General features: G+C 36.9%; 7 protein-coding genes across 8 annotated transcripts in view; 4 read left to right on the top strand and 3 right to left on the bottom strand.

The window, feature by feature from the left end:
* Nucleotides 1-98,791: 98,791 nt before the first annotated feature.
* LOC754546 (muscarinic acetylcholine receptor M1-like) lies at nt 98,792-107,384 on the top strand. The gene has a single exon (XM_030999508.1). The coding sequence runs from the start codon at nt 98,854-98,856 to the stop codon at nt 100,579-100,581; it is 1,728 nt and encodes a 575-aa protein (XP_030855368.1). The 5' UTR covers nt 98,792-98,853; the 3' UTR covers nt 100,582-107,384.
* A 9,977-nt stretch (nt 107,385-117,361) lies between these two features.
* On the top strand, nt 117,362-149,188 carry LOC585176 (centrosomal protein of 128 kDa). Of its 2 annotated transcripts, none has more exons than XM_030999090.1 (24): nt 117,362-117,491; nt 119,985-120,146; nt 121,197-121,283; nt 121,585-121,728; nt 122,586-122,633; nt 123,503-123,670; nt 124,458-124,583; nt 125,497-125,649; nt 126,384-126,525; nt 128,361-128,518; nt 129,538-129,803; nt 132,528-132,702; nt 133,178-133,297; nt 133,954-134,085; nt 134,778-134,939; nt 137,161-137,220; nt 138,193-138,279; nt 139,411-139,604; nt 140,196-140,400; nt 140,903-141,095; nt 141,926-142,011; nt 142,606-142,719; nt 143,708-143,751; nt 145,158-149,188. In XM_030999090.1, exons 2-24 carry the CDS (start codon nt 119,997-119,999, stop codon nt 145,270-145,272), a joined length of 3,129 nt encoding a protein of 1,042 aa, XP_030854950.1. In that variant the 5' UTR covers nt 117,362-117,491; nt 119,985-119,996; the 3' UTR covers nt 145,273-149,188. The 2 variants fall into 2 exon arrangements, with proteins under 2 accessions (XP_030854950.1, XP_030854949.1); XM_030999089.1 differs by having other exon boundaries at nt 119,982-120,146.
* Nucleotides 149,189-151,410: 2,222 nt separating this feature from the next.
* Nucleotides 151,411-155,453, bottom strand: LOC105437834 (golgin subfamily A member 6-like protein 1). Its single transcript, XM_030998489.1, is given in 5 exon segments — nt 151,411-152,520; nt 152,782-152,972; nt 153,979-153,986; nt 154,936-155,072; nt 155,379-155,453. Coding segments are annotated over 5 exon segments (1,521 nt in total).
* A 1,248-nt stretch (nt 155,454-156,701) lies between these two features.
* On the top strand, nt 156,702-172,114 carry LOC581962 (GTP-binding protein 2). The gene is made up of 12 exons (XM_030998701.1): nt 156,702-156,924; nt 159,216-159,242; nt 161,340-161,524; nt 163,054-163,165; nt 163,699-163,896; nt 165,969-166,155; nt 166,884-167,100; nt 167,898-168,033; nt 168,455-168,513; nt 169,014-169,182; nt 170,237-170,398; nt 171,185-172,114. The coding sequence occupies exons 1-12, from the start codon at nt 156,835-156,837 to the stop codon at nt 171,341-171,343; spliced, it is 1,701 nt and encodes a 566-aa protein (XP_030854561.1). The 5' UTR covers nt 156,702-156,834; the 3' UTR covers nt 171,344-172,114.
* A 6,164-nt stretch (nt 172,115-178,278) lies between these two features.
* On the top strand, nt 178,279-264,264 carry LOC585618 (ubiquitin carboxyl-terminal hydrolase 34). The gene is made up of 78 exons (XM_030998700.1): nt 178,279-178,365; nt 184,325-184,400; nt 186,708-187,317; nt 187,944-187,994; nt 188,574-188,723; nt 190,930-190,997; nt 192,580-192,772; nt 193,280-193,338; nt 193,554-193,632; nt 194,093-194,311; nt 195,302-195,470; nt 195,984-196,105; nt 196,442-196,973; nt 197,872-198,124; nt 199,302-199,660; nt 200,159-200,289; nt 200,940-201,067; nt 201,889-201,978; nt 202,458-202,556; nt 203,065-203,147; nt 204,186-204,340; nt 206,890-207,003; nt 207,659-207,758; nt 209,072-209,234; nt 209,820-209,946; nt 210,742-211,050; nt 212,303-212,491; nt 213,172-213,300; nt 214,676-214,885; nt 215,324-215,389; nt 216,526-216,600; nt 217,736-217,822; nt 219,417-219,638; nt 220,429-220,537; nt 221,008-221,132; nt 222,109-222,249; nt 222,554-222,756; nt 223,755-223,875; nt 224,383-224,566; nt 225,315-225,478; nt 226,055-226,267; nt 227,460-227,516; nt 228,691-228,768; nt 229,215-229,309; nt 230,090-230,259; nt 231,250-231,476; nt 232,163-232,216; nt 232,845-232,958; nt 234,498-234,638; nt 235,630-235,743; nt 236,408-236,488; nt 237,394-237,476; nt 238,258-238,342; nt 239,119-239,205; nt 239,863-239,937; nt 240,221-240,415; nt 241,008-241,112; nt 241,903-241,947; nt 242,245-242,343; nt 243,079-243,223; nt 243,893-243,990; nt 245,019-245,100; nt 245,600-245,685; nt 246,118-246,201; nt 246,872-246,978; nt 247,544-247,721; nt 248,213-248,367; nt 249,056-249,134; nt 250,306-250,432; nt 251,123-251,230; nt 251,894-252,001; nt 252,499-252,623; nt 253,266-253,389; nt 254,260-254,339; nt 255,671-255,808; nt 256,748-256,882; nt 257,802-258,198; nt 258,984-264,264. The coding sequence occupies exons 1-78, from the start codon at nt 178,305-178,307 to the stop codon at nt 259,493-259,495; spliced, it is 11,511 nt and encodes a 3,836-aa protein (XP_030854560.1). The 5' UTR covers nt 178,279-178,304; the 3' UTR covers nt 259,496-264,264.
* A 1,655-nt stretch (nt 264,265-265,919) lies between these two features.
* On the bottom strand, nt 265,920-270,672 carry LOC583623 (cation channel sperm-associated protein subunit gamma 1-like). Its single transcript, XM_030999322.1, has 6 exons — nt 270,526-270,672; nt 270,029-270,188; nt 268,681-268,969; nt 267,540-267,738; nt 267,049-267,123; nt 265,920-266,449 (listed from the first exon to the last, which is right to left on the bottom strand). The coding sequence occupies exons 1-6, from the start codon at nt 270,662-270,664 to the stop codon at nt 266,340-266,342; spliced, it is 972 nt and encodes a 323-aa protein (XP_030855182.1). The 5' UTR covers nt 270,665-270,672; the 3' UTR covers nt 265,920-266,339.
* A 1,795-nt stretch (nt 270,673-272,467) lies between these two features.
* LOC105445327 overlaps nt 272,468-288,358 on the bottom strand; it is a 22,981-nt gene continuing 7,090 nt past the window's right edge. The window contains exons 4-17 of the mRNA XM_030998488.1: nt 284,331-284,613; nt 283,852-283,914; nt 283,081-283,203; nt 282,161-282,217; nt 281,178-281,343; nt 279,864-279,978; nt 278,516-278,677; nt 277,196-277,340; nt 276,730-276,742; nt 276,238-276,454; nt 275,320-275,460; nt 274,045-274,266; nt 273,046-273,183; nt 272,468-272,560 (exon numbers count right to left, since the gene is read on the bottom strand). Coding sequence (XP_030854348.1) covers nt 272,468-272,560; nt 273,046-273,183; nt 274,045-274,266; nt 275,320-275,460; nt 276,238-276,454; nt 276,730-276,742; nt 277,196-277,340; nt 278,516-278,677; nt 279,864-279,978; nt 281,178-281,343; nt 282,161-282,217; nt 283,081-283,203; nt 283,852-283,914; nt 284,331-284,613 — 1,938 coding nt within the window. The remainder of the gene's footprint in view (nt 272,561-273,045; nt 273,184-274,044; nt 274,267-275,319; nt 275,461-276,237; nt 276,455-276,729; nt 276,743-277,195; nt 277,341-278,515; nt 278,678-279,863; nt 279,979-281,177; nt 281,344-282,160; nt 282,218-283,080; nt 283,204-283,851; nt 283,915-284,330; nt 284,614-288,358) is intronic.

Here is a 288,358-nt window from a genome sequence, read left to right as displayed (position 1 = left end):
AGCTTAATAGCTGTTTGACTAGGATATGGTTTCAATTATTTTTCAGTGCCTCGAAATCATTTTGGATAAATTCAACATTCTTGATTTGTTTCTTTTATGGTAATCTTCACAGTCAGGTCATAGGTTTTAAAAGGTAACGGATTTTCATTATTAAATTGCTTCAAAGAAAGTATGGAAATCCATCCTTGTCATGCTTGTAGTTCGAATAAACATTGTAATAGAACAATTTTTTCGTCAGATACAACGAAGAAAGTGAATTGGATCATTTTTATGTTTCTATCGCTTTAATACAAAGTAACTTCACCTCGAGATCTGCAGTGATTATCAGTGAGCAGCTTATTTTGGAAAGTCGACGAAAGAAGAATCTCCGCAAAAGATACAATGTCAAAGAAAGAGAGAGGGAGAGAGAGAGGGGGAATGAAAGAGAGAAAGAGAGAGAAGCCTTAGTTCTGATAGGAGGCGCCGGTAAAATCGACCGGTGTGCGGAGTAAACCAGTTGTATTCAGTTGTTGGTGATAAAAAAAACGCCGGAAGAATTTGGTCTAGCGCAGACGACATGTCGGTTCCAGAGCATCTATGAATTCACACGTCATGCATGCAAATTAGTCATACACTTCCATTGATAGAAAATGATGATGGAAAATCTGAATACGTGAATTTGTTTTATTTGGAATAATACACATTGCGTGGCTCACATAAATTGACAACGTTATTTACATAGCAATATAGTTGGATAGTTCTGTAATTGGTAATGTTACTTCCTACCAATTTAAAGGTTTGCAGATATAGCTGAAATTGGTATAATTGTTATTATTGAATTAATAACAAATCCATTAAGAACCCTTGGTTGTTTATCGAATTAGAACAACAACAAAAAATGTTTCTCCGTACAGTATTTGCCCATAGGAGGACTTTGGTACAAAGCGCCGCGTCAAGAAAACCGGTAAGTACCATGACAATTCCCTTTTCTATGTGATGGCACCATGCAGGCCACTTTATTTACTCTTTTGGGATATTTAAAAGAAGGTCGCATGGTTAATCTCTTTTTCTACGATAAAAGCTGGCAAAGTAAACATCCATTTAGAATCCGAGTCGAACTGCTCTCGGGAGAGACCTTTCCCGACGAACTCTATACATTCATCCGCCTCCGAAATGTTTAAAATGCAGGGCTACAAAATGTACAGGAAGTGCCTGAAGGCGAGTTGGGGCACCCCCTACCGTTGTCTGAAGATTAAATGAATCCAACTCAGTTTCTCGAAAAGAGATTGAAAAACGGATGCGTGTTGAGAGGATATATATACGAAAGGGAATAGACAGGAAGAAGATGGAGAAGATGGAGTCCGGTTTTAATGCAAGGCGTGGGTTTTCTGAGAGTGATTGGACGTGATATTTGAGCACAACCTGAATATCGAACGAGATCACTTTTCTTAAATATCTTTTCGAGATCATCATCATTTTTCATTGATAATAATGGAGAAACTAGAAAAAAAAACATTTATACCACATTATAAATGACTGTTGATTCGTGAGAAATGATATCTATTTCCAATTTTAGATAAGACGATATTTTCAAATATTTACTTACGACCAAACGACGCTGAACATTTATGTCAAGTTATGCTGTGTATGTCATGCTAAAGAATTGTGTTATGAACGTACTATTACTGCAAACATATTTACTTCTCTGAACAAAATACAACAGGTACAAAAGAAAATTTAGAAAGGAAAGACAAAAAGGAAATTAAAAGGAAATTTCTAATTTTTAGTTACGACTATATTTTCAAATATTTACTTACGACCTATCGACTCTGAACATTTATGTTAAGTTATACTGTGTATGTCATGCTATAGAACTGTGTTATGAACGTACTATTACTGCAAACATATTTACTTCTCTGAACAAAATACAACAGGCACGAAAGAAAACTAAGAAAGGAAAGACGAATGGTTCATTTAGTTGAGTTAAAATTAGGAATTGAAGAATGAACTGGGAAAGAAGTGGGCATAGAAGTGGGGGAAAGAAGGAAAAAGATTGAGACATATTCCATGTATTAAACCGGGGCAAAGTTTTTAACGATGGTCGATATAAGGAAACATACCTTCCAGTCAAATAGAACATTATAACAAAGATACTGAACAACAACAACGACAAAGGAATCAAAGACTGAAAGAAAAGTCATGAAATCGTGAATGGAGGCAAAACCTTGAGGTGAAATGTTTTCGAGAGAAACCGCACGCCTCGCTGTCTGCGCTCAGAGATATCCTCTGGTGTTTATACGCCGAATTCAGGACCTCTAGAATCAAAATTCCTCGGCATGGACAAGATTGCAAGAAATATGTCAGCTGGAAGAAAGACAAGAGCCAAGGGCTAGATTGGCCCAGTTTTCATTAATACCCTCTATACGCCATGTGTCTTCATTTTACATAACACCCTGTTTAAATGTTTTAGCCTTTCCCCCTCATACTGCAATATTTGTCATACGGTTGACCTACTTAAGATTAAAACGCCATCCGGGCGTTTTGATGTTATCCTTTAACGACGAGCAAATTTAGATCTCTGTTTATTGGTCATCTATTTTAAAATTGAAGCCAGGTTATAATATCTTTCCATCAGGTATCCTTATTTGTTAACTTTCACTGCGTTATAAGTTCTTGCTATTGTGTTGCGGCTATAAATCTGTATCGTGAGTTGGGGGCGTGCAAGTATTATGCAGTTAAAGATATTTCGTATATTCGCTAGAATTCACTTAAATTAATATTCAGAATTGGACATTTTGTACGGGACCGCCGCAGGTTGATTTATTGCTCCTACCAAACGAAACTTTACTCTTTTTTTCTCGAAAAGAAGATGCCTCCAGCGAATTATAATGAAACAGCAAAATCACTGCCCCTTGTTTTGCATGGGAATCACGTGATATGAATATTTTGTCAATATTATGTCATTTTCAAAATTCTTATAGCCTTCATGTAGTTGATTATTTGTCGATCTCATTCCCAATCGCCTCATCACGACATGTCGTATATACGTCAGAAATCATAATAGCCATAATTATGTGGTGCAGCTAATCGGTTCATTAGAATAACGACCGTACCCAAAGGTAATAGGGACTTTTAGATTTGCACGCCGACAACGTGAACTGCTACGTGTGACATCCTTTTAAGGCAATGTGACGTCCTTTCAGGCACTGACAGTGCCCGACAGTGCCTTTAAAGGATGTCACACGTAGCAGTCAACGTTGTCGGCGTGCTATTCCTAAAAGTCCCTAAACCCAAACGATTATATCCCATGTCCATTATTTGTCAGGATAGCAATGATAACAAGATTTATTGAGTACCATTTTGGGGAAAAAACGAGGATCCCCTTCCCTATTTTTTATCAAAATGGCGCTCAAAACAAACTTCACATCTTCCGTAGACAGCAAAGTAGCGGACTTGTGAGGTGACGTTGTGTTGTTAATCGGCCATTAAACCCACATTGGACAATCACGATTTGTATGATACATTCTTTTTGTCGGTTCATATCATTTTTTCAAAAACAAATCAATAAATAACTTTTGGACCGGCGAATACCTCTTGGCTTCACCTTGCTTTTTGAAACGCCGCTTTACCATTATGACCATGTTCAACCGCGGTAATGATCTTCTCTTTTTGAAAACCTAGATAACAACGGGACATGTAGAGAGAGAAAATTAGCAGAGGTTATGTACGCCATTGAGTTGAGAAAGAGAGAGAGAAGGGGTAGAGGGAAAGAGAAAGGAGAGAGAGAGAGAGAGAGAGAGAGAGAGAGAGATAGAGAGATAAGGAGAGGGAAAATTGTAGAGGGAAAGACAGAGAGATAAAGAAAGAGAAGGATGTAGAGAGAAAATTAATGTGGTGGTAGTACATGTAATTTTCTTAAAAACAAGAAAGTAATACATGATGGAAATAGAAAGAGCAATACATAGGGAGAGGGGCACTAATTTAGATCTAGAAAAAGTCATGGGCATAAAAAGCGAGATAGAAAGAGAAACGGAGAGAGAGATAGAGAGAGAGAGAGAGAGAGAGAGAGAGAGAAGGAGAAAGGTAGAAGAGAGAAAAAATGTGGAAATAAGGTCAATTATCTTTAAGAACAAAAAAGTAACACATGATGAGAAAAGGAGAGAGCGAGAGAGGGAGAGAGAGAGGGGGGAGAAGGCTGGGTACATCACTTTATTCTGTACCCCCTTAACGTGAGAAGAGTTGCAAGTAAAGGAGGTGAATGCCCTCTGTATTAACCGCCACCATGCATCTTGACCTACTCTCCTTGTCCTCGTCAATGATGACATAGATTATGGTAGCCATAGTAACCACGTATGTTGATCAATCTTAGTTAGGGCAAGGGGCGGAACCGGGATCTTGTAAAAGGGGGGAAGGGAGAGGGGATATTAAGAAACCATATCCTGACATTCAAAATAGAAAAAGAAGAAATTCGAATTTGTTTAGAAGCCTTTTGGTCGAAAATTTGAAAAGGGATATACTTGTCGGGGTTGTGTAAATTTAGGTATATAGTACGGTTTCAAAGGGAGAGTGTGAGGAGGGAGGCACATGCAGATTTTCCCCTTCAATTCACCAGTAGATAAACTATAACCAGACTTCTTTCATGAGGGATGGGGTAGGAGAAGACCGAGAGGGGGTAAGTTGAAAACCCTTCCACTTTTCAAGTTTGACGTCATTCATCAGACTAGATATTTTCCTTTGCTCTAATTATTTAACTCTTTAATTTATTAAACAGACTCAAAGTCGAACATCTTTCTTCTCAAATACTCTTGGATTAATGTTACTGGAATGCAAACGTGAAAGTATTCGACAAATTGCTTTTAATCAAATAAACTCATTAAGTTCAATTACATACATCTGATGGGGTGCTATTTTGGTAGACCTTCTTTATGACGTGTCATTCCTAATGTGTCAAAATTAAGGGTACGTGTCATACCACGTATATATCTGACCTGCAGTGTACATTGGTTGGAATTGTGTTATGGCGGGAATCTTCTGAGGTAAACACCGTCTGGCGTAGGCGAACATTGCTTGCAAACTATGTCAGCTATGAAGTTTGTCACGCAAATATGATTGGACCTTGGTTCTGGAAAAGTGATGATAATTTGTATATGTCAAGTATATGGTCTATGACATGGGTAATTTTAAAAATCATATAAAGATAGTTATATCTCACACTCGAGATAAGAATAAACAAAATTAGACTGTTTATGCATTATACATTTTGTTTTGATAATTGTAATCATATTTCATTAATTCATTGTATTTAATTGTTACACGGCCTGTTTGTAAACCAGCCATATAGCTCTAGTGGGCGTCTGCTGTGCTCAAAATAGATTTTACGCATTGCACCATAATGATGTATAAGGGGTTTTCCCTTAAAATGTGATTTGAATTCCCTATGGAAAATTTGACATTATAACAAAAGACACTGAGGCCTCTCTAAACATACTAAAGACATATAGAATATTAAAATGCTGACAGCAATGTCAGCCTCTGAAGAGCATCTTCAAAATATCTTTTCTTCGTCGTCTTTCATCCGAGTCAATTGCTGCTAGGGGGTTTCCTGTGAAATCTGCATACTGTTTACACTCGAAAGCTTTTGATGAAGTATTCCATTAATGGACGCTCATGGTTGTCGTATTAAGCGAGGCAATACAGTATATGAATGAGGTAAGATTCTATCAAGCTCATAGAAAAGACTCCTCTAACGCAAGTTTTAAGATTGACAAGTTGGTCTTATATTTCTTTTGATTTGTGTATTAAGGGGGAAATGTTTATAGGTGAAATCTAATGATGTTATCTTATGACTTTCTTAAATGTTTTATTTCTCAGTTTGTTCTCTTTAAAATGCTAACCGGATGGAGTGATAGTGGACTTATAATACACTATAACTCTCTATTAGGATAATAATGCATCTTTTGACGGTGGGAGCGTGGTCTACAGGTCAATAAACCCACATAAAAGAAAACTCACTGGAAACAATCCTAAACGTAAATTGATATAGACACTGCCCTTAAGTGCATGAGCGATGAGATCTTTCCCGTCGTTCTGTGAGCATGGGTATATAGGACGAGCAATAGTCGCAGGTGCGTCGGTGTGTAGACACGCCTTCATTATTCACGGGATACTCGGGCAAAGATTAGGTGTGTCCATCCAAAGTTATATTATTTTCTCATTCGAAAAAGATACACGACTATACTAATCAAAACAGAAATAAAGTTGCCACATGGATAGCGAAAATCCCAAAACTTGATTTTGCATGGGAAAGGTTTTATCTCGTTGAGCATCACGCCTTTTCAAAATGACAGATTTTCTGAAGCGTACATTCTTGCATTTGAAGAAAAATGATTCGCAAAACACTATATATATTTTGGTAAATCGGAATTCTCTTCATGTTCCCGAATAGGAGTATCCCAATCAGAACGATGACATATTACATAATCTGAACATGATTTATTATACAGCTAATAGAAGGTTATTTAATTAACCCTTGTATTTATTGCTGTTATAGGTAATACAAAGTTTTGGTATGGGGTCATGAATTTGGTTCAAATAAACAAATGGGAAGCATAATGATCCTACAATATTCAGTCATCGTTGTCGCGGTTGAAATCGAGTCTAAAGTTATGAAATTATAAATAATTGACTCTTTATGCTGTATAGCTCCCTCTCATGGTGAAGATATTAATTAAGCTATAAAACAATGTTTCTTGACTAAAATCGACCGATTGGCTATTCCCCTTTGGAATACATATTCAGAGATTTTCATGGTCACAGCTACTATTGTACGGCCGTAGGCGCTATTTGAAATTTATCAAAATTTACCGGGAGCACCGGTAAATTTTTATATTCCATTTTTCTCGAAAGCAGAAGTGTTTTAGGGGCTAAATTTTCTAGTGCTTATAATACATCCACAGGTGCATCCAAATGTATCAAAATTGTAAAGAATCACTATCCACCCAATTTTCAAAATTCCCCTAAACTTTGTATTACCTTTAAGTCTTTGCGATCGTGTTAAAGTCTGTCAATATATTTGACTGTGTTTGCCTTATTATTTTAAAAAAGCATTCACTAATGACTGTCTGAGATCTATTTCCTTTTTTACACAGACATTTATTACAATTATGTTTAAGTGTATTTTTATTAGTGATATGAAACGGGCCTTAGTGCCAGTCGATGGGTAAAGAAAACTGTATAGACCCCCTCTTGAACGCTTTCGTCTCTCATTAAGAAAGTCAAATACGTTCTAATCAGCTGGCACCCCAGTTACACAGCATCCCGACTCAAACAAACTCCATACCGCCCCGCCTACCGATCAATTCTTGGCCATTCGAGGTAATGTATTTATTGATCGGTGTGTCGTCTGTCTGGTATCGGTCTTGTCGGTGTACCAGGGGTATAAGTGAACGTTGCGCTCATCCCATTCACACACAAGCGTGACGAGGGGAGTGAGAAATTTCCTGTTCACAAAATTTGCCATTTGCCATTTACATATTTCATGAAGATTTTGGCATTGAAGCCTAGGAGAAAGAGCTTCGTGGAATGTAAGAAGATGGAATATTTCTTACAAAAAATGAAATGAAATAGGCTATGATACTTTTAAAACTATTCTGGTCTAGGGGTATACGTGTATGCTGCATAATGTTATACCAATGTTGTGGTCTTGTGGATCATATAGTGCATGGTTCAAGCGAGGGCAATTACACCCTTTTGCACGACAGTATCTTCATTTTGCCGCTCTCCATCCAGGTGTAGTAAATGGGTACCTGGTAGGATTTGTTTTTCTTCATAAATGCTTACAGCGCCTTCAGGCAGTTGGACTAAAGCCAGAGTATAGTTCTTTGTGGAAGCATTGAACACCCTTGGAGTGGATATAATATGTGCGCAAAAGGACTGTAGGTATTATGGTTATTATTATTTCATTTTGAATAATGAACAAATTATATAAATTAGTTTTCTACTAGCTTTAGGTTTAATTTGACATAGAGATTACTAAATTGTAAAAAGATAATACTGAATAAAAATGTTATTCGCTCTATTTAAATATGGTGTTATTCATCTTTTACAGCATCATAATCTCCAGCAGAATAGCAGAACTTAAATTTTAAAAACAACTCCAAATTGCACATAGAGACCACGTGTTATATACATGTGTCGGGACTACTACTGTATTTATTTTTCTTATTTTTATATACACATTTCTTCGCATCTTTACAACTAAAGTCGTTTTGGAATTTATAATTTATTGATTAGTTTTTAACATTCACTGTAATTTCATTTGCTGTCAGGCGAATTCACATGTGTTATTACCTGAACTCAATTGAAATAGCTTACACACAGTTCGATCACCCTAATTGTTGAATGAAAATTATAGAAAATTGCATTTTAAATGGGGAGATATTAAAGGAGACGCCTCAATGCTCAGACAATGAGAATGATATATTGCTACTTTTTATTATCGAATTAGTACAGTCGCGTCATTATATCTCAAGTCGTTTATCATGAATGAGATGTAATATTCTTACTTCCTAGAATTTCAGTTGCATTTTAATTGAAATGACAAGATGTGACAAGCTCTGACGGATATTCTTGTATGTCCATTTATTCAGAAAAAACTCGACCACGAACCCTTTTATTATGCTTGTATTAAATTGTAGGACTCACAAGGTGTCGGGCTTTTGCTTATATACCCTGCAGCCCCAGTCCTGTTTAAAATAAGTTTCTGGTTTTTATATACTTCTATTTGAAATGAATAAATAAAAGTATGAAACGGAGTGTTTAGAATATAAGTTGCCATCAACATGATAGAACTTTGATAATGACCTGGTTTGAAATCTAGTGATTTTTTTTCTTCTGAAATTGGTAGTCCAAGTTCTGTGGTGATGACGGTAATGAAAATCGTATGCGTCTAACTCAACAAATTCAAAATGAATTATGATTTACCGAAGGTGTGCGTGTGTGTGGTGTGTGTATGGGTGTGATGTTTGTTTTTTAACGTAAGATAATTCATTTGTTAGATAGTTCGGTTATGAAGATAGCGAAAGAGCTCATTTCAGTAGAGATCTTAGATATCTTAAGTGAAACATGATCGTGGTAGAAAAGAACATACGATATGCCATTATCTCAAAACGAGATTTCCTCCAGACAATATTTTTCCCACGCACCTGTCAGAACAGTAATATGGTTTATCCTCCTCTACATTGCCTGATAAGATTCTTTTAAAGGAATTTTGCTGGTACCACGACCATACAATATCAGAGGATGTGATTAACTGACTTTTTTCGTTCATACCTTTCGATATAATGAAAGATGGTACTCACTTTAAATAGACTGACTGATAGAGATATGAGCTGCCAGCAAAATTGTCAAATTGGATTTTGTCTCAATTAAACTGGGATTTTAAGTAACTAAAGAATCGTTGAATCGTAGTATAATAGATGAAGGATACGTTACACTTCGCGGTTGAGAATCAAATTGAAATTTTAATTGTAGCTGAGATTGTTTGATGTTTAAACTAAAGGAAATTGGTAATTTGATTGTAACCGTTCAACCGCGCATTACAGATTATGGGTGCAAATTATCAAGCTCGATTTCATTGGATTGCTATTGGTTAGCTTTGTGAACGTTTGACGCTTGTAAAGCTGAATGTTACTAAAGGACCTTCTTGGTAGGAAAGTGTTAGTTTGATATACAAACTGGTACATATTCCCCCAAATTCTTTAAGTTCTATTACTATGGTATTCGTAATGTGAAACAGTATTTTTATCTGAGCTTTGGATTTTCGGCTGCTGCACCTCAGGTTTATTACGTTTATAGACCTTTTCTTATTCTTAATCTATCATTTAAAGAAGGTTTAACCTAACCTAAAGTAGAACAAAATACAATACTCTGAAGAGGAAAATTGAAGGTAGAGCATTATACGTATAACGGTTTTTAACTTCTATTTAACATTTGAAATAATGAGGTATCTTCTCATCTTCAAATAGATACAATTCATGAATAGAGTGAGCACCATTTTAACATGAAAATGCCCGTAAAATATTATCGATGGTTGATATTAACTCAGTTAATTAAGAGTGATTAATTGTGGATACGAACATCATCAGAGGGCTAGCTGCCGGTTAGTCTCAAGGCTATCCAAGTCCCAGGGTTCATCGATCCCAAAGTTCGATATTCTAAATACATCAATTGTCTCTCCCAAGATCATGATTGCACTACACGCAAAAGAAGGCACACAGTTACCATGTACGGTTATAACCCATGTATTCTAGGAGGTTTTGATTCAAGCAACCGTGATACTGATAGTGATGCCACATTGTCTGACAATAATTGGACCAAGGTGTGATATTTCGCGCCATTTCTTAGAAACCTCGCGATTCATCGCTGGGTGTACAATGGATCTAAAAATCATATATTTGTGGTTGGTTTGTAGGTCCGCAGTCGTTTTATAAGCTCGAATATTGATTTCCCTTGATTGCAATCCATTGGATCTATACATTTCGTTTGATCCTTTCATATCCCTTTAAAATACAATTAATAAACTAAAAAGTAATACACAACGGGGAAATGTTAAATCACAAAATTCAGAGATAATAACCAAGTTGTGTTTAACTTTCTGATGCAATAACAACCCACCCCTCCAAAATACGAGTCTCTCATTCATTTTCCCCCTATTTTAACTGTCGGCGGTACACATTCGCCTGCGTATTCAATGGACTGCACCCGGTAGTACTTTGAACTAATGAATTGAAGTTCAGTTATCACCATCACAAGAAAAAAATCAGGCTAGAAAGGTTACTGAACATGAAAACCATTGCTGCTTGTAAGTGTCGGCTTGCATGGTGATGTAGATATACAGTCGGCTTGCGGGTGCACCATGTGTGAGAGAGAGAAAGAGAGAGGGGGTTGAGGAGTCCTGAAAAGGAATCTGACTCAGTAATCTTTCTTGGGGATGAGTAGTCCTGAAAAGGACTGTTTGTTATCTTTCTTAGCTTATAGTTCTAAGGAGAACTATAGCGCTTGGAGAGGATGAGTGGCTCGACGTTTCGAACAGGTTGACTATCCGTCGTCAGGAGTGGAGAATAGCTCAACCCTCTCTCTCTCTCTCTCTCTCACACACACATGGTGCACCTGCAAGCCTACTGTATATGAAAACCATTGTTGACGTAGTTTTTGGGACAATCCAAAACGTTATCTACATGTACATATTACTTGGAGATCTTCATTTGTAGATCTCCACCCCCCTTCTTTCTCTCTCTCTCTTCCTGTTTATTCTTTGTTTCGCTTTGTGTTACCTTCTTTATGCATATCTCTGCCATCTCTGCTTCTGTATGAGTCCCCTCCCTCACTCTCCATAGTTTATTCTTATTCACTCTCTCCCCTTTTCTTCAGTCTCTGTCTGTCGGTCTCTCTCTCTCTCTCTCTCTCTCTCTTTCTTTGGTCCCTATTTTATGTATCCTGTTCCTTCACCCCTCCCCTCTCTCTCTCTCTCTCTCTCTCTCCCACTCTCAATCTCTTCTGTCCCCATTAATCCCTACTCTCCGCCCTTTTCTTTTTCTTGCCCTTAATTTTCCCTCTCCTTGTGTTTCATAATTATGTACCTGAATACCGCCTTTGGAGTCCGAAATTCAGACTTTAAAAGATCAGATGGCACGTGCTCGTAATAAAAAAGACGTTTAAGTGTAACTTGATGCCATTCCCATACATCTATCTGCTCCATTTTCCAGGAACATGAATGACAAAGAGGGGCATGGACTTACTTCTTTTTGTTTCATACTTGAGCTACAGACCTTGGAGAAAAGAAATCCATTAATATAATTGTCTTATAGAATGCGATGAAATAGGAGCCTTGGAGCGAGAGGTATGAAATCATATATTCTGTTGAGCCTCGTTCATTCAACTCTTCAAAATGAAGTTGCCAAATGCTAGCTGGTAAACATATTACCGGCCTTCATTATGCAGAAAACTGGAGTTTTATATATTATTTTGAAATTTCATAGTTCATATTAAAAGCTCCCATTTGAAAATGGCTTTCAAATGACTGAAATATTAGTTGACGTTGCGTCTGTGAATATTGGAATATATTTTTGAATTCAAGCCTGAGGACAAAAAATTCTACCTTCTATACATAAAACGTGTTATTTAAGTTGACTATTTTCTGTGTTACTTCGTTGTAAATATTCGAAAAATTCAAACTCATAACTTGATTTTTTTTTGTTCTGAAATTAAATTCTACACCATAAACAACTTATTTGATTATAAACATAATGATAACATTAAGTAGGAATTGTCTTCACTGAGTAGTAATTTATCACTTTTGTTTTTGTCTTTGTTTTGTCTCATGAAGGAAATGATTGTTACTATTCGTGAAAAACATTTTCTTAAAGACTCCGTCTTTTCGGCATGATTTCTGCCCATAGCAAGGAAGGGGTTAAGATTCAGGGGGTGTTTAAAAGAGAGTCAGGGAAAAGGTAAGTGTCTGCACTTCATGAAATTTATATATAGCTCATGCAGGAAATTTCTCTTAAACGATGTTGAAGAGGTGCGAAAAAGCAATATAAATTGTAGCGTAATGACTTCATTACTTTCAGAAATATACGCTTCGGTTGAAGATATTGGAGGAATCGCATTCGGTTCTGATGAGTTCTACCAGTCGGTGAGTTATTAAATCAAGCACCATTTTATGGGTTTCACTCTGTCTCCTTTACATTTGAAATTAAGAGGGACTCAACTGTGAATGGTGCGAAATGCGTTTCTAAAAAGTTGATCACCTTCTTGAAAGACTGCGACAAAAGTGAACGAATCAAACCTTCTTAAAGACGTAACGGAACAATCACACCATTGTAAATTAATTTCTCCAGTACCGAAGGCGTCATTTTTTTGAAAATAAATGGGCCATGACGAATGATCTCTGAAAAATTATTACAGAGTGATTTTGCTGCATTTTAAAAGCATTTATATTCATATTTTGTCTAATACAATGTATCTGTCTCATTGACCTACATTAAAGTATAAAAAAAATGTTCAAACCTCAGTCCTAAAAGTGAACTCTGTTTAGTCATTTAGTATACTTCTACCAATTGTGCACCCTTAAAAGTGTTTACCAGTCACGTTAACTAGTGCAACTTTAAACCAGAGTACGAATTTACAAATACATTTTTCTTTTATAAGAAAATAAAAGGCGTAAATATTATTTTAAAAATGAAAAGCCGATAATGCCAAACAACAACAACAACATCTATAAGGACAAATTATTTCGTTGTATGTCAGGCCAATTACTGCTCTCTTTGATTGTAAGCATAGTACATTATGTGCAAAAAGCGCCAATGACACAGTAAGGGTTGGCAAATAACATTTCTGTGCAGTATGATTTTGTTGTATATTTATTGAACTCTTTTTCTTTTTTGAGTTAAAATGGTACGTTACACACCGCATTACAACATCCGTCTTTTCAGGAGCTAAACTGTCACCAAAGATCATTTATGGTTCGTAACCGAGCGCGACAAGGTCACAATCAAAATCAAATGAAACGGCTTTCTATTTCCAATTTACAAAAGAATCATCACTCTGCACATTCATTTCTCATTTCATTCAAGAAATAGACAGACTGGAAAGTGGAGGCCTTACAATAATGTTGAGAGTTAGAAAATTATAAGATAACTTCACATCTTACCCTGATCGTGTATAATATCGGTAAAGTATTGTTTTACCTCTCTCTCTCTCTCTCTCTTTCTTTATGTCTGTCTCGCCTCTCTCTCTCTCTCTCTCTCTCTCTTTCTCCCTCCTTCTGTTTTCCTTTTTCCCCTATTGTCTCTTTTTGTGCCCCGAGTCTTGCAATGAGTCTAACTTTTAAACTCTCGATTCAAAGTCCAGATAATGGACCATTTTACTACGCTCTTCTCGGTTGGCAGTCTAGTCAACACTTTAAATTTGTATCTTAGATAAATCAATCTTTTGCATACTTGGCTGAACACTTTTGAAACGACCATCGGGTTAATAGGACGTTATTTATATATATATATATATATATATATATATATATATATATATATATATATATATATATCTTTGCCTGGTTTATTACGAGTACTACCGTGGCCACCAAAGGCGATAGACAGCACTCAAATGCAAGGGTATCTAAGGTATGTCCAGAATGTCCTCCTTTTATTGTCTCTTGAAGTTGTACGAGAAAACCCTGCAGTGATGTCGTCTGCATGAAGGAAACTATTCCACATGAAAAGAAGGAGTCGATTTCCTTCTTATAATAGGATAAGCAATGATGAGGGTTTGATAGTCGACTGTCGGCGTGAACAATGTATCAGGAAAGCTGTAAAGCGTGGCACAAACTTGTTATGAAGTTTCAGGCGATGGTTACACCGGCTTACTTAAACCTGGTTTTAAATAAGTTTATTCTTATCATTGATCGCTCACTTTCGAAGTCACTGTATTCATTATCATACAACTGGGGGAGAAACATGTCATCGTTTAAAAGAAACTGTGGGTAAAACCTTATGCAATCAGATTGTATAGATGATTTAGAATACGGGAATTTATTTCCAATTTCTGTCAAAGTCTGTGAGCGTTCGTGCTTTACAACCGCTACAAACTTTACTTTGTTCTTTATTGTAAAATGCTCGTTGCCAAACATACATTTGCAGCGGAACCGAGCTAGTTATAAGTATAACTTGTAAACAGTATTTTAAAAAAGAATAAGGAACATTCACTACTATCAACCAATTCAGACAAACGAATAACATACTATTAGTTAAGTTACTTAACTTTATCATCTGTTAGTTTCAATTTCGCACGCGTTTACTGGAGAAAAAAGCAATATGTTAACTGCGCCAAACCATATCAAACTCAAGTATGCAGTGATGGGCATTGAAGCGATGAGATCATGTTCGATTTAATGCCAAGATAGAATAGATTAAGACTCGTTGAAGCGCTAGGATTTATGAGACGATGAAATCCTGCAATATCACTGAATTATCTGTGAACCGTATTATCATTTGTCTCAATTCTGAATTGCAATATCAGTCAAGAGTCGGATTCCTTTACTAATGAAACTGTAATAGTGAAACTTTCACCATTATATCATGACATAATTTGTTAGATTGGTGAAATGGGAGATGCCCCGCTTCAGTTCCTAGATTTTCTAATAAAGTAGTCACAATGGAGACATTTTCTTCATTTTGGAATCATTCTGAGATTGATTGTAGCTGTCTTCAGGAAACTCATCCGAGAAGATCCCAAAAAAAAGACGCGGAAAAGACGCTGTAAATGGGGTAATAAAACCGTTCCGAAACTATGTCACAGTCAAGCCGAGAGATGTGGTCACATGACTTAGATATCTTTTGTTGAGATGTAGAAGGGCTCTAATTCTGTGTTAAATTAAATCATGAATGAATTACTGCCTCTCAGAGGACGATAGGAACAAGATAGATCGCACTGCCAGGAGTTGTAATTTATCTTTCACATGTTACTGTTCTATTTCTTCTTTCTCTCTCTCTCTCTCTCTTTCTCTCAGTCTCTCATTCAGCTCACTTTGAGTGTTGCATAATCGCGTTCCCGAATGTGTCGTACGTTTGTGTTTTCCAGCACAGTTTGTGTTCAACAACTTCTCCAACGCATTCACCCTCTCCAAGAATCTGGCACAATGCCTCAGGGAACAAAATGTAAATGTTTTGTTTGACTTGAAATTGTTTTCCTCGGCTTGCACTCTAACAAATATCGTCTAGTAACCCGATTCGTCTGCTCCTTCGATGCTCAACAACTGTCATTTTAAAGTCAAGAGTACTCCTTTTCTCTTTTCTCTCACCTTAGGATCCAGAACAAGGAGATATGTTTATGTTTTTGTTCGGACATCTGATCCCTGTTTCTCCCTAGAGCTTTCTTGAATGCCTGCCCTAGGTAAAGTCTGTTTGGTCGAGATTCTTACTAGTAGTTCAGGTTGCCTGTGTGCCGGGAGAATGTCAAGCCGTGCATAGCTTTCTGTTTAACTTAGGTACACTGAATGTCCCCAATTGAATGTCCCCAAGTCAAGACAACGTGCACCAATTGATTCGAATGACAACAGATTATTCTTACATCGTGCGCCCCGTCACAAATGGCATTTGTGGTTGTTGAACAATTATATCTATTGTGAGCGAAGAAGAACCTCATGGAAGTATGTTAATTAGAGAATAATCAATATATAAACTAAACCTAAAAAATTAGATTTAATTACAAAATTGTAGTTTCCAATTGATTTCAAAATTATTCTTTTTAAATAGAAAATATCATCAATTTTCTTTGAAAATTGTACACAAATATAGAAAATAAGTGCACAGTATTGACTCGAACACAGTTATGTTTATTTTTAAATAATCCGACAACCCGCACTGTTAATATTTCAACCAATAGTTTAAAAGCATAAAATTTAAAAAACAGAGAGAACAAAAATTCTTCTCTTCAAGCTTATCTTCATAACACGATTGTTTGCACTGCACTATAAGTGACATAATTATGTAGTCAGCTTAATAAAATGAACTTATAATGGTATCAGATGATTTTTTTTTTTACTGCAAAAAAAGGTCTTCGCGCTGAAAACAAAGATATCTAGAGTAGATGTAAAACTAGTTTCTCTCCCTTGTCTGCAGTTCATACAAAGTGTTATGGCTTCAGGTTTCTTCTTTCTCTTCTGCTGGTAGCCATAAAGGAAGGGCATATTAGGTGTCATTTGTCTGTAACAGAAGTTGTCGGGTAAACAGAATGGGAATAGAGGAATAATTAGGAGTGATTGCCATCATAAAACTCATGATTTCGAGTTCTCTGTCAGGCACGGAACTGCAATTGCCCCATAACCAACGTGCTTACAGTATAGGAATATGAAATGTATGGTACATGAAAAGCTCGTATTTTTATAGTATTTCGGAGGTTATTAACTTATGAACGTCGGAAGGTTGTACCACATTGTGATTTCTAATGCATTGCTTTTGTTACAATGTATGAATATTGTAAAGTGATTCTCGTTTAAGCAAAGCCCGTTGCATCTGTTGCGTCATCTGTCTGGCGTAGAACTGCATCAGTGACTGGTGTGTTCTTAGACGCACAATGTGAGAAAGATAAATTAAATGTACGACGAGCAATGCGCATACTGATTTTTTTTAAAATTACCGGCGTATGGGTTAATGCATTCACAAGCTTTATTAGTGCAGGCAATGGCGCAATCTTAAGTGACACCTTCTGTGCAGTGGGCTTTACCTCATAAGGATTCGCCTTGCAGAAGAGTCGAAACTTGGAGAAGATCTTAATCAGCCTGCAGCTGGGGTCCAGGTTTAGCACTGAGGAACTCCATTCACTTGTTCACATGGGCAATGAGATGCGTGAATTTTCTATTTGTCTTCACTTAATTCGATCATGAAGGGACGAAAGACGGTTTATGCGCCACGCCAGCCCTAAGAATTCCAACACACCTGCATCGTTCGGTGTTGACCGTGATATGTGTTCACACTGTCGGATCCTTATTTCAATGGTGCGTTACTTCCCACAGAAGGTGTTAAAGGGCTGCTTGCATTTAAAAACTACCCATTGCACCTTGACCCGTCTAATTTAAAGCAGCCTTCTTAAGACTGGCGTTACTTTAAAAGTCCGCTCATCTATGGCAGGCCAAGTATTAACCCCTAAGTAGCGTATAAATTACTAAATTCATGTAACACAATCTAAATATTTTGTTTGATAAAAAGAAATGACAAGTTAATTTCATAAACACGAAATTTATATTTAAATTCAGTTGCAGAATTATTATGATTTGTGCATAATGAAGAGTTTTGGCACTTAGATTTAACCACATCAGGGTACCAGCATTAAACTTCATCTAAACCAGGTCAATGGATACAGCCTGTTTTTTTTCTCGAGAATATGGGAGCTGATTTTGTTTTAGATCAACATTTCGAAATCTTCGGATTAAATAAAAAAAAATCATTTTATTTAGGTTAGGAAGCCACGTGTATTTAAAAAAAAAAAAATTGCCATGACAAATAGAGGAAACTTTGACTAACTTAAACACTTTTCAAATGTGTTTGCGATGATTGCTCCAAATTTTGGGGGACATTTAAAAATGGTCATATTACGATATCGCAAGTATTCATATTCCTATTCCCACGATTATAGTTGTTTTCATGAAAAACATTATTTGTTGTGGTTATTGTGGTAACTAACACGCCTAAAGTGAACTGAAATAAACCGGATTCATCGGCTCGTCCAAGTTTCAAAAGTGATCCAACAACCGGATATCGTTCTGTACAGGGTGAGCGAATGTGAGATACTTTCCTTGTTTTTACCTGGAGTTGGTATACATTTCAAAGACATTTTTCTTTCTTCATTTGCTTCCCTGTCGGAAAATCTGTCGGAAAATTATGTTCTAAAACTCCGTTCCTTATCATTAATGATACTTAATTATTGTATTTACATTTTCATTATCATGGTATTGTTATACATTGTTAGTTAAGTAATTCGTCCAAAATAAGCACATTGATCATTTCACGTTTCTTGTTAATCCTTATTACATATTTAGTTTAACCGTACTTTTCATTTCACTTGTTTTGTAAAGCGCTTAGAAACTGTACTTGTATACCAGCGCTATATAAATCTTAAATATTATTATTATTATTATTATTATACGAAATACTTGTGGATGCTGACAGTGGGAATGACACTAGGGCATCCCTTAAAAGAGTCTAATGCATAGGGGTAGCTATCAAAATGCAAGACTTTCTCAACGGGATTATTGAGCTGGAGCGGGAAACGCTGGTAATGAAAGCTCTACACCGGAATGGTTTTATCGACGAAGTTATCCCCAGAGGTGTATTTAGGCACCGCCGGTTGAGAAACCTTAATGTTCGGGACGGAGGGAACATTTTAAATCTGTCTCTTGGAGAGCAGATGTAATTGCGCAATGACCTACAATCGCCGGGGTGCGTTTGGATACCCTGGGCCTAATTTGTAGATCAACCATGAGAGCCAAGACTGAGAGAAAGGTCAGTTGCACTTTATTTTTTGATATCGTCGTAAATCAGAATACTTAACCACTTCCATTTTTTTTTAAATGGGCCAATGGTTAAGTGTGAGTGACGTTTACGACGCGATGTAGGGCAAGGTGACTATGAAATTTTCATAAAGACTTTTAGAGAGTGTGAACTCAAATTTCATTACGAAGGAAGAAAGGAGACGACCGCGGATGAATCTGAATATGGATGGAGGGGAAAGGAGAGAGCAAGAATTAACGAAGAGTACGCACACGAAGCTAAAGAATTGGGTTACTGGATAGGTTTTTAACAAAATCATTTTATTCAAAAGGTTCATTCAATGGCGTATATTAAAAATCACGAAGTATTCAATCCCCTGTTTTGTCTCCTATTGGTAAATGCATCCAGGACCTTTCTCATTAAAGATGGACTTTTGTTGGAAAAAATCCATTGGTTGCATTTTTTCTTAAAGCCATCTTGCTCCCCATATATTCGACTCATTTTTGAAATCATGTTATGCTATATAATAACAATTTTACAGACGTGGTATTTGGACAAAAATTGGAACCAAAATAAATAAGCCTACTGATTTTTGTTCAATAGTAGGTGTTACTTTGGTACCGAGTCTTAAATTTTCTTTCTTGTAATTTCAACATGATTAGCCTTTTGAATAATCATGAGAACGAGAAGGGCGTTAAATCATATTATTTTACACAGAGTTAATGGCCTTTTGGCTCTAAACGGTTATCTTCTGGAGTAAGAAGAAGCCTTCGCATTCTGGAAATCGAAAATCCAGCGACCATATTACAGGCATATCCTGATTGATTTGTTTACATTCATACCGTTGTCTGTTTCACTGCTGCTATACCCTGAGGGGAATCATATTTATAAATAGAAGGCAACGACGACCAAAATAGGTGGATAATGATAGCTACCATGTTAAGGCGGGCCTAATAAGGGAGGCCCCCGCGGCGTCCCGTTCCATCTCCTAATAACCGTGCTCCTCCCGATCAACATTCCACTTTAAAAATACACGACATTATACGCTAGAGCTATTAGTGACTTTTAGATTTGAATAACGACAACGTGGATTGCTAAGATCGACGTCCTTTTAATGCACTGCCTTGAATGGACGTCACTCGTATCAGTTCACGCAAATCTAAAAGTCTCTATTGGCAAGATATACACGTGATTACTCGCATCCGTCTGCTAGATGAAATAAAGCAAATGTCCTCCAACAATGGTGTATTTAGCATTTAAGGATGGCGTAGCTACAGGCTAAATGGGTTGGGGAAACAATCTAGTGAATATTGAGAAGAAAAGCGTGCCGATGACATTTGAAACATATAAAGGTATATGGCCCAAATATCATGCTTCTGAAAGCGTAAATATAGTGGTAAAGTGATGACGTAAACAGTCAGTCACTTTGGATCATTATTGCTATGGTAAACTTTGGAGACACCATTAGGTATTTTAAGTGGGCCATCAAGCAGTGCCTATTAGTGCTATTACACTTAATGCTCTGCCGCGTTAATTCGGCCGTCATAGTTTGGAAAAGAGAGGCTTATTTTGCATATATATTAGAATCTGTACTTAATATATCCCTGTTTAAAGATCAAACATATATATTTTCTCGGTCAAAGTGATTTCGACATAAATTTATGATTTTTATCTAAATATTTTGTAATTTGGGTCAAAAGCATAAACCTCTTTGGGTCAAATAAATATCCTTTAAAGCAATCCCCGTCATGCCCATGGTTTGGTCAAACTCTAAAAAAGTATGCAAGTAAATAAATTATCGAAACATTTTAATTTGTGTTATGTAATCTATTTTTTTTTAATCAAATGTAAAATGTGAGCACAGCAACTTTCGAATGGACGATAACAAATTTGATTTCAAATTTATTGTTAGGACTATATTGCGAATCATCAAAACTTATTAGTAATCACATGTGCGCATCACTGCGCTCTAAGGTGTTGCCGTTATAGTTTGACATACCCATCCTAGAGAATACTCAAGGCGTCTACAATGTATTATTATTAGCCTGGCAGCTACCCTAAAAGCACTCGCGTAATTTCTACCAGGTACCCAATTACTACACCTGGGTGAAGATGGTAAATGAAGACTAATGTCTTACCAAAGAACATAGTGCCGCGGCGGGACTCGAACCGCGAATCATGCGATCCCCAGTCTGGTGACATATCCACTTAGATACTTACAATGTGAAGCAAATAATATTGGAGATGTAAAACGAATATTTATACCGTACAGAGATTAGAGCTTCGTACTTATTTAATTAAAATCATTCAGTAGATGATATTGATCGTTGACTTTATAAAATCATCGCATTTTGTCTAAGAGCCATTACTTTTAGAATAAATCTGATGTTTTTGCAAAAGTCAAATAAATTGCAATATTCTAGGATCACCGGTCGTGTGCTTCAACTTGATGTAAGTTACCCCGTGAACAATATATTACATTGTATCTTTCTATTGAGTATTATCCTTGATGTTCGCTCCTCCTTTTAAAAAAGAGTGCCCCTAATTCCACCAGACAGGGCATGATATTGGCGGGAGGGCCGGCATATCATGAATACTTCCTTAAGAAGTCGAGATTACCAGCGCTGTGTACAGCTTAACTTGCATGGGGGAGGTGCTGTTTAAAATGATTGGAATCCCTTAGGCTGTCCTCAATTTTCTTTACCCGTCAAAATGTTAGTTTTTCATCATCCATGATCGCTTTGAATTACACTGTCTAATTCCATCTCATCTTAGCACCGTGGTCTTCATCTTCTACAGGTTAATGTATCGGGATCTTAATACCTTTGTTACAGTTCCCAAGACAAAGTTTATGATTGATTTACGGAGAAAGAATTCATGTTACTTTATCGTGATAATTGCAACCTCCTTATCATCTTATCAAAACAGATTGATTATGAATCAGGGTCTATATAATAATTGGTGTATACTGTGAGGTTTTGAAACGATCAAAATAAAAAAAGAGATTTGCTCAGTCTTGTCGAAGAGACACATGCAGTTCACAAAGAAATTGGACTACACAAGTTCAAAATGTGTCACCTTTATCTCGTCAAACTTCCAATATATGGAAATTTGTAGAGCAATCGTTTAGGTGGACGTTAAACTATGATAATCTTCCAAGCCGACTCAAAAGGAATGAGAACACTCACATATTCCTTTTTACCTTTACCAGAACGTAGCCATCTCTAAAGTGACTCGGTAACATTGTTGAAGGTTGATGAAAAAACTGCGTAATTTTTGTATTAGATATAACTTATTATATTCCTTTTTACTGTACTTACACTCTAACATGCCAAAAATCCTGACACATTATCTTCTATTTATGGTTTTCTTTCAAGGCGCCACTGTGCAACACCCTATAACTGTAAATTTTCCTAACCATTTTCCCATGAAAATAAGACATAAAACAGGCTTCTAAAAATCTTTCAACACTTGATTGTCTGGAAAGGTATACAGAGACAATTCATTGCTTCGTGACGATTTGCATTCACCTAAAATGAAATTAATCAGATCAGTTTTTCCCAATTGTTATCATGAATAATAATCTGTGTTCACTTAAAGGCCCACTGCACTACTTGTAGCTACTTGCGCCCTCTATATAACAAACAATTACTAATCGGTGACAATTAGTCCCCATGATCCTCTTTTTCTTATGTTAACTGAGAGCTGAGTTGATGAGATAACCACCTGTCCAGTGACCTTGCAGGGCAGTCTAATCCCTCATATAAACTACGGCAGATAAGCTTTAAACATTATCTATCATTATAAATCTAACATTGAAGTCTCTACCTTAGCACCATTTTCTCTCATCTGAACAATGTTGCCTAGTCCCTTTAAGATGGTGAGCTGAATACAAAACGCAACGATGAATGGAGCGGTTAAGCTTGCAAGATTTGTACATCTTGACAGCTGTTGAGGTACTCGAAATATCAGCTTACGGAAATAAAACTCCTAAAGCTAACTAAATTTGCCACTCCGTTCGATAGAATCTTCCTTTTTGAAATCGTATTTGGGTCAGAGAGATTTAAAAAAAACAGTAAATTTATGTCACAGTAAATCTATAATGTCTTTGACGATATCAGTGACATCTCTCCCTCAATTGTAAATTTAATTAAAGCAAGATTTATACTATCTTTATTGAATAAAAAGTTAAAATATTACGCATCGATTTAGGAATAGTAATTACTTTTTTTAACATAAAGATAAGTAGTCATACTGATAAGGGAACCATGGATAAATTACAATTTACTTGTCAGATCTATAAGACGCAATACTAGTAAATATCTCTACACGTGAGACACAAACGTTTGTGAAATATCGAGAAGGACGGAGAATAATTACACCACTGCACAGTTTATTTGATTGAATGATGATAACTTCTGACAATTTTTTAAACATTGAATGAATTAAGAATGTTCGTATACCTAGAGGCAGAGAAAACAAAGTTTTCAGTCAAGTGGGAAAGAGGATGATATATATTCTCCTTTACATTCTCATTATACGACAGGCATCATGTCATCCTGAACAAGTCGACTAAAAAACATGCATGTCAAAATTTCACGCCTGTCAGTTATTATGCTTCAATAGGCGCCCTGAGGGGAAAATCGCTACAAAAGTTAAAAAGCTTCAACCATTGAATTAATATTACTTCCATCTCCATGCCGAGTCACGACTTATTCAAGAGCATCTCGCCATACGTGTGAGAGAATTGGAACGGAGAACAAGATGGCTGCCATGCCGCAGGCGTTGAGTTCCGATCTAGTTATGTCATACTTATCGCCTCATAGCATGAAAAATAAAGCCAGTTTGAGGCTTATAGATATATTTCATGTCGTTTTAAGTCCACCTGAATAGTACTTTTGACATTGTAGTGATGTGAATAGAGTAACAAGTTTCTTTCTCCGTTTATAGAGAAAAGTACGCAGGTATTAAATATCATGTCTTGCACAGATGTTCTTTCGGAAGTTCGTTTGTATGATGACGACTTCAGAACAGTCGTTTTATCTTTGGAGGCTGAATTCGTCATTTTCAGATCGCCGATTTTATCACTAATAAATCTCTATTCCACCATTTATGATCTTGAATTCTAACACTTAAGCAGCGATTGCACGTCTACATAGATGTTTGTCCATATATCTATGAGTCTAAATAAATTTTCCTTCAAGTTTCATTGATAGAGAACCTTTGGAGATGGGTGATAGATATATCTCTTAAGTTTTTTCCCCTCTTATTTTTGGATCTCATTAGGTTGTGTATTAAACAATCATAAGGATATAACATTATGATATTAAAAACAAGTACATGTAAAATGTATTGCAACTGAAACACATTGAATGGTAATGCAAAATATAATCACTAGAAAGAATCACTATGATTTTGTGGTAAGCTTTTTTTAAACATTCATCATCATGACGTCATCATGGTCATTAAAATACGAATCAGTGAAAAATGTGTATGTGTATAATAGTATAATTATGATAACTTTTATCTTGCTTGTAAAAGGTGTTCGATATCTGTGCCCCTTCCTTGTACAGAGACGAGCTCCGCCTTTAATTAAATTGTGTGTTATCTGTTTAAATTCTTGGATGGGTGAACTTATGATGTGCAAAATAAATTACTAGACGTTAATAAACAAATGTTCAAGTTTGATCGTTTGCAACGAGGTCTCTTTAAGGAATTCATGCACATTAATCGCTTTCAGATTATGCCTAACTTAAAGATATTACAAAGTTTGGTATGGTGTCATCAATTTGGTTCAAAAGAACAAATTGGAAGCAAACGCGATCCTACAATATTCAATGATTGTTGTCGCGGTTGAAATCGAGTCTAAAGTGATGAAATTGTGAATAATAAACTCTTTATGTTTCATAGCTTCCTCTTAATATAAATATTACTTTGGCTTCAAAACAATGTTTCTTGACTAAAATCGACCGATATTCTATTCCCATTTGGAAATTATATATCAGAACTGCATATACAAAGATTTTCATGGTCGCAGATACCATTGTATGGCCGTAGGCGCTATTTGAAATTTATGGGAGCACCGATAAATTTGATATTTTAATTTTTCGGAATCCTTAGCGTTTGAGAACCCAATTTGTTCAAAGTTGCTTATTCTCACACTGGGTTTCACACTGGTAATACAAATTTTAAATTTAATAATCCAATCCTGTTGAAATATTACCAAAACTTTGTTTGACCTGAAAGGGATTGGGTAACTTTACCTCAGATTCTTTTAAAAAAATTGGTGGATTTAGCTCATTCTGCAATCATAATTATAAACCTTTAGGTCATACATGAATCCCATGACCTGTACACGCCTATCGCCTGTTTGATTATCAAGATATCTATGATTGGAATTAGAAATTTCAAAATTCGTTTTCCTAACGGTTTGATTTCACTACAGTCTATTGAGAAAAATGAGTGTGGTAAAACCGGTCACTCAAACATTTTTTTACTTTTTTGAGGCATTTCATGATCATTTTGAAGCGCAATTTTTGTAGGGCTTCAATATTACACCATATCACAGACACTGATAACACGTAGGGCCATGCATCTCAGTTTCAACATGGTTAATCAATGCCTTTAAAGGATGAAATGAACACTGTTTTGGGGAAAATGTCGCTTTTGCTTGTGTCTTCTTACCTGAGTTTTCTTTTCATCAGTTCGCTGTGTGTCGATCTGTTCAAGTCCGTCCACGCATGGCCAGGTATCGGTTGCGCTTGATCGCCTGACATTAGAGAGATAACCTTGATCGGCCGCTCATGATCTCGTTTTCTTACATGTACGCGAGAAGGGGTGGGGGGTGGGGTGGGAGGAGGCAGTAGCGCACAACGTCGCTCTTAATTGCAACATAACATCAATTGTCATTATGAACGATATCAATCGATAATACTCGTCACGCTTTAAATATGGACTCATTTCTCCTCCCTCTACATGATCATTATCTCTCTCTCTCCATATCTCTGTTACAAACATAAATTGTGATAAACACTCTGTTACACATATAAAAACAATCATCTCTCTTGCATCAAATTTTTCTCAACTATTCTCTTCCTACATGACTGTTTGTCTTTAACTGCATACCTATACCCGTCTACAGCTCTCGCTGTCACATGCATACTAACCGAACAAAAACAGAAATCATGGAAAGGGCTGTGTTGCTATCTAGTTATAAGTAAATGTAAATGATTGAGTGTAAAGATTCGAATCCTTTATTTTGATCAATCATCTCGAAGATGTCAATATCAACATCTGATACATAATTCATTTGTGCTTCATGCATGTCCCTTCTTGCACATGCACCCCCACATCATGACTTGGATTCGTCTTAGTCGATCTCTCCTACTCTTGATGTTTTGATGAATGCAACGACTTGACGTTGTTATGCTGTGAGCAGACGACAGAGCCCTCTCTGCGCATGCGTAGTGGTTGATTGAGTACGCTCCATCGCAAACTGCACCCGCGCCGCGGCGGGATTGGTTGCCGAACTTGTTCGACTCGATGTTTCTCTTCACTCGCGGGGAGCTACCGACCATGCTCGCTTACCATTCGCACGCTTTCTGGCTCAGCTTGTTTTCACAGCCCTCTCAGAGAAATACAAGGAAAATATCAGACATAAAATAGCAGCACAGCGAAAATCACAGTTGCGAAGGTAAACCTATCGATTTGTTGACATTGGAGCCGTGGAATCACGCTAAATGCGTGCACATTTGCTGTAGCACTGATTTGTTTTTGCTCAATTGCAAACATTTATTTTTGCATCTGTGATTATTTTGAAAATGTATGAAGTGGTCGGTTGGCAGGGGATCCATAACTTATTGATTACTATGAATATAGCTGTTGGATTATTATGATGTGAGTAACTCAACATTTTCATCTGGTCTCTCTGTGTAGCAGTTACTGTTAACTTTAGCCTTAATGGGAATGGAGTGAAGGACGCTTTCTTTTCTGGATATCCAAAGTGACGACGATCTGAATAACTTTCAACTATTTCCATCGTGAAGGTACGTGTTGTATAGCTTCTTTTAGTTCCTTCTTTAAGAAAAAAAACACGGTAGTTTCATCTTGACGAACGTCTTTTACATTTATAGAGAATTTCGCATCGGTGTTTATTTGACCAATATTGTATATCAGTTTGATATTTTTTAACTCATGGTATACTGAATTGTATTGTGTGAAAAGATATGTATTTCCTTTTCACATTAATCATTTCCTAAGAGCAAAGCCATCGACATATTAAGAAAAACCCTCCAAATTAGAAGTAAGACCTTCAGGCATATCCTACTTACATAAAAAAAAGGGTACTACTTTTGTATTCTTTTAATTGCTATTCCTTTTCCATACGATGTAATTGTTAATCTATGAACTTATGATAATGAACTCTACTGTATGCGTAAAATCATACGTGAGTACTATATTCTATTGCTGTTGCAAATTCCTTTTTATTTTAACGTGATTATTATCAAAACTCTTCGCAGAACTACCATCCCTATCCTACATTATTTACATTAATCTACAAGCCGGATTTTTCGCGATTCCAATGCAATTAAAAATCAAGTTCAAGTTCAAACATTGTATCGAACGATTAAAACTCTGCTATTCTCTACTAATCATGCTCGACGTAAACAATGACATTGATTTTTCTTGCTCAATTTTCCATGCATTTGAATAATTTCCCCACGCATTTAAATTGTGAAATGAATGGTTCCAAGGCAAAGGTGGTACTGAACGATCATGGTTGCGAAGATACCAGATAACAATATTTGTGCAGAAATCGTTAGAATGGAAAGCGCAAAATAGAAATGAAAATTCGCTTGATCAATCATTCATTGCGAAGACAACAGAATCGTTCTGAGCTTTGTGTGTATATGTTTGTTATGCTAGACTTTACAGTGCGTATAACAAAAAGAATACCCAACTTTGGTAGCTGGTAATCAACAATTTATAACCTGTGTGAGCTTTAATCATATATCTCGGTCAAGGGTAACTTATACTTTGTCTATTAACACCATATTCATAGTATAGTGCTGCTACGTAATATGACTGAGCAGCAGGCTTTTCAAAGCAGTATTGTCACAATCATCTTTTACCAAGTTTGGGCTAAAGCAGTGAATGTGGGTCAAAAGCCATTATTATTATTATTATTATTATTTATTCGACCATAAAAACACATTCAGCATGTACAGTGTATATAGGTGTATACAGAGTGAAATAGGAAAAATACAAAGTAAGATAAAGAAGGAATAGCATGTGGGTCAGGGTGCACAAAAGCGAAATTCTTCCCTGTTGCCCGGGGGCATGTGCACCCTCAATGTTTGTATTATCACATTCCAAAAACAATTGTTCACTTATTTACATTGACTATTAGGCAGTTGAAAAGAAACGTGTTCGTATCAACTCAAGGAATTCCATATTGCAAGCAAACGTTACGATATTCTCTTCGTTATGATGATTACAATCTTGACTGTTTTCGCATCCCTTTTTTGAGGTTTCCTTTCTTGTTGAATGATCCATAATGGATAACGTTTATCTGGGATTTTACCTTTTTTTAAATGAAAGTCTGCTATCAATTTATTTAATACTTATCATTATAGTACTCTTCCTTGCATGTTTGAGGTTCGTTACCTTTGAGTTTTCATTCGCTATTCGAGTTAAACACCGTATGCTCCTTACGCCTGTGAAATGGCGCAACGGTCAAGTGAGCAGAGAGATCTTAGATATTATGATACAAGAAGTTAGTAGAGTGTTCCAATTAATTACAGGTTATCCCATGGATTGCAACAAGGTTCTATTACAGCCTATAGATATCTTGCATCATTTTAAACAACTAAGCACTGAATCACGAGGCAAAATTTAACCGACCAATTTAAACTCAAAGCAAGATCAAGAAGGCTCTACTAAGAAAAGACGATGAAACAGGCGAACACGGATAAAGAAATCCGTCTCTCATCAAAAAGTAATGAAGTCTCCTTCCAACGCGCCTTGTGACTGCTGTTGATGCATCTATTTAATAACACAGGAGAACTCTTCTAATGCATGGTGATGTAATACATTAGTTTGTGATAATTGGTTACATAGCCATGGGGGCTTTCCCATTCGTACATCACAATGCCGTCGAGATTTAATTGTAAAAGTGTTTTTTAAAAGCAGTGTCAAAGGGATTCAAGTGACTGCATCATATTCATCGCAAGATTGTCTTCAAATTGATATTTCGTTCAGGGAATAATGCCATTTATTTCTTGATATTTTCTTGTGTGTCACTTTTACATTACGACCTGGTCATCACTGTTGTAGCAATTAACGTCTACATAGGAAATTACCTCTCCTTTCATCACATAACTAATTGCCAATGATTTGTAAGTTCTGGCGTAAAATATCAACCAAATAACAAATATAATTTAAATTCACACTTATGTAATTTAGTTCGAAGTTTTGTTACAATTGTATGGGCTATATTTATTTTCTAACTCTACATGCATCGTTCTTACATCTCTTCTAAACATTTCTTTGTTGCAATTTCGTACGGTCATGGTTATCACCGATTCATGTCTCCAGCAACAACGGCTTGATAAGACTCGAAAAAAAGCAATCGAAATATATGATATATTTCCCTCTGCGTGGTCTAAGCCAACATGATACATTATATTGGGTTTAGTGACGCATTCCTTGTCAAAATTATTATGCCCCTCTTTTCTTACCCCCCTCTCTTCTTATCCCCCTCTTTTCTTATCCCCTCTTTTCTTATCCCTCTTCTTTTCTATCTCATACTCCTCTCTCTCTTTCTCTCTTTCTCTCTCTTTTACCGGAAAGAGAGATTGATAGACTCAGAGAAGAGAGTAAATCGTTCTCGGTCACTGCTAGACGTGCATTAAAGAGTGAATGAGTAAACAGTAGGTCCATGGAGGCAAGATGCAGAGTGCGGTGCCCTTTTTTCTTCTCGTGTCACCCTGACTGTTCAGGTTTCTCAGAGAGAGAGAAAGAGAGAGAGAGATGCAGTGATAACACTACTTCATCAACATTAATCTTGATTGTGAACGAACCCCTCGTCGTTCTCCTCCACCCCCATCCTCTTCTGTTTTATTGATCAGATTGTTTGTCTTATTTTCAATGAGCCCAGTGATTCACAGTATACTCACTATAGATGTTAGATGTTGATACTATGTTGGAAACAGAATTGTAACTTCCTTTTCATAACCAACAATAGAGGGTGAAGATGCAGAAAAGAGTAAATTACAAACTGCAGTACGTTGAATTGCTGGAAAAACACAGCATTAAAGGACTTTGCTATTCTAGACTTTGCAGTGATAACACTACGTCATCAACATTAATCTTGATTGTGAACGAACTCCTTGTCGTCCTCCTCCGCCCCCACCCTCTCCTGCTTTATTGATCAGATTGTTTGTCTTGTTTCCAATATGCCCCAGTGATTCACAGTATACTCACTATAGATGTTGATACCATGTTGGAAACAGAATTGTAACTTCCTTTTCATAATCAACAATAGAGGATGAAGAAGCAGAACAGGGTTAAGTACAAACTGCAGTACGTCGAACTGTTGGGAAAACACAACATTAAGGGACTTTGCTATTATAATGTCACGAAATATCATAATTCTTTGACATAAATTGTACGGCCTTACCAAAAACAAACGTCTTCATTTTACAAAGACGATTAAGATGTTGATTCAGGTAAAGTTGTCATTAACCTCAGCCCTTTTCTAGACATTGAAAAGGCTATGCCTGTATAAATCCATTTTTTAAAATCTGAGATTTACATCATATTCAACGATTGGTTTATCCCGAAAAGGAAACCGATATTTTCTTTTGCCTAACTTTACGCTGTCTTATTGTATACAGTTTCTTTGAATGAATGCATTGGGTGTATTTTCCCACTCTATCCAGGGAGATGTCAGTTACATCTCCCTGCTCTATCACTTGCGATGACTTATAAACTATTTGCAGGTAATACATTATCGGTCCATTTAGGTTTTAAAAAAGAGATTCACGTGTAAAACCTCTATCAGTGTACCCACCAGAAACTAACGAAAGATAAAACATTAAACAGATTGAGATAGATGCACAAAGTCATTAACATTGGACCGAAATAGAAGTTCTGCTGGCGTAAAGCCATGCATGCTGTGAACTACTATGCTGCGGTTTGGCGCCAGTGGCGATACCGGTACAGTTGCCACCGGGGTGTAGAAAGTAAGAAACCCAGGCTGGCCCCCGTCAATAATCCATCAGTTATTGTAGCCTCGAATGGCTGATATTCGAGTATCAATCAGACCTGTAGGCTTGTATCTTCAAGATCAGTTCTCCCGCTCATCGGATAGCCATCAATATACCTGTGTCTCATCTTCATCTACCGGCCTCTCGCTTCATCCCATACCCCTCTCGTCTCACTTTTCAAAATCTACCTCCTCCATCCTTCGGGCTGGTTTCTCCATCCCTCTTTGCAGTATTCTGGTCGAATCGTCATCATATCCTGTCCGTAAATTGATCAGCGTTGACCATGAGGCAGTCATTAGTCATTAACCACCCATCTCCATTTCCCTTTGGTATACCGGGGAATATTTTTAGCAATCACTTTCCGAACTCTTTCCTTTTCGCTGTATGCGCATTTTAACAGCTGAATTCTAAATCAAGGAGCTAAGGCGCAATATCATATAATTAAAATAGTAACAAAGAACGTTGCTACAGCTTCGCTTTTCTTTCTCAGATATTTTAATTCTTATTGTTTGAAGAAGAAAAAAAAAAAAGCAAAATATCTATACGATCTGTCTTGTAAGAATATCGAACGTTATATAAGTGCACTACCTTTGGAAAGTGCACCTTCCAAATTTCTATTCTTTGAAAACAGTGTACAAACAATACAGAGTCCTAGAAACCATTTCCATATACACTAGTCCAAGAACTTTATTGTTTCGTCTGCAGTTACCTTTCTTGACTCTTTTTAAGTCTTCCTTGTTTTTTTTGGTTAATGTGAACAATGATGGATGTATGTAGCCGCTATGTTTCAATGGTTCTATCTATTTCGTTTCCTTTCTGCCTTCCACGTCTTCTCCTTCTTTTCTCTGTACCTTCCTTGTGTGTCGATCTTGTCTTACAGTTCCACCTCCTTTCCAGCATCTCTCTTATTTTGATTGTATGTTGTTCCATTTGCCATTGGACTCTCTGACGGTATATTATTATCATTATTATTATTATAATTATCATAATCATAATTTATGCGTTCCTTCGTTCCATAATTTATTCATCACGTCCGGCCAAACCCGAGCCCTCCCCCCTCTTTCTCTCTCTTTCTCTCACATTATTTCTTTTTGTCTCCTTCATACCCCCTCTTTTTCCCTTTATATCGGACATAAATTATTTCTTATCTTTCCCTCCTTGTGCGTGTGCGTGTGCGTGTGCGTGTGTGTGTGTGTGTGTGTGTGTGTGTGTGCAAGTCTCTCCCCATCTCACAATCTTTCTCGGCCTTTCCCTGTCTTTCTCTGTCTTTCTCTGTCTTTCTCGGCCTTTCTCTGTCTTTCTTTCTCACCCTGCATCAGTATTCTCCTGATAATTTTATCACTTACCCACCTGAGGTTGTCTGGATGGAGGCGTGTGTTTGACAGGCTATCGATGATACCACGACCCAGGGAATTCCATCTCCCTTTTCATTAGCAAAGTGATTTCACTTATTGGTCAAACTCCCCTCTTTTGCGTAAAAGGTCCCGTTAGAATACGTAATAAGACTCTACATGGCTTGCAGAATGGATACATAACCCCCGCCCCTCTTTATCTCCCTCTCTCTCTCTCTCTCTCTCTCTCTCTTTCTCTCTCTCTCTCTATCTATCTCACTCTTTCAACGTTAGCGTATGTGTATTTATAATAATTTTGTTTTTATTCTCTCATTTTTGGATGTTACAACTTACTCCTGCCACTCCTGTGCGCACAATGCATACGTTTTTAATTTGATTTCATCTCATGCACCACTGCGCAATGAGCATTTTAAGTGGATTTGGTACCTTATACATTTATAAATCAATTTATTATTAGAATCACTAGCTTACTTATTATTTCTAACTTACATATTTAGATTAAATATAAACCTAATATACTAGATAGTTAGTATTCGTTAAATAGTATCTATGGTTTCCAAAATATTTTCTGAAACCCTTAGAATTGATTTGTTTTTGTTATCATTCTGTTTTGATATGAACATCGTTTCGTCCTTACAAAACTTCTCGTTTTTTATTTTTCCCTTTACGAAGAAGCATACATACAGAATGGTAGTCATCACCAGGGTGAGTTGAGTGAGTTTATTTTATTTATAGACGGTAAAAGCCCGAAACAGTTCGCAGACTGGTTTCAATCAAGGCCGTGTTGATAAAAAGCAACATAATCATGACATATAAACAAAAGTAATATAACACTAACAACTTTACAACCATAACACAACAATATATAGAAAATAAGCTAAAAAACACTTAATTAAAACTATATTTATAGGTCTATAAACAGTGTCTTTCCCTATACATTTTTATATGTATGCTTTCATTTTAACAAATGATGCAAAAGCAAGATGAAATGTCAACGACACTTTATGCATGCTCTATTATATCCTCCCATTCACTTTTCACTTTCCCACTTGACATGGATTGAACGTTACCCAGAAAAAGTCACGTCCAATTCCATCTCGATTTCAATTCTCAAAATAATCACAGCAACCTCGCTTTAAATGAGAGTTCCCGTGAGGGGAATGCTGCCATTATTTCACCATTGGTTTCCTAATATGATCGGAAATGATATTGTCTCTTCATATTGTGCCAAGGGAGTCCCTGTTCCTCCATATGGGCTGCGCTCCTTGAATACTAAACATTCACCTGGTTTCCGCCTATGTCGTTGAAAAAGACGGCTTTCAGACGTACCTTGTTCGTGATTCTAATCACGAAATTGTTGTGGTTCAAATCACGCGTGATTAGAATCATTGCATTTCTTGATTCAAATCGAGCGTGATTTTAATCAAGAAATGTATCTGTTTAATTCACTCATGAATAAGATCTCGAAGTTTCTTGATAAAAGGTTGTGTATGAATCTAATCGCGAAAATTTCATGTGTCGTGCCATACCTGAAAAGAGTCATGAAATTCGTCGATTAGAATCGTGCGAAGTCTGAAAGGTTATTTTCTGTGACTAATTAAGGGGGCTGTTATATGAATAGCATAAAACAGCTTATTATTTTTAATTACAATAACTCCCTCAAGAGAGCTTTTACTTATTTCCATGTGGGGATGCAATGAATACACAGCGCTTCCGTTAAGTTTTCGAATGGCTCGCTGAGTTGCCAGAAGCAGTTGCTCACTTTTAGATGAGCAGCTGTACATTTTGTCAAACGGTGAGCAAAATGGCCTCTTCAGCACTGGTGGTATGTAATTGGTAAAAATCATATCCCTATCGCTGTATCATCGTGTTGTACATCTGTTTAACTGCTATGCTGATTAAATCGACGCTTATCGTTTATTGCTATATAAAGCCAAGAGAGATGATTTTATTTGCGCAAACTTTATTTTGCCCTAACTACCGTGGGGAATCTTGACTGGGGTGAATCTATATTGCCATAGTTTTAAGCTTCCATTACATACGTCAAACCTGAACCTAAAAAAATGCATGAGCGAGGTATTTTAAACAGGCTCATAGTATAGACAGCTGGCGATTGGATGCAAACAAATATCAATTTTGCCAGAAAATCTCTGATTGGGAAGAGCGCTCGCGACCGGTCATAAAATCCCGTCTGCTATTTCCCGCTCATTAAGTCTTTAATTGATGGGGAGCAACTACCTGTATGGCTTTTATGGACGCTCCCTTGTAGACTAATAAGTGATGGGGTAAGTAAACTCATCTGCTCGCGTCCGGTAAACAGGCTTCTATTTTGATGAATGTGAGCTTTGGCTAAATGTAATTAAGTTTGATTTCGTTTTAAGGGCGTTATCTACCATTAGACGAGTTTAGGCAAATATATGACGAGTAATAAACGTTTCGTTAACATACTTTAGGTTGTAAATGAGTTTAGGAACATACGAGATGAGTCGGATGGTGCTTAAAAACGTTAACATGACTTTGCAGATGCATGATGATAATAACATTCCGTTCTTATATAGGGCATTATAATGACGTAACGTCTCTGCGCTTCAAAAGGTCTGTACCGATTTCCCCGGCTTTAACACCGGCAACCTTGGATTTAAGGAATAAATCCTACCAGATACCCATTTTGCTTCACCCGGGTCGAGGGTAGCAAATTTATATGAATGTCTTTCCAAAGGACGTTAGTGCTGCGGCATGGATTCGAACCCACGACGAAACCCATAATGACGCAGGTTGAAAACGACCAATCATGTAAGGTGAGGCGAATTAAGTTTACAAGGCTTGAGTCGTCGTGCCAATGAGGCAGTAGTTCCTAGCTGGGCCAACATTTGCCAGTATCTGTAGAGTCGAGGCACCATGTCAGTGACACTGTATGTAGGGGTGAATTCAGCATTTTAGTAGTCCAACAAACATGACAAACGCAAAATCAAGAGTGATGCGCGTAGTTTAAAGTCGGCAGAGACTCAATGAAGTGACGTAGCTCTAGGCCGAATAATTCATTGAAGTGATTGTAACCCCGTATCTAAACGTACATTCGAGTCACTCTTCCCAACTCCGGTGATGCCTTTTGTCGTTTGATGATTCTGTTGCACCCTCCATCCTGATGATCATCAAACGAACGACGGGAGGAGGAAGGCAGCACCGCTCGCAAGGTATATTTTGTCGAAATTCTTAATTTCCTGCCGTGTCATCTTGATTTATGTCGTTCCGGTAATTGTCGCCAGGGGTAGACTTTTCTCGCTCATGTTCATGCTCACAGACACAATTGTTTGTAGTTGTAATGTTAGCATCGATTGGCGCTAGAAGGGGTTCAAACAGTTGTTCCGATGGAGATAAATGAATATAAACAATTGGCGAGATGCCTAATTAGTTCTCAGTGTTCAATCAATCTTTTTACTGGAGGCACTAAATGACAAAACATTTGTGTTATGTCCTTTTAAAATCAAAGAGAATGAAAGAAGATGACAAATTTCTACTTTAAGAGCATATGAAGGCTTTTGTTCATCCATTCCGACGCTTGAAACAGGTGATAGTAAAATTGAGTTCTATTCCTACCAATACAATCTGCAAAATGATAGCAAGTGATTGTGTTTGTATTTAAGATTTGAAAAATGAAAATCTTGATTTATGTATTCTTATGACCGATTGTAGAGTTCACATAACGGAGAATTATCATATTGTGTAACTTGTTAAAATTAGAATACTTTGAAATAAAAAGGGAAAACCGAAGATCTGCCTCAGCTCAAACTTGTAAAAATGATACATACATACACACACACACACACATGTATTATATACATGTATATCTAATATCTTGTGAAAGAACCAGATCCTAAATTTGTTATTGTAAATGGCTAAATGCAGCTACGAATACCTTTTCTCAAAATATTATACATTTGAGCTAAGTAGATATTGTGCCCGAAAAATCTCAGGAATTCTTTATCAGTGCACATTGTTTATGCAACATCAAATAAATACAACGACTTTGTATGGTTCAAACTAAGTTACGAGCTTAATGGCACTTGTATTTCGAGATTAATAAGTCCAAACTATGGATTTTCTTTCTTCTATGAAATCTTGAGTCATAATAGATTTAATTTGGATGAGTTGACATTTGCATTTTGATTTGATTTAAAATAGATAAGACATCAGTAAATAGTAGTTGTTAAAGTAATGATATATGTAGAAAACATGTTGCTGGGGTTGGGGCTCGTGCAATTTCCGATCAGGACCCAAAATATATAAAGGACACACACTTTAATATTTAATAACAAAATGAATCATGTAATTACTATTATAATTTTAACTGATATCTTCCCGTGCCAAATTATAACCCGAACGCTTGGTAAAGTCCTTTAAATAATTTTAAAGTTAACTCACATTTATTTGTAGTCACAAAATATAATTAACCCGCATTTTTTCAAAGCTGATTTTTTACATATAGATTGAAGACAGAGAACGAATATACATGTAGGTGTACTGATATAATGTGAACCGTGTTGCAGTTAAACATATTTTGTTCTATTCTTTTAATACTAACGAGGTATTCAATGCTCCTTCTCCATATGAATGGTTATTATGATACCACAAAAATATGTTGCACAGACGACCTCGGATGTCTAAAGATGCGAATGGCAATCATTATCTCTCCAATCGTGTGTATAATGCTACACTAATCGGATATCGACCCGTCTTTCCACCGATTGTCTGGATTAACACCTCACGTGCAGAAAGAATGAACACCCAAGTTCCGAACCCGTTCTCATGCGCACGAAGATTATGTGCGCGAGGAGTGTGCGTGGATGTGTGTGTGCGTGCCTTCGCACGGTACTCGCGTTATCAACACGTTATCAATGCATTGTCCCGCGCGTTCGTCTACTGGTTTGTGCTTATGTACATGGGGGAAGACATTTACCTGAAAGTGTGGACAATCCGGCCCTAGAGACCATTCGTCAGGAGATACATGTATATTGTACAGGATTTTCTCTCGACGTGTTAAATATTCGGGAGTAAAGCGTTGAACCGATGCTTCACAGGCGCCTAATTCAGGGCTTTAAAGTTTGATATTTCTGAAATTTGATTACCTTTTGCTTAATATTGCTATTAGGGCCGAGTAAGGACTCCAGTGTGCTAATGTTGACGATCAAGACGCTTGTTTGACGAAGTGTTCATTCGATGTTTGGTGAGAAATACCCTCCCTCTTTTATCATGTTTTTTTACCTCATTATTGGTAGGTTTTACTGTGGTCACGTTCATTAATGAGGCATCGTGAATGACAAGCGTTAAATTGGAGGAAGACAATTTCTGCAATTACATTTTGAATTAAATTCGTGTGATGTATTTTTTTTTACAAACCACGGTTATGTTGTAAAATGAGCTGTTCGAAGTTTTAATGATAACATCTCACATTATTTTGTAATGACTTTTCTTTGCATACATCAATCTTTCATTGACATTAACGTTCTTTAGATTTCGTGGTTCGTTTTTACCGCACAAAATATTGCGCAGTGAAGGGCGAAATAGAATGAATATATTCGACGAAGCTTTTGTTGCTCGTGGAAAAGAATTCTTCTTTCCATCTCAGTAGATTTTCCGATGCACAATCTGAGCTTGTACTCTTCGGCGTCAGCATGAATGACGTTCATCGATTGAGTTTTTTTCCCAAACGTGGTACCAGTGCGTAAAAAATGAAAGGCTAGATTGCAATATTTGTCAACATTGCATGAAACTTCATTTTCCATGGCTGCCCGCTTCTATTTTAGAACGGTTTGTCATTTCATGAAGGAGGCTTCATCGAATTACTCAAATCAGAGAAAGGAGGCTCCGTTTTCCCGCTACATGGAGCGTGTTTAAGCCGAAGTGCACTGGTTTTAAAAGAAAATTCATTAAGCTCAGCGAAAACTTTGCCTAGGGATTGAGCTGAGAGCGCTGTGCCGTGCATGTTATTGGCTGTGTAGACGTGTAACAAGACCGCGTAGCAGCCCGAAGCAGCGAAGTTGAGTAAACAAAATGAGACGGCGGGGTTGTGAGAATATAATAACTGATTAAATACTGCCTGAGTAAATACAGGACGCAAATTTGGGGACTCGAAAGTTTGCCGATCCGCTTAAGTATTTTCTGTATAATTACGGAGACAAGAGTTTGCTTGGTGTCACATATCAACCTTTGATTCTTTCTTTAAGAATGACGAACTGTCAAATTTTATTTGTTTTGACACGGCGGTCACTCTCATTGTATTCATTGAGGGCGGAAAGGGTGTGACTCCTCCGCGCGGAATCAAAGAAAGTTGTATTTTATTTGTTCAATCAAGTACAGTATTAGCTTTATGTCAATATGCTAGTGATCATAACAAGCTGGAATTTGTTGATTTTATGTAAGGTGCGCATCTCCATATAGCGCTGACCTTGATTTGTATTAAGACTAGGTAAAATGTATGGGCTTATTATGTCCTCGGACTCCATATGATCTTTAAAGCTATAATAAATTAATCTAAACTTCTTCTCCCGAATGAACAGTACCAACTTAGAAGAATATTCGTTCATATCATTGTTGGTCAAACAGTTTTTGAGCGTCAAGTAACGCCTGGCTGGAATGCTCCCCAGGGAGTAGAGATTGTGCACACAGTGTGTGCGGGCAAACACTTAATCCAATGACCGGGGTAATAATATATTTGTAAAGCGCTTAGAGAACTTTGTGATAAGCGCTATATAAAAGCTAAATATTATTATTATTATATCATTATTCACCCTTTTGATTTTTGCCCTTGAGTATGCACTACTAGAAAGAACTTATTTTTCCAGAGTGTGTTCACTGTGTGGAGACAGTGTGGATACAGTGTGCTTACATTGTCAATACGATAGAATTGTACCAACTCTTTAATAATCATGATATTTTTTTTAATTGCCCTTGGAAGCCTCATCACCTTCATTGCTGTTCTTTCTGGGGCCCTGTAATTATTATTACCGCAGTCAGTTCCTCATACCCATTTACAACTGGGTGCCGGTGGGCGGTGGCAAATGTACATAACTTTTTACCAAAATGAACGACTATACCACGACTTCTCCAAAATCGACGATTTCACTGCAATGCTTGTATATCGTACACACAGTTGTTCTCTTTTGTGGTCACGATCTGTCGCGGTGTGTCACACTTCGTCACATAATGTGACCCCCGTGTGATTCAACATTGTCACGAGAAGTAATCTCTTTCATAATTATTAAACAGTGTTTATTCATAGATTTTTCATAGCTTTTTATCTTTATTTCCCCATCTGTTTCAGTTGTCTTGAACAATTCATTTCTTTTCGAATTACAACACATTTTCTAATAAGTTTTCTAACAGTTTCAATTGTTCACAAGCTAATCACTCAATGAAAGGGTCTGATCTGTCCATATTTGCAGGTGGTAAATATCGTGATTTCCTTTATGAGAAATTGTGACGTTACTTCTCCCTCTCTTTCTTTTCTGTCGCTATTAATATTTCTGTCTCGCGGGAATACCGTTATTTATGCAAACTGTGGTTTCTTATGTTTCTTTCTCCGTGGATTATATATTTAAATATTATTGGTTGCCGTACTGATGATTCAAACAAATCTCAATGAAGAAGAAATTTACATCATCGCTGTTTAGACTCAAACACGCGGCAAGCTAACTAGAAAAATAACACAAGTTGTATCTAAATCATCCACATCACAAACTTTATAGAAATGTTTTATTTCTATTTACAAAGTCTCCCATTTTATGCCAACAAGACATTGTGTGTTAACATGAAAACACAACATGCATGGATGTAATGTTCCATTTTTTTTATAATCATTGTATGACAACATAATGGATCTTGATCACTCAATAGTGAGATAGATAATAATCGTTGGATAGGCTATTAGAGGAACTCGGTAAATAGTATGTTGCCACTCCTTTTCTATCTAACTTAGATCTGGTATTTTCCTTGTTCTCACAGTCACTTAAAAGTTCCGATGCAACCATCTTTTACACAATTTGATATTATCTGATCCTTAAAAATGGGAGTCATAAGCAACCAAACTATGGCTCAAGCTGATCAGGCAGGAAGTTTTGGAAGGATGCAAAATAAGAAAAGATGATGATGTCGTTACATATTTTATGTATACAATTAACCCCCCCCCCCCTCTAATCGTAGCTATCATGGTGGAAAATACTATTTTAATCATTTACGAGCTTCGAAAATATGCGCACATCTTACATATTCTATTAAAGATGTACAATAAGTTCTGCCACAATTTGATTTAATCTGTCAGTTATATTATTCATACAATGAAAAGTACAATGTACACTTAATTTGTATATTGCTACAGCAATGCCATTTCAACCAAGCAAAGCTATGCAAACAAAACTAAATGTATAACCTAAAAAGAGCTTTATTCTTATTGATGATAGTCATTATATATCTTTCACCTCTGCTTGCAAAAGGAAAATGAACATCGGCCATAATAAAAAAATCTCCAGCGGAATTTCGATACGTTCTTGTCTCTTACTCCCGTCCTAATTTTTGACCTATTTTCTCTATCTTTTCATCATATTTTCTCAGTAGTCAAATGTCCATCTCTTCTTTCCTCAGTCCCCTCCATCCATGCTTTAATGAACGATCATTCATCAGTTTATCTAGGCCAGTGTGTTTCGTTTCACCTCTTAAATGCGACGTATGTTGGAGGCTCCCATTTGCGCTGTATGCTATCCCTGACATTTGGTATGACTTACACTAAGGCGAAGCAAAAGAGCTAGTCCAGGATCTATACTCCTCCCTTTTTAAATCAAAAATAGTAAAGAAGAAAAAATTACAATAATTATGCTTTATAATGAATATAAAGAGACCTTTTATACCCGTTTATCATTTGCCGTTCAGACATCCTCCTAATCCACAGAAACAGGATGAAAAAGAAAAACGGAATCTGGGCTGGGCTATAGGAGTGAAAAGAGAAAACACAGTAAATTCCATGTTGTAATACGGGAATATATATCATGATTATTCGTGTTTCTTTACTTGGTATCTATCCATATATCGATTAAGCAGCATTGCGCATTGTTAATTCTTCTTTCAAAATATATACTTCCTTCTTTATTACACACAAAAATATTTGTTTGTCAATGCATGGACCTACCATGTCGACATATTCTCAATTTTGACAACATTGCAGAAAGTTCCATTTGTTTTTAGACTTTTTGAAGAAACAGGCCAATGTTTTTAGGATAAGACCCTACGCAAACGGAACACATTAAATTACATCACTTGCCCAGCCCCTTCCGATTTCTGCTAATGTAGCTACACCCCTGAAAGGTTAGACTTTCCCGGTCCAGCTGAATAGCTACGTCACATCATTCCAACACATGAGCTTATCTAAACCAGCGTGTCGACCATGGGCCAAATATTAATGATCACAATTCAAACAGCTTAAGACTCACGGCAGGAGTGTAAACGTTCGATCTGGGTCATACGCCCCACGTCTAACATTCCCATATAGATGGTGGAAAGGGCAAATTCGATTGCCGGAAAAGTCAGCACACATCTCGCTTAGATATGAATTCCCTTGAGAAACATTGCCACATGCGAATCAGGCAGATTATCTTAGAAATTACAGTCTGTGTTGCAAATAGTGATGTAGAACGCGTCTTGGGCCCGATCGAATAAAATTATACCATTGGCCTATTTCGGCAGAGATTTATTGTTTTATGAGGATGATGTTGCGGGGTTATACTAGATTTAACGAGATCGGCATTCACTATTATTTAAAATTATGATTGTAAGTGATTTGAGAAAATTCTTGCGTGGATGGGGAAGAAAGCAGGGCTGTAAGGTTTGGTTATGAATCTTTGCACTTACTCAAAACCTATCATCATTGTACCCGAATATTCCGCATCTTTATGACCAAGTTAAGCAATTTGGCTATAGTGAAATGGGCTATTTACATATTTTGGATGTATAAAGTGTCTTAAGGCCATGGCTCGAAATCTTCAACATGTTTTATTACAAATTTACCCGCTTGATATTGTCAAAGATAGGCTGTACTTGCCTTCATTTTTCTCATGGCCATAAGCTATGTTCTGTTTGAGCAGCACGCACCTTTTACACAATCATTTGCAGGTATGTTAACACTGCTATAGTTTTACCTTGCTTGACACACAGGCGGCACCGTTTGGCGGAATAAGAACAGCAATATGGTCGTTTACATAATCCACCATTGGATAAGCATTATATGAAAGATTGCTGTGTATACTTGCAAACACGAAAGCAATTCAGACAGTGTGAACACCTATCTTTCATATTCATAATTGCTACTGGGTAAGGTATGCTAACAACATCAATCACTTTATCAAAGACATTACTGACGTTGCTGAATAGGTACCGGTTTGTTTGCTGTATTTCAGTGCGGCATCATCCTCACTCCCAACTTCACAAATAATACCTTCTAATGGTGCAGGTAAATTGTTCTTTTCTGTCGTTTCCTCGGAGGCATTTTACAAGAAGAAAGACCAAGCAGAGCGTGGTGTAAATATCCTTCACAATTAAAAAATGGGCCAGTTTACAATATCATTCCGCGCTCCATCTCCTTGTGGGTATCGTGTTCAGTTGGCATGGCAACCATATTTGAACAAAGTGATGCCCGTTCGGATTCTCATCCGATATTGGCACGTACGCCTGCTTGCTCTTTTCTTTTCCGTCTTCACTCGTAAATTTGAGTCGCCATCCAAAAGCTTCATGGCGCACAGGTTGCATCGGTATACGCCCCTTCGCATATAAAACGCATTTAATATATCTTTACCACTTTTGCGAGGGGTAGGGTTGCAATGGCGCGAGAATCTAGGTTAAAAGGCTGCGAGAAGAAGAATTGTATACGATTGTCTGCAAGGAAGATGAAACATCTGCAGATGAAATGAAATTCTCATAGATGCGATGTGGATCGGATCTCTACTTATGGGTGCTTTAGTTGCGAGACTGTGTCGAAGAGACATGACAGATGCGATGTTAAAACCAGGAATGTAGAAGTGTTTCAAGAATAAGTAGGAAGAATATTGGAGGAAGGAAATGGGGAGCGAACACAGTTGAGAACCCGCAGAGAGATCGAGAGAAAAGGGAGAAAGGAGATATAGATTGAGAAAGAAAGAAGACGTAAAGAGACATCTTTGATATATCTAGCCCTACGATTAAATAAACGATTATGTTTAATTATATTTCGACCTTGGAAGCTAGATGTACTCGCATGAGAACATAAATGAGGTAAAACGGTGTATTACTCAGAATAATGTCATAAGCAGCATGACATTTTTTAACAGAATAGCGTAATTAATGCTCAGTTTACATCAACCTCATAACATAAAATCATAAAAATCATAAAATGTAAAGCGCCTTGAGCATGTTCATGTAAAGGCGCTAAATAAATACCAATATGTATGTATGTATGTATTCTCGTTTTGACCGTATCATAGAGTATCCGTATTCCTTACCGCTTTTAACACTATACTCTCATGATGAATTGGCAGATAAGTGTGAAAGGTTTGAGTCAGAGAGAGAACGCGTTGCCATGAAACATTGAGACAGCCCCAACTTAATTTCAAGATTGTCTCTGATATCTGTACATCAACAGCATGGTGCTAGTGGCCTAGTGGGTACCCTGGTAGGATAGTGCAACGGTCTTATATTACCCACCAGTCAAGAAAAGCAAAACACCCAGATTATTTACAATCTGGAGCCAAAACAATCAGCAAGAAGATTGTCTGAATCATTTCTTCAGTAGCCCCACTGAAAACAATATTCGATTTTTGTATGCCTTTAACCGGCAGCCATAAATTGAAACCCTTCCATGATGTTGAGCGATACCCTTCCACCAAGTTGCTATCCAATATTAATGCACTTAATTATGCGAAGCACGAAATGAATCGGAAATATGAAACATAATGTTTGACGTATGGATTACAAAAACGGGGGACGAATCTGATCTCTTCATGTCGAGAGACTCATAAAAATGTCAGTTCAGCAGCAAAATATAGATTGCCGAATCACCCATCGGGTTGATAACGTTGACGAAATGTACGTGTTTTCAAAGCAAATGCGGTATTTAGCCTGGTTATGAGGAGCGCATATGGGGGCAACACTCTCTTCAATATTCGCCTTACCTTGTTTACTACATGATCACGTAAGCTTGCAATTATGAAACAATAAAAATGAAATATCGAAATCTGACTGTGAGAGAGTAGTCAATTTAGGAAAGATATCATTTGCTTTTTAATCATGCGAGACTCTTTAAAGCCCCCCTAAAGCCCCTCCAAAAATTTGATGGCAAAATTTCACACAAATAATATTGTATCATAACGTGAAAGAGGGTGTCATGTATTAAAGACACTTTTCCGCAAAGATTTTGACCAGAAAAATATATTGATAAAGAATCCATAATTTGTTTTTTCGACTTCAAACACATTTGTTTTGAAAATCCTTGCAGCAATGTGTCATAAATGACATCCTCTTTCAGATTATGATACAATTCAATTGAAATTTTGCCATCAAATTTGTGGGGCTCCCAATGCTAGTACTCTCCATACTGGACACAATATGCATGCGGAAGATGTATTTTCTTTGTGTATAAAGCTTCGCTGAGAGAGCTGACTTGTTTATTATCTTTAGAAAATATTTAAGGGAAATATTATTCCTCATAATAGCAAAAGACTAATTGAATAAATTACACGTGTAAGGTTTCCTTCAAATCTAAATTTTAACCAGATATTTTGAGGTATATGTCGTCGTCTCTTATGAATATTGCCTAGATGAAAGTGTTCGTTCGTGTGTTCGTAACGCGACGGAAGTTCATATGAATATTATAACCCGCATATTTTTTACCAAAATGTAAATATTAGCAGAAACGGGTGGGATAACCCCTTTTTATCGTTTAAACTTGACAAGACAATGATTACCTATGCTAACCCACTAAGCACCTGTGCTAGATAGATCGATAGAGCCATATTGCTTCAACAAAGAAACATCACCGTTTAACAACAGAGACACTGCCCCGCCTTTTTTTTATGTGTAACAAAGTACTTGATGAAAGAAAAATATTGGCCCAACTTGCCAATAGTCTGAGGCACTCCATCATAAAAGCCCGTTCATGTGTATAGAACATGTGCCAGCATAGGTGATCATGTCTAGTGCCTCACGAAGCCCCGTGCTAGGACGTCCTCTAGGAACTCCAGAGTTTGGCCTCTCTGACTGTGGTTGTAGATCAATTTAAAAAAAAAAATCGATTGTAACTTCAGAATGGAACAGAAGAATCAAAGAAATGTAATTGCCATAGGGGTACGTACTGCATGTCAACATAGAGTGGTAATTTTTTTTTCAATCTTTTAAAATACATAGAGTGGTATTTGTGCAGCACCATATTTGTTATTGATTTGTTATTGATTTATCAAATATATCTAGTGGCCTAACTTGGTATGAAGGAGGATCTACTTAGATTATTTCTAAAACCCAAGTGACACGAACTTCCTATACATGATCACGGCAGTCTCTGTATAACATGTTTTGATAACAGGCATGAAACTACGAAGTCTCCAAGCTTTACCAAAAATACTCTCTTATCCTAAAGGTTAGAACCAGAGTGATACTTTGTAAACAACTCAACATTAGTCGGTATTACCTCTTGCTATATTATATGGCAGTCCTTGCAGCTAAGGTTAGACGTTCGAGTCGTGAGATCAAAGAAGTGATAACATTGGCGGAAGGATATTCTTTCTCCTCTACAGGTTACACTATCTCCTATAATTGAACTAGAAGCCAATCTTTTATCAAGAAACTGTCCCTGGACAACCCCATAATGCCACTAGTGGCATTCCCGCTTCATAACCTAATTGTACAGAACGTGAGACGACTTCTTCAAACTGTAACTTCAACCCACATCAGCCAGATTTCCGCCACGAGTTCTAGGAAAAATCCAGTAACATTCACCCATTTTGTTTTTTATTTCTCCTTCTTCTTTTTCTTCTAGTTCTACTTCTATTTCTTTGTGTTCTCCTCCTTTTCCTTCTCTCTTCTTTTTCGACTCAAGGTTGGTAACGACATGGTATATTGGGGAAATTCAAGCGATTCTTGCTTAATGTGCACCTGGACTGATCGGCAGATCATGAGACGCATTTGCATGGGAACGTTCGATTTTCAGGGGAGACTAATTATCAATGACCATTACTTGATATGGTGCCACCCCTATCATTTGGGCAGGTTCGATACCGTGCGTACGGTTGGATATTGATCCGCTAGCGCAGCTGAATGAGCAGTGGGAAATGATAGAAGCAAAATTGAGGACCTAAAACAATCCGGTGAATTTATCTTTAAGTGCGTTAGCTCTATATTAGTATTATTATCGTTCAAAGAGTACGTTGAGGAAAGAAAAGGTGATGGTTTAAATATAATCACAATCTTCCATACAACCCTCATTTTGTCGCTCGCTGTAGATATGTATAGATAACACAATCAAGGCTTGAATACATCTCTACGAACCTTTGTCTTCAAGATTATTGCTGCAAACTATTCCATATCTTTTAATGATGTATAAATTGAACCTTGTGCAACGGGGGATACTGCGCATACTAAATGAGATGAGGGAAATTCATCATTGTCTCTTTATCGACGGGATAATATCATTGATTTAAATTCCCTTTGAAACTATTTGTGAATAGAGGTTATTCCGTCGTTATTCATAATTAAAGAATATCTTGATAAATTTAAAACAAAGGTAAAATCGAATTTTACTTCGCTCCAATGGACATAATTTTGTATGCGGCTCAAAGTAGTGTGCAATAGCTCTGCCTTCCAGAGATCTGTGTTCATCACTTAAAGCGGGACTTCAAAAAACAAGCACTTCACTCGAGCACGCGACCCGAAGATAATATTAAGGTCATGTGAAAGAAAAATCATGATACATTTGGGGCAAACATCTTAATGTTTAATGTATATATGTGTTTCTTCTTGATCTGTTTGCTGATCCATCTCCCGACCTTTGCCTTCATATAACACACTTTTTTTCCTCCCACGAAACATAGGCTCTCAAGTGTGTAAGCTTTAGCTATGCATTCCACCAGTCGAGGCATGAGAGACGGGATAAGGAATATATCATGCAGATTTATTAGATTAAGATTGATTTCGTTTGAAATTAATTGATATATCTGCTTGCCGTTTCTCTCGTTGTTCGAGAGCTCTCATCCCGGTGCATGGCGGAGTCTTAAAGAGCAAAGCGCTATGTTCCCATTGCTCCTACTTTTTCTTCCTCGTATCATATTTGATTGGATTTAAAATTTGATTCCGCTCGTTTCTAAGACATTTTGGACATACGTTTTCATAAAAATTGATAGTTTTCTTATTTATGGTTGCGCTCACGTATTTTTGTTCGGGTATATATAGAAACTGTAACTTCTGATCTGGTGAATGCATAGTCAACTTAAAATATAAACAGGTAGAGCTACATTTTACAGCGTAATGTAATTACTTTAAATATATCAAACGATAGGGGAAAGTCGACTCGCAAAGAAAAAGAGGAAAGAAAAGGAAAAAAAATCACACTTACTGACAAGATGCGCGTTCGATGCTAATGTATTAGTAATGTTTAGAGTACCTCTCTACAGTATAGGCAGACACATCGCTCGTCATGTTTGCTGTAGTAATAAAATCAGCTTGCTCTAGTCTGGTAATCAGAAGATTGGGGTTCTGAACTCTAGCCTGATTATTATATTCAAAATTCAATCCCTATTCATATTTTTCTCCATAAAAAAATATATCAAACAATGCAATACGTAATAGATAATGCAGAATATATAGTACATAATGCATGATAAATAACAAACGATGTGATCGAAGTTGCCATCATGCATTGGGTAAGCTTTGCAGACAGAAAACATAGGAAAGAAAGGGGTCCGTGAACGAGGAAGGAATAGAATGAAACATCTAACCCATGCGTCTACGAGGAACTCAAGTCAGTATTTTCACTGTTTTTAACGGAGCTTGCGGTCTTTGCACCTTCACTACATCACACTAGTCCGCAGAGACTGCTCCCCCTCCCCCTTTCCCCTTTTTTGCGTCTTGCGTCTGACAAATGACGCCTCATGTCCGACTAGTTGTAGATTATCCCTCATAATTATAAACCTCCCTCGAGACGACGAGGTGAACATGCAGTGGATGGTGTAAATCAAGCGATATGTGGTGTACGTGAATTTGCCACGGATATGTCATGTTTTCTTAAGACATTTTAATTGTGTGACGTCACTCAAATGATACGAGTATTCCACTTTTTCTCTGTTGCATTTAGTCAACAGACGCTACTTCTGGTTAAGGGGACCGACGGAAGGGTTATCGCAATCTTTCATTGCACCTTAAGTAAGTTCCTGGTGATCTAGAGTGTCAATCTATTATCCATTCCATCTCACAGTCTGCTGTTATTGTTGTTGTTCTTGTTGCTGTTGTTGTTTTGATGATAATTTCTGACCAAAGTCACCAGGGTGACCAATGTTCTGAGATGTGCAATCTACCTTGTAGCTCCTATAAAACATGGCCCTTGTTCTCCAAAATAAACTAGACTTTATCATGTCATCTTGGTTTTTGTAAATGTCCGTACATTGCTGAAACTTATAGTTTAAGACCCATCTGATTCTCATTAGATCCCTACTTTTTTTAGCGCATATCTGTAAAACATCAATAATATTTATGTGGTGTCTAGATATAAAGTTTTAATCAAGGATGTTGCTATGCATCGTAGCAGTGTGAACGCGATGTGATCAATCATACTCCCACTGGACCGTACGACATAAACACCACCCCTGGAGGAAAAATAAATGGTCGTTTGTGGAAGGAACAACGTCCATATTTAATGCCACTCAAAGGGCCTTTCTTCAGATTTCGATTATGCATGGCTCTTTCCCGGATGTGCGTACAAATTTTATTGCTCATTTGAAACGTGCAAGAAAAAATATATTCGCGATGTGATTGCCAATCTTGTTCCGCTAAAATTATACACCATCCAATATAGATTGTTATGATAATTATGGCATTTTAAGCCGATTCTTGTGTTGGGCGAGCTGCCCGTGTCCCCCTTCCTATAACAGACTATAGAATGTAATTATTGATTTGCCGGGGATACAGTCCACGAGAACATCGGCCAACAAGACCGACTTGCCATGAGGATGTCGGTCTCTCTGCCCTTCTAAAATGTTGTCAGAGAGTTCATGAGATGGACGTATCGGTCTCACAAACCTTCTCAAAAGTTTTCACTGGGTTGGGCCGATATTTTTGGTCTCGTGAGCTTTCAGTCTTATGGGATTTCCAAGATTTTGTAATTTTACTCACCATAAAATGCTCATTTATTCATCAAAGCGTATATACAAATTTAGATGCCATCCGTATATATCGTTGATGTCTTTTAGAGAAGTAATAGCAGTTGAATGTGAAAATGTAACGTCATTCGGCTCAGTTTCAATTACGCCGTATAGGAAGCCGCTTGAAAACAAGTCGAATTCTATTTTACAACACTACCTATCTTCAGCTGATGAGGTATTATGATGCAAGTAAAAACATTTTTTACCAACGAAATTTCCCTCTAGCCAGCGAGCGTGTCATCTTGCAAACCCGAGATCGTCCTCGGTCTGTTATTCCAAACCCCTTCTTGCGTGGGCCTTGGCAGGCGGGACATCTACCCGTCCATTTCCCGCGCTTCCGCGTGGCCCGATTTTTGGCGGGAAACCGACTCCCTTTTAATTCAGAGTACATGGTGACCTTTATTGGATGCATGAAATCTGATCAACTGATTACCAGTGATAGAGAGATACATCAGGAATGGAGAGATTCAGATCGAGGGTAAACGATTTTGTACAGTATCGACTTATCCCAGGATAAACACAGTCGACCTGATTATGTTACCAGAGAGAACATGAATTGCTAGACGAAAATGGGTTTGTCTACTGATATTTGACCGATTGAAGTCTGTCGACTATGTCTCCAGAATGAAATCAAGACTTTAAAAGATGACAATTCATGCTGCGTATTGATTACTCTTTGATCAGACGATTTCGTTATAACATTTCGAAATTAAGAAGAGATTAGCTTTCTTGATGTTTGGATGGAGTAATGCACCCGATATTTTCCGATTGATTTTGATACGAGAATCGTCTCGTTTTGTGGTATAAGTACAAGTTACTTTATAACTCTTTGTTTTTGTAAGCCGTAGTTCTAACGTTAATATTGAAGAAAAAAATCACGAATGTGTATAAAAGGTGAACGACAAAATTGAGAAGTGGTTTTAGTTGAAGTTTCACAATTATGCAGATGAGCCCTAGGCTACCTTGACATGTTATATTCGAATTGATGAGCACCGGAGCGCATCATCTTGGTATCGTGGATGACGTGAGGAAAGGTTATGAGATGCTTGTATAGGACAAAGGAAGCTCTAGAGACTGTGTAAATACCCTCTCCCTTTGGAATTGTTTTGAGAAGGCCTGCAAACGAGTTCACCGGAGCAATATCCATCAAAAGGGGCGAGTGGATCGAGGAGAGTGAAGAGGGAGTTTGGTGGGGTTGGGAGAAAAGGGGGTTAGAGAATGGCAAGTCCATTTTCCTGACCTTCCTCATCCTAGATGCGATTCTTTTGCTACAACTTTCGTTGTAATACAGGTATTATTTATGCAGACGGATTTTCCTCCTCTGGGTCGCTCTTAGATCGCCCCCCCCCACCTTACGCACAAACACAAACACACACACACACACACACACACACACGTACACTCAGATTCTTACGGTGATAATTATGCACCAGGCAGTGTGTGCTCCCATCAAAAGCATTTCCATTTCCCCGTTTTGGAAAAATCAATCAACGACCCTCATAAAGCTGGAAATTCTATTTTATAGTTAATCGTTTATGCCTGTACTTAATTGTTTATTTATAATCAAACCTTGGTATCTCCTAAAAGGGGTGCTATAAGTGCTCCCTTTCTCCATGCTTGTCAGGTTTCATTTACTAGCATGCAGATGCTAGAAGAGTCTTATCCTTCCTGACGTGACAGATGCCTTCCAAACTAGAGGGACCACTGAGGATGACTTTATTCACCCTCATCCATCATTCAACAACCAAGAATTAAGACAGAATAAAGACAGACCTTTACCTCCGTTCTATGTCAGTTTCTCTTATGTCTTGTTCATTTCCCGTGCTACCCACCCTTTTTACCTGTCTAGTCACTTCTTCCCCCCCCCCCCTCACTACACACTACACACTACACACTCTCGTCTCTTCTTTTGAAACGTACTATTTGCTTGAATTTTGCGTGAAGTTTACCCAGATAAATGTAGGAATAAGCTTTATTCTCGCCGGTAAAAATATTTAAAGAAAAAAACAAAAATTACCCACAGTATTATTTTTTCTTTTCTTTCTGGCAACCTACCCAGCCTACCTTTTGTCAATTTTTGTAAGAGGAGTCCCAAACAAGGCCAGCTTTTAGTTTATTGTGATATTCTTTTTGAGTTTTTGGCAATGAGCTAGGCCCGAAAGGGTTTATTCTTCAAATCACATTGCTGAGGTTGACAATCAAGAAAGCAAGTGAAAAGATTAAAATTAAAGGTAAAACAATAGTATTTGTATCGATAAAATTATCTTCGGCAATACATGTAGAAACATTTCTTAGTATCGTTCTAGACCATAATAGACTATTAATTTTAATGATCTGCTCCTCCGCCAATTCAGACTCAAAATACCAGATTGCCGGTTCAATGAGGCGTTACCAAGACTGACGCGGATACAATTGTGAGCCATACTCTCCATCCAAAGTGCACTGCTGATATCTACATTATGTTCACATCTTTGGTAGATCTTCCCGAGGTTTATAGAATCGAAAAGAAGAACTATGTTCATGATCAGAAGACGAGATCTGTTTTATATTTGATCAAATACCATTTAGATTTCCTCGCTCGTTCACATGAAATTAATCAAGTTAGGTTCAAATCTAAATGTATGTTATAGCTCGACCGCTGATACTGCAAACTCATCTACCTGTACGGCGCTTTTAATCATTGGTTGTAGGTAGAGTGCCACAGGGCGGTATTTGGTCTCACAGCTTTGTATATAAGCGGTAAATGTTGCAACTTCACTTTGGTAAATTTTAGGTCTCGAGTGAGTGCTGTATACTTGTTAGAAGTAAAATATTTCTTGAGCTATATAATATTTGGTTATTCCCATGTTTAATGTAACAACACGCATGATTGTTCAGGTTCTCATATTTCAAATAATAACTTTATAAATACTCTTTTGATTGGAATGAATAATTTTGTTGGTAATTTTGTTGTGAATGAGGCATTTAAAACAACAACATATTCAATTTAATTCATATTTATTTCATTTCCAACAAAAAGATAAACAAAAGTGATTACATTTTTTTCATACATAATTCATTTTATCTGGTAACTATACAAATACACTTTGCACATAATAAAATCATTACAAGAAATTCTTAACTTCTAAGGAAATGGGGGATCCACTAAAAAGCAGTGCTTGTAGTTTGTGGATCCCCCATTATAATTAAGTTGATTTAAGAATAAAATACACCAGACTATATTTAGCCTATTAAACAAATTATATATATATATATATATAATATATATCTTGACAGTTTCTGCCAAAATGCCATTAAATATATGACTTCTTTACTATGTACAAAAATTCAACTTTCCACAATTTTATAATGACCATTCTGCTCTCCCGAAACTAAACAGAATCAAGACCACCGTGATAGAAAGTCGTCGCCTAAACCTTACCACTATAATTATTCAGTTTTCGTGTTCCCATCAATTACATCGGGACATCCATGACTTAAAGCTAAATGGATTGATTGCGTAGAATATCGAACATGGGGTTAACCAAGGGCCTTGAACGGAGAATTTTGTTACGTTGTGAAAACGTGCTTCGAGCGGCATGTTCTAGAAGATGCGAAAGAGGTCGACGGTTAGCGAATTTTTAACCTACATGTGGGACTAACGCTTCTATTCGGCGCCATCAAAGTGTAAAAGCGAGCAGTTTGAACAAAACGAGTTATTACATTGTAAATTAATGGTATACTTTTATTTTTGCAAATTGATATGATCTTTAAAGAGACATGAACTAAGAAAAATGATGATGATATTAAATTTATGAAGCTCAAATGGACGAGTCCCCTAAAATTATAATTTCATTTCAGAAATATGAAAAATTATAATTTGTAAGCCAGAGCAGCTTTAAACCCTAATCATCGAGAGAGAAATAACCTTGGATTTCCTAAATAGGCCGTAATCATTAACAGCCACGGAAGTATTCCTCCACCCGTTCATTAATGCCATTGGCTGTTAAAAATGCCATTCAAGATGTTATCATGATGGCAATTTCATATCCAAGTCTGCACCTCCGGTTTTATGCTCTATATTTGGAATCGCTTTCGTGGGTAAATAGGTATAGGCGGGGAAAAGGGGAAAGAATCATAACAAAAATGAGAACAGACGACCCACATTTTTCTCGAACCAGATCAAAGCGGTGACGTACGGTTTCATTGATTGATGTTGCGTGTTCTTTCTATAAAAGCAAAGCGTTGCCGCCATTACCGAGGTTGCATGCCTCCAGTTCGGGTGTTCCATATACAATGACGGGAATCGAATGTCTCGTTCCAATATGTATACACAGGAATGTATATCTTCCTGATACCGGTCGGGATAATATTATGATAAAATTTGATAGCATATTGGTAATCGATAAAATACCGAAATTGCAGTAGTTTAATATAATATGGATTGTTCCTGCTGGTATGTCCGGTACAAGGGATATAATTGTATTAAAATAAACATTGTTACAGGTACCTTGATGAGATGTTTAACGATTCAATCCAATGATGAACAGTTTTTACACAGGGAAGAACATTATTATGTAAGGCAAAGTTCAGAGAAGAGAATGTGCCAAAAATGGAGGTAACTCGGATCACTGTGCTGTGTTTGAAGCATCATAGCGGCCTCTGTTATCTACGTAAGATGGGAACTTACTACAACGTTCTTATTCGCTACAGGAAACCTGTTCGAAAATGCGATACTCAGATTTAGTGAATATTATATTCATTGAGCATTATAGTATGCTATAATTCTTTTTTCCATTTAGTGTTCTGTTATTCTACCTGCTTACAAAATTATCGACTATACTTTTTTAATTACTTAATATATTAATTAACTTTTAATTAGTTTTAATTAATTAATTGATTTGTCATTTTACGTATTCATTTATTAATGTCTTTCATTCATTTAAACTTTATGTATTATATATATATATATATATATAAATATATATAAAGATACTGACGAGCAGGACAGGTTGAAAAGGCTAGTTTTCCAAGCAGTAACATACTATTTTTTTACAAAGGCAATTCGACATTACCATTACAAATTCAAAATGATACATGTAGACAAATAAGAAGAAAAACATAACAGTTTTAATAGACCTGGGGAGTGTCTAACAAAGACTAAGATAGACTTAAGTTCGACTTGAACTAGGGCAGGCCATTCATGCTACCAGTTGATCTCACCATTATGATATTTAGATAATATTGTTTTCCTTCCATAATGAATTATCGAAAAATATATATTCTGTACATTCATGACCACGATTTGAAAGTCCCTTGAGCGACCGATGCCAGTAAATGTTGAAAGCAAACAGTGTCATGAACGGCCTGCCATAGTTTAAATCCAACTTAATCCAATCTTAGTCTTTGTGAAACAATCCCCTGGTTACCATTGGTCTCTATCTATACGTTTCACTCGGATACAAAGCGTAACATTCGCAAACAAATACCAGATGGAAATTTGTGTAAAAAATAAATACAGATGGAAAGCACGTCAACGAATGAATCGTAATTAAGTTGATACGGTCACATGAAGGTTCAAACACGAGTACCAACGAGTGGGAAACATGATATATCAACAGTGTCCATGATGCTCTGAAGCATATAGTTAACTGTCTAATGAAGTCATATAGGCAGTAGTGCATGTCAATTAGATGTTCATTCGAGGACTGCATTTTTGACAACATGGTACGTTTGGACGTTCTTCGTATTCTATTGTCGTCATCAAATTGAGAGAAATGAAAATCATGTTTGCGTGGGTCTGATATCGTCTGTCGTTTGTTACAATAACTATATCAATAAATTGTCTGTCTATAGGGTTGTAGGCACTATCTTAGGTAAAGCAACGGAATATTAAGACAGGAACGAGAGAGAGGGGGATGAGGGAGGGGAGGCGGACGGATGAATGGTTGGACGTGTCCATTCTAACGTATGGAGGTATGGAGTCTCGAATATCAGACGGGCTCAACAACCAGAACAACATCTGTAAATTGCGTACAAAATGTCCATTTTACGCACCAAAGACAGAAATGCTTCGGGGAGAAAAGGGGAGAAAAAAGTGGGGAAATAGCGGGATTGAGAGCAAATAAAAGGGGAAGAAAAAGAAGGAGAGAGGAGGGGTTTTGGCCTTGAAACTTCTGAAAGTTCGTATACGATTCGATTGAAATTGGATAAGGAAGCGTGTATCGGAATGCCACAACATCTCGCTCCAATGCGTCTTCCAATTCCACTCCCCTTCAAGATAGTCCACTGCCAAAGCGGGAAAGAGACGCCACATACAAATTGTGTAAGGCCCAACGGTGATGCTAATTGTTGCGGACATCGTATATTAAAGCCCTCATGCCGTCCCCCTTTCTTCACACATCACCGGCGTTGACTGATTGTGTATAGCATGCAGTGGGGGACAGCAACTAGCTTCCTTGATAGCTTTTTGATATGCATCTTTACCTATACACGACATTTAAAATGATTGAGAGCCCAGGGGAAGGAAATTACACCCACAAGGCAAAAGAATTCAGTCATGGAAAAAGTATCAGAATACGAATAAGAATGCTGTCGAGGGCTTTTGCATATATTCCATTAGGTGTGGGGGCAGTGTACCTATCAAATCTCATAGGGGTCAAAATGCTAGCGAATGAGGAACAACCTTCAAGCTCCCTGCTTCGAAGTAAGGACCATTTCGTTTTACAACAACGGCCCCTTTTTCACTTCTATTGCCGCTCTGTAATGGGTGCTTGGGTTTAGCACGGTATGATTGTTATCTCTATTATTGCTTCCAATTTCCCCGCCATCTTCACCGATGTATGTCGTTATTGCTTTGATCCGTTCTGACGCGCCAATAAAGTTACTTGCCATCACTTTGGCGGGAACGAGAAGTGAAAGGGCGCGAGTGAAACCTCCATCCGCCTCGGAATGCGATCGTCTGACATTTTCATTCCTCGTCGGTCAATGTTGTTACCGTGCTTGTTTTCACAAGTAACATTATGTTGAGGGAATATCTCCACACTGTCGTTTTCATAAATCACCCAATCTGTTCAAGGATAGAGCATAATTTATCTATCGTTACGGGATAAAATGGGTGATGAAGCGGTCGTTATTGCTAAGAATAGTTCCTCTGGAATAAACACAAAGCGAAAGGTGTGGCTATGGCCCTGCAGGAGATGAACCGTCGTAAATACCTTTGAAATAACAAAATGTTTCTATTGCAAAAATGTTTCATTACAACCCCCTCGAAATAAAACATCTCTAGACATTGGTGGCATCCCAACTGATGAAGAAAAGACCTGATTGGCTGCGATTCGTAGTGACGTCAGTTTGGTCGCTTGGCTATCCCCGATTTCATGCAATTTTGTCACTTTCTCCGTCAGGAAGAACTGCCTTAGCTCACAATTTCATTTGTACTATACAGATGACATTGAGTAACCTCATTCGTGAATGTTTTACCTTTATAACTCTTCACGTCTAAGATTTCGGTTAATTCGGAAATCCTATCAAAGTGGATTGTATTGTGTTTGACTGGCTTTAATCCCAACGCACTCTTTACGATCCGACTACGATCTCAAAACTTTGCGAAGGTGTGTCCGGTCGGATCGTAGTCAGATCGTATGGTTTGCGATAGGGTTAAAACTTTCGCCTTCCTTCTTTAAAATGAATAAGAGCTAACAATCCCAATTTCATACTGATTTCAACCATTTTTGCATTGTTAAGTCATACTTGAGTCTCCCTCCGTCCCTGAATCACTTCTTTCCTGAACAATCTATCCCCTACCTTCAAAAACTTTATTCAGAGATGAAGAGAATTCCATCCGCCCCTGGTAATAAAATGATGGTAAAAAGCTCCTGCGCATGTGACATGCCATCACTCAAAATTGATGTTAATCTTCCACGCATGGCTGATAGTCCGTAAAACATCTCAGCGGCCGACCGTTCATTATACTGCCATGATTTAAAAAGACAGCCTTCTGTAAAGGGCTTATGGCTATATCATTCTCAATCACAAACGATGAAGTAGGTGGAACAGAGAGTGATTTGGGATAGTTTTCGAAATCGATGATCTGTCATTTTAATACTTTTAGCAGTCGGGAAGTGGGTGTGGAAGTTCATGTCGAATCGGATTTTATTTAGATCACTTTCAAAATGTGTCACGTTATGTGTCTCCATATAAATTCAGTGGTTTACAACAAATATTATAACTCATACTTTGGTTATATACCTCTTATTTACTGTGGAGGTTTTTGGTTTTGGTTTTGTCGTTGTTGATGCTACTTTCTTAGTTTTTTTGCCGTTGAATACAATGTTATATCTTCATTAGTTCGGCATGTATTCATGGACTGTCTGTCAGAATTGTAAAAATCGACGAGTTTGGTATTTGTTTCGACTTTTTTTGCATCATTCTGAACTCCATTACTATTAATACCGGCCATATTCCGTGACCTTATATACTGTCCAACAAAATACCGCTACATGAAATCCAATTTCCGTTATCAAGTGAGTTTTGAATTATGCATGAAAAATGGCCATATACCAGCATAACCTATTAATGGAAACCACTAAAAATAACTGAATAATTCACCTTTACTCAACGCAATACCGTTAGATTTTTGTAGATTATTTCAACGACACCATACATCGTGTGCAGAGCAACGACCTTCTCTACTAATTTCATTAATAAACTAATCTATATTTTAGAAATATTAATAACCTACTAATACATTATGGATTTCCCCCACATGCCAATTAATTCTAGGGACATTGAAAACGAATCTGCCATTATCTCCTGCTATGTGGGACTTGACGTTGTTATTCGTTATTGTATTGTTTTAATTGGATTGGCCCGTATCCTCTCTGAACTTTGTGGAACAGGAGATGGCATTAGGATGAATTCAATTCAGTTTTTGATTAGTTTGTGACGTGAACTTCGCGGCCGCAGAGATGAAAATGGTATAAATCTCCGCTCCACTCTCGTAATCCATTTCCTGCAAGGTTCCTTGCATAAAACATGTTGCTATCAATGTTCATATACAGTTCGAAGGTCACTTGATTGCAGAAATTGCGTTTCATATCTCGGTATTCGGTTTATCAGGAATAAAGAAAAACTATATATATACCAAGAAGAAAGCCACTACTTGTCCGTGTTGTACGATCATGCAAACTTAATTAAGAATAAAAATGGTTGACCCACTTAAATTCAGACTATCCATTCACTGTTCAAATTGTCTCTCGGGTCCCCCTCGCCTGCAATATTGACGAGGAATGAAGCAAATCAGTTATACTGATTGCAAATGCAGCTGTATCAATGCCGAGTTAATGTAATGAACGCCAAACGAAAAAACTTTGGAGGTACCGATACCGGTGTAATCATAGCGGATGTTGGGTGGAAGGGCGGATAAAAAGCGATAAAGAAAGAGAGAGAAAGAGATAGATGGAGAGGGGGATATGGAAAGAGAAGGGAGGGGGAGAAGATATCGGGAGTAATTTTGTACATGAGGCAACACCACGCACGTCACGTGGTGTCAGCATCACTCTTCTCAAATTCCATACCCTGGGGATCGCGCAAAAATGCAATGTTGAAGATTTCCTTTTGGTCTTCTGCACCTATCCCCTCCGAAACTCATTCTCTCTCTCTCTACCCCTCTCTCTCTTTCTCTTTCTCTTTCTCTCTCTCTCTCTCTCTCTATCCCTCTCTCTCTCTATCTCTCTCTCTATCTCTCTCTCTCTATAATCACTATTTCTAGTCTCTCTATCTCAACTTCCCCTCTCTCCCCCTCTCTGTCTCTCATCTCTCACCACTCTCTCACTCTCTCTCTCTCTTTCCTCCTTCTTTATAGAGAAGAGTTCAGCATAGGCCTAACAGCGGCGGAAACCCATCACGAGCGCAATCCAATCTAGATATTAGAAATTACGCATAGAGTTACATTTGGGGGTAACACATGAGGAGCAGTACAAACAAATTATTTTTCAAGAGCTTCACGCCATACACACTCAACTCGGTGCCCCCTTTCGTCTACCGGAGATGAAAAACGAGATGGGGAAAAAGGTTCCTCGGCATCTTATCTCTTGGAAGTGGTGAAGGAGCGTAGACTGGGGCTATAATCAAGTTGTTTTCTCCAGAAGACAGGGGTATGCAAATTGTAGCCCGAGTCAAGCGGAGTTGAAACAGCCGGGCTTAGAACACGGGTCGTCTGCCGACGGTAGGAGCTATATATTGTCAAAGAAAGTATCGAATGTTCTTTTGGCACGCCGTCTGTTGGGAGGGATTCATGTTACATTGTATTGAATAGGAGACACGAGATGTTCTGAAGTAATTTCAAGACTTACAATGTTTAACAAGGGCCTTGGGAAGACCATGCCCTGGTCTAAGCATCCTTGCACGAATATACCTAAGGACACATTGCAACAATAATTGTCACAGATTATGATCGGTTGGGCGGTTAGATTCATGATTAAATGGCGGTATCAAAATCCCTTCATGGTGTCTTGTATTAAAGGTATTTACCCTGAAAAAATGTATGGTTGGACTTCTAAAATTGCTGTAGATGTAACATTTTTGGGGGGATAATGATGATGATGAATCAAAATATCAAATAGGTGGATACTGGAGAAAATTAATCTTTACGTATAGAATGAAGAGCAAGATATATGTTAGTTATTCACTGTGAGATAATTTTACATAAATAATTACCATTTTTATTATATCATAATTTGCCTTTGCTTTGTTCTATCCAATTCGCAGTATCAATTCCTTTACAGCTTTCTCTCTTCGTTATTATTTTTTTCTCTGCAAAATAAAAATCCCGTGAAATTGAAAAGAAGAAGTAATTCATTCAATCCAGCCTTTTGCCTTCCGGTTCCCCTCAATTCTGTGTTAGAGTGAACTCGGTGATCTGTGTATATCCAAAATGTCAGTACTTCCTCTTTCCAATGGCATGAAATGTTCCATTACCCAAAATGTCAGGGATCATAAAATCAATACCAAATAAATAAAAGTTCGAATTACTTGGCAACCTCCGATGCCCAAGTGATCGGTGCGATTAATAATTGGGAGTGAAATATCTCTCGGGAAAAAAAAATCTTATTCTTCGCCCGCTTTTCCTGACTGTCGATGAGGCGCTCTGATATACATGATTTCCAAGATTTCGAATCGAAGAAGAATCCAAATCTATATTTTCAAAATAAGCATTTTCTCATTTATTCTCTTGTAGCCTAGGAATGTGAAAAAGTAGCTTTATTGTTACTTTGAGAGCCTTGAGCGAGACTTGGAAGTTTCCTGAATATATTATTTTCGTATTTTAATCAAATTTAATGCACAAATCCTTGTTAAGTACCTAGAAACAAATCATTCAATTCACCTGTTATCAATAATTGTATTTCAATAGTCTGAATGCGAATTGCTTTACATTAGTTGTTGCTAGGTAGAACAAAAATAATTGCTAGTCTGTAACAATACGACCTGTATGCCATTCGCACTCTGACTTTTGGAATACAAGTATTCGTAACATGTTAATTAAATAATTGTAACAAGGCACTTAAAAGAGATTTGCACTTTCAAATTGATTACATTACGAAAAAAGGCCTATCCGAGGCTGCTGTCGGTACTGTGCACTTCTTTCAATACTGTGCGCTCATCAAACATTTAGTCTAGAAACCATTGTTCATTCAATGAATTGTGATAGAAAAGTCTATAAAATAACTTATCTTCAATTACTTCCGATGAATACTTCCTTTTTGTATTTGTATGTTATTTCGTTTTGCCAAATATTGATTAAATCGATTGATTATATCTCGGGTTATCTTCGTCAAAACGCGCAGATTAAATTTCCTATATTTTATGGTTCTAAAAAAAGAGAACAAATGATAGTACATGATACTTGTAAAAGCATTTGTTTATCATCTTGATTTATTTTGAAAAATTATTTGTAATATGTTTTATTTGTATCATAATACTCATTCAAATGGATGTAAAAAGTATTTCACATGTATCAAAGTTTCGATTCAAAATGTAGACATTGTCGTTACTGCTTCTGAACAATTTGGCTCGATTGCGAATGAAAAGATTTCTATTACCGGTATGCTACTTCCTTTATTGATGAAAACCTGTTTAAAAGTAATTCCACATCTAGCGAGGATGTGCTTCGAAATGTCACCACCGCTAATTAACATTTTGTCCTGAAAAAAAGGATTCTCATTTTGGCGGGTTTAGATTTCCAATTGCGACACCCCTGGGATACTTTCCCTCCCCGCTCGTTCATCGCGCCACAGGCTGTATTACCTGACGATAGAAAGGAGTCTTGAGGTTTCTCGAAGGCCAACCAAGCAGGTAGCATCGGTGAGATGCCTCCAGGGCATCGCCATCCTGCCTAGCTATGGTCCATGTGAAAGAGACGGGAAACCCTTGGCGCTGCTGATTTATAGCGGCAGCCAATCCAAAGTGTCGGCCTCTCCGAAATGAATTAGCACCGGAGTGTGAAAAGCTTCATACCCCATTGCCGCACACGATCTGATAATAATTCATTATTAACATCCGCTGGGTGTCGTCTGCCCTGATTTAAGCTTGTCAAATCACTTCTGGTGTCGTCCCAAGCGAGGATAAACTCCTCTAATACCCCATTCACAGTGGTTTTGAAATTTGTAGCGGCGTTGTAGCGGAGCGGCGACACCGCCATAACACCGCTACAAATGCATTCACAGTAGAAAAGTTATCCCGCTGCAGCAGCGGGATAAATATCATGTACCCATTCACGCTGCAGCGGGTGATTTTTATTACCTCCGTAACAAACACGTGTATGCATGGCTCATGACCCGCGAGGACCCCGATATGACCGGAAATACTTCAGCGCGGGGTTTTCGATTGCTTGAAATTGCGCGCGCTAGCTGTACTTTACACACTCTTTTTAAAAAACTAGCATTTTTATTGCTTCCAGTCAGAATATTTTAATTTTTTGAAGTGTGAAATATTTTTATTTGGATAATTATAATATCTACATAATAATAAAATCAATTTGAATCCACTGGTTACTTTATTTCTATTTCACTTTATGTTCCCCATTGCTGGAGAAAAGAGGTCAGTGATAGGTAAGTAAACAAATCACACGTGTTTGTCACGGTGTTATAGCGGAGAGCCTTCACACTGAGTAAACACCGCGACAGCAGCGGGACTGTCCCGCTGCTGTAGCTAGGCGAACCTAGCGATAGTTTGTCGCGGCGTTATCGCGAGGCGGTGTTATCCCGCGATAGTTCATAACGGGTCCGAGCCTTCACACTGAAGACAACACCGCGACAGCAGCGGGACAGTCCCGCTGCTGTCGCGGTGTTTGAGGCCACTGTGAATGGGGTATAATTTAAAGGTTTTGCTTGGAGTTCTTGTTCCTGTCTTATAGATAGGAATCGTTGATACACTTTCAACAATCATGCACGTCTGAAGTCATCTGATATGACATTTGAAACCTCATTTCTTAAATTCAGCCGAAGGTCAAAGTCCATGACTCGATTGTACTTAATATAGAAATGCGTTTTTCATTCATACTTGCAATTATTGGCAGCGAAAAAAAGTTGATATCTTAAATGATTAACTACAAAGTATATTATTTAGGAAAGTCCTTCATTAAAATGAAAGTCATTTTTGTTTTTAAGAATCTCTTTCATATAATAATTACTGGCAGCTTTTGTTGCTGGTGTTTTTGTTGTTATTTCTACATCCCTTTTATGATTATATCTGCATGATTACATCAATTATTGTTGATAGATTTAGGCAACCATACTCTGACTAACACCTTATGCAGCTAACACAAATGATTGAGACCGACTAACATTAGATTGTTCTCCGCTCTGATGGTAGCATTTGTGCCGTTTCTGACAACAGAAATGAAATGACATCGTTACTTGACGTTGATATACGAACATGGTAAAGCTGCTTGTAAATCACTTCTCCTAAATACACAAGACTGTCGACATTTTGGAATGCTCTATGACGTAATGTATCTTGAGAGAATGAAGTGTATGATTGATAGCGTGTTAGAGATTGGGGCAGTAAACACTCAGGTTTAAAACGTGATTCGTTAACACCAAACCTGCAAAAAGCTTTTGAAGATGCTGCTGCTGACGATGATGGTAATGGTGACGGTGATGGTGATGGTGATGGTGATGGCGATAGCGATGATGATGATGACGATGATGATAGCGTTGTTGTTGATGATGATACTAATAGCTTCTTGTTTAGCGTCGGTATCCGCATTCTGTTGGTTCGTCAAAGCTCTATCTTTAACGATTTGTCTAACATGATTTAATTAATATTAACCTGAAACCAATGCAGGAAACCAACAATCCCCTAAAATTGGGCAAACAATACGAAAAGAGAGTAATCGCTATATGTGATCAACATAATCATACAATAAAGTGATAGCAGTAGGAATATACTGGTGCAATAAACAAAAATATAGTATTTAGTGACAATGCAGCGATAAATATTTTAGTTGAGGGCAATGAAAACCAATGATTTCTCCACAGACCAATTATATACAATATTCAATTCAGATAAATGGTTTAGTGAACACTTTGCTTGGACAACTCCGCTGCAGCAAAATACAAGTATTACTCAGAGAAAATATCCTTGAAGGAAAATTGAAGTTGTTTCTTAGTTTCAAGATATCAGATTCCTTTATTCTCACATCTTTAACAAGAACGCAGGAAAGACATGTGATTTTTTTTAAATAATTTTCTGATAACTTTATGGTGTAGTTTTCTAAATCAACTTCTCTAACATTTTCACATTTTGCAATAAGCTTTTTGTTTTTCTTCAGGCGACGTTAAGCATTTATTCATTTATTCTCAATATTTTACAGGAATACCGCCAAGAGAGGTCCCTTTTAATGACAATATCAGAACTTGCATGGTAAGTGCTCACATTTAATTTCTCTTCAATATTTGTCACATCGTCAGTACGATGAAGTTTCATTAATTAAAATATCCATGAATGGTCTTGATAATGCAGAATATGCGGAAACCCTGGCATGTAGCTGAGATTAATGCTCTTTTCCCGAATTGATTTTGCTTTCTAATTGGGAAGGACCTTCATTTGATCTAATTTGAACATTTTGATGTTTAAAATATTTGTATGAGTCGACAATTTCTATAATTAAATTATAATTGAAACAAGAAGTAGGAAACGAGAAAGTAGCTGTCGTGTGCATGGACTCAAACCTCAGTTACACCCCCAAACCAATTCCAAACCGGACCGATTCTCGGACATTTCTGTGTACTAAAAGGTTATGTTCGGTCTGTTACCGGTCTCGTGTCGGTCTTGCCGGTGTAATTGGGATATCAGTCATACCAATCTAAAATCCAGTGAGTTGTATAGTCTCAAATATCTTTGTCACATTGCTTATCCGATTTCAAACCCAAATCCAATCCGAGCGATTTTCGGCAATTGAGATACTAGTTTAATAATATGTTCGGTCTGTTGCCGGTCCTATCAATGTGACAGGGTATGACCGGTTATAAAATCTGAAAACAAGTATCTGTATAGTCCCGTTCATGGCTTCATGTCCCCAGATACCTTAATCACACCGCCAAACTGATTCAAAACCGACCGATCATTGGCCCATCGGGATAATATGATATAATATTCCCTTTCTTCTCATATTTTTCTTTTTATATTAACAATAATTGGTTAAATAATCATGTTCGGGTTTTTGTTATCGGTTCGGTGTCGGACTGTCGATTTTGTCAGTGTGACCGGGGATGATTTGTCATACCAATCTAAAAACTAGGGATCTGTATAGTCTGGTTTAACGTTACATTCTTTTCAATCGGAATTCATACCGGCTAAGCTGCCGTTCCATGATTAGAAGTGGAGTTAGGTTTTCAGGGTCTCGGGTAATGTATCCGGCTAAACATGGCCGCTGTATTGTTGGGTGTATTGAACTCACGGTTCAAGGCTGGTATTATGTATTTACGTTTGTCCATCGATATGCATGCACATTAAGAATAACTTTCATACGTTATTATGGCGGCGTATCCGGTAATTGATGAGCGATTGGAGGCGGTCTATCAGAATAGATTCACAGTATTATTTGTTTACTCAGGAGGAGGGAGGGGGCGTCAGACTGGGGGGGGGGGGGCTTCGTTTGGTTCACGTCATACGCTGGATATACCGCAGTATCATGGTGTAGTTTATCATTGAGATATTATCTTCATCTAATAGTATATCTGTAAAGCGCTTATAGACATCGTAGATGTATTAAGCGCTTTATAAAAGCGTAATATTATTATTATCTATTTAACAGACATACGTACTAGAGTTTTTCTAAAATAACTTTTGTCGATTTGGCGTATTCTTTGTTGTTGATGTTGTATTTATTGTAATTTGTTTAATTTAAAAACGAAGTGTCAAATCACCATTTAAAGGGCCGAGGATTGACAACTTTTTACAAATATCAGGTTTATCAACGTGCGAGATTTAACCTTTTAAGTGATGTATCCAGCATGTTCAAGTGTTAATCTATACCTCTGTGAAAAGGTGCATGGTCATTCCTATGCCTTTTTAAATGGTGATGCAACACTTCAGTTTTTAGATTATTGTTGTCATTGCTGTTGTTCCTATAATTACTTTAAGATATAAAGCATTTCCTTCTTTCATTTCAAGTCATGCATTGAGTACATCAGCGTCGAAAAGTGGGTGGCCATATCTTATCGATCATTAGCCGTTCTTTTACATGACATTTCCACGCAGCTCCGGCCTCGTTAAGTTCAATATGTATGTAGGAGTGCAGACCTTTTATTCGTAGTTGAATAGAGGTCCGCCTATTAATGGTATTACGTTAGTGGGGCACTAAATGGACGACGGAGAAGGCGCCAAACGAGCAAGGCGACATCCGATGAGGTTAACAGATCCGAGTGGAAGAGGGGCGAAAGAGGGATATGCCGAGAGAGAGAGAGAGAGAGAGAGAGAGAGAGAGAGAGAGAGTGAGAGAGACAGAGAGACAGAGAGAGAAAGAGAGACAGAGAGGGAGAGATAGAGAGAGAGGGGGGTAAGGAGAAGGGGTGAGGTTAGTAAGATGGCAAGATAACCGGAGATAAAATGACGAAAAAGAAGGGACGGAGCCTAAGAGACAGGTGGTAAACAAGAGTTAGTAAGAAACAGAAGATAAAATAGAGATGAAGATGTTGATAATTCATAAGTACTAAGAGAGGGTGAGAGAGAGAGAGAAGAAGAAGAAGAAGAAGAAGAAGAAGAAGAAGAAGAAGAAGAGGAGAGAAATTGAATCATACAGAAATACTGAGAGACAAGCAGACAAAAAAGAAAAAGAGAGAGAGAGAGAGAGAAAGAGAGATGAAACAGAAAGACAGCAAGACAAACAGGCAGACAACATAGACGGCTCACATGATTATGTAATGTGATACAAAATCGGGAGCATTACCAAATTCGCCAGCTGCTATGTCCAAACGTGACCATCATGTTTCAAAGAGTGATATGATACTCACTGCAAATACCAAGGAGTCTGAAAGTCCAGACTATAGGACTATTTCATCGATTTCATTGAAATATTTTGTTGCCATGGTTTTTTCTCTTATCCAACAAAGTGATCCGCCTTCACGTTCAAATAGTATAGGCATTCTTCCCTTTCTTAGCTGCGTATTGACCTCGGCCTTCTTGTGGTGTCCTATAGAAGTTCCGCCTTTTCTTCTTCCGTTTTAACCTTGGCATTTTCCAGCGTTAAATAATATTTCTTTGTTTCCACATTTTCGTTACAACATGTGCATGTTGCATCTTGTAAGTTTTACGCAGTGATGCCGTATAATTTTTGAAATCCTCATTTTAGAATACCTCATTTGTGGTTGAGATTAATTGATTGGTTGATTGATTTATTGATTTATTGAAAAATATATCAAGAATGACTGGCAGCCCGCATGATCAATGACGTACAGCTTACAATTTTGATTCATCAATGACAGTTCATTTCTCTTAAATTTTATTTTGGGCGGATGTTCAGGCATAAGATTTTTCATCAATCTAAACAAACACACATTTCACCTGTTATTAAAAGAAGATTAATGGGACGTTAATATGAGCGTTACACTCAGAGCTTTAATGCCTTTCATCGGTATTCTGATATTTTATATGAAAAACATTTTTTTAAATATCATGTTGTTGGATGTATTCTCGTAATATAGTTGTTTTAGATAATCATACTCATTTCCGATACACGTCAATCAAACAGTGACTTTGAGGTTTGGATTGAATTTTTTTTAATCGGAGATGAAATAAAAAAAAATCTCGCGCGAGGTAATAACGACAAAGGTACATTTGTCGTCATACCTTGAAATGTTTTATGATAGGCATCACCAGTAAAATATTACTATCAAAATGGGAGACGTTTGTAAATTGTAAGAATAGCCAAGAACTGTTTATTGACTTTCAACATTATGTGGTCTCTGCAACAGCATGTGGAAAAAAGACTGCGACGCATGTTTTACGTTATTCAAATGTCATTCTCCAGGGCATATTTTTCTGTGAGTAGTGATTGTTTATTTCATCAATACTAGATTGATGTTGTATTTGGTTGGAATTGAGACTAATGTATTGGCTTTTTAGAGTGGTCTGGACCTAAATCAATTTTCCTGCACTCGACAGCAAAACGCATTCTGGTCCAGTTCGTACGAATTGACACAAATAGAAACATCACCGAGCTGAAATGTGTGCGTTATGTAGTCGGAAGAGGGAATATAATCGAATCATGCTGCGACTTTTTCGATACATTCTTTTCGATACATTGCATTAATCACGACACAGTTATATTAGAGTGGGACTGTAGAAGAAAAAACGGGCGTTAGTTCAGCCGACTGGAGGCATAACTGATATTAAGATGTCATAATAGTAATCACACAAGAAGACGTTTCCCAACGAACCATTATTTTGATGAATATGTTTATGTCGTCAGATATTGGGTTCTTAGAAAAACAGTTGCGATTTCATCAGTGCACGATGATTAGATTCCAAAATAAAGATGTTTTTGTTTTAATCTTAGTTTGAATCTGACCTATTAACGTAATACAAGATACGGATCATAATGAATGTAAGCTTTACACACCGTACCAAATTACGATAATGATATAAATATCATTCAGTAACGGGGAAAAAATGATGGTTAACTTGAATGTGTAATTCATTACTTTCTCTTGAGGCAGACTGTATCATAGCTTCAAGAGAAGAGGTAATAAGATAGATCGATAAGGTCTATACCCGTGAGTGGGGCTTGAAATCATCGGGGCAAAGGCCATCGATAGAAAGGCAGACTATGGCACCGTTAAAGGCAACTCACGGCTCTATCGGATAACCACTTAGCCTCATTCAGGTGTCTGCATGCATTAACCCTATCCCCCTATCCCGCTAAAACACTCCAAATTCACTGGCATGCATGAGGTAAGAAGACGGAGAGTTTTGTACGTGCTGGAGATTATATTTCTAGAGACAGGTACAGGCATATGAGTACCACCCCCCCCCCCTTTAACCCCCACCACCTTTTTTGTTTTACTTTAAAAGATGTACATTCGTGAAATCTTAAGAAAATCTTTGGCGAATCAGAAATAAAAACCTTTTTATAACTGATAGCACTCAGTCGATTAGCTGTATGACATTTTACATTTCTGGCAATAATGTAAAAAAAAAAATGTTAATTTGATCTTAACTGAAGGGAACTGAAGGAATCAGCAAAATAGTAAAAACCAATGACAATAAGGTTTAGAGAGCATGCTTTGATGTGTTAGTTTCGAGTTTGCTGTCCATGCAGACCATTATCATAGGCATAGTTTTTTTGGAACGGGCTAAAACATCTCAACGCGTTGGAAGCAAAATAAAAGAAAATGCTGAAGAAGAAAAAAAATCACATGTCTTGTAACGCAGTGCGGACACCAACAATTCCGACGTTGAAACGCAGCGGTAGACGCCGGTGTGGTCTCTTCACTGACCGCTTCCAGTGCCGGTTGTTTTACTTCCAAAATAACCCCACCACACCATACCACAAGCATCTCTGACACACGCCGCACTCGACAGTAAGCTGCCCTCTGTTTCGTTCTGAGGGGTTTCCTGTTATAGGTTCTAGAAGCGAACACAATACATGGTGACGCGATCTCCCTGCATATCCATGACTGACAAAATACACTGCCCTACGTGGGGTCTCCTCAGGTTTCTCTTCCTCCAGGGATGGGGATCTTTTTTCTTCTCACCCCCCCCCCCCCCCCCCTTATTGTTTTCGGTCAGAAGACGAAATTTTCTTGTTGGCGTTTAGTTACTTTTGTATATTTCAAGGGAATTGATGAGAAACACACTTTCCAAATTTTGCGATTTTTACACATGGAAATTCCAAATATTATGTGACCTTTAAACTGTTGAACCTACCCACTTGTTATAGATTTGTTGCAGTGTTAAGTCGCATGACCCGGTTTTGCATATCGAATGGCGTGAGTTATATACTTTTACCAGAGTATTAACACCCTTCTGGCTTTCAGCAAACGACATACACGTTCAGGATAGATTATATCAATCGCATTTCATTTTTTTACGAATAGTTTTAGAAAGAAGTTTGGGTTCTGGTAAAGGAAAACAAAATATTGAGTGAGCTTTCTAAAAAAAAAATCCAAAATAGAAGAATACCATTCTTGCAACCATCACATAAACAAGATTCAAGACAATATGCATTGGTTGACATTCATAATTTAACAAGAAAAAGTTAAAAACTTTAGACCAAATCTCGATTCCACATATTTAGTGTAGTTCCGTATACTCATTTTTGTGTTCAGAGCTTTTATCTGTATACAATTTTCACCCAGAAACATGATGATTCCAAAACCTAAGAAATGCGTAATCATTTTTAAGAAGGCCTATATTTCAATCTACCTTCTCAAATATTTTCTCCAATCGCAAAAACAGAACTTAACTTTATCTTTAAGATAGGGGTGAGGGAGTTAATATCCTTAGTTCGCGCTAGCATGATAAGCTTGGGCTCGAGATCTTACCGAGCCCGTGAACAACCACCTAATCGATAGCAAGCGGATCTCCATCAAACCACGGCTGTTTACGGAAGTTCAGCTCAGTTCGGTTGCATATAAGAGAACAAAAGACAGCAACACCCAATGTTTCGATATTGTATCAGTTGATACTTTTCTCGACCGCGCACGCTTGTAAGGTGCTATCTCCCTGCGACAACACGCAATCACAGCCCACTTGCTATGCTCCCAATACTATAGAAAAAGAGAGCAAAAAACACTTAGTAACACGATTGTTGAAAGCTTTCTGACACGATGGAACGCGAGATATAGCAGATAATTGAGAGAGATAAAGAAAGAGAGTTCAGACAAAGGTTCGAAAGCTTCGAAGTTTAGATCGCAAGAGGTGATTACAAAAGTCTGGTTTAATCTACTTTAGGTAAGCACCCTTAAACAAAGAAGTTTTAAGTCAACCTCTTTAGTTATTTCGAACAATTTCCCATATGCTGCCATTAGCGGAATCTTCGAATGAACATTTTTTTCTTCTTCATATTACATAATTCTGGCAAATAATATTTCGTACTCGAGTCAGATATTGATGCATTCACTCGCAAGTGCCTTATTTATTAAACTTGCTTAAACAATCGGTAAATCAATTACTTCCTTTTGAAAAATTGATTTCACGTAAAAATCTGTCGTCCGTGGAACCTGCTTTTGAAATTTGAATGGTGGCGTGTAGTTTTGGACCATATTCATAAACATCTGCTATTAATAACTGATATTGGGTAATTGGTTAATTCTGACGGGACTGCAAATAAACAAAAACATGGCATTAGCCGTTTCCTGCAGAACATGAGTTGAGTTACAGATGGAGATCGTTGTATAATATATGTTTATGCAAGGGCACAACGAGGGAGAGCTTTTATTAAAATACACATACTTTTTGTCTTCCTCTCTTTCCATTTATTCCCATGATACTTGCCAAAATTGTTCGGCATAACTTCATCTTCTTTAAGTCTCAAAATAAGAGATTTATCACCATGAATGCATCTGCACCAAACAGCTTGATCTAAAACCATACAATATAAGCCTGATAAAATCGTCGCCATACGTAAACTGCTGTACATGTTTACCAATTTTGCCAGGCTTTTTCCCTTTGCATCTATATTTAGAGTCTACTGGGAAAGGATAATTGAGAAACCTGACATCCAAAACAAACGAAAACAATTCATTTCATCCAATTCGCTCTCATTATATTAGTTCTGCATTTCTGCAGTTCGTTTTTATTTGCTTACGTGTATTCCACCATGTACATGGGAACATGCACTTTATGGTCCTAGTGACCTTTTGTTCTTTAAGTTCATGGACAATTGGATATTAAAGGTATAATGAAATGAAACTGTACTTCACCAAGTCACGGTTGTTATTGCTTGCGATCGCATCTGCACTGTCCTTATACGACGAAGAAAGCTTTCTCAGACCAGACAGCACGAGGCTTTTAACATGCAATTGTTGATGTGGTCGTTTTTTATTGCCTTTATACTTATTTTTTGTAACCCGAGAATGTCGAACGAAATTATATTCTGCACATTACTTCATTGGGTTCAGAGTGAGACGTTCGCACAAAAGACATACAAATAAATTGTCACAAACAAACCAATGAAACGCACCAAAACGCAGAAGAAAGATCAAAGAAGCTGAAAATAGTCTCTTCAGTAATTTTTCTCGGTAAATGTATAGTTTAAAGTAATTTATTTTTATTACATAAAAAAATGAGAATCTGCCTAAAATCCTATTATAGAGTGTCACATCTTCGATCCAGATAAGTAAGTTGCATTTTTGTTCTTGGGGAGGGGGGGGGGAGGTAATAAAGTAGAAGTAACAAAAAAGGGCAGCTGGTGGAACTTTTAACCACACATATCGTATTGAATGATAAATCATTTTACATTATACTGTGCCTGCTCTTCTATTTATACTTTTGTAATGTTTTCATATCATTTCTCAAGATTACACTTTAATTGTTAAGTATTACCACAAAATAAAAACCTAATATTTATTGTTTATTCATAGAATTGTAAATATTCAGGATCGTATCAAGCCCTCTACTCAAACAAGGTGAATGATAAATCATTTTACATTATACTGTGCCTGCTCTTCTATTTATACTTTTGTAATGTTTTCATATCATTTCTCAAGATTACACTTTAATTGTTAAGTATTACCACAAAATAAAAACCTAATATTTATTGTTTATTCATAGAATTGTAAATATTCAGGATCGTATCAAGCCCTCTACTCAAACAAGGTGATGAATTCCATCTGAAAGGGGGGAGGCGTAGATTATATTTTACAAATGTATATTCACGACATTAGTACATCGGAAATATATTTGACCCTCTTATCAATAAAATGGGACACCCATAACCTTGCTTGGAGCAACGTGTTTTACAAGTGTAATGTATTCCGTTGGAAGTGTATAAGAAGGTCATGATATGCATTTTTGCTTAAATGATGCGTCGCCTCACTTCGTTGAAGGTTGGTCATACGTTAAATGATGAAGTGATGAGTTAATTATCCTTTCCGCGCTATTACTTCAACGGCTATCCACTTTATTAAACTGTGCTATGTCCTTTAAAAGGCATCGTTTAACAATGTTAAATCTGAGATGCATGGCCCTATGTGTTATCAGTGTTTGCGATATGTAGTAATATTGAAGCCCTACAAAATTGCGCTTCAAACTTACGAAGTGCCTCAAATAAAGTAAAAATCTTTGAGTGGCCGGTTTTACCATACTCATTTTCCCCAATAGACCGTAGTGTTGTAAAAACCGTTAAGAAAACGGAAAATTTGATTTCGATTTCCAATCATAAATATCTTGATAATCAGACAGGCGATCGGCTTGTAAAAGCCATGGGATCTGTGACTGACCTAAAGGTTTATAGTTGTCATTGCAGCATGAGTTAAATCCCGGATTTTGTTTCAGAATCTGAGACAATGTTACCGGGTGACTTTAAACCTCATAGTGTCCGCTTTTGCTTTGACATGCGAGCTTCTCAAGGTGCTTCAATTCCAGAATTTGCCTACCCTTTGCCCATACTGTACATTATACAGGATCACTGAAAACATTGCTTTCCTATTCATTATTCTACATGTCTTAGCTCTTCCGTTTTCTAAAGGAATGTTATTTTTTATTTCAGGAAAACTGGAAGAGAGAGGTGGGATTACTGCTTGATTAATGTAAACCATCAATGCAGTATAGTGTGGCAAATTAATGAGATTGTAGAAACTTAAAGGAGTTGTAGCATGGCAAATAATTTTTCGACGCCATCTACGATTTCTGTTGGACAACTGCACGTAAATGAATGGACTTGATTATCAGTCAGCGCGCTATCGTTCGCGAAACGGACCGAAGTTCTCCTCACGCTTCGGTTTTGCGTATGTTGCACGCACGTGTATACTGCGGTCGCGTCGTCCGTGGTCATGCTACACCCCCTTTGACCAGTGCTACACTGTAAAAAAGAATTTGTTCATCGGTAATTTTTACGTATTTTTTCCATGTAGAATTTACTTGAAAACATTAGTTTTACCACTTACGCACTAAATTTAAGTCTTGCTAACTCAAACTTTCAATTTAGTAGAACATACGTGGAATATTTAAGTAAAATCAAATACATAAGAACTTTAAGTAATTTCAGCTTGTATTAATTTAGTAATTTTAACTCAAAATCAGAAATTATACGTATTACTCAAACAATTTATGTTGATTATTCTTATCTTTTTAAAGTAAGGACCGATGCAGTGCGTAATAGAAATATTTACATAATTTATGAATATTCATTAAGACCAAATTAAACTCTTTTTTAAATAAAACAATTCTTTTTTGTGGTGAACGAAAATTTAAGGACTTTAAAACATTTACTAATTCATTTAACATGGCTAAGCAAAGACAAGACAATTTTTAATTGTTACCCAGTTCAAAACAAATCAAAACTTGATATTTCAGGAAATTGTCAACCAATTTTCCTTTTAAGATTCTACGATCAAGTATATATAAAATTGGAGCCTTTCAATAATATGTGTCGAATTGAAGCGTATGTAATAGTTTGTGATGGTGGTAGATATATATATACGGTTAAATCTTAAATAGAAGTAGTGTTAGTGATTATTGATTAATCTTAAATAGAAGTAGTGAGTGATTAGTGGATGTTACTTGTTAGATTAGATGGGTACCAAATCGTGCAATATGTAATCCTATCATAGCTTTTTTTTAATTATCTAAAATGATTACAATACTTAAATTATTTACGTTAATGTAACTCGATTTAACTGAGTAAAAATTTATTCAGCAAAATAAGTAAATTCTACTTAAGGTGCCGTAGGTAATATTTACTTAATAAAAATAAGGCAATTCTTTTCCTCAATTTTATTGAGTTATTTCGACTATTATTTTTTACAGTGTATTCATACCAATATTTATATTTTGCCATTTAACAACATAAAAGACAAGCCAAGAACTGCATTTGCACTTTATAGGGTGCAGTGTGTGTGCGCTCTACTAAGCATAGAGACAAGATAGAGACATTCGATATACGTGGAAATCATTTATGAATTACTTCATGTTTTATGTTACTGCAATACAGAAACAAAGAAGAGGTCGTGACTGATATCAAGATGAATCTACTTTAGCTTCACACGTATTTAGATTTCTTCTTCTTCACCACTACGCTGATTATGTAGATATTGTCATCTGGTCCCATGTACACTGATGTGAATTGATACGATGTTTTAAAGCCCCACTGTCCTACTAGCTACTTGCTCCCTCTAAATAGAAAACTTCCCCAATCGGTGTCTGTTGGTCCCCCATGATCCCCCTTTTCTTATGCAAATTGAGAGCTGATTTGACGAGATGACCACCTGTCCGTGACCATGCAGGGAGGTCTAATCCCTCCTGGCCAAACTAGTGCAGAGAGGCTTTAAATAAGTTGAACACTAAATGTCAGTCAGTGCTCAGTAATATATATATTTTTTTAATTTTTGTCTTTTTTCACTTGATTACGTACGTAATATCATAATTTACCATCTACTTTTACTAGCTAATTTGCCAGTCTTACCATAAACGTATGGTCTTACCAACATCATCGGCATATCACTTCGTAACGTTAAAGGAAAATGTATCGATTATTATGCTGTTGGTTACAAACAAATTTGTTATCTTTCGTATTCTGGTTTGAACTTTTCACTCCTGGAGAAACCACTCTCCTCGGAATATAGGTCATGTAAATTATTAAAGTATGGTGCGTGGACGAGCAGTGGTCAGTGGGTCAGTGAGAGACACACATATCACTGAAAAGGATCGATTTCTTTCATCATAAAGTGACGTTTCTTGAGGGTGTATTCGTGACCCATATGCACTCTCGACTCTCGAATGTAATATATACAGGTCAGTCTTACGACCCACAGATGTGGTTGAAAAGGTTTTGTCCACTCGCGGTCCATTTCGTTTTAGTTGGTGTCCAAAAATCTAGGTTATTGCTGTTTTAGGTTTGTTTCCCGTTCTCTGATTGTTTCTCAAAAGTAATATATTCATGCGGTGAAAAGAAATATCGTTATCTAAAAAAATTGAAAAATAATAATAACCCACAGATGTGGTTGAAAGTTTTTCGTCCACTGACGGTCCATTTCGATGTAATCGGAAATCTAGGTTTTTACCGTTTTCTATTAATTTCCCGTTTTCTGATTGTTTCTAAGACAAAGTATATTCATGCGGTGAAAAGTTTACTGTTTTCTCAGTTTATTTAAAGATACATCATAGAGTACACTCACACATTCGCATCATATCACTTGCGAGAATTCGTTCTGCTATACAGGAGTCATATATAGATTATCAATATCATGGCATGGACAAAATCGTTCGAGCCGTCTTCCCCATTATATTCCTTAAAACAGACTAGCCATGATGGGTTGAAGCTTGGTCTAATGCCCCTTGTGCACGATGTGTCATTTTATTGACGTAAGGCTACGTCAGCGACTGCCACGCCCTTGGACGACATGTAAGAGTGAGATCGCATAAAGATTTAAAAACAAAACGAACAGTGCAAACATTGCCTGGCGTTATTAACAAATGAGCTTATTGCCTCCATAGGCTTGATTGGCGCAGATGATATCGCAACGAATTGACGCACCGTGTGTAACGTGAATTACAAAGCGCCACAGGTAATCTCGTTTAGATCGCTACGTTAAACTTGAGATTTAAAAAAAGAGCTCCCGGCGTCAGGTGAATCTCTGTCGGAGAACGCGGGCCTTGGTTTTAAAAACAGATTTTCTACTGTGTTCACGAAGAATCAATTTTTTCGTGATGCAACTGACAGAGATCGCGGAAGCAGACAAACTGGACCTGTCTTGTGCTATTTACCATGTCACTTAGCGCAGTGTTTGAACAAGATATCGATATGATTCAAATGAAAAGGTTCGTTCAAACAACAAGTGGAAAGCGATCGCGTCAAGAAAGGGTGTGTCCATACCACATTTAATCTCCCCGACGCGATTCAGGACTTTTGAGAATTTATATAATTTCGAATTCCAGAGTCAGCCCTGCGCCAGGCATTTACGTTTTTTTTTGTTCGTGTGTTTCGACAATCAGTAGATAATCGATTTGGAGTCAGGAACTCCAAAAAAGGAGTGCAATATGGACAATAATGTCTACATGATTGAATCAAATTTGGAGATTTTCGCTGCGCATTCCGCCATAATGTCTATCATCTAAATAATCAGAAAGGTCAATCCGTATGGACACACCCAAAATTATACCTGCTCCTGGGTCCCTCTTGCAATCCATACGTTTTAGCCAGACTAAAGTAAACAGTCTACAGAGTCATCATGTTCCACCTACATTAGATATGACACTCTGCTCAAATGTGTTAATTAAGAAGAACCTTGTATAAACAGACGTGCAAACACTAACACTAAAAGTGATTACAGTTTGTCATTCGTTCAAGCAGTTCACAACATAGTGTATTAAAATCGATTGGGTAGAGAAGGTTTTCATTTACTTCCATAGGTTTAGATAATACAATATAGATTTTAAGTTTTTTTTTATAAAGATAACAACAAAATAGAAGCGAGTGTTGACGCTGATGTTTTGCTCAAAAGTAATGAGATGTTTTTCCTTAGCCATGCCATTGGCATTTTATACGAGTTTTTGATTGCAGGTCAGAATAAATAAGTGAGTTTTGATTTCACAAATGACGTTGTTGTGAAACACCTGCTTAATTGAAAACAAAGAGAGACAATCCATCATCTTACGTCACGCGTTTTTAAATTTTAATGCAAACAAATTATTTGCCAACTTAGGTTATGAAAGATTCTCTTTCGTTATTTATTTCTCCCTTCACCATTTTTTGCCCTTTCTGTCTTTCATACTCTGTCTTTCCCTCGCCCCCTCCCTGGTGCTCGCTCTCTCTCTCTCTCTCTCTCTCTCTCCATTCTCTCAATATCTCCTTAATACAGGGGCGGCGGAGCATCTTTCAAAGTGGGGGAGGGGGTATCAACAAAAAGGGCACTTTCTGGGGGAAAGGGGGCACCTAAAAAGGGTAACCTCAAAGCGACAATTTACTATTTTTAGACATTGGTATATACTCCTACATTGTGATTACATCATCAGGGATGATTTCAATTTTTTTTTTCTTCCTTTACATGGTCTAAGATACTGCTTAAAAGCATTTTACTCTGCATTATCAGAAGAAAAATGGCACAAATAAGAAAGGATAAAGGGCACGTGTCAAATTGAAATGTGCACTTATCGGAGGTGAAAGGGTCTCTTATAAGAAGAAAAGAGAGCATACAAAGGAAAAAAGGCACTTGTCAAAATAAGTATAAGTATAAGTATAATAATTTATTGTCCTTTTAAGGAAATTTGCTTTCCACTGGTTACAGAATATTGCGATACAGATATATAAATGAAATATTACATGACAGTGATAAACATACAAATCATGATAAACATACAATAGATGAGGTAATAAGCCACGGTATATATGGTGGTTAAAGAGGTAATATCAGATTCCATTTTACAAAATATGAAGCTAAATTATTTAATATCAATGATTATTCCATAGTAAATCTTAAAATGATAATAAATACATAAATCATTATTATTGTCATTTGTATCATTATTATTATTATTATTATTATTATTATTATCGATTACCATTTTGAGTAGTATAATTATTACCGGCACCTCTTAGATTTTATTTTATTATCATATGTGACGGGGGCACTTGTCAGAGGTGGTAGGAGGCATTTCTAGGAATGTGGAACGGGCACCTATTAGAAATCTGAAGAAAAGGGCCACGCACTCTTCCTACGTAAAAATGGGCACTTTAGGGGGACCTCAAATAATGGGGGAGGGGCACTGTACCCCCTGCCCCCGACTGTTCCGCCTCTGCTTTCATATTAAACATCTCGCTCACAGATGCACATGCAAACACCACATCTCAAATCCACCCGCACTCACACTCGTTTTGTATTCTCCATGCAGTTTGCCTCTTCCTCTTTCCACAGTTCCTGAGCCTCCATCTCTCTGTCTCTGTCTTTCTCTCTCTCTCTCTCTCTCTCTCTCTCTCTCTCTCTCCAGTTCATTTCAGTCTACATGATTATGAGGGAACTGCACTCTGTGACTTGCTTGCCGTTACCATCGTCCCTGTTAATGAATCATTCTAAAAATATGAGTGTTCTCGAACCGTATATAATTTGCAAGTTTTCTAACGTACTTTGAAATTTTAATACAGACATTCTAGGCAATACCTGAGTCAATGTTCGATACGACGTGTATGGGTTTCCTTCACCGTGAATAATTGTTGTGCTTTCTTACTGTGGAGCATTTCATTCCGGCGTACGAGAAATGGTGAACTTATCAGAACTCATAGCGAAAAATAATCCATGGTATTAATCATTTTCCGCTACAAAAGTAACGAATGCATAGAATTAGCGATTGTGTTTCTCGGCTTTGCTTGTGATTTGGGGGTGCAAGGAAAAGCCCGGAGAAGGTAATTTATATAGGATTATAGGGTTTACAGTACGTGGAAATTTTTACGAGTAACCTGGACTTAGATATGTTAAAGAGCGAAAGTGGTCACCATATGTCCATCTTTGCTTTACCCGCCAATACCTTACGCACTTCCTGTTCTGATCGCTTCAATGCATTGTCCTCTGGAAACGAGAGAAAGTGTTTATATTTTTCATTTATACTTCCATAAGCGTACAAGGCTGATAGGGAGATACAGGCCCATGGAAATTAGGAAGGCTACCACATATTCGAGCAGCGATGTTCATACAATAATTGTATATTTCAATTGTCTTTGAAAATATCGTGAGCCTGAGGTGAGAAATATTACTGACCTCAGTCTTTGTAATACGTGTTGAATAGCCTCTCGAAATTCAGGTGTGTAGTTACATTGAAATAGCTTTCCTGTTATGGAGTCGATGTAAGTCACAAAACTAAAACATCTGCGTCTAATTTCCTTGATCATAGAAGGTGTTACAAAAGGATTTTCCAGTTGTATTATACCCCCATATACACGAACAAACCTCCGCTGATGAATAGGCCTTGGACAACGCTTCCCAACCACCATCAACGCCTAATCGTAGGAAATCAAAGCTTTTGACACGTTCGTGAGAGAATTTCGAACCCCTATCATGAAAGGTCGTAAAAATTGAAAAGGAGTTTGTCCACCTTGTACCCTGAGTAAAAATAGCAAGGAATAATGCTCTAGAAAAAGCATGTTATATAAGATATATGTTTTGTTCAATACGCAAGGGCGTTTGGATGTCTGCAGAGTCTTGATATTACGTAATGGGAGTCAAACTTAATAATCAGTATTCAGCGCTTTGTGTCGGAATAGGCACCTTTTTAAATACAACAGTTATGATATAACCGTAGAGGGCGGAGTGGGTTAAGTGGGTGAGGGGTCGAATATGTTATATAAATAATGTTTTTAGAAGAATCAAGTGACCTTAAAGTGAACGGACAATTGAGTGAGGATAAAACGTATCCTGTGTTTCCTGTTGCGATTCGGTAAGAAAGTGAATTACTAACAAGGCATATTCATTCATTGCATATATAAGCTTGTTATATATCTATCATGCACTACAGTAAAGGGCAAGGTTTCCGCCATTAGATATACTTTCTTCATTAAGATAACAAAAGGAGAGTGAGTTTGAAATTTTGCGTGTCAAATTCAGGAAATTGTTTCCGCATTTGGTATTCGATGCGGTTATGAACGTGATGATTTGGCATTATGTCCGCACTCAAGCAGCGTCTTAAGAACACTTCTCAACCGCACACTCACAGTTATCCATGCAGAAGGCATCTGTCTTTCTCTCTCTCTCTCTTTCTCTCTCTCTCTCTCTCTCTCCATTTCTCTCTCTCTCTATCTTTCTCTCTCCATTTCTCTCTCTCTCTTTCTCTCTCCGTAATATTAAATTTTAAACTTTGCCATTCATGGTATCGTGAGTAACCAGCATAAAAACATGTTCATGGTTGTTTCTCGCTGTGAACGCTCAAGGAATCTCTTCATACTGCTCTACAGCGTTGAAATCGGGTTTCACGCTAAACAGCTTCTAATATCGTGATGCAGCAACGCTAGAAATCGTAGGTGATGTTTACAGTTTCCTTCTCTTTTTATTTCTCTTTCACCATCAAAATCAAGAACTTCGATCTGATTGACGCGCGCACTTGAAAAATCGAGACCTGTGAAGGTATAGAACAAGTGACATAACACAGGCGAAACAAAATACCTTCTTTATTTATTGATATATTCATCAAATCGAATTTCATGGTCCATCCTCAGACCGACATTTTTCTTTTGAAAGTGCTGTCGTCAATTTATCGTTTGGCCCACCGAACACGTTTGAACGGATGCGTTCAGGTCAATATAATTGCGTACCATGATTGAGTGGGCATTTATAGAATTATACAAGCTTTTTTTTCGGTAGTGTTTGTAACCTGATTAGAACCTTTGTTGCTTTTTCTTGTAACACACTGCAATTTCCAGGGCCATCCTAATATTTGTTTACGAATGCTCTGTCTGTAGCCGTTTTTTGTTTTTTCTTCTGCACTTTGTATTAATATTTTAAAAATGGGCAAGAAATAAAGTTATATAGAGTCTCCACTTTAATCCTATAGCAAAACAAATAAATGAATAAACTCTGGTATTCTAAATCGGGTTATGAAAATGAAATTTATTCACGTCCGAAACAATTAAATGAAGTCAAGGAAAGAGATTTAACGTTCCTTTGTGATATACTAATTATTAAACTGTTTGATAAATTAATCACATGTCATTACAGTTTCCAGCGGTTAATCGTCTATTTTACTTCTTTACAAGTGAAGGAAATAAAAACCTTAAAAATAAAACAGAAGAGCAGATATACGCTCTCCTATAAGATGCTTAAATTAACTTAGATAAGATTAGAATGTGCTCTCTATTTCTTGCACGTTCTACAACATACTGTTCCCATAATGCAACGGCACTAATAGTGTCATATCCTGGTTATTTCTCTCCATTTCTATTGATAGTTAGAGTGACATGAAAAGCCAAACACTATTGCCTGCTAAACATGAAGCGTCATTGTGTTTTCATTGCGCCAATAAAACATGTGGAGGAAATTGACCTATCCGTCAATTATGCATGGCAATATTTGCACTGTGGACTTAATAGCACAATTCATTTTTTAGAGATTTAACAGTCACATGGTGCGTCAGTCCCGTGTAGGCGGAATTCTACGTCAGCAAACTGACTCTTCCTGTGCAACGAGCATAACTAGAGAGCTTGTTTATTATTCAGTACAGGTACAATTTCCCTTTAATATGCATTAGTGTTGCATGATTTAACGAGACACATTTTAGATATATTACCATTGACAATAGGGTGATCTACAGTACATTGCGATTCTTGCTTTAAACCAATCGCTCGGTAGTTTCACTTGTATAAATATCAGTAACTGCATGCCAATACGTTTGGTCGAATTTTAATGGAAATACGAAGAAAATGCCTCTTTTTGCGCCGGGAGGGAGATGGATTACATGATTATTGTCATGCAGATATGCTCTCAGCATTCTCCAGCATCGTATTTTGAAGGAGACCTTGGAATATAAAAGCCCTTTCATTTGACATTTTATCGCGATTGCCTCAGCGCCCGTCGACCCATCAAAGCAATCGAACAGAAATGAACACGAACAAAAAAGGGATCGGTGAATATGGAATTTATGATTTAAAAGGATGGCTTATTCCGTACAAGTCACAAAATGATGGAAATTAAACCGAAAGGGAACTTCTTTATGTCAAAATGAAAAAATGAACACATAACTGTTCGTTAATGATGGGTATAGTGTATCCAAACGTTTATGAGTTATATTTTACGTACGTTTCTTGAAACATCAAAACGGTCTCTTTCGCTTGAGGAAACTGATGAACGAAAGTAGTTGGATCATTTAATGTTTAATCCTTTTGCATTTTTTTTAAAAATCAATTTCAGGGATTCCCTGACCACTTTTAAAAACACATCTATATGTTACATGCTAGCTCAATAAAATAGATAAATAATACACATAACTGACCGTGTCAAAATGATTTTCTTGTCATATTAGTCTGTTGTTACACAATCAGAGAGTGTTCAAGCTTTGTTACGTTAAATGTTTACCTTTACTTCATCTCGATCTTTTAACCCTTTTCCTACTGGAACCGGGAGCCCCTGTAATAAGGCTATGTGAGTAAGAGAATTCGGTAGTCAAGAGGTTAAAGGTAAAGACCAGTATTGGAAACGCCCCAATTTCAAAAAATGAAATGGAAGCTCTCATTACCAATCATGTGAAAGAATATGTTTTGACTAATACATGATGATAAAAAATTTGCTGGGAAACCGCCTACTAATTCATATATTTGGTAAATTTGTTTCTCTCATGGTCTGTGAGAGATATAGGGTAGCCCATATACATCTTTCTGTGTATAGTGCTTGTAACTTTACAAAGAATGGGCCAAATTTCTTATCATTTTGATGATTCCAGAACCTTGCAGATGCTAGATGCTAGATTATCAACCTTTTCTGATCGATTCCACAACGTTTCTTTCACAATGCAATCGCATGACCATAACTGGTCTTTACCTTTAAGACTTGTATTTGTTGTTCTTCTTGTATTTAAAAGTTAACCGTGGCGGCTATTCCTAATTTGGAAGAAATTCATTTATTTCCCTAAGCCGTTAGCGATTTACCCATCACCGTTTATAAATATAGTGTAGTCAAGGAAAAACAGACAGAAAGATCAAGCAATTATCCTGGGATGAATGTAACGAGAGGAGAATTGTCCTCGTAATACAATACGACCTCTACCACGAATTAACGTCGCCATTAGATAAACGTTTTAAATATTGCCCTAAACCCCAAACAGGAAGGAAGGTGATAGTATGTTAGATCTATGCAATCTTTCAAATACCAAAGCCCTATCTACCTGTTTTAAGTAAAATGTTTCACCTACGTTTCAGGATAATGAGATTCTCCTTTCTGTAACGAACGAAAATGTATATAGCTTGAGAAAAAATGAGAGAATTCAAGGGGAGGTCTATGGGCAATTATGTTGCTATTAGGGTAACAATAGTTCCTGCGATCGTAAACAGACTATCAGTTTCTTGGATGAGAAAAGATTCGAATTCCTCAGCTGATCTAAGCTTAAAATTAGTAAATGATCAAAATAAAATGTTTGATAGTTTGTTTTTCTCTAAGACAAATTCATTGAGGTCTTCTGATCCATATTTGTCTCTTACTGAAAAAAGAACATCCCCAAATTAGTAATAATTAAATGATCATTACCAACGCATTTTTCTGATATCAGGGTACTTAATTATTGTGTACACTCCTTACGTTGAGGGCATAATGATATTCAGATAACATCAATATATATATATTTTTTGTAGCCAATGTGCGGATCGTCAAAAAACCCAGTTTATTTCCTAAATTGCTTTTGAAATCTAAGGCATTAAATATTTGAGAGAGAAGATGGGAGAGGGGTGGGGGCGGGAGAGAGAGAGAGAGGTGGAGATGGAGAGAGAGAGAGAGGTGGAGATGGAGAGAGAGAGAGAGAGAGAGAGAGAGAGGTGGAGATGGAGAGAGAGAGAGAGAGAGAGAGAGAGAGAGAGAGGTGGAGATGGAGAGAGAGAGAGGTGGAGATGTAGAGAGAGAGAGAGAGAGAGAGAGTGGAGATGGAGAGAGAGAGAGAGAGAGAGAGAGAGAGAGAGAGAGGTGGAGATGGAGATAGAGGAAGAGATCTTTCAGGGCAAGATAAGATTTATTTACCACACTGCTTCTCACGTGGAACGTCGAGGCTGTTCGCCTCTGCCATAGGACTAATGCATCTATCTCGTTTCACGAGCCATTTACACCTCACGAAGTAAAACGTAACAAATATTATTAATATTATATTAATAATTATTATAAGTCCTAAATGCTTGTTGATATACTCTCCTGCTTCCTACAAAATCATAATGACTGAAGAGATTTGTCTGGCTGTCGAAAATATCTTTGTTTCATTACTGTCCTCCGGCATTCATTTGCTAGTTTACACCCTTTTCAACCTCGATCGTTCCACTTATAAGTTCATTCGATCAGGAGATCAACGCGACGGCCGAAGAGACCGAAAATCACCGGTCTCGTGAGCTGTCGGTCTCTGAGGATGTTCCCGTTCGGTTACACGGTATTACTCATTAAATAACATTTAGTGATGCATGAAATGACCATATATTTAGGCATGAATACTTTAGACTGTTTAATCAATATAGATAGTTTACCGTCTTTATGATATACAGCATTTAATATCTGTTACCCAAAATCATTTTATATAACAGAAACGTCAGATCATACTGGAGTCAAAATCTGTCATATCATTTTGCGTGGTTCCTTATGCATCGAATTCCCTTTTCATAAAATGCCTGTATAATTTATATAAGTTTCATTATTTATGTTTTTAGATGAGCTTCTACCGAGCATTTTAAAGTAAGCAGACGTTCCATGCCTAAAAATAATTTATGCATGTGATTCTATAACTTGCGGAGGGTTATGCAAAGGCACATGAATGATGTACGAAGCGGGCACGATTTCACTTGACTAGTATCTAATCAAATTATTTGATTGTGGTTGAGCTGGAAGGCTGGACCTCTGATGATTACGGGAACCCAACCGGATTTAAACCACTGAAATTATACAGCATACCACATAATCAGCTAGCCCAGATCGCCAACAAGTGGCGTAGAAGCGCTGAAAGCGCAGAACACCGAGAGGGTCGACCTTTATTCCATATTTTCCCCTAGTTTTCAGGCACAAACCCTTGTTAGTTGTCGTGCCTAACAGTGTCGTGACAGTGTTCAGTAATCGTAAAGTGGTGCTAATCTAGCTCTTAATTGTTAACGCTTTACCAGGGAGTATAATTACAACACCCTATATCGACGAGGGGTCCCTTTTAACTCATTTATTTGGTTTATTGTACGATAACTGTTCATGCATATATTATATTCTCCCCTCTTCACTGAGGCAAAAACCCATTATCGATGAATTGATTTCTATTTTAAACAAGTTCTCTTATATCAATCAAATAATTGATGGTGAAGTAAGCCGCCTGGAAATATACACGATGCATCCACATCACTCAAAACGGGGGATTATACCCAAAAGGGATCTTTGAAAGATATCTGTCATTTTGACAGTCGCTGAACGAGGGAGGATTGCCTAGATTAAATTCCTTGAAGCCATGTTTAATGCTGACCAATACCCCCATTGTGGCTTTTATGTAGGGTGAAATGTGGTTTGATTCTAACTTAATTCCACCTCTCCGTCACTCACTTGTCAAGCTAATCTACCGTTACATGAACCAACACCAAGGTGACATATTGCTTAGAGATAAGGGATGGGGGTGCATCCATATTTATGAAGGTTTTGTTATCCGAAGTTTCATGATTCCGCGCATTAAGATTCCTTTACCGGGCGTTTATTACAAATAATACGATAACGAAATACGAAATATTTCATTTTTGTAATTACGCAACATAAGAAGAAGAAAAAAACACGGTTATATTCTACCTGCGGAAATATAAACATTTCGAAAAAACTGTAAAAAGGGATTTGCTTGGCACTTACGAGCAAATTAGTCTGTAACTTATTATGAAACATGCTAAATATGACTTTACATTGTACTGGTGTACCTTTCGCTTTCAAAATATAAACACAAAAGCAAAGGTCCAAAAAAGTTCGGCTAGCAAATATATTAGATTATACTCTCACAATTAACTGTATAAACATGTAAATAGGCACATAGAGATACACACACACATATATATATATATATATATATATATATATATATATATATATATATATATATATATAAAGATATATAATTAATATACAAGTACATTTATAACATGAATATTTGTCTTCACAGCGTCTGAAAATAGGTGACTTGAAGGACTAGAGTCTAACACTATATGGTATTCATATGATTAGTGATTCTCTCAGGAAAGTCGATTTTAAGTCAATTTGTTGTACCTCATTGCATCTGTTATATTATGCCTATATACTATTGCTTCATTCGCGTGTGAAGTAATGTCTTTTTTCTCCATCTATGGCGCAGAGTGAAGGCTGTAATACAACCTTAAAATTATGTACCAACCTGCGTCTAACATCAGAGAACATGAAAAAATGAAACAAATAAAATCATCCAAAGAGCGTTCCTTCTTTTTCTCCGCCACTCGACAATTTCGTTTCATGTTTTCTTAGTAACCACTCCATACGCTCTCCCTGACATTTCTCAAAAGCCATTTAATACTCCTCCCTGCCCCGTATATTATTGTTGGGAATGAAAAGGTTAGCTATTCAATAGCAAGATGTGGGTAAAAGTCCGCCTTATGCCACGGCATCCAAGGTACTAATGGTAATTGGAAGAATGTCATGGAGGTATTATTGCACGAGTCGTGTCGGAGAGGGAAGGGGAGTAGGGTTCTCATCTCACAAATGAGTGGTCTTCCGGTATCTCAAAGATTGAACTCTGGGATACATGGTAACCGATCCCGCCGTGTTTGTATTACGTTAACATGAATCACCAAATTTAAATGGAAGGGATTATAGTTGGCTTGTATCCTTCAATCATCGTGTTGACTTCTCCTTTTTTGTTAAACGTTTTGCAATTGAAACCAAAGATTCATAGTTCATGGAAAGTCATGTGCGCCGAAAAGTTTGATATTGTGATTCGACTTTTTGTTAGTTTTTTCGTTTATTTTGTTCGTTTATTATTTATAACATTTTATAGTTATCTAGCACGGACAACTCAATTGATTGATATTCGCACTTCAGATTTTTCTTAACGTTGTAGGCCTTTACTTAGATTTGGGCGTATTTGTCCAGACAGAGAAAATGTGGTCATTAATGAAATATGAAATTTTCTCATGGAGATTTACAAATTGATTTACTACTTCCGTGGATATAGGGTGATAAGATTGACTACCAAATTCACTTGAACATGTTTAAAGACGTAGTTCGATTTGTATTTGTTGTTATAGGTTAGTTCACTTGTAGCTTGGTTTTTCCATTCAGGCCCGAGCATGTTAAAAGGTATGATCTTGAGCATGTGGAAGTAATGCAATAATCTTTGAAAAAGAAGATAATCAAGACTTTATGACGATAATTGTAATTTTCAAAGCGAAATTGAACGAAAAAATATGAACATTATTCTTAATTTCCCAGGAGCAAAGTGAAATGTGAAATAAGAACATTCTTTGTCATGTAAGACCTTTCAGTATCCATCCGACGATGGCAATTTTATTTCCAATGAGCAAGCAAGAAAGCAATCACAATCATTTTTTTTTTTTTTTTTTTGTATTTGTTTGTCTGGTATTACTGCTGTTTCTGCACACATAAAAGGGCACATAACTTCTACCGTGGTATCAAATATTTAATTTCTATTTGATTTCAAGTCATTTTTTCAGTATGAACAAGACAATCCAATGTTATATATTATTTAGTCATACTTGCAAAACATTTGAAAATTCAGTTAAGTGTTACACCTTGTAGGACAATGTAATGATTAAGCGATGTTATTCTTTCCATGAGAGCATCGCACATTTTTGTGGGTAGATAACAATTACATTCCATGCGAACCTCGTACAACTTCAATCCTCTCAAATTATTTTTGTTTGTTACAAGAGAAACATCGTTGAAGTTGTTAATACATCAGCAATAGAAAACACACTTGCCCATACTTAAAAAAAGAAAGAAAATAATTGGAAACGAAAGTCGAGGTTGGTGTAGATGATTCTTTACAAATGATTTGAATGTCTCATTGTACCTATTTGAAATATTCGTGACTTAGTGTCTAGCTGCTGATGATTTTTCACAAAAATCATCAATTTAATGGACTGGGCTCTTTAACATTTTGCAATGAAACGTAGAAGGAATCACGTTTGTGTCATCCCCCTATCTCACGTTCTAAAGATTCCCGAGGGGATTCATTCGTACGCGATGTTGTTTCAGGAGATGTAAATAGAAAGCCCTGTATTCTCTGTCCCACTCGTCTTTCGATTGATCCACATCGATTCTCATAGACGATGTGACTGACATGTGGTCAGCAACTCATCCATAATCCTTTCTCGGCCACCATCATCTTAGATGCTTTCTTTTCATGTGCTGTCCGTCTAAGGAACGTTTTGGATAATGGACTTGAAGTCTTTAGTATACCCAGTCCTACAATACAGACAAGTCTGACAACTGAGACCAAAGAAATATTACATTACCCAGAATACCCAAGAATCGGTCGGCTTAGAGTCTGTTTGGCGTCGTGACTTGGTGTGTATGTGTAGAATACACGGATGTGACATAACTTTTCTTAAGCTTCATTTATTTGCTGATGGTAATAGTTTGTTCATTTTGAGAGCCAGTGCGCCGTTTGCTTGCCAGCTCAGCACTCAGTGAGAGTCTTAAAGGGAGTGTAGCTTGGCAAATACCGGTTAACGCCATCTACGTATTCTTTTGGACAACTGCACGTAAACAAATGGACTTGATTAACGGTAGTCAGCGAGTTATTCTCTACATGTCAGCGTTCGCGAAACAGACCGAAGATCTCCTCACGCTTCGGTTTCGCGTATGTTGGACGCACGTGATTACTGCGGTCGCGTCGTCCGTACTCGTAACATACCCGATTGGCCCCCAGTCAGGCCACGGGAAAGACACGTAGTCTCGTCAGTCATGCTACACCCCCTTTGAAAAGTGCAAGCATTTTCAACGAATTCTTAAATGCTTGGAGAGACTGATGTTCACAGCTTTCAATAAGTATACCCAAAACAATTGTTTAGTAAACAAAATAAAGAACCTTGTCAATACGTTTGTCGTTGTACAGACCTCGATTAACTGTATTCTGAAATGTTCGTTTTCGAGCTCATCATTACGATGCAAACATTTTAGATGTTGCAAAACAAAGCAGGAAGGAAAAAACGATTCCTGTCGTAAAATATATATTTCGATATCGTATAATAGAAGCTTGATCCGTTGTAGCAATGAAATCCGATCTCTTTTCTTAAGACAAAATACTGGAAATGAAGTAGTTATTGAGACAATTTGCCGGAAGATATAATAGTGAAACCGTATCATGTTCAAATCATCTTCAACTCACAATGATGAAATAAACGCTCTAGCAATTTGATATCTGCTTGTGTTATGTGAGAATAACGAAACGGAAGAAAATATGTGTTTGCGTAATGAAATTGGAAATTGCAGTCACCGTCTCGAGTTTCTTGCTTGTAGTTGTTAGATGCAAAGTGTGTTGCAGGCTTGCAGTTTGATTCGGTGGGCAAATATCACGGGTCACGTGAGGAGAGTCGGTAAACAGCTAGGTGGGAAGGCAAGGCTGGCGGGATGGCGTCCGTCCTTGAAGCAAAAGACTTGACAGCCAACGCCGTAATGGATGCACCTGAACAATATGAAGTTACTCGAAGATTCCTTCTCAAAAAGTTAGCTAAGCTGTATGCGAGTCACTCTTATCATGTCTTAAGTGTTTTCTTCTCAGAACAAATGTCATAATAATTCACTTCAGGGATGATGGTTTGTATGAGACACGAAAGGGGAAGACATTGTGGATGATAACAGCGGCTTATCCATCAGGGACGCAGGAAATGCACACCTCCTCCTTTCTTTCTTGGCAAATTTAAAGGGAGTGTAGACTGACGAGACTACGTGTCTTTCCCCATGCCTGACTCGGGGCCAATCGGGACGACGCGACCGCAACGTACGCGAAACCGAAGCGTTAGGAGAACTTCGGTCAGTTTCGCGAACGCTGACCATGTAGAGATTAAGTCGCTGTGAACCGTTAATAAAGTCCATTCGTTTACGTGCACTTGTCCAAAAGAAGACGTAGATGGCGTTAACCAGTATTTGCCAAGCTACACGCATGTGTAAAGTTGGTTTGATGGGCGAAAACCTTTTTAAACATTTACACAGTCAAATTCAAGTGATAAGCTTTTTAAAATTATTAATATACTTGCACACACCTTTTACCCGGCAGCTTGCGACCTTTCGGAAGAGAGAGTGTTTGGGTCGGTAACCCTTATATATGGATTGTTAGTCACGATTGTTTGTACTCATAAAGTACATCAATCTTTCTAGGTGTATAAGATAGCTTGATAAGTGCAGACGACGCGTGTCGCTAATGTGTAAAGCGGGCTTTCTAACACCTGTTCATCAAGTCTAGACCGTATTTGCGCCAGAATAGGTATCGTTTTTGCTTTCATCTGTGCGATGCGTTAGGGGCATATTTCACGTCTGTTATAGCAGTGCGATCAATACATATCGACCTATTGGTAATCCTTTTGAATCACGAACAGCTGTAGAGCAGTCTCTTCCATTATTAGATTTGAATGTCAGAGTCAAAAGTATTGGAAGCGGAAGGAAGAGAAATGTAGAGGGCTTGAGACCCTACAGGTACACGGATTGGGTGTCTCCGCCATGTTTGTTTAGCTGTAGGATCATCCACGATTTCCGTTCTACGGTATCCTGTAATCAGTAATCATGAGTGTGTTGGAAAATCAAATGGGATTCAGTCCAATTCACATCATTTTATGTCAATTGCGTACCATTTCTTTCCAATGCTTCAGTTTTGTTTAAAGGTCAAGCCAGTGGAGCATTAAAAGAAGGATATAATAGATATTATACACGGCTCAGAATTGTTTAGGGAGAATAGCTTCACCGCAAAGTGTACATAAATCTCAACAGGTTTCACAAACGAGTCCTAACGAAGAACGTATGGTAATCTAACTGCAATATTATCAGTGAAGGCATCTTGAGTACTGATGGGGCTGCCCTGAGTAATTGTTTCAGTAGTGATATTGGAAGTAGTAGTAGAAGTAGTAGTAGTAGAAGTAGTAGTAGTAGAAGTAGTAGTAGAAGTAGCAGTAGAAGTAGTAGTAGTAGTAGTAGTAGTAGTAGAAGTAGTAGTAGTAGTAGAAGTAGTAGTAGTAGAAGTAGTATCAGTAGAAGTAGTAGTAGTAGTAGTAGTAGTAGAAGAAGTAGTATTAGGAGTAGTAGTAGTAGTAGTAGTAGTATTAGTAGTAGTAGAAGTAGTAGTAGTATCAGTAGTAGTAGTAGTAGTAGTAGTAGTAGTAGTAGTAGTAGTAGTAGTAGTAGTAGTAGTAGTAGTAATGGTGGTAGTAGTTGTAGTAGTAGTAGTAGTAGTAGTAGTAGTAGTAGTAGTAGTAGTAGAAGGAGTAGTAGTCGTAGAAGGAGTAGTAGAAGGAGTAGTAGTAGGAGAAGGAGGAGGATCCGTTGTAGTAAGAGTAGTAGTAGAAGTAGCAGCAGTAGTAGTAGGAGGAGGAGGAGGAGGAGGATAAGTTTTAGTAAGAGAAGTAGTAGTAGTAGTAGTAGTAGTAGTAGTAGTAGTGATAAGGGGTATTTGCCCGGATTAGCTGCAACATGTCCACATCTACCCCAGATAATTCATTCAATCCTATGACTAAAGTTGTGAAACAAGGATTTGAATCAACAAACGTTTGGGTTGTGCTATGATACCAAATCAAAGGTTTAATCATAAAAGGAATGATAGAAAGAGAGAGAGAGAGAGGGAGAGAAGAAAATAAAGAGAGAGAGAGAGAGAGAGAGAGAGAGAGGAAGAGAGAAGTAGAAATAAGAAAGGGAGATTAGAAAGATACAGCAATAATTTTTTTTAAAGTGACACTAAGACAGAAAATGGGGACAGAGATATTTGGAAGGAGATAGAAAGACGTGGTGAATGAAATAAAGAGACAGAGACTGACAAGGAGAGACACAGAGAGGGGAAAGGGGGATCGGGAAGAAGAAAAGAGACTGAACAAAGGCCGCCAATTGTTCTGATGTAAATGTCGTGTGATGAAAGGCAGGGAGGAAGTCATTAGATGGTTGGGAAAGGTTAGGGATTTAACTCGTGATATCAAAGTAAGCCTTTCAGTCATCGGTCATGTCAACGAGGATAAAGATGATCTTACATCTCTCTCTCTCTCTCTCTCTCTCTCTCTCTCTCTCTCTCTCTCTCTTTCTCCTCCCCCTCTCTCTCTCTCTCTCTCTCTCTCTCATTCTGTCTTTATGTCTCTTTCTTCCTTTCTCTCTCTCTCTCTCTCTCAATCATAATTATTCAGGAATCAGGAGATTGCTCTCATATCTCAGTCACACAGACATATCCACATGAACCTCATCTCCCTGTATTATTCGTTCGATTGTCGTGAATGAGATCTACATCTACACCCAATCGTTCATAGTTTTCCCCATCGCTAGAAACTTCACTAATATTCTCCTTTGTTCCTCTTTGTTGTCGTCGTTGTTTCTTATATTGGGTTATATTATATTGGAGTATATAAATAATTCTTCTTTGTTTCGACACAAACCTTTTTTTAACCAATCACCAAACGTCCAAACCCCAATTATTTTTGACCAAAAACCTTACCCTGGCTCTCTGTCTCTGTCTCTGTCTCTCTTTCTTTCGCTCTCTCACTCGCTCATCCTCTCTTTCCATATATCTCTCCCTTTACTTCGAATCTCTCACCATATCTCTTAATATATACATTTATGTTATTAAACATGTCCTAACTCTCTCCCTCTCTCTCTCTCTCCCTCTCTTTGTCATCTCTTTTTATCTCTCCCTTTGCCTCGAATCTCTCATCATATCTCTCAATATATACATTTATGTTATTATGCATGCCCTAACTCTCTCTCTCTGTTTCTCCGTCTGATACTTTCTCTCTTCTATCTTTCCGTCTTTCCTCCCATATCTCTCTTCCTATGTTCTAGTTTAATCCTAATGAGTGGATTGGTATTTCCGGTGTTGGAGTGTTTGACATACGGTGCATTACAAGCCTGGCGGGTGCAGAGTGGTAGGGGATTAAATACAATTACGATTGTAATTTGGCAGGGTTTAGCTTGCAGCTTCGAAGGGGTGCAGCGAAACCGAAGCCAGGCGTCGAAGAAAAACTCGATTTCATTTATTGTGTTCGGCCCGGCCTGGCCCTCTCGTTTGGGAGGCGGCCATTACGAAAATGTGGACGCCATGTTGGTTTTAATCAGCCAAGTGTATTAAGGAAAATTGAACAGTCAGCATGGCATCTATTAGAAACACGCAAGGCAAACCAACGATGAAGAGAAATATCCATAGATAGATTAAACATTGGTTCCATGATGAGAGTTTCATTGAGTTGAATGTTAAAGTTATCAAGTTTTCATATTCCTTATATAGGCGCACTGCTGAAATTGCAACTGTAACTCTTTGAGGTATGATCTATCCCTGGCTGCAGACTACATATACTGAGTGGAGAGTAACAAATGTGGATAATGTCTTGCCAAATGATGTTAGTGTCGGGCTTGGATTCGAACCCTCAACGTTACGATTGAGAGTCAAGTGAAGAAACCACTAAACCACGACACCTCGTCATTATAGGGTACAGGCAGTGACTACATACTTCTGAATGTATAACAATCCAAAAAGAGAACAATTATAAACTTATTCTTCTCATTCGCTTATCCCATTTAAACCCTTTTATAGATAGATAGATAGTTTATTGGTTTCCACAATATCTCATTTTACAAAGAGTGTAACAACATCTTGAAAATGATTATAATATACAAATACATACAACACGGGTACACACTATTAAGAATATTGTCCATTAAGTTGAACTTAAGAGATATAGTGGCGGAGCCTATGGAAAAGCAGAGCTTGTTGTGGATTGGCCCCTTAAACTACAAATGACATAATTAACTAAAGTAAAGTTTATAAAATACAAATACACGCTAAAAACAGGGAAAGGGAGATTACAGGGATACATGAACCGATACTCACAATTAACTACAAAAGACAAGGAAAAAGGAAGGGAATATATCTGCAGCTTATTGAAACAATATTACAATATAGTTTGTTCTCGATATGAGTATATTATAAGCATAGTTGGTATGGTCATACCGTTATTTACTCATTGTAATGAACAAAAGTATACAGCTTGGAGACAAGAATAGTCAGGAATCAGGAATGACAATATGTATTCATATAATAACTTTTCAATTTTCTTCTGTATACATGTACACTAACAGACCTTTTAATCATAGAATCGAGATAATTCCAGAACTTTCACTATATGCTCTCACTATTTTCCATCCGTCTATATTTCTCTTTTTACATCGTTACACATGTCATCTCCTTTTCTCCTCAAGAACCTAATAAAAAATGCTTCATCATCTTTCTGAACTCACTTGAACAATATCAATAACTCAAGCATTCATGTTAGCAATTTTTAACGTCGCCAACACAAAAGCAATGCTTCAATAATCTACGTCATGGAGCTCCGTTGAATGGACATCTAGGGAAAGCCAAATCAGATCTATGCCCTTGGTTCTAATTTCAAATGCCAACGGTGGGTGGACTTGATAGCCTCGACTTATAAAATATCCACAGTGTGTTGTTGCTTTGATTTGTTTATTGTCGGTCAGGTGATACCGATCAGGTGTATTCATATCCATGTTTCTTCCAAAAATCAACCCTTACTGTGATCCTCACTCCCAAAATATAGAAATATGAATATATTAATGAATATTATAAGATTGTCAATCTTTGTTTGCGCATCTCATAATGTTCTCAATGTATTATAACACTGATTTCATCTATGTAGATAAGGGTCAGTAATACTTTATTTTCTATAATCATGTTCCAGCCATAGTTTTAGAAGCAATGAAACGAAAACCTAATATTTTAATAATCTTTAGGTGCTTTATTCGATTTCTACTTTTTATTGACTGCAGTTTATCACGTCATATTGAATGTGTTATTTGTTCATGATACGGGTAAATCTTTACATTCAAGAGTGGAAAACATTCGACTGTTCCACTCCAATGTTGTTTAAAAATAGCTGAAAGAGAAACAAGCTTCTCCAGAAGACAGAGTTTAAGCGGATAGGACTCTCTTTATTCCTGTCTTCTCAATAGAAGGCTACATCCGATGTTCTCCATCAAAATGAGCACCAGTCTGCCGTGCTGACGTCACAGATTTATGATACTTTCTTTGCTTTGCACGCGCTCGCACGTCACAGTAGTCATAGAATCTCCTATTCCTCAATGCACAATCAAGCTGTAGCGACAGATATAATGAAAATAGAAATCAGGCAGGGTAGATTATGGGGGTGCGTGGTGGAGTAAAACGCCCCATCCTCGTTTATCAAATAAGCATGACATGGCTTCACAAATCCTTTCCATCGCTTAAGAATCTTGCAAACATTCTGTTCATCAGCCATCATCAACTATCGATAAATCTCCATATGCCCTTGCCATCGTTGTTCTATCTTCAGATGTTCGTTGTATTGCTTCGTAATCTTTCTCTTTACACTTAGCCTGTTACTACATGTATGTACTTTTCCATTAGCTGATTTACAAACTGAACTTTTCAAAATGGCGTCGATAATGGCGACGATCTTAACTCACCATGCATATTCAAACATGTGGTAGCATAATCAATACCCTGTGTATATGGGTCTGAATGTTTCTTCAAATGTTTACAAAAAGGGATGATATTCTTTCTGGATAGAATATCTTTAGCTAGCTAGTCGTTAAATTTAATCCGACAACCCCCCCCCCCCCCCCCCCCCCCAGTCTAGTGAAGCCCCCCCCCCCCCTTTTTTTTTCTTCCTCACGCTTTCCCCTCCATCACCCGCAAAACTCTACCCGAGCCGAGTACACTATCCTCCGAACCTCTCTCAAATCCTCTGCGTCTGACTCTTTCCCCCAAGGTGGGACTGAGACTGCAAAGAAGGATTTCACCTGGTGTTTTTATCTGCCAGCGGCACCTCATCCCAGCTCCATTGGTTTTTATTGAATTGTTGTCATTTCCCAATGTCAATAATCACGCCGAACAAAACGAAACCATCTCACGTGCAGAGAGGATAGCGTTAGGATACAACATAGAAAACATCACTGCCATTTTGGAACAGTTTAGAACAGTGATAGTAACGCGATTCATGTTAAATTTCATATTTGTTTTCACTATTAATAGTTTTAAGATCCCTTTTCAATCAAACTTTTTAAAATCTGTTGATCATTCAACCCATTGGCTCCATCAAGTTCCCGTAGCCGATTAGTAATGATCAAAATATATCTTATGAAACTTATATATTGGAATTAAATACTTTTAGGTAGAAGAGATGTGATATCCTTGCTGCTTTGTCAACAGGGAAGGGTGGAGTAGACTCATTTATACGGGTATATTAATAGAAACAAGTTAGTATAGGAGCATTTTTCACGCCATGAACATGACTCAAACTGCAACTGTCAGACAAATCAAACGAAAGTTTTTTCTTTACACTCCTTCAAATGCTTGGAGGTATTAATTTCCCAAGCTTGTCGTCTATCAATATCCCACTGGGCTTGTTTGTCCCGCTTTCATAAAACCTCTTCGTTTAGTCAGCTTGGCTCGTGGTAGAGCGATCATACATTGTCGCCGAGTTTTCATCCCTCTTTTCTTTCTGTCTTGCTACCATTTTATTACTCAAATTTCATTACTTCTCGTGTTATCGACGAGTTTAAAAGTACTTTCTATTTATCAATTGTAATTACCTTCCTTTTGTACCCATTTAAATTGTCATCAATAGGTGTCGTGCAACTTCATTCCACTTTGACGTATTTCCACAATTCTCAAGTAGAATTAACCTCACCCTCTCATTCTTTTCATTCCTCTATATCTCTTCGAATAATTCTCCTTTATACTCCCACTCTCCGTTCGTAATTTCCCCCTATATTTTCTTCCCCAAAGATATAGTAAGGTAAACAAGCCGAAGGCAGGCCATACCCGCAATGTTGACGGACAATTTGAATAATATTTATCCTACAAATGAGACAATTGCTTGGAGGAGGGCAGAGACATTTTAAATAGGACTTAGGGACAACACTAGCACGTGACTAGCGTACCGATCAAAACTTGCTCCCCCACTTTCACAATATTTTTGTTCATCAATAGATTCGAAGAATTTCTCCAAAAAAATATGATTTCTTTACAAGGGTAGAACAGAATTGACTGATATGAAACGATGTTATTTAAATGTTTAAGAAGCCCCTAGCTGATGCAACTTGAAATGCCTCATCATTCACTCTTGTTTGGTATTTGTATTCCAGTCCGCTAATTGATTATTTCCTTGATTTTTTTTTATTCCTTTCCTTTCCCTCTGCAGTGAGTAGCTGACTGGTTGGCTTGGCTTGCCTCACGAGTGGCTATGCCGCAAACCCTGAGCCCTATATCAGCCATATCCACGGCTGTTGTCGATGGATCCTACAACGACTACTACAACAACTCACTCTTCAACGACACAGAGACGGTTCTGCAGCCGTTCGGCGATCATGAGTTATGGGAAGCCATCCTCATCATCATCACCAGTGCCACTATTGCCATCTTTACAGTCAGCGCCAACGTCATGGTGTGGCTGTCCTTCTATATGGACAAGCAACTTCAGGTCGTCAACAACTACTTCATCCTCAGTCTGGCGACAGCCGATATCATCATCGGCGCCCTGTCTATCCCCATTTACACCTTGTACTTACTGCAGGGCGGTTGGAGACTAGGAAACATCTTCTGCGACATCTGGCTGTCAATTGATTATGTTGCATCTAACGCGTCCGTCATGAACTTGTGCATTATCTGTTTCGATCGATTCTTGTCAGTGACTCGGCCACTTACTTACAGAGCCAATCGAACTCCAAAGAAAGCTAAAGTTATGATCGCGTTGGCCTGGTTAGTATCCGTTGTAGTTTGGATACCACTTATAATTGGTTGGCAATTCTTTTTTAAAGCAGGAAGAAACGTACCCCCAGACGACTGCTATATCCAGTTCCTTTATGACGAGATTGCTCTCAATGTTGTTACTATAGTTATTGCATTTTATTTGCCGGTCGCACTCATGGGAACGCTGTACTACAAAATCTGGCGCGAAACAGAAAAGAGATCGTTGGAGCTGGAGAGACTACAGGAAGGTGGTCATTCCAGTGCCCCTGCCCGTCGGCTTCTTTCCAGTGAAGATACCGATGAAGAAGTTGGAGTTCGAGTCAGAAACACATCAAAGTGTCTCCGTTGTCCCTGCTGTCTGATAGCTGATCTAGGAGATGAAGAAGACGATAGCAGTGATCTAACAATCCACCATAACTCACCGTCCACTATGTCTTACTCTGCCAGCCTCAAGTCACGGCGGGGATCAAGGGCACAAGCGATCTTACCTTCGGACTCTCCAAGACACCACACTATCCGAGAACCTCCGAGAAGTGCCCATCAGTTGAACGGTAATCTAGCTGCCGCGGAAAACAACTCGAGTGATAATAATAAGAGTTTCGCTGCCTCTCTTTATACTATACTCATAAAGCTACCAGATGAAAGTCCCAACGCGAGCGAGGAGGACAAACTTCCCAAAATTACCATGGTGGAGGAATCGCCTCAAAGGGAACAGTCTTTGATTCAAGATCAAGAAGGAACTCGCCTCATGCCACCGGAAACAAACGGAAATGAAAAATCAAGATCGAATTCTGTAGCTAGTAACAACAAAGCACCTGCAAACAGTCAGTCCAATCTTAGCATCAGCACCATCTCAATGGTGAACAAAATGGCGGTTCGCGCCAAAACCAACGTAAATCGCAAACGCAAGTCACAATTGATACGAGAAAAGAAGGCTGCGAGAACACTATGTGCTATTCTACTAGCCTTCATTATCACATGGACTCCGTATAGCGTATTGGTGCTCATTTCTTTTAGTGGAATCAACAACGCGGCCGTCACCAGAAGTTTTGAAGTCGCATACTGGCTGTGTTACTTAAACAGCACGGTGAATCCTATTTGTTACGCATTATGTAATGCAACTTTTCGCAGAGCCTTTAAAAGAATTCTAACATGCCAGTGGACACCTCGCCACAGGAGACAACACAAGCAACGTCAGCAAGCGAAAAGGCGGGAGAGATGAAACGAGGCCTGCCTCTGAATTCAGAGTCATTTAACCTGTCAGAGTTTGATCGCTTATCTTCCCGTACATCGTCATTATATAGATTGTAGCTGATTTTATTTATATGATTAAACAATGTAGATGTACGATTCCAAGTAAACAGTACTTATATCTCATTTGTAACGTATGACGAAACTGGTTCAAACGTTTAGGAAGTGTCGCGCCGGAAGACATTTTCTTAAAATCATTCATTGATATCCACTTGATTGAAAGCACAACCCTCTCGCTACCTTCACCTCCCCCCCCCCCCTGATACGGCAAGACAACTGGACTATCGACTCCCTCCTGAAACCCTCTTTGTCTAACTATAATTTAGTCAGGGTGAACGAAACTCTGGCAGCCAAAATGACTCTGAGACAGAGTGCACAAATCTTGACGTCACTATCGTTGATCGGCCAAATGGAGATCGATCGACAAGAACATTAATGTCATTCTTGAGGCCTGTTCCGACTGGAGCGTACGTTCTATATCGTGTGGCCGTTTGGACCCGGTCAAAGTCCTTCTTGTGCTGCATCTGTGTGTTTCAGAAGCAGTCTGAATCAATCTGCACGTACAAAGAAGGGTTGGGAACCACACGGCAATCCCCTCGTGTTTGTTGGTCGAATCAGAAGCAATAGACCACAATATAAAAGGCTGGCGCAGTCTTCCTTCATTTTTTGTGCACTTTTATTAATAAATCACTCAATATTGTATTTTGATCACTTTGTAACAAGACTGTACTTGGCTTTCGATGAGTAATATTTTACTTTCAGAGTACACAATATTATTTGCTAAAAGATTTTTTTAATTCAGTAGATATTCATGTTAAATAGTGATAAAATGTATCCTGATAGTTTAATATACACGGGGTAAACTAATTTAGTTGTTAACTATATACATGTAGTCAAATCCGTTAGTATTTATCAAACAGGTGACTGATTCTCAAAATATACATTTTTTATATATTTATTTTTTCAGAACCAGTACGTTTCGGAATGTCAATATAGTACATACACCTATGCCCATAAAATAGGAAGACATTTTTTCCCTCTTTCCGTGAAATGATTGTGACAATATGTTTTAGTCTTGATAAAGTATATATCTTATCAGATTATTATTGATTACTCTCCATGACTCTCTAGATTTATTAATATATTCTGAGAAGGCATTAACTCTATCTGTCAAGAATAAATCCTATTGTCACAATGATTTCATGAAAAGAGGTAAGAAAATATATTCCAACTTTCTGGGCAACACTCTAATTATACTCAGGAAGTTGATTTCTAATAACCTAAATAGACACAAGGAAAACACCTCATCAAATAATATTTGAACATCGATAGTCCTCAAAATTTCCCAGAATGATACTTTTTAAGAAGACATTGCGGACTTCATCGCAAGTAAGAAACACAGCACCACCATTTAGTCGACAGAGCGCCAACGTTCTTAAAGGCCTACATTGATCTGTTAAACCTCGTTCACGTTTAAGGTCCTCTGTTTGAATAGATGTTAATGGCACGAGATATTGTGATGAATTTTATCCCTTGGCCTTATAAAATAATAACATTGTAATGCAAATTTTATGACAGCTTCACAGAAATCACGAAAAAGGTCAAGTTTAAGTACCATCCATTTCATAACAGTTGATGGCTTTAAGAAGTAATACTTATCCTTATGCTAAACAGTCCCTGTTTGTTCCTTTATTTAATTGTCATCATTAAGATCGGGCTCGATAGATTTTGCGATTCAAAATGTTCTTGCCTAATTCAAATATTCATGCGTCAAAGACTATAAAATATATATTTCGCGATATTCAATCTCGTCGTTATTTTATTCTTAGACATAGAGATGTGCATGACCAAAAAAGTAATTTATCTTGCCAGTATTATCTTTACTATGTCGCGCAAAAAAGTAGTTTCCTTGTTTGCGAAATAAGGTTAAGGATAGAATGCACATGAATGATAGTATCATCCCCAATATGTAAATGTAGTCATATCGCTTTCACCCACATTTTATTATGCTTTTGCGTTCATCTTTCATTCTACATCACGCTGAATGCAGTTTCCTCCGAATTACATATACCTCATTAATATCACTATAAGATACGTTAAAGCAGAGACATGTTAGAAGAAGTAACTCAAAAAAGGAAGGGCTTTCATGCCTTAATCATGATATATATTCAAAAAGCCTTGATACTTAACAAATTATTTAAAGTATGTGTCATATCTTCATGTCATATAGTAGGCCTATTTCTTGATCTATGTAGGGAATCGTTACTGTTCCGTTTACTCTCTGACCAACTGACCAAGCTATCCCCAGTCGTTGATTCGATAACAGAAAATATGCAGTTTATTTGGGCGCGTCCGATTGAGAAGTGTTTCACTTTTCTCTCTCGCGGCTAGCCGAGCTGCATTCCTACCCGATGGACGTCGGCGGCTCACCGCAAATTGGACATGACACAGCGGGGCAGCTGCGGGTAGGTAGACTTGAGAGATGAGCCGATACTCTGCAATGCTTTCCTGAAGTGTCAACTACCAATTGTATCACTCCAAGCAAAGCGTTGGCATTCAATTAACATTCTGTCACGACAACGTGGGAAGTGTTCTGGTCACCTTTCCTTTCTTTTTTTATTTGGAGTCAAATCATTGCCTTGTTTACAAATGCCGTTTCAAATATACAAGAGGCAGAGAACATGCAGTCCTTTTGTGTTTACTATGTGATGCAAAAGAACCCTTTGGAGCGTCAACCAACCCACTATCATTTCAATTTTCCCCTACAATTTCAAAATGACAACTCTCATTGACTCTGACTAGGCCTTTGGTATGACCTCTTTTCCCTACTTTCCTCCACGAAAGCTGAAAAGGTCAAATCATAAATTTGATATAAGGTTAATCTTTCATTCCTTCTTTACCTCATTTTCAATTACTAAGCCGTATATCGAAATTATGAGATATTGGTTTTCTTCCAAAAGGCAGTCTTATTCCAATTGATAACGTACATTATCCTGTTCAAAAGAAAGATACAATGAGCCGACTCCAACCTTCGGCAAGACAAGAGACATCGCCATGACAAGATATTGAACTTATATGTATGGACTTCAACTACTCTGACCTTTTGCCGAAGAAATCTAGACACATGTAAATTTACATTTCACTTTAATGACGAATCAGCACCATAAGACTGTACATGACGACTATCACTGACTTTGTTTTAGACTACAATTTTGTCCCCGGCAGACATGAGAGGTAGGTCGTTGATTCGAGGTAAGTTTCAAATTGAAGTACTATTGCACGAGGACAGAGCATGAATGAAATATACCTTTCGTCAGAAGACAACACCCCCTTAATATGTGATAGTAATGGAGAAGGAGATAGAAGTCGAATAAAATTTCAAAATTGCCTGAAAACTAGTGATAAAACACTTGACAATAATTTTTTAAAAAAAGGAAGTTTAACGTTTTTATCAAAGCAAAAATGTAACCACCATATTTCGACATGGTGTATGAGAGGACTATTCCTTTCTATATTTCGACATCGGATTTTGACACTGACCTTGCTAAAAGTGACACACATCTACAGAACAGTGCAACAAGCATTAAATTCTAATACACTACACTGGCTTGGGACGAAATACTCGACTAAGCATGACAGTGATTCGCAATACAGACAGCACTACGAACTCACATTGTGACGACTACAATCAACCGAAGAAGTGACCGGAAATGAAACTCGAAATTTATACACTAGAATATTTAAGGATTTCTATATGTTACCGGGTGTACAGATACTTTAGAATAATTTTCCCCATAACTTCATCTTGAATTCTAACTCGTCATCATTAAGAAGGAGGTATACAACTCGACATGGATAAAGCACACACCCACTTGAAGATGTCTTAGTGACTGCATGACAGGTTTTCGACTGTATGTGTGACGTATTTCCGATAATAAGTCGAAGATTTGGATGACCGACCATTGACAATATCATGCTATAACCAGGAAGCGACCAAACGTATTTATGACTAGAACAGGTAGGAGAAAACAAAACTAGGCCAACTACCTGAAACGCTGAATGCAAATTTTGTACGGATTCTTCGTAAGAACTCATAGACGAAATAATTACAACAAAATTACGAACTGCACATGTTAACTTAAAAATACAAGGGGCACACTAAAGAAAAACTGCCGGAATTGATTCTTAATTTTAAAAACAACCATGCTGACGAAGACTTGACGAACTTGACTTAACTATCATGACTTACAGACTATCGCAACGATGAAAACATGACCATGTTGGCGGAACCTGTCTCATTTCTTATACGCATTGCACATCAGGCACCATGTAATATAGGCCAACGTACGGCAGGGACTAGTTCGGTCTTTGACTGCATTGAATTATGAAGAACGACAAAACGCCTAGAATAACTTGGGAACTGACGAGTTTAATGACGAATATTCAGCGAAAATACAGACGAATATTGACGAAATTTTAACGCAACACTCATTAGAATTAGATGACCTCAATGTAACATCTTGACCGCAAAGTGTTTAAATCAGAAAGTTTTGACGAACGTTGTGAGGAGAACTGGAAGAACATGCATCAGAATTGACGGACGTACAGAGTGACGATAACTTGACCGAAAACTTATCGGACCGTCTAGACGAGCATTAAGACAAATATTTTAGGAAACTTTCATCAGAACCTACAGACGAACATGATAAAAACTTGACGAAGCACTTCACAGAACTTCTTGACGAGCATTCTGACAAAGGTTTGACAAAACACTCGACATAACCGGCAGACGAACATGGTGACGAAGACTTGACAAAACCTACGTCAGAACTTAAGAACACCATACTGCAAAATAGTCCTACAGATAACCATCGTGCCCGTTGGACACAAGACGTCATTCAAATGAAGACTCAAAAACGAATACTTGGCGTAACATTGATGAGAACTTACAGACGAGCAAATGAGAACCTGTATGAGAACTTACAGACCAGTATACAGTAGTGATTAACCCTGACAGAACCGTCATCAAGACTTACAGAAGACTGTAACGACGAAAAACTGACGAAAACTGTTTAAGAAATCTGGAGCGAGTATAGAAGTGACGAAAACTGGACGGAATCTGTAGGAAAAACTTACAGACAAGGATACTGACATTGACAAAAACTAACGCCACACTTACCACAGTCTTGACGTCTGGATAGTGACAATCGGTTTAATAAAAGGGTTATGATTGAAAAGAAATGTCCATGTTTGGTCAGAGTCGTTGGGCTTAAAGACTTTAATTTACCCGGCAGAACTCAATCAAACGGGACGTTTTCGAACGACCGTTTGACACAACTGTAGGATCATCATTTGACTTTTATTAAAGGCTTAAACTAGATGATGTTCAGACCGACTTGAAGAATGCATTTTCCTACGCATTCAGAATGACTTATTGACCATTTCCTTCGGACAGAGAAGGTATAGACAAACCAACTCATACCATACGTAAATCACTTTAATTACGGATGGACAGAACCAGAAGGCAGTGTTTTGGGGTTTTTCGGGGACTTTTCGGTTAGAACTCTGGTCACCCGGTTCAAAGTTTAAAAAACTATGACACAGGTTCAAATCAGCAAGAGAGTTACTCGGACACAGAACTGAGAACTTAAAAACGACTAGGATACTTATACCAGGACTATAGAGTCTGACCGATCGGACTAGACAGTGGTCGTCTATCTTCCGTGTGGTTACCAGCTATAATGACCATTTATGCTCATTCAATAGGCAAGTAACCCATCAACCCAAGAACCTGGGCCCCGTTGCACAAAACTTACTATTGATGGTAACTTTTCCATCAATGGCAATTACCATGATAACAGGGCTCAACAGCCAATCATAATCAAGGTTTCCATGGTAGCTACCATTGATGGCAAAGTTATCATCAATGGTAAGTTCTGTGCAACGGGCCCCTGGTGTGTTGTGGCTGCTGAGGAAGCTGCTGATCTTCAACATCAATGGAGTAAGACAAAGAAGACATACAAAGTACTACAGACAAAGACATGACTTAATTTGAAAGATAGAAGTCTGACATGTACATATTTAACATAGGATTTAAACTTGCAGTATCAAACGATCAAGGGAAATAGTTAACATACTTAACTAAATTCACATCAGTGATACTCTTGACGGTTGAGTTGACCCATAAACTGACGTTGACTATCCAAGATGCTCGGGAGACGTGTGCATATGTCAAACACCTCTTCCGAGTTTACCTATATTGAGTGTACTGTTATCAACGTGAAATTAAATCATATATCATTGGAATGCTCTTAACACTTCAAAATAATCACATATATTCAAAGATATTTTGGCTTTGACTTGTGATATCTAGACTTGGGCAATCGTCGGACTCTGGATGACTTAGGTATTTCCTGAACCTTGACTGGGAACTTGTCACCTCGTCCCAATATGATTAAAATAAATGTAGACTTTTCAATAATAAGAATAGAGTGCTTCATAACACAGACGTTAACGATGACCTTCGGACTCTGACTTTAATATAGACAAAATATATCTTAATAGTTTTAAATGTAACCTTCATTGTCTTAACGTCAACTCAAAACGAACTACGACTCACCCGTTGAAAAACACAATGACACGACTTAACTCCTTCAACCTCTGAAAACCACTTTGAAACGATGACTTTATACTCACGAACTGAAGAACAATGAATTCACCAACAGCTCGTGCAGAAGATACCTCAACAATAGCTGCCATTCAGTTTGGTCAGGAAGGATGAGTACAAAATTGTGATGAAGATCATAGATTTTCACTTTCACCATGTTTACTTGAGCTAAATATTCATGCTTTGTTAGCAATTGTATAGAGAATTTATTCTGCGGCATCGTTTCCTAATCTAAAATATGGACATTTGAAGAAAAAAATATTAATATACAAGAACTTGCGTTTTACCTATTATCGGTAGGCATTTTGAATAACATGAACTTTCGACAGTATTTAACATAGGATTTTAAAATGCAGTATTTAACGATCTAGGGACATATTTGACGTACACATATTCAAATCAGTGGTACTCTTGACGGTTGACTTGACCACAATCTGACACTGACAACCTAAGATGCTTGGGAGACTTGTGCATGTGTCAAACGCCTCTTCTGAGTTCACGTGTATCGAGTGTAATACTATGACTAGCCAGGTTCGGTGGCTTCGACATCATTGCGCAACGAAATGGTAGATCGACTGACTTTCAAAATGGCGTCTTACCTCACCAACTGACCTTAACCGAAGTTTTCTACAAACGAAATCTTATAAACATATTACACTTTTCTCTCTCTCTCTCTCTCTCCGCCATTCGGAATTATCTCTTCCTCATACTAGGAATTAGACTCGCAAACGGGTGCATTGTGAAGTGCGTCTGTTTACGAATGACCGATACTGCAGTACAGGATAAAATTAGAGATCCTTATTCGACGAAATCTCAACGTTTTGACAATAACTACGAAATCGACTACCAGTAGACCCGGAAAAACTGGAACACGAGACAATGTTTTGCAAACTGACAAAGGACAACTTAAATAAATTTTCATCTGAAGAATTAGACAAGAAGTTGTACATCAAACGGGAAGTAAACTACTTGATACCTGACCAATATCGGTTTTCTTCTGATTAGACTGCAGATTTCTACTGCATAGTTCAGTTAAGTGATAATAGGCAACATGACGATCGCATATATACGAATAATCACGCCGTTCCGTGCACACAATTATTAACTATATATACTGAGACTTACGACTCGCGAATTACCGTTAAACCATACCAGTACTTCATGAACTTTCCAATAACTTCGACTTCAGGTACTTGTTAATGTAGGACGTACGACAAAAAGGCTTAAGACAAAAAGGAACACCTACAAAACAATAAATGGATACGATTTTCGCAATGGTAAACTCAGACGCTATGTCTGGTACCATATCCATTCCAACTAACTGGACCTTTTCAATGCTGACTTGCCAACAGGAAACTGACCAAGAGCACAATAATTTCCTTCGACTGTACTCTGACCATGGACCTATAAAGTGGGTCCATATACTCTCACCCGAACTTGAAAGCGGACAAAAGGGCGATTTGACTATGCGGTAGAGGACGATGGTTCGGAATCAGCGAAACCCGGACTCATATCAGAGCGCGTATGCATAGGGCACCCATCTCCAGTGACATGGACCTAGCAACTTGGACATGACTTAAATCCAAGCATTATATAAGACATATTCCTATATACTTTCTGTAATATGTCTCGTGTAGAACACACTATCAAACAATGAACGCATTATAGCAATCTTAAAGATATTTCTTTCATGACTTGTCTCTCTCTCAAAAAAATCCGAAAACAATAATCAATTTTCATGAAGGACATAATAAACTAAATTACACAAGGCACATTAATTCATATCAATTTTGTTAAGAAAATAATAAAATCAAGGACCATATCTACCGCTTACAACAAAATTTGGTTGTTAATGACTTATTTCTTTGAACATGGACTTTGCACATGCTTTAAGAATCGACTGTTTATCGTTTTTTTTTTCTAAAGGTTATTTTGGTTCATCTACACTAGGAATAGAACGATGCTATTCATTAACAAAGCTTTCCCTGTAATTTTTCATGTGGCGGATAGTTTAATATGTGGCAATGATCCGACACAGCGTTCGGTCTAACGTTATTTATGGCGCAGATGTAGACAAATTAGAGAAACCTAATGATTCCCACAGTAAGTGACACTGTTTATGCCGCTTAACAGAGCAATCCATCCCTCTGTTATGATCTGCGTTCATTTGTTATTCCTTTTAATGAAAATGCCACTTTGATGATGAAAAGGGAGAAATGAAGAGCAAGAACTCATCCCCAGATATACAATTTCTCTGAGAGCTGTCGGGCGCACATTTGATATATATTTTCTGAAAATGAAGTACGGTCAGTGACGTCATAAACTGGCATGGAAACCAAATAATACAATCGTACATTAGAGCGCTGGAAAGACTTCAGCTAGATCGATGAAAATAAGAATGCCTTGGTATTCAGAACAATATCACAATAGAAAATATTTCTCAATCCTGCTTCTGATCTCATTTATTTGTTGGATTCAATCTGAATTTTGAAGGAGAGAGATGAAAAAATGAGAGTCATCCGATGGAACCAAAGAGAAACAAACAATACGATTTGACTCTGAGGATTCAATCATCGATGTTTGTGGTTAACAGGAGTTATATCCACGTTCATCATTGCTCTAACTTATCTTTGTAGGCCGAGCAAAATAAAAAGTATGATTTATACACAGATCAACAAAGATTGCCAAAAATAGGGACGACTTTCATTCGGCCTAAAAATAGTATCGTCATATGCAATCAATCCATTCATTTCCTCGAGGTTGAATTTTTTTTTTTAAAGTGAGGTTCTTATCCATATAAATTATCCTATTTAAATATTACCGGTTGTTTACATCGAAGATCGTGAAGGAAATAACAAACCATTTCGATGATAATGTTGGACAATTATATATAGATCATCCATCAAAACATTGATAAACGATGAACGCCCCCTTTACATTAAAATATTGCGATTAGTACTGTGTCATTGAAACCTTACTTACATGACATTGATTGAATTTGATGTGCTAGAAAGCAAGCAATCATGTTATTTTTAATGATTTATTTTTAATGATATTCCCAACGTTTTGATAAGAAATGCACATACAAGGTATAATTCTACAGACAACCTGTTGGACCAGTATGTGACTTTATGAGATCTATATCGTTCTTTATCTGTATCAGATTCTTTCCTTTTTTTTTTCTTTTTTGCATTTTGCAACTTTGCATTTCATTAATGTTGGGCAAAATATGACGGGTAAGAATGATTGGAATTTATCTATGTATGAACCATGAATGTAGCAGTATGGACTTCAGAAACCGTAATTCCTGTCCATACAATGTCAGTTGTAAGTCACGCTTCTAACCACGCAGAGTATGTAGGTCTACCCCGTATGGACAGCGACATCCGTAATTCACAATGCACTCACAGGCCAAAGCACACCTTGCAATCCGACTGCGACTAGACTTTAAAATAATAAAAAAATTGAGTATGGACGGTAGAGTAAGACAAAATGTACCATGTATTCTTAATAATATAGGTGAATTGTGCGACAAACAAAATAGAAATTTATCATTAATCGCCATTTGTATTTATTTATTTATTCATTCATTTTACTTATGTACTTTATGCACCATGTCATAAGTGCCAGAACATTATGTTAAAGCAGGAATGCAAAACTGTCCTGTTTTCTGTTTTCTTTGTTAACGTTTTACGTTTGTCATAATATGGAGTAGTTGCGATCGTGTTTTGTATAAAAAAGCACAAGTCTTGAAATATTCAACGAGTACATCTTAATTCTACCGCTTTTATGCTATTGATGTTCATACAGAATACTAATTTAAATGATTCATCAAACGTTGTAACATGTAAAGTTATTGTTGTTTCTTTTTTAATAACAATGAATCACTTAATTTTGTTATGACAAACCAATAAAACTTTAAAAGTTTTAAATATGAGAAGAAAAACACATATTGACTTTGAATGAGTCTTGTTTTCGCTGGTGTGTCCTTAAAACTGGGGATTTGAAAGTGTGTAATGGATGATGGTAGATTATTAAAAAACAGAAGAAAAGAGGTGAAATTCAGAGAGATGATGATACTTTTGTCAAGACTGACCTCCTCGAGAGGCGGATCCAGGAGAGCAGGGGGGTCACGGGGGTTGGAAACCCTTTTTTGTTCTCCATAACTTCTTTTTGCTTGTGACTTCAGGGACTTGGACCCCTATCCCCTGTAAAGAGTCATGGAATCGCCCCCTACTCTCTTTATAGATCATGTGAAGAGCCTGCTTGGTTGATAGTGAGATGTTGGGATTTTATTTTATCATGGTTTACTTCTTTTCACGTAAAGTGAGTGAGAAAAGTTATATTTGAGTGCATTATCTTTGAGAATATGTTTCAAAATCAGTCAAAAGTGCTAAGGAAAAAATAATGAATAAATTAAAATCGCAACTAAAAGTTTACAAAAGTTCTCCCCCAGAACAAGGTTTTTCTCACAAAATATTTTTATTCCTTCTTGCATTGCTGATTATCAATCTCGTATAGTGCCTTCTAGCGAACATTGATCTTTGATATCTCGATACAAAAGGTGTTATTTCTAATCATCCATGTGCTGCTGACTGATTGATTTGTAGAATAACAGGTGATGTGATTGTTTGCTGAATTAAGAGAGAGTGAATGCCATAGGCGTATATACGAGACCGGTTGCACCCCGATGATTCTGGCGAAATAACAATATTCGGGCAAGCACCATTTCATATTCTATCAGCGATTCAGAGCTCGAAAATGTCATTTAATGTTTTTATAGTGCATCAGGACAAAAGACGAAAGTACACCTTTTCCATTACAAAGTATCACTTTTTTTCCTCGCTCGCTTCCCTCGGTCGCTAAATGTTAGAAAATGGAAAGTTGACCTTCGGAAAATGTCAGGCCCCCTGGTGAAAAATGTGCCCTCCCCCCCCCCCCCCCTGTCGCTAAGCCACTGTTCTTGAAGATTTTTCAAGAAAATATTGCACTATCCATGAGGTTACCACTCATTTTTCTGAAACTCTGTCAAATCATGAAGATGTGTATGAATAGCAAGAACGAGTTCTTACCTCACTGCTGCAGTATTCAGATCGCTCTCCGAGGCTAAAATGATTTTGAATACCAAAGCCTGAGCTGTCGCAAAAAGGGTTTGTGATTCTTTCAGAAATGCTAACGAAATTTTTTTCTTCTTTTGTAATGATAAGTCCTTCTATCTCATTCCCCCATTGAACCACTATTTCGATAACCTTTATTTGATTGCTACTTTTCTAGCTCTTCTGTTCACCTCTTCTTTCTCTTATGTTAAAAAGATTTCCTTGGAACTCCTTGATCAATGGCATCATGCACCATATCCGTATCCATGCAAAAACAAAACAAAACAAAACAAAACAAAGGGGGTACATTTCCTATTAAAAGAGCATGTCTAGATATTCTAATGACACATGTTGTAAAATACAGAACTTTTAAAATTAATTCCAGAAAGATGTTTTAGTTTTCAATAACATAGAGAAGCTACTGCAACCAAAAATATTTTCTCTTAAATTGATAAACTCGGGTGCAACTTAATGAGAAAAATATAGCTTTGGCATTATACAACCGTCTTGGGGGGTTGACAAATCCTTGTAGCGTTTCGCTATTTCTCCTTTCATTTCCGTCATCCTCTCTCTCTCTCTCTCTTGGTTATTTTAGTCTTACAACTATAGTCTCTATCTTGCTCTCTTTCTTTCTCTTGTTCCACCCCACCCCACCCCTCTCTCTCTCTTTTTCTCTTTCTCTTTCTCTTTCTCTTTCTCTTTCTCTTTCAAATTAAAGTTATATTTCTGTTCAATCTTAAATCGCCCACACACATTTTATACGTTCTCCTGCTTCTTTGTTGTTGTTTTTATTTTTAAAAAATTTACTCAATATATTTTTTACAGTTTCTTTAAAATTGGCAAGTAGAAATCCGGCAAGCATCACCCTTCCTGTGCCTGAATAAATCATCCATCCAGACAAATTACACCTGAAATTTATTTCCCGCCATCAATCAGAGCAGATGGTTCTAGCAAAGCAGACATTATTCTCAGCACCTCCGATAAATCAGAATGTGCTGAAGAATAATCATGTACAGGTAACTATACATTAATCATTCTCATCCCCTTCCGTTATACCTGAGTTTGTTGTTATTTTAATTTTACATTCGCATCCTGTTCTCGGCAGGGAATAAGAGTGAGAGAGAGAGACAGAGAGAGAGAGAGAGAGAGGGGGGCAGAGAGGGGCAGAGAGACAGAGAGTGAGAGAGACAAAGAGAGACAGAGACAGAGAGACGTAGGCAGATAGACGTAGGCAGAGAGACGTAGGCAGAGAGACAGACAGACACACACAGACACACCCAGAGAAACAGACACAGAGAGAGAGAGAAAGACAGAGAGACAGGGAGAGAGAGAGAGAGAGTAGCTGGTGAATGTTGAATGTTGAATGTTGAATGTTGAATGTTGAATGTTGAGTAGCTGGTGAATGTTTCATGTTTCCATCATGATTTCCTCGTCTCAACATCCGTATGCTTTCGTGATTAAAGATAGCATTTACAAATCTTTTTGCTTGATCGTGAAAATATGCTCCTGTTGTTATTCAATAAATTTATTAGGAATTAAAGAAAAGGGGGAAAGAACTGTAATCTATTTATCACAAAAATGATCGACGTTTAGTACAGGAAAAATTTAATATTCTTGTTTTCTTGTTCAAATTGTTATGATTATAATTCAACTGCGGTATGAATCATAACCAGGAGATGAAATTTTTAATGAATTCTGTAATATTATCGCCGTCCTATCCTTTTGTATGTTCTAAGTGACACACTGAACGAATTGAAATATAAAGGGAAAAAAAGTTGGCCAACAAGAGTTTAATTACATCCACCAAATTTTGGACAGTGTCAAAATAAAAGTGGCACTTATCAGAGGTGAAAAGTGGAAGAGGCACTATTGCAAAGTAATAGGGGCACTTTGCCTATGTAAAAAGGGGCACTTCTTACAAAGTTAGAGGGGCACTTTTGGTGTGCTTGAAAAAATTGATCAAGCACGTTTGGTCTGTAATTGCACAAAAGTTGTTCTAACACAAATTATTACTCTATACATTGGGCACATTAATTGTTACCCAGCATATATTGTTTTAACAGTGCATAAAGCCCTTTTTACCAGCAAGGCTTTAGTTTTATTTAAGCTCGGTCTATTTCGTATTTTACCGTTCATGTTACACGTCGTCGAATTTGTTTACAAGAAATTTAACCGAAGACTGAAAAGACCTTTGATAAATAACATAATTATATCATCTATAAATGTGACCGAGCGTAGCAAGCGAGCTTTGGGGGAATTGCTCTTATTATAGGTCGCTTTAAATTAGGGGCACGTTTAATGAAGAGAGGAAAAGGGGACACTTATCGAAAAGGATATTAGAAAAGAAAAGGAGCACTATCAAATTACAAAGGGTAATTATTAGAAGTGAAAATGGGCACTTCTTACACCTGAAAAGAGGCACTCATCAGGGATGAAAAGGGGCACTTAGGAAAATGGGAAATGGGCACTTCTGAACGAAAAAGGGGCACCCATCAGATTTTGATAGTGGCATTTATAAGAGGGGAAATGGGGTATTTATGAAAAGGGGATAGGTCCCTTATTGGAAAAGAAAAGGGACACGTATCATTGTTAAAAGGGAAATTATCAGAGGTGAAAAGGGGCACTGACCAGATATTAAAAGGGGCACTTATGAGAATGAAAAAGGGGCGCTCATAATAAATGAAAATCTGCATTTGTTCAAAGAAAAGGGGTACCGATCTGATTGTCATAGGGGCACTTATCGAAGGTAAAAGCTTATGGCAAAGGAAAAGGGGCACGAGTCAAAATAAGAGTGGCACCTATCAGAGGTGAAAAGTGGAACGGGCACTATTACAAAGTAATAGGGGCACATTTCTTATGTACAAAGGGGTATTTTGGGGGTACTTGATCAAGTGGGGCACTGCAGTATGCCCAGGACTGAGTATGCCCCCACCAGGCGCGGATCCAGGATTTCTTAGGGGAGGGGGCCCAATTATTTATTTTTTGCTCCCTCAAATTTGAAAATCGCGCCGGCCAAAAAGTCGCTCAGTGGGGGGGGGGGGGGGGGGGGGGGGGGAAGGGGGGTAGTGAGCACATTTTTTTTTAGGGGGGCCCTCGAAAATTTGAAAATTTGCACCCCCCCCCCCCCTCCATCACTTGAGCGCCAGGGGGGGGGCCATCTCCAAAAAAAAGGTAAAATTAACTTTAAAAAATGTAAAAATGCACTTCTTTTTTTTCCTGGATCCGCCACTGCCCCCACCCGGGAGTGCCGCCTCAGCATGGAGCTAATCGAGACCGTAAACGGGTATACTTTTAAAGGCAATTGTGTTACACAAAGCAATCCCTTTGTAAAACTGGTGCTTTAGTGGTTTGTGAAAAAGTGCACGTGTGGAAAATGAGCAACCATCTAGAAATACAAAGAGAGTAACCCAAGTGTTAATCTTTTTGTTAACATGCTAACCCTCAAATTCAATGGACTTATCTACATAGGATATCTGCTTTAGAGTAATATTTAGTTCACAACACTGTAATATGCGAGGAACACAATTTCGATGGTCCTGGTTTGAATAATTAGGGTGCCCCGGAAAACCTTTGCTGAGCTGAGCAACATTTTTGTGAAAGAGCACTAGAGGGCAGAAAGAGGAACTTGGAAAACGTGATGATAAGAGATATGAATACATTGTGGTATTATCGTAGTGAGAGCTTGTCCCCCTTCAAACCATTCTAACCAGGGGGTGTTTCATCAACTAAAATCGAAATCCATTTTAGGCCCTTAAAATCGATCCGATCGATTTTAGGGTTTAGTGAAACACCCCCCAGGTTTACCGTGCTTTGACAATGCTTTTGTTTCTAACACTCTTCGTGATTTTTGCTGTAAGGGGGGGGGGGGGGGGGGGTTATATAAAGTTAACCTCAATTCCAGAGTCTGCTTTGCATTTTGAAACAATGAATGAACTTTAACACGAACAAAGTAGGAAAACAATAATAATCGTCAGGGTCCGGATTGTTATTTCTATGTGTTTAATTTTTTTTTAGTTTTAAACAAATCTCAAATCGCGTATTCAACATTATTTTGTTCAGACTTCCTGAATGAAAAAAACATACATTTAGCTTATCGAAATGAAGCATGCAAACATCTTCCCCCACTTGTAATGGTTATAAAGATTTACAGTAATTTATCTTTTTGATGACCACCTATTGATCTCCATGCATATATATTTCATCCAGACGATGACAATAATCAAAATCATTCGAGATTGATTTATGTAGGACAGCCAGACGAGACCAGCTTATTGTTATTAGTAATCAAAACACGCGCAATGTATATTCAGCGGAGAAAATTCATAGAGGCGCATTTTATGATTGTGAGTGTATAATCTGAATCTATCAATTTCGCATTCCTGAGCAATGCATATTTATCATATTGGAGGGGCACAGCAAACGAACGTGCTGATCAATGTATTACTGATATAATTATGAAGTCTGTCGAAAGATGTTTAAATGAATTGATATGCTAAATATTGTAGGAAGGTCTAACACCTCTCGTAAACATGTTGTATGATTGCCTTTCCCTCTTCCTTTCTATTTTTCTCTCACCTCCACCCCCTTTCTGTCTGTCTGTCTATCGTCTCTCTCTCTCTCTCTCTCTCTCTCTCTCTCTCTCTCTCTCTCTCTCTCTCTCTCTCTCTCCATCTCCATCTCTCTATCCTTTTTGTCTGATTTCTCTTTTTTTTCTTTCAGCCATTCCATCTGGAGGCGACGTACCCCTGTAGCTAGCCCGCTGATTGCAAGCTTGATATGAATGACGGGACAATTGAATACGAAAAATGAGGCTTCAAATATCAAAGACATCGAGAAAGCAATAAAGTTAAATCCGAATCAGCATCCGTTATTTTTTTCGGTCGAGTAGTCTTGCTCATCGTCAAAGAAAAGCCGCGGCGAGCTTAGTCAAAGACTATAGCCGGGCTAGGCCATGTGCACGAACCAATCACAGGCGAGCTTTCAGAATTAATCTGCCAAGGAAGTGAAAGCGGCCAATTTAACGTAAATTTTGTACGTCCTGATAATCATGAAGAGTATTCCTTTCCAGGCTGTTAATGGTCTGTAGTCTACAGGTAATCATAGATATCTCCGAGAAAGGTAAGAAAAATCAGTTATTGAGAGATAGTAAAATGATATCAGTGTTAAAATGAGGTACAAAGGAGCAGCTGGTAGCTCGTCGACGAAGCAGAAATAACAACACTGCCCCATCTATTCATTATTTTGCGTGTAATTTAGAAGTGGAGCGTATGCCCAGACGTCTTTGTCACGGTTGTTGTGTGTCTGAACAGGCCAGGTACAGGTTGTGTGTCCGGATAGTTGATTTAAAACAGCATTTAGAAGCAGTTTATGAGCGATAGTTCATAAATTTTATAAGAATTGCATTGGACAATATAATAAAGCCTTAACTGAAGGGACAAATAGATTTTTAGACTAGGGTAGAGTGCCCAGTATTCGGTCACTTAAGGGGAAATCACTCAAAATATTTTGAATTTTTACCTCTTTTGTTTGGCAATCTATCCATCAAAAGAAAAGAAATTTATTCCTCTAACAGGATTTTATAGTCACTTAAAATATAAAATAATGATAAGCAAAATACTTCCGAAAGAAGACGGAGCATTTTTCTGCCCAGAATTCGGTCGCGCCGATTAGAATTCGGTCACGCAATTTGTGCGTGGTATCTCCGTTGCAAAGGAGCGTAGCGTATTTGCGCACTATTTTCACACAATTGCGCGATAAAGCACTGAATGTCAATGCGTTGACCGAATACTGGCCGAGCGATACCGCATGGCAAGGGTATCGTATAAATACCTCTTGCACATCGGCAAGTGCATCATTTGCAAATTCGCTGCGATGGAGCGAACACGGAAGTGATTCTCTTCACACACATACTAAATTCATTGTGACAGCACACGTAGTTGTTTCGCAATAGACTTCTACATATGGCTATGCATGTTAGCGCATGTGCTAAGAGAACGCGGAAGTGCGGAAAGTTGTGCGACACTGACCAATTTCGAGCTAAGTTGGAGATCTTTCCAGGGCCCTGAATCTGATTTAATTTTGAGAGTTAAGAAAAATTGTTCAGCTGCCTGATTTGTGCAAGTTTCGTGGTTCATAAATTATTTTTTTAATTGTTACAGCTGTTGAAACGGCTGTCTGACCGAATACTGGGAATTGACCGAATACTGGGCGCGCTACCCTAGTGCAATTTGATGAATATTTGTCATTATCTGTTGAGAATTAGACAGGTCCGAGGGAATGGGCATGTCAGTGCCGGGACAAAGTCCAAAATGACATTTAAATTCCATCCAAAATATGAACAAAGTACAGTCGCTCATCAGCGGCTAGTCTTGAATCGGTCGCACACTCTTACATGTACACGGTATTTTTAATTCGTTATTGTGAGACAGTTTATACCAACCATAACAATTTTTTTCTCAGACTTCAACCTCTATTTCTTGTCAGGAAATTCATCTCCATTGACTGCAAAATCATGTTGAATAAATTCACTGAAATTAAGCCCCAACCTGCTCCGCGGCCCAGTGAGACATAATACTACACAATACAACACTAACATGTTCAACTTAAAATAATCAAACAGAATCAGGAATAACGAAAAATTAACTGGTATATCTTTGACAAAACGATGATTAATTTAAAGGCACACTGCCATACTTGTAGCTACTTGCTCCCTCTATATAGAAAACTTCCCTAATCGGTGCCTGTTGGTCCCCCATGATCCTCTTTTTCTTATGTTAAATGAGAGCTGAGTTAATGAGATAGCCACCTGTCACAGTGACCTCGATGGCTCTCTGTGTGGTCTAATCCCTTCTGGCCCAGTAGTGGTCACGATCTTTAAAGTCTGCACGCAGCAGTTGTACATGTAAACAAGTAACAGCAGTGTATATAAATTGTCTAGCTAACAGCTGATCGCACATGAAACATTCATGCATGAAAAAACCAGCACCAGAAACCGGAAACAGTAGGATATTGTCATGCATGCCAGGATCGAGAAATCTTCCATAATCTTCGGGCTAGTGAACCACAATTAGGGGGCTATTTTGCAAACTAGCCCAAGATATATCTGGAAGATTTCCTGAGCAAATAGCCCGCTATTTCTCAATCCACCTAATTTCCCGGATCAGAAATAGCAGGCTATTTTGGACAACTCGAGCTGATGAAGACAGGCCTATCCAGAAATCTTCCAGAGCTTTTGGGCTAGTGACAGACCGCAAATAGCAGGCTATTTTCCAAACTAGCCCAAGATATCTTGGGAAGATTCCCCGAGCAAATAGCAGGCTATTTTGTGATCAGGAATTCCCCGGATCAGAAATAGCAGGCTATTTGGCCGACTCAAGCTGATGGAGACAGGCCTACAGTGACAATTATATTTTGTTGCATTTCAAAAATGCTATGTAGACTCTGTAATGTATTGTACTGAATAATAATATTCTATGGTAGTTCAAACGTAGCACAACAAGGCTTGTACTCTTTTTTGTAAATTATATTTACTAGGAAAATAAGATTATGATAGTAACTTGTACTTGTTTCCTTGCTTACTAAGTGCTTTGTTGTGCTTTACTATTAAAGCAGAGAATATCAAGAATGTCGACAGAAAGTGATGGCTATGGCGCTTCAGATACAGGCAGTGCAATCAGTGCAAGGCGCTATCCACTGCCCAGAAGAGGACGCTCTAGACCTTCATCTAATTCTGATGTTGCCGGGAGAGTGGATACTTTGGCCTCCTCTCTAAGGGTAAGCTAGGCCTTCTTCTTTTTTTTGCCGAAAATCTTGTCATGATTTCCACCAAGACCTTGCATATAATATGCTTTATTATGAAGCAATAGTAAGATAAAGGACTTTTAGTATACTTCACAACGTGTTCACTTTTATGATATTAAATAAATTTACCCTGTGAAGAGGTCACTATGAATCATCTTTAAAAATGTTGTCTTGATAATCATACAGATGGACTCATTTGTTATTTTCTTATTTTAAAGTACATGTATATGTAGATTTGCAATGTTAGATAAAGATTTTGTTAATGTATTTAGAATGATCATATATCAAGTAAAATTTGTGTTGACGATTTAAGTAGGATTTTGTCAACTTCCTGGATAAATATAATTCAAATGGCTTTCTGTTATTGTATTGATTAAAAACAGCAACAGCAATGTGACTCCACCTACCCCAAACCAAAACTTAACTGATGGGATGTTCTTGAATCTTGATCATTTTTTGTTTTTGGGTGTTGATAGATTGAGGTTTGATTTTACTTGACTCCTAAGAAAGCAAGTATACTTGTGGATCTATGCAACCACAGGGACCTTATCCAAGGGACTTGGTAATAGATGATTAATCGATCGATTTGAATTTATTCCATTTCATATCAAATGTTTGTACAATAAAGAACATAGTTGACAAAGTACTGGTAAGTTTAAAATTATGAAATGAAACAGGAACCTTCTGGAAAGCATACTATACTAGCTTGTTTTATTGTAGGTTCCCCAATTAATGCCTTTCCAACTGGTACTTGTGCATCAACTTAGTTTCAAAACCAGGTCCTCCCAGTTGAGAAACCACTGCTCTACCACTGAGCCATCATGCTTATGTTTGTTTCTTTCAAATTCTTTTTTCTTTCCATTTATTTTAACACCATACTTTTTTTTCTGTAACCCCGTCTTGATAACTTATACTTGACAATGCAGAGAGAAAGTTTACTAATTATTGCAGAAACATGTTTACAATACCCAATGAAATGTTATAATTATTCAATTTCATTTTCTGTGATTCATCCTTTTACAGGACACCAACAGAAACTTACAAGAAGTTGGTGAGCTGTTAGGAACATACAGAAGTGCCAGCACCAAACAGACTAATGCAATTGACAGGGTATGTACACCCTTTATTTGATCCTGCCATATGCAATTATTAAAGTTAATTAACAGTCTGACTATGATTGGACTATGAAAGAAATTGCAATAGGACTTGATATGATGATGAGAAATGTGTGTATATTTTTTTTTATTGAGGTTCAGAGTGATTGTATGAGTAATAAAACTACAATTAAAAAGTATCAAAGTGTTCCTTTTAAAGAAAAGTCCTAATCTGACCTATCTCTAAAGATACTACCATTATATGTTTTTACTTGTTTTGATTTGTCAATTCTTTCTTTTTCTTGTTAAATATCTAGTTGCGGTCCAACCTAAATCAACAAGATTCTCAACTGAGTAGGGATCGCTCTGACAGATTCTCAAGACATGAGTCTGACACAATGTCAGCGAGTGAATTAAGATCGGACTCAAGGCATAGAAGATCAGCTTCAGCATCGCATGCGGTAAGTAGGATATAGAGAGAGAAAGAGAGTGAACTAATTAGAGCAATAGACAGAATGAGATACAGTGATTGAATGTGAGAGAGAGAGATAGATACGGAAAACAAGAGTGAGAGAGGGGGTATGATAGAGAATAAAAAAGTTAGAGATAGAGGAAATGAAGTAGAAAAATTGAGATGGAGAGAGAGAGAATTGGACAAAAATTAATAATCCTAATATATACAATTATAAAGCACAGCTACTATACATATATACTCTATTGTGCTCCGTACAAGGTATCATATCATTACCACGGTTATACAGTTGCAACTGAGCTATTATGTTAGGAATGATAAAGAAATAGAGAGGGAGAGAGAGAGGGAAAGGGAAAGGGATGAAGAAGGTACAAGTCACATTTTGCAGAGTGAAATTTAGGTACTGCATAACTATGGTAACTTTGATATTTGAATACATATTATAGCTGTTTTGTTCAGATTTGTTTATTGATGTCTGGGTATTGCACAACATCTTTTGGTGACAAATATCATGAATTTCTTCAATAATGTGCCAAGCACTCTACCTATCCATGTATTTTACCTATAACCAGATCGCAACCAAACCCTATTACACCCTAACCCTTTTTTGCTGCCATGACAGCAAATGTCAGAATACCTAGCTTGAATATTTAAGAATAAATCTGTACTGCACTTTAGGATTACTTTATGTAAATTAATCTCTAATATTGGTACACTCATTATAACTTCTTATTTTATTTTATCAAATGCCTTTTTTTTTTTAATTCTCATATTATGTGTGATATCCAGCTTCTTAACATTTGTAGCATTATTGATTGATGATTACGGTATACTATTTTGTCACAGAGGAGGACAACAAGGCCTTCTGTAAGATTCAGTCAAAATGCTGATGAGGTAAGACACTTGATTATTAAAATTTAATTGACTAATTATAAGTTAGCATCATACATAGTTCAAATATTTGTGTTTTTGAAAGTGCATTAAAAGTGTTGTGTTCAATAAAATAAACAGAGCTTGATAAAGACATTCTTTTTTTGTTCATTCCCCATATCCAAAGGTCATTGAATTTAGTACATGTATTTGGTATGAATGTGAAAATATTAATTTGATGTTTCGAACGACTTGAGTACTGCAAATGATTTGAAATGACTGCCATAAGATTCACTCTACCCTTCATTGAAGTGAGTCACCAAAAAGAAAATTGGAAAAAAAACTTGGTATAAAGTCATTATATAAACTAGTTACTATACTAAACATCACTTTATGAAAAACAAAACATGGGTAGAAATTTTTATAATGATAGCTGCATAGCTTTAGCTGTTCTGCCATGAGTAGGTGCGACAGCATTTAAGGAAGTTCTTCCTAATTAATACCTATTTACCTCTCCTGGGTGGAGAATGGTAAATGTAGATTAATGTCTTGACAAAGGATATAAGTGATATAACAAGGACCTTGTACCTTGTGATCCACAGTCCAATGGCTTATCTAAGAGACCACAAAGCCTGAGCACTAATGTCCTTTGGCAAGACATTTATCTACATTTGCCACACTCAACCCTGGTGATGTAAATGGATACCTGGCAGGAATTAATTCCTTGAAATGCTAGAGCGCCGTAATTGCAGCCGTGCTAAAGCCAGGGTATTAATCTCCCTCTGCACCTCAGAATAGTTTACTACATCGATGGTGCATAATAAATGCTGTAGTATTATTGTTATTCAATATAACAAGTTGTATTGAACGAACTTTAACCCTTACGCTCTCAGGTTCATGTGATCCATCAGGATGTTCGTGATTTGGGCCGGGATCAGGCCAGACTAGCAGAAGAGCTCAGTCAAGAAAGGAATCGTCGTAGCCAGGTCGAGTCTGAAAATAAGAAGATTCTTCTAGACCTTTCAGACTCTGTGAAGCGGTCACAGTGGCAAGAAAGCAAGGTATAATAATAATAATAATATTCAGCTTTTATATAGCGCTTAATACATCTCGGGCATCTCTAAGCTCTTTACAGATATACCCGGTCACACTGTGTGCACAATCTCCACTTCCTGGGGAGCATTTCAGCCAAGCGTTACTTGATGCTCAAAAACTGTTTGACCGGGTACCCATTTTAACACCTGGGTGGAGAGTAGCAGGTGTAGGTTAATATCTTGCCAAAAGATATTAGGGCTGTGTCAGGATTCAAACCCTTGACCTTTGCATCTCCAGTCAAGCGTATATTCTTTAATTTTATTTATTGTTTACACTGCTAGATTTAAAGATTGCTTATGATGTGATATTAAAAAAAATATTTATCTAATAAGTTTGGGGTTAGCTTAACCCTCATGATAGGATTAGGGTTAGGGGTACGTGTGTGGTGTAAGATACTCTACAGTTTCATATTTTAGCTCACCCGAGCCAAGAGTTCTGCTGACCTCTCGTTAATGAGATGTTTTTTTTAATGTATGCACATGAAGACAAAATTGCACATGTTGTTATGATTCAGACATTTTTGTAGATTGGTATGGCCTGGAAATAATATATACAGTAGTCTTTGGTTAGAGTATAGTACTGGGTGTTTAGAAAATTGTAAACGTTTTGATTATGATGGCATGAAAATGAAGATGATGGTGAGTTTTTGAAGCAATGTGAAAATTTGTTACCGAAAAAAAATAACGGATGATGTGAAAGTTGTAAATGTTGATTTAGTAGAGATTTTTTTCTTCTCTCTTTTATCTTTTGCAGCCATCAGAGAGGGTTGAGAAACGTCTGAAAGATTTACAGGAAGAGCTGCGGTTGCAACGAGAGTCAGTTTCTAGGAAATTCAAAGGCACTGATGACAGGGATTCCATCAAAACAGAGATAAGAGAGGTATAGCAATCAACCCTGGGCCCATCTTACAAAGAGTTATGATTGATCCAAATCATTCGTAAGTCTTTCAATTAATCGCAAGTTTGCAATCTCCTATCTCTTATGTACATAGTTGCGATTGATACTCTTTGTACGACAGGGCCCAGGATTTGACTTGAGAGAACAGAGGCATCTTGCCCAAGAAAGTCTGATTAAATCAGCTGAGAATTAAGAGTAATGAAGCAATGAAATGCTGTTAAAAAATCAAATGTAACCAAATAACATTTTTAAAACACTTGAGTGACAGGGAGGAGAGAAAGAGAGAGAGAAAGTGTTCAAAGTGCAGTTGTCCTGATTTTGTTGGACTGTTGAATGAAAACCACAAGGGGACTGTTGGCTGAGATCAAGACAGATCAGATGAGTGAGAGAGAGACAGAGAAGATGGAGTAACAGGTAATGGGAGAAAGGGGAAAGAGAAATAAGGGTGAGAGATGTAAAGCAAGGGAAAGTGGGGGGGGGGCACTATGTTGCATTTTGGAGGTGGTCAACTGATATATATGGAACATGCTCTGGTGAGTGAAGGAGAAGGGAGTAAGATGTACTAAAAGAGGAGAAAGAGTAAGGAATAAGAAAGTTGTCAAGAGTGACAAGAGTAACAAGAGAACAAGAAGGGGAGAGTATGCTGGAAGGGGGGGGGGGGATGGGCTATTTTTTGCTTGGCTCCCTTTTTTCTCCCCCTTCCCTATATGCCATTGAGGGTTTGGAATTTGCATATTGTTTGTAATTGACGGCTGAGAGGTGAGAGGGATATAGGAGAGAGAGAGAGTGAGAGAGAGAGGGGAGAGGAGATGACAGGGAGAGAGAGGTGAGAGGGATATTAACCTTTACAGATGGTCAATGTCTCCATGTCCTATTCTTTCTATAACCATCGTAGACTCTGCTGAACGTTAGCCGGGAGGAAGATCGCGAGTTGAGATCAAGGCTGATCCAGATGGAAGCTGAGAAGCAGAAGATGGCTTCGGAGCTGGAGAGTACCAGGAGAAAACTGGACCAATCTCACGGAAGTTCATCCGTTCTCCAGCAACATGTGAGTTCTTTTAAAAGGCTTGTTCAGATATGATGTTGTAAACCGCCACTTTTTCTATGTGTAAATAAATGACAACTGTGCCCAGCAAAGTCATGAGTGTATCTCCTGACTCTGTGTTATATACAATGCGTCCCAGAAAAAACGTAACCGAGAATTATCAATGTTTTATCATAACTTAATCAGGATTACAATCGATAAATGATACATATTTGTAAAGATTCCTCTTTCATTTGATGCAACTCATGTGATGCATATTTCACGCGTGAGTGATTAAAACGAAATGGAAGAAAGGGTACCAAAAAGTCATTTGGCAAATGGTATCTGAATTTCAAAGAGAAATTCACATTTTCAGAAAGTTAGTTTTCTGCCCTTTCATAGGACACCTCAATCAGGAAAAATGAGCCACGAATAATAAAGTTCTGTTTGTTTAAAGTAATGCTTCCATTTCCATAATTTGATTAAACAAATCCTTTCCACTGGCTGTCTGCCCTAACAACAAAGAAGACAAAAAACTTCATGCATGGCTGATCGTCAACGAAACAGAGTTTGTTGTTTGTTGCTACGGCAGGCAGCCAGGGAAAACAAATTTGTTTCATAAAATTATGAAAATGTAAGCATGCAACTCCCATTGCAAATAAGATGCGATTAATGGCAAGTTTTTATCAGACGGGGCCCAGGTATAACCAAGTCCACCTGTGATTGAATGCAAGCCCATCTTTTTTACTCTCCCATAGATGGAATCGCTTAGGAAGGACCTTGCTCGCTCAGATGAAGATAGACACAATCTCAAGAGCCAGATGACGCAGATGAAGGACTCTTTCCATGAAGATGACTTTCCTGTCTTGAGGAGAGAGAGGCAACATAGGAATCGTGAAGGTAACGAGAGGGTTTAGTGGTTGTAGCATTGTTTTGAAATAAAGTAAAATAAAATGAAAATATAATGAAATGTACAGGAAAGTTTGGAGAACCCTCAAACACAACAAATGTAGAAAACAGGGCCTCGTGGAAGACCACCGAATAGGTGATATTTGCCACCCTGTTGAATTTTTATGCCTCCGTTACGAAGTAGCCGGAGGCATTATGTTTTCGGGTTGTCCGTCCGTACGTACGTACGTCCCGTTCTCGTGATCGCGTTATCTGAAGAACCGATTAATGGATTCCTGCCAAACTTTGGTCATGTATGTATCTTGCAGAGCTGATGAACTGATTAGATTTTGGTGTCACAAGGTCAAAGGTCACAGGGCTCATTATGTATGCAAAAACAGCTTGTGATCGCGTTATCTGAAGAACCGATTGATGGATTCCTGCCAAACTTTGGTCATGTATGTATCTTGCAGAGCCAATGAACTGATTAGATTTTGGGGTTACGAGGTCAAAGGTCACAGGTCACAGGGCTCATAATGTATGCAAAAACAGTTTGTGATCGCGTTATCTCAAGAACCGATTGATGGATTCCTGCCAAACTTAGGTCATGTATGTTACTTGCAGAGCCGATGCACTGATAAGATTTTGGGGTCACGAGGTCAAAGGTCACAGCGCACATTATGTATGCAAAAATAGCTTGTGATCGTATTATCATTAGAACAGATTGATGGATTCCTGCCAAACTTACATGTAGGTCATGTATGTTACTTGCAGAGCCAATGAACTGAGTAGATTCTTGGTTCATAAGATCAAAGGTCATGGGCTCATTATTTATGCAAAAATAGCTTGTGAATGCATTCTCATTAGAACTGACAGATGGATTACTATTTAACTCAGGACATCTTGCAGAACCAATGAACTGAGTAGATTTTAGGGTCATGAGGTCAAAGATGAGGTCAAAGGGTCTTATATGTATATGAGAAATTGCTTGTAATCCCGATATTCTGAGAACCTGTTAATGGATTACAATTGAACTTGAATTTGAAAAATTTCTTCCGTTTCAGTTTGTAAAATTGCTCTATGACGGAGGCATCATTTTCGACTGCGCGCAGTCAAATTCCATCTAGTTTTTTTTTAAATAAATAAATGAATAAAATGAGAGAGAGAAATATTTTTCCTGTTGCTGGCCATATCTCATCAGAGGATTCACCTTTAGAATATTTAGTTCTGAAAAAGTATTTTATATTTGTTTGTCTTCTAAGTACTCCCTTGTATTAACACAAAGTACAAACATTCTTCTCTTCTTATAAAATTTAGGTTAATAGGAGGAGAGAGAGAGAGAAAGTGTCCTTTATTATCACCTTTATTTTTGTCTAGTCTTTGCAGTCTTCTAAAACTGGCCGAGATAGAAAGTTGCAGAGATACAAATTAATTTGTTTATTCGTAGCAACCAAAGGGATGGATTGATATAATACATACATTTTCAACATTATTATTAATATTATTCAATTGAGTATAATAAAAATTGGTAAAATTATGAATATAGATACATGTAGATCATTAATACAAGGAACATTACAAATCATTTGGGTATATCATACACCCAAAATGGAGACTGAAAGAGGAAGAAAAAGAGGAAGGTAAACATGCACACAGACTGCAAGAGAAAGAGAGGGAGAGAGAGAGAAACACACAGACTGAAAGAGGGAGAGAGAGAAACACACAGACTGAAAGAGGGAGAGAGAGAAACACACAGACTGAAAGAGGGAGGCAGGCACGCACAGACTGAACGAGAGAGAGTAAGCCATATTTATCTTTTTCTCTCCCTTCATTGTACAAATCTACAGATGCAGATGGTGCGAGAGAAAACGTTGGGTTGGAGAGGGAGATTCACAGCTTGAGAGCCCAGCTGAGCCAGGCCAGTAGTCTCAGGGAGTATGATGAACAGAGGAAAGAACTGGAGAGAAGCAGAAGACAAAAGGAGCAGCTGTCTGAACATATCGATGTAAGTACCCATCCCAAATCACATGCTTTCTTGACTTGAATTGAATTGAATTGGTTTGGTTTATTGCAAAAACACATCAAACAAGCACCTCGCAGGCTGAAAATGCTCAATTTACAAACAAATCTAAAATATAGAGAGATATAAACATATACAAAATTAAATACATTTTGTACAGTAAGTCAACTTTTGCAGAAATGATTTAGCATTGGTAAAATGAAATCGACATTGCAAAACAAAGTTATGAGTTTAATGTAGTAATACACTTGTATGTTGAAAGACCAAGACAGTGAAAAGGAGAGAATGGAGAAGAAAAAAATAGAAGTTGTTTGAGCGAAAGAGTTCAGACAGTACTTACCTTACTTACTACAAAAACATATGAAAATAGCTATGCTATATTAAACTATGCTATCTTGAAATTTATATAAATCATCATAAGAAATTAAAGTTGCATGGAATAGGCGCTTTCTATTGGTGCTAAAGTAGATGTCTCTCTTAATGTATGCCCACACAATGAGATCTGTGTAGAAGTAAATTCCCACCTTATCATGGTAGATGAACTGTAAGTAGTTCATGGCATGATTGCAGGCCCCTCAAGGAGAGCAGTTATGGTGAGGCTATCGTGGGTAAATCAGATCATAGCAATTAGTTTTATTTCATAATAATAATAGCTCACATTAATAATGCGCCTAAACCTTTGTTTCTAGGTGCAGTCCATATTATTACCCTGGTTATCGGATTCAGGCTAACCCGCACACAATGTAAACACATTCTCCACTCCCTGGGGAGCATTCCGGCCAGTCGCCATTTTACAAGCGACACTTGCTCATCCAACCACATTAACTTTCGTATCCTACCAGGTACCCATTTAATACCTGGGTGGAGAGTGGCAAATGTAGATTGACGTCTTACCAAAGGACTTTAGTGCCGCGGCGGGACTCGAACACCGTACCTTGCGATCTGCAGTCTGGTGACTTATCCAGTAGACCACAACACCTCTCTATTTATTTTGATGCTTTCAGACTCTCAACAAAGAACTTGACGGTAAGGACAGGAGCCAGGGCAAGCTGCTAGCCCAGCTGAAGGATGCTACAGACAGTCTAGCGGAGAGTGAGCACCAACGTCAGCAAGCCCTGGACCAGCTCCAGGACCTAGAAGAGAGGCATGGACGGAAGACTAATGAGAGCGAGGCTAGCATCAGGAGGGCCAGGGAGAGTGAGAGACTACTCGCAGAGAACCAAGGGAAGACGGAAGAGAGGCAGAGAAAACTACTTGACATGGTGAAACAGTAAGTCAGGGTTGAGTGTTAGGATGAAGGAAGAGAGAAAGGAAGAAGTCTGGAAGGAGGGGAAAAGAAGAAGGAAGAGAATAGGAGTAGAAGATAGATTGAGGGACTTTTTCCCAGAGCACCAAAGAAAGACTGAAGAGAGATTGATAAAAACAGCTTAATATGGTGATACCATGAGTAAAATTTTAGAGTAAGGTTGACGGAAGAGAGAATGAAAGAAAGAGACAAAATGAGGGATAGGAAGAGTGAAGGGGAGGAGAGAAAGAGAGAGAGTAGATAATGAGAGGCAACTCAGAGAACCAAGGAAAGACTAAAGAGAGAGAGAGTAGTCTAGAGTAGACTAGTTGACATAGTGATACAATAAGTAAAAGTTTAGAGTAAGGATGAAAAAAGAGAGAAAGAAAGAAAGAGACAGAATGAGGGAGAGGAAAAGCGGAGGGGAGGAGAGAAAGAGAGAGAGAGAGAGAGAGAGAGAATGAGAGGCAGCTCAAAGAACCAAGGAAAGACTAAAGAGAGAGAGAGTAGTCTAGAGTAGACTAGTTGACATAGTGATACAATAAGTAAAAGTTTAGAGTAAGGATGAAAAAAGAGAGAAAGAAAGAAAGAGACAGAATGAGGGAGAGGAAAAGCGGAGGGGAGGAGAGAAAGAGAGAGAGAGAGAGAATGAGAGGCAGCTCAGAGAACAAGAAAGTCTAAAGAGAGACAGAGAGAACTACGGTAGTTGACATTGTGATACAGTATGTAAATGTTTAATGTAAGAGTGAACGAAGAGAGAAAGGAGAAAGAGAGTAGGAGTAGAAGATAGATTGAGGGACTTTTTCTCAGAGCACCAAAGAAAGACTGAAGAGAGATAGAGAAAACAGCTTGACATGGTGATGCAATGAGTCAAAGTTTAAAGTAAGGTTGAAGGAAGAGAGAAAGAAAGAGACAGAGTTAGGGAGAGGGAAAGTGAAGGGGAGGAGAGAAAGAGAGAATGAGAGGCAACTCAGAGAACCAAGGAAAGACAGAAGAGAGGCAGAAAAAACTATTTGACATGGTGAAACAGTAAGTCATGGTTTAGTGTTAGGATGAAGGAAGAAGTCCGGAAGCAGGGAAAAAAGAAGGAGGAAGAGAATAAGAGAAGAAGATAAATTTGTCCAGAGCACCAAAGAAAGACTGAAGAGAGATGGAAAATTACTTGATATGGTGATACAATAAGTAAAAGTATAGAGTAAGGTTGAAGGAAGAGAGAAAGAAATAAAGAGGCAGAATGAGGGAGAGGAAAAGCAAAGGGGAGGAGAGAAAGAGAGGCAACTTAGAGAACCAAGGAAAGCCTAAAGAGAGAGAGAGAGAGAGAGAGAAAACTAGTTGACATGGTGATACAGTATGTAAATGTTTAATGTAAGGATGAAAGAAGAGAGAAAGAAGAAAAAATGGGAGAATAAAAGAGAGGGGAGGAGAGAAATAACAGAGTGATAGACTTTTCACAGAAGAACCAAAGAAAGACTAAAGAAAGGCAGAGAAAACTTCTCAACATACTGAAACAGTAAGTAAATGTACAGAGAAACTTAGACAAGGGAGTATAGGGAAAAGAATTAGGATGAAAGAAGAGAGCATTAAAGGAAGAAAGAATGAGAACAAAAATTGTTTTTAAATAGAATGAATATGAAAGATAGAAATAATGAAGAACAAATGTGAAAAGGAGGGAGGTAGATGGGGAACGGAAAGAAAGAGAGGGCAAGAGGCTGCTTACTGAGAATCAGGAAAAAATTAAAATGTTATCATTTTGGACTATGCATTACCGGTACTGAATTACATTATCAAATTTAAAGGTGAAAATTTGATCGAATTCTGACAAAAAATGATTAAGTTTAATATGAATATATATGTAAAAGTTGTAATGTATAGGAACTTCAAATTGGCTGAATCGGTTATGTCACTGTGATGCAATGCTGGACAATTCTCCCATTTGTTCCAACACAATAAAAAAATAAAAAAATTCTCGAAATGTATGTCTTGGGAGGGTCTTTTCTCTTTAGAGAATCTATAATAATATACTATCTATGGCATATTTTGATTAGTGTCCCAAGAGAGAAGGCACTTGGGAGAAAAACTGAAATTTATTATATTTTTGTACACAACAAACAGGAATGTAGTCCGTAAAGTACGTCACAAATTGCCAATTTGAGATTCACAAAGCTATGGTGATGTCATATTTCAAACTTTCATAACTCTCTTATTATTGGTCCTATTTATTTCAAACTTTCGCCACTCTGTTTCTCTTATTTTCCTTCTTTCAAGTTCAATTTCAAGTTTTCAAGTTCAAGTTTTATTTCAATTCAAGTCCATAAAAAACATATAAGATACAGATTATATACAATATAGAAAACACAAAATACACACAAAATGGAAACATGTCTACAAATATATCGGAATTATAAAAAGTTAAACAGCAATAGAAATGAATTGGGGAAACTGCAAATAAAACCATAAGGTTCTGTCGAGGCAGCTCCGTGTTATTAAAAGATACATATACAAGTTCCAACAATTGGCTATAAAAAGTATAACAATAACAAAACAGTGTACAAAACATAGGAGACGTATTAACATGCAAATATTATTATAGATTTAAAAACAGATGAAGTATTTTTTTAGTTTAGATTTAAAAGAGTTTAAGATTTCATACAAATGAAGTTATTACAAGGGTTGGATTGCACCCTTTAATTATTATTTCTATTTGAATAGCTTGAAATCCAAATGCAGGAAGCTGGAGAGGGAACATGAATCCAGCAGTCACAGCTCATCTCAACACCAAGATAGGTCTGAGGAACTACTGAAGGAAAACGAGGCATTAAAGATGCACAAAGCAAACATGAGCCACAGGATGGAGAACCTGCAACGGGAAATCGCCGATATCCTGGTAAGCTTTATGTCTTTATTTCTTTCTGACATAATTTGTAACATGGTCATATTTTGCAAATTGTTTATTTTCCTCTCCTTTTGATTTAAGATTCAATGTTTTCAATCTATACAATCTTTCCTTATTTTCGACAGGATATAGGAAGCACTTATAACATTCAAATGCCATATATCTTATCTTCATATTTCTCCTTTTTGTCCATAACGGAAGTCATAACAGAAAAAAGATTATTATCATAATTATTATAAAATTGTTATTATTAATATTGTTATTATTATTATTATTGTAATTATTATTGTTGCTGTTATTATTATGACCATTATTATTATTGTTATTATTATTATTATTGTAATTATTATTGTTGCTGCTATTATTATAACCATTATTATTATTGTTATTATTGTGATTAATATTTTTTTCACAGTTCTTTATTGAATGAAATAGATGATAAATTTTTTTTCTTTTTCTTCTTTAGGAAAAGCTAGCAAGACAAGATGAACAGCTTAGATTAAAGGACATCGAGGTCAATGAAATGAAGTCTTCCTGTCTGAAACTAGACCAAGAACTCCGGGAGAACAGGAATCTAACAGACAAGGTCAGTACACCACAGTAAAGGTTCATCCGTTCATTCAACTGCTGGGGCAAAATCTTAACAACTTTACGTGTGAATAAATAGCAAGTTGGTGATGACAGCTAGGGGCTCACTTTGATTTGATTTTTTTCAATTTGTTGTTTTCATGATAATAACATCGTTATAACAGCCTATTTGCAGTAAATGCATTGCCAGCTTATCTCCTGTGTTGTTGAAAATATGATCCTACAACAATTTGCAAATTTGTGAAATATCAAACCCTAGTTAAAATAACAGCTGATACGGTAGTATTCATTTAATTGTGATAATTTGTCTTCATCAGAGGACGTCAGTCAAACTTTCCGAAGCTGTCGCTTAGGACAGTCCTTTTTCTGCTTAAGAGTTCATTGTTGACATATATCTCACGTAAATCTATATGGATTCATCTTCCTTTTCTTCTTCCTCTTCTTCTTCCTCTTCTTCTTCCTCTTCTACTTCTACTTCTTCTTCTTTTTCTTCTTCTTCTTCTTCTTCTTCTTCTTCTTCTTCTTCTTCTTCTTCTTCTTCTTCTCTTCTTCATCTTCTTCATTTTTTCTTCTTCTTCTTTTTCTTCTACTTCATAATCATCATTATTGTCACTGTCATCATCGCCATTTTTATTATTGTTGTTTCCATTCTAGTTGGAGGGAGAGTTACGGGGAGAGCAATCGAGGTTCATGATACTCAGCAATGAAAAGCTCAAAGTAGAGCAGCAGCTAGATTCAACTAAAGCTACATTACATGATGCTCAAGGGCAGAACCAGAGAACACAGGTATGGTGTGAGAATGCTTGTTCATTCGTTTGTTCGTTTGGCTGGTGTTTTTTTAATCTGATTACTGATAAATATAAGTGTCTTTATGAACTCTTTCTGTTAGCATGGAATAGGGTCAGTGAGCTCAATGCATGCAGCGATTAGCCTGCGTTTATGTGTGAAGTTTCTCACTCAGCTAGGAACTGTTAGCCATAGGCAACATATTATCATTATTATTTTGTTATTATTATTTTTATTATTAATTTATGTTTATTTTTTTCTTGATACAGCATTAATAGATTATTCTCATAACTTTGAATACAATAATTACTACATGTATATGGATCCAGGCTAACTCGGACCAAAGACAACTCAGCCCAGCTTCCAAAACTGTCATTTTTTGTCATTTTACCCTATCCCTTACCCTAAACCTAACCCTAAGCCTAACCCTAACCCTAATTGTCTAAACCTTGCAGCTGGGCCGAGTTGTCTTTGTTCCGAGTTAGCCCGACTCCATGTATATGTATATAAATGATAATTCAAACAATTGAAAAAATATGTTTGTATACACATCTTATAAATATATAAACGGATTGCCTAAATACACAGTACCGAACAAATACTTGTTATAGCAATGTGTATCTCCATCTAGCATACAAAACATGTAAATGCTCAGAATGAAATCTAGTATCTACCCGTCTTGTCATTTACAGAGAGAGCTGCGCGACATCACCAGGCAAAAGGCTGAACTGACCACTCAGTTTTCTGAGCTGACCGCTCAGAAGAAGGTGGTAGACAGACAGCTGGACATTGCTGAGGAGGAGAAGCAAAACATCAAGCAAGATCTTAAGAAGCTGGATAAAAAGTTCCAAGAGGTATGGATTTGATGAGATTCAGATTTCAAGACTACTAAAATGATGTTGTGGTTTAGTGGTTCATTCAATTGGTTTTCAATCAAGGAGTCAAGGGTTCAAATCCCAGACCGACATTAGTTTCCTTTGGCTAAACTAAGATGGCCACTTTCCATCCAGGTGTCAATGGGTACCCAGTATTCTATAGTACATAAAGTATATTTGGACGTTTAGCTAAAACTGGAGTAGTAACATTGGAATGCCAAGAGTGTCAAGGCATGATGAAACATGATCATGGTACCCCAAAAAAGTCACTATTATTTATATTGAATGATATGAAGCGCGTTTATCCTGCTGTCTCATTTTCATTTTTGTAATATTGATGTTTCCAAATGGAAAATATATACTTTCTTCATTTTTAATTTAGTTTTGATACACCTCTTAGTTATCTGAGGTCTTTTGATATGTATTTAGTAGAGGTGTCGTGGTCGAGTGGTTACGTCACCAGACTGTGGATCACAAGGTCCGTGGTTCGAGTCCCGCCGCAGCGCTAATGTCCTTTGGCAAGACATTGATCTACGTTTGCCACACTCAACCCAGGTGATGTAAATGGGTACCTGGCTGGAATTAATTCCTTGAAATGCTAGAGCGCCGTAATGCAGCCATGCTAAAGCCAGGGTAATAATCAGGAATGTCTGACAGATATGAACACTATACAAGAACCCAATATCATTATCATTATCATTATGAATAGCTTGAGCTAAAATCTGAATATGAAATCCTCCAGAATAAAATAATTTTCTTCCAATTTACAGATAAGGATCTCTTTACCCTTATAAATCTTTGAATTTAAGAATAAGAAACAAATTGCTAGAGGTGAAAAATCCAAAATGGTAAACAGATATGTCTTGCCATACAGGGAACCCTGACTTTTTTAGTCCATTTATTATTTTAATGCATTATCATTGAAGAAAACTCATAGTTTATTTGATCTCTACGATCATCACTGCCTAATAACAGGAACATGTTCAAACTGATTCTATTCATAGTTGATACACATCAGTCAAGTACCATTTACTAGTTTCTAAAACACTTGACAAATTTTCATTAATTTCCTTGAAACTTCTTCTACTTGTTTTAGTCCAGCATCACAAGGTCATTAGATTTTAATTCTATTTTGGTAATTATTTCCCCAATTAGCAACGTCAGATTCACACCGGCTTTGGATTCATGGTGGCATTATTTATCATGTGTAGAATACATTTAAGTCATGATTGCAGAATTTTAGTACAACAAGTAAGTTTTTTTACGGTTGAAGAATTTTTGATGCACCACGGTCGGTCGCTGTGTGCGGAGTTTGTTGTTTTATCCGTGAAATGCATTGAAATGCTTCCACTTTTGAGGTTCTGAACAGTGACAGGAAAAGAAGAACTGTTTAAAAAGTTTGGCATGGTTGCTTTTGATGTGGAGTGTGTACCTCGAAAATGAACTGCAAGCATTCCCTTGCCTGATGGCTCAAAAGACAAAACCCTTGATCTGCGGTTGTTTTGAGAGGATGTGTAAACGTTTCTCATGCAGTGCGTTCCAGTCTTAATCGAGAAAAGCCTCTAGAGTGTACAATATTGAAAATTATGAGTGAGGCTTTACTGCCTTTGTAGTGGGTTGCATTTTCAGTATTCCTTTCATGTTGGTGTTGTGTTCATTGTGATTGTTGAATCTTCCTTGTCACTTTTAAATTTATGGATTGATAGAACCCTCATCAGTCTTAGGAGCTTGCCCTTGTTAGACCCTGTTTCATGAAACTTGCTATCAGTAACCAGCTACAGTACCCATTATAAGCTACTGAAATCCTTGCATGTGATTGGCTGAGAGCAAATTTGCCATGAAATTTTAGAATGTTTTAATCGATAACAAGTTTTAATGAAGCAGGGCCCTGATGTTGATTTTAGGCAGCTCAGCTGTGTTGAGAATCCCCTTTGTAAAGTCAAATTTGGAATCGAAGAGGTGATTGTTCCTTTAAAGACCGTCAATACTACTGGGCCAGAAGGCATTAGACCACACAGCGAGGTCACTGACAGGTGGCTATCTCATTAACTCAGCTCTCAACTAACATAAGAAAAAGAGGATCATGGGGGACCAACAGTGAGTGCAAGACGAAAAGCTTTAGTATGTCTATTCGTTGATATTAGAATTTGAAATTGTTCTTTTTCAAACTAATGATCTACCATTTTTCTTGCTTATTCAGGTTCAGGACTACAATGTAGCTCTCACTGAGAAATTACATCGCGAAATGGAAACAGCCAAGGTAATAAAATACTTTCATTTATTTCTTGAGGCACATTTTTTTATGATACAAGATAAATAACCATCCTGTAAAACTACATTTCTGCCATTATCAATTTTTAAGAGTAAATGACAGAGTAGAGTTGATTATTAGAAACTTGTATTTCTTAATAAATATGTTTGTGTGTCGTATCATATACCTTTATATTTAAGAAAACATTAAAGTCTGTGTCATTCTTGGAGTTAACATTGTTAGGAAAAGGTACAGATATATAATATTTGTAGATGTTTCTGACCAGGCCATGTACATTCTTGAACTGCCATCAGAAGCAAGGAAATAAAAGAGAGGCTCATGTTTCTGGTATAACACAAAACAATAATCTTAAAGCAGTTTTAGATAACTGTATATTATAAGCTTATTACCTTTAAAGGGACTTGGTAACATTCTTCAGATGAGAGAAAATGGTGCTAAGGTAGTGACTTCAATGCTAGATGTACGATTAAAGATAATCTGAAAGTTTGAGTGAAAACGAACCATTATTAACGATTAAAATTGGAAAAGACTGATCTAATCAATTTCTTAATTCTCTCAACAGCTCAACTATATTACTACAATTTAATTACATTTTGAGTTGAATTTAAATCGTCACAAAGCAATAAATTTGCTCTGTAGACCATTCCAGACACTTAAGTTTTGAAACAGTTTTAAAAGCCTGTCTTATGTCTTATTTTCAAGGAAAACGGTTGGGGAAAATTCAAAAATTGTTGGGAGAATTTACTGTTAATCTCTGTTAGAGGGTGTTGCACAGTGACGCCTTCAAAGAAAACCATAAATATCTTTGTGGTTTGAGAATTTTCTCAGGATTTTTTGCCTGTTAGAGGGTAAGTAAATTAGAAGGAATATAGCAAGTAACATTTCATCCAAAAATTACAGTTTTTTCTTCAACAATGTTAGGGAGTCAATTTAATATATTATTGATATACATTATTGCAGGGCAATGAAGGGAAAATTGTTCAAGATCTGATGCGGAGAATGAAATGTGAGAAAGCCGAGTCAGAAGCAGAGATCCAAGCTCTCAAAGTAAGTGCAATGCATTTATTTTTTTTTGAAATTCATGTTACAAACAATTTCATAAATCATTTTGAAAATAAGGTTTACTTTACCCCCCCCCCCCCTCCCACACACACACACACACACATACTGCCATTCACAGAATGAGTGATCTATACATGGCAAACACTTTAAATTAAAACAAGATAAAACAGCCAAGTGTGTACAAAATTTGGGCTCTTGTGAAGGGAAAATATTATGAGGGCTTTCCAATTCAATTTATTCCCAGGTGGAAGAATAGTAAATAGTAGCAGTGTCACTGGAAATTGATAGCTCTTGAGATACATTCATATTCTAAATTTTTACTGAAAATAGTTTTAAAATATAGACCAATTTTGTTATGCCACATGTGTGTTGTGTGTAATCCCCTTAAGCTCTTATCTGTATGGAGTGTGTACATGTTAACAGATTATGGCAAAATGTTTGGTTGGATGGGGTTATTTGTTTTATGTTACAACTGATTTCATTTTTGTTTCCATCATTGTACAATTTATGTAATGAAAATGTTTTGAATTCATGTCAAGGAAAAACAACTGTATTTTATTTCTAAAATTAATTTGTATTGTTTGGAATCAATAAAAAAAAAATTATTGAAGAAAAAAAAAGTGCTTTTACACTGTATATGAATTTCAGCAAGACTGAATGAATTTGTATATAATTTTGATGTTCATTCTTATGTACTTCATAATCAACATCCTAATAAATTCATCTTAGTTCTTTCACAATGTTTTACTTGATCAGGGGAGGTGTTTCACAAAGATCCTAAGTCGAACTCAACTCTAAGTTGGACTTAAACATTATGGAGAGCCATTTGTAGCCTTAAAATATAATATATTTAAAAGTGAAATTCAAGTATTTCAGACTTTTTATAAATTCCAAATCAAGAACATGGAATTTCCATGATAATAGAAAATATGAATGATTTGAATCAACATTTTATGCCTTTTGAAATAACTTGTACAAATTATTTTCATGGATGCTAACAGCTTTCCATAATTGTTAAGTCCAACTTAAAGATAAGTTCAACTAAGGATCTTTGTGAAACACCCCCCAGTACTCAACTTTGTCTTTAACTTCCACTTATGATTATTTTTCCTATAGATTGAATCAGCAGAGGCGAGATCATCCACAAAGTCCCTTCGTCGCCAAGTAGAGAGAGGAAACGGCGAGATGGAGAAGATGCGGGGAGAGATCCGTCACCTTGACGATGAGAACCTCAAACTAAGGAGAAACTTTGACCGGATCAGAGCTGGGTTTGAGGAGCAGGCACAGCTGGTGGAAGTAGGGGATAACAGGTTTGTGGAAACTCCAGGGGGGTGTTTCACAAAGATTAAGATCTACTTTAAGTTGGACTTAACCATGGCAGGCCGTTCATGCCACTGTTTGCTTTCACTATTTACTGGCATTGCTCTCTCAAGGGACGAACAAATCATGGTCACAAATCTACAGAATTTACATTTTTGATAATTCATTATTGAAGGAAAAAAATTATCTAAAGATCATAATGGTTCAGAGCAAAGAGTGGCATGAACAGCCTACCATAGTTAAGTCCAACTTAAAGTCAATCTTAGTCTTTGCAAAACACTCCCCATGGACAATATTTAGTTCAGTATTTAAAGTGAATGTACCCTGTAGGATTTCCATGCTGCTTACACACCTCGGTCCATTGCAAAATACCCATTTGTTCCATCGTTGTGACACGAACAAGGCTGATAACGAATACACAAATAGTGACCATAGTTTTAGACATGATCCGTCTTTAAAGGGAAACAAGAGATGTGGCCATTTAAGGCAGGTGCTCTTTCTGCACAATCCGTCTCTACAGACGGTTTGACTGTATTTCATTCCTTCTTGACTTACTCTCACTTCCATTCACTTTTATTTAGATCGTCTGTACTGGAGAAGCATTTGCAGAGAGCAGAACTAGCCATTCAGAGCCTCCGAACTGACCATGACAATGATGTCCGTGGTGTGGTCCGAGAGGTAGACGTCCTTGTTGGACTGGTCACTGAGAATGGCGATGATGACCACGCACCCCAACCCTTCTCCAGATCACATGGCTCTCCCGATGCCATGCTTGCTAATCTAAAGGTGAGAGGGGGTCTCACTGAAAGCTGAAAAGAACAGAGAAGCAGGGAAAGAAGCTGGAAGAAGACTGTAATCAATCTGCAAGAAATTAGAAAATGGACAACCTGTTATCTGTTTCTGTTTTTATGACAGTCTCCAAATTGTTTATTACCTTTTGGTTGACTTTCATTGTCATGAGCAACTTCCATGATAAGTTGATTCTTGTCACTATTTTGGCAATTCAAAATCAGTATTTGATAGCTGTTCAGTGCAACAACAAAATATCTGGGGTTAACCTTAAAGGTACTATGACCCATTTGCAGGAAAACAAATTAAAAGGTTAAATTCCAATGGCATTTGAAAGATAAAACTAATTTAGAACTTCCCTAAAAAAAATGGGGGCTTGAAAATTTCTTGAAGTAGGAAAATAACAACTATTAGTTGTTGAATCGACTGCAAAAGGGACATAGTACCTCACAATATCATGGTACATTTAAAGATGATGTTTTTGTATCTTATTTAATAGAACAAACTCTACTGGCTTCAAAAGGAAGTTCGTAAGCAGAGTGACGGGCGTAGCAGGCTTCGAGAGAACCTCAATCGTAGCAGATCAGAGCTGACCGAGCTGAGGCAAGATTACCGGGCCGATAAGTACACCTACGAGACTCAGTTGGATAGAACTGAGGAAATGTTACGAGATCTACAGTATGAGAAACAAGGTTAGGAGAAAGATATATTCATCGGCAGTAAAAGCATGCTTTTGTACAGTGAACATTTCAACAATTTGGCATCCACTCTTGTTGTAGCTTGTGCATCCGATTTGGATTTCTCAAGCCATTAACAATATCAATGATATTGGTAATTCGTCTTACAGTTTATTATTACCCAGGTCACTAGATTTGATTAAGGATTTGCACTAACAGTGCTCTCTCTATCTCTCTCTCTCTCTCTCTCTCTCTCTCTCTTTGCTCCATTAGAGAGCATCCCAGTCAGTCGCCATTTTTACAGCCATGCATATAATGATCCAGTCTCATGGTCATTTGCATCCTACATGGTACCCATTTAACACCTGGGTGGAGAGAAACAACATAGATAAAATGCCTTTCTCAAGGACGCATGTGCTTTGCCGTGGCTCAAACTTATAACATACCCTTTGCGCATTCCGAGTCGAGTGATTAAACTGCTCAACTACGACGGGAAATTCTATCTACCAGGCATCCACTTTCTTTGCCTTCGTCAAGAGACATAAGAATGAACATCAAGATCTATATTCATAGCCTTCATTTGAAAGTCACAGTTTCAGTCTCTCTTTGTCAGGGACATAACATACATTTGCTTTTATGAGTTCTTCTTTTTGCTGAAAGTGGAAGAGTCTTCAAATGTTATGATCCTGATCCTAAGATGTTGGGCAATTCAGAAAAAAAATGATAATCAACTTTGAAAATTCATATCGTAATTGTTATGTATATGTACGTGTATTATACATTCACGTAGTTACGGTAGTCAGCGAATCTGTTTACGAACTATAAATACGCATTTCTCTTTCCAGATTTGCATCTACAGAACCTTGAAAGAGTCCACACGGTCAAATCGTTGGAGAAGCAAGTAGATAACATGGAAGAACATATCAGAGAGGTGAGATGGAAATCACTTCTGAAAATCACCTTTTCCTTCATCTGTTACACTTCTTTACCAGTCAAGTTTTCTTGTTTTTACTGGTATAAGATTGTTAACAAGTTGTCTCTTTGAGCCAAAAGGGCATTAGCTCATATAATTTTTCTCAGAGTTAACGTCCTCCATATTCATATTTTACACATACCTTGTCACTGTCAGTAATGTAATATGATACAAATTCCTAGTCTTGTGGAAACAAGTACAGATTTTGAACAATGTATAGTCAAAACTGTCTATAGCGACAGCCCGAGGGAAACACAAAAAGTGGTCTTTGTAGACAGGTTCCTTTTGCACATGTTTCAATGAGAAACCATTTTCAAGGGAAGCACAAAATGTGGTCCTTGTAGACAGGTGGTCTTTGTAGACAGGTGGTCACTAAACCAGGTTTGACTCACTTTCCCAAGAGTTTATTTTCTTGATTGTATTTTTCTCCACAAGATGGAAACATTATGGTTACTATATGCTGAGTGCATAGTGAATTGTTGATTGATTATTATGAGCTATGTAAATGGAACATTTAAAGATATAATATTGTTATCCTTCCTTTTATTTCAGGGGACTAAGATTCTGGATAGGTCAATTGAACGGCTCTCAGAGCCAGATCATTTACCTCCTCCGCCTCACCCCTCCTCCTCCTCCTCCTCTCACTCAGAGTTTGATAGACTGAGGGTAAGTAGTAACTACTTTCACACTTCTTCTGTTACCTCATCAAAAGCAAAAATTACTTAATGGCTAAATTGATCACTTTTTCTTCCTTAAATCATTATTATAAAATTGTTTCGTTGTTCAAATAAAAAGGCCTGTATCTGATAACATTATAAATGGACAAAAAATTTATTAAGAAGTTTATTGATGACACTCTGTTTTTAACTACAATGATTTTTGTTTAACCTCTGAACATTTCGCCAATTTATGAATCAAAAGATGTGGTATTGGCAACAGATCTGCAATGGTATATGGGCAACTGTTTCTTTCATTCTTTCTTTCTTTCTTTTATTTTTGTACATGATACTTTATCACCCAATGCTGGAATTTTTTATTTTTTTGTCCATGCAACTAACTTTGGAAGAGAATGTGACTTTCAGAAATGTTCATTTTGATATCTACTATAAATAAACTTCTTGTAGCTGTCATTCCTCCTCTGAAATATCTGATTGAAATTCACAATATGAATGATGGGCCAGATGTGCCAGTGTAATGAACAATGTTGTTGATTTCAATTTGGTATGTAGGATTGAGTACGCTGTTCATTACAGGAAGGTTTTCTGAAATGTACATTCCTTTGATTTCCTGTCATTGCCTCACCACATATGTGGGTTACATATTGAAAGGTCATACTTACAAGTTATGTTTCATACAGTTGAGTCTGTAAAGATATACAAATGTACATTGAACATGCATGCAAATTAAAATGTTTTAGTGAAAGTGATGTATCTGTGTCCATGAAAGCATTCAAGATTGGTAACAATCAGACAATTCAGCACCGTCTTTAAATAGTTGTTGAGTAAACTTTTCATTTACTATTAATTTTATAACTTTGTTACATTTTGATCACATGCTGGGCAGCACTATTTCAACCAATGTCATTATAATTATACCCATGACATGTTTCAAATGATCCTTTCATATTTTGTATTATTTTTTTTTTGACATGTAGGACCTTGATAAAGAAAGGCAGCGCATTGAGGAGAAATACAACAGGTACTTGTGAATAATACTCCTCCCTTATTTTTTTGTTTTTTTAATTTAAATCTTATCTAAATTGTGTCAGAATGAAGACAAATTAAGTGAAGTAATTAACTTCTTTGTTCATGAAATGTTGGGATCATATGTAGGAACATTGTAATTCAAAACATGAATGTAATTTTCGTAGAAACAGATGATTTATATCAACAAGTAATCAACTCATTTTGAAGAGTGGAACCAACATAATGTTGGTGGTGATCTCTCTCTCTCTTTCTCTCTCTCTCTCTCTCTCTCTCTCTCTCTATGATTACTTTTTTCTCTCTCTCTCTTCTCTCCTCTCACACTTTTTGTGTTTGATCTGACAGAAACAGATTTAACAAAACACACTTGACTATTCTTTTTAAATTGATTTTTGTCCAGACCTCAGAGCTCACTAACCTGACTCAATAAGCAGTTATTAGATCCTAATGTAGATACAGTGCAATCTGTATACATACGAAGACACTCTCCAAGATGAAATGAAACATGGGGGGGGGTGTTTCACAAAGATCCTAAGTTGATCTTATCTCTAAGTTGGACATAACAATTATGGAAAGCTGTTAGCATCAATGAAAATATTTTGTAGAAGTTATTTTAAAAGGAGTTAAATGTTGATTCAAATCATTCATATTTTCTATTATCATGGAGATTTCATGTTCTTGATGTGGAATTCATAAAACATCTAAAATACTTGAATTTTCGCTTTTGAGTATATCTTATTTTAAGGCTATAAATGGCTTTCCATAATTTTTAAGTCCAACTTAGAGTTAAGTTCGACTTGGGATCTTTGTGAAACACCCCCATGGTCTTTATAAGCAGGTGGTCTTTACTTCTGTACAGGTTTGAAGAGAAATAAACACATGCACTCCCTATAGAAGGTGGTCTTTCTATAAAGGTGGCTGTTAAAGCAGGTTTTCCTTTATATTACACTATGAACATGACTGACATAGAAAGCGGACAAAATATACAGTTCCTCAGGTAGACAAAGGAACATCCCTTCACTGCTATTATGTAAACATATGTAGAACAGGTGTCACATGCATATTCACCTTTTTACATAATAGCAGTGAAGGGATGTTCCTTTGTCTACCTGAGGAACTGTATATTTTGTCCGCTTTCTTTGTCTGTCATATTCATAATGTCATATGCTCAATCAGAAAACAAGAGAAAACAAACTATCATGACCTTTCATTTATATAGTTATTTTATCCACATTTATAATGCTAGTAATATTTTATTTTCTTGGTAATTTAAGTCATGTTGATTCCATTAGTAATATTGATTTTTCTTGAAATAATCTTGATTTGTGTACACCGCTTTGAAACTTTTATTTCACAAGCGCTATATAAATTTTTTGTATTATTATTATTATTTAATTTCAGATACCAGAGCACAGTAGCCCAGCTCCACCAGCAACTAGATGAATCCAAGGATTTGATAAGTAGCCCACCATTGCGGAGAGAGCGTAGTAGGTCGGCCAGAGGGCTTGACCATTGACACTTGTGAAGAAAATGCCCCAGACCAGAGATAAGTAGTCCACCATCGCGGAGAGAGCGTAGTAGATCAGCCAGAGGGCTTGACCATTGACACTTGTGAAGAGAGTGCCACAGATCAGAGATAAGTAGTCCACCATCGCGGAAAGAGCGTAGTAGATCGGCCAGAGGGCTTGACCATTGACACTTGTGAAGAGAGTGACTCACATCAGAGGTACATGTAGTAGAAGTAGTAAGGATTTGGAATATAAGATATAACAAAATTCACAATGTAAAGAATGATAGGCATATGATAAAAGTAACTGCCATTCCGATAAACTTCACATGCATATCTACAAATTTTGTATGTACGTAAATACAAATGTTTAAGATAAAGTCTGAAATATTCTCTCATGAATTTTTAAACACTATGCAATTTCAATTTAAATGTAAATAAGTAATTTTCATTACCATCTTAAATACGTCATCACTGCAGGCAGGGATACAACATATCAAGTCAGGATTTTGGTAAATTCTTATGGCGGTATATGCAGTAGTAAAACTTCTCCAAATAATACTGTAGAAGTAAAAAATTAGTTTTGAAAATGAAAACATGTACAAATAGTTGAATATTTAAATTTGAATTTAATTTTGTATGCAAATTCAGAATAGATTGTGTGGATGAGTAAGCCTTTTGAAGCAAATACTCATTCATAATGAATTCATAGAACCTTGCAAATATTTCCCCTTCCAGCTTTTTTGCAAGGAGAGGGAGTATGTCTACGTTCACAGAAACAATATTTCAAGCAAAATAACGATATCTTCATAATGATGCTCCTCATGCTGTAAGATAATAGTTATTCTCTATATTGAATTCTTTTACATTCCCCGGGTATATACTTCTTCCCCCATCGAACACTGCGTAATCACTTTCCTGATTCAATATGGTATTGTAGAAAGTGTAGACTTTATGTAAATTTGTGTGATTATCAGCACAGTTGTATATTTTAGATATTTGAATGTTAACCTGTCAGGTCAGTTTGAACTTGAATGCATCTCAAATTGTACCCAACTTAAGGTCATACAAATAACAGCCTGTCCTACAGTGTATATTCTTTTTGCAATCATATTTTTCTTTGTATTTTAGAGGTTTTTCTATCTTTTTATGGTCTTGTAATGATACTTTAAATCTGTTCTTCTTTTAAATGCAGTATTTTAATACAATAAGGATGCACAAACAACTAAGAAAATGATGAAATATGCTAAAGATATATATATTTAGAAATATTTTTAAAATATAATAATCACACCTACTCATACAACAGTAATTTTCAGTAATATTTGTGTATGTTCATATCTACGCATGGCATATAAACATAGCTAAGTTTTCTCCAAACGAGTCACTGTCTTCCATGGGTAAAAACCTACTGCCAACAGAGAGACTAGGCTCTTAATTTGTGACATAATGTGGCTTCGTTGAATCCTAATGTAGCACAAGTGGCATCCATTTTTTATGTTAGCAATACTTTTTGAGGAGAAGAAAAAATATGATAAAATACAGTCATCATACAGTGGTCACCTCACTTAAGTCTTCCAGCTGTGCAGATTTCAGAATATTTTTGTTTGTTTTAATAATTGAAATATACTTGCCAATTTTAACACTGCACCAGAAACACTTGTTATTAAAATACAGTGCTTTGCTTTTTATATGAACCCTTTCTTTTAAAAATTAGCTGCCTTATTCTTTCATTTGTCAAATGCCATCGCAAGGAAGTGATATTTGTACAAAAAATGGTATGCATTAGTAATATTGATGTATATTTGTCCCTTATTTGTTAGTTTAACAATGAGTAAATAAAACGTCCAAGTTGTTGCTTGTCAAAATATTATCATAGCATTGCCGATAAGAAAACTATTTAATGCAAAAATATTTGCAAATGAAATAACATTCATATTTCAGGACAAAGTAACAGTATTTCTGTCATGGATTACAAATTAGGAATTCATGGCAGTGTAGTAATGAAAAAAGTCAGCCAGTAAATTTTTCACTTTTATATGTTGTATTACATCTGAGCTTCCAGGGTATTGTAATTATTGTCATTATTCAGTATTCACACATTATTCTATATCATACTGTTACCACCGATCTATGCAGATGCAATACGTATGACGGACAGTAAAAGTCAAGTTATCTAATCTATTGCTTCCCTGTGTAATTAAACATGTTACTATACCATTGTATTTAAAAAAGAAAGGGCAGTTTATCTTCATAACTGTAAGCATGTGTATGATATACATGTACAGTTCAGTAAATTGTAAATTGTGATTTTGAAACGGTGAACTTTAAACAAAATCTATCCTAGTATAGTGATGTTAAATAGTTTCTGCAATGTCTGTTGTTACTTTATGTGTATACATGTGTGTTTAATGCAATATTCAATTCAATCTTTTATAATATAGATGGCAATCAACTGTTCTTATTTATTTTCTGATATTGCATACCAAGTTACCTGTATTTTCTCTGGTACGTTGGTGTTTTAAATCTGTTGATATTTGTGAACTATAGTATTGGAAGCTGTTTATGAAGAGTATTTATATTGATTCTTCTCCTACTTCCATGCCCAGATTTTGACTGCTTTTGGCAATCTTGAGTGTGCTATTCCTGTAGTTAATGACATAACCTTCATTTTCACAGTATTCTATTTGTATATGAATCTGGAATCTAGTAAGATTGGGTAGTTATGTGGTAAAGGTATTTTTCCAGTATTGACTGTAACAGTATTGAATTAATTATATCATTTTTCTGTACCATTTTCTTTCTTTCTCTCTCTCTCTCTCTGACTATATATATATTTATGTACACCCCCAAAAAATACAACAAATGATGATGCTCCGTACACAGAAAAATTGTTTTACAAATTTTTCGCCCTTAGAGCTTTGTCAAGTAATGACTTTGCTTGACTTTGAAAATATTATTGTTATGTGTCAAAATAAAATGCGCCAAGGCACAACGAGAGGGAACACAAATAATTATGTCACAAAGAAATAGGAAGGCAAGCAAGTAAGAAAAAAATGAAGGGAAGTGTTATGACGTAATAATACGTCATACAAAAACTAAAGAAAGAAAAAGAGGGAAAGCAAAGGATATATATATATATATATATATATCTTTCTCTCTCTCTCTCTCTCTCCTTCTCCCCTATCTCTTCCACTTTCTGTAAAATAAATGGTTGAAGGCAATTCAGTTTGCTGTGTCTTGGGTGTCGGTTTATTAATATTTGTTCTGGTTAATCTCTAATAGAATTTTTTGAAGTATCGGTACTTAGAGGGGATATATTCAAGAAACTCAATATTTTTCTTAATAATGAACATCTCAATTCTGTGTTGCAGAATTAAGCAGCTTACAACTTTGGATGATTTTTTTTTCACCTGTATTTAATCAAAACATTTAACAAAATTATTGTTGGTCTTTAAGAGGTTGTTAGAATGGATTTAGAATATTAAACATGGAAATCAATTTAACTATAACTAAATTGTTAAAAATGAATGTGATTCTTTGGAGGGCTGAATTTAAATGAACTGTTAACCCTGCATAACTCAAAGTCGCCTAAGTCAAATTAACCCTAAAGCAAATCAATTTTTTGACCAAACAACGCAAAACACATTATTTACACTTCCAAAGTTTTGCAGAGACAACTGTATATCATTTTTAGCTCTTTTAAAGCTAGGTAAGATATTTTCAGATGTATTAACCTGCCATATGTGGTCCTTATCACCTTCATGTACATACCTATCAATATGTTTTTAAAATGTGAAATATGTGTAAATGAAGAGATGCTTAGAATTGTACATTTTTATGCCTTTGTAACATATTTCTGAGACTGTAAATAATCTTTGAGAGACGAGTTTTGACTTATAAATACTTGAATTTTGTAAAAATATTTCTATTTATTTTTTATATTTCTAACTGAATTGTACATATTTGTGTAATTTATTTCATGCAACATTGCAGAACTTCATCCTATGTGTTATGGGCCTATCAAGGTTATTTTTTTGTTGTTGTTATTTTTGTGTGTTTTTTGTTAATCCTTCACTCTTAAAGTTATCCATCCCTGCCCTGTGAATTAATTTGATAATAGATATCTTATTTTCCAATGTAATTCAATAAAAACATCTTTTGTATTTAAAGGATGACTTTTCTTTTAAAAAATTAATTCTATTTGAATATACATGTAAGAAATTATACTAGTCAAATGCAAAGTTCATCGAATTGGAATTGGAATGTATGTGATATTGATGTTGTAATGTTATCACACAGGTGCATATAACCATGAAGATTTTACTACATTTGTACCGTAGACACATTCCTGCATTTTCAAAAGTAAAGGCTTAGATAGTGAAACCTGTATATAAAGACAACACAAGGAAAACAAGAAAATTAGTCTTTATATGCAGGTGGTCTTTATGTACAGGTTCCTTTAGTATACGTTTCAGTGCGAACTGATTTTCAAGGGGAAATGAAAAATGTGGTCCCTTTAATACATGTTTCGATGAGAAAGCATTTTCAAGAGAAACACAAAATGTGGTCTTTCTATACAGGTGGTCACTAAAGCAGGTTTGACTGTACCAGAAAGCACCATTATACAATGGTCTTCTCGAGAGATTCATCTTTAAATGAAATATGTGGACAAGGGACACATTCCACAGTTTTGCCCTAAACTATTAACTCAATGATGTGTTTATTAAACACTTTCTTTTATTATACAGTACTAAACTGAGATGGAAAAAAAAGGAAGTAAAATTATAGATTTAGGTCTGTTTGATTATAATTGCCCAGGAAATTAAGGAGAACATTCTTTAATTTTGTTTATGGGAAACATTCAAAACAATATTTTCAATAAGGCCTATGTTAACTTAATTGCCCTGTAATTAATGTGTTAAAGGTAAAGACCAGTTATGGTCATGCGATTGCATTGTGAAAGAAACGTTGTGGAATCGATCAGAAAAGGTTGATCATCTAGCATCTAGCATCTGCAAGGTTCTGGAATCATCAAAATGATAAGAAATTTGGCCCATTCTTCGTAAAGTTACAAGCACTATACACAGAAAGATGTATATGGGACTACCCTATATCTCTCACAGACCATGAGAGAAACAAATTTACCAAATATATGAATTAGTAGGCGGTTTCCCCGGCAAATTTTTTATCATCATGTATTAGTCAAAACATATTCTTTCACATGATTGGTAATGAGAGCTTCCATTTCATTTTTTGAAATTGGGGCGTTTCCAATACTGATCTTTACCTTTAATGTAAGTAATATCTGTAACTTTATGACCAAATGTAATTATGAAATCACATGGATATGTTCATTCCGATAATAACTGAAATTCCCTTGTCTAACCTGTAAGTATTCAAATCATTGTGTGAAAATAAAAATTTACATTAAAGCCTACACATAAATCTCATTTGTATTTGCATTGCCTTTATATCAATATTTCCATTTCATAGTTTTCATTTCACAATTAGGTTCCAGATTTTTTCAGATACTTGCATATCATTGATACTAGTCATTCAACTCGACTTAGGGAAGGACTGGAATACATTTAGAGAATAATGAGAGATAATATGGAGTTTATTTAACCCAACTGCTAAAAAGTAAATAATGTGTCATTTTGAAAATGCATGGAAATTCGTCCTTTTTTCTGTTTGTCACTCAGTATGCCTGTTTACTAATTCTACGCCTATGTCTTTAACAAACGTTTCTTTTTGACGACCCAAGTGCTTGCATTAGGCTTGTGAGACATAGTAGCAACCAATGTGTGCAAAGTGGATCCCCTCCATAGAGGTGCCAGTTTGCATAGCATATCAATTGGGTAGTTGATAGCAAGAGTTTCTAGAGAAACCCGATAAATTGATCAGTAAACGGGTCTGTTCTTTTTTTTAATTTATAGATATCTCTTCACCCCCCCCCCCCCCATCCTTTTTTTTCTCTCTCTCTCTCTCTTTCTCTCTCTGTATTTGCTGGATTATACCACTCCCCGTCTTCCAATAGTGAATCAAAATATGTCAAACAGTCCTCAGAAGTCAATTTAAATTTACAATTTATTTACAATTTTATTCACAATGTCAATGATCATAACATAAGTCTTCATTCAAGTCTTAAGAACGCCTGCTGCGCCTCCTCCAACCAAAACAGCATAAAAGTTGCCACCATTTCTGTCTTCTTCCAGTTACAACAGCCTGATCTTTGTTATCTTGATCACTCTCCTTCTTCCTATCTTCATTCTTTATATTGATCTTCCTCTCCTCTTTGAAGTCTTTGGCCTCTCGTATTCCCTCCAATACCTCTTTCATTTCGTTAATGATCTTTTCATCCTTCTGTATGTGCCCCTTCTTCATCTTCTCCATCGGCGTTTCGTTCCACAAGGTTTCAGCAAACTCTCTTAACTCCTCCGTTATTTCTGACAGCTTCACTACCTTCTCGCCCTCTAGCTCTCTGTCTTCCTCTGTAACCTTAGCCTCCGCAACCAAAGTGATTGCCTGCTCCTCCACCGCCTTCGTCTCCTCCTCTTCTGCCTTTATCTTCTCCTCCTCAGCCTTTATCATCTCCGCCTCCTCTGCCTTCATCTTCTCCTCTGCCTTCAAATCCTCCTCTGATTTCATCTCCTCCTGCTCTGCCGCCATCTCCTCCTCCTCCTCTGCCTTCATTTCCTCCTCCTCTGATTTCATCTCCTCCTGCTCTGCCGCCATCTCCTCCTCCTCTACTTTCACCTCCTTCTCCTCCTCGACCTTTAGCCCCTCTTCCTTTACCTTCAATTCCTCCTCCCATTCTACCGCTTCCTTTGCTTCCTTCTTCTGTATGATTTCCTCCTCATCAGTCGTCAGCTCTGCAACTTTCTCTTCGAGATACAGGACAAACGCGTTAATCTGGTTGGGCTGGATGTCATTCTTCACCTCCTCCTCTGCCTTCAACTCATCATCATCCTCCTCCTCCTCCTCCTCCTCTGCCTTCAACTCCTCCTCCTTTGCTTTCAGCTCCTCCTCCCGTTCTACCGCTTTATTTGCTTCCTTCTCCAGTATGATTTCCTCCTCATCAGTCGTCAGCTCTGCAACTTTCTCTTGGAGATACAGGACAAACGCGTTAATCTGGTTTGTGTGAATGTCATTCATCTCCTCCTCCTCCTCCTCCTCTACCTTTATCCCCTCCTCGTCTAACATCAGCCCCTTCTCCTCTGTCTTTAGCTCCTCCTCTGCCGTTATCTCATCCTCCTCCTCAGCCGTCATCTCCTCCTCCTCCTCAGTCGTCATCTCCTCCTCCTCCTCCTCTGCCGTCATCTCCTCCTCCTCCTCCTCAATCTTTATCTCCTCCTCCTTAGCCGTCATCTCCTCCTCCTCTGTCGTTATCTCCTTCTCAGGCTCCTCAGCCATTATCTCCTTCACCTCCCCCTCCTCTGCATTCAACTCCTCCTCCTCCTCTACATCCAGCTCCTCCTCCTCCTCCTCTGCCTTCAACTCCTCCTCCCATTCTACCGCTTCATTAAATTTTGCTTCCTTCTCCTGTATGATTTCCTCCTCATCAGTCGTCAGCTCTGCGCCTTTCTTTTGGAGATATTGGACAAACTCGTTAATCTGGTTTGTCTGAATGTCATTCAGATAGACATACTCACTGAAGGCAAGAGTCTCTGCCAACTCGTGTTGAAATCTAGGAACTACTCGATTTGCTGAATAATAAAAACAAATTGGAGAAGACCAATATAATGACACTGTATGATACATCATATATTTTGTATCCAAAATTAAAAGCGACTATCGACTGTTTTAGTTTCAAGGATTTCAATACGACTTTAATAATTATGCAAACGATTTTCCACATCCGCTTTAATTTGAGGAGGCGAGTTGGCTCAGTCGGTAAAGCGTCTGCCTGTCGAACCAAAGATCCCGGGTTCGACTCCCACCCAGGCGGATGACTGAAGCCTGCGTTGTGTGTTAACGTGCCCCTTCCCTTGTTCATAGATGCAGGTTATGTCAAGTGGAAAACACTCCGTCCCTCGGATAGGACGTTAAATGGAGGCCCCGTGTACAGGAGAGTCATAACCCTTGCACGTTAAGAACCCATTGCACTATTCGTGTAAGAGTAGGGGGAAACCCCGGTGTAATGGTCCACCTGCATACCCCAACCAGGCCGAGTATACGGCATCTGCAAGAATCTTCAGTATTGAAGGAGGCAGATTATCTTGAAGAAGAAGAAGAAGAAGAATTGGAAATTTGAACATTTTCAAATTTGAACATGAATGAAAAATTGATTACTTCATCAGTCTTTGTATTCCAAGTTGCAAAGCTTATTGAATTCCCACATAATATGTTTTTGTATTTTTCTAAATACATGACAACATCATTAATGAGAATGTAACAATAATTTATACATAAAAATTAATATGAGAAGTGATACCCCAAAATTTACTTGTATACACTTTACAATCATGGTGTTATACAATATCGAAGCAATTTAAATGATTTAGACTTATAGTATAGGAAACGTACAGAAGGAGGAGTCTATTAAAAACTAACGCTTGTCTTATTAAGACCCCTATCTTTATTTTTTTTTAAACGCAAGATTATTTTGACGTTGCATATGATATTGATTTTTAACCTAAATCATGAAGAAAACATATCGCAATAAATTATTCTAGTTGTATGATATCGACGTGTTTTCTAGATAGGACTTACGTTCGTCACTCATGATGAAAGATTCAAATCAAAGACAATTAGACAAATATTCTGATATATTCAGAAGAGATGCTACTAAATCGATGTTATAGCTAAAAGCGCTTACATCAATAATGATGAAAAGATAACTTTGTAACTATGCAGATCATGACGCATGCGCATCACCGCATCCATTACGTCACAGTTGAGCGCAGTAACTGTTGTCCTCAAAGGACAACATTGTGCGCTTTTATTCAAGAAAGTTGAAAGGGGTTCACAATTAAATGTGTTGATTTCAAAGTTGAAGTCACATTTTACATATAAAACTCATACTACATGTCAGGATGATACCGACCGGAAATTCTTACGTTCATTTCCTCCTATCAATTTCTCTCTCTCTCTCTCTCTCTCTCTCCCTCTCTCTCTCTATCTCTCTCTCTCTCTCTCTCTCTCTCTTACTCTCTCTCTCTCTCTCTTTCTTTCTATTATCTACCTCCCCCTCCCCCTCTGTCTCTAAATGTCTCTTACTCTCTATGTCTCTTTCTTACTCTTTTGTTGTCTTCTTTGTTTCCTTCCTTTCGCCGTTTGATGAAAGGGGCACGTCTTCATCCATTTACAACAACCTGATTTGTGTTATCTCGAACACTTTTGTTCTTCCCATCTTCTTCCTTTCCGCTTATCTTCCCCTCCTTTTCGAAGTCATGGGCCACCTGTATCTCCACCAACATCTCTTTCATTTCATTTGTGCTCAATTCCTCCTCCAACTGATTTTGCCTTTTCTCCTTCATCTTCTTCTTCCACATCTCATTCCAGAAGGTTTCAGCAAACTCTATTAACTCCTTCATTAATTTTATGAATCCTTCTCCATCTTCAACTTGATCTTCACCTTGCCTTGCAGTTTATCATCTTCCTCTGTAATTTTAGCCTCTTCCACCAAAAACAAATGACAGCTCCTCCTCTTGCTTTGACTCATCCTACCCATCCGCCTTCATCTCCTCCTCCTCTTCATTCTTCTCTGCCCTCACCTCCTCCCTAGCTGCCTTCATCTCCTCCTCCTAGACGGTCTCTGCCTTCTCATCTTCCACCTCCTTCTCTGCCTTCTGATTCCCCCTCCTCTGCCTTCATCTCCTCCTTCTCTGTCTTCATCTCATTCTCCTCTCCGTATCCTCTGCCTTCATAATAATATATCCTCCTCTGCCTTCATTATATAATAATGATAATAATAATAATGGTGGCTTTTTATAAAGCGGACGTGTCCGTCACTTTGTGACGCTCTTGTCACTGCCCCGATTATTACCCCGCGGCGCTTTTTCATTTCAAGGAATCAATTCCTGCCAGGTACCCATTTACATCACCTGGGTTGAGTGTGGCAAAATGTAGATCAATGTCTTGCCAAAAGACATTCGTGCCGCGGACCTTACGATCAACAGTCCGTCGACGGATCCACTCGACCACGACACCTCCACCTTTAACCGCTCTTCCTCCTCTGCCTTCATTTCATAAATCCTATCCCTCTTCTTCCTTCTCCTCCTCCTCTTCCTCCTCCTCCTCTGCTTTCATCTCAAGATCCTCTGCTTTCGTTCCAGGCTCCTCTACCTTCAACTCATTCTTCCTCCTCCTCCTCCTCCTCTGCCTTCGTCCCCTCCCCTACCTTCAACTCCTTTTCTGCCTTCAACTTATCCTCCTCCTCTGCATGCCTTCATCTCATATATCCTCTCATTCTTCCTCCTCGATCATCTGCCTTCATATCCTCCTCCTTGTTCCATTCTCCCTTTCATTTTCTCGCTTTCCTCTATTGTCTCTCTTTCTATATAAAAAAAAAAAAATCTACACTCGATTGGTGGGCCGTGCCCCAATGTCCCTCTGTAAATACATGCTTGCCACTGAACCCAGTTGTTCCTGCATTAAATTGTGAGCAAACGCGCCGTCTACGGCGAGTACCTGTACCTGAGTGATATGCAGGGATAGTAACTCCTTGGTTCAATACAGTATTATTGACAGAATTATTTCATTACTTCTTTATTTCCATTTCCAGGAGCACGAAATAGTGTAACAATTAAGAACAAAGAATACAAGAAAACTAACATATACAATATGAAACATCAGCTTATACCTGGGGATCACCAAGCTTCTGAATCAAGGCTCCCCTCACGACTTAAACATGTTGAATATGAAATTCAATGATTAAGTAGCCAGAAATGACATAGATATTATAAAAAATGATTAAGTACTATAATTACCACTTGTTATAAAGTACATATCCTAGTTTCAAAATAAGCAAAGAATGAACGGAAAATCATGCGAACAAAACGGGAGGGGGGAAGCGGGAATCGAATGGTGAGTCGGAAGAAACAAAAGAAAGATTGGGCTGGTCGAGGAGGAGGCAAACTCTGAGGGAAAAGAGGAAGAGGAGGAGGCAAAGTCGGAGGAAATGACGCTGACAGATTAGGGGGAAATGGGGAGGGGTAAAAAGAGGAGATCGAGCTAGGCTAGGTAGAACAGGAGGGGTGCATGCATGAGGAAGAGCTAGAGACAACAAAATCCTATAAAGACACGAAGAGGGGGGTTTCAGCAGAATAATAGATGTATCATTATTGTGTAAATGGTCTTAACTTTACTAGGACATGTAATGATGTTGCAATTCTTTCGACATATGTTGCAAAGTCAGTTGTGTTATTGTTGTCTTATCAATTTCCTGTCAGTTGCATCAGATAATAATAATAATAATGTTATGGTGATTTATCTGCGCATGCGCAGTGCGTGAGGTGGCATATACAGAGGATTGACTGGTTGTATCAAGAGCGGAGAAATCCGACTTTGAACAGCATTTTAGCAGCAATTTCTGACCTGAAATGTGCACTCGTGTTTGATTTCAACATGGATATTAGCTGGAATTTGTCGGGTTTCATGAGCAGCCAGGAGAAAGTAGAGGTATCTTCCTGCTCCCTGAACAACCTTCCGCCAGAGGTAAGTCAAAACAAACAGCGGTTGACAGTGAAGGCGGGTGGGCTAGGCGCGGGCTAGTCAGCTTCAAGCGTCGGTGGACCCTAGGCTATATGAAAAGAGCGGATACACGGGTTGGGCCAAAACAAAACAAAAGATTTCTAAGTTCTTGCACTTGCATTTGAAGAAGGTTTGCCCTGTAGATCTATGAAACTTTTACTGCCATTATTTAAGGTATTGTCGGTAGGCCTAGTAGAAGTAAAAAAAAAAGATTAATTTTTTACTTTTGCTTGTTTACATTTCCTTTTCAGCATTCAGTGTCTAGACTTTTGATTGACCTGTCCTATAAACATTAACACTCAGTATACAAATAATACACAGCAGTGAGGGCATTAGTAAGAATTACCCACACAAGCTAAAGGTACCTTTGGAACAGTCTAACATGCCCGAGGCGGTGGCCGAGGGTGTTTAGACTGGTACCGAGTGTGGGTAATTTTACTAATGCCCGAACAAAATGATGTGTATTAGTTCTATTACTACTTGTTTTATAAGATTTTGTTTTATTTGTTTTATAACATGGTTTTACTAAATGACCGGTCATTATCGAAATTACGCATTAGGCAAAATAAATGCCTGGTCACGTGTACGCTTTCAACCAATCATTTATTTTTGATAAGGATCCACGTCATCATCTTATGATAATGACTAATGCCTGGGCCTGGGATTAGTTAGAGTTAAACAAAAACAAAAAAATTGATTTGAAAATTGACTATATTTTCTTCACATTTGGTCTAATCATCAATTACCATTATCATATCCTGTTAAATGTTATAGTTCATCATCATATCATCTTCATCGATCATCATGTGAAATTATGAAAATATTGACAAAACCTCAGCAAATTTTGCAGTCTTTTGCGTTAGTTACTTGCCAACAAGAGTCTGGAAATCTTCATTTTTAGAAAAAATATGTTATCAAAATTAAAAATTAAGAGTGATACCAACTGATTGTATGATATTAGCCTTTGCAAATTATGCAATTATTTTACATCTGATTGATTGGTTTTTTTGACAATTCTGCTGTAAACTCCTGTGTGTGAATTAACGTCTTTTTGTTTTTATTATTTTTTCGTCAGTTGCAGAGTATTCTTATCCGACATTGAATTTTGAGATTGCGATATCTCCAGAATTCTTTGATGATTAATTTTCTATTTGCACCAAATTGTATTCTAAAATATTGCTGTTTATTTTGTAATATTGAACTAAAATAGATTTGTGTAGAATATGAGAAATCATGGATCGGAGTCACATTCCTAATATTTTTTCAAATCTCTGCGAGCTTTGGGCACCCTATCATTTTTCTTAAGAATAAATTTATTAAATGTGGCCTACTGTACATTATGGTTGCAAATATTATTTTATATCACCATAACATATATAATCTATTACTTCTACCAGAACCAAGATAATTGTACACAAAAAGGTGCATGGTGGTCTGGTGGAGTTGCCAATTTGCTTGTGATAGATATCAACTTTAAAAAACCTTAACATTGATACATGACTATATTTTAAATCGTTCAACTAACTTATTATCAGGGTGGTCTTCCTCTTTAAAGATCTCTGTGAGATCTTGAATGTTCAACTCCCATTATTGTCACAAAAGGGTTGCATTGGTATTTATTGCATACGTCACAAAACTCACAATAGAATGGAAGAGGTCCTTGGTTGCGGCGAAAGTGATTATGATGAAGGGAGTAGAAGGAAAGATAATGAAGGATGAAACTGTTGTGCTGAAGTAACTTTCATTGTCATGCCATTGGATGCTAGCAAAACTTATCAATTTGAATTCTGTGAAAGTTTGTGTCAGAGATCATGGTTATCTCAGATATACATGTATGTAGAACCACTAATAAGATATGCCTTGGAATTTGAGGCATCAGTATTTCTTTGGTAAATCATGAAACATCCTGGAGTACATGTATATATTGTGTGTTTGAAAGTAACGCGCCATTGATTCTTCATATTATAAGTCAACACATAGAGCTACATGTACATGTACACGTACAAGAAGTGTTCAGATTATCGTCTAGTTATTAGGTTTTTGTTAGATACAACAAATATACATGTACCCTAAGCCTTAACCCATACTGTACCTGAAACAGTGCAGAAATAATTTGATGTTTGGGGTGAAATCTGTGAAAGAGCATTGTGGCCAGCCTATATCAATCATCAATGATAAATTTCTTAATTACCTTTAAGATATTTTCAAACATTTTGAAATCACTCAAAATTATCTTTTTTTTGGTTTAATTTCAGGCTGCAGAAGGCAATATTGAGTATAAGGTAAGCAATTATTTCTCTCTCCTAAACTTTGTTTTTATATGACATTCCAGAATGTATTTTTTAAAGTCACTTATTCAATGCTATTTTGTATCACTGCATACTTTTAGTAAGAATTGTACTGTTTTGTAATGTCAAAATTGTTGAATAACCCCTTCAGATATTAGCTTTCATGCAATTATTATCCTGGTATGTTTTGATATCAGTAAGAATAGAAATGTTGTATATTTTGATGTATGTACATGTATAAAGTACATATATAATGTGTATGTACCGGTAGATTTCAGCTACGGTTGTAGGCAATAGGTACTGTAGTAACATTTGATTTCTAGTACATGTACATATGTATTATGTCACATACATGTAGCTAAGATATGGGCTTAGTAGGCTTACAACTTTTCTGTGTTGTTGTTATTGGCCTACTATATCCAGGGTCTTGTTTATATTATTATTGTTCACAAAGATCAGAACAGAGATGCCTGACTGACAAGACTTCTGTTGGCATTCAGGTCACATGACATTGGCATTATATAACGGAAGAGTCCGCGATGTTATCATGCCAAGGTTTTAAATAGTCTGCAGACACAGACTCTGATTTGACACTTGACCACAATTTTCCAAAGGTCTTGAGAAGATCCTTGCTTAATCAGTCGTTGGCTGTGTCAAATCAGACCGCAGGAGCTACATTGTGTAAATTACAGAGCCTATGCAGTGTGCTGTCAGCCTAGTCTCACTGTGCAGACTCTGTTTTTACACACAGCGAGTGACAAGGGTCTGCGCCTGCAAACTACAAATAGATGTCAAACGTGCCTGATGAAAGGTCATCAACTGGCTGTTTGTCTATTTGATAACCTGTTCATACTAGAGGAAATTTATGAAACATGTCGAAAGAAACGTGTAATGAATCATTGTAAAGTGAAAGAAGTCCCACTCAGTTACGGTACAAACAATTTTCATATACATGTGATGTAATACCATGTTCAAACTAGAACAAGACCCTGTAGTCCCTGATTCTTTTTGTGAAATATTCAATCAAACGATGCGCAACATACATGGTATATGGCGTTTCTTTTTAAATATGATATTCAGAACTTCAGACTGGGAACATGAACTACTAATCAGAGAGATATGTACATGTAGCTATACAATGAATTCTGGTTGTCTGAATTCTGGTTGTCTGAATTTGGATTAGTTTGTACAGCTACAAAATGAGTACCCCTGGGCCTGGAGATACATGATCCCTTGATAGTTGATAAGGCCATACTTTAAATTAATGTATAGTTGTAAGTACGGTAGGCCTATAGATGTTGACAAGTATTAAAGGCCTAGTTACTGTAGTATACCCAATAAACAGGTTTTTTAATATAATATATTCAAATTCTATGCATAGTTTTGTATGTAAACTGGATTCTAAGTACTAATAGTGTAATTCATTTATTAATAAGAGGTAAATGGATAATATGCATAGCTCATTACTAGGTCCCCATGAAAGAAACATCCATAAATTTAAATTAGTAAACTGTCTATTAGGGTAGTTGGATCACTGGGATGAATGCAAAATGATCCCGTTTGAAATATTGTGCACAATCATTTGAATTTCTGTGAAAGATATGACTAGTCAGACTAGATTATAAATGAGGATGCTTTGCCAGAACATCAGACTTCCTTTTCCATACTTTTATAGAGTTCCAAATCCTGACTTGCCAAGATTATTCTGTTGAAAACTTGATACCGGTAGTTCTTATAAATTTTCATGAATTTGTTAAGCCTCAAAAAGGTTAAAGTTTGTTTTTTCTTCCCTATGCCTATGGAAATTTAGAAGTACATTTACTTTCATCTTGTACTTCTGTTGGCCTCCGGACATTTTCTTACAGGAAAACTGTCATGGAATAACGATCGACAGCCTATTTCACACCAGGCAGCTTTTGAGAACTGCAAAAACTAAGGTCATGCTGTTTATTCATGGCATGGAAACTTCTGTGAACCTCCTATGCAACTTATGAAAGTCTTGTGCGTACAGATGTTTGTGGTTTTACAATATTAGTTTTATAGTTCACTGTTAGAAGCCATAATTGTTTATTTATTTTGTTCCATATTTAGTTGAAGCTAGTGAATCCATCCAGTAGTCGCTTCGAGCACCTAGTGAGCCAGATGAAATGGAGGTTGAGGGAGGGCCAAGGAGAAGCTATCTACGAGATTGGGGTAGAAGACAATGGCATGCTAGCCGGTCTCTCCCAAGAGGAATTGGAAGCATCGTTGGATACTCTCAACAGAATGGCATCCAGGTAAGTTTGTGGAGGTCAAGGGTGAGCTAGGGTGTGGCCAGTGGGTGTGGCAGTATGTGAGATTGGTGTTGATGACGATGAGATGCTAGCTGGTCTCTTCCAAGTGGAGTTGGAAGCATCATTGGATACTCTCAACAGGATGGCATCCAGGTAAGTTTGTGGAGGTCAAGGGAGAGCTAGGGTGTGGCAGTATGTGAGATTCGTGTTGATGATGATGGGATGCTAGCCGGTCTCTCCCAAAAGGAGTTGGAAGCATCATTGGATACTCTCAACAGAATGGCATCCAGGTAAGTTTGTGGAGGTCAAGGGAGAGCTAGGGTGTGGCAGTATGTGAGATTGGTGTTGACGATGATGGGATGCTAGCTGGTCTCTCCCAAGAGGAGTTGGAAGCATCATTGGATACTCTCAACAGAATGGCTTCCAGGTAAGTTTGTGGAGGTCAAGGGTGAGCTAGGGTGTGGCCAGTGGGTGTGGCAGTATGTGAGATTTGTGTTGATGATGATGGGATGCTAGCCGGTCTCTCCCAAAAGGAGTTGGAAGCATCATTGGATACTCTCAACAGAATGGCATCCAGGTAAGTTTGTGGAGGTCAAGGGAGAGCTAGGGTGTGGCAGTATGTGAGATTCGTGTTGATGATGATGGGATGCTAGCCGGTCTCTCCCAAAAGGAGTTGGAAGCATCATTGGATACTCTCAACAGAATGGCATCCAGGTAAGTTTGTGGAGGTCCAGGGAGAGCTAGGGTGTGGCAGTATGTGAGGTTGGTGTTGATGACGATGGGATGCTAGCCGCTCTCTCCCAAGAAGAGTTGGAAGCATCATTGGATACTCTCAACAGAATGGCAGCCAGTTATGAAGTTGGTATTCCTGTGGGGTGTTTCTCAAAGATTCTAAGTCGAACTTAACTCTCAGTTGGACTAAACATTATGGAGAGCCATTTGTAGCCTTAAAATAAAATATATTAAAAGCAAAAATTCATTTATTTTAGACTTTTTATAGATTCCACATCATGAACATGAAATCTCCTGGATAATAAAATACAAATGATTTGAATCAATAGTTAATGCCTTTTAAAATAACTTTTAAAAAATATTTTCAAAGATGCTAATGGCTTTCCATATTTGTTAAGTCAAACTTAGGACCTTTGTAAAACACCTCCCCTGGTTTGCAGATGCAACAAATATCTCTCTCTCCCACCTCAGTTGAAATGAGCATGTGACACTATCACTCTTCTCTACCTCATGATGTGTACCGGTACATGTGCATGTACATTTGTATGTTAACAATGCTGTTTGAAAGGGGATACCGGTATTTCAGAGTGTACCGTATGTACATTATATTCAATTACAATTTGCAAAGTGTGTACAAATGCCTGAAGGATATTTGACACTCACTGTAATGCTAAACACTCAACAAAACAGATGTACTTCACTACGTATAATAATGATTGTTGTAATTTCATATTTTGACATTTACTTCACTTTTCCATGAAACTAAAATTCAAAATATCATTTGATTACCCTTACTTTAGACTTGGAGCTACAACGACCATCCTGAGGGAGCGGTGTGTAGATTGTGAAGGAGAGAATACTGACAGGAAAGCTTGTGAAGTACTTGTGAGGAGGGTTCCTGATGACCAGCAGGTAAATTAGATTTATTTAATATATACATCTCACAAGTATTTATATACTGTTCATTAAAAACGTTCAAACACAATGTATAATAGGAATAAAACAAGTGTAACGTTTTTGCTGAAATGTATTACTATTATGTAGGGCCATTATTGACAGTCTGGTTGATAAAACACCATTTTAGCTGGAATATTACATGTCGACCAAAACTCTGATATTGACAACATAATTACAACAATATTCAATTGTACCGGTAATTCCACATTAATTTATCCAGTGGATTAAAGTTAAAATTTGAATTTAAGATGTTTGTTACATTTGTAATACTTCTTTTTAGACGTTTCAGTGTTTCTATATTATTTTTATGCTTCACATTACATAATTATCTTATACAAATACATTGTGTGATAGTATTTTGTGTTTTTGCTTTTACTTTATACGTTCCTTAAAATTCAGCCCTCATTCTTCCCAGTGGATCATGTATAAAAATACTATTTCAATTCAATCTAATCTAATATCATTTCCCTTTATTCACCACCATTCAGTTCATAGATCTTCGGATAGCAGTACTAGGCAATGTAGAAGCGGGAAAGAGCACTCTACTAGGGGTCTTGACACAGGGTGAACTGGACAATGGCAGGGGGAGGGCACGACTGAATCTCTTCCGCCATCTACATGAGATCCAGTCAGGCAGGACGTCCAGTATCAGCCATGAGATACTTGGTTTTAATAGCAGAGGAAAGGTAAGAAAAAGTGGCCCAAACATTGTGGAGCGGTGTGTGCAGCGCTTTGTAACTGTAAAAAGGCGCTATATCAAACACCTTTTGGATGGATGGAAACTGGGCTACATAACACAAAGCTTAACAATCGATCGTCCAATTGATTGCAAATTAATAGTGATTTTAAAATGAAGTCAATAGCAAAAATCAATGTTAGGATCAAATGTTAAGCTTTGTTTTCCTAGGCCCTGGTGACCAGACATTTGCTCTCAGCCGTTGCATCAAACTTACCATTGATGGTAACTTTGCCATCAATGGCAACTACCAAGGTAACAGGGCTCAACAGCCAATAAAAATCAAGGTTTCCATAGTAGTTACGATTGATGGCAAAGTTACCATCAATGGTAAGTTTTGTGCAACGGGGCTCAGTTGGTGAGGATATTCCAGGGTTTATTTTGTCAAAGATATAGGGGTTAGAGTTCAGGTTGGAAGTAGGTTTTTAGGCTAGGTTTAGGGTTAGGGTCGAGGCTAGGTAACGTGTTTGTCCTGGGTTGGAAGTCTGGAATTTAATTTTTGTAGGAAATTGACCACAGAGCAAATGTTGCCTAAGTACGAAAAACAATATTTAAACCCAATGTAGTGACAGTATGAAGGCTTACTTTCCAAAACCTTTTGTCAGCCTTTTGGAGGTACAGTATATGTTTGAAAGAACCTGTCTAGAAAGACTACCTGCCCATAGTGGCCTTTTGCAGAGTCCATTGAAGTTTCCTTTATAGACTGTTTGGACCATCTATAGATTTAAAGGCATAAGCTCTTCATATGGCGAAAATCATCCAACAAGGATGGAAAACGCCATTAAAACCAACAACAACAACATTCAAACTACAGTTTCTAAACTGTAATAGCATATATGGCAACGCCACACACTAGCCAATGCGGAAACAACAATGTTTACAAACACAGCTTTTACACACATCGTACCCGCACATGAAGATAATAGGCGGTTATGTAACAATGGCCGTGATTACAAGGCCAGAGCTGTTTTGGCTTCTTAAAGCTGCAGTCAGCTGATAAGACTAATCAATAGAAACTTCTGATCCAAGGACCATTAACTGTTAAATGACCCTCTTCTGTATTGATTGAATACATGAGTGGTTTTAAGCTTGGGATTGAAATGTTAAGCCCCCAGGGTTAATCCCTTTGCCCTGGAAACTTCTGTGTTTATAACCTGTTTCCATTCAGTTTATTCTGTATTCACTGATACCTGTATGATTCACAGTGCATAGAAATAGAAAGTAGATCACATATTATTATAATATGTGATCTACTTTCAATTTCTATGCAGACCTCCATCTCAAAAACATCACATATTTATCAATTCTTTGAAATAAAAGAGCTACCCGGTACTTTTGATTTGATCAGATGAATGAGTGGTTTAAAGTTTTTATTAAATGTTGAATTCCTCTTCATTAGCTATACTTCTGTGCTTATATATACCCGGTAACCCATTTATACATTTGATTCTGCCACTGTAGGGTTGTTGGACTATTAATTTATCCTCTTTAATATACAGGGATACCTGTATGATTCTCAGCACATAGAAATTGAAAGTAGATCACATATTATAGACCTCCATCATGAAAACATCTAATAAAAGTCCTTTGTAATGAAAACAGGCCCTATAATTACATGTACATCATAGTATTGCAAAATGGAAATGTAGAATAGGGGAACTAATAGGCCAAAAGGCCTGGTAAAATAAGTTCCCTAAAAGTATAGTAGATATCATTTTTTTTTTTTTTTTACTTATTCTGTTACTGAAAGACATGTAAACAAATTAAAAACAAACAGTGATAAAGAAATAAGCCAGAGGAACAGCATAGTGCAAAATATGATTAGGTTTTATGTCAGTATTTGGACAAATAATACATTTTCAGACATTTTTTTAATAATCTTTGTTTATTGCAAATGTAGGGTTCAGTCATCTGTATGGGCTGGATTTGAATATGCGACCTTTGGTTCAGCGCTTTACTGGCCTATCCAGCTTGCCCACTCAAAATTATTCATGTTTCCTACATTTTTTAAATACGTTTTAGGTGATCAACTACTGTGATTCTCAGCAAGGTTGTTTAACAGCAGAAGAGATCTGTGAGAATGCTTCCAAGCTCATCACCCTGCTAGACCTGGCTGGGCATCAGAAGTACATCAAGACGACCATCTTTGGGCTGATGGGATACGCACCAGACTTTGCCATGCTCGTCATCAGTGCAAGCACAGGCATCGGTAAGATCAGGGTTCTAAGCTGGCCAGTGTGTTACACTCTTGGTGCTGATACTAAGTGTTAGGGACTAAGCAATACAGTGAAACCTGTCTATAAAGAACACCCAAGAGAGACAAGAAAAGTGGTCTTTATAGACAGGTGGTCTTTCTATACAGGTGGTCTTTCTATACAGGTGGTCGTTAAAGCAGGTTTGAATGTACCATGAACACTTTCCCCCTGAGAAGGGTAATGAATATGCTGATGACAAATTTAATATCTTGCAATATTCATTTATTTTTATTGGCGATGCAGCCTTGTACAGGTTTTATTAAACCTTTTGCTGCATCCCCGGACATGTTTATTTTTTACTGAATATCTGAATAAATACAAATTAATATCTACAAAATTACTTCTGTCCTCCCAAATCACCAAACCACCCCTGGTATGCTGCGAGGCCATATTCACTAAATTTAGAACAAGAGTAAACTAGTTCCAACTGAGAAGCCTGCAAATGATTGGATTTCTTTAATTTAATCATTAAACAAAATAAGTCATCTTCAATAGCGTTTTGTATTTTATTTTCGTCAAATACTTCCATGGTAAGTCAATCAATGCCATGCCAAAAGATGTTAGTGCCAGGCTGGCATTCAATTCAATTTAATTCATTTTGAACTGTCAAATTCTGAAAGCAAGTGAATATTCCACAACACCTCCTCATGAATAATCAGTGATTCTCTCTTTTGCTACCTAGCTGGTACCACCAGGGAACATCTAGGACTGGCCATGGCTCTCCAGGTGCCCATCTTCATTGTGGTCAGCAAGATGGACATCTGTTGTTCAGCGGTCAGGCAGCGTACCATCTCTCAGCTGACCAGGCTCTTGACCGGTCCAGGCTGCAAGAAGGTTCCCTATCAAGTCAACAATGAAGATGATGCCGTCACAGCCGCAATCAACTTCAACAACTCAAAGTAGGTGTAGAATGCAGTGTAATAAGCCAGTTTGTAGATAAGAACCTATCATTTATCATTTATTATATACAAAAGTTGTAAAACCCATCAAGGCAAATACTGAATTAGGGCTCATGAAAGTTATGCAGTCATTCAGTTCTTCCCCAATGGCTCAGTGTCAGTCTGTAAATTTTAAGTCACCAACAACTAGACAGCTTATATTTGTATATGTATGGCTGTCATGTATGGCTGTTGAAAATTTGCAGATGAATAAAATCTGCACAACAGGGCCCCGTCACACAAACATAAGTCAGGTTGCTTGCTAATTTGCTATTGACTGTTATGTACAATCAATCAATCGTACAATCAATTCTTGCGTTCCACAATTCTTGCGCCGTCATTCGGTTCAGTTGCGACAGTCACTCTAGCATGATAATTTTGGGAGTTTGGTCGACAACTTTCTCAACAAATTAGGGGGCCGTTTCTCAACACCAACGACAAGACAGTCATAACTGTACCAGCCAACTGCGGAGATATCTCTGATCTTCCTAAACCATTTCACAAAGAGCTTACTAGATAGATATCTCGTGAAATTGATATTATCGGCGAGATGAGGAGCCAAGACATAGCCTTAATCGCAATTCCACCTGGATTTTAAAAAATGCTTCCGACCCGCGTTTGCCTCTCATGGTACGAACGTTGGTGGCGCATGTATTGTGAAATGCGAGAATTGCTAAGCTTTGTGTTACAGCGCCCTGTACTTCTGTAATTCTGTTTTTAGACTAGACTAGACAAAACACTCTTTCTGTCCTTTGCAGCATATGTCCAATCTTCTGCGTGTCCAGCGTCACAGGAGCTAACATGGAGATGCTCAAGAAATTCCTCTATGTTTTGTCTCCTGCCAACACTTCTATGGAACAAGAAAAGCTGACGCAGGAATTGACGGAATACCAGGTAGGTCCACAACAGTAAGGTGATAACAAATGTTCTGAATGAATTGTCAAAGTAACTTAATGGTTACTAATTATTATAATGGGGAACCCCATGTCTAGGTACCTACAATTCAACTTGAAATCAAATTAGAATTTGCTTTCTATTCCTCTTATGTTTACTTTGGATTATTCCTGTATTCTAAGGAGTAAGTGTGCCAAAAATCTCTTCAAAATAAGTATATGGAGGGTTCATTGACACAAAGACGTAACTCCATATTTTGCCAAAATGAGTTTTTGATATCAAATTTTTTTATCTGTTGTTCTTCCATACTTGCATAATAACAATGATAATGCTCATAGATTATTTTTCACCTCTTCCCAGAACTCAACCTTCTCTTTAACTTTAACTCTAACATGTACTGTTTGCAATCTTACTCTTGCAGGTTGATGAGGTGTACAGTGTTCCGAATGTTGGGCGAGTAGTAGGAGGTACACTATACAGGTAAATCATTGGAATAGTTGATGAATGGTATCATGTCTCCCTGCATGTAATGTCTACATATTTCTATGCATGTATTGTAAAGATCACTTGTAAATATGGAAACGAAAATTCATGTTTTTTTTTAAAGATTTTAATGTCATGTGAGGTGTGCTATCTTTCAAGGACAGAAATATTTAAGATATAAACCCAGGGACTTATTTTAAGATTTTAATGTAATAATAATAATGATAACAATGATATTTATAATAATGTCATGTATATTAGAACAATTATGGCACTCCATGTCAAAGCAGTAGTTACATTGTATATTATTAGTAACACTGGAGTCAAAATCTTGTTGAATAATTATCCGTTCTACCCATTAGATTAGATTTGGAGTGAACACTTGCAATACTTAAAGTTGGAGGTGAGACCCAGGGTTGCAGCGATTCAGTTCGCTTTTTGCCTCCCAGTTCATAAGCATATATTTTTCTAACGTTTAGAGTTATGTTTTTTGACAGGGGGGTCATCAAAGAGGACGACACTCTACTACTAGGACCTAGTGAGGAAGGGACCTTCAGCAAAGTGAACATCCAGAGTATACACAGGAACCGGTCAGCAAGCAGGGTGGTCAGGGCAGGTCAAGCGGCCACTCTGGCCCTAGGGGAGATGGAAAAGCCCATTAGAAAGGTAGTAACCGTTCCAGTGTTCTAATTTATCATATGCAGAAAGCAATAGACCTGGGGAGTGTTTCACAAAGAATAAGATCGACTTTAAAGTTGGACTTAACTATGGCAGGCCTTACATGCCACTGGTTGTCCTCACGTTTATGATCTTTAGATAATATTTTTTCCTTCAATGATGAACTATCAGAAAATATAAATTCTGTAGATTTGTGACAAGGATTTTACGTCCCTTGAGAGACCAATGCCAGTACCGGTAAATGGTGAGATAAAACAATGGCATGAATAGCCTGCCATAGTTAAGACCAACTGAAAGTCGATCTTAGTCTTTGTGAAACACCCCCCAGTTCCTAGTTAACTTAGGGACAAATGAACCTCAAATATCCACAGATCTTTAGCACATGCACAAGGAGACCCCCCCAATGTTTGGCGTGTTAGAATAATTAATGCCAAGGTGATGGAGGTGCTTCATGAAGACCTTTTGTTTGCCCTCTTGAGTAGAATGATTCCACCTGTGCCCCATAGAATGTGCTGCTGGAGAATAAGTGAATATTGATTACATAACTTTCATGAGCATGAATGCATTCAACTTTAGATGCAAAAAAAATAAAAAACCTGGGGCTTGGGGAAATTTGCTCTCCTAAGCTACAAGTTTTTTTAAAAAGCTGAAACAAGAACCACTTGGAGTAAAAAAAAATAAAAAAAATGACCATTCTGGTTGTAATGTATGCAATGTATCATGATATTGTTACTCAAATTTGCCATCTCAGATAAAGTTTTTCAGGTTTGACATGTCTTGTTGTATTCAAAGATTTACTTTTATTAAAGCCTGTCTGCACTAGTTTGGCCAGGAGGGATTAGACCTCCTTGCAAGGTCACTGATAGGTGGTTATCTCATCAAATCAGCTGGCAATTAACATAAGAAAAGGGGGATCATGGGAAACCAACGGGCACTGCTTAGGCATTGTTTGCTATATATAGGACCCAAGTAGTGCAGTCCGGCTTTAAAGAGATTTCTGTACATTTTATTCATGAATTAATTTTCTTCTTCTTCTTCCTAGGGAATGGTTTTAGTAAGTGAGAAACTAAAGCCAACACCTTGCTACGAGTTTGAAGCTGATATATGTATCCTGTACCATACTACCTCCGTCAGTCGTGGATACCAAGCAACCGTGCATATAGGCAACGTCTGCCAGAATGCTATTATATGTGACATGGACAAGGCAAGGGATTCCCCTCTTTTATCTTCTGAACAAGTAGACCTGGGCCCCGTTTCACAAAGCCTTTTTTCAATGACAAATGACAAAAATCAGTGACAAATCTGCTACTAACCAATCAGAAGCAAGGATTTCACTAGCTTATAACAACAACTGTCATTTGTCACTGATGTCAAGTTTTGTGAAACACCCCCTTGGGCCCCATCTTATAAAGAGTTGCGATTGATTTGGAAGTCTTCTAATCAATCGCAAGTTTGCAGTCTCCTATCTCTTATGTACATACAGTAGCTGCGATTGATATCAACTCTGTATAGGCCAGGGTCCTGAAGCTGAGTTCAAGCTCATTTTAAAGTCCAGTTTAATGAAAGAAAAAATATAGATTAGGGTGTAGTTGTAGTTCATGTAGTTCTTGCGCTGGGTGTAGTGAATTAGTAGAATACAGTCATTTTCATAGTTCTCTTTGTTAATTCCTTTATTCATTGCTGGTTTGAAAATTTGTGGACAAGAGTCCTTTCTCAATAATTATATTTCGCATGTTTGCTTTAACAAAAAATCTGTTCACCTATCATACTCAATACAGCTGATGTTATTCAAATACAAAGGAATAATGTCTTATAAATCACATAAAATTGAAATATTAACAAATTACCTCAAATCCTAACTTTCAATTTATTATTCAAATCCCAAAGTGAACCTTAGAAAAAATTCTCTATTTCTCTAAAGTTTGATTGCTTGTGTTTTATTCAATCTCAGTCTCAATCTCAATCTCAATTTCAATTTATTCTTGAACAGGATTCTGTGAAAATCAACGAGCAGGCTTTGGTGAAGTTCCGGTTTGTACGGCAGCCTGAGTACATCCGGGAGGGCGCCAGAATCCTCTTCCGAGAAGGCTCTGCTAAAGGTCTTGGACAAGTCACCAAGGTCTTTGCATTATCAGCAGTGGAAAGATAAGGAGGTGTACATTGATATATTGATAGCATTATTAAGATTGGGAAATATCATATTAAACTTGAGCATAATTAGAAATTATTAATATGTCATCATTAATCAAGGATAACTAGATATAACAATATCTCAAACAGCATAAATGGTTTTGAAAGCAGGGCCATTTCCATTTTGAATGCTAGGAGGGTGTTCATGTTTAAAATAATCGAAATTAACCACTTTCTGGCTCGTAATAGACAAAATCATCTCTGTATTAAAATATAACAGTTAATGCCCTTCTGGCTCTCAGCACATGATGTATTCTTCATCCAAAGAGGTTGTATCTTGCCTATTGCAATTATATTTATGTAGAAGTCTGCTTGTTCCTTCATCATCGTAGTTTTAGCACTGTACATAGTTTTCTTCACACATCATGTTTTACAAGTTATTTAGCTACCAATTGCTGTTGCTGAATTTTGAACAACGGCAGAATACCCCACCACACAAGTAACCCTAACCCTGACCCAAACTTTAACCCTAGACTTGACCCGAACCCTCATTTATTGTGGTGGGGTCTTATGTAGATATGCCTAGAATTTGTTGATACCAAAGAAGCCTAAAATGTAGTTATATTTAACAAATTTGTCGGAGGTGCTATGGATTGCTTTTAGTCAAATATGATGTGCATCTGAATTAGGAAATATTAAATCGATAGCTGTATTTCACTTAAAATTAGCTGTCAGCTTGAATGCAGAAACTAAATTGAAATAATTTAAAACATTGTATTCTATTCTATCATAAAGGAAAAGTGTCTATTTAAACATATTACAGTGATTTGTAGGAAACTTTACAGTGTATAATCCATTTTAATTGCTTTTACTTGAGCTAAACTGAAAAGAAACATAATGTACAGTATTTTTAGCTTTTTATCATTGGGTAGTGGAGGAGATTACTGAGGAAAAAAACCTCTTATTCTGGAGTATTTGGTTTTAAAGTTTCCAACCAATATTGATCAGATCGAATTGAATTGGAACAGTAACTTTTGAAGTAAAACGCTCAACATAAAAAATTCCCTGTAATATTTCATGGTGTTTTAAATATTTGGTGCAGATTCAAGTTATCATCCTATCTGGTAGATTTTTAGCTGTATTTTCTGTGTGTTTGTATTATAGATTATCTTATAGCTGTGTGCATATTCTTCCTTGATAGTCTTGTAAATAGTGTACAAAAATAGAGTTCATTTTATACCTCTATGTAAATATTGGAAGCTCTCTACATATCTGTGTGTGGTGTGTGCCTGCAGTTACAAGGCCATCGTATTTTATTGGCTGCCAATATTCTATTTTCGTAATGCAACCAAATTTAATGCGTACGTCTTTGTGAAGAGCCTTGGTACAAATGATTTCATTCACATGTTACAAATAATTTTATCTCAATAGTCTGAATTGCATACAATATTTGGGCAAACATTATGGCCTGCCCTACCTAACAACACTATAACAATATATGCAATTTGCATTCTGACTATTGAAATACAATTATTCTTAATAAGTGAATGAAATAACTTGCATTGAGGCACTTCACAAAGATGTATGCATTAAATTTGGTTGCATTACGAAATGTGATATTTCCATATGGAAGTAAAAACGGCACAAAAATGTGTTTCACTGTTGATCAGTCATGCAATAGCTATCCTCCTCATTGAGGAGTTATATTTATGGTGATTGTGTAATTGCAGTATTTTCGTCCCACATTAATCTGTAAAATGTTGGGTAATGTACTTGAGAGTTTCATCTTGTAAACTGCCAAAAAGCTGTTTTGAACTTGGAAAACATCTGTATTTAACAACCCTATCGAGGGCAGTTTATGACCTTCCTTTTTCTTATTTTCTATTGAAATAGTATGTTGTATTTGTTTTTTGCCTAATGCTAGAGAATAAGTCCATGAATAAGTCTTTAGGTGGTATGACCTAAAACCATTAACACACACAATGTATGTGTTTTACATTGAGGAACCATTCCTAGCTCACTTTTGTATTTAAATGGAGAAAAAAGTTCTTGACTTTGAAACGTTAGATTTTTGTTTTTAAGTTTGAGACCTGATTGGGATATTAATAGAGTATTTATTTTATTACATCCTTGTGTTCTTCGATACTTTAACATTTTATTGAAAATAGTGAGTTTAAAATGATGTTGCTTTTCTTTTTAATTATGAATTTATGAATTCTGTACTTAACTTTTTTGTTGTATTTTATCTTTGACTTTAAGATATCAGTTCATTTTCACAATTGATTTTTATCTCTCTCTATCTCTCTTCTTCTCATTCTTCTTTTAAATTAAGACTTTTGCCCAAGCGTCCCGGGCTATGTTATCAGATAGTTTAGTGTCAAAGCTTTTAAATCTGCAATTTATTTTGAATGACAAATAATTATGCACAGCCTGATTTGGTATATCGTGAGAATTTTCTTCTAGTATGAAGACCTTTTTACATTCAGAATAAGAAGAAATTAGCTTGGGTTCGATTAACAGTATTGAATTGTTTTAGTAATGTAAATACAGATATTGGAAAAGAAAATTATAATGAGGAAAAGCTTTACATCACAATACATTTTTAATCAGCTGTCTATGAATGTCAATAGGCCTTCCTGTGTTATTTATGACCTATAATTGATATTTTAAGCAATATTCATAATCTTTTAAATCATATATGAAAATGGTATGCAAGTGTTCCAACATATATCTGCAGGAACGTTTCAATGGATCGTCAATTAGTATCACTATTTATGAAACTGTTTGTTGATCAAACCTACAGTCAGTTCTTGTGAAAAATTTAGAACTATACCATCTGTTTAATATTACTTCTGATGACTGGAGTGAATATGGTGAAATGGAAATAATGATACAAAAACATTAAAAAAAACAATAACATACAACTGATTTTTGTAGCAGAATCATATTTGAATCTTTGAGTGTTTTGTTTTAATTTCTTATTTTTATATATTTGTTCATCCCTTTACTCTGTCTTTGTTCTAGCTTCCTTCTATTACCCCTGTCCCTCCCCCTCCCATCTTCTCTCTCTCTCTCTCTCTCTCTCTTTCTCTTCCTCTCTCTCCCTTACTCTCAGGTCTCTTTCTTGTTAGTATCTGTCTTTGTATTCCATTACTATGTTCTGAATCAAGTGCATAATTTATGATGTATGCTCAAGTGATGCTTTGATAAAGTAATTTGTTACCTAAACTACCAAAACAAGAACATAAAATGAGAGTGAGATGGAAATACAGGGAGAGTGGGCGAGAGAGAAAGATCGTGAAGAGGGAAGCGAGGGAGGGTGAAGTGAGTTGGAAAGAGAGATTAACTTTCGACAAGGAGAAAGAGTGAGAGAAAGCGGGAAATGATGGAAGAGAGGAGGAGGGAGAGACGAGTTGTCTGGAGATGCAAGTGATTTGTAAAGAAAGGGAAAATATATAGGGACGGACTGTAAGGAGGTGTTGTGGACTACAGTACAAACACGGGAGGGGACAAAGATAATTCCTTCCTTAAAGTTTATGAAACTAAAATGTTCCGTCCAAACAGATGTTCACATGATATAGTACGGGAAATAAAAGTAAGTTTTTGAAGAACTATTGATGTCATTTTAAGTTTTATTTTGAAGTAAGTAAAATTGGCGCTTGAATTTTTACCTTACTCGTGCGAAAGCGTATACCATAATCTTAGCTTGTGGAAAGTTGTCCACCACCTCATTTAATACTCGCGGGGAATGTCTAGTTTTGAAAGGCCCTCTCTAAAAAAAAAAATCTAGTGATCACGGACGTCACTCCTCTGGAGAGTGAAAATGTAGTGAAAATAGAGTGAACATTCACTCTTTTCTTCTTAGAGAGCACTCTAAAATCAATCGATTTTCACTCCTAAACAAGTGATCACGGACGTCACTCCCAAGAAAGTGAAAATAGAGTGAAAATTCACTCTTTTTTTGACATTTTTAACGTTTTCACGTTAAAAGGAGCTTGAACTGCATAATTTATGCAGACGATCTCGCAATTATTTCTAAATCCCCTCAAGGAATGCAATACTGTTTAAATCACTCAACTTAACTCCTGGATGTTGAATATTAATGTCTCCAAAACTAAAAGAATGATATACATAATAAGTCAGGCAGGTTAAATGATAAGAGTGAATTTGAAATAAACGGGGAAAAACTTTGCTCGGTAAAGGAAATTAAATATTTAGGCATTGTTTTTAGTAATAATGGATCGTTTAAAACGGCGACAAGGGGTTTAGCGGGTAAGGCCAGGAGAAACTTACGGCAATAACTACGCCCTGTATCAGGCACAGGGGGAGGGTTTTGGGGGTTAACCCCCCCCCCCCCCTTTGGTATTTTTTTTTGTGTAAACCTCCTCTAAATTTCCCTAAACCCACCCCCCCCCCCCCTTTTGGATTTTTTTTTTTTTTTTTTTTTTTTTTTTAATTAAAAAAAACAAAAACTAAATTCCCATGGCTGACCTAAAAAAGCTGACCTTACCCCCCACCCCCAACGGAGCAAAATGTCAAATTTTCAAATTTCGATACCAAAAAAAAAAAGAAAGTGTCCTCTTACCCCCCGCTTATTCAGCGGCTGGCTGAGTCGTTGCGAAATTTTCGGCCCGATTTATAAATGTTAAAACCCCCCCTTGAAAAAATCCTGCGTACGCGCCTGCCCTGTATCAACCTTATTAAACCTTTATCTTTAACTTACTGTACAACCTATTTTTGCTTTATGGATCAGAAATTTAGGGTGCTAGTACAATGAAGAACATGAAGAAAATTCTTTAAATAGAAACAGGGAAAACACCACTTTATTATAAGAAATAATATTGAGAAAATACACATCTTAAGGGTAAACAGCAAATGCACTAATTTAGCAGTTTCAGCCGGAATTGGAAGGCATCCTCAACTTATTCAAATTGCAATACACATGCTCAAATATTGGATACGAATACGAAGTTTGGATGAATTACGTAGAGCGACGAGGCTCTTCCCAGGTTTCAGCGTCCTTATACAGTGAAAGCAAGAAAAGTATTTATCTCATACTGACCAAAATACATTTTAAGAACAATATCATGACCAAACTACGAGCGCACAAAAAAGACAACAACAAAAAACGCCCCCATATCTACGATTCTGTGAAGACTGCAATATGAATGTATAAGAGATGAATTCCATATAATTATGAAATGTGATAAATATAAAGATTTACGAGTATATTTTCTTTAAAAAAATTAGCAATTTGGAAGAAAAGGAAACTTGGAATGTCAAGAAAGAAAAAAAAATCATATTTATAATGAGATTGGTCGACAATAAAGATAATAAACATATAATTGCAGTGAGGGTAACTTTAAGATACTATGTAACATCAAAGTAAGATTTTTTTTTAAATACAATTTGATGAAAGATAAGTATTCGACCCTATTATTTTCTCTATATTTCTTTTATGTATTCGACCTAATGTATTAAACGACAATGGCCCCATTTATATACTACAAGGCAACAAATTTACGTTTTTGGTTTACTTTTTACAGTATGTCGCATAATTACTCATTTATTTTAGGCGAAACGATTATCTATTGCATTCCATGTACCTCATTTGCCTATTTTGTATAGCATGAGTAATAATTTATTTTAAAAATTGCTATATTAGGTAATTATATTCACAATTTTAGCGCCATTCATTCCACACAATACCAGAAAAAATATTATATAAACTATTGTTCCCATATTTAACCGTTAACCAAGTTAATAAAACTTTCAGAATTCTTTTTCACGAATCATAAAAATGTTTTAAAAATGATACTTTTTTCAAGTGCAGGGAATCTTAAATTCTTTGAATAGAACATTTCAAATAAGTGAAATCTTAGATTACAAAGTGGAAAATAAAAAAAATTAATGATGGATAAAGGAAGTTAGTTGGCAAGTACAGATAGCAAGTATTTACAGAGGCCGCATGTGATTTTTGTAATGTTTTGTATAATAAATTATGCCCCTTCCCAGTGTTGTAAGTGTTTAATAGTGAGGTGTAAATAATCTTAGAGTATTGTTCATCCTCGGTCTCGGTCCTATTTTATCATGGACAAATGTTTCAACTTATTAAAAATGTGTGACAATTCTCATTCCCAAGTTCCGAGTTGTAACAGCGCCATCTGATATTTTTTTAACTCTTGTACATGCATGTCCATGTATGAATCACCCCATGTATACAATGTATGTGTGACTATTTGGTGACAGGCTGTTTTCTGGCCTACTAGTATACGAATGTCCATCACATGTAAAAAGTTGAATAGTCTATCTAAGACTATAATTATAAGTCGTTTAAAAAAATACATGTAGAAAGAATTAAAGAAATTAACTAAGGAAAAAGAAGAAGAAGATCGAAGAAGAAGAAGAATATAGAATTAAGAAGAAGAAGGAGAAAATTTGTGACATAAAAACAAGAAACAACGAAACACAACACAAAAATAAAATAAAACAAAACAAAACAATTAACAAATCAACAAAACAAAACAGAATAAATCCAAACAAAACAAAACAAAACGAAAATAATTGATTTTAAGGCCTTATTGAGCGAGGGAATATTCATTCCTAGATTATTGCTCGATCGTTGAGCTAGGGAGCTGAACCCGCCAAATAGCCAGAGCGTTCATAAATGTAATTTTTCTTTGATGTGAATATGTGAACAAAAGGAGTTTTCAGAGCTTGCATGCTATGCTCGTAATATTGCAAGATAATAATACAAGTGCACAAAAAAGACCAACCAGCATGTGCTAGATTGGTGCCAATTTGAAAGAAATATTCAATTAAGTTTGGTAACGAATATAAAGTAGAATTTGAGATTACTGTTATAAAATAAACATATATTATTTTTTAAATATCGATAGATACTCATCATGAATCAAAAATCAAATTTCACATCAAATTATTTCAACAAAAAAGTAGCAACAAAGTACAAATATTGCAAAATGGCGGGGGATAACTCTGCGGATTGTTATTGTGGAGATATTCTCAAGCTACTTGATTTGAGTAAGTGGTTTAACTTTCTCCTTCGAGTTAACATTTTTGTGTAGAAAAAAATGAATGCTTTGTTTTTATTGAGGAAAAATGTTAAAAAGTTGTAAGATGTTTGTAAACGAGGTCCGTAAGTGCATTACGTTTAACGTTATAATGCATGTGTGAGAGGAAAATTGTAGTCCCAGATATTAAAATCCACGTAAGTTCTGAATGGTGTTTGCAGACTCTGGTCGACTTGCAGACTCTCATCTCAAGCTAAGTCTCAGCTCCGTATGCCACAGTCATCATTCATCGATCAGTCATACTCGTAGGAGCATTAGTATGCCTTTTTGTAAAGGCAAAAATGTTTAGACATCCTCAATTGATTCTCAAATTTTGTAAACATCACTGTACAAACTCATCAAAATGCTCTAAAAATCGGCACTTTTGTGACAATTGCCATTGATGACCACCACCTAAAATAAATTATAAATTAGGACTGCAGAGACCGAGTGCAGTCAACTTAGACTGTCTCTTTTGTTTGTTACTGTTAGCCTCTTATTTGTATACTATAGGATCCACTCCTCTCTTTATTAGAGACGTGAGCCGACCATACATGTACTGTAGGGTCTGCTCTGCAAACTTTGCCACAATACTCAATTTTATAGTCGATTCTTAATCTGATGCATTTATTCTTGAAAATTTGGCCTACGCTAATAATACATTGGTTCCATTTACCAGATTGACTGTATGAACTATGATGCATTTGCATTTTAAGGAAGGGTCTTTTTTCCGGATTTTCTTTGTCGAAATTGAACTCTGTAGCCATATTTTAAACTGTTACTGCGCATGGAAATTGACTAAGGAAATTGACTAAACACTTGACTTTGAAGTCGTTCAAGAAGTTAACAAAAATGTGAAATTTTGATACCCAGGCAATAGCGATTTGCTTATACCTTCTATGTGTTCCTGATGATGATGATGAGCTAACTATGTGCGATTTACATTGCACAGCGCTGGCCTCTTACAAGAGTTTGCGATGTTCGTTATGCCTGAAATGCAAATACATTTGCATGGTGCAATGAAAGAAAATAAATATTTTCGCATTGCCAATTTGATACTTACATTACAATTATAGCGATTTGTGTAAAAAGGCGCCCGTGCAGGGAGTTAGCTAAATTCAGCAGCTAAATTTAGCAAACTCTGTGTGAGTGCCTTGGTGTACTAAACTGATTGCTCCTATTGCTGTTTTGGGAGATGGGTTGGTCGAATTGTACAACAGAGGTGCAAGGATACTCTTTTTATGGAAGCCAGGGGCCCGTTCCTAGAAACCGTCATGAGTCTAACTTTTTGACTAAATCAGCTTTAGTGAGCAACTTGTCCGCTACGTGTTTCACGAAGCCCTCTTTGCCAAGATCAACGCAACATCCTGACTAAGTAGTTATGACGCCTCTGACACCGTCATATCTCTGTCGTAACTTTTTAGTCAATGGGCAGCACCATCACATGTCATTTATTGGGTAGACTATGGCTGGCAAAAAAGGACAAGAAATCCTCCGGCTATGATCTTACTACACATTCACTTAAACAGGGAGTTATTTTTTTTTATATTTAAAAATCTTTTTAAAATATGCCATGGTTATATCTAAGGCTTTTCCTATTTAACTAAACTGATTACCTGTATATGTGTTTATTTCCACATTGTAAAATCCTCGATAAGATGGGTAATCTGCCACAACAGGCAACCCATAGTTAGAAGTGTATTCTCTAGTTTTCAGACCCATATTGCTTTCGAGATATATTCTATCTTCAAATGTGTAAAATAAATACTTTAAAACATGAGTTTTAACGTTTGGACTTTGGAATGTCAAAGTTTTGTCATTTGAATATTGTACTGACGCCTAAAACAATGGACAAAGCTTTCAAAACATTGTATTTTTATTAAGAAGAATATAAGGGTGTATTTTTTTTTTATAAACTATCAAATGAAAATATCCAGGGGGTACCCATCTCAAGACAGAAACTGATTCACCTGTCATGTAATGAAATACTCACACTTATATTTTACAAGTACTTCTGTTGTATAATCTACACAAATTTGGAAGTATATTGTATAATCTCTTATTTCTTGGTATCATTTTCAATCTTTTTTATTACTAATTCATTTAACTACCGGTAATTGCATTTTCCCTAATATTACTTTTGTAATAATCCGGAGGTACAGTATTGCGACTAAGGCTAAATCGTGGCTCCTCTTCTCGCCGATAGTATCGATCTCACGAGATATCTATCTAGTAAGCTCTTTGTGAAACGGTTTAGGAAGATTAGAGACATCTCCGTAGTTGGCGGATAAAGTTATGACTGTCTTGTCGTTGGTTTCTAGGAACGAGCCCCAGTTCTTCTGTGTCCGCCATCAACTCTGTCTGCCACATGGTTCATGAAGAATCTGCGAATTGACAACATGTTGCAAATCAACTCGGTCAGCTCAGTCTGACATCTGAGATCATCTCATGCATTTTCTGGGTGAGGATTTGGTGGTTGATTGTGATATGCTGCAGAAAGGTCAACAAATGCAGCACCTGTGATTTTTCCACTCTAGAAACGATCTTCAATGAAGTGTGTGAGGCTCAGGCATTGACCAGTGCATGATTTTGCAGGTCTGAAGCCTTGCAAAGGTAGCTGATGCAAAGTTTAGGTCTGGGTCGTATCCTCGTCTCAAACTTGAGCTATTGAAAGAAGGGGGGAGCTTAGCATCATGGATGAGAGGCGCATGTTCAAGTCTGCCCTCTTAACTTGCTCACCATCTTTGTTAGTTTCAGCATTGCCCCAGTTGACACTATTGCTGTTGAAGTCACCCTATGGTCACATTGATATGGCTACTGCTGAGGTCAGGGGGAATGTCAAAAGTGACAGAAGGAGGTTTATACATGTATGTACTGAGTTAAAAGAAATTCTCTCGGGGTGTTGGTGGAGATGACTTCAATGTCATCCTTGTCAGGAACTGATGTCTTGTCAACATATAGCCTGTTGCGAATAAAGACTGCACTTCTATACTGGTCGTGTGGCTTCTCAGCAATTAGGGTCATGCCAGAGATGTGGGGACGTAATCGGGAAGGTCCATGGTGCATCTCTTGGAGACAGAGAATGTTTTTCATTCAAAGCACAAATTCGCCAATAGATCTTGATTGGCACCAGTAAGACCTTTGACATTCGTTGATATTGCACACTAGGCTAATCCTGACAAGGACCCATGCATGCAATCTTTGGAATCATCAACAGTTCTAAGAACTTGTTGAGTCTTAATAACGCTGTAGGTTTAAAGCGTTGATTTGATAGCTTAGTGTAGTTAATGGATTCGCACGTGAGGATGGGTACCGTGACATGAATGCTCCTTTATTGGCCCCCAGATTGTGACAAGGGTGCATTTACACTCAAAGTGTATTCAAAATTGGGCAGGGAATTTTTACTGAGATACTGTCTGATACCCCTTTCATAGTGCTTCTATCGTAGTCATACCGATGAAAATACTGACTGAATTTTCCTTATGTAAACAAAGATGAAACCGCCGTCTTCCCTGCTGTCCCTTTCATTGTGCCGGTGAAATTCACTCGCTGTGGCAAGCCCTGGCCGGAAGAGAAGAATGAAACGAACGTACGGTAGCGAAAGTTTCTATGTGCAAATTCAGTGAAAACGATACAACATGTGCGATAAACAAAAATCCATCGTGCTTTCATTACATAATATGGTAGTAACAGTTTTAAATATTGTTTTGTTCACCATTTGGTCTAATGAATATATAATTTTCAATAAATATATTATCATAACGATAATTTGGATTTTCTTTTACAAAGCTTATCATTAATGTAAAATACAAATAAAATGTATCAATTTAAGCCCTCGCCCCATCTACAGTGTAGCTAGCATGCAGCATGTTCTACAAAATGTCAACAGACACAGCTGGTTCCAAAATAACAAAGTTCTGTTTGTTTAAAGTAATGCTTGCATTTCCATAATTTTATTATGGCTGTCTGCCTTAACAACAAAGAAGACAATAAACTTCATGTACGGCTGATCGTAAACGAAACAGAGTTTGTTGTTTGTTGCTACGACAGGCAGCTTGTGAAAATGAATTCGTTTGATAAAATTATGGAAATGCAAGCATTACTTTTAACAAACAGAACTTTGTTATTCCTGGCTAATTTTTCCTGATTGAGGTGTCGTATGAAAGGGCAGAGAATAAACTTTCTGGAAATTTGATTTTCTCTTTGAAATTCAGATACCGATCGCCAAATGGCTTTTTGGTACCCTTTCTTCAAATTGTTTTAATCCCTCATGCATGAAATATGCATCATATGAGTTGCATAAATGAAAGAGGAGGATGTAAGCTTGACAAATATGTGTCATTTATTAATTTTTTTATTGTGATTAAGTTATGATAAAACATTGATAATTTTCGAATTCGTTTTTTCTGGAACGCACTGTATATAATAAATCCAATGTCCCAGAGGCTTGCAGGCACAATGGCACATGTTTTTGATATGTTCTCCACTCCCTGGGGAGCATTCCAGCCAGTCAGCATTCACATATATGTATGCTAATCCAACCACAATCCTACCAGTACCCACTTAAAACATGAACAGAGAGAAACAATTAATCTACAATGTATGTTTTCTGGTATCAAGCTAGTGAACCTTAGCATAGATCCAGTAAAGTGTTTGAACCATGTGACTAACATCTTTACATGTAACACTTGTACTGTCATGAGTATGTAAATAAAGTGCACTTATTGCACTGGAGAATACTTTTCAATCAATGTATACATTGTTTACAATTCATACATGGTTTACATGGTCTATTTACATTTGTCTGGTTTACATGTAGGTCTACAGTATTGATCAAAAGTGTGGATATACATGTACAGTATTCTCACCTGGAATTCCCATAAAAATACACAAATGTTTCTTGATAAGTTATATTTATGAATACTTCCCATGGGATTTAATGTTCGAGCGTAAACATAGCCTTTGTGAGTATATCCATCTACAAATGCAGTTCATTTAACACCTAACTAGACATGACCATTTGATTAAATGTGTGAGAACTGGCAGTCTGGATGTCTGCTAGATGTGGATGCTTTCACCTTGTACACAAGTTTGTAATATATTACACTACACCTTCAAGGCTATCAGACATAATACTCAATTGGAAAGCCCAGGTGTGGGGCAATTTCTTCCCCGACATACACAGCTCTAGCTAGACTAGCATCCAGCTTGCTTAATATCTCATCATCCCTTGTGTGTATTAATAGCAAGCCAAGTCAGCAATAGAAAGCCATTTATTCACGCACACACACACAACCTTTTGTCACCTTAGAAAGCACAGGGGTACACAATTCCATTCATAAAATTTTGTATTGAGCAAGTATGTGCTTTATAATGTATTATGAAGTGTGTACCGTACATGTATGCTTGACTACACAGAACAGTGCTGGGGAACATTTCTTCAGCATCATAGATAGAGAAATTTTATAATACCTCTGTATGAGATTGTACATTTGTTAAATACCTTGTCGCCTCGCAGGCTTGCAAGTCCCAAATTCATTGATGCATTCCTATACCATTTCTTTCTGATTTTGATTCAACCATATGAAATTGATTGCTGAAGTGAATATTTTCTTTTAAATTGACACATAATAGTTTTAAATGCTTCAGCATGAGTGTGCGGTAGTGTTTATAGACTTTTTTCTATTTTGCAAAGTGATTTATGAAATTAATTAATAATTAATTTTTATAGACCAGGATGAATGCAGTATGTTGAATCAATTTATGTACTTAAAGTTTCAAGTGTAGCAGGGCAAGTAGGCCTATACCTGTGCTTTATTATGATAATCATCATCATTGTTATTATTATTGTGATTATTCATATTATTTACTACTTCTACTATTATCATTATTAGTAATATTATTATTATTATCTTGTTTTTTATTTGCAGGTAGCCATGAAAAGATTGAATTGCAAAAAGAGCATGTATGGATTGTCTACAACTATACACAAGCATTTCTTCAGAGGTAACTATCTAATTATTTCCTTAAATTCATTAATCCATGTGGTCAAATCTGAAATGACATTTGTGTGTCATGGTTGTTTATCGTAAATTGAAGATTTATCATACTGTTCAAGTAGTTCAGAATCACTTATACTGTTTTAAGAAAATTGTTAGAGATCTGCCCATGTGATGTACACGCACATAATCTGATAAGGTTGATATATTTTTTTTTTAAATACTTTTATTTTTTTTTAAATGAGGGGTGGGTGAAAGGGGTAGAGAAGGGTTGCAAAGGGTTACCGTATAGGATTGATCATTATACCACTAAAGCTAGATTTGAATTATCCTAAGGGAAAGAGTTCTGCAATATTGATATATTTTGCTACAAAGTATTGTTAATAATGTGGACTTTGCACAGTGCATGTTCAAAAGGAATTCCTAACTTCAGACACAAGACCGTCATAGCATTACTGAAATATCGTCATGCCTCTTATAGTCAAAATTCATGGAAAGCTATATAAAGCCTTATAAACAAGAAGAAGATGCTTATAATACAGGATTAGTAAAGAGTGTCAGGGGCTTAATAGCTTGCATCATCATTAGCACAGTGCAGACATGATGTATTAGAGGGGGCTTTCCTGCAAAACAACATATCCGTCGATGCCTGGAAGGGCATTTATTTCGTTAGAGAATTGACTTCCTGCCAGTAACTTTGATTTCCTGTCTGGTCGGTTGGTAGTGCAATGTTTAACTTTCTTCCATAAATTTGAACAATTTTTTACCTGCAGCATGATATGTTAAAAAAATATGAAAAATACATAGCAATTAGCATTGGTCAATGAATTAATAGTTTTAGAAACCTCAAAAATAGCTTAGAAACCTTCAAAAGAGCTCAGGTGGAAATAGACAACCAAATACATAAAAATAACAGTGGTTAAATATTGACCATGAACAAACAAGTATGTTTTCACTGATTTGAAGGCAGAGTGGGAAGAAAAAAGAGAAAATGCAAGGCAGTGTTGAGCAATTCAGCTCTGGAAAACACAAAAATAGTCAGGAAAATTGAAAAAGAGCTCTGGTACATAAAATATCAATAAAATATTATAGACTGAAGAAATCACTTAAAGAAATCTTGTCCATTATCAAATCAATTCCTATTTTTCTTAAACATCCTTTGTTAACAAGGCACAAAGGGTTTGGTGTTGCAAAAGTATACAGTGTGGTTTTATAGAAACTCTATACATGTACATGTAGGTTGAAGGTTCTGTAGTGGTTTAGTGGAATATTTGTGGATACATATTGTAAACAATACAGTATTATTTTGAGTCGGCAACTCAAATGGATGGTGAAAATGAATACATCCTATTGGCCTTGAACTTGCTGTCTTTTTGGGGTCTCGAGGCCTGGGATTGTTCCGACGGGGTGCTAATTGTGTTAGCCAAATATGATCAAAAGATCGGGGAAGAGACTGTGAGGAAGTGTGTAATTGTGTCACCTACTGCTAAACTGTTTGATTCCATTACATGTGTGTGCATCATGATGATGAATAATCCAAAACATCCAGCCGCTCACTGTGCTACAAGTTTGACTGGGATAATATGTGTATGTGCATGTATATGAAGCAAAGAAGGAGAGAGAGAGAGAGATAGAGAGAGACAGATGGACAGAGAGAGAGAGAGAGAGAGAGAGAGAGAAGACAGACAGTGAGACAGAGAGAGAAAAATAGAGAGAAGGGGGAGGGGAGACAGATTCAGACAGACAGACATACTGACTGAAAGAGCAGGTCTTGATAAGTTGATAAGATATTTGCCATCATCCAGTTAAACACTGACCACTTTACATGTGAAATCCTTTTGGACAACCGAAAAATTTCCCTGAACGTAACAAAAAGCTTATGTGAAATTTGTGTAATTCACTGTAAATGAGCACTAGATGCCATTGAATTGTCTATTTAGCCCTGCTGGCAACCCCCCCCCCCCCCCCCCAAAAAAAAAAAAAAGTAACAAAAGCCACAATTAGAGGAAAAGGGGTATCATGAGAAGTCTGACAAAACAAGAAATCAGGGATCTTGTTTTTCTGTCCTGTACATTTTTACATTGTCATGTCAAAACGGTGTTATCCATTCAGGATTTCAGGTTTTGGCCTTTGTTGGACATGGTCTTTATAAGTCTTGCGTACAGGTTAAGATTTGTATTTGCAAAAATTTAAAAATCTAAGTTCTAATAAATTAAAGAAAACTTTTTTTGTGTGTAAAGTGGTACAAAATTATTTAATTGAAGGTAATTTGTTGTTCTCTATCAATTAACCAATCCCTTATTTCTGTTCCCAGACAATGCAATTGTGTATTCAAGGAATACAAGAACTTTGAGCAGCTGAACAGTTTGGTTCAGCTTGTCCTCCGACTTGCAATTAATATCATCTCCTCGTGGCACCAATCACGAGAGAACGATGAAGAAGAAGAGCGGAAGAAAGAAAGAGAGGTCAAATCGAAGGACGCAGAAAAGAAAGCCAGCGAGTCTGGCCAAGGAACCTCAGACCGTAAAGAGGATGATGTTGAACTGCCCAAAGCAGAGGACACAAGACAAGAAAAGTGTGATGAAACTGAGAAAGACAAAGAGAAGAGTAATGATGGAGGAATGACTGAAGAAGGAAGAACTGAGAGTGAAAAGCGGGAGGAGGAGGAGGAAACGAAAGATGGAAAGGGAGATGGAATGGAGGAGGGTATGACTACCACCGAGGATGGAGAGGATGTTGCTAAGGAGGATGCTAGGAAGATGAAGAGGTGTAGAACACCACCGGAGGATAGTAGTCGTCGGGCGGAGGATGAGGATTGGACACTGGAGGAGAAACAGAGGTTGTTGCATCTCGTTGCCAAAGTTTTTCACATGACCTTCCCATTGTATTCAGCACATAAACAGTACTACCATGGTGTCACGGACGTGAGTAGAGTATTTGCTACAATGCTTTTACATATTTAGGAAAACACCTACCATAGACTTGCAAGTACCCAACTAACCAATTAGATGTGTGCAAGTTTAACATTCAAAACACACTACATGTAATGGGGCGTTGCAAGAAAGTTGCGATTTTGCAAATTTGCAATTAATCGCAAAACTTACGCTTGATTCTGGGGATTTGCAATTGATTGCAACTTTCTTACAACGCCCCATAAGACAATGTATGAATTCCTTTTTAAATGCAGTACAGTACATTGGATAGAAATATGTTTTTTCCTTCGTTTTCAAAGTAATTAAAATGTAGTTTAATCTTTAACAAATGTGGCCTGAAACATGATTGCCGTGGCTGCCAGGAACATAATGTAAACCTACCATTAGGATGGACTATGTTTGCAGCATCTGAGGCAAACTTGCCAGAACCTCACTACTTACGCTACTTGTTCATGTATAAATTAAATATACATGAATCGTAATGAGTTTCCGGTACTTACCGGTACATGTACATATATTCATATGTTTTGGGTGTGTGCCAGAAGATGATGGCTGAATTACATATTTTTCAAACAAAACATGTGTACAAAACGTTTTCTTCTCTTTCCACGTAACAGGAACTGTCACCACAAGAATCAGAAGCACTAGGAAACTACTGTGACACAAATGTATGTAACATGATAATTATATCAGTTATTTTTGTTTACATTCCTAAAACTGAACCATTGTAGACATGAAAAATCAGGGAGAATGTTGTAGATGGATAATTAAACCCAAACTATGGTTGTATATAAATGAATGAACGAATGAGTACATATATTAAAGATCTCTGTTATAATAGTACTCTTCATATCCAGGAACATTATTGCATAGGAATGATATGTAGATTACAAGTATTCAATTTTATATGAATCATAAAATTTAATCCGATATATGAAGCAAAGAAATGTTGTAGAAAGAAAAAAAAATCACAATTCTGTAAATAATATCCTGCTTGAGTCTAGCACCATTGATGGATTTATTTAATTGTTTTTCAACTATTGCTATTATTGCTATTTTTAAATTCTGATTTGAAACGTAAATCAGAAGGGAACTTCATTATAAAGAGTACCAATAATATGAAGACCACCAACAACTGCTTTTATTTTTACCCTTGATTGGACTTTTTATTTTTCAAGATTTGAATGTTTATGTTTCTCAGATTTATTAACACAAACCATATCATTTTGGGTTCTTTGCCTTCTCAGGATTTAGATGTTAGTCTTCACCTGCTACGGAATGTATGTTTCTTCTGTGATAGCAATGGATTGGTTGTGATGAGGCAATGCTTCCAGCAGTCTACTCCTGAGACATTGCCCTTCTCTTCTGCTATTTCAATGTTCACCGTCGTCACAAACGTAAGATATTCTGCTATTTTTCCACTTTCAACTTAGCACTTACAGTCAACCTCGCACAAGTTGTTATTGCATGTGTCGAGTAACCTCTTACGTCAATAAAAATAAAAAGGCCCAATTTTTTTCTTTATAGACTTATGAGTATTATTTCTCTGTATTTGTTGATTTTTGTCTCGCCTGCATAGCAAAGGCGAGACATAGGTGCCGCTTTTTCGGTGGCGACGGCAGTAAGGCGTCAACATCAAGGTTTAACCCAAGGTTAATTTTTTTAATTTTTAATATATTATTTTGAAAGTATAGGTTCTTAGTCAATGAAACTTTGACTCAAGGGTTATCAAGTATCCCCAATCATGTGAGTAGAATTTTAGATCACAAAGTCAAGGTCAAAGGTCATTTGAGGTCAACAGACTTAGACTATTTTGTGGCATCATCATCAAAATCTTAACCTGAGGTTAAGTTTTTGAATTTTTAATATAGTTTTGAAAGTGTAAGTTCTTACTTATTCAATGAAACTTAGACTAACGAATTATCAAGTATCCCCAATCATGTGAGTAGAATTTCAAGTCTTTTAGTCTTTATTTTCTGTTCTAATTTAAGAACGATGGGTTTAGGGTAGGATATTTTGGTTGTGCATTCGGTAATAGCAGATCTTTTATTTTCATTTCGGTTTCATTCCTTGCACTACTACATAGACCTGTACAGCTACACTATAGACTTTCAACCAGCTATTTGTTGATCATAAATAAGATGTTATACTGTAGGTCTCTCTCATTCTCTCTCTCTCTCTCTCTGTCTTACTTTCAATTCTCAAAATATAACGAAGATATGATGGGTAGGATTGTCTAAGTGTTGTGAAAGCTGCTGCACATTGGTCATTATTCTATTTTAGGAATTGGTTTTCATTTCATATGAGGCACTTTTACATCTAGACAAGTTACAAAAAGAATTTGGGAATACATGTGTAATATAAATTTAATAGTGTTCTAATCTTTGATACTTTTACATTGTGTTAATACCTAAATATAGGTCCTCCACATTTTTTTAACTCCAGTATGTTCACATTATAATTAAGTATGTCTTTCCTGTGAGTATTCGATGAGGCTTCGTTCGATACGAACTTGCAACAATGTGCTGTTGAACCTAATGTTTAGAAATGTTTACATACATGTAGCATGTTTGTATATTTTTGTCGGTCACTTGTAGTATGTATTAGGAAGATTTCCAGGTAAGAAAGTGCTTCTATCCAAAAACAATGCTGAACTGGAAATGCTTTTCTTGAAACAGGATATTCATGAGCACTCCTTGATTGCACTTGAAATGAAACAATGAACAACTATTTTGTTAGCCCTTTTCTGGTTGATTATTTTAAATGCACTTCAACATTTTTTGCCTCACATGTTCATTTGCAAAACATGTGAATTATTGAACAACAAAAGAGCATATTCTAATTCTTTAGTGGCGATGTTACAATGATTTAGGCTCAGATAATTTCATCAATTTTTTGATAGATTATTATGCATGCTGTTTTAGTCGTTTCAATGTTCTTTAGATTTTGGAACAGCATATTCATATTTTTTTCAAATCAGATTAGCATAAAGCTATGCATTGTATGAAAATATTAAATCTGAGAAGTGAAAACTTCATCCCTGCTATCACAGCATACATGTATGATGCAACATTTTCAAGTGCCTTTTTCAGTAGATTGAAAAAGATAAGTAATATCCTGTTGTCAGTTATTCATGTTCAATCATGTAGCCAATTCTTAAACATAAACAGGAATTCATTCTTTGGTTCGACTGCTAAACTTCCTGTTCAAACATTATTTCCTTTGTTAGAAAAGAATATTAGATCACATGACTTTCCTCTTTCATTCCTCCGAATATAAGCTAGTCATCTCTCATAATATATATTTACATTTTCTATTGAGTTTGATACATCTCATGAAGATGATATTCATATGGTTCTTATTAAAGATTCATCTTTATTTTCCCATGCTGAGCAATTTAAATTTATTCAAGTTACATAGTGTAGTTCCACGTATGTAAGTATTACCGGCATTCATACAAAAGAAACAAATCCAGATCGCACATTTCATTTATATGAAAACAACAAAACATGTCATGTATCTCTGATAAGTATACAATTATTGATGTTTTCAATGAGTATTCTAAAGTGTATCTTTTTCATGTTTTTGTCATTTTATAAACAGCTGAGGATGTGGCTTCATTTACATGCCGTCATGCAGTTTGTGGTTCCCCTAAGGACGCATATAATAAGGTAAGTCAAAGGTGAAACTTATTTGACCTCCAAGCAAATTGATCAGGAAAACCCCTCCTTTTCTATCACTTAAGCCCTTAGATGAAGCTACCTGGAATGTGTTAGCTTGAAAAAACGTCATAGTACAGATGTAGGACTTATTTTTTGTCAAAAATGAGAGAGGGTAGAGGTCATTGTTGGTTTAATTTTTTTCTTCTTCAATTCCTAAATTTTGTGATGAATGCTTTTAGATCACGACCAGATGTAGTTGATGAGGAGAGTTGATTCACTTATAATGTATCACTAGGCCTGTCTTCATCAGCTCGAGATTGCCAAATAACCCGCTATTTTTACTATCCAGCTAATTTGCGTCATCATCAGCCCGCAGTTCCAATTAGTAGGATATTTGGTCGAGATAATATCCCGAGAAATCTTGGTCTTGTTTTCAAAATATCCCACTATTTCCCAACTAGCAGGCTAATTTGTGCCCGTCTTCATCAGACCGAGGTACGGAGTCAACATCTTGATCCCACCATGCACAACGATTTCCATTTTCCATTGTTTGTAAATAAACTGTACGATCGGACGTGTAGTACAGCGTAGCGTTCGAGGCAAAAATTAAGATGTACAAGTTGATTCCACTTGTAGCCGGCATAAAAAATACACTGAAGCAGTGAGTGATTTACATAAAGCTGTGAAATAGCTTAAAGGAGTCTCACTTGTCCAAACGCAAATCCTAAAAGGAATCTCGTCAACATTTTTTTTAAACACTGGGTATGGATCATCATAATTGCCCCTCCCCATTCCTAGATGCCCCCCCCCCCAAAAAAAAAAAAAAAAAAAAAAAATAAATAAATAAATAAATAAAATTTTAAAAAAATAAAAAAATAAAAATAAAATAAAATAATAATAAATAAATAAATATATAAATAGATTAAAAAAAAAAAAAATAATAAAAGTAAAGGGAGGAAATATGAGACAAGGTTAAATATAGTGCCATCCAGGGCTCACCTTGTTTAACTTCTGCTTATTCAGTGCACATGGATGATTGAAGTGGGGAAAGCAAATCACTTGTTTCCGCTGGTTTATCTTCTTAAATGTCATCTTGGAGTCATTGCGTGGGAGAGACCAAAGAATGTCTAGTGTTAATGTACATGACTTCCTCCAGCCTTGTACATTACAGTCTAACCTTGTGATTGAAGTATAGACAGGTAATGGACATGAACACATGATTAGATAAACACCAATAAATTAAAACAATTCAATAAGTTAAAGGATTTAATTGAATAAATATCTAATTTATTGTATTTCATAATTAATGGTTTACATTAAGTTGATGGTTATTATCTTATCTGACAATTTTATGTGAGACATGACACTAATCCTGATAGACGAATTCTCAACCCACCTGAAGTCTGTTGTAAAGGAGTATATTTTCACAGTAAAGTAAGGGGTTTTGTCCCCATTTGTTTTGATAGTAACACATTCATTTGTGGACAGCTGAGCCGATGGGTATATGATCATCCTGTCTGGACAGGAATTGCCCATACTTTTGAAATATGTATTTACAAAGGACATTCTTGTATGTGGATCCCACCTATAGGTATTTGTGTAAGTTGCCCGACAAGGAGCTACGAGGGAATGGAGCCAGACACATGGCGGATATGATGTGGAGCGCCATCAAGGAGCCAGTGGAGAGCCCTCTATGTTTCGATCAGGACAGTCTGGAGCTGGCTTTCAAGTTTTTCACATCAGCTACTCTCACCATGAGGCTAACTGGCTTAGGTCAAATCACTGTAAGTTATTTGATTTTTCTTGAATGCATCAGTTATTAAACTTCATGTTTTAATATGATGCTTCTTCTTAATATTCAACATTCAATCAATAAATGTAATCTTTGCGTGCAATCTGAAAATGTGACTCTTGAGACTTAGGTGCTGGATCCAGGGGGGGGGGGGGGCATGGGCCATGTGCCTCCCAGAAAAACTGAATGTAGCATGCCACAAATACACAACAGGAAAGAAAGGGGCACTACTTTATTTCCTGTTTATATTTTTCTGCTTTCTTAGAAATGTTGGATTGCCCTTCAAGAAAGACAAGAAATATATGATAATCGGCAAAAATACTTCTAATCAACTTCTAAAAATACGACTAATCAAGTTCACATGAAATGTCTTTGTTGTTTGCATGTGAATTATTTGTTTCTGTTTGTTCTTTTTGCACACTATCCCCTTTTTATTACTTATATTTCTATTCTTTCTCTCACTGTGTGTCTCTATATTTCTCTCTCTTGTTATTTGCAGAATCAAATCCACATGTTCAATGAGGTGTATCACAATGAATCAGTCACAGATGTTGAAAAGTAAGTACACATTTCCCTTTCTTGTGAGCTCAGTACCTCCATTTACTTGAGATCAAATAAAACAAACAATGAAAAACTGTTTTTTCTTTTCACTTTAATGCCTGACATCATGCCATTCTCTCTGCTAAATTTAAATTCTTACAGGATTAATACTTGTATAACTTGTATCAATTAAACACTTTTAAACCAATTGTATCTCTTATTTTCTTTTACAGCATGGGCTCAGAACTGACAAAATGGCTGCTCGAGAGAGAAATTGTGGAACATATATTTGGTCCCAACATGCATGTAGAGGTAAGAGGTGGTAATTTCAGAAGGGCGATTCTCGTTATCTGTTTTGTCAGGGGAAAAAAGGCTAAGATTATTTTTAGCTTATCATGAAACTGACTTTTTCTGAATGGTCAAATGAATCCTATTTTCCTCTATAAATTATTGCATCATTGAAACTTCTCTTTCCTTGGAATTTTTGGTGACCATTGTTTTTTTTAATGAAACTTTTGCAGACAGATTTTCATAGAATATAACAACATAATTGCAGAATCACACACAAATCTAATGAGTTTTTCTCTATGTTGCCAATCCAAAGGTATTTGACCCTAAGGTATTATTTTACCCTATAGCACTTTATCCTTGCAGTTATGCAGTGCTGGACACATTGCCCACACATTTGGGCCAATAACACAATAACATATCACTCCAAAAACAAAACAAAATCAAAATCAAAATCAAAATCATTTTCCGAATTTGATTTCAGATCATCAAGCAATGCCAGGTGATCCTCAACTTCCTAGCGAGTGACGGCGCCCTCACCCTGAAGCACCTGGACACTGTGTGGGCGGCGGCACAGCTCAAGCATTCCGGTCGCTACGTCCATGACCTCTTCCCCCATCTCATCAAGCATCTAGAATCCCGTCCCCTTCTTCATCTCATGCAGCTGGTCTCCAAACTCCATCCGTCTGAACACACAGAACAGGTGAGTAAAAATAACATGTGGGATTTCCTTTACTTGTTTAGACAAATTGAAATTTACTTTATTAAAAAATTTGTTTTAAGATTTATTTGAAGATAATGATTATAATAATTGTTGATTCCTTTGATTGTGTAAAAAAATGTATAAATGAAAGGAATTTACTAACCAGTTAAATCATGTCGTGATCAGGGTTGGGCGGTAAATACTGGTGGCGGTAATTACCCGCGGTAAATACCGGTAAATACCGTTCGGTAAATATGTAAAAAACAGGAAATAAGATTTTAATTCTCTATTTATTAATAATTTTACTTGTTTTTAGCCTCAACAACCGAAAATATTGTTCTGAAATAATTAGCGCACAACACTCGTAGTAGAAACACACAAACAGATTTATAAAATCCACACTGCATACATGTACACACCCAAACACACATACATGTACAACACACATACACAAATAGTACACACCAGAGCAACCATACTCACCACCGGTAAATACCGGTAAATACCGGTAAAAAGTAGTAAATACCGGTAAATACCGATTATTTCCCGGCGTCTGGGAAATAAGCCTCCGAAACGGGAAATATGCCAACCCTGGTTACTCGAGATGCCATTGTAATTATGATTAAAAAAATTAAAAAATTGTGGGCTTGACTGCAGAATATTCAAACAGTAGAATGGATAAGGGTTAGGGTCATGGTCAAGATCAGTGTCAGAAAACTATTTATAATCACTATTTTTTAATTTTTTTAATTTTTTAAATCACAACCCAGCTTTTTATGCATTTGGCTCAGTATGAGGGTTAGGTTTGGTGTTAGGTTAGGGTTAAGTTCACATTTAAGCCTCGGGTCTTGGTCAGGATCAGGGTTAACTCTGGAGTTAGTTTTAGGTTTAGGGTTGGGGTAAGGGTCAACGATACTTGGGTGATGGGTTACTCTGCGGCTGCTCCAAAACTTCTCTGTCTCTAAACGGTTCTTTTCTCTTGCTACACAGACCCTCTACTTGTCTCAAGTAATCACCAAGTGTGTTTGGGACAATGCTCTATCCACGAGAGCCATGGCCGCGACCACATCCCATCCTAGGAGACTACTGCCCTCGGTCCAAGTCTCGCCAACTACCCAGGATTTCCCGCTACTCAAGAGCAGTCTAGAAAAAGGCAGATGTAAGAAATACAGTTCCAAAACCCTTGATATATGATGTTGATTTAGTTTTGTCAAGTATAAATACTTTTAAAATGTGAGAAATGTATTATGTTGAAAGGACGTATGCCTTGACCTACTCAAAAACCTTACTAAACAGGATACGCTTCTACTGAATGATAAACAGTTCAGAATTATTTTGAATTGGCTTTCTTGAAATTTAAGTCTATGACCAGATGAAAAGTTTTAATGACTGATAGTAGTTGAAATAAATAAACACCAAAGAACCACAATCACATTTTGTGGAGGTGTCATGGTATTTTGGTTCATTCGGTTGACTTATTTGGGATTGAGGGTGTGAATCCCATCCCAGCTTTAAAATCCGCTGGCTAGACATTACTCCACATTTGCCGCTCTCTATCCAGGTAGAAATGGTTCCCTTTGGTTACCGTGGCATATATGAGTGCTTTATAAGAAGCGATTCCCATAAATTATATATAAATCAAGATTTTTAATGTCCTTTTAAATCTTTGCAGTACCTCTGTCGATGGGTGGTAACAGAAATAACAGCAGAACATTGGAATTCCAAGGCATCCGACCAGACGAAGAGGAAAGCCCTTGTCATAGATGTCTACATTGCGATCAACATGCTGACGAGGTACAGTTAAAAACAATATTATTCATACCCTTGCAGAGTTTTTATTTTTCAATTTTTTGTTGGTAAAAATTTGTCTGTCTTTGTTTATGTTATTGAGCGTGTGACAAACAATTGTAAGAAAAATTACACATGACAATTTACAAAATTTTAGTACTCCACCTTTCATTCTTATGAAAAACAGATAAGAAATCAGCTCTCAATTAACATAAGAAAAGGGGGACCATGGGGGACCAATAGTCACAGATTAGGCATTGTTTGCTATATAGAGGGCGCAAGTAGCTTTAAATAGTGCAGTGGGGCTTTAAAACTTTAAACTGAACTATGGCTTTGTTGCAGGAGGAGCATCTGGATGTTGTTGGTCTTGACCCCTCCCACTTAGAGGACCATTCCTCGGACGTGATGTGTCATCACGACCTGGATGACCACCGGTCAGTACATTCCCACAGCTCCAAGGCCAGCCATGCCGATTCGTGGCGGTCAGAGGGCGAGATGGCCATTTGCCACGCCCACCGCAAATCCTCGCGGCATCCGTCGTCGCTCTGCGCCTCCGACCAGGACGACTCCGACAGTATCGACTCCGAGAACGAGGCGATGGCTACGAGTCCCGACCAGACGGACAGCGGGAGCGATGGTTCGGAAGGGAGCTACGAGGACAAGGGTGTGCCGCTGGGAAGTGACTTTGAGGATGTGAGCAACGGGAGTGATATGGAGATGGAAGGGGACAGGGAGAGGGGCGTCCTTAGGAGGGACGGCAATAGACATGTCCTCAAGCAGTTGGCCAAGACTCTGAGACATAGCAAGGATCATCATCAGCATCACATGGACACTGGCAGCGAGCAGGGAGGAGATAGCTCCGACTCTAGCCCAGGTATGGTAGTATCCATGTCATGTCTATTTAATCATCATTCAGAGCCTTTATGTATTAGAGTTGTTACATTCACAAGTGTATTTGTATGATTATAGTCTGCCTACATGATGATTATGTATGTCTTCGAACTTTCTCTCAGAAAGTTATCATCCAAGAACTTGGCATTGTTAATCTAAATTATGAACAAAACTTAATGACCTTTCTAACTATGATATATTCTATTTTATATTCTCTCTTATGAATGTAATGATACATCTTTACATTTTTACATTTTTACTGATATGTACATTTCTTGAGAAGTTTGAAAAAAAGACATTGTAAAAAACTTTGATAGGGCTTGTAGAATCTTGTGTTTTACATGCTGGCGTAATGTTTAATACATATATCTCCTGTACAGTTCGATCAAGGATTTATTTATAATTCAAATATATTACTTTACAACTCTCTTTGTCCGTATTCATTAATATCAATGTTTCAACTGCCAATCAAGTCCTGGGTCCTGTTTCATTAAACTTGTTATCAATAACAAGTGTCACATTTTGATGACAAATTTGCTCTCAGCCAAATAAATGCAACAATTTCAATAGCTTATAATGGTTATTGCAACGATTTCAGTAGCTTATAACGGTTATCGCAACGATTTCAGTAGCTTATAACGGTTATCGCAACGATTTCAGTAGCTTATAACGGTTATCGCAACGATTTCAGTAGCTTATAACGGTTATCGCAACGATTTCAGTAGCTTATAACGTTTATTGCAACTTGTTATTGATAAGTTAAATGAAGCAGGGCCCTGATCTCTTCAATTCAGGAGAAAGAACACTGCAAGAAACTTGAGTCGGAAACAGATGCACAATGTCAGACTTATTCTTGATTTACACCTTTTTATGATACACAGGTATGGAGTACAAAAAAGTCCAGGGAGATCTGGTTCTTTCTCCCAGTGACCTGAACCGCAGCCCTGTCAAACTTGTTCATGAGCTACCGGTCAGGGGCAAGCTGCCCACCATCGATGAGTCGCCCGAGTCGGAGACCCATGGACTTTCCCATGATTCTCACCAGTCCGAGGAGTACTTTCATGGTCCTAGCGGCATGGATCCAGAGATCTATGACTGTCCAAGGTTTCTTCCAAGACCTAGGCCAATCAGGAGGTGAGTCCATTTACCAGTCCCATGCTTGCACTTTAATGTATCTAGTTGATAGACCTGTACATTCACTTTATGTGTTGACACATTCCTTGATGACAACAATTCTGGGAATTCTTGAATCCTGTATCAGGGAAGCTTGACTAAAGTTCATGTATTTGTCGCCATTCAATGTATTGTATTCTCAAGGGATAAAAACCTCTTTAAAATGCAAGTATTATTCTATTCTTATTATTACATTTGCTTAACAGAATGTTTATGTGTTAACATGAACAGTGCCATTATCCTGACTATGTATTTTTTGTAGGTACAGTCAAACCTGTCTACCATATTTGCCGGCGTAATGGCCGCAGTATTTTTGGAAGAGAAAATATCAAAAAGTCGGGGTGCGGCGTATACAGCGAAACAGTAAAAATTATAATTAAGACTATCTAATTAATTAAAGCGACAAACTAACCTCGGTAGATCTCTAATAACAATACAAAAGCTTGTTTATTTTCTCCATTTGGTGGTACGATAGGGGTAAGACCGGATAACATTATGGCCACAGCTTGGTTATGGCAGGCCATTCATGTTTCTGTATGCATGCGAAGTGCCCTCTAGTGTCCAATGAATGTGCTAATCTGCCTAAAAATCGATGAAGATTTGCTAAATTACGATCATTTTTTAGGTAAACTTCCTGTAAATTTATAAAATGATTGATAATTTTGGTATTAGTTTGTAGGAAAAATAGAGTTCTACGAGAAAATTATGATTATTTTCTTTGGTCCTTTTTTTTTTTTTTTCCTTTTTTTTTTTTTTTTCTCTCTACGAAATGTCAAAGTTGGGGGTGCGGCCTATGCGGCGGTGTGGCCTTTACGCCGGCAAATACGGTATATCGACCACCCAAGGGAAAGACAAAGTGTGGTCTTTGTAGACAGGTTCCTTTAGTACATGTTTCAATGAGACACCATTTTCAAGGGAAACAAAAAATGTGGTTTTTGTAGACAGGTGGTCACTAAAGTAGGTTTGTATTTGTAAAGACTCACACCCTTTTCTTATACACTGGTTATAATTGCAGATAGAGTAAACACATGTGATCTTTAAAACAACAACAAAACTGAGAAAATTGAAACATTCCTTTTCTGTCAATGCATGGAAAGCTCCTATTTAAATGGTCACATGTATCATCTACTTCTTGCAGACCCATGATGATGAACCTCATCTACCCTCAGCATCATCACCATGACGACGATGACGAGGATGACGATGAGGAGGGAGGGGGCAGCTGCAGCAGCTCCCAGGCCAGCGCCAAGTCGGACAAGAACATGGCCGACTTTGACGGGGAGGACGACGAGGAGGATGAGTCGAGCTCTGTCTGTGAGGATGCCCTGGCCCAGCTGAGTGCCCAGCTGAGCCAGTTTGACCAGCACCAAGATCATGGTCACCATCGTCATCACCATCATCATCATCATCATCATCCGCATCGGTTACAGGCTCACGTCAAGGGAAGGCAGAGGCCTATCGCTAATGTTTCACCTGTACAACGAAATAGACTGTCCAGTAAGTATTCTTTTTTCTTTTTGGTTGGTTGGTACGTTATCCTCTCTTTACTCTGATTGTCCCCAATGAGTATATTCTTAAGATTAAAGCCATACATATAGCATTGTTTTTTGTTTTTTTTTCTTGTTCATATTATCTTGTGTACTAATTTTCATCATCTTCTATTTTGCAATATATTTTCTCTCTCTCTCTCTCAAACAACAATCTTTAGTTGCATTAAATTTTGAGTTCAGAAGTAATTGTGAATCTTGTATCTCTGTGTAATTTTGAATGCAAATCTTAAAGCCCCTCTACACTAGTTTGGCCAGGAGGGATTAGCCCTCCCTGTGTGGTCACTGACAGGTGGTTTTCTCATAAAATCAGCTCTCAATTAACATACGAAAAAGGGGATCACGGGGGACCAATGGGTACCTCTTAGGTATTGTTTGCTATATAGAGGGCGCAAGTAGCTACAAGTAGTGCAGTCCCACTTTAACACATGGGTCTCTTCGTTTGCAGGTTCATGCTCGACACATGGAGAGGATGATGATGAAGATGGACAAATCATTCCCTTTGAAGACTTTAGCTTTGAAGACGTCTGCAAGCAATCTCACACTCTACTCTGGGACCTTGTACAGGATGAAAGTGCTGTGAGTACAATGATCCTAAACGTATTAACCATGGTTATTTGTTAACAATGAACTCTTTAGAATATCATTTCCGGCCGGCTTCAGCAAGTCCTGCCAGATACTCATATACAATACCTCAGTTATGTGAGACCACCTTAGATACAAACCTTGCAAGCAATGATGAGCAATTGTACCACAGTGCTACAGCTCCCAGAATTCACACTTGATTTGAAAGCATTTGGATGTGTTTTCATTTCATACTCATTTTCAGTGAAGTTGTAATACATTTAATCACTGATGCAATATAAGGAGGAATGTGTTTATTTTTTGCATGTTGTAACATTATGTCATTCGATTGTATGGGGTATTTGAAGATTCTTTGGCAAGATGTCCTTCAGCAAGACATAAATCTACATTTGCCATACTCAACCCGGGTAAGGTAAATGGGTACCCGATAGGAAGAAATTCCTTGAATGCTTGAGCACCTTTCATGGTAAGCTTGATTAATGCCGGGGTAATGATATGATTGCAGGGCCCTCAGGGAGAACAGTATGAATACTGATGAGGCTACCCTGGGTAAACAAGACTATTATTATTATTATTATTATTATTATTATTATTATTATTATTATCCAATTGCTTATTTTGCTTGTTATTTGTTTGTTTTTCAGGTGCATTTGGGTGACGGTTTGTCTTCTGAGGCTGAGAAGCTTCTCTGCTCCCTGGTCTGTGTCTTTCCTGAGAGAGAAATCAGAATGAGATTTGTAGAAGGTTGTCTAGAGAACCTCAAACAGCATAGGTAAGGAGTGTTAAAGAGGAGTCTATCCCTTTAAAGGCATCATTTAACAATGTTAAATCTGAGATGCATGGCCCTACGTGTTATCAGTGTCTGTGATATGGTGTTATATTAAAGCCCTAAAAAATTGCGCTTCAAAATGATCATGAAGTGCCTCAAAAGTAAAAGTCTTTGAATGACCGGTTATACCATACTCATTTCCCCCAATAGACTGTAGTGGTAGCTGATGGGTTAAGAAGTTGATTCTTGAAGTATAATGAAGCATGCCTGTAGACCTTGCTTGGTCATATCAGTGGCCAAGGGAGGGGGATTTCCATGCAAGATTAAAAGTACATTGGATGTCTATCTTTGGATTAAGATAATCTAATCTCTGATCTCAGCATCCTATGTTACAGTTTTACATTGGAAGATGCTGGACAACAATTCTCTTGATTATTGATATCGTCTACAGGTATATCACATGTACAAATATTACTTAACCCTTACTGTACTGGGGGGGGGGTGCCCAGGCCCCCCCCCTCTACGTTTTCGGAGATTGCGCCGCAAACGCTTGGAATTTTGAATTGTCGTTTCATGACTTTTTTCCCTACAGTAAGGGTTAAAGGCAATGTTAAATCTAAGATGCATGGCCCTACGTGTTATCAGTGTCTGTGATATGGTGTAATATTGAAGCTTCAAAATGACTCATTTTCCCCAATAGACTGTAGTGTTATAAAAAAAACGTTAGGAAAATGAAAAAAGAAATTTTGATTTCCAATCATAAATATCCTGATAATCAGACAGGCGATCGGCTTACATTTGTTCGAAAATTGACTCTTTTTCAGGTCGGTGGTTGTATCCCTTCGTCTCATACCAAAGCTTTTTGCATCCTTCCAGCAGTACCGCAACAACTACAACACACATTGGATCACAATGTAAGTTTGCCCCAAAGATCTGTACACATATACCTGTATTCTACTAATTCATTTAAACCGATGCAAAGAAAAAGTCATCTTTAACTGAGGGAAAACTTTGACCTCAGTCTAACTTCCATTTAATTCGACTTTGGATTTAGAATTACTATAATATGGCCAGGTATTTTAAAGCCAGACTTTTTAGTAACATGAATTCTCTCACACTTATATTTTCATTGTGGGGATAGAAACAAATGCGGCATGATGCTGGCTTGATGATCAGTTATAGAAGGTCGTCTACATGGAAAGAAGACGAGGGGAAGACCTTATAAAGGCTTTCTAGATAATTTAATCGCAGAATGTGGAGCAACAGGATATGAAATGCTGAAACGGATGGCTCAAGACCGAGGTACTTGGAGAGAAACTGACAAATCACTATTGATTGATTGAGAAACAAATCATTAACTAATTATTGAATGAACTGGACTTGTAATTTGCAGGTGGGCAGAGAGAGAACTGGGCATGATGAATCTATTCTTTGCTGATCTGCTCCACTACACAGGACAAGTCAGACTGGCAAAGAAACCGGAAAAGCAGCTGTAAGTTTATCAAATCACGTCGTCAAGAATAGTTTCTAGACCATGATAAAGTTGCTATTCATGGACAAGTTCCTAAAGATTGTTTGAATTATTTAGAACGGGTTCTTTATCATATCTAGAAATATTTATTTTGTGAAACTTTCGATGTCTGTGATTCAGACAACTTCCTCAGATGGGTCGTCTGACATGTATGATGTAGCAATCTCTAAAATGGCAACTTGTGGCAATTGATAAACTGGCAGGTAACTTCAGTCTATCAGTACATGCCTGAGGAATGTGTCCATTACTTTTAGTAATCAATTCAAAATAATCAGCATTTAGCCGCAATGATTTTCATTTAATTTGTTGATGATTCTCTGCTGTTTATATATTTTATGTATGTTGTTTTTATTGAGAGTGAAAATAAAGACTGAAGTGAACAAAATGGTATAAACCGGGTCAAATCAATGAAATAAGATCCAATGTTTCTACTCTAATCCGTTTATCAATCATGATATCTTTTCCTCAGGTACAGCCACAAGACTGAGATTCAGACCAGGTTACAGTTCTTAACCTGTGTCTTCTCTACCGGAGGCTCTCCAGACCACTTCAGTAAGTCTGGCATTGTGTTGTATATCTGGGGGGTGTTTCACAAAGACTAAGATCAACTTTAAGTTGGATTTAACTATGGCAGGCCATTCATGCCCTGTTTGCTCTTACCATTTACTGGCATTGATTGCTCAAGGGACGTACAAATCGTGGTCTCAAATCTACAGAATTTACATTTTTTGATAGTTCATTATTGAAGGAAAAAATATTATCTAAAGATCATGATTGAGAGACCACTAGTGAGAGCAACCAGTGGCATGAATGACCTGTCATAGTTAAGTCCAACTTAAGGTCGATCTTAGTCTTTGTGATACACCCCACTGGGGTCTTGCCAGTGCATAATGCCCTTGGCGTTGATACCAAGTGTGGGACACTTCAGATAAACAAAGGCATGGACAAATTCTCCCTTCTCCCAGACAATCTCCCTAGGATACCATAAGGCAGCATTTCACTCGATAGCTCGATAGGAGGAGCGATAATAGTTCAGTCGGTAGAGCAGTGGTCTCGTAATCCGGTGACCTGTGTTCAAGGCATTAATCCTCTTTCCCAGGTCTCTCGCAGAGGACCTTAAGCCGTCAGTCCTCTGGTTGCTTACTAACAAGCATTTATGCTTTCTAAGCAGTCAGGTAAAATAACCACCACTACTACTACTACTATCACCACTACTACTCAAATGTTGAACAATCAACGATAGAAAAATTAAGCCCCCTCCCTCCTCTCCCATGCTTGCACAGCTATATTTCTTTCAATGTAGCCTATTGAAGAAAAAAAAAACTTCTGCTGAGGACATGCTTGGCATGCCTCCTGGTTACAAATAAGAAGTAGAGGTTTAGTTTTAGCTGGCACTAGTTTCTTGACTTCACTGAAGTGAAAATAAAAGTTAAAAAGGGTCGGACCCAACACTGACCCTTGAGGAACCCCAGATGTCACACTGGACCAGGATATCAGTCAAATGTTCCACTGAGAGTTCCATCAAAATGTTCATTCACAGTCAATTGCTGTATGTACTAGAAATCATCTCTCATTTGCTTTGACCTTTAGGATTGACCCTTGATCAAGTGGATACCTTGTGGTCATGTCTAGCTTTGGATTCGGACTGCTCCGATGAAGCGCTCAACTGGTTCTTACAGCAAGCTAACAACAAGGACCAACATGCTCTGGGCTTAGAGAACTTCAAACACATATTCTTCCACAAGGTAAGGATGGGCTCATACTCTAGTCTGGGTCAAAAATGGTTAAGTTTGAATCTTTCTTAGCTTTGCATTAATATGTATTATTTACACACTGATTAAGGCTTTTCAGATGTGCCCTGATAAACTGTCGCAAAACAGGGCTGCATTTCTATTTCACATTTAAAGAGAAGGTTGAGTTCAGGGTAGAGGTGAAAAATAATTTGTGAACATTATCATTGTACATGTATTATGCAAGTGTGGAAGAACAATAGATTAAAAATGTTCCCTGAAAAGCATGGTTCTTCAAATGCCTTAATATTCTAAATATGGCATGTAACATTATACAAATTAGAACAGATTTTTATGCCACATGTTCGTGTAGTACCATATACATCTTTCTGTGTACAGTGCTTGTAACTTCACCAAGACTGGGCCAAATTACTTATCATTTTGATGATTCCAGAACCTTGCAGTACACCAATACTCATATGCTTGATTCCACAACGTTTCTTTCAAAATGCAATCACATGGCCAGAACTCAACTTTATCTTTAAGTTGTGATCTTTCTTTGTTTTGCAGTAATATGTATTGTTTACACACTGATTAAGGCTTTTTAGATATATGCCCTGATAAACCACCACAAAAAAGGGCTGCATTTCTATTTTACAGGTAAATAAATAGTAACTGTGCATAGGTCTTGTGTGTATTCACTGAACTCTGGGTTATAAAATACAGAAATGTGAAGCTTATTATATTTAAGTCCAAACAATTCTGCTTCGGTTTACTGCATCAAATCTTTTTATTGCTGATGACTTCACTATTACACTATATTTTTATTATACATATTCTATGTCTATACTAACATGTTATTATTACTATTATTATTATCATGTACTGTTATTATTATGAATGAGATTTGTTTTCAATAAATATTTTGAAAAAAAAAGGAAAAAATTCTGAATGAGGCTTTACATTGCCTGAATAAGTTCACTGTAGTATTGCATTTGTTGTAAAGTATGTATTTTTACTTTCAAGTAGTATGCTTTTTAGAAGGAAGTGCAGACATGCCAACCGTTCCGATTTTAACGGAACTGTTCCGTTTTTGAAGTTTTTATAGCCCTAAAAAATGGATCGTTCCGATTTTGGGGAATTTGGCTTTCCATACATAGTATTGATCCGATTGAGTGCTGAACGGATTGCATTGCGCAAGGTGTGTGCAGCGTGCACTGATATGTACGTACAGTGGCAGCGTGTTGCTGCGCGCCACGTGCACTCTGATATGTGTTTCCGTACGTAACATTTCCGTACGTAAATACTTGCGCTGGCAAATCTCGTAAGTATAATTTCTATACGTTTGCACGCATATATCAGCGCAGCAGCATGCATTGGCTATCGCGGCTATAGCTAGCGCACCGTATATGCATAGGGTCCCAATGCAAAGTACGTGTTTCAAGGTACCGTATACTTTGTGATTTGTGATTTGTCTCGGAAGAAAATCTGTCAAAATGAGCGGAACAGCAGCAAGACGAATTCAGAAGTACAAATAGGAATACAAGGAACGATGGCAAAAAGCTAGCCCGCCACCTTCCCACCTCGAACCTTTCGAGTTCCGCTAAAATTGTGCGCTGCGGAGCTCCGAGGGTGCGTTGGTATCACTGGCAAACTCTCGGGCGGCTAGCTCCCCACGACGGACCATTCGCGGTATGGCGAGAGTGTGTGTGTGAGATACGATTTTGGATTCGAGAACGCACGTACCACAACCGTGCGCGTCATTTTCAGCTGTCGAATGTACGATTTTTAGTACAGATACTTGGTCAGTTTTCTTCTTATATCTTTGGTTTTACAACATTTAAAAATATAATTTCTTCAAATTTGCTCCTGACTCGGTTCAGACTAATTGTCTGATGTGTTTTCAAGTCAATTTCTTGAATATATTTTTTTGCATGACTTTGCCTAGACCTAGTATGACACAAAAATTACCCATAAACTTGGGTTGAATTTTAGGGGAAATGGTCCCTAAAATAGGCTCAGATTGCACCAGAGAGCATCTGGAAACCCAGAGCTTCCAGGGCCCTAAAGCGGGCCCTGGACCCCGGCTAAAAAGACTTCGCGGTCGTGATGTGCGCTTTGCGCACATAGTGTACAGATTTTTGATTTTCAAATGTTGGCATGTATGGAAGTGTAAACTTTTAGCTCCAGAGAAGCCGTTTTGCAGTTATCAACTATGCTAATCTTTTCTTCTCACTTTGGTCCCTCATGCTTCCACTTTATACTGCCTTGCGTTTTTTGGCAGTATTTTATGTTTTTACTTTGATCAATAATTGATATGTATGACTTGTAATGATTTGAAAAGTACTTGTTGAAAAAGTGATAGACACTCGATGTAACCAAAATCTTGTGAAATTGATGAAAATAAACAATATTCACTTCCTCTTTTCAATAATTGATATGTATGACTTATAATCATTCAAAAAATACTTTTGAAAAAGTGAAAGACGCTTTGTGTAACCAAAATGTTGTGAAATTGATGAAAATAAACAATGTTCACCTCCTCTGTTCTCTTGTAAACCCAGATGCCCCAGCTGGAGCCAGACAGCATCAGTATGACTGGACTGAATTTATTTCAGCAGCTGTGTAGCTTAGCTAGACTAGCTAGCTCTGCTTCCTACAATAGTCCTTCAGTAGAGGTAAAATTACAATTGATTTCTTTCTAGTTATTCATTCTTTTATCCAGGGATGCCTGGTCCACAACAGAAACACTGTTTTAAAATTAGGGCCCTACACACAGAAACACTTGAAAATGGAATGGAATACAATCATAAATCATAAATATCTTGATAATCAGACAGGTGATCTGCTTGTAAAAGTCATGGGATTCCTGACTGACCTAAAGGTCTATAATTATGATTGCAGCATGAGCTAAATCTAGGACTTTGTTTAGAATTTGAGGCAAAGACACCCAATCCTTTTAATAGTGATATACATTGTACAATGTAGCTCAAAGCATTTATGTGAGACACTTTTTTCATTTTAATTTTTACCTTAAGATTTTTTTTTGAGGCCGCCATCCTAGTCAAGCATCGCTTATGATTGCGGTCTCCTTCACTTTTTCAACAGATAGTTTGGATGATACTTCAAATTTATAATAATTTGTTATAGAAATATTAAGTTTCGTTATTATATGTACAATATGTTAAAAAAAACATTTTGAAATGAAGTTATTATTGTTTGTATATTTTGTATTATACCTTACGTTTATATGTTCTTTGTTATTATATCAGTTATTATATTTGGAAAAATGCAGAAATAAAATTAAAAAATCAAACATTCTCATCTTTTCAGATGCCAGGTATAGATCACTTGTGGAAGATCGCACTTCGAGCAAAGAACACCGACGTTAGTCTTTCAGCAATCCAGTATATCAACTCATATTACATCAATGGTAAGTCACAATCCATAGATATCTAACACAAGCTTGTAGTTAACTAGATGATTTACACAAAAATAGATACTGGTCCTTGTATCCCAATTAAATCCTTTGATTGGCAAGCAATGCATCACAGGTTCCTTGAATTTTGCACCAGCAAAACAATGGTGTTTTTCATACCAAGACATGGACTTAGCTATAGTATACTTCATGTGAACATAGATAATATGGTGGATTTGAATGAGGAAAAAAAAATTCTACACAAATTTTGGAGACTACACTGAGTTTGGCATATCCCAGTTTGAAATATTTTGTGTTTTATGAGCAATATGTATCATAGGGATACATGTCAAAGTGCAATCAGGGTGGTGTTTCACAAAGCCCCTTTTCAATGACAAATCAGTGACAAATCTGCTGATAACCAATCAGAAGCATGGATTTCAGTAGCTTATAACAAAAAATGTCATTTGTCACTGATGACAAGTTTTGTGAAACACCCCCCAGATGCATGTCATGTTTAGTGTACATAAATCACTCAAAGTGACAGAAATATTTTAAAATAAATATGTCTACAGTTTGACCATACGAGAAGACTATCAAAGATGCAAGATAATGCCCTTTATTCTACAAAAACTAAAAACATAACGCTAACATCCTTTGATAAGTCCTTTATCTACATTTGCCACACTCCACCCAGGTGATGTAAATGGGTACCTGGTAGGATTATTCCTTGAAATGCACTGTGGCTGATAACAGCTACCAGAGCTAAAGCTAGGGTAATAATTTCCAACGCTCTTTGGACGCACATAGGGACGTTATATCATAATGTGTTATGCGCTATACTGGAACAGATTATTATTATTTTACAGTAAATGTATCTTTAGGATTATGCAGACTTGAATTATACAAATTGCTTTTATAATCCAAAGGAAGAGATTCCTTGAATGCATTAATCTGGTGACTCGGCTAATGTGTGGGAAATGTGGGATACTTTCTATTAAGGGCAGTAGAGTGTATTGTATCCTAGCTGCACTATGTAAAAGGACACATCAAAGGTTCAGTGACGCAAAGACGTAACTCCATATTTTGCCAAAATGAGGATTTGATATCAAAGTGTTCAGAAAAATGTGGGCTTTCCAGCAAACACAAAGACTTAACTCCACCCAACACCCCATTGAAGTCAATGGCTAGTGAAACATGGACTTAACTCCTTAAGGCCCAAGTGCTCACTGACACATAAACCACTTTTTCTCAAAATGGCCAAAATGAATTTACGTCTTTGTGTCACTGACCCCTTGATATCATTATTTTTTTTTTTGCTGTTCCAGCTGGTAACGGTACTCTAGAGAAGGAAGAAGAGTTTATTGAGCGATGCATGGAGAGTCTATCCCAGGCCTCGGCTGATCTCAACTCATCTCTTGACGCCAGTCTCCTGGTCCTACAGAGAGGGCTCATCCTACTTAAAACTCACCTTGAAGCTTTCAGAAAAAGGTAATCAGGATTCGATTAGAGGCATTGTTTAACAATGTTAAATCTGAGATGCATGGCCCTACATGTTATCAGTGTCTGTGATATGGTGTAGTCTTGAAGCCCTAACAAAATTGCACCTCAAAATGAGGATGAAGTGCACCACAAAAGTAAAAATCTTGATTGACCGGTTTTACTCATTTTCCCCAATAGACTGTAGTGTTATAAAAACCTGTCATTTTGTAATCCTGTCCCATTTTGTGGAATGCCTTATTTTGCTTGTTACTCGGCAATCTTACATTGGGTAGATACTTTCAATTCAATTCAATTCAATTCAATTCATTTATTTTTCCTCTTTCAGTCGTTCATATTTACAATGATGGTACATTTTAACATCTTCACATATTTATATACATATAGATCAATTTGCACAATACAATACATTAACAAAATAAACATGAAATTGAAAGGGAAGGACTTTTAGTTTATATGTATAAATATTTGGTGATAATTTTGTCGGATTCTGTTGAAGTATTATTTTTTTTGTCTTTGCCAGAACAGAAGACGATCACTTTTTATTTCTGAGAATTCTTTGTTTTTTCAATTCAGATATGCATACCACCTACGCCAGTGGCAGCTGGAGGGTTGTGGCATCACCAGTCATCAGAAACATCTTCTAGACAGCCAGGCAGCCACAATAAGAGTCCTATGCCAAATAGCATCTTTGCCAGACAAGGTAGGTCTAAGCACATCAAAGGGCACAAATCACTTGAAAACCAAGCTGCCAGTGGAGGTATTATTTCTATTTTCTGCCTTAAAAACTTATGTTATGAACCCTAGATTCCTCTTAAAGCCTGTCTGCACTACTTTGGCCAGGGGGGATTAGACCACCCAGTATGGTTACTGTCAGGTGGTTATCTCATCAAATCAGCTCTCAATTAACATAAGAAAAAGGTGATCATGGGGGGCCAACAGGCACCGATTAGGCACTATTTGCTATTTAGAGGGAGCAAGTACATGTAGCTGCAAGTAGTGCAGTGGGGCTTTGAGTTTGTGAAATCATCCGTATTCAATTATGAAAACGTGATACATTCCTAATTTGGCCTTACAGGATCTCTGAGTTTTGCTGTGGAAGGTTGGCAGATGTGGGAATAGTGTGTATATAGCTACATGTAATATGTTGAAAATTACCTGCCAAAAACTTGCCAATACCTTGCATTCTTTTGTGTAAAGAGTAAAAGTACATTTAACCCCTTGCAAGGTTAACAAGTTGGACTTGGGTTCCATGCATGCCCTTTTCTTTTTTATTGTATATGAGTGTGTCAACTAGTCAACTCACTAGGTTTTTTCCTGTCTGTTGAGAGTGTATTTAAACTTTATCTTTTCCTAAAAGTCACGTTAGAAGCTCATGTTTGAATGTAGTTTAGCGGCATTGAACATCTAACATACGTTCAGAACAAAATGATTTTTGATTTAATGCCTTTGTAAAGGTCTACTTTCATTGAAGATATGTCATATTTCTTTGTAACAGTTCACCCTTGAGATGAATGTCACTGACCTTGTCGCCGACCTCCGGGCAGAGGTCACCCACTTCTGCAGCGACATCTTAAAGCAGCAATCCACAGAGAACAACGGTCAATTGGCAGCGCTCTATGCAGCCACTGTACCGGATGAGAAGGGCGGGGGTTCAGAACCCCAGCAGCAGCCGCAGCAGCAAGGAGAGGACCAGGGTCTACCGACAGTTATTCCTGGACCAGTGAGGATGATATCGGCCGGGCATGAGCTCATACCGGATCTTGACGAGAAGACCCTGAAGGAGATGAGTTTCAGTGATGCGAGGGTAAAAATTAGTAGTTTACATTCACTATATTGAGTGATTTCAAGTTGGGTGTTAGTGTTAGTGAATATGACATTTGTACGTAAAATATTAACACCAGCCACAAAGGTCAGTTCAGTAAACGACAATTTTGCAAAATCGATAACACAAGCTTCCGGAAGTTTAGGATATTCAGAGGTCAAAGCCTTAACACCAGCTGATTTCCATTTCTGTGTTTAGGGCTGATGTAAGTGTTTATTGAACATTAACACCAGCCCTTAACACCAAACTTCAAATCACTCATTATGAGGCAAGCAGTCTCCAAAAATTGATGGGGGAAGTCTACTCTGATATTAACTTGTTAATGAACATTTTTAGAAACAGATCAGGGGCAGTGTGATAACGAAAATGTGGTAATGGATGAGAGAGTTATGATAGATCAAATGCAAATTTGCAACTCTGTGATTTACCTTTTAAGCAGCTCGGTAAACCATCCTGTGGTAACACTTCCATTCTGAGTGGAGAACCTTTCCACAGTAGTACATTCAAACCTGCTTTAGTGACCACCTGTCTACAAAGACCACATTTTTTGTTTCCCTTGAAAATGGTTTCTCATTGAAACATGTACTAAAGGAACCTGTCTATAAAGACCACCCGTCTATAAATATCACTTTTTGTGGTTCCCTTGGGAGGTTGCTATAGACAGGTTTGACTGTACATTACTTCAGTTCAAAATTTAACTCTAAAAAAACGCTGAGATAGTGCACACACAAGTTTCCTCACCCATGATCCTCTCTACTATTGCTGTTCCGATGTGTCAAAGGTTATGAGTGGTCTCATGTAGTTCAGGAGGAATAGGGAGGGCAGTCCTAGGTGAATCAGGCACTTAGGATGGTATTCTCAAAAGCGGACTAACTTTAGTCCATGGTTTAATCCTCCGACTAAGTATGGAATGCAAAGCGTCCAAATGAATATGTTTTTGAATAATTTAATCTGTCACTAAATTAAAATAAAATGTAATAACATAATTAATGAACAGCACTATAACTATAAAATAATTATTTTATCATGGTCATTAAGGGACATATCAAATTATTCAAAAATATATTCATATGGACACTTGGCATTCCATACTTAGTCGGAGGATTAAACCATGGACTAAAGTTAGTCTGCTTTCGAGAATACCACCCTAAGTGCTAGGTTCAGGGAATCGATACACACAGTCTTTCAGTCTTGAAGTAAAACCCCATGCTGTTCTTTATTTTGTTCTCATCAGTTGGTGTTTGTATCATTTGGTGCTATGAGGAGGGAGCGTAAGCGTGAAGGGGCTGATCAACCCGCATCGTGCCTGCCTCCGCCCCCTCGAGAGAAGCTTCCCATGATGCTCTTACTGGGGGAGCCACACTTCAGCTGCCTCTTTCATCTGCTTCAGCAGCTCAATGAACTAAAATGTGATGGCAAACAGGTAAACCTTTCTTACTGTTGTGAAGACTGCTACATGTAGTAACCAGTTTCAAAAACAAAAACAAATCTCATGTCGTCCTATTTCGCTAGAGATCATAAATGGTATTTGCACAACTGGTCTTGAAATACAGACGATGGATCAGCAGTGTAACTGGATGGTTTTAGAAATAGAAAGAGTAGTATTATTACTGATGAGGCTACCTTGGAATAAAGAAGATGATATTATCGTATGATTACAAGTATAAATGCAGCATATGAAGTTCAAATTTAGATTATGTGACAATATTGTAACTTTCGAAATAATTTGGTCAGTTCCTTAAGAAGTTTTCTTAGTACATCTTGGGGGTGTTTCATAAAGGTCCTAAGTCAAACTTAACTCTAGGTTGGACTTTAAAAATTATGGACAGCTATTTGTAGTCTAAAAAAATAATATATATTCAAAAGAAAAATTCAATTATTTCAGACTTTTTATAAATTCCACATCAAGAACATGAAATCTCCTTGATAATAGAAAATATGAATGATTTGAATCAACATTTTAAATCTTTTGAAATAACTTTTACAAAATATTTTTGTAGATGCTAACTCCATAATTGTTAAGTCCAACTTAGAGATAAGCTTAACTTAGGATCTTTGTGAAACACTCCCTGTTTACTGTGTTCTTTCTACTCACTGGTTCAGGAGGAAGAGTCTGAGAGAGACCTTGAGAGCAGAGCCCAGATGCTGTCACGTAATGTTTGGGATCTTCTAATGCTCCTACCTACCAGTCCCGATGTCCTCAACGGCTTCAAGACATTACCTGCTATCAAGGTACAGTAAGAGACCTGTTTTCATAGAGACAGACTTGAAGAGAAGGTTGAATTCTGGGAAGAGGTGAAAAATGATTTGTTAGCGTTATCATTGTGTTATTCAAGTGTGGAAGAACATCAGATAAAAAATGTTCCCTGAACAGCATCGCTCTTCAAATACCTGAATATTATAAATATGGCATGTAACATCATAAAAATCACGACAGATTTTTATGCCACATGTTTGTTTAGTCCCATATACATCTTTCTGTGTACAGTGCTTGTAACCAAGACCGGGTCAAATTTCTTTTATCATTTTGATGATTCCAGAAACTTGCAGTACACACCAATACTTATATGCTAGATGATCAACCTTTTCTGATTGATTCCACAACGTTTCTTTCAAAATGCAATCGCATGACCAGAACTCAACTTTATCTTTAATTTAAACCTGGCCTCTGTTTCATACGACTTGTTATCAATAACAAGTTACAATAGCTGTTATCAGCTACTGAAATCGTGGCATTTGATTGGCTGAGAGCAGATTTGTCATAGAAATTTAGCATTTGTTATTGATATCAAGTTTTCTGCAACAGGGCCCTGGTTTAACTTAGTCCACAGATGTATTGGGCTCCAGGGGGGTGTTTCACAAAGATCCTAAGTTGAACTTATCTCTAAGTTGGACTTAAAATTTATGGGAAGCCATTAGCATCCTTGAAAACATTTTGTAATTTTTTTTTTTAGAAGGCATAAAATGTTGATTCAAATCATTCATATTTTCTATTATCATGGGAGATTTCATGTTCTTGATGTGGAATTGATGAAAAGTCTAAAATACTCCAATTTTTGCTTTTGAATATATTTCATTTTAAGGCTCCAATGGCTGTCCATACTTTTTAAGTCCAACTTAGTGTTAAGTTCTACTTAGGATCTTTGTGAAACACTCCCCAGGGCCCATATTGATAAAACTGTACTAAGCCTATTTGTCAACTAGCTATGTACCATAGCCTTTATAATTAGTTGACACCTAGCTTAGTAAAGTTTTATCAATATGGGCCCAGGTGTCAAGCTCTTTATTGTATATACAATACTGTACACATTACTGCAATTCTGTTACCGTGTGAAAGTATTGTAATTGTAACAACAAATTGAAATCAGGGCAAGTCATTGGGCAATATCTCCACAAAACTGGCTGCACACGCTTACAGTTTTGAGCGATAATTGCATAAGCACCAATAGGAGTGCCTTTTCAATATTTTGGTACAGTCAGCATAATGTTTGCTAACAGTCCCTTGTCAAGTTTTGAATCCCTTTCTCAACTCTTCACACTGTAAATCATGATCTATACTACACATAAGTGCATAATTCATAAGGATATTTCTTTATTTTCATTTCAGCCCAACACCAGCAAAGCAAAGGCAGAAGTCAGTAAGACCAAGGATGATGGGCAGAATTCTAGTGGGACGCCCTCAGGAGGTGACCTCGCACCAGTCAAGGTAGACTGGGGCAAATTACTGACCGAGAACAAGCCCCACAAGCTTCTCTACTCTCTTCAGATCATCGAGGCTCTGGGGCAACCTACCAAGAAGCAACGCAGCAAATCGGTGGTAGGTTTCTCTCATATTCTTACAATGGATATCTTTATGGTTTGGTGTTTTTGTTTTTCTTCTTCTGTTCACTTTATTGATATTAATACTTGTCAACAAAGGAAGAGAAATTACAATGGAGATACCCAATTCATGACCTATGAGTAAGAGTGCAGGTCTGTCATGTTGATTCATATTACAGTGCATAGTGGTAAAAGATGAAAATAAAAGAAATTATTATATAACCTTCAACATGGTAGAAGATGAAAATAACAGAAATTAGAGTATAACTTTCACAAAAGTAATCATAGCAAATGTCCCACAGTGTCTAACAGAATTAAGCAACGCCTGAGCTCAAACTATTGTCTAATGTAGTTTTTTTTACAAGTGACTGTTGTTGTAATGAATATATTTTTTGATAACATTCATTTTCTAATCTTGTTTTTCTAATTTTACTAGGCTTCTTTAGGATCCAGTGAGCATTCAGCCAGCATGGCAGAGGTAGCAGCCATGAAGGTCAAAAAGGTCAGCAGAATATGAATCAATAAATACGGTATCATGAATTTGCTTGGTTGTCCAGTCACTCTCTAAAATTGATTGACATGTATACACGATATGAATAAGGTGATGAATTTGAGGAGGCTAGTTGGCTCAGTTAAAAGTGTCTGCCTAATAATATTCCGCTTTTATATGGCACTTAATACAATGTCTCTAAGCGCTTTACAGATATACTATTACCCCGGTCATAGGATTCAGTGCTTGCCCACACACAATATGTGCACATATTCCACTCCCTGGGGAGCATTCCAGCCAGGTGTAACTTGACGCTCAAAAACTGTTTGACCAACAATGACGGTCGCATCCTACCGGGTACCCATTTAACACCTGGGTGGAGAGAAGCAAGTGCAAGTTACTATCTTGCCAAAGGATATAAGTGCCGTGTCAGGATTCGAACCCTCGACCTTCGCATCTCTAATCAAGCGCCTTAAACCACTCGGCCACGACACTCCCACTCCTGCCTATTAAATCAAAGATTATGGATTCAATTCCAACCAAGGTAGATGACTGATGCCTAGTGTAATAACTCTATATGTGCCACACAAATAATCTCCCTGTGCCTCAATTTGTTTCACATGTGATAAATATACCAAAGCTTTCAAGATTATTTAACTGTTTGCAGTGCAAGTTTGATCTATACTGGTGTTAAAAGGGTTGTCATGGAGCTAATTAAGACTGGAAATAGATAATTTTGCAAAGCCATTGTGTTGCTCAAAGTAGTAGTAGTAGCTGTCTGTCGCGAAGCAAAGGTCACATGTTTCACTGTGAAAACACAGTTCAAGGGAAACAAAAATTGCGGTCATTAGAGGCAGGTGGTCCTTGTATACATGTTGTCACTAAAGTAGGTTTGACTGTATTGTTCAAGGAAAATGAAAAATGTGGTCTTTACAGACAGGTGGTCATTCTGTACAGGGACCCGTTTCACAAAGCCTTTTTTCAATGACAAGTGACAAAAATCAGTGACAAACCTGCTGATAACCAATCAGAAGACAGGATTTCAGTAGCTTATAACAAAAACTGTCACTGATGACAAGTTTTGTGAAACAAGGCCCAGGTGTTTGCCGAAGCAGTTTAATCTGTTACTGTTTTTTTTCTCCTTGCAGAGTAAGAGTGAAACCAATGTATATGACATGGATAGTGATGTGGACGTCCTCTCACAGAGATCATGGAGTACGATGGTAAGGAGAATCATATGTAAAGACCTGGGGGGTGTTTCACAAAGATCCTAAGTTGAGCTTATCTCTAAGTTGGACTTAACAATTATGGAAAGCCATTTGCGTCTTAGAAAATATTTTGTAAAACTTATTTTAAAAGGCTTAAAATGTTGATCCAACTCATTCCTATTTTCTATTATCAAGGAGATTTCATGTTCTTGATGTGGAATTTATGAAAAGCCTAAAATACTTGCAATTTTGCTTTAGAATATATTTTATTTCAAGGCTACAAACAGCTCTCCATAATGCTTAAGTCCAACTTAGAGTTAAGTTTGACTTCAGATCTTTGTGAAACACCCCTCAGAAACTTTTGGATGTGTAAATGACTTGTTTTCTCAGCCAAAAACCTTCACTAATTGCAAAGATCTTGTGTTGTGGCCGTTTTGGTTCCATTATTTTTTTCAGCTTGAAACTTTCACAAGTCCTCACCACTTCCAAATTTCATGAATGCAAAAATTTATGGTTAGGAAGTATGTACCTCAGTCCAGCACCATTCCACCGCCCCCCCCCCCCCACTCCCTCCAAAAAAGAGAAAACAAAACAAAACAAAGGCCCGTACAAGAAAAGAAAAGAAAACCAATAACAGAAATGTTAACATGTTCAGAAGTCTGAGATATGTGTGTTATGTTTGTACTTTTTATTCATTCCTCTGGAAATATCTTCGAGATAAAGTTGAGATACGGTCATGCCAATGAGTTGTGAAAGAAACTGCTGGGAAGGGAATGTAAAAGGTTGATCATGTAGCGCATAGGTATTGATGTATACTGTGAGGTTTCGGAAGCATAAAAAAAACATCAGAAATTGGCCCAGGCTTGCTAAAAGTCACATGCACTGTACACAGATATGTGTATATGGGACTACACAAACATGTGACATGAAAGTGTGGTTCACAATGTTTAGCTGTTACCTTATTTCGAATATGAGGGCATGTGACGAACCACCATCCTTTTCAGGGGACAATTTTTTTTTGGTGTAATATTCTTCCATACTAACATAAAAAGAATGAAAAAGCTTACAATTAATTTGTCACCTTTTCCAGAACAAAGCCTTCTCTTTCCTGACGTAGCTTGTTTTTTTACCTTTCCTATTTTTCATGTAGTTTATCAGTTGTGGAGGATTGAAGCACCTGTTTGGAATCTTCATGTCGGCTTGTCTTGAGACACGGGAGGACAAACAATGGAACTTTGTAAGTTTGATGATGCGGGGATAGGGAGAAAAAAATATGTGCATTTTTAGGAATTAAGGCCCGTTCAGATATGGCGCTGCAAGCCATCACATTTTTCGTTGTTGGTGTAAATCAATGGCAACTGCTTGCAACAAAGGACTTGAGTGTGTATTCACTGAGCTCTGTGTAAGATACACAAATGTGAAGCATATTACACTTCAGGTCATCATGATTGAAACAAATAACGTCTTGGTTTTGCCATGTCCTGCCTGAACGAGCCTTGTGATTACAATCTTAAATTTACACCATAGTTACAGTGATATTATTGATTTTTAGTAATTCTATTTTATCAATGATGCTATTTTATTTTATCTTTTTATTTCTGATGTACAGAAATGCATATTAGTAATACTAAACAAGAAAAGAAGTCACATTTTGGAGGCTTTTTGTTTTGTTCTCTCTCTTTTTCTCTTTCTCTCTTCCTCATTTTCTCTCTCTCTCTCTCTCTTCCCCTCCCTCCCTCTCCCCCTCTCTCTCTCTCTCTCTGTCTCTCCGTCTCTGTTTCTCTCTTTATCTCTATCTGTTTATCTGCCAGAATGTAATATGCAACTTTAGTACAAAGCTTATCTTTGTTGAGTTATGTGATGAAGAATATCAATTTGGTTGTATTAAATGGTTTGGACTTAAAAAACACAAAATATAGAATGTTATGTTGGCCTTTTCCATCATATGTGAAACTACATTGCTCATTTAAAATTGAAGTCTTTGATCACTAAAGTATAATGAAGCATGCCTGTAGACCTTGCTTGGTCATATCAGTGGCCAAGGGAGGGGGATTTCCATGCAAGATTAATACATGATCGATGTCTCTTATGGGATTAAGATAATCTAATCTCTGATCCCATCATCCAATGTAACAGAAATGAAATGGACATGGTTGCCTCATGAATTTGATTCTTGTTCACCAATAAATGAACATAAAATAAGTCACTTTATGATAAATACAGCAGACAATACAAAGAAAAAAGAAGGACTCGACAATGGTCCATGCTGGGCAGGTAACATTAAAAGACACAAATTTGAATTTATGTAATGTTTGTTTTCTAAGTGTGTAAAAGTGATTTAATAGCAGTTTCATTTATTTATCTGATATCTTTGTAGATCAGGGGAGTGTTTCACAAAGACTAAGATTGACTTTAAGTTGGACTTAACTTTAACAGGCCGTTCATGCAACTGTTTTCTCTCACCATTTACTGGCATTGGTCTCTCAAGGGACAAAAAAATCATGGTCACAAATCTACATAATTCATATTTTTTGATATTTCATTATTGAAAGAAACAAAATTATCTAAAGATCTTAATGGTGAGAGCAAACAGTGGCATGAACGGCCTGCCATATTTAAGTCCAACTTAAAGTTGATCGTTGTCTTTGTGAAACACTCCCCAGCATGTATAATTGACAATCTCTGTACTGTCTTCCAAAATGCATTGTGCAATGCCATACCCAGGGGGACATGGGAACTTTGTTAAAGAACAATTAACATTCCAAATAATTAGCAATTTTTTACAATTTATTCACATCACCGGTATTCAACTTTATCTTCCATCTCAATAGTGGCAGCAAGAATGTCTGGCCTCGGTCCTGAAGCTCATCAATGAGTTTGCAGCGGAGGAGGCCTTGAATGAACCGAGCGGAGATCTGGATGAAGTCTTTGATGAGCCACCCTCGTCATCGTCATCGTCCAGTGAGGAGGTACCTAGGAAGAGGGCCAGGACAGCAGCCAGGGCTAGAAAGGACAGCACAGACTCTGGAAGACTCGCCGTCAGGTTCTCTGCAGTAAGTCCACTGCTCTTTGAAATTGCTGAGGACATATCTAGTAGCATATGTTAATAATTTGGTAGATTGTAAGATTGATTCAAATTTATTCCAATTCATATCAATTTTTTGCATAATAAAGAACATAGTTGACAAAGTAAGTTCAAAATTATGAAATGAAACAGGAGCCTACTGGAAAGCATAGCTTGTTTTTGTAGGTTCCCAAAAATAAATATAATTAAAACATTGTTTTCAAAAATCATTTTAAAGTGTCCTAATAATCATAATGAAATAGATATAAAATAATAAAATATTTTCATAAACCATTTTAAAGTGTCTAAATAAACAAAAGAATGAAAAGATGGGACACAAAGGACAGGAAACTGACATAATAAGATAAGACAGGACATGACTAAACAAGACATGACAAGACAAGATGTACAGTATAATGCACATCTACTGATTCTGCATGATGCTCTCTCTCTTTCTCTCACCTTCTATTTAACACTCACTCCCCATCTCCTTCCCTTCGTAATAACACTGCATTTTGTCTGAAGTATGATAATTTGCTTTTGCCAGCAAAGAGAACATCCATTCCAGCTTTTTCTTATGATAACCCATTTCTGTACATGAATTATGTAAATGTCATACGTTACATGTAAAAAAAAAAAAAGCTTTGAAAGTTTATTCTAAAAAGGTGTATTATGTGTAAATAAAAATGAAGATTGAATTTGCATTCAAAAGTACAGTCAGCATTTACAATGTGGTTATTCAGTATTTACCTGTATGGAAATGATGTTTGTTCTTGTAGATAATGCAGGAGCTTCTCTCACAGTCTGGAGTGCTAGAGAGACTGATGGGTGTGTTGTATTTGGCCGCTTCACCTGGGGACTCCACCCTTATGCAGGCAGGCTACTGGGGTGAGTACAAGATATGTTGGTACTCTAACATAAAGTCAAAGGTCAAAGGTAGATGGTCAAAAGAACTAAACCATTTTTTCCAAGATGGCTGCCAAGATAATTATAGCAGGCCAAGCCTATCTATTCATAGACATTGTGCTATGTGAGTATACTGATGCAATGTATGACAAAACAAATGATTTGTGTCACTTTAGAAGCTTTTTAAACAAAATGTTTATCACAGGTTTTTGTTGTTGTTGCTTTTTGCTTCTGAATAGTAAATAGTATAAGTAAAAAGAAGCGGGCGGGGACGAGAAACACTTTGTTTTTGTTATTTAGCCTAACTTGTTATTGATAAAAGTTTTAATGAAACAGGGCCATGAAGTGGATCAGGGAACATGGTATTCAGGGTGGCAGATGTCTCAATTCAGCTAAATTTGAAAATCAAATAATCGCATTATGGTTGTTACGTTCATTCTGCTTGTTTCTAGTTGTCCATTATGCAATGAAGCTGTTGGTGTTGTGGGCGTCCACAGACTCTGAAGTCAAGATGGCCATCGGTCAGTATGACAAGCTTGACCAGTGGCTACGAAGGCTTATACTCCAGACCAATGAGGTGGGTGGTCCTTTTTATCTTGATATCATGGAATATTCATGTTATGTATTATACAGTCAAACCTGTCTATAGCGACCATCCAAGAAAAGTGGTCTTTACAGACAGATGGCCTTTATGTACAGGTTTCTTTAGTACCTGTTTCAATGAGAAACCATTTTCAAGGGTAACAAAAAATTTGGTCTTTGAAGACAGGTGGTCACTAAAGCAGGTTTGACTGTATAAGGACAATTGTGTATTCTTATGTTATGTAATCATTAAGAGGAAAGCAAGTTAACCCAATCTCGCTGGAGAATTCAAACAATGAATAGCACCGCACATAGATATGGGTGTATGGGGCTACACACATCAGGCATGGAGATGCGATCAAAGGCTTCAAACAGTATTGCTCACATGAGGGAATATGAGGGCATTACAGAATCCTTTTCATGGGGGTCTTTCCACATTGTATCCATCCATCAAAAATTAGAAAAGAGTGAGAAAGCTTGCAAATTATTGATGACCATCACCAGAACGCACTCTTCATTTTACATTAAAGATAGTGTTGAGCTCTGGTCATGCGATTGCATTGTGAAAGAAACGGTGTGGAATCGATCAGAAAAGGTTGATCATCTAGCATACAAGTATTAGTGTGTACTGCAAGGTTCTGGAATCATCAAAATGATAAGAAATTTGGCCCAGTCTTGGTAAAGCTACAAGCACTGTACACAGAAAGATGTATATGGGGCTACACAAACATGTGGCTTCAAATTCTGTCCCGATTTTAATGTTGTTACATGCCATATTTGGAATATGAAAGCATATGAAGAGCCATGTCTTTGAGGGAACTTTTTTTTTCTGATGTTCTTTCACACTTTTTTCAAAAATTATTTGTCACCTCTTCCCAGAACTCGACCTTCTCTTTAACTTTTCCCAATCAGACACAGTCAAGTATCTGTTTTATTCATGAACCCTTGTCTGTATTAAACCCATCTTGTAGATCTACATCAGACGAGAGGTATGCGATGGTCTGTTCAGGCTGTGTGAAGGTCTGGATCCATCCAGTCAACATTTCTTATGGTCTCTTCTTAGAAGTCTCTTCACCTCTCTTGATACAGCTCTCAACATTCAACCCAAGAAGGTACGGTAATGATATCTTTGTCATTGTAGAGGTGTCGTGATCGAGTGGATACATCACCAGACTGTGGATCACATGGTCTGCGATCGAGTCCTTTGGGAAGAAAGTAATCTACAATCGCCACTCTGGTTTTCATATATTTCATTAATTTTTTTAGTGAATTTAACAACAAGCAAAATGAGCTGGCAAGGCATGTGCAAACATGTACTGTAAAAATCTGTGTTAATTATTGTGCCATCAACAAGTCACCGTGATATTGGCTCTTAGAGTATTCTGAATGTTTACATTTCTATTCATTGGTTTCCAGGGCAGCGACAAGAGTTGCGATGACAGCATACCCAGTTGCCGTGACTACTTCTGGCTCTTGTGTCTACTGATGGACAACCTCCACTGGCAGGGAGACAGCCCCCATGCCAGCGGGGTAGGGGTAGGAGCAGGCAGGATTGACCCAGAGAAGGTCAATGCTGAGCTAGACTCATTCACCAGGCTCCTCTCCCAGAAGATTGAAAGGTAAGATAGGGATTTTAGGATGATTTGATGGAATCACGCACTTAAAAAGGCCCAGTTTGGCTAGCCTTGAGCAGTGATTCTAGTTGTACATAGCTTTGTTGTATGCCTTTATTCTGTTATGCTCTCATCATATCTCCATATGTGGGACATTTGTCCCCTTTTCTCTTTATATGTCTGTCTGTTTCCTAGCCCCTCCTCTTTTTAGATTTGTTAGTATACATCATAACTACTATAACTTTACAATAGAGAAAGCTGTTACTAAGCCCATTGGAACTGAGTGGTCCATGTGATAAGCCTATAGGAATTAGAACATTGCAGTAGTGCATGGGTTAAGAAGTTGATTCTTGAAGTATACTGAAGCGTGCCTGTAGACCTTGCTTGGTCATATCAGTGGCCAAGGGAGGGGGATTTCCATGCAAGATTAATACTACATTGGATGTCTATCTTGGGATTGAGATAATCTCATCTCTAATCTCAGCATCCCACGTTACAGTTTTACGTTTGATGGAATCGAATTGAGGGCATAAAAAGGCCCAGTTTGGCTAGCCTTGAACAGTGATTCTAGGTGGACATGATATTCTTTTATGCCTCTATTCTGTTATTTGCTCATCATATGTGGGACATTTGTCCCTTTTTCTCTTTATACATGTATGTCTGTCTGTCTCCTACCCCTCCCTCTTTTAGATTCTTTAGTATACATCATGTGGAGATGCTAACAAAATTTATTACCAATTATCAATTTTATGAAATTTTCGACAAAGCTATTGTCTATCTGTATCACATTCAAGTGCACACATTTTTAGGAGAACAATTTAGCAATAATAAAAAATAAATATATCACATTCAGATTCAAGACTTTTTGATGACAACAATTTAGAAATAACAAATTTTTTTTATTGATACCAATTTGAAGAAGGTATTGTGATCAATTAAGTTCAAAAAATAATTCCCATCCTAGAAGAATTAATTCTAATATCTCAATTTCTTCTTTTCTTCAGCCGTCCCATCCTTGAAGGCCGTCACAGCACCGTAGAGGACTTAGCTCTGGCCGGTCTCATTAAACTGTGTACAGCAGCAGTCAAACACAATCCACCGTTCAAGTTCAGTGAGGGTGGGCAGGTAGGAATCATGTCTTTCTGGATGATTTTATAGAAGCTTTTATAGCGCTGATGATGGAGGAAGATGGAGGTGCATAGCCCCCACCCCCCCCCCCCCACCCCCGCTCCGGGACGGTACCTTGTGGATGATTGATAGATAGTTTGATTAAGAGGATTTCATGTTGTGTTTTCCTCCTTGAGCTTATCCTCTTCTTCAATGAAATTAAAGAGGGTGTAGCATGACGAGACTACATGTCTTTCCTGTGGCCTGACTCCGGGCCTATCGGGTATAATATGACTCAACCGCAGTATTCACGTGTGTGCAACATACGCGAAACCGAAGCGTGAGGAGAACTTCGGTCTGTTTCGCGGACGCTAGCGTGCGCTAACCATTATTCAAGTCCATTTGTTTACGTGCAGTTGTCTAAAAGAAGTCGTAGATGGCGTTAACCAGTATTTGCCATGCTATACACCCCCTTTAACATTTGTATTCACCCTTTACCCATTCTCTATCTACTTCCTTGTGCAGAAGTTTGTGAAGACTGTCTTTGACTGCCTCTTCTCGCTGCCGACCCCAGGACACCAGAACCTACCCAAGTGCAAGTCCAGAACCAGTCGTCTAGCAGGCTTTGATCTCCTTCTAGAGCTTGCTAGAGAATGCCAGGCCAATTACACATTGCTTCACAAGGTCATGTTCCAACAACATGCACCAAGTAAGTCTTGAACGTTTTGCCGTTGATCGTGGAGGTACCACGTTGAGTTGAGTGGCATATTTATCTTTTTTTGAATGGAATTGAAAGGCAGATTTCAAGGTTTCAAGGAATAATATGAATATTTTTTGTGTTAAAAGACTAAAAGTAAAATAGACTATACTTTAAGTTTAGGATAATGGTTAGGATGAGATACTGACTAGTGTTTGGTTGAAGTTTTAATTCTTTAGGAATTTTGTTCGTGTAGGATATTGGCCGTAGAGCAATTGCCAGATCATTTGCTGCACAACCGTATTCTTTTCTATTTCTCTTCATTTATTAGTTTTCATTTTATTCTTCTTCTTTTCATTCTTCTTTCTTATTTTTTCTTCTTATTTCTTCTTTTCATCTTCTACTTCTTCTATTTCTTCTTTTCTTCTTCTACATACTCTATTTCTTCTGTTCTTCTCCTCCTTTTTTCTCCTTTATCTGTTTCTCCTTCTCCTCTTCTTCTTTGTCTCCTCCTTCTTCTTTTTTATTCTCCGTCTTCTTATATTTCTTTGTCTTCTTCTTTTTCTTCTTCTTTTTTATTCTCCTTCTCCTTCTATTTCTTTGTCTTCTCCTTCTTCTTCTTCTTCTTCTTCTTCTTCTTCTTGTTTTCCGTCTTCTCCTTCTATTTCTTTGTCTTTTTCTTCTACTTCATTCTTCTTCTCCTTCTTCTTATTTATTCTTCATCTTCTCCAACGTCTTTCTTCCTCTTCTGTTTCTCCAGACACCCATCCTCCTTACCCGTGGGAGTACTGGCCTCAGGATGATAGCCGGTCGTCGTGTGGCTATGTGGGTCTGACTAACCTTGGTGCTACCTGCTACATGGCATCATGTATGCAGCAGCTCTTCATGATGCCTGAAGCAAGGGCTCCCATCCTGCAAGCAAAGGTATGCTTGTATTCTTGTATTTTTTGTATTTTATTTATTTAATCATGGGTTAAAAAGCCTGCTAGCAGCTAAAAGCTGCTTTTCAGCAAGGCCGTGTTCAACAATAGAACCCAACAAGTAAATGAATAAAACAATTATATGCAAAAGAAATCACAAAAATTATCATAACAACATAATAAGATGAAAACAAACAGGATGAATTAAAAATAACTTGGATAACAAACAATGGAGGAGGTGTATTATTTAAGAGAGGAATATAAAACGTACACAGGTTATTGAAAAGTTTTGAGGCTGAATAGAGAGGGCTCTTTCTGAGGTAATTTGTATGTAGCCATGGCAGTTGAATTTGGCAATTGGTATTATGTAACAGGTATATGTGTGATCTAAGATGGATCTGTGAGCATAGTGAGGGTGGGGCTGTTATTCACTAATTTGTCTGTCAGTTGGGAGCCAAAAGGGCTATATGATAATAGGACCCTCAGAATGAACAATATTTTGTATTGATGAGACATAAAACCATATCATCACATTTATTATCATACATGTAAAAGTATAATGGTATCATTTGTTTTGTAGGTGAGCGAGGCAAGTAAGCATGCCAGCATCTTGAGTGAGACGCAGCGGATGTTCGCCTACCTGCAGGAGAGTGAGAGGAAGGCGTACAACCCCCGTAGCTTCTGCAGAGTGTACACCATGGACAAGCAGCCCCTCAACACGGCAGAGCAGAAGGACATGACTGAATTCTTCACCGATCTCATCAGCAAGATGGAAGAGATCACGCCCAGACTGGTAAGGCCATTTATTTGTAATTGAGGATTTGTCGAGTACGAAAGGGTGAGGTAGTTATGTCACTTAAAGACATACACATAAGGCCTGTCCTTATCAGCTCGAGATTGCCAAATAACCCGCTATTTTAACTATCCCGATGGCAAATTATCCAGCTTCTTTGCGACTTCATCAGCCCGCAGTTGCAATTAGCAGGATATTTAGTCGAGATAATCATCCCAAGATATCTTGGGCTATTTGGCAAAATATCCCTCGATTTGTCCAGTGCGTCTTCACCAGCCCGAAGACTCGCACTATACGCGAACGCTGAGCAACATATCTCGAGCTTCAAGCTGATGAAGACGCGATTTGTAACTTCAGGCTTCTTTCCCAAATAAAAAATAGCAGGCTATTTGGCAATCTCGAGCTGATAGAAGTGGGCTCTTATGAGGAATTTTGACACCATTCGGATGTTTACCACAATAATGAGTGCTCTCACCAGGATTAGCCTTCATTTTGTGTCTAACAAGCTTTATAGAATGCTCTTTCTTTTCCCCATAGGGTAAAGTCCTTGTCGGACATTTGCATCATCAGCATTCATGGGCTAAGAAGTTAATTCTTGAAGTATAATGAAGCATGCCTGTAGACCTTGCTTGGTCATATCAGTGGCCAAGGGAGGGGGATTTCCATGCAAGATTAAAAGTACATTGGATGTCTATCTTGGGATTAAGATAATCTTATCTCTGATCTCGGCATCCCATGTTACATCAAAAAACAAGGGGGTAATTCCTGATTGGCCAACAGGTTTGCTGTGTGCAGACTTGTACACCCATTGATGCTATTTTCACCAAGTCTGGTGTCAGCGAATTTTGATCTTCTGCACATGGAAACTGACAGCCCACTCCCTTTAAGTATTGTACTCACACCTGAAGTTTTGAAGAAGTTCTTTACCTTTCCTATCAGCAAGATGAAGGAGAGAACCCAGATACTAGTGGACTGAGTGAAGACACTTCATGCATCAAACAGCATGGAAAGCTTAGTAAGGGATGCAAGAACAGTGCCCTTAAATCTTTCTCCATTTCCAGTTAATGATATCTTTAATTTCCACAGAATCCAGTCTTCCACATACATGTAACAAAGACAATCCATACATGCTCTTCTTAAAATGTAAGAACCGTTTCTTTTCTTTTTTTTGTGTGTGCTTCATTCTCAACAGAAAAACACTGTGAGTAGCTTGTTCAAAGGAGAGCTGACAAACAATGTTGTGTCACTGGTGAGTATTAAATGACAATTTGTGTAGGAATTTTACGTTTTTTTTAATTTTTGATATGTAGGATAATATTTTCAATCTGTGCTACTTCATTGGCTTGGCACCAGATAATCAAAAGATGATAATTTGGGCAGTTATTATAGACCCGTCTTGTCTTGTTTTTAGTCATTGTAAGTTTTTATGATCCCGGCTACTGGTCTCGTTTTGATCTACTATAACTTTACAATAGAGTAAGCTGCTACTGAACCTATGGGAACTGTTGGCTCGCACACACTGTGTGCACAATCTCCACTCCCTGGGGAGCATTCCAGCCATGTAATAAGCCTATAGGAATGAGAACATTTCGGTAGTTAATGGGTTAAGAAGTTGATTCTTGAAGTACAATGAAGCATGCCTGTAGACCTTGCTTGGTCATATCAGTGGCCAAGGGAGGGGGATTTCCATGCAAGATTAAAAGTACATTGGATGTCTATCTTGGGATTAAGATAATCTAATCTCTAATCTCATCATCCTATGTTTTACATTGGAAGGTGCTGTGAAACAAATTCTCTTGATTATTGATTTTGTTTACAGGTATATCACATATGAAGAATTTAATTCCCAAATTCCTAAATCCACCCTTGATGAAATTTGAGTTATTGATATCAGAACATTGTTTACTTCAGTACCCGTCATTCAACAAAAGTTTTTAGCTAAGTTTTGGGAGTACTTCTGAAAAAATGCACCTTCTAATATCACTTTTCCATAGACGCCTGTACAAAATCTGGTTAACAAATTTGCTTTTCTCTCAAGTTACAAAAAATGGATTTAGCTCCTTTTGGAATCAAACTCTTCATATACAGATATTACTTAATGTATGGTTGACCCAGAACTCATGCTGTACATGCATTGGGATGAAAAGCAAGAAGGACATTGTCGCTTAGTATAATGTTTTTTTATGAATGATACCAAGACTATTAGTTTTTTCTCATTCTCAGTTTTATAGATTTGCAAATTTAAGTTACCATTAACTGGCCAGTGGTAGTGTCAAATATTCAGTCTGTTTTTTTTGTGTCAAGAGGTTAGCATCTCTGCATATGACAGTCGTATGTTATATATATAACGTTGGCTTTTGCCTGGTTATCTCTTCCTAATTCCAAGAATCCTAAATCACCTTATATTCTCTATCCATGTGTAGGACTGCCCTCATGTGAGCCAGACAACAGAGGAATTCTTCACTGTCAGATGTCAAGTGGCCGATATGAAGAATCTATATGTAAGTTTAGAACACTTCAATATTTATAATAATAATAATACTGCTTATATAGCGCTTAATACATCTGCAATGTCTGAGTTTCTCAGCGCTTTTACAGATATGTTATTACCCGGGTCATCGGATTCTGGCTTCCCCGCATACAATGTATGCACGTTCTCCACTCCCTTGGGAGCATTCCAGCAAGAGCTACTAGGCTCAAATTGCTTAACATACTACATTGGCTTTCGCGTTCTACCGGGTACCCATTTAACACCTGGGTGGAGAGTGGCAAATGTAGATCAATGTCTTGCCAACGGACATTAGTGCTGCAGCGGGACTCGAACCACGGACCTTGGGATTTAAAAAAAAAAAGTTTTTTGGGCGTGATTGCTTTCCAGCATTGCTGTGAACTGAGGTAAAGAAAAACTATGAATCTAAAATCAAATGCTCTTTCACCCTTTGCACAGGAATCTCTGGATGAAGTAACGGTGAAAGACACCCTGGAAGGAGATAACATGTATACCTGCTCACAATGTGGCAAGAAAGTGAGAGCTGAGAAGAGGTAATTAGCTCTTGATTACTTAGGACTGTGTCATGTAGACTGTGTATGTTTCTGTATGACGATTAGTACACATTTTCTGAATAGATGAGTGGAAGAAGTACAATTGTGGGTATATACATTTATGTAGGATTTTATCCTATAACAGATCTTACTGACTACCTAGAGTAGAGTTCAGTTTGGGATCAACTGGTCTCCCATTTTGTGCACTTAGTGCATAGTATTGTTGATGATGTTTGTTATAAAGTTACTTCTAATACAAACTAGTGATAAAAGAGAGGTCAGATATTGAGATGTTGTGACATTTTGTGCAAAACTCTCCAAGAACTTGAGACTTAACTGCAGAGTACCCCCACAAGTCATTAGGGTCATTGTTACGATTGAGATTAGGTTTGGATTGGGGTCAAGGGTTAGGATCAAGGATAGAGATAGTGTCAGGTTTAGGGTCTACGATAAAAATTTTGAGATGGGGTTAGGGTTAGGATCAGGATTAGGATCAGGATGAGGGTCAGGGTTAACATAAAGGGTATTTTTTTGTGGTGGGCTATTCTGCAGTTCTGAATTCTTACCACTTGACACACTCTCCGTACCCCATTCCTCCTCTCTCTCTCTCTCTCTTTCTCTCTGTCTCTCCCCCTCCCTCTGTCTCTCCCCCTTACTCTTTCTCTCCCTCTTCCTCTCTCTGTCTCTCTCCCTCTTCCTCTCTCTCTGTCTCTCTCCCTCTCTCTGTCTTTCTCTCCGTCTCTATCTCTCTCTCTCTCTCTCTCTTTCTCTCTCTCACAGGGCCTGCTTCAAGACACTACCCAAGATCCTATCTTTCAACACCATGAGGTATACGTTCAACATGGTCACCATGATGAAGGAGAAAGTCAACACGCACTTCTCCTTTCCGAGGCAACTTGACATGTCGGGCTATACGGAGGAGGCACTCATTAGTAAAGGCAGGGGATCTGGTAAGTTTCGTCTATTTTAGCACGGTGGCATACTCCAGTCGTATGGCTGTTCTTTAGCATGGCCCTGCATACATAAAAGCAAGTATACAGTGCGTCCCAGAAAAAACGAAACCGAGAATTATCAATTTTTTATCATAACTTAATCACAATTATAGTTAATATATGACACATATTTTTAAAGCTTAGATCCTTCTCTTTCATTTGATGCAACTCATATGCTGCATACTTTACGCATAAGTGATTTACAACAATTTGAAGAAAGGGTACCAAAAGTCATTTGGCGGGTGATATGTGATTTTCTTTTTGAATAAGTAACCATAGGCATTTGATTTCTCTAAAAAGATCTGCAAATTGTCTATGGGAATGCTTTTCAATTATATGTTCATGAATACCTTATCAATGCATCTCTGAAGTTTACGTGTTTACATGCTTCATGCCTTTGAAGAAGTATGACTTGTACCACTTCCAAGTAAAAATGATGTTGCACTGGTCAATTACTACCAGCATTATTACTGACAAGCATTAATAGGTTACCAATGTATACTTACAAATTACTAATTGGCTCTAATCCTCCCAAAGATGCTATAGCCTCATAGCACATCCCTAATTTGCTATGAGGTCATCTCTTAGTCAGTTTGGATTAATAAATATGTCAATATACTTCCAATTGTAAAATTGTTTTTGTCCTCTCAGTCACCACTATTTGGTAACAAAGCCATATTTCTTTCACTTTCATCTAAGGATGAAAAAAACAGTCAAACCTGCCTGTAACAACTGCCCAAGGGAAACATAAAACATGGTCTTTGTACACAGGTGGTTTTATAGTCAGGTTCCTTTAGTACATGTTTCAATGAGAAACCATTTTCAAGGGAAACAAAAATGTGGTCTTTGTAGACAGGTGGTCACTAAAACAGGTTTGACTGTATATCAAAATTTAAAGTTAGAATCATGTTTGAACCCAAGCTCTTGTGTGTTTCTTCTCTTTACCAGATGTAGCATCAACGAGCAGTAGTCAACCGCCCCAGAGCTACCTCTATGAGCTGATCGGTGTGACCGTTCACACCGGGACGGCTGACGGCGGCCATTACTATAGCTTCATCCAGGATCGTGTGCACAGGGATCAGGAAGAAGATCGCTGGTTCATGTTTAATGATGCAGAGGTCAAGCCCTTTGACCCCAAGCAGCTGCCGGCCGAGTGCTACGGAGGCGAGATGACGGTGAGTGATTTTGGAAGGGTTCTTCTTCCTCTTTACGTGCCATGACCTGGGACGTTGGCAACCATGGAATGCCACAACTCTCTGTCCCATATTCTTTAAAGTTGATCATTCTCCCCAAGAAAAATTCCACTTTCAGAAATCCCACTTCTTAAGCTACTCATCCACAGATTCCTCCTTCTACCCCTACTCCTATTACCCTCTATTCTTCCAGTCAGTGCAGGATTTTCCAGGGAGAAAAAAAAGAGCACCAATTTCTAATTTCAAATTTTCAATCGTATGTCGTTTTATCGTTTTCATTATTATTATGTTTTTTATTTGTATGTATTGACCATAAAAACTTCCATTCAAACAAGTTTTACAGTACCCATTCCTGCTGAGGAGTAAAACAAAAAATGGTTATCTTTGTCAAATTGTTTAAAATGTAGATTTGCGGCCAAGAAATTTGGAGAAATGGAAGCTAATCCTTGGTAGAGTTATATGTGATATAAGTTTGTGGTTTTATTAAAATGTGTACAACCATTTCGATGTTCGGATCCATAATTATTTCTGGTGTTATTTTTCATAAGTGATGCTGGTTCGTTTATTTTGTTGAACTTTGCTTGTGATCATAGATTGAAATAATTTGTAGCCCTTTATGATTTATGGTAGAATGTTAACATCTATGTTTTTCTTTTCTCTCACAACAGACCAAGACCTATGATTCTGTGACTGACAAATACATGGATTTCTCCTTTGAGAAGGTAAGTTTGATTAAGTAGATCTACCAGTTTTCAAATAACAAAAACTTTCTTTTGTCTGCTTATGTTTATACTTTTGAAATATTAAATTCAACAGCCATTAGTTAAAAAAAATACCCCCATATAAATATATCTGCTTCTGTATCAGCAGTCCATCAGGAAGGTTAAAGTTTAATTTTTCTTGTCCAAATAAGAAGAGCACATGTGAGAATACACTTGTTTCTCTAGATATCCACTGAAAAATGTTTCTGGTCAGCCCTCTTGCAATGTAATTTCACAGCAATTACTGAGCATTATTTTAAGTTAAGAGATTTATAGAGGTGTAAAGGTAAAGTGGTTCATTCAAAACTTTAAATAATAAGATTGTGGGTTCAAATCCCATCTCAGCACTAATGTCCTTTGGCAAGATATTAATCTACATTTGCCACTCTCCACTCGGGTGTACATGTTAACTGGTACTAGATATGCTCGAGCAAAAGTTGCTCTGGTGGCTCGGCTATAACTGGTGTAATGCTGGGGGGGGGGGGGGCTTGTGCATAACATTGTGCATAACATCTTGATGGATATGGATGTCATACATATAAGAAGCCATTATTAATATTTTTGTTTTATCTGTCCCCCTTGATTGCAGACACACAGTGCATATATGTTGTTCTACAAGCAGTGTGACCCAGAGGAAGGGGATACCAAAGAGAAGGTCAAACCACTTGAGACCACCGTAGATCTCTCCAAGGAGATAGCAGAGGTAGGTTAGAAGCATGGTGATGGAACACTTTATTCAATCCCATGATGATGATGATGCTGGTGGTGGTGGTGGTGGTGCTGGTGGTGGTGATGATGATGATGGTAATTATGATGACAGTGGTGGTAATGATGAAGATGAAGGTGATAATGATAATGATGATGATGAACATGATGATGGTGATTATGAACTTGATGATGGTGGTGATGATGATGATGATGGTGGTGATGGTGATGTTGATGGATAATGATGATGATGATGGTGATGGTGATGGTGATGATGATGATGATGATTATAATGATGATGATGGTAGTGGTGGTGGTGATGGTGATGGTGATGATGATGGTGGTGTTGGTGATGATGATGATGGTGATGATGAAGAAAGTGGTGGTAATGATGATGAAGATGATGATGGTGGTGGTGGTGGTGGCGATGGGGATGATGATGATGATGATGGTGATGGTGATGATGATGAAGATGATGATGGTGGTGCTGGTGCTGGTGGTGATGGTGGCGACGGTGATGATGATGGTAGTGGTGGTGGTGGTGGTGGTGGTGGTGATGATGATGATGATGGTGATGGGGATGATGATGATGGTGGTGCTGGTGGTGATGATCGTGCTGGTGGTGGTGGTGGTGGTGGCGATGGTGATGATGATGATGGTGGTGGTGGTGGTGATGATAATGATGATGATGGTGATGATGATGGGGATGATGGTGGTGGTGGTGGTGGTGGTGGTGGTGGTGGTGATGATGATGATGATGATGATGAAGATAATGACGATGATGATGACAGTGGTGGTAACGATGATAATTATGGTCTTGACATTGATGGTGATGGTGGTGATTATGATCATGAAGATGACGATTATTCAGATTGTAATTATGATAAGCTCTTATATATAGCATTCATGTCTAGAAAAAAATCAATGCACGAATAGTCCTCAGGGGTCCTTCAATCAAATTTGAAATTTAAATCGCCTATCTCTTATTTATAGAGTTGTGAAACCATTAATTTAGAATCATTTGATTTGATTCTTTAACCCTTCAATTGCCACAAGTACCAATACCCAAAATGACAGGCTTGCCACGAGTGACGATCGACACACACATTGGGCACCAGTGAACAGAAGGATTGCGCTGTGCTTTACCTTCCCTGTTTTTGGCTCCATGCCAACCCTTTTATCATCTGCATGTTCAGCGTGTGTAAGAGTAAACTGTCAATCAAGATATAAACTGTAAACCATTATTGGAAATAGCTATTGAGAAGTTGAGTTGAGTTGAGTTGAGTTGCTCATGAAGAGTTAAGAGATAGAAGTCGGGTAAACTATTCAATTCAATTTCTATTTATTTCATTTCCAACAGAAAGATAAACAAAGGTATTACAGTTATTATTACAGAAAGTATGACAAAAATATATGTAAATATTCATTTTTTCTTTGTAACTATACAAATACACTTTACACATAATAAAATTACGGTATTACAAGAAATTCTCATGATTTGTTAATCTTGTGATCATTTTTGTTTTACTTTTCTCAGTGGATTTGGGAGGATAACACAAGATACCTGCAGGATAGCTACATCTTTGATCTGAACTACATGAACTTCATGTGGCAGGTGTGTAACTTCCTACCAGCGACCCTTCCCGACCCTCAAGAAGTACAACTCATAGCTTCCAAGGTGAGTGGTTACCCGTCTTCTCGTGTCTTGTAATAATAATAATGATAATAATATGTCTTGTTTACCCAGAGTAGCCTAATCAGTATTCATACTGTTCTCCCTGACGGCCCTGCAATCATATTACCCCAGCTTTAACTGAGCTACTATGAAAAGGTGCTCAAGCATTCAAGGAATTTCTTCCTACCGGGTACCCATTTACCTCACCCGGGTGGAGTATGGCAAATGTAGATTAATGTCTTGCCAAAGGACCTTATTGCTGTCTATACTGCACCTACCACTGCTTTCCAGGTTATAAACATACATTTCCTCATGCATGCAGTTTCAATAGAAATTTGGCTTTTGACGAGAGTGATTTGAAAGATTTGCCATCGGAGGCAGATTTGAAATCTGATGAGAAGGAGATCAGGGCTCCGTCATGCAAAGAGTTATGATTGATCCAAATCAATCGTAAGTCCTCCAATTAATCACAAGTTTGCAGTCTCCTATCTCTTATGTACATAGTTGCGATTGATATCATCTCTTTGTAACACAGGGCCCGGAAATCAGAATGGTTCTGGGCTATATATCAATTGATTTCTACTTTCTATTCATTCTTGCGATTTACTCCGATGAGGGCAAGATGGAAAGCTTTGGTTTATCTCTTTTTTGTTGCTTTTTTTCAATATAAACATAATATGAAGAGTTTAATTCCAAAAGGAGCTAAATCCATTTTCATTTAACTTCAGAGAAAAAGAAAAGTTGTTTACCAGATTTTGTACAGGCGTCTTTCGGCAAAGTGACATTAGAAGGTGCATTTTTTCATAATTGCTCCCAAAATTTAGGTAAATAATTTTGTTGAAAGACAGGTACTTAAGTGAACAATGTTTTGATATCAACAACTCAAATTTCATCAAAATTGGATTTAGCTCCTTTTTAAATTAAGCTCTTCATATATTCAATGCATTACCATGGACTTAGAAGGAGAGTGGTTCTTGTTCCCTTCTTTCTTTAGCTGACTACGTCCTTCATGTTGGAGACACTGATTCATTCCAAAGAGAAACCCAACACCAAGCAATGGATGGAGCTCATGACCAATCAGTTCCATACATGTCCTCTAGCGTGTGAGGTAAGCAAGGAATACACGTAGAGAGAATACAAACAAACTTATTGTTCATAATAATAATAATAAAAACAGTGCTTATAAAGCGCTTACCACCAAAGTCTCTAAGCGCTATAACTAACAGAATACAATGATAGACGATTACGTATTAAACAAAACAATAAATTACAAATAAACCTACTAATTATAATACGTGTGAAATATTACAACACATATGAGATATACATCAATGTGAACAGAGTAAGTTAATCATCAAAAGCAATTTTGAATAAATGTGTCTTAAGACAAATTTGAAGCTAATGGGAGGTGTCAAAAGATATTTAACCCTTTCTGTGCAAGCTACTGTCCCCCAAAATCATTGCAAACTATCATTCAAATGAAGTTAATAATTGTAATTCTTGGTCGGCAGGAAATGAGGATTGAATGCAGAGGATACAAGAAAATATAATAGTAAGCAAATAATTTTGTGGAAAAACCGTCATGGTAGAGGTGATGATAGCTTGTCTGTTAGCCATAATATAATAGTGATTGCAAGATTATCGGCATGTGGGATTGAAGTAACTATAATACAAAGCAGAAGGAGATTTTCTTATGATTTCAGAAACTTGATAATTTTTGCACCTTTATGTCAGGGAAGAAAACCTTTAATTTATTGTTTTCCATTTTTCAGTGGTTCCTGGACTACATGGCAACAGATGATTGGTGGCCTCAGCAGATCCTCATCAAATGTCCCATACAGACATGTAGGCAGGTATGCATTACAATACACATCGTCCCTCGGATAGGACGTTAAATGGAGGCCCTGTGTAGAACCCACTGCACTATTCGTATAAGAGTAGGGGGAAACCCCAGTGTAGTGGTCCACCTGCACACCCCAGTATATTACGACAATACTCTGTAAAGAGGGATGTACTCAAATGGAAGAAAAAGAAGAAGAATAGAAAGAGAAAGTTGAGTTCTGGTTCAGGTTAAAAAAATGTATTTTTAAAAATATTTTAAATCCATATAAGGAAGAATGCCATTGCAGTATTCCCATCACAGGTATTGCTCTCATAATGACCTTGTTTTCATTGAAAGCTAAAGATTTTTTGAAAAATTGGAACAAAGTTTGATGATATTTTTGAGTAGTGCTATTCACTGTATGTCATTTTTAGTTTAGATTAAAAAATGCATGTAATATCTTTCTCAGCCAGTTTCATGACTACTGCACAGTTTTATCTATGAAGAGCTGGTCACCATGACCATCTCTTAGTAGAGAGGGTGTGTTGGGGAAGAAGGGGGGGGGGGGCGAGGGGTAGTGTGATAACTGCATTGGATAAAGTGCAATCATCCTTTCAAAATGGTTTATTTTTAGAAGTGAATAGTTATCCTTTGGACGTCTGTAATAGTTTGGCCAAAAGGGATTAGACCACCCAGCTGACAGTTGGCTATCTCATCAACTCAGCTCTCAATTAACATAAGAAAAAGAGGATCATGGGGGACCAACAGGCACCGGTTGGGGAAGTTTTGTATATAGAGGGAGCAAGTAGCTACAAGTAGTACAGTGGGGCTTTAAGAGAATCACATCCACTCAATGTACCTTTCACTCTCTTTCCTCAATAATCTAACAAAAGGAACAATTATTTTACATAAAGATGTATTGTTATCACTTCTCAGTTGTTTCAGAGGCTTTGTATCCATGTAATCAGACAGCTGAGAGAGAAACATGCACCACTCTACCTTCATGCTGTCATAGAAGGGTAAGCGCCATGATACAATATAGAAAACTGGGGGGGGGGGGGTGTTTCACAAAGATCCTAAGTAGAACTTAACTCTAAGTTGGACTTAAAAATAACGGAGAGCCATTTGTAGCCGTAAAATGAAATATATTCAAAAGCAGAAATTCAAGTATTTTAGACTTTCATAAATTCCACATCAAGAGCAAGAAATCTCCTTGATAATAGAAAATATGAATGATTTGAATCAACATTTTATGCTTTTTAAAATAACTTTTACAAAATATTTTCAAAGATGCTAACGGCTTTCCATAATTGTTAAGTCTAACTTAGAGATAATTTCAATTTAGGATCTTTGCGAAACACCTCCCAGATATACGATCTTAGAGTTCCTTTGGCAATATTTCCTAAAGGCTTTATTTCATCAAATATATAGGGTTAGAGTAGTTTTAAATTAAGGTTTTGAGACAAGTGTAGGATTAGGATTTGGATTTGGACGGGTTTTAGAAATTGACTACCATACATAGCAATTGTGAATGTAGTATGTGCTGATCAACCAAGTGATAATGTATTTAGACATGGTGAAAAGTAGAAATGAAAATGCATCACAAAATATAAAATAGAACACAGAAATCATTTGAATTTGTACAAATAATTTTGGAACAAGTTAGAGGGATAATGTACGAGTTCACAGAGAGTCTTGCGTGTACATTACATGCAAAGTATATGTCATTTGCAATTTCATGACAACTTGTCAGTAGTCATCAAGTCTTTACACATTTGTACGTTTTTCCCCACTGTTTAGCAATCATGATGAACGTGATATTCAACCGGATGAGATCGGCAATGTATCCTGTGTGACAAGATTTATCAAGAAACTCCTCCTTGTGGTGAGTCAGTCAGTCATAGAAGTGTTTTGCATTGAATATGAATCGTTAACATGAGTTAAACAATCAAAATATGACAGTTGACCGCAGTTTCATTCCAAAAGAGGCTTAATCTACAAACATTGAAATTGTCAAAATTTATGAAAAAATAGCATTCATTGCTAGATTTGTTAAAAGATGATATAAATGATGTAAGGTAATATTCCTAACATATATATACAAAAAAGAAGTGATAAGTTACAAGAAAAAATGGTGAATCAATAATAAAAGCGGATTTAGCCCCTTTTGGAATGAAATTCTTTATATGTTTAAGGCAAAGTATCTTAATTGCAGGTGTCACAGAAATTAAAAATATGCTCTTTGGAATGAAGATTAGATGTTTCTAGAAGACATGAAGAAAAGGAAAAAAATAGCTCACTATGTAAATTTTGTATAGAGATTGCATAGAAAAAGTAAAGAGGAAAATTGCATATTTTTCAAACTGTTTACCCATTACTTCTAGTACAACATTACTTCCAATAAAAGTATGCCTTTTACTCAAACATAAACACAAAGTTGAACCTTTCATCTCATTTTAATGTCCTAGAATGTTACTGTACATATGGTGCATAGATTTACATGGTATCAATAATATACATGTATGTAGCATGGTATCCAGTAAACGTATCAATAGTTCAAATTCTTAATGACATTATTAAAGTGAGTTATTGAGATTTAGTTGTATGATTGTTTGAATGTATCCAGATTGAACTGTTTGTACCGTTTATCTTTCCCTCCAGATCTCAGTTGGAGTACGTCCACAATGCAAACACCTGACTGAGTACTTCTCAGTTCTCTATGATTTCGCAAAGATCGGAGAAGATGAGGTAAAATCACATGACAACTTTGATAGCCCTTGTTTGTTTGTTTTTGTCTCGTTTTGTTTTTCAAGATAATTCATTTTTATGGTGCGACCATATGAAGGTCATGCTCTTTTTGTAGTAAAATTTGTGCCAGTTGGGAGTACCAATATCCCCTATGTTATATTTACCTTTAATTGAAGAATTTGAAAACCATCATCCGTTTTAAAATCTTCTTCTTCCTCATCTCCTCCTTCCCCACCCTTCTCTTTTTCTTTCCTTTCTCATTCTTGTCCTTTTCATCCTTCTATATCTTCTCTTCCCTTTCCCCTTCTTTTCCATCTTCTTCTCCTCCTTCTTTTTCATTCATTTCATTTCATTTATTGACCATTAGAAGAAAAAAAACCATTAATACAATAGACAAAAAATATCAAAAAACAACAAGTTAAAAAGCAAGACTGCTTGTAATCGGGACCCTACATACAAGTACATTATAATAGAAATATCAATTAAAATGCACACGCACATATACAAGCAAACTCATACACACACGACAGAATGGAGCAAAGATATGAGAGGAAGGACAAAATGCAAGATAAAGAGCTACTGAGAGAGCAAGATTACTTAAAGATTTGAATAAATGTAACTTCTTCTACTTCTACTTCTTCTCCTCCTTCTATACAGGCTCAGTTCCTGACGTCGGTAGAGGCTATATCCATCATGGCAAACTTCTACCTGGGCACCAAAGCAGCTGATTATGTGAGTCTGCAATGAACATTAACGCAGTAAAATATATGAATTTGAATTTGTTGTTGATTATTATGCATTTCTCTTAGCAGTATCATTACTTAGCTCATCACTTGGCTTATTCTAATAGTTCACCATCTAGATAAATGCCTGATGAGGAGGAACATATTTTCTGCATCATTATAACAGCTGTGATCCAAAATGTACAGCTCAAGAGATAAAGGGTTTGTGTGGCTAAGTGGTACACAATGTTATTTTGTAAGTAATGGTATTGTTTGGTTGTTTGTACTTGAAGGTGGAGGTGATATCGGATGACGAGAACGATGATGAAGATGACGACGATGATGTCATATCACTGACAGAAGACAAGTACAAGCCGACATCGTTGGAGAAGATGATCTCTCTGATAGCGTATCTTGTCGAGTCTTCCAGGACGGACCGAAGGCTGCTTCTCTCTCACAACGACTACGCTGTGCTAGTTGGGGGAAAGGTATAAAAGAGGCAAATCTGCTTCGACAATAAATTGTTTAAAGTAAAAGCAGAAACTGAGGGAAATAATCTGTAGAAATTAGAGGTTAATCCATTAGAATATTAAAAAATAGTAATTTTCAAAGTTATAATTGATTAAATACAATACATAGTTTGAAGTAAAAGCAGAAAAATGAGAGAAATGATCTTTAGAAGTTAGAGGATAATCCATAAAGATTATTTTAAAAATTGTAATTTTTTTTTTTAATGTTATAATTGATCAATTGGAAACTGGCGACATCCTTTTTGAGATCCTTTCCCAATGCTTTGTTGTGAAAATTCCATGAATTACCATTTTCATGGTTATTAATGGAAAAATAGATATTATTCTTGATGTGTCTAATAATAAATGTAGTGCACAGTTATTTACTTCGGAAGAAAATTATATGTCACAGAGTTGGCAATGTCTGCAAAACAGAATATTTAGGGTTATATCCATTAAACAGTTAAATGTGAGGCAAGATATTCACTTCTTTTAGAGAAGGTGGTTATGTTTTGATTAGATGTCCACCATGTTGCATATGTTGATAGAGTGTTGTTTATCTTGTCCGTAGGGCTTTCCATTCTTGTTTCAACAAATCCGAGACAACATCAACCTACAGCAGACGAGGAATCTCATCTTCAGACTCACTCGCTTCCAGCCCAAGCTGGCTGAGCAGGTAGGTTTTATGGATGCACTGGTAATGCATTGAACAGCTGTGGCAAATTTTTACTTGTAAATGAATTGCACAAAGCAATTCTGTGGGAATAAAAATAATCAACTTAGTTTGCATATCCCCTGATGTGGAGATAGAGAACGGTTTAGCTTAAACGCTTTTACCATTTATTCTTAAAAAGACATATAAATATACATGATTCAAAGGTCCATAGACCAAAACTGATCATGTTTACAAATAATACAACAAACTTATAGATACAGTAAATATACAATAGTGAGCCAAACAGACAGGTATAACAAGTACAAGATGGCAATAAAGATGAAAGAATAATACATTTCAATCAATACAATACTAAATTAAACTAAGAGAAAGTAATGGTCAAGATCGTCAACCTAATGAACTGCTATAGGGTAATGGTAACAGATAAACAAATGATAATATTGAGTAACCAAACAATAACAAAAAATATAGGGGAAAATTATATTTCTTATTTTCTTATTTTCAAACTTTTGACCTCGTCATGTTGGAACAAGGCTTTCAGCCTACTGTTACATAGGCGTTGGTCAGCTCACCCATATTGTCCTTGTACTCATGTAGTTATTTATAAAATGATAATAATAATAGTTTATTCATTTGATTTGGAAGGAAAAAGGCTTAAGAAAATGCTCATATTTCGAATTTGGTATGACTTTTGGAAATGATTAAGTACAACCATTTTGATTATATGTACTTAAACATGTATATCTGGCATTTTCATTATGTTTTTATTTTTGCTCATCTTGTTATACAGATCATCTCCATGATATTCAATGCAATCAGCAAGCTAAGTCCTGAGGTAAATATAACCATTTTGTATTATTTCAATATTATCTAAAGATCATAAATGAGAGACCAATGGTAAGAGTAGACAGTGGCATGAACAGCCTGCCATAGTTAAGTCCAACTAAAAGTCTAAAGTCTATCTTAGTCTTTGTGAAACACCCCCCTGATATATTTTCTAGCGTCCTGATACCCACAGAGAGGAACAAGAGTCTACCATTAAAGGTTAAAAGTTGTCAGTACACAGTAGGTTGCAAATGAGGAGTTCATTATTTGAATGTAAAATGTTGTTTTGTTGTTGTTGGTGTTACAGGCTGGAATCCCTTTCTTCAAGATGTTATCCCTGCTGGTTGAACCGGTCCCACCAGGATGCACCTCCTTCACACCCATCATCCTTCAAAGAATATGGGATGTAAGTAATACAGTCAACCTCTCTATAAAGACCACCCAAGGGAGACAAGAAAAGTGGTCTTTGTAGACAGGTGCCTACAGTACCTGTTTCAATGAGAAACTATTTTCAAGGGAAACACAAAATGTGGTCTTTGTAGACAGGTGGTCAATAAAGCAGGTTCTAGCAATATAGTACTAGCAAACCCTTCAGTTCTTAGAATGGATTGGCTTTCAAAGCTGAACGCTGCTTTTGATATGCTTACTACTGTCAAACCTGCTTGAATGACTGACCACCTGTGTAGAGATAGAAAGAACATAGTTTTTGTTTCCCTTGAACTGTATTTTTCTTTGAAACATATATTAAAGGAGCCTGTACATAAAGACCGCTCTTGTTGTCTCCATTCAGTGGTCTTCATACACAGGTTTCACTGGAGTATCTTTTTGATCCATTTCAACCTAATTTTAGTCACTTGTGAATTGTCCTACTAACAGGTGATTTTAAAGTTCATGTTTGTTCAACATTCTGCGCTTGTTGTTGTTGCTATTGTCTTTTTACATATTTTCTTGTAAGTTTGTCAAGTAATAATCAATATAGCTTTATGGTTGGCGTATTATCGTACTTGTGCTTGTCGAGTGCCCATATGAAAAGTGCAAGTAAAAATCTCACTACAAATTGATACTGGACTGGTTTGTGGTCCCGGAATAAGCTAGCATATCCAGTCTTAATTCAACTCATTCTCTATCTGTTTCTGTATAGATCTCAGAGTACAATCCCCAGCAGGTCCTGGACTGGTTAGCTGCCCAAGTCCCTAGGAACAAGCTAGCCCATCACTGGGTTCTACATCACATAGACAGATGGGTGGAGATGTTTCTCATCCATCAAAACAACAGGGTTCGAAATGGTAAGCTTTTCAGGACTCCCCAATCCTCCCCCTCTCTCACATGGTGCGACCCTACACCTACTGTATATCTACATCACCATGCAAGCCGATACTTATAAGCAGCATCTTGATCAAAATTGTTCTCAAGTGAAGGACAGAGCTTAGCCCAAGTCCTAGTTCAAATTCTGGCTGCAAAAAAGATTTATTTGGTACTTCTAGCTTGCATTTTAATTGTAAATACAAATAGTAAAATAATCAATTTTATGAATGATTACATACATTTCGCCTAACGTAAGAAGAACGATGTTTCAAATAGAAGGGAAGTTTGATTGAATTAATGTCCACATTTTTAGTGATTAAAAAAAAAATTTGTTTGTAGAGGTATTGTGGTCAAGTGGACACGTCACCAAACTGGATCGCATGGTTCCAGGTTCGAGTCCCGCCGCGGCACTAATGTCCTTCGGCAAGACATTAATCTACGTTTGCCATACTCCACTCAGGTGAGGTAAATGGGTACCCGGTAGGAAGAAATTCCTTGAATGCTTGAGCACCTTTTTATGGTAGCTCAGTTAAAGCTGGGGTAAGGATATGATTGCAGGGCCCTCAGGGAGAACAGTATGAATACTGATGAGGCTACCCTGGGTAAACAAGACATATTATTATTATTTTTGTTTGTTCTCTACTTTGTAGCTGCCGCCTTCCTCCTAATCTCCCTAGTACCTGATCCTCACTTCAGACAATCATTCAGGTCAGCAAGGTCACTCCATAGTCCACAGAGAGAGATCAGAGTAAGTACATCATTGGGTATGTCTTCATCAGCTCGAGATTGCCAAATAGGCTGCCATTTCTGATTTGGGAAACAAGCCCGAAGTTACGAATTGCGTCTTCTTCATCAGCTAGAGACTCGACCTCGAGATATTTCGCGCATAGTGCGAGTCTTCGGGCTGGTGAAGACGCACCGGACATATAGCGGGATATTTTGCAAACTAGCCAAGTTATCTTGGGATGATTAATGATTCGTCTGAGCCTTTGAAAACATTCAGATCAGTCAAAAGCCCTTCTATCAGTCACAGAGTTACAATCTTCTATCTGTTTTAATAGTATAGAGAACATAATAAAAGATATAAAGGTATAGTTCATTTGAATCAATCCTAACTCTGTATGAGACATGCCCTATTCTTTCGGATTTATAGGTCAAAGGTCACTTGAAATCGGTGCATTCTTGGTACTTTGAGCTCACGAGAGCAAGAGCTGTGCTTCACCCTGATTTTTTCCTTTGAATGTCTCTGTCTTCAGAATTTTTTTTTTTGGGGGGGGGGCGGGGGAGGGGGTCATGAAGACAAGGGGGAAAAAACAGACAAAAATTATTTTTACTAAAAAGTACTTACTATGTTCTAGTACTTTGCTTAATGACAAGAACAAAGTTATAAGCCATAGTAAATCACCCTATGACCTACAAGCATTGCTTTCTCCATAGGCTCCATCATATTTCTCCCTTTATTCTACTTAGTCTGATGTATTATTCTTTTCATTTGTATAAATGCAACCAAAACAAAAATGAAAAAAATGTAACATGCCAAATGTGATGATGTATTATACAACATGTGAAATATGAAAATAAACTGAAACTGAACTACACTGAAATCTATATAAGATTCTTTGTAAAAGGGTATACATTTTAGTCTCCTCTGCTAGTTATCATCGTCACTAAATTAAATATGAAAGTCAATTTTTAAAAGATTCATATGCATAGAAAATTAGAAAGAATGCTAGACATGTACTTGAAACTAAATCACTTATTGTTCTTTTATTTCAGCTGGCCCCAGAGTCCCTGATTGTGTTGCATCAGATCTACTCACTGCTTCTATCACTACTCCCTAGAGCTAAACACTATGTTGGTAAGTTGATTCAGGTCATGAGAGACCATTCTTACAGGGTCAAAAGACTGTAGCTCCTGCTTCCTCATGAAAGCAGCAACTTAGAACCGTTATTCCTCAGCAACGACGTAAAAGTTGTCCGTCCGTACATCCCATCCTCGTGATTAAGTTATCCCAAGAACCGATTGGTGGATTCCCGCCAAACTTAGGTTATGATGTCAAAGATCAAAGGGTCATAGAGCTGTATATAAGAACTTTATGCTTTACCCTCATCTAGATGTTGAACATTTTGGAAAACTTTTTTCTCGGCAGAGCTGTTTGAGCCTTTTGAGAGCTAGGTCATTATCCGCCTGTTTATCTTTAAAACTCATTTCATTTGCATTTTATCTCTCCATCTACCTATTTAGTTATTTAATTATTTACTTATTTTACTTATTTTCTTATTTGTTTCTTGATGCATTTATTGTTTGTAATCGTTCATGAATTGATTTGTTTATTTGGGTGTATTTTGCGATCACAGATGTAACAGCACATGGTACCTCCAAGCTTGTGGCGTACTTTGCTGTCCTCAATCACTGCCTTATATCACGAGCTGAGAAGAGAATGGTAAGCAACAAGTCATATTGAGAACTATGTCAATCATTTTAGTACTCAAATTATTACGTTTTCTAAAGTTAGATAAAATAAAGAGGAAACAGAAATTTGGTGTCCATAAAATACAGTGTAAATAATGAAAATATGAAGAACTTGAGATAGGCTCACATTGTGCTGAATTTCGCCTTCTTTATTTTTAATTTTTTTAAAATTCTATTTACAGTTTACTGATTTGAGACTTCCAATTGTTTTGCATTGTGACTTCTTTTTGGCAGGCAAAAGTAAAAGGCAGGTACGATTTCCTGTTTGAATCGTAAATACTGGTCTGTAGATTTGAAATGGTACCATGATAATAAATAATAATAATAATAATATTGGATTCTTATATAGCGCACGTATCGATTGTATTGTATTGTATTGTATTTTTGTTTTTCTTCATTTCAGTTCTCAACCCATTTCATGGATCTCTGGAATCTGTACCAACCCAAGTTATCTGAACCACCCATCTCATGCAATCACAACAAACAGGTACGTAAGCCAACCATGTCAACCATTCTCATGTCAAATTAAAGATGAGGAAAACCAGCAATGAACATAGATTGATGTGGTATACAATAATGAGTGTACCCATAGTCTTGTTATATAGCTTTGTAATTTATTCCCAATACATTCATCATATGTGATGTGAAGTGAACCTAGCATGATCCTAGAGAGTAACATGTATGTATGACGTCCCTGCATCAAAATATGTTTTTTGTGTTGAAAAAGAAGTTAATATGAATAATGAGTTTCAACATTCAAAAATTGGAGTCTGACAATTTTTGTAATGATTCTAGTTCCCTGTATATTTGCAGATTTGACATTCATGATTCAAGCAAATTAACCTATGCATTTTCAAATATAAAAATAATGAAAATTCATGAATTTGAAATGAAGGAACATTTATTCAATACACTTTCAAGATTCTTCACAAATCTAGAGACAAATATGTAGAGTTTTCTGTAAAATTAGCGTTTGCATAATTTGTTAGGCTATAACGACAAAAATGTGCATATTAGGAAAAAAACTAATCATACCATCTTGTTCCTTACGTGAATATCTACAAACATGCTCATTTTCGTGTTCATAAGACATTCAACGGCCGCTCAAAATAGCCCAGTACAGTAAGTATTTAACTGCTTTATTGTTCCATCCTCAGGCCCTGTTACAGTTTTGGTACAATACCTGTGTAGACTATCCAGACAACGTAGAACTCATCATCACAAACCCAGTTGTAATGAAGCACATCCCATACAACTACATTCTGTAAGTACAAAAATGCAAAAGAAATATATATGTATTAGACTAGAATTGCAGGAAGAGAAACTGAGTGTAAAGTGATAAATTAAAGCTGTGACAAGGTTTCTGTATATGTATGCAGTGCATTTCTTTGTGTGTGATTTGAAGCAAGATTTTGTGACTTTTTAGCATTTTTATGATTAAAAATCTCACGATGTAAAATTGTTATATTCTAAATAATCATCTGTTCTTGTGAAATTGTCGACAGCTTATTTCCGAAAGCAACTCTATGACTAGAACTCAATTTTATCTTGAATTCTGTTAAGCCTAATGATGGCTTGGAAATCTCACTTCACAAAATTGTTAGATTTTAAATAATCATCTGTTCTTGTAAAATTGTAGACAGTTTATTTCCCAAAGCAAACTCTATGACTAGAACTCAATTTCATCTTGAATACTGGAAAGCCTAATGATGGACTGGCAATCTCACTATGTAAAGATAATGTAAAGTGTGATTGCATGTTGTTGTTGGTTTTAATGGCCTTTTCCATCGTCGTTGGAATAATTCACGTATTCCTTGTCTCTTTTCCAGTGCCGATCATGATGATCAAGAGGTGGTAGTATTCAACCGCATCATGCTACCAGCGTACTACGGTCTGCTCAGGTTATGCTGCCATCAGAGTCCACAGTTTGCCAGGATGCTTTCAACGCATCAGAACATGCAGTGGGCTTTCAAGTATCTCACTCCACATGCTAACCAGTACCCCATGGTACGTACAAGCACTCTCAAATGTACTCATTTGATGATAGATGGATAAATGGTTTATTTTTTATTTATTTATTTTTTAAAAATTTCATTAAGGCAAATCTAAATTTCGATGATTTTACAAAGACAAAGTTCAAACCATTTAATCAGCATTGACAAATTGGCAAAAACGTATAATAATCTACAATGATAGAGTTTTGCAACTATGCTGCATGTAGTGAGGCTTCCTGACTAAATATTGTGTACCCGAGGTCAAAATTGTAAAAGTCAACAATTTCTCTATTCATTATTGCCTCAAGGAATTAGGGTTAGGGGCTTGCAATAAGGTTTAAGCTTTAGGATTAGGGTTACGACTAGGCATAGTTTTTGGTTCAGGGGTGAATTTAGGACTCCATTAGTGTAGGATATTGGCCGCAGAGCAATAGTTGCTGTGCAGAATGCGTCTTGCGATGCTCAGGAGATGATCATCATCTATCAACATTGTTTCTTGATCAGGTTGTAGAAGAGTTGTTCCGGATGATGAAGCTCTTTGTGACGAGACGAAGTGACATCGATGAGGAAGAGGAACACATCACTGAGTTCAAGAAGATGACTCTCCTCTGCTACCTGGAATGTCTAGAAAGGAGCTCATGCTGGACTACACTCATTAGGTATAACCTCCTGACGACGGACAGTCACCTGTTCGAAACGTCGAGCCACTCCTACCACCCATCCTCTCCAACCGGTGCTCTAATTCTCTTTAGAACTATAAGCTAAGAAAGATAACCAACAGTCTGTTTCAAGACTGTTTCAAGACTGTCAACAGTCCTTTTTAGGACTACACACACTCAAGAAGGAAAGATTATCAAGAATTCTTTTCAGGACTCCCCAATCTCCAATGAAAATGGACAGTTAATATATGCCTACATGTAGCTCTGGTGCAAAATACATTAGGCAGGGCTCCACATTAACTTTTGGAAGGGGTCCAAGTCTACTAGATCCCTTGTATGCATTAGACCTATGTAACATTGTGCAGATTACCTCCTCTGTGGCTGCATATTCAATGAAGTAATTGGCAGCATCCACCATTATGACCTTTGACCCTTTGAATGGGTTTTTTGCCCATTTCCCATCTCTATATCCATAGTGTAGACCTGTTTAATGAAACCAAAAATTCATATGTTGTAGCTCATGAATTAGTGATATGCTCTGCGCTTAGTTAAATCAAATTTATTTTCCACCTGTATTTGTTGTCTCGCCCACCCAGACATGGCCATTTGAATAAATGTATTCATGTAAACATATATTTGTTGTAACATATATATTATATACATGTGTTTGTCTTGTGTTTCTATACAGTGCCTTCAGGTTATTAATAGAGAATGATGAAGACCGATCTGTGGTGCTTAGTAAGCAAGGTCTTAGCAGACTTGCTGATGTAAGTACATCTTAAGTAATTTAAGAACAACATTTTATTTACTCCTCAATATTTATTTGACCAATGTTTCTAGGTGTTACTGTATTCTATGCAAGTTGTTACTTTCTATACCACCTGATTTATAAATATATGTTATATATAAAACATGTCTTCTAATCATGATTTGTGAATTAATTAAACCCCTTCTACCCTTGGACTTTATCATTTTGCGTTGTATAATGTGGCTTTGCTTATATACTTTTTTTTTTTATTGTAATGTTTTTAAAACAAACACATATCTGATGAAGCTGTGTATAGGTAGGCTCTGCAACAGAAGGAAAGAGCAGTTGCATATGAAAAATACTAATTATACATTTGTCTACATTTTATCATATTTTAAAAATATGCCATGAACTATGTTTTGTAGCTAAAATGGACACACAATGTCACACATGATGCAGTGATGTGTCTTTCTACTTGTGTATGTGTAATTATAGTTTTCCTGATGAAAAATAAGATAAAGAGTAGACAAAAATATGAAGAATGGGTCATTTGATCTATTTAAGATAATTATTTATTCACTGTTCAAGCTCTAGGCTTAAAGGGGCAGTAGCATGACAAATACTGGGCAAGTCCATCTACGACTTCTTTTGGACAACTGCACGTAAACAAATGGACTTGATTAACTGGTCAGCACGTCGTTCGTAGTTGTATTATACCCGATTGGTCCCGAGTCAGGCCACAGGAAAGACACCTAGTCTCGTCATGCTACACCCCCTTTAACTACAGAATACACTCACCATATATCAGTATAATGTATCAGGGTAAGGTTTATAGTGTGGGTTGGGTTAGAGTTATGGTAGGGGCCAAGGCTCAGGTATGATAAGTTATGATGATTGTTTAACCTGACTGCTAAGAAAGCATGTATATGGGGGCTGACGGCCCCAAGTCCTCTCCGAGGGACATGGTAATGAAGATTAGTGCTTTACCAAACAGCACAAGCGCATGGACATGGTTTTGAACCTGGGCCCTCCCGGATCCGATACCATTGCTCTACCACTGATCCATTGCGCCTCCTCATGTTAGGGTTGCTGGTGTGATATTCTGGAGTTGTTTGGAAGTACGGTTGTATATAACATTCAATCTTATCTTAATATTGGCTTTGCTTTGCTTTGCTTTACATCATCATCAGGCTTTCTTCACCCTTCACATGATGTACCATGAGGCTACAGCCTGCCATGTAGCTTGTGAGCTAGTAGAACTTCTCTCAACCACTACTGCAGTCTTACGAGTGGCCATACAGCAACAAGACTTGAAAGGTAACAATCGTCTGCCATACAAGCTCGTACGATTATACATAGAAAGAGGCATTAAATGTGTACTTGATATACAGTCAAACCTGCTTTAGTGACCCCCTGTCAAAGACCACAAAGACCACAAATTTTGTTTCCCTCGAAAATGGTTTTTTATAGGAACATGTCTACAAAGACCACCTGTCTATAAAGACCAAATTTCTTGTCTCCCTTGGGTGGTCTTTGTAGAAAGGTTTCACTGTACCTGAAATGCTGTGAGCATCGAATTTGGTAGTCTGTATAGTAGTTATTAGTGCTATACAGTTACAAGTATTCATCATCATATTATTGTTGTTTTTAATTAGTTAATCTTCTTTTAGTTCTTCTTTTTCTTGTTTTGTTGTTGTTATTAATAAGATGATGATGATGAGATCTTTTGTCTGCAGTTTAGTTTGCAAACAGTTCAAGGCCCCGTCTTACAAAAAGTTGATATCAATCGCAACTTTTTTGAGATTAATATCAATCGCAACTATGTAGATAAGAGATAGGACACTGTAAACTTGCGATTCATTGTAGGACCTTTGATTGATTTGGAGCAATCGTAACTCTTTGTAAGACTGGGTCCAAGTCTCATATGTGCCCAAAGTACTGTACCAATGCAAAGTGCATGATCCAGATGATTAATAGCACACTCTCTTCATTATGTTGGCCTTGTAGAAGTGAAGCAATCACTACTTCAGTTTCCCGAGAGGATGGACTTTGCCCACAAGCTACTTACATTACTCAACTCATATACCCCAGATAATGTCAGAACAGAGTGTGTCGGTAAGTATTATATACCTCATACATTGATTCTTATTCACTGATCTATCATCTATCATTGCGTCAGAGGGTTTCGGCATTCAAGGTCTAATAATCATATGATTATTATTATATATGATTCAGTTATTATTAGACCATATGGATGGTAGACAAAATGGGCATTAGACAAATTGTGAATTAGACGAACTGCTATAAACCTGTAACGATTCGATATGCAGCCGACAGTGCCCTTTCTCCTACTGGACACCTGTCTACAAAGACCAAATTTCTTGTCTCCCTTGGGTGGTCTCCAAAAAAATTAAAATCTCCAAATTTTTAAATTACCAAATTGGTTCCTCAATCAGGAGAATGTACCAATATTGAAGTTTAATATATAATCCTAGTTCAGGGTCTTTTAAAATCCAGCGGTAGCCTAGTCAAAAAGAGTGCAATGTAATAGTAAATCTTTCAGTTCTCATCAATTCTAAACTTACACACTCCACACTGTTTTGTGCAGAGTTGCTATTAATATCAAGTTGCCTTAGATTTGAATCGAGTGCAACTGTTTGTAAGGTGGGTCCAGTCTAAACCAACTGTTTCTGTAGCACCATTCTCTGATGTGTTCATGACCATTGTGGTATATTTGTGAAGCAAGTTTCTCTCATGATTCAACAATTTTATTTTCAGGTGTTCTTCACAGCATGGTGACGCTCTACCCACATGACTTTGTACAGAGGGTTGTACCCCTGATGCACCATGCTCATCGACAGTTCCAACAGCAGTCAAACATTTCAGGTGAGTTAGTGCTTTTAAAAATCCGCTAGGGAGGAAAAAAATGGCGTAAGTAGTCACCGAAGAAAATTCATGACAATTGATAATTATGGACAAATCATATATGGGTGGACAGATTTCTCTTGAAAAACACGAATAATTTGCTGAAAAATCATATAGATATCATGGAAATGTTGTGGCTAGCTGTGTCTTGCATCTGTCGTCACGAATCTTGACACTCTACGGAGGACCGCTGAAGGCAGACAATCTGGATCTCAAAATCAACAATTTTGAGAGATGATTACTGCGGGCCCCAAACATATTTTGAAGAGGGAAGTTGTTATATTTGATCAGTAAGGCTTCCCCTTCGCAATGATATGTATTCATAATTCATTTTAGGATATGTATACTTCCATGGAATGCTATGTTGGGCAATCCAGTGTTGCCCTCAAATTTGGGGAGGGGATGAATATCTCAGTTGGAGGAGACATTTATTTGGATTACGATGCTCTATTTTTTAGTTGTATCATCTGGACCCTACTTCCCAAGAAGAATGCCCAAACCACTGCTGAACAAGACCACGTTGAGGGCGCCGCGACCAGAGCTACAGATGTTCTTGCATCCAAGTCAGCTGGAAACCTCACATGTAAGATATGAACCTGCCATTCCCAAAATAAAGTAATTGCCAATTTTTACACACAAACAGTGAATATCAATTTAATTCTAGGGCCCTGCTTACAAGCAACTTGCTTACTAAGGGTATCCCTCCATTTTTATGTTTATATTATTATTTTAATACAATGTGTTAATATTATGTTATACTTGTTCTTTTTTAAAGATGGATAATAAATTAAATTGAATTAATTGAATTTTATTCTGCATTGCCAATTTAGACATTTTAATGATTTGTTTTGTTTTCAATTACGTCACTCTTATTTATGAATGCAACATACTGCAACAGAAATGGACTCACATTTTTCCAGCTTTATTTGTACTTTCTGCTCATGTAGAATTTGTAATTGAGAGCATTCTGAATGAAAAGGTGACACTAAGAGATTCAAATGATTTCATTTCCTCATGTAAAACATAATACAATGAATAAGTATATTACAAAAAAAATATACAATGAAACGACAAATATAATAAAAATAGCACAAGAAAAGAGGAACTAACTAGAAGCAGAGCTTGTTGAAGTGTTAGTTCTTCAGATGCTGTTTTACAATATATCCTGAAGAATGTATACTTAAAAAAGCTGTACTTGATTTTGTCCTCCTTCCTTCTTTGATAGGGAGCTGATCCAGAGTATGATAAGACTCTGCTCGACTTCTTTGGGCCTTATCACAACCTTGTGGAGACGTTGTGCTATGCAGCCATGCATAACAAGATGCTCACAGAAGAGATCATAGGACTGAGTAAGTAGCATTTCACACATCTGCAACATGTCCTTGTTTACCAGTAACTATACCGCTTCTTTAGTTTCCAAAACCAGGGCCCTTTCTTATAGAGTTACGATTGATCTTTAAAAACCCTAATTTTCCAATCAACCACAAATCATCAATTTAATACAGAATTGTGATTTGATATCAGATTATGATATAAATATTTTGGCCCTTAAAGTAATGAGTAGAACTTTCTGATTTTGTTCTTGTTGATAATGTTTTAAGAATACATTTCAAGATTTAGTAGTCTAGTGTTGCAAATAGAGATTGTGATGTAAAGGAAAGAGAACAACTGACAAGTAATGGAAACTGTTGTCTAACATCAAGTATTGACTAGCTAGAATGATTGAAAGAGGGGCATATGATATGAATAACATATCCAGCCCTCATCACCTAAAGCTCATTTATCATCAACATGATGTTACTATGTGCTGCCTTCCAAAATGTGCGTTGTTAATTATAAGAATAGTGGAGTCTTATATAGCGCTCATGTCTGGCACTTTGCCAATCCTGGCGCTCCATTATCATTACCCTGGCTTTAGCAGGGCTGCCGTTACGTGCTCAATCCTTTCAAGGAACCAATTCCTGCCAGGCATCCATTTACCTCACCTGGGTGGAGTGTGGCAATTACAGATTACTGTCTTGCCAAAGGACATTGGTGTTCCGACAGGGATCCGAACCCCGTACCTTGTTGTTCATAGTCTGGAGACTTATCCACTGGACCACAACACCTCTAATGCTGTGGGATAGTTAATATTTCTTCATTCACCAATTGTTCTCTCCATATTGACATGTACATGTAAGTGGTAATAATTAGCACTGATATTCCTTGTTGTGTTACAGGTGTACTGGTAGCATATGAAGGTATTCCATTGCAGCTGGACTGGTTTGCCAAATTCTGGAAGACCATCTATCACACACAGGTAGGAATCCTAGATCTAATATTCTTCCATCCATAGGGCTGCTAATCCTGGTTTCAATTTCAATTCAATTTCAATTTATCTATGTTTCCTACAAAACATTACAAATCAATTATAAACAATAACAACAAATGTAGAAATACATATTGGAAATGGAGGGGTCAACTAAAAAGCAATGCTTGTACAAGTGTGAACATCTCGAACGATAATTATGAATAATGAGTTATTATTTTAACAAGTCTGTAGCTACAAAAGGAACTACATAATAGGGGGAAAAGGGGGATGCCAACAGAGACGAGAACGAGACAAGACAGTACTTTACATGACAAAGATAGAAAAATATGTTCATAATACAAAGAGTAGACAATGCCTAAAAAGAAGTGAGAGATCGGGGTACAGAAAATAAAACAAAATGATGGTTATAGATATCAACTAAATATTGATATTAACAATTGCTAGATTTGAACTAAGTACCTATTATTTGATAATGTATAACGCCCTTTTAACCAATTATTTCATGTTACCCGTTATTATCTATGGCTTTACTGCTATCGATAGCATATCCCTTAAAAGAGCAGCAATTTTACAAATAGGTAGCAGTTATTAACTAGACTAATATGAATGCCAAAGAAGTATGTGGCAAATCAAAGATTACTTTTGTTGTAGTTAAGTGTACAAATCACCTAAAAAAAATGTTTGCTTACAACAAGAAAAAGATCAATCCTTCTCCCGGCTTTTCATGGGCTACTATGGTGCACGCTGACGATGGTCTAGTACTCAAGTTATACTGGGAATCTTGCTCAACAAGCCTAGCCTTTTCTGAGATTCCCTTTTATCCCCACTCAGTTAAATCAAGCAATATAAAACATTGTGTCTTATTCTCAAACTTAAATGTACTCTGTAAACTTATTTATTACGTACATACTTATCGGTATTTTGTTACTTGTATAATTCATTTGTTCTATTATATATTGTAATACTGTATAGGTTATATATGTCATTTTAGGCCTAGAAGGCCTAGAGAATCTTGCTGTGACAGGGAAAATTGTGGGAAGAAGGAGTAGGGGAAGAAGGAGGATACTTTGGATGGACAGTCTGCAGAAATTGTTGGAGGAGAGAGGAGTGAAAGAACTGGGAGTGGTACTAATACAGAAGTCTAGGAACCGACGGTTGTGGAACAGCATGATCGCCAAAGTCAATCGATACGGCACTTAGAGAGAGAGAGGGATAGAGAGAGAGATGTCATTTTAATTTGTGGATATTTGAGTGGAAAAATAAATCAAATCAAATCAAATCACTGACCATTGTTGATCTTGTTATACCTTTGTATACAGGGTAGCGAGAGGGACGCCATTGAGCTGCTATGTAGCCTACAGTCCTTCCATGACTACGTAGAGAGTGTCCTCCTAGATGAACGAACATTCCTCAACAATGTACATGTCACATCCTTTTTCTGTATATTCTTTCCCAGGGTGAGTATAGTGTGTTTGTTTATTAAGTTATTTACAATTTATTTGGCACTTTCAAGAAATATAACAATAAAGCAATATAACCATGGTGATTACAAAATTAAAATCACAAAAATTATACAAATACAAGTTTTGTAGCAATATTCTGAGTGCAAAAGATGGCGGCCAGGGAAGAAGAGAGCAAACTTAATCACTTTAACCGTAATGGTCCCTCCGCCCAACCAACTGATGCACTCAGAAGACTGGTAAAAATATAGTATAAGGACAATGAGAGAGTAACAAATCAAGGATAAGGATAGCCAACTCAAAGTTTCCCCAGATATTGCTCGACAAATTATTCTGTGATGATCAATTTGTAGTATTCATGATCAATTCATCCTTGTTAAAATGCTACCAAATACATGTATGGTATGATTTGTCATGCATGAATGAATCTGAATGTAAAAAGTACTTTGCTCTCAGATGCAATGAATGATATCATTATGTTAAGTTAATAAAGTACAATGCAAAAAAAGAAAGGAAAAAAGAAGAAGATAAAGACACGAAATTAAGATGTAGTCTTTTGTGATGTTCCTTTATTCATCATTAAACATGTTTGCATTAATGAAATGAGTGTAGAGTGCAGAATTAGCCCTATATAATTGAAAGAAAGCAAAGAGGGCTTCAATAAATGGCCATTCATGGTGTTATGACCATATCCCACTATCATAACATATCAAATTAGACATTGCTAGTATCCAAATAAAGATAGAATCATGGTCTAGTGGATATGTCATCGGACTATGGAGCAATGCTTCAGAGTCGTTTTATACTGGAAATACTAAATATTATCATAGCCATTGCTAAAACTATCCCATGCCGAATACATTGTGACTCTCGGAGAGACTTTGATTGGCATATGAAGAGATAAATTGTGAATTTTCTTCATTGTCGCTTTGTCAGGTGTATCAACATATTCTGTGCAATAACTGGGATACAGTTGTCAAGACGATATGCAACAATGTGTTATCAGAGCGAGAGGATATCGCTGAGTATGACAGACATCAGCTAGCCATCGCAGCTTATAAGCTAAACGGGGTAAGAATTTCTGTGTTGTTTAATTGGTGTATATGAAAGACTGTCCTCCAGTGCTGGCCTAAAGGGTCAGTTGACAAAGAAGTAATATACAAAGAAATTTACAAAGAAATAAACATGGAAATATACAAAGAAATATACAAAGTAATATACATAGAAATATACAAAGTAATATACAAAGAAATATACAAAGTAATATACAAAGAAATATACAAAAGTAATATACAAAGAAGAAATATACAAAGGCATTTTACATTAACATTACAATTACATCATCACTATAGCCTCATTATCGCGATACCTCAAGAAGAATTAGAGGTATGAACTTCGCACCTGGTGATAGTGTGTATCACCATAGGTAGACGGTCTGAGTAGATTTCAGATAAATAGCCCAAAGGCCAAAGGTCATAGTGGTCAATATCTGAAAATTTAGGGTTCAGCCTCAGTATAGCAAAGTCTCAAGTACGGTTTGAGCCATGAACTTAAAACTTGTTATTGATGCACAGCAACATAGTGAGAGAGATATTGATTAGATTTTGGGTAAAAGAAAGTAAAGGTAAGCAAGTCATTGACATGAAAATAAAGGTTTTTAAAACTTGTTATGACCAGGTCAATGACTATTCAATGACTATTTTATCTGTGAACTTTAAACCTGTAACTAGTATGAATCACTGTAGGGGGAGGGGGGAGCAAGTGATCAGATTTTGATTTTATCAAGTCAGAGGTCATAAAGATTATAAGCTTTTTGCTCTCATTGAGATATTCCGAGAATGATTAAAGCCTGGATCTTAACTGAATTTAGGCGGAGGGAGGCATATTGGAGACGCATTCACATTGGTCTTGTTTCATATTTACTCTGTGTGTTTGGGGGTATGGTATTGATGAGCACTGATTCAATTGATGCTGTTCTCCCTCCCTACAGGACTTGAGAGCTCTCCTTCAGATGTTCTCAGTGGTCTTAACCCAGCAGCTCAACCCCGCCCTTGTACCCGCCCTCAAACACATCCTGGAGGTGTGTAAGAAACATCAACCGGGCCCCGCCCCTAGGCAACCCAGGCCGCCCGTCAAGAAACACAGGACATCATCCTCCACGTCATCATCCTCATCGTCGTCCAATTCATCATCGGACGAGTTTGAGGTGGAGGAGCCATCCAGGGGGGAGAGCACGGAGGCGGGGATGGCCAAGGAGACGTCTTGCGGAGAGGACGAGAAGTCATCCAAGAGGAAGGGCAATAAGGATGGAAAGAAGAAGGAAGTCCAAATGGAAGAAGAAGAAAAGGAGAAGAAAGATGCCAAACCAACACAGAGTACTTCATCAGGTATGTCATTAATCTCAATTTGTCACTCTCCAACCAGGCTTCTATTGGTAAATCAATAATGATAAATCAAAATCGATTTTAGCAACTGTCCACCAAAAAAAGCATATTCTGTTGATGATAAAGTGCCTATAAATAAACGTAAAACACAATTAGCAAAATGTGTATACAGTACTTTATTTGTTTTTAGATAAAGACAATTATTGGCTGGCCTTTCTAAATTTGTGTCTTTAAAAAATTGGGAACCCATATGTAATTAAATCCAAATGTCTCACAAATTGTGAAGTTCTTCATGTCTTGTGGTGTGGGGTGCGCAAACGTGTAAAACAGTGAATACATGTTTAAATATGCAAAATAATGGATGTGTATGTGCTCAGCCCTTGAAAAATACAAGTGAAGACAAAAATGTTTTCCTACCTGTTTTTAATGTTGAAGTTAATTTAAGAAAACATAAGGACATATTAAGAAAAATTGAGGTAGAAGATACCATACAATTAATAATAATATTGAATTGCTTTTCTTTCGTAAGATACAAGGGTATATCTTGCTGACTACTGGAATATGCTTGAGATATACCCTTGTTTCCCACTCAAGGCCATTCAATATTATATGAATGTACTTTGGTCTTAACTACATGTTTAATCTTAATTTTACATATTTCTTACATGTTAAGATCTCGAGGGCAGATATTGACATGTGTTCAAGGAATCCTTCAAATCAATCCTTGTTTTCCTGTTTATCTTTGTTCTTCTGAAAAGTTAACTGACCTTCTCTTTTCTGTTTTCTAGATGACAGTATACCAAGCAAGAGGCGGCGTCTCAGCCAAGACATGAAGCATCCACAAAAGGACCAAAAAGGAGACTCACAAACCTTGAAAGCGGGAGCTGTGAAAGTTCCAAAGAAAGAAAGCGACATCCAAGACTCTGACAATACCGAGAGTAGAAAAGCACCGATAGTCAAGGAGGTTAAAAGCAGCAAAAAGAGAACTGCGAGTGAATCGCTTGACGGGAGAGTTGAAGATGGAGAGGATGATGCTAAAGTGCCGCAATCGCCTGATGTGCCGTCGGGAAGCCCACAACCTCCATTGCTGTCACCTCGGTCACCCACGGAGGCTCCAGGACCGTCTGCTGCCTCGCCCACAGGCCAGAGTGCTGCTGGCCCATCAACGCCTGCAAGGGGGCAGGAATCAAGATTAGTAGGACCCAAGCCACGCAAACAAGATCCGATTGGTGCTTTCATCAAGAGTCTGGAACTCCTCATTAGCTTTCTCAAAGACCGTAGTGACAGTTCACCGACTTGAGGTTTGTTAGACGGAGATGCATTTGTTGGAGACGTTTGAGGATCATTTTGGACAATCCTGCCTTGGTCTGCTGTTAGGACGGACAGTCATGTGATGTATCCTATAACAAAAATCGGTGTATGCCATCCCAAATGGCCTACTTATAATGGATTTGTCCTCTTTCTGTTGGAAGATCAATATCTTTGTCACTATTAGGATTCCATGTGTTATGGTCATCCTGGAGACTGGTGACCCCTCACTCACTGCCCACAAGATATGAAGTCACTCATTATGACAGTTCAGTGGGTGAGAGAAAAGGAAAGACTGGTTGCTTTTTAATCAGTAATTATAAAGAGGTGCACACGGATCATTGAAGCGTCGTGAGGATCATTTATTTTTTACTTACATTTTGTTTCGTGAGAATTTTTATTTTCTTGAGAGATCGGTATCGGAGAGCCCCCATGCAGAGCTTGCCAAATTGGCAACAAGTATCAAAAGAAAGAGTGACGGACTTTAAAGATCCTATGTCAAGATTGCACACGAGTCAAAACATGTACCAATGGCTGTTAATGTTGAGAAGATTGGAAAAGAAGTTTCACAAATATTCATCACAAATTGTGGAGGTCTTCATGATTTATGAATTTTGTTTTTTTATATCACATAGTTTTTCTCTTTTTTTCAGAGAAAAAAATTGGCAAACGAAGAAAGCACAATTTTGCTGCATTGTAATAATTTTTTACTTCATCTGCCCGGGAGATGATTAAGAAATAGAGTCTAAACTGTGCTCGGCTCAGATGCAAATGATTCTGAGTATGTCCATGTGTGAAATAGATCATTTATTTATTGATTGATGAAATATTTGTTTCAAAATAATTTGAATACTTATGCATACAACATCCACATAGTTCTGTTTTTATCAAATTGCATCAAATTGCATCAGAAAAAACTAAGTGAGTTTAGACAAAACAGCATTTGGCAGGATATTGATTGCTGATCTTCTCTTCCGTGTCCCAACAATTAATCCCTGTACATGATGTGGCAGCTACATCTTTGAAATGCATGTATGATATGTCAGGTAGACCTGCAGTGTTTGGTTGGGGCTTGCACTTTGTCTAAGCAAAAGTTGTATGTTGCAATATCTTTATTCATCTTCTGCCGCTTTCACTCCATCCAGTCTTCAGATGTAGATAGATTTCTCTGCCCTGTCTGAAAATATAAATTTGGAAAAGGAAAAAGCTTGTGTCAAACCTTATCTTTTTGGAACATGATATGAATTTGTATGTGCTTTCTAAATATAACATGTAAAGAGATGCTGGTAATAATTGCAACTTTTGATATATTATTTAGACTATGATTTGGTAACACTTGCATTTTTCTTATTTATAAGGTATTGATTTCCTAAAGTTCTGTCCCCTATTGTGCTTTTTTTTAAAACCTAAATAAATATGATCATTATTGATGTTATCACATATATTTTCTCAGCTGAATATGACAAATATTTGGGTGTTATTAGTAAAATAGTAGTATTAAGATGTAGTATTATAGGAACCAGAACTGTACTAATAATATGTTGATTTAACACCCCTGAAGTTCTTTAATAGAATGCAGGAAAATCTCTTTGTTGATGTTACTGTAGTAATGTTATACTTATAATATACCTTGAATTTGCCATGTCTTTATAAGAATATGTGCTTAGTTTGTGCCGTGTGCCAAGAAATGCTGGTGATGTGAGCATGTAATGCATATCTAGATGTTACAATATCTTTAAATGCCATGAAAGATAAAATTCTGGTGCTACTTTCTTCTCCCCATTCTTTTCAATGGTTCATTTGAATTTCTTTAATGTTTTGCGAAATGTAGCGACTGTGTCTGCACATGTAATGTAGTAAAAGTTTTCATTTTGATTAAGAGAAGTTACCGAGATTCCCAAAAGTACATTTTTTTTCTTTCCGTCCGTCCAGCTCGTAATGAAAAGGCCACAAACAAATTGCAAAGGAGAAGTCTGTTCGTCTGCTTGTTCAAATGAAAAAAATATCTCTCTACAGAAAATTCTCCACTTTGTAAAATTTGATGAGGGTTTTATTACATACCATGTCATCAATTAACAAAACTTGTTGTAGTACTGGGTCTCAAGATATTAAGTATTTACTGCAAAGACTAAGATTATTTGAATTTTTTTATTATGTGGATGTAGTTATTAGTAAGTTGGCATCTGTAAGTTTATGTGCCTTAAAATGGTTTGAAAGAAAATAATGAAGTCAATGTAAAGTCTGATGTTATTATGTCTATATGGGATATAAGTGATGTGCACTCTTTCTGTTTGCATCCAGTCTAATGTCTATGCATTGTTTTAACCATACATATTGATTATATCAATGATTAATTTTTCTTTGTTTTTAAGAGAGGAGTTAAAGAGAGACTGTCAAGTGGATGGAAAGTGACTACAACGTAATTAATTCCTTGCTCTGCGACTGACTTAGATTCTTTAGCTTATAGTGCTTCCAGTGGGGTTGCCTATCGCATGGGTTGATTAAAAATCACATTTTTAAAGTTAATGGCCTGTATTTTACTCAAATCTCAACTCGCTGCTGGGTTTAAGCTCATTCTGAAGTCAAATTTAACAAAAAGTAGGTAGATCAAGGTTTTAGTTCTCCTTTTGGTCACATGACTTTAAATAGTCTCGGACCTCAAGTGTTTTGATTTGATTGAATGCAGGCCTCTGGCTTTTGATTTTATATGGGTCTGATATGGATATTGTTTTGCAACTGGTTTGGGGTGTTGAAAGTGAATTATCCAATTTAACAATATGAGAGATGGGTGTTTAAAAAAGTACAACTTATTCTCAATTAGGTTTGAACCCATTACCAACATGAATGAGATGGTTCTTGTATGAAGCTAGGGGGGGGGGGGGGATAGAATGTGCTATTCAACGGTTTTAGAGTTTGCGGATGTGCTTGTATCACTGTATCTTCTAAGCTGTATAGATCTTACCATGTAAAAACATACCATATTCTTTTAACTGATTGTGCTCATCCTGATTCTTCTATTTCACCAAGATGAATATGGATATAATCTGTCATAAAAGTGAGATTAAGTTTTCCCTGATTCTTTTTTTACAGAAAGCCTATATCCTATCAAAAGAACATGGAAGTGTTTGTCGCACAATATTTTTTTTTTTTCTAGAACATTCCAACTATGAAATCACTCTAAGTCTGTTATCTTGATGTATTTACTCATTTTCTATCTCTCTCTACAAGAATAGTAAATAATTGAAAAAAATCTTTAACTTATTTATCAAGAGATTAAAGATGTAATGGTAGGCTCAAGGTTCTTTAGAACGTGTCTCATCCTCCACAAAATGTCATACCATCTACGCTAAAGGACTAGTAGTTTAAAGCAAAAACCTAGTTATAGAAATTAGTTACATGCAATAACTTTTTTGGGCTGAACAGTTTTCATAAACATTTCATATTCATAGCCATCCCATAATGTCTAATCATCAGTATGACTGATATTGTACCATTTAAAAACAGTTAAGATAGAACATGGAGATAGATATTTGTTAAAGCCCTCTGCCAACTCAAGTGATATAATTTTGTATGCCACCTGTATGGACAGCACACAACTTTGGCTGCCTGAAAAAATGTCCTTATTATATACATGTTTAACAGCAGTGACTATCTTGAGGATAAATGCAAATGAAACGAATTATATTGCCGTTTATGAAACTAATCAAATTAATATGGTGTTGTTCGTAACTGAAGAAGAAGTTTAAGCAAGTAAAACGTGATACTTTCATTTCATTACTGGCATCAAAGGGAATCAATGACTAAAAGTATTTGCTCTGAATGTTTTGGGTTAAATACCAGTGACTGTATTTGAGATGTCAGCTTCAATATTACATCAGTAAAGAGAAATTCAAGGTTAGATACTATTGTAGATGAAAGGAAAAGCAATTATGCGAGTGCATTACATGTGTAGTTGATGCTCCCACGTGCACTGGCACAGAAGTTAACTTTTGTGCAGACATGGAAATGAAATCATTCTTTCCCTTTTGCTCTGTAATCTTTAATGATTTGAAAGTGTGTGTCTTTTTATTGGGGGTAGGGGTGGTGCTGATTTTATGTTTTTTAACAATATACAAATAAGTTTTTCAAGTGATTAATCCTCTATAATCCAGCTGTTTCTTTAAAATCCATTTTTACAGAACAAAGGACCAGTAAGTACTTTCAATATTGCACAAAAGAAAATAGAATTATGAAGTGAAGGATAGATAAAAACTAGTTACATTTTCTTACAAACAAATGCATGGTGCTAGACCAAAACGTCTTGAAGGGTTAACATCATAAGTTTTTGTGAATCTGGATTGTGTATGAGATTCACAAAAGTTTTTTGCAAACGAAAAGTTAGTAGTACTGTAGAATACATTTATTTTGATGAACATGGATCACAATTTGATACCATGCTTTTAAGTGTTCTTTCATTTGGATTCTTTTGACGAAAGAGAGGAGTTATTAAGAAAGAAAATGGAAAGGTCTTGTTCATTGCAATGTCGTGGTGAAGTTTGTATTTTTTTTCCTCCATACATTGCAAAATATACAACACTGCGATCTGCGAATTCTTGTACAGTTATTGCCTGCGTATTTAAGTGATATGAATATAGATGGTGAAAGATGCGAGAGTTATGGTTCGTATGCACTGCACTTAAAACTTGTGGCTCTCTCGAAAATGTTTTAAAATGAAATGTGTCTATTGAATAAACTCGCTTTATTGCAACAATGAAAAAACAATTTTAAGAGAGTGAAGCGGTTCATTTTGTGTGTGAATATCGTGTTTATAAATCCATTTGTAAGTTAATTTGTCCAAGAGATAGAGGTTACTCTAAACACACTTCACAGTTCCAATTTGTATCCGACAACTCAAATCAGCATGTGGAAAGTATTGATATGGGAATTATGTTCTTGTTTCTTACTACGCTGAATTAGCTACACATTTGGAAATGATAAGTGCACAAACTTGGGAATGTTGAGCTCCTGTTTAATGTGTACTCACAGCTCAGCCATTCTATGAAACAGGAGATATCGAGGGGTCAGTGACACAAAGACGTAACTCCATTTTGAGAAAAAGTGGTTTATGTGTCGCTGAGCACTTGGGCCTTAAAGTCTATGTTTCACTAGCTATTGACCTCAATGGGGTGTTGGCCGAGTTGAGCCTTTTTGTTTCCTGGAAAGCCCACATTTTTCTGAACATTTTGATATCAAATACTCATTTTGGCAAAATATGGAGTTACGTCTTTGTGTCACTGAACCCTCTTCTTTTTTTTTTTTTTAAACATAGAAATAGGGACAGCCTTTGAATAGCACAGATCTCTGAATGATTTATAAATTATAGCATTGTAATATGAAGAAGAAGATAAAATGACAATTTCTGTTTTCTTCCATTTGATGGATAACTTTATTTTTTGTACAAATCTGTGCATATATTTACATATTTACACCATGACCATGCAGATACCTGTAATGTACAAGTCCAAATGATAAAATTCATCACATTACATTGAAACATTTCTTCAAAATGGAGCACTAAAATGGTAATAATAAAAAAGGAATTTAATTCAAGTGATTGCATTATGACTGAATTACATACAGTTTAACAACAAAATTTAAAGGGTTTCGACTTCCAATTCTTCAAGCTTTCATTCCTAGCTTCATGAAATGCACATGACATCAGCTAGTTATGCTAAAACGTGCATCCTCCTTCATTACTGTTACACATAAATCAATATAGACCACAAACAAACGTGTATGCATAAACCCAGTTAGTATCATTTTGTCTTCAATTCACTAGTTAACCCTTTATAGATGTAGTTCTATGTAAGTTCATCATGAGGTGTAGCTAAAATCTTTTCCTCTTATGTAAACTTATCAGTGGATAAGATTGTACAAACGTTCAGAAATTTCCCGTAGCTTTTAGAGTAGTAAAAGACAAAGGCTATCAAAACGAATTTAATCAGGATCTCTGGGATTTACAATCCCTATATAAATGAATTTACTCGTCCTCAGAATCAGGTCAAATTCTCAGATTGCAGTCCATATCTATAAGCACAATATAGTAGAAAAGTAAAGTTGCCTGTTCTTAGCAGCCCAAAACATGATTGTTCTGTGGAAAACTCTGTTCTCTGCCTTGCTTACAAGGCATACTACATGTAGTTAGTTCAATAGTTAAAAGGTGACAGTTTCACATCTTAATCTGTGGTTAAAGCCCTTCTGCACTAGTTTGGCCAGGAGGGTTTAGACCTCCCTGTATGGTCACTGACAGGTGGTTATCTCATCAAATCAGCTGCAATTAATAAAAGAAAAAGGGGACCATGGGAGACCAATGGTCACCGATTAGTCATTGTTTGCTATATAGAGGGCGCAAGTGGCTATAAGTAGTGCAGTGGGGCTTTAAAAGGTGACAGTTTCACATCTGATCTTAATCTGTGGTTAAAGATTACAGATTGGTGAAAATGTTAACCTTTCAACATGTCCATTCATTTAGGATAGCTTGAATCCTCTCATCAACGTGGTCGAGGTTCCGATCAGTGCTTCTTTTTTTTACTTTTACACTAGGGTAATTCATTTTTGAGGTAGAAAGTAAATTTCAATTCTACTGACAATTTTTCCACCTCGCACAAAAGGAATTAATATCTTGATATTGGCAAGGCAATGTTTGTTGCTCTCGATACCTAACAGGAAGATATTGATTATCTATTGGGTCTATCAAAGAGATAGCAGATTTGAGAGTACTGCTTCAAAACCATCAGTTTTATCTCTCGACATCAGTAATATAAAAAGTTGCATGAAACTATTTACAAAACAAGACATCACGTTTTTGATCGATCTAGAATGTTTGATGACACGGAGCGATGGTGGAGGCTGTTTGTTCTATGCCTTGACGAGTCCATGTTTCCTGTGTATTCTAATTCATCATATTCTGAAATGAGCAATGATGAATATGAAGGATTGTTGAGTTCTTAAATCATGAAATTAGCCAGAAATGAACCGTTACAAAGTCGCTTGAAACAAAAATCATGGTTCAAACATCAATGATAACATGTATCTAAAATATCATTTTGTCAAGCTGTACATCTTGTTCCTGGTATCGGTATGTAAGTTGTTTTGCTATGAAATATTTCAATAAAAAAGTACATATTTACAAACATAATTATCTATAAAAATGAAATTATCAACAAACTACATTACTATGAACATAAAGAACCTTGGAAGTATTATGCACTATATGAAACTTTGTTTATTTATTATCATTATTATTTTTCTTGCCCTCTGAAAAATTTGAATTTATTCAGATGAAAAAAACAACACTTTTATTCCAAGCCATTTATTACAGATTACAGGTTTATTGCACCATAAACAAAAGGAGAAGACGAATTGGAAGAGGACAGAAGACAGATGCATGTATAAGAGACGTGTTTAAAAAATGTATATAATTTCCCAATATTAAGTTTATTTGTACAAGTCAGACTTTTGTATGATTATAGTTATTCTTTTGAACTATAACATGATGTAACTTACCATCTAGAGGGAAGCCATAATAATCTTCATCATTTTTTACTAATCTCTCAATGACAGTGCTTGTTGTGGATAATCCTGAATTATCATAAATGGAAAAAGAAGGAAAAAAAAGGCTAGATAAAGATAAAATATAAATAAAGATATTTATTGTGAAATTTCTCGGCAAAGCAATTCAACGTTACATAGCACTTTATAAGACGACAAAATAAGACGAGACCGATTGTAAAAAAAGTTCCCTGAAATTACTAGAAATATTGTTCTACAGCTGTTTTCCTCTTCAATTTTACTGATTTACCCTAGCTTTTAAATGTTTGACTTTGATATTAAGCTGCCCATGATGTGACCCTGATCTGTATTGATCTCCATAGTTGCTTCTTTTTTTTTTAGGGTGGGCGCAAGATATGTGTTTTTTCTCCAACATGGGTTCAAATTATTACTAATGGTAATTTACCCTTTGGCTAATTATGTTCCGCACAGAACGTTTGACTTACCGATTGGCCTATGAGCTATACCTTCCCTGTAGTGTACTTCCAGCTCTATCTCCTCCGATGAATCGCTGCTGACCGGTACAACCCTCCGAGTACGGTCACGTCTAGTGCAGGAGGCCTTCAAGCGATTCCACAAGCGCCTTTCCTTGTAGTTGCATACAATGAAGAGGCAGACAACCAGTATGGTGACCACAAAAGACCACTGCAAGGAGATGGAAAAGGAAAAGGCAGAGAGGAGGAGGGAAAGGAGAGGGAGAGGGAAAAGGAGAGGAAGAGGGAAAAGGAGGAGAGTGAGAGTGAGAGGGAGAGGGAGAGGTAAAAGATTGTGAATGACACAAGAAGTTAGATGAGAGAGTATATATTCTTTTTATCTATTTTATTCCGATAATTAAACGGGATTGCTTATTTAAGCATTGAGATATGAAAGCTGTATACAGAATAAAGTGTTCAAATCCTTAAAATAATTTGTGTCAAATGAAAAGTAAGTTACCTAAACAATTGTCTAAACCGTAAATTGGACTGATGGTATAAATGTGGTTACAATTCGTGAAAATTAGAGATTGAAAGAAATACAGTTGAGAAATGAGAAGAGGTGTACAATATGCATTATAGCATTTGTGAAATATCCAATGAGAGAACGTAAAGTAATGATAAAATGAGAGAAAGGTACCTTCTGGCTCCTACAATGACACAGCTTGGATTCTCATCGTACGTATTCATGGGTTTACTTTTCATTTGTGATTTAGTTCTTTAACATGTCTGACTAATTAGAAGGTACAATATATTCCTTCTTTTGTAATTGGTTTTCATTCCATTTTTAGGACAAAGAAATCATGAAATTGCTAGTTACATACTGTAGGATATCAAAATACGGTACTCCAATAAAGTATTCTATAATGACATCCAGCACTTACCTCAACAATAATCACTTACCCCCACAATAATCACTTACCACAACAATATAATCACTTACCACAGCAATAATCACTTACCACAACAATAATCACTTACCACAACAATAATCATTTACCACAACAATAATCACTTACCACAACAATAATCACTTACCACAACAATAATCACTTACCACAACAATAATCACTTACCACAACAATAATCATTTACCACAACAATAATCACTTACCACAACAATTAACACTGCGCTCTTGCTCCCAATATCCATGCCATGCACATGCACAACAAACTGCAGATCGTATTGGCAGTAGGTTGAGTCTGTATCAACCCCATGGTTTGACATCTCAATGAGGAAATAGTACTCGGGACTGCGTAGAAGTTTGCTCGGTGGGACGTCAGAGCAGGGGGATCCCCCTTTGCAGACCCACTTGATGGTGTTGTTGTGGAGAGAGTATACAGGGATGGAGTCGTTTATTATGCTCTCTACCTTGACAGGCTGCAATATACGTGATCCAGATCTACGCGGAATCCAATGAAAAACAATTTAAATAATAATAATAATATACCATACTTATATAGCGCATATCACAATATTTCTCTATGCGCTTTAAGAAAGAGTACGAAGGAAAGATGGATAGAGTAACAGAAGAGTGAGATATGCTCAACATACTTCCTCTCGTTATCATTGGAAAGTATTTTTGAAAAGTAATGTTTTAAGAAAAGTCTTAAAGTTGTCAACAGTACCATAATTTGTTAGATTTCCCAGTAGTTTATTCCAAAATTCAGCCAATGCAACCTAAAAAGAGCAGGATATGATTATCATGTCAACAATTCAGTTTTCTGATCAAATCACAAAAATTTATACTTGTATTAACCTGACCAGACTTGCCGGCACTAGCTGAAGCATGAACGATGATCATATTGATACCTATACTTGCCACAAATGTATTAGACTTATATAAGTTTCTTACATTCAGGCAGGCAGTTTGAAATGAATTTAGTATTACAAAGGAGATCGAGGCATACATGTATGATAAAAATTCTCAAGCTCATTTACCCATATCACTTTCTTATTTTAATAATAATAATCATTCAATCACATACAATCAACAATAATTTCAAGAATTGTAGAATGAATGTAAAATTCCCTTGGTTTTTCAGTAATTCAATATTCCGTTTCAAATTAGCAATAAAAAGACAAAAGCAAATGAAGTACAATAGCAAAAAGCAATAATGCATGAGTAAGGTAGCAATTAAGCCAGGAAGAAAGATGTCCATATATATAATGCTTATCATACATCTGGGAGGTGTTTCACAAACACTAAGATCGACTTTAAGTTGGACTTAACTATGGCGGCTGTTCATGCCACTGGTTGCTCTCACTATTGGTCTCTCAATTATGATCTTTAGATAATATTTTTTTCTCAAATAATGAACTATCAACAAATGTAAATTCTGTAGATTTGTCACCATAGGAATGGTTAGAAGATCTAGTGGCATGAATGGTCTGCCATAGAAGAACTTAAAGTCAATCTTAGTCTGTGTGAAACACCCCTAGATGGGATTAGTTTACTTACATATCTAAGTTATTATATCTTTGCTGCTCTTCGGGTGTAAAGAGAACAATATCCTCTTCACTTGAATGGCTCCCACCCAGCACAGTCAGAGTGTAGAGGCCTTCAAAGAGACTAGCTTCTCCTGTCGTGAAATCCACAACCTTGAACATTGGACGGAACGCTGATCAAAAACAACAAAAGGTGTTGTCAATGTGACAATGATTTTCACTATTATTATAGCAATCAAGATAAGTCACACAAAAAACTGAAAAATCACACCAAAACTGAATTAAAAATATTAAAAAGAACAAACGTTTAAGAGCTAATACCAAATAAGACAATTATAATGTGACAATCATTTTCATTATTGTAGCAATCAAGATAAATCACACCAAAACTGAATTAGAAAGATTAAAAAGAATAAACGTTTAGGAGCAACACCAGATGGGTCATTTTTATGTCCTGACTAGTAGCACCATTGCAACAAGGATAGGTTTTACAAAATACAATCTTCTCACCATCATGATAATGCAGGCAAGGTCTGTTTTCCTTCACAATAGGACAGTCATAGTAGAAAGTCGTTTGAAGGACGTCAATGCTGAGCTGGAGATCAAAGACTAGCTTCCTTCCGGGTGGACATCCAAGCATGATGTCCATCGTGTAGATACCCTTCAAGATCAGTCAAGATAATACAGAGAAATCATGACATTTTTGTCTTGTCTCCTTTTTTAATTCTTCCAAACATCACTGGTTTTAAAAAATGTTAAGTGTATTTACGCATTACAGGGGGGGGGGGGGCTGCATTGTAACACATCGTGAAAGCATGAGAAAAGACAGTCATGTGACACAATATTCATTTAGCTGCATGCACTTGTCATCAGTGACAAATGACGTTTTTTGTTATAAGCTACTGAAATCCTTGCTTCTGATTGATTATCATCAGATTTGTCACTGATTTTAGTAATTTGTCATTGAAATAAGGCTTTGTGAAATGGGTCCCTGGTCTATTCTGCATTGTAACACATCATGAAATCATGAGAAAAGATAGTAATGTGACACAATATTCATTAAGATGCATGGGTTCTCTAACAAAAGTATTGTTGTTTGTATTATCAAAGCCCAAGTACTGTTTTGGTTAACCTTCCAAATTTGTGTAAGATTAAAATCTTATTTAGTTGATTAACAAGATTCTAGCATATCTACACAATTGTGTGTTAGGTGAGATACAGGGTTAGGGTTAGGTAAAGTGTTTGGTCTCGACTTGAAGTTAACTTAACATCGGCCCAATCTTCAAGCAAGTGTTGTGCAAGCATTGTTTGCTATCTTTGTGTGATACATGTCCTTGGTTATCTCATGAAGATGTGGAAGTATCAACTGCACAAAGCTCATAAAATTAACAATGTACACAACAGTTTTGACACATTTGATACCTATGTATAGAGGGCACTTTTAGAGAAGAAGGTTGGGATTTAACCCTCTTGCAAAATTTGTGATTTTTGCCCTCTTCTTGGTTTCTTCTACTACTTTTTTCACGTCACATCACGTCAGTGTGCAATATTTGTCATTTCTATTTGTTTTTTATGAGATTTCCATCGTGAATAAGCAAGAACTCTGACATTTTCCACTATATATTAGAATCGGATGGCTTATTATTGTCGAGGAATCTCAACTTCATATTTTTTTTCTTTCCATCATTCTGTAAGCTATTTTCTGTATATGCTTTATATGTTTCCTATATTGTACATGTTGTACTTGTCTTGTATACCCTGCCAGTGACACAGTTGTGTATTGTATACTACATTGTGTCATGGACCTGGGTTCAAATGTTTATACTTCTTTGTTTATTACGCTGAAAAAAGATACACATATATATATATATATATATATATATATATATATTGGTAATCTCATGAAGATGTGGAAGTACCAACTGCACAAAGCTCATAAAATCAACACTGTACAAAACAGTTTTGACACATTTGAGACAGAACGGGGGGAAAGGAAAAGGGAAGAGAAAGAAAACACCAAGATGAGTTACCTCAAAAGCAGATTTTTTTATGAGCTTTGTGCAGTTGGTATTTCCACATCTTCATGAGATACCCAAAGATTTGTATCACACAAAGATAGCAAACAATGCTTGCACGACACTTTAAATAAATTGAAAACAAAATACTTGGTATTTAAGAACCGTCGAAATGTCAAATCTTGTTATGAAAATGTTTCACTATATTAATGGTTTAAATATTGAGCATGTCGCGATATAAATTATTTAGGCATTTTATTTGACAAAAACCTATCCTAGAATTCTCATATTGATTCAGTTACCAAAAAGATTTCCCGTAATGTCGGTGTCATTGGTCATTTAAGATATACTGTGCCACGTCATATTTTATTAATGTTATATAATGCCTTTGCTTTGCCAGACATAATGTACTGCAATGCTGCATGGGCTTCTAAACATCAGTCTAAATTATTGAGACTACACAGGTTACAAAAACGTGTCTTCCATTTTTTGTTCTCATTCTGATTACCGTGCCCCGTCACAACCAGGCTCTGTTTAGAAGATTTCAAACCCTTGATGTTTACGATATATACAAATTACAACCTTCTTTGATAATGCACCGGTTTACTACTAATACATTACCTGATGTTTTGAAAGAAATGTTCTTTACGAATGCTACCATACACAATTACAATACAAGGAATGCCTTTAAGTTTCACCAGTGGAAAGTATCTTCCAGCACTGTTGCAATTTCTCTTTGCCATAATGGCCCTAAAGTTTGGAACACATTACCACATTCTTTACAATCAATTCAGTTCACCAAACCATTTAAACATAAGGTTAAGCAGCACTTCTTGTCATTGTATAGTTCTTCTTAAAAGATATATATTGTAAGCGTTGTTTATCCCTTTACTTTTCTCCAGCTGAATTTGGGAGAGAGATAGAAAGAAAAGGGAGAGATAGAAAGAAAAGGGGGAGAGAGCAATGAAGGGAAAGGAAGATAAGAGAGAAAGATGATTTTTTTTTTTTTTTTTACCTCGGGTTTGAAGATGTCTCCTTCCTTGATAAAACATGAGAAGGTAGAATGCCACACATGTATGAGCACAGAGGCTGGATAGAGATCCACACCGGGGCTTGCCTGCAGCTCTAATGCTCCTTTGTCTGACAAAGTGACCTTTCAATACATTAAAAAAGACACAATTAATACAGATGTCACTTTCAACCGTTTAAATATAGCACCTAAAGATCAAGTCTTCTGTATACATTTACACACTGGAAGAAACAGTCAAGCAAATTTAAAGCAGTTATGTGGTTTCAAAGAAATACGTATCATTATGCACATTAAGACACTGTATTAAAATTTAAAAACAGGGGAATCCTAAAAGAACCACTTAAGCTAATACACTTTTGCAAGTATTTAAAGAGATCTAGCAATATGATATAATTTCCACATTAAGACACTATTGTCAAAGCACTAGATCAAACAGGAGAATTCCTGTAGAAAAAGCACACCTCTGCTGCTATAGCAGGTCTTCAACTGGCCAGTTTACTAATAAAACTATCTAAATCTATAAATACAGGCTTCATCCATGACCTGAAAAGCTTATCCAAAATTTGCTCAACATAGTAGACTAAGTGATACTATCATATGAAATATATGTACATGTGTAACAGGTGAATGAATGAAATAATTTGTACCAATAGATACATACAGTGCGTCCCGGAAAAAACAAAAACTGAGAAATATTGATGGTTTATCATAACTTAATAACTCTCTTCAAATTGTTTTTAATCACTCATGCGTAAAATATGCATCCTATGAGTTGCATCAAATGAAAGAAGAGGATCTAAACTTTACAAATATGTGTCATTTATTCATTATAATTATGATTAAGTTATGATAAAACATAGATAATTCTCGGTTTCGTTTTTTCTGGGACGCACTGTATAAATTTGTCAACTTGTCAATATGTGTGATATTCACCAATAGGTGCATTAATTATTCTACAAATAAATAATGGTCACTTCTAAATACCTCATATCTGATTGTGTTGTTCAACCGATACTCAAAGTAATGGGTGTTGATTCCAAGCACATCATCGTTCGACACTTCGACTAGAGCATAGAGGTCTTCGATCTCCACACTGCTATGGGTTAGACCAAGTTCCAAAGAGATGGCAAATTCAAAAACTTCATGTTTGTCGAGGTAGATGGTAGATGGGAGTGTTTTGGTGTCCTCTGGTGTGTTTCCAAACGGCTGTGAGGTAAAGAAAAACAAAAAAGTATGCATTTAGATATATATGTTGTGGTCAGGCAAAACAAAAAAGGGTCAAAGATTTTGGCCTCTTTCAAACCTCTTCAATTCAATTCAATTCATATTTATTTCATTTCCAACAGAAAGATAAACAAAGGTATTACATATGATATCACATTTTTCTTGGCAACTATACAAATGCACTTTACACATAATAAAATCATTACAAGAAATTCTGAATTTCTGAGGAAATGAGGGTATCCACTAAAAAGCAGTGCTTGTAGTTTGTGGATCCCCCAGAAAAAATAGAATTGTTTCAAATTCTGCCTATGAAGACTTGGAAAACAAAAGACAATATTACAAAACAACAAACAATCACAAAACGACAAGGAGAAGGAAAAGGGGGAAGAAGGAAGAAGCAGGACAAAAAGGTATAAAGTACAAAAGTGCAAAGTTTATCTATACGAAATGAATATGTATGATACCATGTACTGATGCAGTGATTTGAGGGGATCAGTCATCCTATCATATGTCAATCAACTCTTTTCAAGAAGGTTAAAAATGTAAATCTGCAATTGAATTATTGGGATGTCATCATGCAATCAATTTGCTTCAATATTTAAGGATATTCTGACACTTTAAGAATAAATTTAATATGTTCTAGAGTATCTGACCATGAGTTCTAGAATATCTGTTGGGTTTTTTATAATAAGTGTATCTATTACATGTACAAGCTTATAAATAGTTATGATTTCAAATTATCACAGGGCCCTCAGGAAGAGCAATGTTAATACTATTTAATATAGCTTGGGTAAATAAGATCATATTAGTACAGTCAAACCTGCTTTAGTGACCACCTGTATAGAAAGTCCATCTGTCTACAGCGACCACTTCTTTTTTTCCCTTGAATAATTTTACATCGAAACATGTACTATAGGCACCTGTCTACAAAGACCACCTGCCTATAAAGACCACTTTTCTTGTCTCCCTTGGGTGGTCTTTAAAGACAGGTTTGATTGTATCATTATTCTCATTCTAATTATCACTATAACTGACCTGCAAGTAGTATGCATCAGGATCAATGTGTATCCCAGATTGCAAGTTCTTATTTTGGAAAAGATACTGATAAAAGTAGCGTAAAGTGTCCATTTCTCCGTACCACTTGCGAAAGGGGTTGTGAGTGACTTCCGCAATTTCCTGCAAAGATAAAAAGAGGAAATTTGTATGTGATACTTACCTTCATATCTTGATCACTAGTTTATTTCATATTAAATATTAATGCAAACATTTTCTGCATATTTACTGCTTAATGTATGAGTGATTGTAATGTCATTAAACAATTTGGCTACAAAACTGGCAAACTGGATGATAAACAAAAAAAGTTACATTTCTTGCTTGTATCTAGTGCATGTTTGTTTCACAAGAGCCATCCTTATCAAACTCAAATGGTTGATGATATTTTTTAGACAAGATAAGTTGATTTTAAAAACTTCTTTCAAGAGCAAACATTAATTTGTTGCCAACTGTCTAATTTTTAAAGAACATGTTGAAATGGATCAAAGCCTTCCTTCATGAGAAGATATGAATAACATTGCACTATATGACAATTATTTTTGTTTCTCACCAGGGGGGTGTTTCACAAAGATCTTAAGTCAAACTTATCTCTAAGTTGGACTTAAAAATTGTGAAGAGCCATTTGTAGCCTTAAAATTAAATATATTCAAAAGCGAAAAATCAAGTATTTTAGAGTTTTTATAAATTCCACATCAAGAACATGAACTCTTCTTTAGAAAATATGATTGATTTGAAATCAACATTTTATGCTTTTTAAAATAGCACTTACAAAAAAAAAATTCATAGATGCTAACGGCTTTCCATAATCATTAAGTCCAACTTAGAGATATAAGTTAAACTTATATGTAGGATCTATGTGAAACACCCCCAAGTTTTGTAAGGGATGGTGAGATTTCTTACATTGTCTTTGATTGTCTGAAGATCTTCTTTCTCACTCAATAGATGATGCACGATAACTTGGTAGATCATCAGCGATTTCTCTGTATGCTTGTCGCTCTCTGCTAATTGGGGTGCGCTAAGAAAATACCTTTCCCTTCGCTCAAACGGAATGCTTCTAAGGTTTTCAAAGTTGACTTGACTGTAAGGGCATTCGTAGTCTAGCAGAGGTGACACACTCCTGTAGGATAACCAAAGATAGAGAATAATAGAAAGATGAAACGAGAACTTACCGTTTGAAGTTTGATCTTTATTTTATGAGAGTGTTGAGTAAGTAAAGTTGTGGTTTGCAGGTCGGGCAGCAGAATGAAAAGGAAAATTAATTATCTATAAGTTAACATTCTAAGACTTTTTACCTTTCTTTGATTATATTATACATCTGCACCACACTTTTCAGTCAATATGTCATCTAATTGTGGTTAGCAATAGGCTATACTGTATAAACCAAGTAATTACGGTAGATATATCACTAATGTACAAGAAAAACTGTCCATAACATGCACAGATATTATTATTGAATAAAAACTATGTAAAACTCAGGCCTGTCAAATAAACCAAATGCTAATTATATAACCTGTAAAGGCATCATTTTAATTTGCATGCTATCATGTATCAATAGTTTACCTGAAGAATGACAAAAACTTCTTATTTGTACAAAGTGGCTATACCTGTCTCTGGACTGCCAAATATATTGTTTGTTTACAAATTCCTAGATATTGTGCATATGTGACAATCTTATCGACTAGAGCTGTCCATTGCTTTTTTTTCAAGTCAACCAAATTGGGAAGAGTGAAGGAGTAGCAAAGATTTGTAAAGACTTCTTACCCCTCATCATGCTCTTCTTCTTCTTCCCCTTCTTCTTCATCATGACCATCCTCTTCATCTTCATCGTCGTGGTCTTCTCCCTCTTCTTCATCATGACTCTCCTCTCCTCCATGGTCTCCTCCTTCATGTTCATGTTGTAGTTCTTCCATGGCGAACGAGTACACACTGTTTGCAAGAATTTCACCCTGATCTATTCTCCTTCTTCTTAATTTGGTCTGGTTTGAGCTTCCATATGCAATGAACTATGAATATGAAATAAAGGCACAATTAAAAAAAATATATTAGTACATTGGGTATGAATGAATCGTTTTGTCATGTCCTGTCTTATGTCATTTTCCTGTCCTTTGTGTCTTGTCTTTTGTACCTTTCGATTATTTAGACACTTTGAAATGGTTTATGAAAATATGTTATTATATTATATCTATTTAAGTGTGATAATCAAGACTCTTTAAAATGATTTATGGAAATAATGTTCATATTATATTTATTCTTCATACAAAAAACAAGCTATGCTTTCCAGTAGGTTCCTGTTTCATTTCATAATAATGAACTTACTTTGTCAATTATGTACTGTATTGTGCAAACAATTGATATGAAATGGAATAAATTTGAATCAATCAATCATCATATGGAGTATATTTGTAGATAACTTGTTTTTACTTTTGATCAATGACCTGGCCCTAGGATGGTATCTCAATGCGCTTTGTATCCAGTGGAAAAGGCATTATATAAATTGTAATTTCACTCCGATTGTTTCTCTTTCTTCTCAAGTTTCTCTGGTTTGAACTTTCTTAATACAATAAAATGTCAAATACAGGCACAATCTACAATGATAAAGGAATATGTAAGTATATCTAAGTGTTGTTTATTCCTCAAAATAAAGAATTTCAACTGCAACTCAAGCCTCCTCAGGTTGTCCAGTTTTTCCTTCCAAATGCAATTAAATATGAATTTATAGGCACAAAACACACACATTTTAATTGATTGTGTTTTTTAAAACATCTTTCCTTCCAAGTCAGAAAGATAAAATGCAATTAACAAATATTAGAGTGAATATAAGACAGAAAGTATTTATGAAAGCTTAGGAACCAACATCAGATCAATCTGTGTGGCGTGTTTTGGTTGATGCCTTTTATTTTCCATTACAACACAAACCTTAAAAGTGGCCATACATTTTGCTCTGATGCCCTTCTCAAAATGCACAACTTAAAATGACAGGCTACTGTATAAAGTCATGTCTCTCTTGCCATTAGTTTAGGCTTTTGTATTTTACTCACCTTCCTCTAAAACTAACAAATTGAGCTTGCAAACAAGAATGTGCATCTAAATTTGTTGTAGATGTACTTAGGTGGTATAACATCCAGAATATTAATATCAATATTGAATGAAATCAAATCCACATCAAATACCCACGTACCTCATAGAGTGTACCCCAAGAATCAAAGTAGATGGAGACTGTGACGGAATCCAAGGAGGGGTCCTCTAGTTGTTGGCCCGTGAGTCGAAGCATGCGACCCCAGCCTGGGGATGGTCTCAGCTTCTTAAGATAAACGTTGTCCCCAATCTCACCATACCAGATCTAATATTTAAAAACATAATCAAATTGGGAATTATTCTATGTTAGGTATTTTTTGTTGACTTTCATTGCCAAAGTTAGACTGTTTTAATAGCAAAATTATATTTACAGTGTAGACCAAATGTCAGAGATATACTGTATGGATGCTGGAAGTCCTTTTTTTCTCCATATTATTAAATAAATAAATGAATTTTAATCAAATTCAAATTAAAGATACCTGAAACATGAAACGATCTAGAATATAATCCAGTTGGAAATGTTACAACTCCTGCACTACCAATTTTTGATAAAAGAATGAATAGACCATGGGGTTATTTCCTTGCCTACTTTAAAGGGAAAGTCCACCCCCAAAATAAGTTTCGATAGAGGCAGAATAATAAGAAAATCAGGTGAGTGAAAGTTTGAGCAAATTCTGAATGAAAATAAGAAAGTTATGAATTATTGAAGTTGTGATCAATCAAATACAAATTGGCAACTCTGTGACTTATTATACGAGCTCTCCTTCATTTGCTTTGTGCATAATATTCCATAAAATCATGTTTTCTTCGTTATTGATGACGGAATATATATTTGTTCCTTGCAGGGGGAGTATAGAAACATATTTGCAATTATTATATTTAGGGTGCATGTATGGTTGAAATTTTTCTTGAGGGAAAATGAAAATTTTAGATTTTTTTAGTACTGAGCAAATGGAAGTTGAGCTCGCATGATACGTCATAGAGTTGCCAATTTGTGTTTGATTGATCACAATTTCAAAAATCCTAACTTCCTTATTTTTAATCGGAATTTGCTCAAACTTTCACTGACTCGTTTCTCTCATTTTTCTACTCCTATTAAAACTAACTTAATTTCAGGGTGGACTTCCCCTTTAAAGCAATGGCTGACATGAATAAAACTAACTTGATTTTATTGCCCAGAATCCATAAAACTGTACAACTTTTAGTCCAGGTACAAACCAAGACTAAATGGGCTGTGTTAGTCCTCTGAATTTATAGAGAGCCAAGTTTCAAACTCTAAATCCCATAAATTATTTGATAATTCTGTTCCTAAATGGAAAAAAAAATGGAACAAAATAATTCTTGTTACAAAATTAATTTGTACAAAGTAATAAGCTTGACATTTGGAACTCCATTCATGTAGTCAAGTAGTCAAAGCTAAGGGGTGTTTCACAAAGATTCTAAGCCTTTACCTCTTGGTGTGTGTTGAGTAAAGCAAAGGAAGGATCTTTGCCAACCACAAAGAGTGAGATTGCAGCCTGAGATGTGTACTCCAGCAGGACAAATACAGTCTTTCCATTGTCAGGGCTAAGGTAGTATAGTGGAAAATAAAACAAAGTTGGGTGTCAATTCCTATAGAATAGATAATTGATAAAAAATAAAGATACTATTTCATACAACAAGAATTTTAGGTCTCAACTCTTGCTCAACTCACATTGCAGCACTACCTTTTGGCAAGACATCAATTGCCAGTCTTGACCCATATGTGTGACGAATATAAAACCATATAAGAAACCACTATCATTGTTTATTGCAATGTTATTTCTGTACATCCAAGACAGTGAAGTACACTCAAGTTTTCACAGTATATCAAGTTGTGGCTGTAGCAAGGTCGACAACAAAGATAAAGTCTGGACAAAGGTTGCTACAGATATTTGTAGCTTTAATGATTGGAGTATAAATCTTGCTTTGTACTCCATACCATTCCATTCCGTGAAAACTGTGGCATAATGACACATGTAAAGGATCATAAATACAAGTACATCAAAGCATCATCAAATTCATAGCAATGATACAGTCTCTTGGAGAAACTCAGAAATGTACATTGTGTTATGATCTTTATAACATATAAAATTAACCTTGGTTAATGTTCTTAATACAAGATCAAATGTACATATTGTATATACATCATAACAGCATATATAGGCTTGTATTTCTTACATAATGATGATGTACATTTCATACTAACATCAACATCTCTCATTATGAAGTCCAAAACACACACACCCTAATTTCCACTTACAGGTAATGTTTTGACAATTCATAAAAATACATTAAATATACAACAAAACTAAACCTCTTTGCCTGCCTTTATGACAATAATATGGCTTAAATTCCCATGATGCGCTGGCAAAAGGGGGATCCTTGATCCTCACAACACAACCAAATTCATGTTGACTTCTGAGTGTGTATCAAGTGTACAGCAATAGATGGTGCTATGCTAGACACATTGCCCGAGGAAGTGCTATTACATAATATTTATGCAGTCATGTCATACATCAATGGTACAGTAAACAAAGGACTTGAGTGATAAAGCAATTTCAAGTGCACTGTCACAACACAAATATTCAAGCAAGCAAATGAACTTCAACCTGGATACTACAACTCTAGCCATATATATATACATTATTTGAATTTTGAATTAATTAGATGCTACAGTAGAATTACACAACTTAACAGCACCTTAACCATTATGAAATAACTTGAAAGGAAAGCAAAGTATATACCTGTGCAAAATGCTGTTTCCCCAAAAGAAGAGGTGCTTAGAGACATAGCCACTGAAGGTTAATCCAGTTAGACCAAGAGTCATACACGTAGCGTCTTCTTTGAGACGAGTGTCGCATCTTCCTAGTCCACTGACATTTATCAAGTCCCTGTCTATTCCAGAGACGGCTTCAAAAGACAGTAAAGCAAATCACATAATAAAGTTACACTCAAACCTGTATCGATGATGATTTATCGATGATGATTTACTTATAATGAACAAACCTGTCTTTTACCACACCAAAGATAAGTTTTTAATTTGAAATATAATCTTTGCAATTTCTCGTCTTGTCTTTAGATGTTTGAAATAGTTTTGAATAATTGCTAAACTCCTGATGTAATTTCAAGAACCCACATTTTTGAAACTCTCATTTGAACTCTTTGGTTTTCTGTTTATATATTTTATATTTTATTTTTAATTTATGCTAATCTATGTTCATTGTAATTGATAAGCATATATTTTGTAATTTTGCATGTTTTTATCTGTGAATTGTATTGCAATGCAGCCATCAACGGCTGCGAAGATATTTTTTAATAAACCTTGAATTGAATTGATGTAAAGACCACTCAAGGGAGACAAGACAATTAGTCTTTATACACATGTTCATTGGTTTCAATGAGAAGCATAAAAAGGAGAGTGAAAAATGTTGTCTTCAGTGGAAGGTAGTCTTTAATAATGCAAAGATACTTTAAGTACAGGGGTCATTGAGAAACATTGTGCAAAGTAGGTTTTTCACTGTATATTAAAGTGTCATGCATAATATTTTGAAAATGACAATAGAGGATTAGAAGACATTTAAAGTGAAGGAAATTAAATATATCCATTCATAAATGGTACACACTACAATTACCGAGCATCGTCTTGTTATGAATAAGGAATTCATTGTCCATGGTACTTAATGAATTGCCGAATCTGAAAAGGAATGGAAATCTAATTGAAGCTTACCATGTGGAATGGTGAGGTTTGCTTCCAGTGATGTTATCATATCCCACTGGCCATGCCCTGGCAAACACATTTGGGAAGAGACATTTGAATTGAATTAAGTTATTAACAAAACATAGCACAATGGTACATATATATAGGCATGTTGAAAGGAAGTTCTAACCATTTTTATTTCCCTCTACATTCATCATACATACATGGATGTCTGTATATCATAAAAACTAGATGTGTCTTAGACAAGATTTTCATTTAAAATTTCTTTAATATTTGTACATTTCCTACAAGTTTCACATAAATAATATGAGGAAAGGGACACAATATATACAGGTCATTTGAAATTTGATTATTACATGTGTTCAATAGAAATGAATAAGACTAGAGTGCAAAGCAGTGACATTTCTCAGGATAACTGAACAATCCATTACCCCATGTATGTCAGATTAAGAACTTCTAATTGATATAATGACATATACTCCAGTGAAATCTGTCCATAAGGGCTACTCAAGGGAAACATAAAAAGTGGTCTTTATAGGTAGGTGGTCTTTATGTACAGGTACCTTTAATATAGGTTCCAATGAGGAACAATATTGAAGGGAAACACAAAATGTGGTCTTTATAAACAGGTGGTCGCTAGCTGAAACAGGTTTGACTGTACTACTAATAATACTACATCTACTACTACTACTACCACTACCACCACCACCACTATAACTACTACTTCCACTACTATTGCTACTACTACTAGTACTACTACTACTACTACTAATACTAATGATACTAATATTAATAGTAATAAATGATAATAATAATAATAAAGATAATAATGATAATGAATAATGAATAGTAAAATAATGAATGATAAATAATGTATGATATACTAATGAATAATATTTGACTTATCCTTGTCTCTGAGAACCACTTACCATTCAGTTTGAGTAAATGATAATGCGTTACGATTTGCTGACCAGCAGTCTTTACCAAGACATAGGTAGCCTCCATATCAACATTACCAAATGCAGCATCAATGATGGTACAAGATGACTGACCTAAGGGTGGCAATTAGGGATGTAAATGAAAAAAATCACAAATGAGCAAGACTCATGCAAGAAATGAAGCAAAGTCACTATATGAAGCTTAATTCCAAAAGGAACTTAATCCACTTTTGATGAAAAATTGAGCTATTGATATCAGAACATTGTTTACTTTTGAAATTACCCATCTTTCAACAACATTATTTACCTAAATTCACTTTTCCATGGACGCCTGTACAAAATCTGGTAAACATATTCAACTAGATGAAGATGTATCAAACTGCCGTCAATTGTCAAATCTAACATTCTTGTGAGTTTAATACAGATCAAACTGTGTAGAGCATATGGTGCATCCAGGAATTGCTATTTTGTGATTTATTTTGTATACAATTATATTTAGGTTTGAGCTCAATCATTCTACATTTATATTGCATACATAAACTGCAAGTAAAATTAAAGCTTTCCAAGTGCATTTCTCATGCCAATACCAAATAACATAAATTGAATACCTTTACGAGTTTTGAATATATAACTTCCATGTCTGAATACTAGTTTACCATCTACTGTAGATAAGAGAATAATTAAATCATATAGGTATAGGCCTACAACATGATTACAACACGAATATATATTTATAGATTGCCCAATCATATATTGTCTTACCAATGTGATCACATGCACTGTTTCCACTGAAATCCACCAACTCTTCCAATTGTGTAGGAACACCTGTAGTAATGAAACAAATACCTGCGTGAAACAATGGCTAAATCCCTCGGAGAGGACCTAAAGCCGTTGGTCCTTTGGTTGCTAACTAACACGCATTTATGCTTTCTTAGCAGTCAGGTAAAATAACCACCACTACTAATTCCAAGCCCCATCTTCACTTACTGAACACATCGACATGTAACAAAGAGAACTAAGAATACTAAATATCATCATTTCTACGATTGCTCGTATTTTCATATATCATAACCCTTGGTATACGAACAACTTGTTCGCTCTATCCCTCTCACCCCCTCCTTTCCTCTCGCTCTGTCTCTGTCTCTCTCTCTCTCTCTCTCTCTCTTCCTCTCTTTCTATTTAACTCTCTATCACTTCCTATTTTTCAATTACGAATCCCTATTCATTAGTGGTCTACTCACCAAATTCCAGATTCGACATATAAAGCTTCTTGCCATCCTGCCCAACAGACAGAAACCTTGGCCCTTGTCTACCGTGCGAGGGCACTACGAGATGGTGGATACACTGATCAAGTTCGATGCGACGATAGACGCCGACCTCTACCTCATCAGTGGTGGCGTAGTTGTCTGCAAACATCTCAAATAGTCCCCAAGCCGTGCTGAGGATGATCTTGTCAGGGAAGGTAGCAGCTTCTTTGATGGGTGGTCCTGATAGACAGTGGGGTGCCGAATCACCAAGGTCAATCTAATAGATAGATTACATGTTACATGTGGCAGATATCTAATATAACTGTCTATCAGTACTAATATTATTAGGCCTACTAAAAAGATGTTGTATTACCCTAAGCGACCTACCCAAAAATCTTGAAATCTACAGTCGGCTTATCAAAAGTTTTTTTTTTCTACCCTTTTTTAAAGAGAAAAAATATTAAAGCATTCAAAACTGAAAAATATCAGCCCAAAGAGGAAAAAACAAAAATTCTGACCGACCGAGCCATGTTTTGGCACCTAAAGGGCCTTACTACTACTACTTCTACTACTATTACTGCTACTACTACTACTACTACTACTACTACCACTACTACTACTACTACTACTACTACTACTACTACCGCTTCTACTACTACTACTACTGCTACTACTACTACTGCTTCTACTACTACTACTACTACTGCTTCTACTACTTCTACTACTTCTACTACTATTACTGCTACTACTACTACTACTACTACTACTACCACTACTACTACTACTACTACTACTGCTTCTACTACTACTACTACTGCTACTACTACTACTACTACTACTGCTACTACTACTACTACTACTACTGCTTCTACTACTACTACTACTACTGCTACTACTACTACTACTACTACTGCTTCTACTACTACTACTACTACTGCTACTACTACTACTACTGCTTCTACTACTACTACTACTACTGCTACTACTACTACTATTACTGCTACTACTACTACTACTACTACTACCACTACTACTACTACTGCTACTACTACTACTACTACTACTGCTACTACTACTACTACTACTACTGCTTCTACTACTACTACTACTACTGCTACTACTACTACTACTACTACTGCTACTACTACTACTACTGCTTCTACTACTACTACTACTACTACTACTACTACTACTACTACTACTGCTACTACTACTACTACTACTACTACTACTACTACTACTGCTTCTACTACTACTACTACTACTGCTACTACTACTACTACTACTACTGCTACTACTACTACTACTGCTTCTACTACTACTTGTACTACTTGTACTACTATTACTACTATATGCCTGCATACATTTTCTCTTGAATATGGTCACTCAAAAAGTGTTACACTGTATTTAATAAACTCACTGTAGGCTAAATGTTGAAATGAAACTTTGACATGTAACAACCAATGCAATATCCAAGTAATGATAGCTAGTTGGGACCTGTTGAAAGATCAGATGAACGGATAAATAAGAGATCACTGTAGACAATGTTCATGTATAAGTGGCCATCTTGAAAGTGCTTTATTCCCATATCCTTCCGCCAATCGCGGCCTCATTACGCACATCAATGAACTATTAGTGTTGTTCATATAGTACCACAACATCCCCCTTCTTTCAATGACAAGTTGATAGTGCTCTCCTTAACCAGTTGTATCTTCCCTGCTCAATATGCACTGTGCATGACGGAAATTATCCACTAAAACAGTAACACAATTTAGAAATTTCAACAGGAGGAAACATTCCAAACATATTCTTTTTCCTTTTTTTTTTTTTTTTTTTCGAGAAGCACAGTATTAAAAACTGTTCAACTAAAACTTACAAGACAGTACCTTTCAACAAGAAAAGCAAATTTTAGAATGGTAAAATAGTGTCCTCCACTATAACAGGCATATTTTGTTGCTGAATCGACATATTTGTATAATGTAATTCAACTTTTTATACTTTACATAACTTTTGCTGGAATAAACTAAAGTGATTCCATATTGCTTTCTGGCAAACAGTTATAAACAACATTTTCCTCCGAAAAAACGTTTTTCATCCCATTTTAATTAGGACTTAGCAATACGACAAATCTGCGTAACAAAACTATAATTCCTGGTATTTGTGTGGAGAGTTGAAATATCATGCACGAGCACGGCATACAATTGCTAAATTCGGTTCTGTATACAAAAGAGATTTTCTGTTGAAAGATAACCAATATTAAGCGTGGCAGTTATATAAAACACTTTGGTCATACATGTATACTGATTAAGAAATTGAATCACCTTATGTCAAATATGAGGTTTTACTATCATCAATGTAATTCTACCGGATATGCTAAATCATTAAACAAATAAAGTATAGTTGTTGTTTATCAATCTATTAATCGATGAAGTTTTTATTCTTGATAACGAGATGGGGGATTAACCTTGCGACCATATCGTGTGACATAGGCAAAAGAATCAGAACGAGGGATTGAACCATCGAAATCCTGTGTTCCTACGGGTGTTGTGCAGTTGTCACCATCCTCTCTTGGAAGATGCTCTGTCCCTGGTGGTGGTGCTGTTGCCGTCTCTATTTGTATCGGCATCTCTCTAAGATGGGACCTGTTTCTCCTTAACACCCTACCATTGGGTGTTGTCACTTCATATGATCTTGGTTCTGGGCAAACTCTTGAAACCTCAGCCGGCAGCCATGTGTTGTCTTCTGGATGCAAGGTTCTGACTTTCTGGCCGACCTTCAGGAGGGGCAGTACCCGGCCGGCATGTCTGTCATGGTCGCTCTTCATCCTATCCCTCCTTCGCTGGAGCTGGTCGTGGACATCGCTCATCTGTCTGTCATGGCGACCTGGAAGTGTTGTCTTCATTTGCCTCCCAAACATCATCTCGGCAGGAGATGGCAGGTCGGACTGAGGCGTTGCTCGAAGGTGGAGAAGTGCCTTTTGGACATCTTGTCCTGTCTGTTTGCACTTCTGAATCATCGACTTTATGGTGCGTACCATCCGTTCAGCTAGGCCGTTAGAGCGCGGATATCTCGGAGATGAGGTGGTGTGCTTGATGTTCCATGACTCACACATGTCTTTGAAAGCTTTTCCAATGAACTGGGGTCCATTATCAGATATAACTTCGGAGGGCACTCCAAGGAGGCTGAAAGTTTCTTTCATTACGGTAGCAACTGAAGCACTTGTGGTGCTGTGCATTTTCCTGATCACAGGGAACTTGGAATGATAGTCAGTAATGAGTAAGTATTCAGTTCCCTCAAGAAAAAACAGGTCTGTGGCTACCTTTGTCCATGGCGTCATTGGAACTTCGTGCGGTTGTAGTGGTTCCCTTTGTTGCCGATCCTGGTTCTCCTGGCAAGCAGGGCAAGTCTTGACAAGGTTTTCGATATCCTTATTGATGCCTGGCCAGTATACCGTGTCCCTTGCTAGTCTACGAGTTCTCTCTATACCCATATGACTCGTGTGTAGCTGCTCCAGGATGTCTGATTGCAGCGTTGAAGGTATCAACACCTGTCTTCCTTTGAAGATAATGCCGTTGGCGACGCCCAGTTCCTCTCGGTATGACCAGTGAATCCTTGAGCTGCTTGGAACCTGCTTAATCACGTCTGGCCATCCATCGTGAATAATTCTACTCAGCTGCTTCAAGTTCGGATCGCTTGCTGTCTCTCTCTGCAGCTGTGTCTGCTTCATAGGTGTAAAGCTTGCCAGATCAGTGTCATGATTCTCGTCTAATTCCATGACTTCATCTACACGGAGCTCAACGATGACGTCTCCTCTCTTTCTGGGGTTTGGCAACCTACTGAGTGTGTCTGGTAATGTCATCTGACTTCCGGGCTTGTATAGGATATCACAATCATAGCCCTGTATTTTGACGAGAAGTCTCTGTAGTCTTGGAGGCGCACTCCCCAGGGGCTTTCTACAGATCGTTTCGAGTGGCTTATGGTCAGTGTAGACTGTGAACCGGTTGCCAAACAGATATGAATGG

The sequence above is a fragment of the Strongylocentrotus purpuratus genome, unplaced genomic scaffold, assembly GCF_000002235.5.
Source record: "Strongylocentrotus purpuratus isolate Spur 01 unplaced genomic scaffold, Spur_5.0 spur5_scaffold_5, whole genome shotgun sequence".
NCBI lineage: Eukaryota > Metazoa > Echinodermata > Echinoidea > Camarodonta > Strongylocentrotidae > Strongylocentrotus > Strongylocentrotus purpuratus.
This window is presented reverse-complemented; position numbering and strand designations above follow the sequence as displayed.

Bases quoted from the DNA above. Each gene is read 5' to 3' on its own strand.
- LOC754546 (XM_030999508.1), top strand. From the start codon at position 98,854: ATGCCGCAAACCCTGAGCCCTATATCAGCCATATCCACGGCTGTTGTC.
- LOC585176 (XM_030999090.1), top strand. From the start codon at position 119,997: ATGTCGACAGAAAGTGATGGCTATGGCGCTTCAGATACAGGCAGTGCA. The intron at 133,298-133,953 runs GTCAGTACACCA...TTTCCATTCTAG, and splicing joins ACAGGAATCTAACAGACAAG to TTGGAGGGAGAGTTACGGGG. The intron at 134,940-137,160 runs GTATGGATTTGA...TTGCTTATTCAG, and splicing joins TGGATAAAAAGTTCCAAGAG to GTTCAGGACTACAATGTAGC.
- LOC581962 (XM_030998701.1), top strand. From the start codon at position 156,835: ATGGATATTAGCTGGAATTTGTCGGGTTTCATGAGCAGCCAGGAGAAA. The intron at 156,925-159,215 runs GTAAGTCAAAAC...GTTTAATTTCAG, and splicing joins TGAACAACCTTCCGCCAGAG to GCTGCAGAAGGCAATATTGA. The intron at 168,034-168,454 runs GTAGGTCCACAA...TTACTCTTGCAG, and splicing joins AGGAATTGACGGAATACCAG to GTTGATGAGGTGTACAGTGT.
- LOC585618 (XM_030998700.1), top strand. From the start codon at position 178,305: ATGGCGGGGGATAACTCTGCGGATTGTTATTGTGGAGATATTCTCAAG. The intron at 230,260-231,249 runs GTAAGTTTCGTC...TCTCTTTACCAG, and splicing joins TAGTAAAGGCAGGGGATCTG to ATGTAGCATCAACGAGCAGT. The intron at 253,390-254,259 runs GTAAGTAGCATT...GTTGTGTTACAG, and splicing joins AGAAGAGATCATAGGACTGA to GTGTACTGGTAGCATATGAA.
- LOC583623 (XM_030999322.1), bottom strand. From the start codon at position 270,664: ATGGACATCATGCTTGGATGTCCACCCGGAAGGAAGCTAGTCTTTGAT. The intron at 267,739-268,680 runs GTAAGTGATTAT...ATCTCCTTGCAG, and splicing joins GCGCAGTGTTAATTGTTGTG to TGGTCTTTTGTGGTCACCAT. The intron at 267,124-267,539 runs GTAAGTCAAACG...ATGATAATTCAG, and splicing joins TATAGCTCATAGGCCAATCG to GATTATCCACAACAAGCACT.